This window comes from Scophthalmus maximus, chromosome 9 (genome assembly GCF_022379125.1).
Source record: "Scophthalmus maximus strain ysfricsl-2021 chromosome 9, ASM2237912v1, whole genome shotgun sequence".
Classification (NCBI taxonomy): Eukaryota; Metazoa; Chordata; class Actinopteri; order Pleuronectiformes; family Scophthalmidae; genus Scophthalmus; species Scophthalmus maximus.
The window spans coordinates 21087501-21302500 of NC_061523.1; the positions used below are offsets into that span (position 1 = coordinate 21087501).

A 215000-nucleotide genomic window follows, 5' to 3' on the forward strand; every position below is an offset into this window, starting at 1 on the left:
AATTTAATTGATCCAGCAAAATACCATTTTCAGTATATGCAATATGAAATATCCTCCCCGACTCATTAACACGGCCCCAAGTGTTCATGCGAGGCTTTCGGAGGGCACTATTTTTTTTTTTATGGTGATACATGCACGATTACCAATTCACCTTTTGTTCCCCTGATGGAATGAAAAGAGAAGCCGGAGGCCAACAGATCTGTCAGCGCCGCAACCTCTGTCGGGCATTTGGAATTCTCAAATCGCGCACACAGTTCTCCCGTCCCTCATTCGTTTCTCTGGCATTCTCGCTCCACAATCTCACATATGAGAGAAGCCACTGGATGAGGCAAAGCTATTACCGTCCCACCGAGTAAAGGATTCACTTTTTCCTCTTTATGCGAGCGGAGTGCATTGTGAGGGAATTGCGCCGCTCAGATTCACCATAACCGACAACAGGATCATTTCAGGTGTTTCCTCACAAAGGGAAATCATGCCTGAAAATCGGCTGCATTATTAAATTATCATTTTTTCCGAGGCACGCTTCTAAGTGGCGAGCACAGAATAGAGAAGTGTCTACAAGAGTGTGCGATGACCTTCCCTTTTCATCCCCCGAAGTGTCTCGCGCAGGCGAGGCAATTTTTTCGCTGTGTTTACCGTGCATGAGTAATCAGGCATTTCTCTCGGGACGGCTCGACGTGGGACTCGGCGTCTGTCTGCGTGAGTGGCACGTCCCGGGAAACGCTGAACGGACAAAGAGGATTACCAGCGTGTCTTGTTTTTATTTTTCTTCTGTCTTTTTGAGGAGGAAAACATTTATTATGCCCCCCCCCCCCCCCCTCTGTTTTCCACCAACACTGAAATTTAACAGTAGGCTCTTGCTGAAATCATTGTGTGGCACGTCTCATTTCAGAAATTACTAATTGTCCAGTCGCTATGAACGCTTCACCTTTGGGAGCAATTGCACGGCTTAGCAACCCTCACTAGGCAGAGCGAGTCTGTCGAGATTTGCATATCTCCTCTCACTATAATACTCAGTTTAAATGGCTTTACATTGCAACGCGGTTCAATTCATTATACATCATTTTCATTCCTTAAAGGGCCAGTTCAGTGATTGTGAAGTGGGGTTGTATGAGTTACTTATGCATAGTTCATATCTTTCCATATGGAGATGGTGATCAGCGATGTCCTTTAATGGAGTCTGGAGGAGAAGTGGAAGCAGCGAAAGTCTGAGTCCCACTGTTGCCGAGGGGACCGACGCATAAAGTGTCTTCTTAAACACATTTTTAAATGCTTACCTGAAAAAAATATATCCCTTCAATTGTACGCTAGAGGACGTCTTTTTTTTAACTGCGTCAGTTTTCCGGCAGACAGCCGTTTGAGTTTGCACTTCTTTTTTCAGGCGTGCCTCGGCCAGGTATCACTGCGCCAACTCGCCGCGGTAGCTTTGAGCCGAAACAGCTGATTTGCAGAGTGATATTGCACCGGCGCGAGTTGGCTTACTATGCATAAGTAACTCGTAAAACCCCCAATTATGAATCACCGGACTGTCCCTTTAAGGGGCAATTTGAGGCTTTTTACACATATAAATGATCAAATATGAACATGTTAGAAAGTTTGGATATTGAGGGACACCAGCCTGTAGTCGGCCAACAATGATCTCGACTGCATATTTTTATAAAAAAATACAAATTTTAAAAATGACGATAATTCTCCTATCAGTCAGCTTGAAATATTAAAAAACTCCAGAGATGGCAGTTTTCACCAGCCGCCAGGAATGAAAAGCCCACTTTTATCTAACTCTGTCTGAAATCAAGGGCCCAAATTGTTTGAGAGATTCTTGAGGATTACCGTTACCGCCGAGGGCCTACGTGCTGGGCATGAGCGAAAAGCCCAAACCATTAAATATGATTTCAAACACCAAATAAAACCAATAAAACCTTTACAGCACTGAAAAGACATGACAGAGACTTAGGTCTCATACAATCGTCTGAATTAATGACGTTTAAAAAAATATATATTTTGGTAAATTGTTGCTTAATGCACTTATTATTAACACATATTTGAAACTGCAGAGCCAGAACATAATACAGAGTCTAATTCTACCTTTGGATTTAGTTTTACGTTGCTGTGAACACCCACATCGACACTGTCGCAAACCACTGCGTCTGATGTGAGTGATTCATTTTCTTCCTCTTCTCGTCTCTTTGCGCGGAAGAGGAAATGTTTGGGCCCAGCAATGATGCCTTCATGTCGCATGTACCCATTGAGTAGATTAATTCCAAAACGCTCACGGCTAAACAATTTGTTCCAGCGTACAGCGAACTGTGATTTTTGCCATGTTGCGGTCATGGGTGGCTGAATATTCGATTAGGTTCAGCTTAATTGTCCCTGTGCCGAGTAACAATGAAACGCAGTTAGCATCAAATCAGTTGTATTATTTACTGATGAATGCAGATATGAGTACAATATATTAAATATGTTGCACATGCAGGTGTGTTTGTATAAAAGTTGTATGTACAGTATAGAAAATTAATAAATTGTCCTTTTCGGAATCATTATGCGCTGTCATTTTTACTTTTAGGATGTTTCTATTCAAGCAAGATGTTTCAAGGAAGCGGAGCTTGCGATATAATTTTTCAAGTTTATTATTTAAGTTTAATTTGGAAAGATCTCTTTGTATCACCTCATTACTGCATGTCTGTGCTCTACAGTGACCAACGAAGGCTTCTGGTGCCAAAGTGGAAAAGTGATGTGTGACTGTCGACTCTTTTTATTATCTCTCTCTGAGGAGGACATGTGGACATATGGACGGAAAACGGATGGGCGGAGTGCGGAGTGCGATTAGGTTTTCCTTTTTTGCATAGTGTTTAACTGTGTAATGGGGGTTTTTGCTTGCTTTTTCCTGCCTCGCTCCCATTCTCTCTGTAAATGTGATAATTAAATGCAATTCTGCGGCTGAAAAAAAAATGCAAATGAGCAAATGAGGGATAAAAAACGGAGCAACAAGTCCCGGTAGTTCCCCGCGGACATGCCGGGCCAGGACGCCATTCCGAGGGAACAAGCGAAACAGGCCTCGTTGTGATAGCGGGAGAGAATGGCATTTCATTTTTATTCTTTTTTCCTTCTGCTGTCTGCTCAGTTGTTTGCCGAAAACATAATGGGCGACTCCCGTTTGTTTTGAACACAGCAGGACTTTGACATCCCCGACGATTGATGGGAACCAAATTGAGCCATGACAGACCGGAGTCTCACTTCACATGCGTTTCTGTGATTCTGTGCCGTTTTGCATATTCTCCTCTTCAAACGCTTCCCAGCGTCCGCAGCCGAGAGGCTTTTTTTGTTTTTTACCAGATCCATTTTCCAGCGGAGCACTTAACATGCTGGGCACGGTGCCGTAGGTTAGTGCCACACCGAATGATTTTCTCATATTTCCGTACGAGTTAAGGTCAAACTAATACAGTGAAGAAACGCAGACACGACAATGTGATCACAAGTGATGACAGTCCAACGCAGTCCGTCACAGTAAATGGCTCCCCTGCGGATTGTACGGCCGCAGAAATTCATTTGGACAGCGCAGCATGCGCAATACAAGAGGCGGCCGAGTTTGACAGATGACGCTCATCAACCAAACGTGTCAGTAAAAAAGAACCAAAGCAAATAAAATAGGACATAGCCGCCCGATCTGGCTCATGGAAGCGCTGCCTGTGTGGTTTCGTTGTCTTAAAAACTCTGGGACGCTGCGCAGAGTTGGATTTGCATTTTCCATTTTTCTCCTTCCTCGTGTAATTGCTATCTGTACGTTTTATATTAAGGATGAACTGAAACCCTGCACGGTGGCGTAGTGGTTAGCACCTTCGCCTCACAGCGAGACGGTTCTGGGTTCGAGTCCCGGTTCAAACCAACCAGGGCCTCTCTGTGTGGAGTTTGCATGTTCTCCCCGTGTGTGCGTGGGTTCTCTCCGGGTTCTCCGGTTTCCTCCCACAGTCCAGAGACATGCAGAATGGGGTCAGGTTCATTGGAGACTCTGAATTGACCGTAGGTGTGAATGTGAGAGTGAGTGGTTGTCCGTCTCTGTATGTGGCCCTGCGATAGGCTGGCGACCTGTCCAGGGTGAACCCCGCCTCTCGCCCAATGTCAGCTAACCCCCTGAATACAAAACAATAAACCCACTCTGTTCCTTCCATCCAATGCACATACACAAAAAACACCCACATCTGCCACCTGAAAAACACTCTCTGTTTTGCATACATTTCCTTACATTTGATCCATGAAACTATATCCACACTGCGGTACATCTGTTTACCATTTCAGACTTTTTGGAGTTAAGTCTCCCGATAGAAGTCCGCCGCCGGCAGAACGGAGGACTTTCGCAATGATAAATGAGGCGCACGCAGTCGTCCGAGAGGCAACGCTGTGTTCCACGTGTACTCCCGGGGAAAAACTCAAATCCCCGGCGGGGGGGGGGAGCACGGTGGGTCGCAGGCTGTTGCGAGTATTGGCTGCCTCCTGTGTTATTTTGGGAAAAATAAGCTCCCTTGCTCCATTGCATTTGAATTGCCTCCATCTCACCTGCGCATGGCGTTCTCCTGGAGGGAATTACTGTTTCTATGACTGCCATATGTGGTATATAACTATATATATATATACCCCTAGTCATAACAAAAACAAATTTATATTGAGCACCATATAACGTCGTCTCCCCCTATTCTCTGTCCAACGTAAGAACTATTACTTTGGTCGGTGGGTGGGTGTTACGAGAAAGAAGATTAAAACCTTGTTAGAGTGTCAAACAGCCGAGAGGCATCTGACAGTTTTGCGGCTGCAAATGTAAATCAAACGTCCCCGCGGGTCTGAATGCCAAACACACTCAATTTAACCACTTTATCGCACAATAGGTTGTGGCTGGGTTCCCGCTGCCGGTGCCAGTGCGATCGCTTTCTACCTCAGCAGAAAAACAAATAGCGGCGGCGGCGGCGTGTCAACCGCGATGCACAACATTTCAGGCATTTCTACCTGCGTGATACCTGGAGTGTTGGGCTGAACCCTATTACTTATTAATCACCGCAATTCCCGAATAGCTTTGATTCACCTCGGTGGCAGAGGTGAAAAGGAGCTTTCCCTTTCTCAAACGAAAGGCATATTTCTATTTCGAAACTTTCCAAAGTGCTTCTTCTGTGTTCACCCGTTTACTTGATGAATTCCGGTTGTAGTCTATTCCACCACACAAATACTATTAGTGCAACATAAGAGCTGTGTATGAAAAGGAAATAGAAAATACTTCTCTTTATCATCAATTTCCTTCCTGTCCTTCCACATTGCCATTTTTCTTGATAAGTGAAAATTAAACTTCTTTTATTTATTTTTTACATTGTAAAGACTTCCCGGCCTCCCATCGTTGAGAAGAGGCTTTTATATTAGAATTGAAATGGCGAATTTGTCCAATAATAAGTGTCGCAACCCATTTCATAACCTTGTAGTTACCGATATATTGAAATGAAGTACAATTGTGCCGCTTGCCCAAGTGCGAAAAAAAAGCTCTACATTGATTCTTTTAGCATTATTTCAAAAGATTTTGTTTCATGTTTTTGCCTTAGTTGGGTCTGAAAAACATTTGAGAGCAAGGGGAATGGCATGTTGTGTATCCAGCCCAGCGAACTGGTCCCCTCTTTCTTCCACCTACGACAAATTCTGACGGACACAGTATCCTGATGAGCGACAAAACCAAATGTCATTTCAGTCCAGTACAATTTGGTGATAATATTGCTGTGTGATAAACCCTACAAAGGCTCGCATCTGCTCTTATACAGTAAGTCAAGATGTTTGGGTTTTTTTATTTAATAGGCCTTGTAACGGCATTCAAAAGACCTGGTGGATTTACATCTCATTTGTATTTCGGCCGGGAGACACAACAGGCCGAGTCTGAGGGGCCAGAGTTTATTCCAAGCATCACAGCGCAAAAACCCAGTGACGTCTATGACTGATAAGCGGGTTACACAGTCATCGAGGTAAACTCTTTACTGTTAACTAACTAAAGGGCGAGGACACACTACAAGTGACGGGCTTATGATGAACCGGGACCCGGTCTGTTCCAGTCCTTGGTCAACTGGTGTTGACCGTTGGCGGAGGAGAGCATGCAGCGTGTCTTCAAATTCAAAAGCTTCATTTTACAGAGTTCCTTTGTTGGGCTAAGCGGTTGACGTGGCTCATGCCTCTCCATCCAGCATCTCGCCCAACCTCTATCCTCTTCTTATTAATGAAGACAATGTCCCAGCATACACACAGTGAAGGTTGCTAGGTGCCGTCCATGTTTGTTTCGATGCCCTAACACATGACGGTACGCGCTCTCACGTGGTTTGCAGTAAGTCGCCACAACTCGAGACCTTAAAGACTCGAACATGAAACTAACAGCCGCGTAAATACTCGGTGTCAAACACTGAAATATCGCAAGTTGCCGGAAACAATCTGTATATTGTTTGTTCCAGTCATTTTATTTTTTAGGTATAACTCACTTCATAGTTTTTTTAATTGAGTACTTAATCCACTTATTTTTCCCCCACAGCTTTAAGGCCACCACAGGGTCGTGATTGGCGGATGGATTTTGCTCAGTTGTCATGTTGGCGATTTAGTAATCATCATGTGATTTGGACTTTTGACTCACTTTGACCGGTTTTGCTCTGGTGTTCACTGCCATCTGATGTCATCCGTCTTCAGGTTTTCCCATCAGAGAACTCGAGGCCATCAACAGTTTTAATTTGAACGGAAAATGATTGGGCTATTTAGTTCAAATATTTGTAATCTGTTGTCAGCTGTTGCCTAGCAACAGGAACCGTTGCCTATAGTGCCGAGCACGAGACGCCAGGCAGGCTGGTGGGAGGACGCAACGAGGGAAGGAGTTCGTTTTTTGTTGTTGTTGTTGTGGTGGTTTTAAAGGTAACAAACTGAAGACTGGAGGCTTTCTGAGCAGCGGGATAATTGCCTTCGCAGAGAGATGAGAAAATAACCGAGCTACAAACTCAGGTCCAGGTCAGACAGGGCTGTGAACTGCTGTCAACTTCACAGGCAATCAGCTGGATTAATAAACCACTGCCAGCGTCCACTCGTGTACTTTACATAAGGGGCACATGGAATATTTCCTTGATGTTTCTCGTTAAGTTGTTTGCAGCGAAGCCGTTCTCAGCCGGGCCGATTTGGTGGCGGTTTTTGAGCTTCATCATCAGATTGGAGGTTGCCCAAATTGTGTGTTTTCCAATTTCCATCTCTTTCTGAGCACTTTCTGGATCCCTCATCCATGTTGCCTCTGAGGTTAAGGTCCAGAGTTCATCCTTCACGTTGAAAGCAGGCACACGGCAGAATAACACGCTCACATCAAGGTCTGTGCAGCATTTGCTCTTGAACTTTTAAACCAGTCACATTATTCTTTGTAAGTGTTTTTTTTTAATGTTTTTTTTCATTTGCTTTTGTGAAGATTGAGAATTGACAAATGAACAAAAAGGGCCACACACACAAAAAAAAATAAAAAAAAATCTGAGCATCTTCAATTGCTTTGGGAATTGGTGAAACTTCTGATGGGATTGGAAGCTCCAGAGCAGTATATAAAAAATGCACCTTGTTGTGATAAAAGGCTTTTCTATTTCCGTTCCCAAGGTCAAGAACGCACCATTGTCATAATTACAGTTTATTTACAATACACACAAACAGAATCTTCCATAACTCTGCCTTACATTGTGCGACATAGGGACTGTATAGGCTAACAACAGGACAGTGCGCCGGTGTTCTTTGAGAGATATCAAAGCTCAGGCCTTCAGAGATTCTTTTTTCCAAAGGCAGATGGTGACGGAAAAATTCCCCCCCCCCCCCCCCCCCCCCCCAACGTGCTTTTTTGTCTCCTCAGTAACTCTGCAAAGCTGAGAAGTGAAGAAAATGACGAGGATCTCTGGGCAAAGCAGAAGCCTCCTCTTCTTTTGCAAACTGAATTGATCCAAACTCAATCCAAAGGATTAGAGGCTTCTGGCACGGTGTCATCCTGATATGGTTTCTATATGAAGGAAGGGCAAATCAACACTGTGGTTTGCTGAATGTGTTTTTTTTATATCTAAACATTGAGCTGGGAGCGATCAGTGGAAATGATTGATGATTTTAGAAGTGTCAAAAGGGCAGGGGTAATCCAGTTATAAGCAGGTGACAAGCATTAATAGGCTAGCAGCGTAGGAAGTGTGTGTGTGTGTGTGTGTGTGTGTCGTCGGGTGACAAAATGGATTCAACTCCCAGAGGGCAGACCGAGGAACAGCGTGTACGTACGAGTGCATGACACCAAATTATGACATGTTGTTCTCGTCGCTGCTTGATAATGTCACGCTACAGCGTTTTAATATTGATGCCACGTCCATAATCTGGATCGCTTTCTCAGCAGCTGCCGCTCTAGACTGTGAACGGCGGCCTGTCGGGAGGGGCAGCGGTTGCCTCCGGGGCTACAGGTCAGATCGCACAACAGCACTGACGGTCGAAGGTGTCATGTGTTATTTAGTTGTTTGCGATTTTCAAAGACGCTGCATACTCACCCCCGTCATGCATGAGGCTTTTTGCGGGTATGAGGTGTGGGTGCCTTAAACCAGGTAGGTAGGATCTCCAGAGAAGGGCCCCCGTTGTGGTCCTACGAAATGACGGCGCTAAAGCTCAGCGATGAATTGACGGTCGAATTCTGACGTTCGCATGCCGACGTACCCACGGTGGCGGATATTCAACAGGTAGAATCGTTCGCACTGCCCCGCTCAGTATGGCATGTTAGCATGCTGACGTATTCAGCATCACACGCAAGAGTTGAGACGGTGCGAGCAAACGCAAGCTGCGCCGCAGCGTCCGACGATCCCACGGAGGGTCTCGTTTGACAGCCCTGTCGAGACACTTGACACGGTGTTGCAGTGTTGACACCACGCGGGGAAAATGAACTGAAGGGTAAAAAACACTCTCTGACGGTCTAACCACTGATGGATGGACCTGTTCACAGCTCACTGTTTCTCAGACTCGGGTATTACCCGCAGTGTTCTAGCGAGTAACTGTGAGGTGTTTGGGCTATGGGTTGTGTTGTCTGTGTTGATAGTGTCTGTGAGACAGGCATGTGCCCGGCTCTGTTTCCCTGCTCTCTGACCTTTTTCCCCTCTTTTTTTCTTTGCGTCTGTGGAGCAGCAAATTCACTCGCGAACAGATGACCCCCAGTGCAAGGCCCGTGGGAGGGCCCATGCGAAGATCATTGCAAAGGCTTGTGGTTGACCCATAAGCAGGATCCAGTACGACAATTTACTTTCTGACTTGGATCTAACGAACCATTTTATACCCTACATACAAATGTGTTGGCGAAGGCCGAAGAGCTACGTACGCTCGCAAATAAAACTTTAGCAAGGTAAAGCTTTAAGCAGCGTTCGCACATTCACCTCTCTGGATTTGAAAGAAAACTGCTCTACTGCCCTTATAACGCTGTTTTATTTCATTATTATCTCTCCTGGTTTGCTTTAAAGTAAAAGGGGGAATATAACCGTCACAGTCTACTTTGGAATTACTGACCTGGCCTTTGGTGCTCTATAACCATTGTCTTTGTCTGAACACATGCACAGAAAAAAAAACTAGTTTCTAGTGTTTGTAATTGGTGAGACAGAGACAAATGAAGGGGGTGAAACAAAGCAAGAGAAGTCGTGAGAGCAGTAATGTCGCGGCCTGTCCTGCTCTTTGTGTTACCTGTACTGTGTTTTAAAGGCAGCCACATTCAAGATATAGTTATTGTCATTTACATAATTTTCATTTTCTGTCGTTAGATGTGGGAAATAGAGTGAAATATGATTACGGCTTCAAAAATAGGCCGCTGTGTTTACCAGCCCTCATTACCAACGTGGTGTACCACAGATACGATCACGACATCGTTTGACAAAATGAACAAAAATTGCGGGTTAATGGCAGCAGCTGTGTCGCGAGATTGACTGTATTGACATTTTAAATACAGTGAGTGATGGCTGAGATAGTCGGAGGAACCAAGGGGTTGTATTGTTATGCACGGCCACAGAGCATCCTGAAGGAGCTGCAGACGTGTATTCAGTGCGCTGGAAGACGCCAGCAAAGTCTGAAATACAACATATTAGAAAAGTGTAGCGGAAAAGCTTTCACTGGACACTGAAACCGCAACAGAGCTGCAAGTGAGCCGGTGTTCGGCCAGACACTGTGTCCATCAGGGGTTTACGCTGTTTGAATTCATTCAAACTTTTTGAAAAAAGTGACTGCCCTAATCCAAAGTCTTGGATAGCTCAAAGTGTTAACCGTTTCGTGGCGCCAAAAGAAAAGTTGAGGTACTAACAACGTCATTAAATTTCATAATTTGGCATCATTGTATATATGTACTAAAGGTAATGTATATTACCTAACTAACTAACTAACAAATTAACTCTTTGTCAGACTTAAATAAAGTTGTTCTCTGTTGAGTGAACTGATTTGCTAACATGGTTTCATTCCCACGCCATCGTGCTATCATGGTAATGCGACATTCAATCTTCCAGTTTCATATTGGAAGCACACTGTATTTACTCTTGGGGCTTTTGATACTGTTGAAAGTTTTATGAGAGAAAATGAATTAGAAATGAATCCTACCTGCCTCAACAGGTTAGACTAAGCTTCACACATTATCCCAACATGTCAGGATATTTCTTAGACCCCTTTCCATTGACAACATGAAAGGCGGGCGTTGGGATGTGGTTATGGTGCGTATGTTCTGGGACTGCATTCAGGAAAATCTAAATCCTACTGACCACTGCAGTGTGACTAGGTAAGTTACACACAGAAGGACTTTCCCTCTAATAAGAGAATTACAATTTGGTTAGAACAATATTACTAAAGATGTTTAAAAGAAAACTCACAAACTAAATCAACCTTTAGTTATCAGTATGTTTTCTAATCTGGGGCACTCTTGAGGGACTCGTAAGGTTCAGAGGCGGGAATATCTGGACATTTAGTCCTTGTTTGTCAATCTCCAAATCATTTCCCATTGTGAAACCAATAAAATAATGTCATCATACCCTCAATGCATTTTCATGACATTGTAAAATGACTTTTATTTGTGTCCCATTAACTGAATTCTACGATCACAGTCCCAATAAACACCCATTACAGTCCCATCACAATGCTAATGTTAACCTGCCTACATACGGGCAACATTTCATATGCTAACATTATAATGTGTTCAAAGCTAATGTGTTGTCATTGCTACCTGTATTTACACCCAATAAGTAAGTAAGATCATCCATATGGGTTAGGGTATGTTGTGGTGGGAATTCCTTGTTACACCTAAAAGAACTTCTTCAAATCACTTGAAGGCATAGTGTACTGAGAACAGGACACTTCCCCTCAGTGATAAATAAAGTTTTTTTTGATTCTGATCATTAACCATTGCTATTTAGTGAAATTATACTGCAAGTACGCCAACATACCAACCCAACAGCAAGTCAAAGCTTTATCTGTAAAAAGACTTTTGCCTCCTTTCTCATAAGCATTCTTTAAGTGGAAATGTATTTACAGTGCTGACTTTGATGATCAAAACATGTTCTATAATTTACACAACACAGGAGTGCCTTATGAGAAAATATGCATCCTTCATTATATTACAGAAAAAAAATAACCCTTCTCTGCTGTAGCTCAGCTTTTGCCCAGTAACAGTGATATATGCCTCTTGGTTTCCTGCCCAGTATTAAAAGTTGTTTACATCCAATCATGCGATTTCATAATTAAGCCCTCACTGTTTTTGATCCTGCTGAGGCGCTCGACTCTGTTGAAGATCCTTTGGTTTCATAAGGAATTATGTATGAGGGTTGACCTCATACAAAAATACAATGGCCCAGAAAGCATTCAGATGCCTTCACTTTTATAAAACTTTGTGTTTTTATATTTCATTTAAAATGAAGAATGTGCAATCAATCTATACTCAGTAATTTGCAATGACAAAGTTTAAAATCCCTCAATTACAATTCAGTACATTGTAGATCCTCTCAAGCTCCTTCAGATAGGATGGGGGACATCTGTGAACTGCCATCTGCAGGTCTCTCCACAGAGGTTTAATGGGGTTTGTAGCTTACAGTTGTGATTCCTATGTTCGCAAGAAGAGTCCATATTTTCAGAATCAGAATTTACTTTATTGTCATTGTATGTACATGCAACGAAATGCTTCCTGAAAGTTCTGAGTTCACACGTTGTGATGTGTCTGCTTAAGTTTTCAGAAATGGCCATTTGGGTAATTGCTGTGCTGAAAGGTGAAAACCTGGCCCAGCGTCAGGTCACATCCGTCTGTGGAGCTGGTTTTCCTCATGAACCTCTGTGTATTTGTCCAATGCATTTGTCTTTTCCTCAATACTGACCAGTCTACCTGTCCCTGCTGCTAAAGAAGCACACCCATAGCACGATGCTGCCACCATAGGGATGTTATTAGCCTGGTGTTCGCCAGACATAGTGTTTAGGGTTCAATCTTTTGGTCTCGTCAGACCTGTATGTTTGCCTCATGCTCTCAGACTCTCCTAAATGGCATCTGGCAAACTCCAAGCAAGCTGCCATATGCCTTTAACTCAAAGTGGATTCCATCTAAGGCCTGATTGATGGAGTGCTGCTGAGAGAGTGGGCACTGGTGGACCAAACTTCTTCTTTTTTTCAGAATAAATGCCACCACTGTTTCAAATGGTTTAAAACCCTTGTCCTGATCTATAGCTCTACTGCTTTTAGGCTTAATGGCTTGGTTTTTTGTCCTGATACAGCATGAATTGTTGGACCCTTAAGTACAAAGGTATATGTGCCCTCCTAAACCATGTCTTATCAATTCAGTTTGCTACAAGGGGACTCAAATCAAGTTGTAGACACATATCAAGAACGATTAGAGCAAAATTGATACGCCTGACCATAGTTTGGAGTGGTAATGGGTCTGGATGCCTTTACAACAGAGATATTGGTTTTTTAACTGTAAATATTTTTTTCTCCCATTGCCATGTCATTGCTTTTGATTGCAGACACAACAATTGTACTTATTTCATTTTAAATTCTCAAATTGTGCAAATCTTGAAAGTGATTACTCTTCGATTCCACATTTTTCAATATTATTTTTAAGGCATTTTTGCTTTGCTTTCGAACCCATGCCTTTGAGCTCCTCTCGTTTTTTCTCATCCTTTGTTCTGACTGAGATTACCTCATATCTGCTGAGTGTAGACAATTACCACATTCAAACCTTATAAGGCTGAAAATATTTTCATGTCAACGGCACAACACAATTATATTGAGTGAAACAAAGCTGCAAAACGTGCATAAACATGATTATAAGCTATAGAACATGCCTGTCACTCCTGTTTAACCTCAGAACATGCTAAAAAAAAAATAGCAGCTTACTTAGTGATGCTGCTATATAACATTGACTCTCTCTATCAGCTTATATGCTTACGGCTGTGAAGGAATTGGAAAAATAATATAAGAGAACGAATCCTTAACTGTATATTTCACCACTTTGTGTTTAATAACATTTAACACAGCCAGAGTTGGAGGTACAACCCCAAATAAATTCAGCAAGTGCCCTCATTCAGTTTTGCAGTCTCATTCCTCAGTCGAGCGCTTCACATATTGGAGTCCCTCTCGAAAATTCAAAACCACAGGGTTGCGTCTTCTGTGCTCTCAGACTTCCTCTCCTAACAGCTGGCTCTTTGGCTAAGAGTCGCCAAGCTGGAGAGAGCCGTGTGATGTTTCCTCCTGGCAGTGACAGAACTGCTCTCTAGACCGGTTCCCCGCCGACGCAGGATGCATCTCACTGTGTCTGGCAGCCCAGGAGACGGCCATCACATCTGGCCGTCCTCTCAACAGCGAGAAGTAAATTCTCCTAATGACGACTGGCTGGCCGGTGGCCCAATCCCGCCAGGGCCAGTGGGTAAAACTGGCCTCCTGCTCTAGTGGAGGGAGAAATCTAAAGACGGGGGAACATCCTGATTTGTGAAACGGTGAAGATATTTAAGAGGGTTTTTTTTTTTAAAGAGTGGAGAAGGTTCAAAATGGAGCATGCTGCTCCACGTCTCAATGCATCGTCTTACATTTCACTCTGCTGGCTAATCGTCTCCAAGGTCACAGTGTGGTCTGAAAGCTGCTGTGTACAGACGGACAGTTGATGGATGATAAATGTCCATATTGGACTCCAGTATTGATTCAGTCCACATATAGATATGTGCTGTTTTAATGTTTTCTGATTGACATTTGTAATAATTCAAATAACTACAAAGATATATGTTTACATAATTATGATGATTTGAAAAATGTCGCATTGCAGTTCATTCAATATATTTGCTCTTTATTTCCCATAAAGCCTTGACCACTGCAGGATCGGGTGAGCTGAGTGTCACACGTGTGTAGTAAGAGCACTACACCAATGGTATAGAAGTATTTCCGATGGCATGTAATACTGCTAAATTTTCCAAAAGTGTTTGTAAGTATTATAAAGATTTGAAAGAGTTTTGAATAATTTTACTCATATGTACAAACCAAGTTACCAGTGATGACTGTCCAAGCTGGGTTGCCCTCTTTGAAGAAAAGCACTCTGGACGGAAACCAACACAGAACGTTGTGGATAAATAATTATATTTCGAGAACTAGCCACACATTTTTTAAGACAAAGACAGAACCACATTGATGTTCACTAGCTGCCGAGCACTTTCAATGTGCTGCAGAGGTTGCTTAGAGAAATGTTAAAGTCGTTTCATGCCTTCTTATAGGATCAGCAGCAGCCTGTCCTGTTCAAAGGCTCATTGTTCAAAGGGTCCGGACCGATGTTAGGCAGTGGAAAATTATAGTTTTGTGGATGTACAGTGCTGTATAGCGACAGGAAGTCATGGTGGAGACTGAGTGGCTCATTATGTCATATTTGAGCAACTTTGCTCAAATATTCAAGTACTGTACTTATATTTCAGCTGAAATCAACCAAATAACATCTTGATCGACTGACTCTTCAAGCAAAGAACTGGTAGGTTGGAGGAGGGAGGGAAAGGAATCTGCACGTTATCTCTGTATTGAAGAAATTGTCAATAGTAGTGCACTCTACCTAGTTGCCTTATTAGCCTAAATGGATTATAGATAAAGGTAATTGCAACTTTTGAAATCATTATAGGACCAAACATTTTGAAAAAATTCTAAATCAGATATGTTCACTCTCAAAGCCTTAAAGCCCCAGTGTGTAATTTTTGTGGCGGCATCTAGTGGTAAAGTGGCAAACCGCAGCCAACTGAGCTCCCGACAGGGGACACTCTATGGTGGCGCACCGCTGATTCCATTTCCGGTTTCCGTCAGCGTCCGAAAATTCAACGCAAATGCGACTTATTCTTGAGCGTTTTGTGCAACAACCGTTCTCAACACGACGTAGCAAACATGGAGACTCACACGGAGGTCGGGTCCAACTCATGTTACTATATTTAACTCATTCAAAGTTGACGAAAAAAAACATCGGTTCTTCGTTGCAGGTGATTATACATATATGAACACTTAGTAGTGGAATGTATATTCAATTTCTGTGAATAAGTTCTTCTAAATATTACACACTGTAGCTCTAAGCGTTAAATACAAAGTTTCATGATAGGCCACGCTGATGGTTGTTGAGCTGCTTGAGGTTTACGCTCGACTTTTTGGTCGCCTGCTTTCACGAAAAGCCGCCACGTTGATGACTGCTTTGACATGCCGTCAGACGTAGCATTCGAGTGAAAATGGTTTCCACTGGTCTGTTGCTCCAGCTGCCATTGATAATGGATTCATCCTGGGAGACTATACATATGTGGTGCTTTTCCCTTGATTCCTTTAACACCGGCAATTGTCTGATCAATGGGTATTTGGTCGGACAGGAGCAGACGGACCAACCAATCGTCTAGTTGAACCAGAGACTAGGGCTCTACTATTTGTACATTATCTAAGTTTGACACTGACCTGTACCTACTGTTTACCTCAGGACATTTCATTCTTGAACTTGAAAAGAGCTGTTTAAAGAAGAATCTTTAAACTCAGTGCAGCAACAAACAATTGATTTTTTTAAGCAATTAATCTAACATTTATTTCTTTGATTAATCAATGTTTCATTTGTCCGAATACAATCTGTAAGAATTTTCCAGAGCCCAAATTAATGATGCCTTCAAAGTCAGTCCATTGAAAAAAACAAAACCCTTCTGAATGTTCAGCCTCAGTGGAATAATAGCATGTTTATGGGATAAAGAGAGGCTGAATCTGCTGATGCCTCCTCATAAACAAAAGTAAGAACAGACTGTATATTTTTTCAATAAATCGGACCTTTGGGTTTATAGAAGAACAGGACACATATAACGTGTCAGCTGTGAATAGTGACTAGGGTTTTACAGGTTGTCGTTTTTTTATATGGTTGAAAAAGCCTTAAAGGCCGCCATCCCTAAAGTACAGCACCACACAGATCAACTCGGTTATATTCAACATCCAGGGAAAAACAGAAGTACCAGGAAAGGTGTGAAAACTGCAGAGGAGGACCCACAGGCTTATCTCGAGCCTTGTTTTTCCTTCTCTGGTCGACCTTGAGGAGCGATCCCCCTGCTGCCTCTTCCCGCAGCACGCTGAACAGTAACAGGACAGACAAGGTCCACGTTAAGCGCAGGTGGTGGCTCCTGTCATGGTCAACCTGGGCGCTATCAGGACGGGATCAGTGGGCTGTGTCTGGATGACAAGGCTCCGCACTGCGTCCCCGTCACCGCTGAGCATCCACAGGCGTCCTTCGGCCCCGGTGTCATGACAGCCATCTCGGCATGACAACGGGACAGCTGAAGGGGACGAGGCATCTGCTGTCGGTGCAATATACCGCATCCCGGGCGGCTGCCGTCACCATATGTCCAAAGATTTGAAATATGAAAACTTTAACTCAGTGGGGTTTCAAAAGTCTGAGGCGGCTTTTCAACTCCAGTGGCTTCCATCCAGTATATATATATATATATATATATATATATATATATCTCCAGATTTTAGCCGTAAAGATTTAGCAAGTTACATTTAATAATAGTAATAAAAAATCCTTAATTTGAAAAGACTGGCTTCCAGATCCCTGAGCTCCCCGAAAGACTAAATACAGGCTTAATGAGCAAAAATCTGTTGAAGGACGCTGAAACTGAGCGGTCCAGGGAGGTACTTGGACAACACACAGAGAGAGTATCGTCCACCATCCACCAGACGTATAGCAGCCAGCACCACTAGTGGCCTCGATCAGTCCTCAGGTGTAGGGGGGCTGTGCTGCTGGCAGGCGCTGGCAACATTAACAAGGAGGCAGCGGGCATGATTACGGTGCTCGCCTTTATGAACGGAGTAATAGAGAGACGCAGAGTGTGGCGTCAAATTCTCCCGACGGAGGGGAGCGTGCGGTGGGGGAGGAGTCCGAGGCCTTCCCATGGGACCGCCAGGAGATAGAGTACTGACAATAGATAATTAAGGAACTGCCAGCATCTCTTTTCTCTTCACATGGGCCATTGTATTAAAGGAAATTTTTGGTAAGGAAGAATATTAATACAAACTGCCAGACTGACTCGGAGAGGAATATAAATTGGCAGTGGTGGCGGGGGGGGTATTAGGGAACGTTTAAAAATGGGCAGCACACGTTTGCTCTGGAGCTTCGGCTCTGTGGGTCTCTGCTGAATTACTGTAGGCATGTCATTGGCAACAAAGGTGCATTCAAAGACCTGCTTGTTCACACATTAACACTGCCGTATAACGATGTGCTGCAGTTCACTCTGTGCCCATCGTTGACCTTTAATCACCCATATTATACAGGCAATTATAGGAATATTTAGTAGATTTTTGTTTAAACATATCTAACAGTTCCTTGTTTACCATTACTCCTTCCATTTCTGAGTTTCTCACTAACTCTGTTTAGCTTAAAGTGATTGAAAAACTCTTGTGTGACCACAGTTCTATAGCATTTATGCACTCGTATACATGTAAAAAAGCTATAATTTTTTAATAACCTGTTAAAACACGATCGTGTGACTTTTAGTTAATGGTCCTCGTACTTATCTGTTCTCTCGCTGGGAATGTTACCTTTGGATAAATAGAAACATGTGGAATATAGTTTTAATGTGGTGGAGTCTGCCTGGACACAAATGATCCAAATGTTAAAATTGTTATTAAGTTATGATTTTGATAAAAAAAAGAAAACAATGTGACAGATAAGTCGATTTTAAATATATTCATCATTCCCAAAATTCACTCCCAATATAATTATATGGAAGGTGTATCTTTAACAGTATTAAACATTTTTCATGTATATATAAATATAGCCCAGAAAATCTTTGAATTATTTGCCAAAAAAATTACATTTCATAGGTTACTTCAACCCACACTGACCTGCTGGCCATGGTAAGCCGTCTTTTCTTTTCCTTTCTTTGCTGGAAAAATTAATATATGCCCAGAGGGGCAACAGAAGCTTGACCTTGTTCTTGTTAAATGATTGACAAGAAGCTGTTTTGGTTTGTAAAGGATAGCTGTTGATGTGGGATTGTCTGGGTACCAGTGGATACAAAAAAAAGGTTGTTTTAATGAGGGAAGAAGAGGCGACATCATGGTTTAGTTTTTATTGTTGGATAAAATGACAAGCGTGTTTTTCTCTATATAAATAACAATCACATGAGTGAACATACAAGACATGGCTATATGGAGGTGAAGACAGTGTTGGTGATCACAATGTGCTTGGGTACAGGATGTCGACAATGACAGCGGTGTGTTTTCATTTCTTAAAAAGGAGTTTGCTTGATCATCGGCTCGGGAAAAAACAAACACAACCTGCGCCGATTTGTACATTCATGGGAAACTAATGGACTCACAGTCAGCTGCTATGTACAGAACGTAGAGAGAAAGGTCAGAGGTCGTGGTCATCATCATCAGCAGTACAGTCGAGTGTAGAGTTTGGGGAAAACAGCGTGACGGGGAGGGGGAAAAAAAGCTTAAATTAAAGTAAAACTAAAACATATATATGAGTAAGATCTAACAGGAAAGACAGAAAGACTTCATTTCATCTGTACACATCAAAAGTCCATACTAAATTTGAGATATACAGTTGCCCGTTGTGATTCACAGAGTCAGAGAGTGCTAGGGTGAAAATGCATAGAAATGTGTCCAGCTATAGGAATCGGTTTCTTTGTCTTTGCCAGCTATGAATCTACTGCAGGAGGATTCAGAGCGAGTTGTTACTCGTAATCAAAGCTTATCCTCAAAGACCCTTCTACACACACACACAACTACCCCACTCCCCAGTGTGCTAGCTCATCATTACTTCATATTAAAACATCCACTTGAAACACGCCGTTCGAACAGAGCAGACAATGCATGTTCTCCACACGTCTTTCTATTAAACTCTACTACGCTTTTTTTTTTTTGTTTGATCCAGGGATTTTTAAGTTATGATTGGATTTTCTTCACACACGCAAGTGCTCTATTGACTCATTGCTAGGGATTTTGACACACTAACTCACAATGTGTGCATTGTGCATAAAGCTGGTACAATTCGACATCGCCACTGACTTACATTTTTCGGCTTTGGACTAAAAAAGGAAAAAATACGATTTCATTCAGAACCTTCCGAAGCCGGTTATGAGATCGGATCAAAGGTTACAGAGCGCACAAACATAATGAACCACTCAGTCTCTGTATCCACTTCAAACGGGATGGGATCACAGCAAGGGCTCATTTTAATTAGACCGAGTCGGCTGCGTTGGACGGACGGAAAGACCAGATTTGTGAGTAACGACGCTCACCACAAATGGATGGGGTCACGGGAAGAGGTGTACTTTGCAGTCATACTGGGAATAATTACACTAATTCCTCTGATGGAGGGCAATTTTCCTTGAAGGCACAGGAAAAAGTTGGGGATGGGCAAACTTAAATTACAAGAGTTCATCTGGACATATACAGTATATATATCTATTTCTGCCAATTCACTTAGATATTAGTTTTTTGTTCAGAGATTATCTACAGCATTCCCACACACTGAAAACAACTGACTGAATAGTAATGCAAGGTTTACGGATCCATACCAATTTTCCTGAAAATATTTTTTTTACCAGCAAGCAACTTTATGTTGACTTAAAGACAAACCACCCAGTGGAAAACAATGATTTCAACTTGGCTTTAAGACAATATCAATCAATTACTCCCTTGTAGTTGTATTTGGATGAAGGTTCTCCATCCAATGGATTTACAAATGGTCAATTTGGTTTCTGAAACTGTGGTTTTTCACCATTGTACTCCCACAAAATTAAAGAATCTGCAACAGAATTCAGTGCAACAGTAACTTTGACAAAACCAAAGCTCCTCGGCTCTTGATGTTACCAACCTAAGACTCGCCAACCCATACCACCACGTTGCCTTTGAGGACATCCGTGATCTCACAATTGAGCTTGTTGAGCCGTCCGTCCAGGATGAAGAGGGACTCCCTTGACGGGGTCATGAGGTACTGACCGAACAGTCCGCTGCCTGCCATTACCCTGTTCCTGCCGCTCCACGGCCATTCAAAGGACTTTGTGGCCTCCTTCAAGCTCTTGATCATCTTGACTTTGCCAGTGCTCAGTTCCACAAACAAAGCGTCCGTCTGGCGGCCAGAGCTCCCGAACACGTTGTACTGGTGGACCTCCGTAAAGGAGCGCTGGAAGGCCAGATCGGACAGGTGAAGGTTCGTGTGGATGTCGAACGGTTCCTGGATCTCTCCCCGATCCGAGATGGTCTGGATCCTCATCAAGCCATCGCCGTCATCGACGGTGACCAGGTAATGACCGTCTGGAGACATGTAAGGGGTGCCGGTGACGTCGCGGTTTTGTCCAATTGCACTATCCGTCACACTGTCCAAGATGAGTTGGGGCTGTGTAGCACCGGTGGAGTCAGGTCGGCAGTTGACAAAGTAGTAGCCGCCAAGATGGGTGTAGGCCACAGACTTGGGGATGCAGTTATACTCCCACAAACTGATGTTTTTCACATAGGACGTTGTCTCCAGGTCAATCTTGTGGAGGACAGGCTCATTTCGATGAACGATGAGGCCAAATCTGCAGTGAGTTCAAAGAGAAAAACAAAGATTCAATCGATAACATTCTGTCGTCTTGTAAACTCCAAATTATGACATATTTTTAGCCACGTTAGAAGCATAACTGTAGGGATGATGAGGTCACTCGGTCAGTCAACCACTGCGTTTGATGATAGTCCATCCGATGAAAAGTTCTTGGTCTACAGTCTGTCTTGATGATTAAAATAATATGGAATACTAAGTAAAACTTAATAATAAATGTTTTTTTATTTAACTAATTTATTTATGTATTGTGTCTGGAAATCAAATGTTCTTTTTCAAGGAGCAAGTGGTTTTAATTTTAAAATGCAGAAGTATTTTCCACATTTGAAGATGACATTAACCTGAAATAACAGATGCAAACTGATTCACACGTTATGATTATGGAAATATTTTTGGGCCATAATTTAAAAGAAATGTTCAGGAGAAAAAAAAAGTAAATGTCGCTGAGGCGTCCATTTAACCACTTTAAAGGGCAAATAATGGTCCCTGTCTGTCTTTGTGTTGGCAGTCGAGCACCATCTATACTTTTCCCTCCAATATGATGATATCATTTTTTTAACGGGGGCATGGATCAGTGAGAACGCTACCTCATTACAAAACTCCAAAAGAATCTCTTAATGGCACATTACATTTTAACAGCCAAACAGGGAACGAGGAATAGGCACGGAGCCGACAGGCCTCAATTAAACGTGAACACCAGCTGATCGATGCTGTTCATCATCTTTTATGCGAAGTGAACAGCGAGCCGTCTGTACCTGCGAACAGAAAAATGGCTGTTTGAAAGCAACAGAGCACACTTTCATCCCCGTGGAGGGAATCATCGATCCAGAGATCACTCCGTCCGGCGGGTCCAGACACGAGGCTGCAGTGAGTCATAAGAGATGAGATCTGAACATTTTCTTTTTCTTCCAACAAGCAGGCCGGCATGGTGTCATGGATAATTTGAGGGCACGAATCAGAACACAACACTGAACCATTTTGACCATTGTTGTAACGCTGGCAGACACTGTACTGAACCAGATCTGAGTCCTTTTCAAATGAAAATTCGTTTCAGATTTGTTGTCCTTTGATTTGTAGCAGCTGTTGGCTTGACAAATTGTCGGCATGTGAATAACCGGTCGGCTGTCTTGCAGCTTGAGTAGTTCTGCAGGGTTTAGCTGACATTGGGCGAGAGGCGGGGTTCACCCTGGACAGGTCGCCAGCCTATCGCAGGGCCACATACAGAGACGGACGACCACTCACTCTCACATTCACACCTACGGTCAATTTAGAGTCTCCAATGAACCTGACCCCATTCTGCATGTCTCTGGACTGTGGGAGGAAGCCGGAGAACCCGGAGAGAACCCACGCACACACGTGGGAGAACATGCAAACTCCACACAGAGAGGCCCTGGTTGGCTTGAACCGGGACTCGAACCCAGAACCTTCTTTCTGTTTGGCATAAGTGCTAACCACTACGCCACCGTGCAGCCGAATGGGCGTCCGTTTTTAATGTAAATTCAAAAGAATCCTCTCTGACCTGAAAAATAAACCCAACCCACATTGTCATTCCTGTGGGAGACAGAGCTGATGATTTGCAGTTACCTCCCTCGCCGTGTGTCAGCCACTGGCGCAATGGCTTTGCTATGGATTGTATTCAACATTGCGGCTGTTGTGACAAATCAATGAGTCGGGCACATATGCTGGGATATTTATCCGCGGCGCGCTCGGAAGCTAAAGGTCATCGGGGCATTCATCCTGCATTGAAAATATTGTTTTCACCAATGGTGAGATCCGTTGTTTTTGTTTTTTTTAAGCACCTTTGATAAATGAATAATCAGACATTGTTTGGCCTTGCTCTAATGTGAGCGCAGCTGGGCGGCTTCACTGGCAGACCCAGTTTGCTCTCAGCCAAACTGACAGCTGCTGCTTGTTGTCGGTACCATTGATTAATGCATTAAAGATTCTCTTTGGTTCCGCACAATGGGGCTGTGTTCAAACTTTCATTTTCATTTCATCATCTCATCTCCATGTCGGCCTTTTTATTTTTTTTGTTCTTCCCGTTCGGGGAAAAAAACGACTGGGTCTGAACACTTAACCCCAAAGTAATGTTTGCTCTGCAGTTTAGCTTAAAGATCCCGAGGCCAGAACTCATGAGGAAATAACAGGACAATGGAATGCGGCACAGTGGAATATATCTATAACACAGCAATTCTTGTTCAGCCATCCTCCAGCGCAAGTACATCGAATCAACATCTCGCTCGGCTTGTTTTGCCAAGAGGCAGTCTGTGCAATGATTAGAAAAATTTGTGAAAAATAGGTGCGGGCAGCCGGAGCTGCGGGGTTCTGTAGTTGCGGGTGGAAATGACAAATAACAGCTTCTATTTTATTTTATTTTTATTTTTTTTTGCTGACGCGCAGAGTCGCCTGACTGTAAGTCGATGGGTTTAATGAATGACAGCCCCCGGAAGTTCCTGCCTGCTTCATAGTTACTGCTGAGGGAATCCCCAGTCATTGAACAATCCCCCGGAAGTCGCTGAATATATGTCGGCCGTTCACCCACTGCTATTGTTGCAGAGTCGACCGATGGATGCTTGCACTCCTGCCAGCAGACAAAAGAGCTGCGTGCCTTAAAAAACAAAAAGGGAAGTAGTTAATTCCGGCTCCCCTAATATCTGCAATAAAAACAGCTGTCCAAATGAAAAGTCTTGAAGGGGCTTTTAGTGTAATTCAGCCGTGCAAGGATATATTCTGGCAAACGTCGCCGCCGCCGCCATTGCAATATTGAATCACGGCTTCGTAACTGAAGAACGCGAAGATCCCGTTAAGCTGCTTGCAACTGCTTTCAGCTGAATGTACGGATTCAAACCAAGAATCACGTCTAACGTCGTTTGAATAAATTACAGTCTCACAAATGTAAAATTCAAACGAGTCAACTCGGAACGTGGAACATGCGACGTCGGCTTATTATGACTATTTTCTTGACATTCGATATTCTGAAATGTTAGAAAATCCTTCAGCGATGATCTCAAATGAGTTCAAAAGTCAAACATTTGATAGTTCCAGCTCTTCAAAAGTGTGAGTTTGTTGTCTTTGTCTTAACATTACATTAACTGAATATTTTTATTTTTTTTCCCCCTTTTTATTTTATTCTAAATACAACAATTTCCAGGTGTGGATATGGAAGAATTGCAATTATTTTCAATGACTAAATAATCCCTTTTATTAATACTAGAAATCACTAACCGTGTACTGCGATGAAGGGTTTTTCTACGCTGCCCCGTCCTGATACTAGTTTTTCGAAATCTTAACGGTCGTGTAGTTGAACATCGAGAGCACCCACCATCATACCATCATCTCACCACGTGTAGCCAGTGAAATGCGTGATTATCTGATGATATTTAGGCATGAAAAAAAAACAAAAACATTCATAATAGGAGGGGACCTGGCTGTAGCCTTAACAATCACTAAGTGTATCTCCAGAAACACCAAGAACTGATGAGTAGGTAACTGGTAAAGACGGGTCTCGGTGGATCTAATTACAGCTGCGGCAGCAAACACCACCACCAAATCTTTCTATAGTAACTTATTGGCAGTGTTGTTGAAATCGTTCTATAGTAACTTATTGGCAGTGTTGTTGAAATCTTTCTATAGTAACTTATTGGCAGTGTTGTTGAAATCGTTCTATAGTAACTTATTGGCAGTGTTGTTGAAATCTTTCTATAATAACTTATTGGCAGTCTTTCTATGGTGCTCATTGTTAATCATGTAAAGTGCTCCGCCCTCCTGCCAGAAACTAAACCTTTGGTAATTATAAAATGATCAGTTGCTGTCAACTGGCTTTGTGGATTTTTGGACTCAGACACGTAAACTTTTAACTCAATGCAGCTCATGCTAGAAAGGGTTTGATTTCTATAACTATTGCAGGCGAGTGGCCGTGAAAGTCGTCCGCAGCACAGATGACCACCGGGGACTTTCTCCCAAAGGCTCCGTCAGCAGACAAGTGCACACTTGCTCTCACACACGAGTGCCCATCCACTTCATTATTGCACCATTGAGCCTTGGAGAAAACGGAAGCAAAAAGTGGCCCAAATGCCAATGGGATGAATCAAGATTTTGCGAAAAAGAAAAGGACAAATTGCATCGGACCTCGGATCGGGCGGGACGCACCTGACGTGGTTGGCGATGAGGCTGGAGGCGGGGATGAAGAAGTCATCCACCCTGTCGAAGCGCCTGCCGACCGGCTGCGTGTGGACGGTGTGGTGGGAGACTCTTCCGGCGGCCTGGTTGATCACCTGGTTGAACAGCGAGAGAGGAGCCGGTGGCCCGGGGGGTTTGACATTGAACAATCATTCAGTCGCTCGTGGCTCGCAACACAGAAGGCGCTGATTCTCGCACCGTCAAACATATTTCCATTTGCCATTGTGGCGAAGTTTTAATTCCATAAAAACCTCGAGTAAATCACAATCTGCCATGTTTGTATTTGCCTGTTTGCACAGACTTATGGGTAAAAACTGCAGAAAAATCCTCTTGTTGCCGAGGCGCTGGATCTCCTTGGCGGGTGGGCGATGTGTGCGCTGCTGTCATCGGTTGTCTTAATAATACTTGTGCGTGCACAAGGAAGCGTGCAGGCATGTGTTTTGTGTGTAGGCAGCGTTTTCTTTTTTTTCTTCTTCTCCCCCCTTCGATTACGCCACAATGCACAAAGCAAATTGCTACAGAACAAAACCTTCTGCTTTGCGAATGTCTGCGTAGGCGACGACGAGAAGGATTCTCAAAGAAAAACCCGCCGAAGACTTGAAGAGAATCAGGCTAAATGTCAGAGGAGAGGAACGATGCCGTGGAAAAGATAAATGAGGGGGGGGACAAATCGTTACATACTGTAGTTGTTGATCATGTTTGTGTCATGGAGATATGCGGTGTAATCTGTATTTCTATACATTCTGTGTGTGTATGAATTCTGATCATTGTCCTACAGTGTGAATGAACCAGGTGACCAGAGTTACACCAATATATCTGCTGATATTGGCTTGTTGCAGATTCTGTCGGTTTGTATGAGCTATACATTGTAAAGTTACGTGCAGCAAGGTTTATCGAAGCGTACGACTCATTTCATTCTTGATTTCGAATTTCCAAAAGACCAACGTGTCCCTTCAAATGTCTTGTTGTGTCTCACCACTGCTCAAAACTCATTGAATGACATAAGAGAAGGCAGTCACGAATTTGAAGCCGGAACTTCAGGATGTCTGGCTTTTTTGGTTGAAAAAAATATGGATTTAACGATTTGATGGCTGCAGATTAGTTAATGCAGAATTTTTGGGCATATTTTTTTGCTTCATGTTGTGTATTCAAGTGATTCAAGTAACTACTAGACAATCATTTTAATGAAATTGCATTGTGGTAAGTAAAAAACATCGTTGTCAATAATACTTCCAAGCATGCCCATGAGGGCATAACCTGGGCACAAGTGAATTGAAGGGATCTATACCCATTCTTTCATTATATAAATTGCTATTCCTCTTTTGGCATTGGCCTCAATAAACATAACGATGTGACCATCCTGGAATAAAAGCTGAAAGTCGGTAATCGTTTCCCTCCGCCGTTTTTATTTCAATTACTCCGGACTCCGGAGCCAAAAAACAATTGGTAACGTGTCACTGTCCAAACACCTATACACAGTGAAGCGTGAGTGACTATTAATTACCCTCATCAGGCGAGACAAACAAATCAACAACTGAAAAATCCCGGAGAGGCTGCGGTGATTAATGTCACTTGTACCGCGTCGTCTATTGGAAAAGGGGCAGAAACACTTCGGATTGTAATTCACCTCTGATAAGTTGCCGGGCGCCGCTAGGACGGCGATAATAAGGTTATTTATTAATGTACAGTACGTGTTCTGCTAATGGAGAAAAGTTCTCCTACGACCTACTGTTGCGACCGAATGCAGCGGACTTCGCTCTAGCCACTGTCAGTCAGTAGAATAAAGGTTGAGTCAGTGTGAACATACAGTGCATGATCAGTGTGGTTGTTATCACCTCGCCTGTGTTCACAAAACTAAGACACTCTTTATGCTCTGTGGTCGATATTCAGAGTCTGTACGAAAACGTGTTCACACTTGGTATTTTATTATAATCGGCACCAGGCGAATCATGGGACTTTGGTCTGTATAAACAGCAATGTGATCTAGAGTCGAAGCTGTCAATCAATGAATCTGTCACTATTTTGATAATCAATTCGTCACCGGCTTCTTTAAATGTGACTCTGCTTTTTTTCGTCTGTTCCATATGAATAAACTGAATTTCTTTTGGGTGATCTGGACTGTCGGTTGAACAAAAACAGTCCCTTTAGGCTCTTCAGCCATTTCCCCCAGTTTTCCGACCAATAGAAATCCATAATTTGACTGGACATTAACAGGTTTACAAGTTCATGTGCAAACACACACACGAGCGGTGCCTCTTTACTTAAAGGACGATGCCAACTGTCCCTTGAATGTGTCGCGTCTCCGTGCGTGCCCGACGCACCCTCTGCCTTTCTACCGACCGAGCAGGGCGAAAGAATCTGTGCGGAGGAACAGTAATGTACTAATACAGCGCAAACGTGCAGGCAACTCTCGGATTTACCTGCAGTGTGGGGAAGTTCTTCTCCACGTCTCCCCAGCTGAGCAGCCACACCTGGTCGTGAGATTTGTCGTAGTGGAGCTTCACGGGATAGGGATCGGTGCTGACCGTCTGGAATGGAGGACAAGCACGCACGCACACGCACGCGCACGCACACACACACACACACACACACACACATATATACACATATATATACAGACACACACACACCCACATATACACATATATACACACACACCCCCACATATACACACACTCACACACACACACACACACACACACACACACACACACACACACACACACACACACACACACACACACACACACACACACACACATATACACACACACTCACACACACACACACACACACACACACACACACACACATATTCACACACACACACACACACACACACACACACACACACACGCACACACACACACACACACACACACACACGAATCAAACTGAGCCTTTAACGACAGCCAGGGCTGCGGAATAACAGTTTAAGAGGAATCTAGAATTTGCGTTCCAAGAGATCCCTCTTCAACGTGCAGCGGTAATGCTTTGTAAAAAAAAAGAAAAAAACAGTTCTTTCTTCCAGCGCACTAATGCATCAGGGTTTGACAGGAGCAAGTCTCCCTCCAACAGGGTTAGGGGTTTATCATTTTTCTTTTTTTAATGTACGAGACGTCTTTTGCGGCGCCGAGCTGCATTTCAAATCGAGCGGTGACAGACACAATCGCTTCTACCGCAGCGGAGTAATTGCTCTCAGTCCTTTACCCGTTCCCCTTCCGTACGCGCGGCGGCAATATTCCGAGGGGAAGACCGGAAAGACGAGGCGCCTGTGACAGAGAAGTGCTGCGTCTCGCTCATCTCGTCCACCCGAGTGCAGGCGGACGGCCGCCTCTGAGGGAACAGGGAGACGATGTCGTCGCCTGCACGGAGAAAGCAATCACCCCGCGTTCGAGGAAATTATTCCAACCTTGTATTCCCGCAGTTCCCTTGGACTGCAGCTTACCTTCTAGAGTGTTTGTTTCGCTAGTGAGCCGTGATGGTGTTGTGTACCTGTAGGCAAAGTACATATCGTTCCATTGAGAGGGTGCACGGCTCCTCGGAGGGTTCTTGGAAAAAAAAAAAAAAGGATTCCGTTGAATCCCAACTAATCTCTGAGCATGAAGTCATCGGAGAGAACAGGTGTTCACGTTGTTCATCTTTTCTCTATCAACTTTTTTCTTTTTTCTTTTTTTGTTTTCCTGGCTGAGGAAGATTATGAAGATCCTCATCCAATATGCTCTCTCGATCTGTCGGAGACGAAGCGCCGGTAAAATATTACAGCGACCTCAAGCCTTCGCCGGCGCGCCCTTTTGCACGCAATCTGCTCATGAGAAGACGAAGAAGAAGAAAAGTCCCTCACCCAACATGTGACTGGTGCGAAGTTTCAAAAATGAATTTGCCAAATTAATATTGTTCTACGCGCGTCAATCACGTTAATATTTCGATGAGAAACGTGTACCAGGGGGGAGGAAAAACAACGGAACGGGCCTGGTGCCATTTGAGCCGAGAGGACGGGTTCAGGTGGTTAATTATCAACCGCTAATATAATGCGATGAAGCTAAAACCTCCAGGCGACTGAATAATGAGCTCGTGACAGTCTCTGGGACAACAACCTTCTCACCGGCGGGTCCCCGAGTGGCTCGTGAGCTGTAAACAACCAACAAACATCTGCAGGGATCTGAGCCAATCAACCGGACTATCCCCCCCCCCAATAAAAAAACAAAACAACCCACTGACACTCATGATTTAACCCAATGTGCTGAACGGAATTGTGCCATTTCCCGAGCCCGTACAATACATGAGCGCTGGGAGATGGCAGGGGATTTCGAGGGGGAAGGAAAACCGCAGGGGGCTGCCGTGTAACAATGTCTACGCGAGGTTGCCGGGGGTTACGGTATCCATGTGAAGGCGGCCCTCGGGGCCACTCGCTCACCACATCCGCGGAGAGGTTAAGTGTATTTCCTGCGGAAGTTTTGCGGCGCGCATGAAAACGGGTCGGGTCGGGCCGGGTCGGGAGGTAAGCCGTTGAAGTAGAGGTGAGGGAGCTGGTGTCAGAGCGGACAAAAGTGGCACCGGAGATCGGCGACGCTCTCCGACCACACGTGTGCCGACCTGGTCAACGTCCACCACCTGCCAACGAGACGAGCAGCAGCAGCAGCAGCAGATGACGTGACATATGTCGATCAAGTGTGTCCGACACGCGGAGCAACAGGTGGACGCCTCGGTTTTCACAAGGTGCCTGCAGCAAACACTGTGTTCCGGCAGTGTCCATCGGAGTCAGTTAGTCTTCTCCTGGAGCCGAGTCGACGCACGCATAGAGCTTCAGGCAGACGACGGCATCAGTCGCAGCTGATACATTTTACGTGGTTGAATAAAACAGTCAGCGCAGCTAAAAAAAAAAACAACAACTGTATTTTTCTACTGTACTGTAAACTGATAAAACACAGCGAGTGAAGATTAACGTGGCGCCGGAGCTCCGCCGATGCCGAACGAGAACCGGATCCGACACGGAACACGGACGAATCCCCATTTGTCACGGCCTTCTCGTTGTTTTCGGGAACGTGCCCCTCGAGAGCCGAGGCCACATCCGAAAACTTTGAAGGATGCTTCCATCACTTTGCACTTCACTCACTGTACTCTTTGTGTTTTAAGAGATTGACCGATTTCGGACGCCGGAGTAAGTTCTGAGCGACAGCCTCGTAGTTCCTCCAAGTCAGGCCCTCGATGACGATTGTCTGACAAAGACCATCCAAAGTCTGAAGACTACCAGTATCTGTTGACTTCACGCAACACGCAACATTGCCCGCGAGTTGCCAAGCAACCGAGCGATTCAAAAAAGCACCTCCTTGGTAACCGTTGCTATTTTTCACATACAAAAAATCTCTCGACCCCACGCGGACCACCCGTCTTCGAAGCGTTGGCTTTTTTTTCCCGGTTTTGTCCTTTAACTTCCGCTTATCACAGTGCAGATCGTCGCCCACGCTGCCGACACAAGAGTGCCGGTCGGAGTCGACCCGCTGTCAGGCGAGTCGTGAGTTATGCAGCCACCCGTCAACTCTTTGCAGCTCACCCCGGGTCGGTACACATGCACAACCAGCGCACTCACCCTCGTGTATTGGTGTGCTTCTAAATTATTACTCAAGTAGAATATTTAAACAGCGGTATAAAATATGAATCCCGGACATATCTCAAGCGAAAGAAGCACAGAGAAAGTTTCACATGCAGCTCGGCTGAATGCGTCGAACTAACCGTTTCCGCTCAAAGGCCAATGTATTGTATCAAACTGAGTCCTGAGGCAAAGGGAACAACACACAAAAAAAACACCCACATGGAGAAACGCCTTACTGACTGTTCTTGTGAAATATGTTGCCCTCATATCATTCTCGGTTTTCTTGGTTAAACACAGATGGAATAAGTCATAGAGGAGGGAAGGAAGCCCTTTTAACCTCGAGGTTTGTTTGGACAGATGGAGGCAGATTTTTTACTGATAGTCTGAAAGAACATTCACTTTTACAAAATCACAAACAGAAACGACTATTCAGTGTTGGGGGGTTTTTTTTTGCATACCCTGTGTAAAGTTGTCAACTTCTCTCACTTGCACCATCTCTCACATATTGTTGTGGTCGTTGCCCGGCGAAAATGCACACGAACCCGGTTTTCCGATTGAGCCAGAGAATTACCTGGACAGCCTTCTGAGACTGGATGTCCACTATCAGCACTCGATTCAAGGTTGGCTGCGTCACATAAATGAACTTGTCCTTGACGTTGACCGCTGATGACCACACACACCTCTGGACCGCCTCGCCCGGTGAGGCGGGGCACACCTCCTCCTGAGGAAAACAAAGCAAAAGCACGCACACACACGCACGCACGCACGCACGCGCACACACACACACACACACACACACACTTGTCAATTAATTGTTTATCGCAATCGCGAGGAAATTCGGCCCATTAAAAAACAATTATCTCCGTCCAGTCATTACTCTGCGTTGTTTACCGCTCGCAAAAGTCTTATCACCGATGCTGATGTGAGTCATGTTATCCTGGCAACTCGAATAGATGAGCTTTGCGAGGTCCTGCAAACAAAAAAATCTCCGTAAATCGCTCCCACATTCGTCCACACCCCAAGCCACGGAACAAAGCCTGCAGACGATCTGCGGATGTTCAGCTTCCAGTCTTGGCACCGCTCCCCCCCCCCCCCCCCCCCCCCCCCCCCCCCCCCTCCGGCCAATGGGGGACTCAACCAGCCGTGTGTCCCTGGAGTTCTCCTCCCTTTTTGGGCCCCTTCCCGGGCCCCTCGGAGCCTATCTGTGCCCGGCCGTCTGTTCCGGACTCTGTGGGATGATTTAGGGAGAGCTGCTGGCCGGCAAGGATGAATGAAGGGCTCCGGCATGGTGGGATGAACCCTCTCCCATACTGTATTTACAACCGCTGAGGCAGTCTGTGACAGGTGCCTTCCCACAGGCCAACGTCTCTTAGTCGGAAGGACATTAGGTTATGTATGAACTTCAGTGAACTATGTAAAGGATTGAGGAGGAGGGGGGGGCTGCAGGAAGACTGACAGAATTTATATCTACCGCAGTCCCCCACTCATCCTGCCCCCTTTTATGTCCTCTCTAGAGACTGGTTCAAATAGTTAATATGGGTATTTAAAAAACAAAACAATGACAGTGCTTCGGAGTATCTGGCTTCATGGCGAGTTTTTCATTGGTTGTATGTGCAGGCGTCTTTCGGTTGTCCAGATGTTTCACCGCCTGTCGGCGTTTTTTGATCCAAAACAGGTTAGCGACGTCGGTTTCAAGAGGCCAGAAATCCCTGCACTTGAAGGGATCATCACATCGGCATTGAACGATGTGAATCGCCCCGCAGACACACACACACACACACACACACACACACACTGTGGTCATTTTGTGTTACATGGCGGCAAAATCGCACTCGTCGCACCTTCTGAGAGACATCTGATGCCCAGCTGAGGGTGTGAATGGACGCGGCTGTAATGCCCCTTGTGTTGCATATGTCTGTGTGTCTGTGTGTGTGTGTGTGTGTGTGTGTGTGTGTGTGTGTGTGTGTGTGTGTGTGTGTGTGTGTGTGTGTGTGTGTGTGTGTGTGTGTGTGTGTGTGTGTGTGTGTGTGTGTGTGTGTGTGTGTGTGTGTGTGTGTGTGTGGGCGTGGGTGTGTGTTGCAGAGCATGTATGAAATTTAAAGAGTAACAGAGAAATACGAGCGTTCTGATATTTCCCCCAGTTTAGCCACTGGATGATTTGTAGTGTTAATATATTTGTGACACAACATCAGGCATCTGCAAGGGGGGGGTTGACTGCAGAAAACAGTATGGCAGCGACATCCGAAGTGTCAAAAAAAGAGAAAAAATGTAAAGCAAAGTAACGGCACACAACACTTGTGTTCCCTCGAGGAGTTTCTCCGAGGTCTCAATCCAAACGGCTGTGAACTCACCACATTGATGCAGTTGAGAATATTTCGACGCTGGTCTCGGATGGCGGGAAAAAAGTCCTTTGTGTCAAAGCCTGTTTTCCTTCCTCGGCTATTTTTCCTGACGTTGTGAGGTCCCTGTGTATAGCATGAGGCCGTGCGTCTGGACACGGGTTCACGCTGATCTTTAAAGATTAGTTCTCTGATGAGGTAGACAAGATATCTGTGCCTCATGGTCAGTAAGTCTCTCTTGGTGGGACGGAGGTGATTGAGATATACAGTATAACGCAAGACTTGGCTACGTGAGGAATTCAATATCTAAAGTGCGTCATGGAGGTTTTCGTGGTGTCTGATAGACAGATCGACGCCTGTACTTTCGTGTGGTCCAACAGTATCCGCTTGCCATAGGAGCATCCAAAAGTAGCATTTTTTCCAATGCACCAACTTGTTGAGAGAAACCAGGTCCCCGGGGATGAATCAAGAGCTTCCTGTGATCGAGAGCAAAGTGCAAAATGAATGAGGGAGCGCGATGAGCGCATGCTTATGACCCTTTGGGGACGCGACAGGATTTTTGAGATTCTCCTGTGCTGCACAGGGACGTATAATAAAAAAAGCGCTTCCTGAATTGACTTGACTACAATTGGCCATCGGAGTGTTTTTTCCCTGATAACCGCGTGTATCACCGTAAAACGCTCTGATCCGGTAGTTACGGGATAATGGATCGACCGCGCCGACAGAAAAACTGGCCGCGTCACGCCGGGAGGGGCCTTCGCCTTCTTCGCACGGCAATCCCCCCCAAAGACGGGCGCGGGGAGCCGGCAACGCGGCACCGGCTGGTGATTGATATCCTGATACAGACGCACACCTCTCGCGAGGCGAGGCGAGGCGAGGCGAGGCGCGCCCCGGCCGATTTGTGCCGCACTCATGGCGCTGCATTATGCATAACAGCCGTCCAAAGTGTCAATGTCTGTGTGTGCGTGTTCACTGGCGTCATTCATATGCAGAACATATGTGACTATGCACCAATGTTTTCTCTAATAAACAATGGGGACGAAAAACCGAACAATGCTGCGCGCAGTGTGTGAAAGGCGTCGGCTCGCAGTGTCTCACCAGCCGACTCTCCTCGGCTCCTTTGAGCATTTTAGCTCCTTTTCGGCTCGTTTGTCTTTGTCCGACAACTTCCGTTTTTTCCGCGGCACAAAAGCCCAGATCTGCCTACCGTTCAGCAGCAGACGAACAAAGACGGCAACAGAATGGAGCCGTCGGCGGCCGAGGAGCCGGGTGTCTACCGCTAGGTGTTTGCAGATCAATCATTCGATCCATTTAAAAAACAGTTCTCAACAGCGCGATCACTTCATTTTTTTTGTTTATATCTTATACTGCACAACGGCCACAATGCACGTCATTGTACATAGCATTTGTGTTAGATTCTTTTTTTCTTATTCTGATTTTTCATTTCCCCCCGGTTGCTACACTTCGTTTCAAATTTAGAATTTTCCCTGCGGGGATCATCGAAGGTAGATCTTGTCTTATTTTAATGTGGGTTTACAAGTTACCTTTTGATGTAACTAGGAAGGAAAAGAAACAATTATTAAAACTTAAAAATCGCCAAATGTGAAGAGAGCTGGTTCTCATTCTTGTTTTTGTTTTTTTAGTATCAGCACTATATTTCCTTTTCTGGACCCGTCGCTGACAGGATGAGACAATGGAATCACTCGCGCTAAGAATGTGCTCCAGCACGTACAGTATAAATCTGAGCAGGAGTCACTTTTGTCCTCGCAATTTTCACCGCGGCAAATGTCCTCTGAGGCTTCACTTGCTCGGCTGCATCTGGAAGGAAAAGAGTCTCGGCTAATGCGCAGCGTAAACAGCATTGACCGCCCGCGATCGATTTCTGGAGGTGTCACCAGGTCGGTCAACAGGCCAGCGGACAATGAATCACATCATCAGTCATGCACGGGGCCCCCTAAGCCATTCGAATAGAAGAAGGAAAAAAACAGAAGGGACGACCCATGACACTCGGCCAGCAGCGGTTCACTGTGAAACAGCTACATCGGGAGTGTTTCAGTGTGCCTCACTTGGTGGTGGGGGGCTGTGGAGGGTTCACCGAGCGCTCCCCATGACGTTCTGTTTTATTACGCTATCTGTTTTTCTGGCAACATGTTTCTAATGTAGTAAAGCGGAATCTTTTATAGGGGAGCGTTCAACAGTGTAATGAATCCGCCGACAGGCGTAAATCATCACAGGGGTTTTTCATTTGGGGGGGGGGGGTGGGACTCTCATCTAATCTCATTTCTTTCAGCTGTGGCTGAAAAAAACAGCGTTGTTGCAAAAGTGTCCACAAAAATGCTGCAAATTAGCTGAAAGTGTGGTGATAATGACCCGTGGTTTTGTCACATCGCACGACAGCTCTCATGACACATTCACCCGGCAGGGTGAGAAAAACAAGATGCAAAATCAAAAGCCCCAAAACAATAACAGAGCTGGGAAAATTCTGACGCCTGCGCCACAAAAAAAAAACAACGCAGCGGCAGCTTCTGAAAAGCATCGCGACTTTGTAATGACGGAAACAATCTGAGTGCCTTTGTCAGGTTAAATGTTACAGTTTGGCTCATTAGGACACGATTCCACAAGTTCTTTTAATTTGCTGCTTTGCTGAATCTGAGCCTGGGACTGCAACGGCTTCCTTTTGCATAACAATTGGGTATTAAAATAAACCATAACCTCAGTAATTCGACAATAATTAAGTCTGGTGACCAAATCCTCAAAACGAAAGTGCCTGTTGAAATTCCCAGGAGACTAGTGTTTTTTTTTTCTTTTGTGTGATGAGTGTAAGGTTTAGAAATTAAGATAATACATATGTTTGTGTTAATTCATTCAAAATGAGTTCACAATGTTCACAGTTGTTATTTACCTTTATCACGTTGTCTTATTCACATGAGCTTCTTAAAGTGGATCAAATCTGCCTCTGTACCTTCATGCACACGTCAACCTCAGTCTAAGGCCTTCTGGCTTCTGATTGCCTCGTTCGGACACGTGCTCAGGTGTAAGCAGGAAGAAGGTTGTTGTTGTTGTTGTGGGACCGCTGAGGGGGGGGGGGGGGGGGGGGGCAGTGAGGAAACGGCCCGATGAAGATACCCGTCTCCATAGGGTGATCCGACTGCCACGCATCCAGCCCTCACGTCACATGAGCGACACTGACGGAAAGGGAGCGTTCAAATTCAAATGTACAGTGTGTACGGGCGGGGGAGAGAGATCCTCGACACCTGCAGCTACACACATTCAGCTCGGTGGTGCGTAGTAAATGACGATACGCGACGACAGTGAAAAGCCCGAATTCTCCCCCGCGCAGATGCCAGGGGAGTTTCCTTTCCCCGAGCACTCACCTGCAGAGCCAGCAGCTTCTCGCTGGGCTTGATGTGCCGCTGTATCTCGCACGCCACCGGCTGGATGACTTTTATGCCGTCTTCGTAGAACACATAGAACATGTTGCCAATGCCGAGACCTGCAGAGGGAGTCAAAGAAGGCTTCGGTTACACGCCTGCAAATAGCTCGTGCGTCGGCACGGCGGCGAATGTCTGCGACGGAAATAAAGCCGGCGACGCCGCCATTCTGCTTGCGGAGCGTCGAATCGCTTAATCCCTCTCATCACAGTTCGCCAACCGCCATTACAAAAAAAATTCAATTAACCCAGTTTAATGAATGCGACGGTGGAGCGTACCTTCGTCTCGCCACAGGATGTTCGCCACTGTGAGGAAGGGGGGGGGGGAGAGAAGGGGAAGAGAAAAGCAGAGGGAGGAATAAGAAATGCAAGAATCAATAGTGTCCCCTATATTAAATCGGAAGACATCAGATCATCGCCCATCGGCATGGGTTTTTTTACGGATAAGCCGCCTTAGACACACTCGAGTGGTCGGCAAGGTTTCGTGCTCAGATGGATGTCATAAGTCTTGAGGAGGGATTAGCGGGTTGGCGAAAAAAAAAAAGGACTAACAGTTTTGGCTCCTTGAACGGGTCATTTCTCGTTAAGAGGCGACCGATGACGTGAGATGTGGAGCGAAGGCCACAAAAACACCACGAGCGCTGTGACGGGCCACGTTTGTCTTTGGGCTGGGGGAGGAGGCCCGGGGGGGAACCCGGAGAGAACCGGCGCACACACGGGGAGAACATGCAAACTCCACACAGAAAGGCCCCGGGTTGGTTTAGAACGGGGGACTCGAACCCACAACCTTCTTGCTGTGAGGCGACATCTCGCCGACCACCACACCACCGTGCAGCCCCCTTTTGTGAGTTTTTAATGTTGCTAAATGTCTATGAATATGCCGTGGACACATTTTTATCAAATTTAATATCCGATTAAAAGCTTTTTTATGTCTACATTGTTTTGCGATCGCAAATATCTGTAAATACCACAGCAAATACAACTACTCCATTTAGAATTATCCTCCACGCGGCCTTTTCAACTGTGACCTTTCTCTCCCATTGTTCATCCGTGGCCCGGTCTTCCCCTCTGCTTCCAGCCCGTCTTCCATTTTACCCGGCGTCTTCCGTCTGCGAACCAATCTCCAGCCCAATTCACATCCGATTCTAATCTCACCTCTAATGCAGCGCTCATTCCCGCGGCCTCTTGTTCGGGTGGACAGATGCGGAGGGAGAGGGAGGGAGGGAGGGAGGGAGGGAGGGAGAGGGAATGAAAAGACAAAGCCAATCCAGACACCACTGTGCAGTTAGTCAGCCTTAATCTCTCAAAAAGTGCTTCGTCATGTGTTTCCCTCGTGCACTCTCGCATACCTTTCAGCTCATTAAAAGTCACACAAAAGGAGCAGGGATCTTGAGATAGAGGGACGGGGACGGGGGGGGGGGGATGAAAGGCGAGGACAAAGCGAAAAAGGAAAAAACAATACAATTTATTTGAGACGTGCCAAAAAAAAGAAGAAAAAAAAAGCGGAACATGGAGAAAATGGAAAAGAGGAGTCGAGATGAGATCTTGCGCGGCCCGGGTCTTTTCCAATAGCCCGCAGTATTGATGCTATTCATCACTTGGCAGAAGGGCCGCGGCTGCTCTGCGCGCACAAGGGGCCCATACATCAACGTCATCATCCATACAACAAAACGAGCCGGTTGCCACTGCAGGCGGCGAGTTCACTCTCTCTCTCTCTCTGGCCGCAATAGCCGTGTTTTCCACTGGGCCTTCGGGGAAAACGGCGCGTGCGCCATCGGCCCCCGGACTCCGCAGTTCCTACCCGTCAGCAAGGCCGGCGAATGACATAACAGAGGGGTTGGACTGATTGGGTCGGAGCAGATTCAAATGCAGAATGTAGCGCGGGGGCCCGGCTGCCTTTCTCTTCGCGGACAGAAGCTGCCCCGGAGAGGTTTCTTGGAAATATTGACCCCCGCAGTGTGTTGAAGTTACGCCTCAATTATAGGCGAGGGCGCCCAAACGCTTTATCACTGACAAAACTGCAAGTGTCGAAAAATGGGGCCGAGTGGCCGCTCTCACTGCTGCCGCCAGTTATGAGGAGGCAGAACAGAATGACTAATGAAATGTGGGGGGGGGGGGGGAATCTCTCCTCCTTCCTCATCTGCATTGACACAAAACAAAGATCCTTTCTCTGCAGTGATTGAAAACATGCAGGGGAAAGGTCCAGCGCAAATCCATTGCTCTCTCGCTGTGCCAGTAGGAGTTTACGTGCAGGCCTGGATCAAGACGCCTCTGGTCCCTCGCCGCCTCGGCTCTTCACTGGAGCCCGCAGGCCTCAAGATCAGCGGAAATGTGTCTTCATCAGTTGCACCTTTAACAGTTACCCTAAATGATTCTCTTCTCTCTCTCTCAAAAGGTCTCTTTTCAATTCATGTTCTCTTCAAGTATCAGTATCATATTTGCCGCACGAGTGATTGTTGAGTGTGCTAAGTATTGAATTTGTTCATAATAAGAACAAAAATAGGGCATATTGTCTTATATCCCTTAAGGAAGGAAAGGAATAAAAACTGTTTGTTTTTTTAACCATTACAAGCTAAGCAGACCTTAACCTTTCATAATTTTTCTTGACCGATTAGAAAAATGGAAAAATGACATTCAAAAGTGTCAACGCGTGTCCTCCCCACTCTCCTGTCACTACTTCTGTGTCAATAAAGCAATTGAAATGCATCACAGGTCATTTTAAACACTGACATGGTCCGTGTTTAATTCAAACCTTCCTTTTCTTCAGCAAACAAGATGTGAGATTTTAATTTTCTATTGACTTCGGGGGGGGAAATGTTTTCCTTCAAATATTTGAGGACTAATTGTCGATTGGAGGCTAACTCCGACAGGAAGTCCCGGACAATACGGTTCACAGTCAGAGAGTGACGGGGCTGCCTGCGCTGCATTTAGAGTCTAAGCACCGTATCGTGTCTTTAGGAGGGAGAGTATTCAAAAGACTTAATCCTTGAAGGAAAAAAAAAAATCCCTGACAGTTCCGAAAAAGTTCACGTTTTGAAACATCAAAGCTTGAGAAGTGAAACGCAGTTTTTGTTCGTGCCTGTCACATGGAGACAAATATCTATCCGTACATTGAATGTGTGCGGGTAAAGAACATTTGTAACCTGTCTAATGCTTTGTGAAGTCCCCTAATCTGTGTGACCTTTTAGACGGTTCACGTTAGTTGGTTTAATCAACCGTAAAATAAATAATTCACAGAACCGCGGTTTAAAAGGCATTTAAACTGTCCACACTGGATTTACAGTCATCATTTCACGAGACCTCCGGCGTGAAGCGGGAGTCGGCGGGCGCGCAGGCGGACGCGCCGCCGCGCTGCTGACAGCGCGTCCAACACTGTGCGCAGGCCCGCTGTGATGGGAGCTACCCCGCCGATGGAGACACGGATGCTATTTCGCCACGAGCTGGTCTCCGTTGGGGGGGATGTGGAGCAGACCAGTATGGTCAGCGGGCTCGGGAATAAAAGAGCTTTGTGGAGACTTTGGTGGGAAGTAGTTGTTTCTCATCGGCGTGGGGCCGAGGCCCCCGGGAAGATTACAGGGCCTCGGCCCCACCAATCACTTCACCCGCAACGATTTTCGCTGATTAGATCCCAGCCTCTTGCCCCCCCCCCCCCCCCCCCCCCCCCAAATCTGTGTAATCAACCGGTGGCGCGTTTGATTGGAACAAAAGCTTCGGGAACATCTCGCCAAAGTGGTGGAGAAACAATGGGACAGAATGTGGAATAAGGGCAGTAATAAAGGAGCACGTGTGTGAAATAGAAACAATAAAAGGTTGATTAAAGGGGATTGATGAGGATGAAGCTGTTTGGTGTTAAGGGATGCTCATCAGCAACGGCGATCTTACAATAATATTTGCCAAATTTGGGGACTTCCACGCCGCAAAAATATATTTCGCCGTAACAGGTGTCGTACGTGGACGAGACGTCGGAAATCTCTCAGATTAGTTTTGGTACGTTGACACAGAATAGTCAGGTCTACAATGAAGGGGGCAACTTCCAAGCGTGTCGAAACGAATGCACCGCGCACGGACTGGGAACGGGTGAACTAATGTGTCACGGGTGTGGGATGGTCAAGCCTCACCCACCGAGCACGACTGAGCGGAGGTGACCGTTCGGCGGTGCGACCGTGCAAACTCGCTCCTCTGCCCACTGAAGTTTTTTCCGAGACGCCGCGTTCCCGCCGAGGTGATGCGAAGGTCGCTTGCGGGGGAATCCTGACGAGCGGAGGAGAGCACGGAGGGGGGGAGGAATGTGAAGAGCTGAGTCGAACATGACACAGGAATGGGCGCAGATGTCATAAGAGGGAGTACGGCGCTCACACTTGCTGCACATTATTATTTGACTTGCAAGTTAGGCAGACTGAGAGGGCTCAGTGTTTTCTACGGGGGCTTTGCAGAGGATAGAGGCCCGTGCCGTCACTTTGGAAAAAAAGGAGAACAAAGTATTTACTGGAGATAAAATGTGCGCGACAGTGGCTGAATATTTCATCCGCAAGGATTCATTTGTTGTCTGGCGGCGCCTTTGGAACCAAATTTGCAAAACGAGCTCTTGCTTGAGCTCGCCTCCCCCCAGAGGTCTTTTGTTTTTTGGTCTCTCAGTCTTTGAGTCATCTCTTTTAGAGAGCAACGTCCCCGTAAACAATGCACCTACATGGTGGTGACGTAGCCACTAATAAACAGTAGTGACGCCTTCTAGGGTTCAGGGGTAAACGTCACAGCACAGTGAAAACAAACCCAAACACTAAATATGCTAATTAGCTCTGTAAGGAGAAGCGGATGAAAATGGAAATGGCTTCACAGTGAAATCCTGTACAAAACAATAAAGAAAAGGTACGAATGGAAAACTTTTTTTCCCCTGAACTCGCCGACTCAACGGACAATGATTTCTTCCTCCTTCGACACTGCAGCTCCGCAGTTCAGTGGAATAAATCCGTAATTAAAGGGCACCCCCGGTTCCAGAGGGCAAAATGATGCAGCAGCTCGAGGCGCTACACGTCCACTAGGGGGCGGTTGAACTGAAATCAACCGCCCCCTAGTGGACACGATGCATCGCGATGCATCGCGATGCGGACGTGGACGATGCTGCATCGACGCAGCATGATCGATTATAGACTACGTCCGTTACTTGTTGATTTTCCAACCGCTGCTGGACAATAAAGTTTTTGAGTTTAAAAGGAACTTCCTGGTAGTAGTAACGCACTCCTGTACTGTATCATTCATACGCAATAACAACAGGGAGACCGTCGTATGAACCAGCGTGATCAAAGACGGGACAACAACTTTATTTATCACCGTCAAACACAGTACAGCGGATAAATACATCCGCTCTGCCCTTCACAATAAAAGCCCAACTTAAAATCACCCTCAGTATTTTGCTGAGGCAACTCGCCCGATTCCTAATAAGAAATGTAATTTCTATAAGTAAATGAAGTAGCTGACACTACGCTGCTGTTCGCTACAAGTGTCCATTTTTTACAGCAGTTAAATTAATAAAATAAAAAAAGCAGTTCAGCTATATCTGACTGCTTTTGATTCGTTGATGAAAAACGTAGCCACGATTTGCAGTAATATTGAAAATGGAGGAGGCATGAGATCCCGATGCATCGTGATATCGAATCGAATCGTTGACAGGATCGTCGCGATCGCATCGCATCATGAGACCAGTGAAGAAAGTCGGAGAGACCCGAGCTACAAACGCTCGTTTTTCCGAAGCCTCGCGGATCATATGACATCTGCGGGGGGGGGGACTGTCAGAGACGGGTGGCGCCCTGCCTGCCGGTGACAGACTGTTAAAGAGATCAATATTTGAGAGTAAAGCAATTGGCCCTTTTCCGTGTTTGGCGCCTTGCGAGAAAGAAAAAAGGTTTTCCGACCTTCGAGGCTCCGCTGCGGCGAATTCACCCGAAGGAGCTCATTTGTGCCGCGCTCATCACGTCGTGTTATTTGATTCTTTATTTTCCCCTCCTGTTCATTTCTCGCTTCAGTCCCATTCAGTCCTTTTGACAACCGGGCTCAGTTGGTGATTCAGCTCTCTCGCCGCTCTTATCCGAGCACTTTGAATGAGCGGCCCGAGGCCGTTCATAAATACCATTTCTCATGGAATGAGATAATTCCTTTTTTTCCCTCACAGAGTCACTTTTCCAATACATTCTCATGCGCGACCACGAGGTGTCATTCGAATCGGTCCGGCTCAGATCAATGGCGCTAGATCGAGGGGCAGTATTGGGGCTTATCACTGACAGCATCCTTTACTCCCTTTACCAACGGACTGACCTTTCCTTGACCCTGAAGACCCTTGGGTCAGCATCTGTGAATGTCCGGCAAAGCAAGAAGAACTCCTGACTCCGCCTGACTACGGGCGAGAACAAAATCTTCCTTCAGGTCTTGATGACACGCTTCCTTTTCCTGCGACGCCCGCCGCGAGTGACGCTTCAAGCGCCGATCGGTCAATTCATCTTGAGAGAGAACTGCGCGTGTTGACAAAACAGTCTCTCCCCACGAGGTCCGTTCAGCAGCTGCTCCGGAGGAAGCCTGTCGCGTCACACAGTCACCCTCAGCAGATGGAATCGGCCAAGTTGTCGCCGAGACCTCTGATCCGAGCTATCCGAGAAGATGAGACTGCAAGTTCCTCGTTGACCTGGGAAATTGGAACGTCTCACGTTGGGCAGTTGTTATTTCACAGGGATCATGTGGGGATTGGGCCTTTTTTTTTTACGAAGGCGAACTCCGTGAATGACTTCTTTCGGTTTAAATCTGGTATACGGTGGGATCTTGGTCGCTTGCATGGCGCCTCTCCCCGCGAACCAGGATGTCAAACCAGACGCCTCGCTGTGGGTCTGGAATGAGCGAGCCGACGACTTCAGAGAGCCTCTCCGGGCCTTATGGAGCCAATCTCCAGTCGTACTCTCGGCCTGCGATTGCGAGCGAGGACTCTGGCGCGATGGTGACTTGTGTGACGGGAGTGGGCCAACACAGACGTGCCAACCGCGTGAGCTTCTCGATTCAATCATGTGCAGTGCTGCGTGGTTACAGCTCGCGCTTAGAGAGATGAGAACTGGCACACATGCAAGGACACACGTGGCTTTTACATGCGACTTCAGTAGCTACAGCTCCGTGCACAATGTGCACAAGTCAACACAAACAGCAGTCGACAAATTTGCGGCTGCTGATTATATCATTTGCCTATTTTGCTTAAACTAAGGAACTAAAAAGACTTTTTTTTTTTTCACCAACGCTGCACCCACCCACCCACCCACCCACCGTGTGACCTAACGCAGTTTGACAGTTCCAGCGGGGAGAGGGAGTTCACACGGGCCGCCGCGCTGCAGTCGACGCCCGGTGAAGAGCTCTCGGATGAAAGGTACTGGCAGGTCTAATGCACGAGTAAGAGCTGGCTCAGTGTTCACGAAGATGAGTGGCCGGGGTCAGCGAGGGGCCAGCGCTCACTGAGACCCGGAGAGACGGGAGGCAGTGAAACAAGAAAGGATCGTCGGGAGGCGAGAAGCAGAGGTTGACACCGATGCGGTTTGAAGTGAAGCCGGCCGGGTGCCTCGCTGTTGCCTGTTCCCGTCAGAGAACGGGCGGTGTTAGTCATTTGCGATGTGATTTCGAGTGCGCTGGCGTCATTTGGCAACTGCTTCCCCGCAGAGTGTTTCGGCGTTAATGCAGGTAACCGCCGCATATGACGGGTTAAATGCAGGTGACCTCCGCTTCATCATAAGTACATGCCTTTTTCAAGGAGAGTAGTTAATGGCAGCCAAATAATAGAGATGTGGCAGGAAATGAGCCGACTGATGGGGGGGGGGGATGGGAATAGCGAGATTCTGCAGACCTGGATGAAAATGTCTGCGCTTTAATAAATAAATAAAATACTTTAAAGCATAAATGAAAAATTAGACAAGGCTGCGTTATCCGACTGCATTAGACAGTACTGTTGGCACAGATGCAGAGATAAATTATTGGGCGACCTGGATAAGAATGGGCCGTCCTCAGTCTTCCGACAGTTCGGTCAGGTTGCTTTGACCGAGAGTCGGGAACAAGAGAGATGAACAATTCCATCCCACCTGATAACTATTGCTTTTTCTCTTTAACATGGAAACCAACAGACTGGACTTGTACTGTAATATTTTCCCCTCTTGTTGTCTTTCTGTGTCGTTGTTCCTGCGGCCGGACATCTGTTGTGTACAGCACGTTGTTCCGTCGGTCTGTTGTATGTGAAGTTGGATGCGGGTGATTATAAATTCTGGTGATTATATAAGTTCTCCACCTTTCAATTTGTGAAATACATTTCCGGCCACTAACGGATATGCGGATGTTTTTACCAGGCACAATTCACATGTCTGAAAAATTACATTCGGAGGAAAGTATGCAGGGATTAATATCCGCGTGATATTCGCAGCACGTCCGAATGTTTTGCATGAGGGCGCCGACCGAGCGCGCTGGCGCCTCAACTCGAGCACGAGAGCGCGGCGAGCATGAAAACCCTGCAGACGGGAGCAGTGATGTTAGAGCAAGAACACTCCCAACAACTTCCACTGAAGGAAAAGCCTGACGTGCCCTCTTAATATTCTCATCAAGATCATCTGTTTGGCGGAATATCAAAATGCAAATGCGCCGGCGTTTTGTTTTCCTGTTATTAATACATTTATGTGATAGCAGCTGCTTGCGAAAACATATTAATATCCACCACAAACCGGTGGGGGGGGAAATAACCTGCAAGGTTAACAGCTGCGGTGGCCGCCAACAGCTTGCTTTGTTAAGGCCGGCACGCACGCGAGGAAGCTCCGGCTCCCGGTCGTTCCCTTCTGCCCTTAAACGCTGGACGGATTGACAACAGCTGGCAGCTTTCCTGGAAAATATCACCCAGCTGCCCCCTTATTGGAGCGCCCAATAAGAATGTCCGTCCAATCAAATGCCAAGACAATGCAAATAACAAGAGAGAGGGTCAAACCTCCGACCCGCCGCCTTCTCAGGAACTGAATGAGTTTTGTGTTTTTGTTTGTTTGTTTCCCCTTCGCACACAGGACAAGGCCAGATTTTTTAAAGTTGATACGTTTTCTCCTTTATGTTCCGATGTAAATGATCAGTTCTTCTACACTTGGAGCCGATGCCGATATTAGGGAGTGAAATATTTCCGATACCACTATATCAGCTGATTATATATGTATATATGTATATGATATGTATGTATGTGTGTATATATATATATATGTATATACACACACACACACACACATATATATATACGTGTATATTTATATATATATATATATATATATATATATATATATATATATATATATAAATATATCCCTTGAAACATGATATTTTGCAGTTTAACCGCAAACTTGATTGTTAGTAACTAGAAATAAAAAGAAACACAAATACAATTTATACATATATGAATAATTTTTAAATAAAATATAAAAATAAATGCATAGTTAAGTCCGTGAAAAAAAGTGTTTTTATATGGGGACAAAGGGAAACATAAACGCAAGATTCTGATATGTCTGTGAAAGGCTCATGTTGTATCAGTCGCACTCTAGTTCATATATCTAAAGGTCGTTTGGTCAAATATTTCGCTCACAATCATTGATAAATAAGTTTATGTCCATTTCACACCTTCAACATGATAAAACATTTTAAAATCTGACATTTACGAGACTTCCAATGGACAAAATCAATTTTTCTTTGTGTCACACACACACACACACAACACACAGTGTAAGATAAGAAGTACTTTGTTCTTGGCCTGTGCGTTAAAAGCCCTTCAGACTACTGTGGTATTTCAAAAAATAGATTTGGCTCGACATTTTGTGACTATTAAACTAATTACACTTGTGAAGCGGAACAATTCCACCGTCCTCTTTCTCTCATCCCGGTATATTACTCGTCACTGGTATATTAAGAAGACGGAAGGAGTGTTCCGACTCTGCCGACCTGCGTCCTTCTAGCTGAGGAAGTTCATCATTTGGGTTTTTTTGCTAACTGGTAATCCTGATATGCCGAAGATTTGACAATAATATAGAGGGTAGACAAAGTAAAACTGCGACCGTGTGTAGCCCAGCTGCAGAGCTGAACCATTTTGGATGCGGTGCCAATCAGCAACTTTGTTCAGCCATAAAAAAAGAGCTTCGGTATGTGAGCTTGAGGCGAGTAGCAGATCTCCAAAGAGACTAAATCGTCCGTGATCAAACCTGCAGGTGCATAAAGAAATAAATAAAGGAATGTACTTAATATGTCAAAGGAAACAATGTGGAAAAGTCATGGCAACCTTGACTCCGTGACAAAAAAGCAGCGCTGACAAAAAAAAAAGAAGCAAAACAGGAACAGCTGCTGTTACGGGCCGACGCCAGCAGGAATACGACGGGTATCATGAAGCGCAGGGTTTTTCAACCATGTGCGGAGCCATTTTTTTGTTGCAGTCTTTGCAACAACAAAGAAATCGCGTTCTTCGCGACTCATTTCTGCATAATTCCGTCTTCCCCACGGGTAACGCTTGGAGTCCCACTGTTCAGCATTCATAAGCAGTGTATAAACATTTACCCGAACGATTTATAACACAGCGTGTCGAGTGTGGATTAATGTGGGATATTTTTTCAGGGATTATAACAATTACTACTGTGCTTGGCTATACTGTTAGGAGCTCCAGTTGTCTGCTTACAACCTCTCATATACCCTTTTATTATGTGTATACACTGTCTATAATGCCACTACACTATTTGCCCAACACTTATGTCACCCTGTGACATATGACTTTCAATTTCCTCTCTGTTATATTGAGATTATACTTGTGATACTGATGTCCGGACATATTCCTGAACTTTTCTGGAGCGGCTGGGCTGTAAAACGTAAATGTTTGCAAATGTCTCTCCGAAAAAGTTTTTGTCCGGAAAAAATGGGTCATGACATTTTCTGGAGTTCATGTCGGAAAACAGCTACAGTATATATATATATATATATATATATATATATATATAAAGTAATAGACTTTCACTATTACTAACTAATAAGTTAATTAAGTTGATCGCCAGGAAACTTTTCCACAAGTCTGTAATGATCATTTAGAAACTCAAGATGTCCTCGAGGTCGTTCATCAAGCAAAATCCAGTTTCTGCGGTCTGATCATTTGCTGCCTGTTCATGAAATCTTTGGCTCCTGGACTTTTGGTTGGAGACAACATATTGGAACATTGTGTTTTGAAATAGGTTTTTTTTGGGGGGGGGGACTTCGTGACGCAATTCCAAAAAAAAGGAGGTACCATGCAAAACTCAACATCATAACAGAAATGTACAATTCCTGTCAAAGAATATGAAAATATAAAAGCTAATATTCTCACAGTAAGACTGCGGCGGGTCAAGGACGCAGTCTTTATGACATTCAGTATGAACTGAAGTCAGTTTCTTCTCTCTTTTGCCCTCTTCTGTAATGTTGCCGTGCGTCCATGTCCGGCTCCCTTGCTGATTTCCTTTGAACTCCTCTCCTGTGGGGTTTGCTGCCCCCCCCCCCCCCCCAAAAAAAGGTCTCGGCAAAACATATGACTCCTCGCGCCGTTTTCGCGCCCTCGGCGGAGCATCAACAAGCTTCAAAGCCCACAAGTGGCGCCTGACCTCGCCGAGCGCCGTCCCTCTAACGCAGGTCAGGCCGTGCGGATGGAAGTGTTGCACCGCGGGGGGCCGCGACATCTGAAAAAAGCGCGGGGTCCGGTGAGAGCTACGCGTGAGATGCGTGTGACTCGCGTGCAGACTCGCTGTTCGGGATCCCCAATTACCAGGCCAGGGAAAGTGCAACGCGCCAGCAGACCGCTCCGGAAACCCCAGAGACAGATTTCTGGCATTTCTGGACAAAAAGGTCAAAGCTAATTAGCGCGTGAGATCCTTTTTTTTTTAAAGGGGAAGTAACGGGCAGGAGATTGTTTTTCCTGGGAAAAAAAAATTTGAATAAGAAGGGTACGCACGCGAGTCACAACCCCTGGTGCCGCAAACATCACTGATGAGGCGGTTGTGCTCAACTGCTAATCAACTGGCGCATGGTTTTAATAATCAATAAATGTTGGTCATTTGTTGAGCATTGCATAAAAGGAGATGCGCATTTTCACGGATTTATGTGATTCATCACCGTAAATCTTTGGGGTTTGGACTGTGAACAAGGCAAAACAAGTCATTTTGAATGGTTTCTTTTGTCTGATTAACATGCCCAAATATTCAATAAAATAAACAATTTGCAATGATTCAAAGAGCAAAGAAGAGAGCGCTTGGATCCCCCCGTACGAGCGGCAAGAGAGAGTGAATATTAGTTTTGCCCTTCATTCATCACCAAAAAAATGGCTGATGATTGAAGATAAAATCAATCCTTTCAGCAGTGATTAAAACCATTTCTCAGCTGCAGCCCTGGTATCGCAGCACGGAGAAGAAGGAATCAGGGAGAAAATGACTCCGGAGTGGACAGGGCCGCTGTTCCCGCTTCCGGACCACTGGCAGTAGAATCGCCACTGCTTCCCCTCGCAGAGGCTCCATCGTCGCGTCGCGGGTCACGAACCGCTGAGAGGCTCGCGCGCGGATGAATTATTAAGAAAAGCCATTTTGCATATACGTACAAGTTTTGCGCGCCGAGTCCTCCACAAAGAGCGAAGAGATGTCCTCGTCCACGCCCGCCTCGTTCTTGGCGATGCAGGTGTAGGCGCCGGTGTCCTCGAAGTGGACGTTGCTGATGTGCACCTCGCTTCCATTAGCTGTCGGGGGGGGGGGGGCAAAAAACGCAGGAGACACAAGACATGTTCACTTTCCCAGAGCGAGACCAGAGGGCGACTTCATGCTGCTCTGTACACGTGAGGGAAAGAGGTCTGTTTCGAGGGAGAATTCATGTGCCGATCTGACCCCTGAGTGCATTGGTATCAACATCACAGCAACCATCCACCGCGTCTCTCCGGGAACTCAAGCGGCCGACCGGCGTCAGGCCGAGCGCCTCTCGCCGCTCGCACATCCGTCGGAGGGGAGTCGGCGTGAAACAGAAAAAATACATGCGCTGAGGTCCACGTTCACTATCAGTGGACTGTGTCCGACGCTTCATCTCCGCGTAGATTTTAAGTAGAGTGGCCCAGCCCTATTGTTTTTTTTTTAATACGTACAATTAAATTTTTACAAACAGTTTTAGTGAGAATACACAATAATCACGGTTGTATAGTAGCGGTGATAGTGACATTTATGTCAGCGGTAGTAGCAGCGATCGCAAAAGCAATTGTAGCGGTAAAGAAAAAGAAAAAAAAATGTAGTAAAATGATAATGGAAGCAATAGCGGAGGCAATAAAAATATACAAGTGTACACGCGGTGAGCGGTAAGCCCCCTCGACTCCCGTACCTTGCAGGGTGAGCTGCTTGGACAGTTTGGTCGCGATGTCCATGCCGTTCTTCAGCCAGGCCAGCTGCGGGCGGGGAAGACCCTCGGCGTGGCAGCGCAGGCTGGCAGTGACGCCCGGCTCCCGCGCTTGGCTCTCCGGGTAAACCCGGATGACGGGAGGAACTGGGGGGGGGGGGGTGAAGAGGGGGGAGAAGAAGAGGAAGATGGGTGAGTCTGAGAAAATGAATAGAATGAGCTCGCACAACCGTACACGCCCGTTGATTACATCAGCGGAGAGACGCAACCTAATTGAATGAGAAGTTTTTCTTGAAAAAAAGATGCCAAGTCCTGAACTCGTGGCGTCGCACCACTCTCTATCAGTGGGAATCGAGTGTATCTTCAGCATTTGCCGAATACCTTTGGATAAGGTTAACATGCTCCAACAAACGAGATAGATAAATACGGGAGGGAACCTCCGGTAGAATTGTTATCGATTTCGCCCGGTGGCCATTGATTTCACGTAACCATTTTGTCAGGGGAGGAGATGAGAGGACAGAAGCAGACAAAACTAAATGTGTGAAGAGGAAGAGGAAAAAGCGCGAAGACTAAATGTCACAAAAAAACCCAGAACAACTGTTACACATTTTGGCACATCACTGTGCCGCTCTCACTTCTTTACCCTACAGCAAAAACAAACAAACCGGGAGGGGGGGGGGGGGGGGGGGGGGGGGGGGGGGGGGGAGACCCCTCTCCTACTGTACTTCCAAGAACCGTGAATCAACATGAATCAATAAAGCACACAAATGCATTAATAATATGCATTTATGCATTGGCAGAAAAAAATATGCCACAAGTTTTGCTGGGGGTGGGGGGGGGCAACTTATTAGAGTCTTGCTCCAGAAAACATTGGGAAAAATATCAAAAGACTGAATTTGAATAATCCTTTAAAAGGAAAAAGCCTTCTCTCTCTCTCTCTCTCTCTCTCGCTCTCTCTCTCTCTCTCTCGCTCTCTCTCTCTCTCTCTCTCTCTCTCTCGTAGTGACTGAAACTTGGATAGTGACAAAGCACTGTAAAACATATGGCAGCGTGATTCATTCCACAACAGCCCGTCACATATATACGCATGACCACCTGGCAGTGCTCTAAATAGGGACGTCGAATCTCTCCATCGTGCCATCTCGAATCGGGGGGCCCACGGAGGAAGCACCTCAGAGAGGTGAGCGCGAGGACGGAAGGCGAGAGGCCCCCTATTGGCAGAGGCGGAGGAGGCAGACGCGCGGTAGGGACCATTTCCCGGCGGGGGCCAACCGGGGGGGTTTCAGAAGAAAGTCTCTGCTCAGCCAGGTGAGCGAAAGGGACCGGAGATGGCCGCACGCCTACAGCTGGTAGCCGCGCCGCTGCCGGGCGCGTTGGCGCGCACGTCACGGCCGACTGCCAACGCGCCGACCGCAGCGGGGGCCACCGAGGGCCCTCGTGGCCCCCCGGGTTACTCTGCCAATCGCGGCCACGCAGACACTCCGGTGTCGCCGGCGGCCCTCAGCAGTAACAAGGCCGACTGAACACGGGCACACGGAGACACTTCATTTGTACGATCTTTTCACTGACGACTATTACTCACGCTTAATTTCCTGTCACATGCCCACGGAGGCAGACAAAAGCTCGGGCCCCATTTCATTGTGTGTGTGTGTGTGTGTGTGTGTGTGTGTGTGTGTGTGTGTTTGTGTGTGTGTGGCTCATCATCTTATAATAGATTTATTGTCCTTTCTTTTATTTGCTTCCGTAACCACTATACTAAATCACTGTGTAAATAAAGATCACTTGAACCCTCAGCTGCATCTGTAAATCGATCCTTGATATGATGTCATTAGATGTGTTCTAATACGTTCTACTCTTGTGGTTATGATTGGGGTTTTTTTTGGCATATCCTGTTTCAGAAATCTCTAACTAGGATATTAAGTGTAAAATGTTCTGGCTCTGAGAAATCTATCCAGGTATAATGCGACATAAAGAAAAACATTGTATTTAGTCGGTGAAACTAAAGTATAACTATGATCTACATATTAAGAATGGAGGATACTGGTATGAGAGAATTAGAGCTGAATCTATTGGTCAATAAATTGATTAGCTGATCAACAGAAGGTTTACCAAATGTTAAAGACATGTTTTGATGAATTAAAATGTAATTCATTTTTTGGGGGCAAAAATGAGTTTTGCGTGTCTATTTATATTTGCTGCCTTTCTTTAACTTACATGACAGTTAGGTGAATAAGTTTGGGTTTTGGATCGGCTGCTTTTTGAAAAAAAACTATATGAATAATTCACCTCTGACCTCAGAAGGAAATAATATGCAGATTATTCAATAGTGAAAACACGTAGTTGCATACTAAGAATTACTTTCATTGTTGCTTCTGGTCTCCGTTGCTGAGGATTTAATGAAGAAGCTGAACGTGGTCGGTAAAGAAATTACATATTTTCCAGATGTGAAACAGAAGCGAAAGTCAGAAGCGAAACCGCGCGCATGCAGATAATGAGATATTTGGAGGATGTGCGTGAAACATGTGCACAAGAGCGGGAGCTGAGCATCCAGGTTTTTATTCATGTTCAATTCAAACGTCACATGATCCAAGACCCCAACCGTGACACTGGAGTGACGGTAAACACGCTGAATATGATTATGAAATCAGAAGAAAAAAAAAAAATCGACTTTGTCTTCTCTCTGGCACTGAGTGGCAGGATGTGTGTGTGTGTGTGTGTGTGTGTGTCTGTGTATGTCGTCATGGCAAAACATGGGATGTACTAGTTTCTTTTTCCTCTTTCCTCCTGGCATGAAATCACCACAGCCTATTAATCAACAGCCGTAATAGTGCGAGCGTGGATCGACCAGGTTCCCCCGAGCGCCTCATTAATAAAAACCTCTCAGGCAATCTCACAAAGTTACATCAATTAGTGTGTTGTAATTAAAACTTGGGACGTATCCACGAGCCTTTTTTTTTTTTTTTAATTCAAAAAAAATAAAATAAAAGATGTAAGTGTAACTACCACAGCGGTCAGTAAGAGTGAGGGAAGGACACTTCGACGACACTCGTAACGCAGTACACACTCAGCAGCAAGCGCTATTTTTTGCACGGATTCGCTGAATATTTATCCTGCTCTTCGTTTTCTACCATAAATGTGTAGCATTGGGATGAGATCTGGTAACTCGGGAGGTTCCGTGAACGTCCCCGCCGTGTTCGTGGAACCGGTTGGAGTCACCTTACGCTTTGTGCCATTATCAAGCGAGACGCCATCAGGAGACGATGTCAATTATGGCCATTGAGAGATGCGCAGGTTGCGGCCCGCTTGGGAGAAAAAATGATCAGGGTCAACCTGCTGCTTGTCAGAGGGTAAAATCTGAACGGGAAATGCGTGTGTACTGGTTTAGTTTTGTGTGATTGATGACAACTTTCAGGTACTGGAGATCAGGACGAACACAGTATATAGAAATATCTTCTGATGCCATTGAGACGGATAGAAAATGGACCGCATTACACGGAGCTCAAGCCCCATCTCATCTCGTACACCCCTTTCCTTGGGGGCAAATTGCCTTTCGTGATCGGAGAAGATGGAACCGGTCGTCACTCTGCCTACCGTCCAATCGCGGCCCGCGTTGCGCCGCGGCGGCAGCGCGACAGGTTACAGTGGAAAGGTGTAGGTGCACCGCGTGGAGGTGTACTTACGCGGTAAGTATAAGTGCAGGTCTAATCACGACTGAAAAGAATGGGTATTTAGGGGTCGGCTCGGGCAGAGCAGGAGTCGGGGCCGCTCGGCCGGTTCCGTGGACATAATTGAGTTCACATCTGCGACGTGAGGGGGCTCGGTTCCTGCCGCAACGTCACTATCCAAGGCCTCGTTTTCCCCTCAAAACTAGGTTCTTTGCAGGTATTCCCCAAGTTCAGCATGACATGGCTTCATATACCGACTCTGGCGGGGGAAAATACAGCGGCCTCAGAGTGTATGAAAGATTTTATTTGCTGTAAAAATTGTTAAATTCACACGGAGCGCATCACCTCTCACCTCATTCCTGAGCCTTCAAAAGCTGTTTAAAATGCTGTGACGCCACAGTTACTGTATAGAGTCGCATGACAAATCTTTTTTTTTTCCACTGGCAGGTATCCACCGTGAATATTTAGTTTCATTCCCAGAAATAAAAGAAAAGACTGCCGTGTCAGTTACAGGCCACTGCTGTTACTTTTTCCAACAATTTCCATCCACTGCCCACAGAGCTCAATAAAGACAAAGGTCTTTGCCGGGCTGCTGCACACATCTATTAATGCTTTTGCAGCTCTAGTACTTGTCACTGATAGACAGTCATAGAGTGGGAAAAAATGGAAAAGAATTAAATGTAGAAAACGGTGGAATTAAATAAACTGTAGGATGAAATAAAACGGTCAAAGAAGACTCTCTGGGGGGGAAAGTACAAAAAAACCCCACACAAGCCAAATGGGCTTTTTTAGTCTGTCGACCACTTCAGGTGCTTTATGTCTGATCCACAAATTCACACAGACGTGAACACACTGTGAACACATCCGGATGGATTCGTGTCTTCACCCCAGAGTACAAGACTGTCGTTAAAAATCATTTCAATAAGAGAGGGATTATCGATATGATCGTTTTCTTGGACACGTCCGATCTACACCGAGGCGATGACGTGCCGCAACTGTGGCCAAGATAGATTTCCCCGAGGCACAATAAAAGTACAACGCGGCGACGCATCCTCGCCACGGGTTAAGCGAGAAGCGCCCACATCAGGACGCCCACAAAGACAATGCAATGGAGGCAGTGAACAAATGAATTCTATTAGAAAAAGTCCTCCCGACTGTTTAAAACCCCCTTTTATTCATGAAGTCAATGTGAAGGGATTTTCCAAACGCTGCGTCCATCTTTAAAGGGACGAGAAGTTTTGAAAGGATCCCGTACTTTGCTTGAAGATATCAGTGAATGTTTTGTGTTCTTTTACACTAAATCGGCATTTTTCACCAGGTCCCCAAAGATCTTATTAGCTACAGGGAATCCTCGAAACTCTATATCTGCTTTTTTGGTGCGGTTGTGCATAACTCGCGGGAACCATTACCACCTCCTTTGCTCGGACAGTCGGCGGAAAAAAGAAAAACAAATCAAAGGAGAGAGCCGGTCGGCGGGATTTTTCCGCTCAACACTCGATCCGGGCGAGATGCGAAAGAAGTCTGATGTGTTTCTGAGAGTGTCAGGAGAGCCACTGCCAGGAGAATGTGACGCAGCGGGGACGACGGCTCCATCATAAAGCTCCCCAGCCACCCGTCAATCACCCAGCGAGGCTCCGGTCGGCCATGGCGCCCGAGAAGATGAGCAGGCGTTCACACATACACACACACACACACACACACACACTAACACACACACACACACACACACACACACACACGGCAGGAGACGACTTTGCCGTCACACCACTGGGAGATTTCCAACTAAGCCCTGGCAGACTCGTTGAAACTCTTCAATCAAATTGAACTTGTGGTTGTTGCTGAAGAAAAAAAAAACCCAAAAGAAGCCGCGGCAGTCGCGACCACTGGATTGTGGTTGACGGCTTCCGCCCTCCCGGTTGTGATCACACTCTCGAGCGGGTGCCATGCCTCCCGCGGCGCCGCGGCACGAGATGCAGCCCGGACGAGAGTTTTGTCCGAGAGCACAGAAAAACCAATGCATTGCAATGTCCATCACGGAGCTGGCGCAAGGGAACTTTTCAAGGGGTGAAATGGAAAATAAAAAGAAAAGTGCAAACACTGGACCGGCTGGGGGCTGTTCTGAAACGGATCTGGGACAGAAATCAAGGGGCGTTATGGGTCTGCGTGGGGAATGCTGCCGTGTCCTGTTTGTATGCCCTCTCTTTTCCACCTCGAAAGAAGTCTCATTTTGCACAGCTTGGGCTCCTGCTCATGTGTTTCTTTGATTTATTATTGCCTCCGCCAAGGAGGTTATGTTTTCACCCCTGTCCGCTTGTTTGTTTGCTTTGCTGGCTGGTTCGTCAGCCGGATTGCTGAGCGTATTTCCAAGGAACTCAGCGGACGGGTGGGACATGGACCAAGAAGGAGCCCATTAAATTCTGGGTCGGATCCAGGACATTTTTTTTCACCCTTCTTCCAAACGTGGCGGCTTCCTGACGTTTTCGCCACCTTCCGTGGGAATAATTCAGGGATCTTGATGAAAGAAAAAACAATGTGACATATTTAGGTGGACTGATATCTATGAGTGTGTGCTATAATATGTGCTACACAGAGCGAAGAAAATATGAAATCCTTTTTTTTTGTGACTTGGGTTGGGTTAATTGAGGTCTTGAGGTATTTGTATAAGGAACATTTCAATATCTAAGTCTAACTGTCTGTGCAAAACAAACTCATATAAAACAAAAACTGATATAAGCTTTAAGAACAGCTGGAATCTAACTTCCAAGTAGTAAGCAGATGTGACCACAGCTCAGATTATGACTGAAAATCTCTGAACACCAACAATAGATTTCAGATTTAAATTGTTCCGTCCCATGTATTATCCACTTATGGCTTGACATGTTTAGTATGACCCGTCAATGCCTAAAAGAAAATACATTTTCCTCGTTGTTACCCGAGCTCCTCTGACAAAACCGTGACCTCCCCTGGTGGCCAAGTCCCCGAGACCCCAACCAGACACTCCACGTCCGCCCCCTGTGTCTGCACTGCTTCACGTCGCTTGGATACAGCAACGCTCCACAAATTGCAGTCCTGTGTGGGCAACCCTCTCTGTCTCTCTCCCGGGAAAACTGCCACACAGCAGCATTCTGCAAGGGACTTGTCAGAATCCAAACGGACACCGAGCGACTCTGGGGAAAAGAGACAGTCCGAACCCTGATCAAGGATTCTGGTTCCAGAACATCAACACGAGCCCAACTATATCTACTTGGTATTTCTACCACATCTATTTGCTCTGGCCCCTTCCTGCTGGATATATGACATTCCAGGTCCCAAGGGGCCAGTTTCACATTCTGGGATCAGCACATAAAGAACTCCTCTTCTTTCCCTGCCATCCACAGCTAACCTTGCAGGGGATGGGCCTAAATGGTGGCGTGTCGTGCATTACTTCCCAGCACTGCCCCATGGGTAAACGCTTGGCCACCAATTGTACCAGTACTATTTGAGTCACTCTTAGTGTGGATCTGCTCACCTGGAAGACCAGGAGCTGTTAACCCCAACAAGATGGCAGCCATGAACATATATACAAGAATGAGTTCGAAAGTAGTTATTCAGTTAATGTTTGTGATATTTTATTTACTGTATGAGTAATATATCACTCATAAATTAAACCATCTAAAGTGCTACCAGGAACAAGTAAACCAAACATTAGGGCCCATATTGTATTCCTCATCAGCACTACTTACATTCAAATTAATTCGATTTTCAAAATGAATGTAGATTTCCGTCGTCCACCTACCCAACGCTGTGTGAATGTGTGTGAATTGGTGAATGTGACTTGTGCTGTAAAGCGCTTTGAGTGGTCAATAACACCAGAAAAACGCTACAGAAATAAAGTCAATTTTCCATGTATTTTCCCAGCTACAGAACTGGTCGGTGTATTCGACGAGTCAACCAAGACTTTCATTAATTTGCCTCAAACAATGATTTGTTTTCTGCTAAAGTGGCCGGGAGAGTGGACAAACCTCAGCTGCAGTACAAATTAGATGCAACGTTATTGATTCCAGGGTGGGTAGAGATGGTTCAATGCAAAATGAAAGAAGGGGCCATAGATAAAAATAAAAAAGCACAGACACAAACAAATAACCCCAGAATACCGTAAAAGCATCTTCAAGATAATAGTCTCAACTGTATTGTCTTCACAAAGTTGTGGCAAAGGATGAATATTGACAAAAGAACATGGACAATACACAAAATGCATGTGTAAAATCCATCAAGGCCACACACTGCATATGAAGTCCCTTACAGTACAGAAACCCCTCAGCTCTCTGCTGGCTTCACAGGGAAATCAAAAGTTCCTCTAAAACCATATCCAGTCTAAATTCCCTCGGCTCTTCTGAATAAAACCCTAAACAATACGTATCAGGGATCTCTGGTGGCTGCAGAGTGACGGACAGCGCACTGAATCCAGTTTTCTCAGAGTTCCCCCGCCCTTTCAACCGTTTTCTTAATTGAGTTTAAGAAAAAACTCTCTTGAGTCATTGCAGGTAGACAGCGCGTCCTAGGCGGCTGAGTACGTGAAATTCATAGTCTGCAGTAAAAAGGTCATCTGGAAGTTTCCGGTATCAATTACGACCAAAAGTCACCGGTCTCACGGGAGTCAGTCTGTATCCATTAAAACACAATACTCGGTATAATAAGACCCGCATATGATTACAATTAACCTCAGAGTAATCTTTTAGACGAATGATAATGAACCAACTGTCTGTCAACTGTAATGAAGATGTTGGGCATTCTGCGTCGACACATCGTGGCTTTTTTTAATATTCAGTTCATTAGAGACCGAGTGGGAGGAGGTCGTCTTATTCACACAAGCTCGACCACTTCACCCTTGCCCTCCCTCTCCATAGTGTCGCAGGATTCACCTGGTTGGTTCGCCACGAAGCCTGAAAGATGTTCCAAACCAATTAACAGGAAGAGGAACACTCGCATGTACGATAGCACCAAAGCAGACTGTTGTGTGTCCTGAAACTGTGATTGGTTGATGTCATAATGCCAATGAAACATCAAGCACCAGGCCCGCCCACTCTCAAACGTTAAAGCAACGTTTACATCCAGTCAAATGAATGTTTAATATTATCAGCACCAAAATAGGATCTTAAGAGGTAAGCGTTATATTTTATATATATAAAAATTTAATTAATAAATTTAATATTGCTGCAGTTTCAAGTCCTGTAGGGTACAACTAACCCTACAGGACAAGTAACTTGCACAAAAACAAAACTGTTTGTTGGTTGACTTTGAAATTCATAATCAAAGTTGACGAAACGTAAGCTATGACCTGACCTTCAAACAGAAGAGCACAGCAAATCAGAACCCGAGGTAAAAGGGAAAGCAAAGCAGCTGGAACACCATGGCAATGATGGAGTGCAACCAAAATGCTTTGGATTATAACTTTAAGGAATGATGTAAAACATTAAAGGCTACTTTAAAGTAGTAACAAGAGACCTTGCGAGCCTTACAAAAGTCAGTAAATATTCACAACAGCAAAGTTATCCGTCTTTTTAAGTTGACGAAATCTCCCATGAGCGACAGTCGCAGGCGGATTCCAAAATACAACAATAGTAAAAAATAAAAAAAGATTTTAAGTTCTTAAGAGAGGAAAGAGACTTGTAGTTGATGGTTTGGCAGCCACCACTGGGACCGGTACGATACAGCAGATAAGAGTTGAGGGTAAAATTATTTAAAATAACAAATACCTGTTAGTGTGTGCCTCTTACCGTTGACTTGAAGGGTATGGGTCTGAAAGAGTTTCTCATAGCCGTCGGCGTGACAGGTGTAGTTGCCCATGTGGGTTGTTGTCACCTTGGTGATGTACAATGAGCCATCATCCCCAAAGTCCTACCAGACATAGACAGGGGGGGAAAAAAAAGAGTTGTGATGAGTTCGAGAAAAGTAGCTTTTTTAACTTGAGAGCAGCAGTGACGTTTCTTTTCGGGATGGGAATGGACCGTTTCAGTGGGAGTGCAACAAGCCCGTAGTGTGTGCAGATGGGAAGATAAACACGTTTCATGGCATTCGAAATGAAAAAGTACAACAACAATCCAAAAAAAAAGGCACATTGTGAAGCAACGTCCAAGTGAAAAGCTGAAGCCATTCAGAAAACAACTGAGGAACATAAGAGTCAGTAAGTGGAACATGGAATTCATCCATTCGGAGGAAAGTGATCTGATGGGAAGGGAGGCTGATAATTGATCGGTGTACAGATGACGCCTGCTCATTCAATGGCCATTGTCGCCGAAAATAGCGACGCGTGGGTTGATTTACATGCGGGGCAAACAAAAGATACACAAACCATGTTACACACAGCGTCTCATGTGACCCATTTAGAATAACAAAAACACTAAACTGTAATTGAAAAGTGTGAACGAGTGTAACGCCAACTGGAACACGATTAATGCAAGCCGGGATTATTATTTTTTATGAAGCCAGCTAAAAAATGTAAAGCAAATTAAATGAATAAATATTAAAAGAAATTTTCTTTAAAATTGTGCCGGACAGGAAAAGAGAGCAACGGAATCTAAATTATTCAAGCTGTGGCAGACAAAGGAGCCCCCAAAAGCTAATGAGCCCGCTGACGGCGCGCCGCTGTGATGAATCCCATCTGGCAGGGAGCAAATGTCTGGCACCTTGTTAAGACCATGTTGCGATGAAAAGATATCCTGACAAGACATTGTAATAAGGTTTTGAATTACAAAGTCTTCAAGCAGGCTAATATTCTACTCTCAGAAAGTGAATAAAGTAGGGGGGGGGGTGTCGACTAGTTAAAATGAAAGTCGACTTATTAGGTTCTTTATTATTTTTCTTTGTCCCTTTTCTTTTAACATAGAGATTAATATGATGACGTCAGGAGGCTTTTATTTAATTTAAGACCCTGTCAGGGTCTTTGATGGCTGCAGTATTGAATCAGAGCGCGCATGTACCTTCTGATATATAGGTTTTAGAGAGACTGTACCATGTAGCACTGGTCGTGATGGGTACATTCATAACAGCGTAGATCTTCCAGAATCGGGCAACAGATTTGGTTTAATTTTGAAAGTACTTACACCATGTACTGTATCTTTTGGTTTCCCGCCTTCGAAAATCCCATCACCGCGTGTCGTACCCGAGTCTCATTTCCACTTGTGTGTGTTTAATCTCTCGCTGTGTCTCGCTGATTCACCCACTTCCGTACTTACGCTTGCTTTATTTCAAAGTGTGTTCACACTGACAAATATGGCAACGCACAGGGCACCGTAAGTGCCCAGATGGTGCACTTACAACTGTCAAACTGCTACTGGGTGTAAAAACAATGTGCACCTCTGTCTCCCTCAACGGCCGCCATCTTGGCTCTGTAGCAGAAGGGGAGAGACCACCGAGAATTCTATTTGACACACAGCATCTGTGTTGCCTTCTCTCTCTGGGGCCCGGTTCCAATGTCCACCCTCAAGTACTCAGACTTTGAGGACGTTCCCGTCCCACAAGTTATAGGCTGCCCTCTCCCGTAAGTCGGCATCTGTGCAGACTTTGCAGAAGGGAACTGCCCACAGTTCGTAGCGCTGACAAACCGAACGGCAGCGCAACGATCGGTAACAATAACGTGGACGTCGCAAGAAAAGTTTTAAACACATGAAATCAGAGGAAAACGAGAATATGCCATCACATAACAAATTTATTCATCGGCCATTTCTTTTTAAGTGTTTGCATAACGACGTTGTCGTAAAGGTTAATTATATAAAAATTAGACCCCTTGAACATGCGCCAAGTGCCTTGGCCCGTGGCGAAAGTAAACGGCGTGAAAAATGAAAAAAAGTCCCAAACTTGCCAAACGAAGGCCACGTGGGTTGGCATCGTCGCGGCAACGTAATGTGGCTCAACGTGCTGTCTGTCACATTCCGGTTTATGCCATTTGGAGCCCACTCAGTCACTTACCAGCTGATGTCAGTTACTGTAATAGTGAGATGGTTCAGCGCTTGAGGCCTAAAGGGGGGGGTTGATTTTCAGTCTGGGTCAGTTAGTCTGTGTGGGTTTCGTCTCTGTTTCCCATCGTGTCGCCATATTATACTGTTTTAAATTCACAATTGTTTAGCAAAATTTACTCGGACACATTTTTGAAGCCCTTGTTTTTGCAGCATAAATCTATTGTGAAATAAAGGCAAGTGTACGTGTGAGAAATGCACACGGTCACTTGAAGGTAACTCATGAATACGCCGCATAGAATCAAAACAGAGGGAAACCACGTCGGAAAGGAAATGATCTCTGTAATTCAATTTTGTGTCAATGCGAGGCGAGAAAAACACGAGTCTATACCAATGTGCCGACGACAGTGATTCCAGCACATTAACTAAACCAGGCGATCGTGTCGCCGACGTTTAGTTACTGCTTGGAAACAAAAGAGCTTTGCAAGGTTCACCACTCGCTGACGCACGGCGGCGTTTCAGAAACATGCTCGACGCGCTCCGGCGCTCGTTTAGAGTTTTGTTCCTCGGTGCCCCCCCGACTACCTCGATGAAGGCCAAGTGCAGAGAGACGTGTTCAGTCCTGATTGCTGCCACGCATTAAACCCCCCCCCCAAAAAACAACAACAACAACATTCACGTATACACGTCAGTGGAGTGAACTTTCCCCTCTCGGGAATGTCCGTGACTCTTGCCCCCCCCCCGCTCATAGTTTCTTACAACTGCACACAAAAGCATTCTTATAGAAAAAGACTCTGTCTGCCAGTCCCTCTTACAAAAGGGAGTTCGCAATAAGAGAAAAATGTACCTTCTCATTTTAATGGCGCCTAACATTTGGATCACATCTTTGCTGGCTGTTTATACCTCGGCATTCAGCATCCCCCCCCCCCCCCCTTTAAAGCCGACAAACAAGCCGGGAGAGCCGTCCGTCCGTGTTTACAGGCATGCGGCGTGTTCATCAGTTCGCCCCTGATGTGTCCCCCGATCTAGCCCGGGAGCCCGGGAGCCGGCGCCGCGGCCGAGTGAAGCATCAGAGCCTCGCGATGTGAAGGGGGAAATCGATGGCGCGTTTTGGCCCCGTGGGCCGAGAGCACATTGTGTCACCTCCTTAAATGAAAAATGAATTGGTGGGAGAGACGGAACTCAGAGGGGTGGAACGGGCCGCGGCGGAGGCTGTCGACACGATTCCTCCGCCGCGGCTCGGCTATCGGCGGCCCCCCCCCGGCCCCCCGCGGACAGAGCGAACCTGGCCGAGGCCGCTCCGATAGCGGGGAGACAAGGGCGGGTAGAGGTGGATTTAGAAATAGGCCACGGCCCTCAAGAAACTATAATTAATAAAGCCGTCAGTGGCAGGTCACCCCTGAGAGGACACAGGAGTGCCACCTCATCGGGGAGCTAACCTCCAGGAGTGACGGGGCATTTTGGAAAAAACGCCTTTGGAGAAGTTTTCAGGAAACGTGAGAGGAGCACGACACGTCGAGGGAACGTACCCTCCAGTGTGTGCAAAAGGCCAATGAAACATATTTGAAAGAGCCGCAAATAAGCAGAGGTTTCACATTGAAAGGGCCAGTTCACCCATTTTCCAGAAAACAAGTAAACAAAAACGGTCCTGTTCACCTCAAGCGGCGCGCAACCATGCAGATTCCTCCTTCGTTCCACGTGCCTATGTTTTGAAATTTTGCCCTCCCAAAGACAATGGAGGGGAAAGGAAGTGAATTCGTGATTCCGTCAGCAGACGCCGTGTCCACAGACCGGACGGTCCAGCATTTTGCGGAGAGAAAGGTTGTTCTTTATGTTTTTCGACGCTGTGAAACATCTTCCAAAATTCCAATCACTGCGCGTTTTTTTGTTGTTGTCTTGAGGTATATAGGTGGAACGTCTGAGAGATGGATATCTGGGGCCACCACCACTTGTTTTCGTAATGTTCACTCAAAAGTTGTGAAAAGAAGATTCCAAAAGTGTGTTCTCGCACTCAAGTTTCAACAATCATCGCCGAAGATTCTATAAAATCAGTTGTGTGCTTTGTGCGAAGTTTATATTTTCACAAAAATGTTCGAACTTTTAGCCGCCTGAGAACCTCTCGGCATGAAAACGATGGCGTTGCTGGAGAATCCTTTTTCTACATCCTGTCATCTGCATTTTTTCCGAGTTTGTGGTTTTGGGCATCGGGCACTTTGGCTTCGTGGGCTTTTTGTGAACGGGATGGGGGGAGAAAAGAAAAATGAATTCATGTCAGTTTGTGGAGACGGTTAAAAAGCATTAACACCCTACCTGAGATGGGATCTGTTGGGGGGGTAAAGAACAGATGTCAAACACTTAGAGGTTTAGATCAATCACACAACATGGAGGCATTAGAAACAACATTGTTAAACAGGACAGTATAAAAAACACTGTGGGTGTTATGGTCATAAATCAAAACCACAAGATGTACTTTACTGATCCCAAACTGGGGCATTCCGGATATGTTGAGATAGAGAAGTATTCACCAATGCTGCTTTTTCAAGCCAACATGCTGAAGTTTCACATGAGTTTTCTTTCTTTTTAACAATGGCCGAACAGTAAAAAAAGAAAAGAAAAGGATCTTGATTACATTACGTCGGTCTCCAGGAAACCGTGAAGGGCATTTTTTCACCACTTTCTGATGATAATTAGGAAGATAATAAGCAAATTACTTGATAATTAAATCCATTATTAGTCGCAGCCCTATTATAGACTTAAGCAGAGTATGAACCAGAGTGTCGGTCTGATCCTGGAGAATATAGGAGTGGTGAAGACGAGTACAGTAGTGTGTTTCCAGGCTCCGTGAGTCCGTGATTAATTCAGCAGTAACACTGATCTTGACAGATACAATAAAACTGGCCACTGTGATTCGGTTAGATTCACGCGTTACTCGCCATGTAACGCTGCGCAGCTTGATTTGTTCAACCTCCCCTGAAACGGCACAGCGAGAATCCAAATAGCATCGGATGATGTGGTTCAAACTGATCAAAGCTGAATGTAGAAATTATTAATAATCACGCAGCATATGTTGTGCACGTGTGTGCACACGTGGCGCATCTCCTCTACGCAGCGAAAAAGAGAACTATGGGAGATGAAAACACCTTTTCCAATGGACTCAGATCAGACTGTGCCGCTTCCTGCATTGTGTCTATTCCTTTTGAAGCAACAGACTTCAAAACTGATTTTTTCTATTTTTAGCAATTACATGTTGTTTTGAAGATTAAATTCAAAGCCTCTGGTGCCAAGTCAGATATATTTTATAGTGACCTTGCACGTTCACTCTATGATACGACTCTACCAAGCTGATGCTGAACTCTTTGTACAATAATGCACCATAATGCACTTTCACATTGTTGGATTTGCAAACTTTTTGAGTATTACAAAATATGAAAAGCAGTTTTTCGTCTTCCAAACTAATCAGCAACACGCACACACACACACACACACACACACACACACACACACACACACACACACACACAGACAGACAGACAGACAGACAGACAGACAGACAGACAGACAGACAGACAGACAGACAGACAGACAGACAGACAGACAGACAGACAGACAGACAGACACACACACACACACACACACACACACACACACACACACACACACACACACGTACTTGACTGCGACTTTTTGCTTGGGCCACTCGGGGAGGATTGAAATACTGACAGCCTTGGATGATGACGATGATGCAATTGCCAGCAACTGTCAACTTCATGGAATTACAGTAAGCTGCTTTGTCAAAATTTAGAGAGGCTCCATTGAACTCCGGGATGCAAGGCAAACCACTGGGATCAATGCGCAATTCCCCGAGTCGGAATGTTTTGACGAAAGAAAAAAAATTCTAAAATAACCACGTTCTAAATTGGGAAGGCCTTGCGAGATTGGACGGCATAAACCGCCCATGTGCACTCAAAGGAATATGGCTCTAATTAAGGCGGGCAATGGATGCTCGCAAATATTAACAGGCAGCAATTATAAAAGAAATCGTCTGCGAGGCAAATGAGAACGGGGCCTGTGGACGCCATGTGCAGGCGAAATTCATTCCCCTCCCTGGAAGGAACAGCAGTGATTGACTGTAAGGCTCCGAGCCAAACATGAATCTGGATTAAGCCGGCGTTGGGTGTGCCGCTCGGGTTCCCGCGGGAAGTTTCTTTTTTTGGGTGATGTGTGATTTTTTTGTTGGCAATCCCAACAATCTCATGCAACATTTAGAAAAAAAACATGTGACATAAAAAATCCTGCTGGTACCAAAGTGGTTCGGGGATAATTAGAATACTAACACTTATTTGCTCCCCCCCCCCCCCCCCCCCCCCCCCCCCCGTTCAATCTGAGATGTGTACGTCAAAGTTTGAGAGTTCTGTGGAGTGAAACGTAAGTGGGATACTTTCGCCGGGAGTGTGACGGTTTGACGAAAGGCCGAGGTTTGATTGATCACCAAGGCGGGGAAAAATAGAAAAGACGGCATGGTCCTGAAGTAAAAACAGGAAAGGTGAAACAGATAAGATAAAGCTCTAACGCAAAGGATAAAAGGTCATTTCGAGTCCTCTGTCTTTGTGATGCCGCTGTCCCAGCTATTGATCAACTTCAGACGACGGCTGTTGTTGTTTTTTTAATACAATCGGCATACTGAACAGCTTTTGGCAGCAGAAGCGTTCAACCCTTCGCCGACATTTCAATTGAAAAATACAACTGTGTAAGATCTGATATTGGTCACGGGGTGGGGGGGGGGGGGGGGGGGGGGGGGGGGGGGGGGGGGGGGGGGGGGGGGGGGGGGGGGGGGCGGGGGAGACAGACCCCATGTGGTTGGGAGGACACGGAACTCAGCTATGTGCCTTCAGGCGATATAAGGAGATGAAACAAGAAACAAGCTCTCCTGAATCTCCCCCCCCCCCCCACAAAAAGAGGAAAGAAGCAAAGAGGTTCTTAGAAATAAAGAAATATATGAATGATGAATCAAAGCTTGTGTTGACCCTACTGCACCTCACGTTGCTGTTGTTGTTTTTCTCGTCCTGTTAATCTTGCAAAAGATGTTCCGTGGGTTTTTTTTTTCAGGATTTAATCTAACTTGACGTTTCTTTTTTTGGTTACACCCAGCGCTTGTCATACTACATTATAGAAAAAGGACTAAAAAAACAGGCAAAGAATGGGGGGAACAAAAAGCTGTTACTCTCATGGCATGAGAGTCGCTTCATAGTTCGGAGCTGCTTTCTTTTTTTTTTCTTTTTCTAATGGGAATCACACATCACCAACAGCCAGAACCGGAGCGCCAGTTTAGAGCCGCGGGGTTGATGGTGCCAAGGATGACTGGCGACAGCTGGGCACCTCTTACTCATTTGAAGGGTCATCAACATTTAATGTTGCATTAGCGGCTTCGCTGGGTCTCCCTTTATCTACTGCGACAGTGTTGACTTAATTATGCACGGCAGTATCACACTGATCTTGGCCGGGCCCTGACACCGAGAAGAGGGAGAGAGAGGATGAGGACGAGGGCGGAGGAGGTCTGGCTCCTTTTTTTTTCTTTCTTCTCTGTACCTCGCCGCATAAGTATCCCTGCTCCCTTTTTTGATGTGGATGAAAGTGACACACACGCGGGGCTGTCGGGAGCCGCGCACGTAGATTAACACACACACACACACACACACACACACACACACACACACACGCACACACACACACACACACACACACACACACACACACACAGTCACACACGCACACACACACACATTCTTTGTGAATCGTAAAAGTAGGTCCTCTCTCTAGGGCTCAACCCCTTGGGTACCCCCAGCCCCCCCCCCCCCCCCCCCCCCCCCCCCCACCCCCCTTCCTCTTTTTTGTCTGAAATCCCCGTCCCTCCCAGCAGAACTCCAAACACAGACACCAAGAATACTAACTGACATCCTGGATTACTGTCAGAGCCTACGATACGCATAAAGCCAGCCACCGGCCAATCAAATCAAATGTGCTGGCAAACGGAGCCCACTCACTGCCAAATGAAATATACCTGAGACATGATCAGAAAAAACTACAGCATGACACTATCGGAGATTTACAGCCACAAGGGTGGTGATTGTGCTTTACGACGTGGAAATTCAGTAATTGGACCTGTTCTCCGCCGCATTCAACTATAAATCTCGCTATTAACACATCTTTCGGCGTATTTATCCATGTACAAAACGTGTCACCGTATATTTGTATCCACATACGTCTCCCCTCTACAGCAACGAGAACCGATGACAGGCCGTTCTTACATTGATGTCCTCCAGGTTCAGGGGGTTCAGGTACTGATCGTTTCGCTTCCAGAGAATGGGAGGCCTCCGTTCCCCCGCGATGGCACAGGTCAACACGGCGCTCTGGCCGACCGTCGCCGTGGCGACGCTCACTCTCTGGTCGTCCGGAAGGCTGAGCAGGTAGACGTCTGTGGACGAGAAGGAGAAGAGCAAATGCTTGAAAGACGAGACCGAACTTTGATTCAACGGAGGCGAAAGTGGCCTCAGCTCCACCTCTTGGTAAAACTTGACGGGCTTCTCTGTCAGGTAACGGCTCACGATTCAGAGAGCCTCACCCACCGAGGGGATACTTCACGATTGAAAAATGTTATGTCTCGCTCACATCTCTCTCTCTCAATGATGCCCGAGAACAAGAGCACAAAATACAAGAGCGTCTCAATTAGCCGCCGTTGTGCCGGCGAGGCGTTTTTAGACGTTGGTTTAGTTAAAGATGCACTGAGGCGGCACGATTATTGCAATCCCCAAAGTAACGGGCTGGAATTAAGTTTAATGTTCTGTAAATACTTTGCATAATTTATGTGATGACACTATAATGGAGAGTTCCGCTTTTTTTTTTTTCTTTCTTTGCTTTTCTTTCTTTCCCGTCGGTCTCCCAGAGGATCCGCTTACTTTTGGGGTTTCTTTTGTTTTAGCCAACGGAACAAAACGGACACTTTTGGGAGGCGCCGGCGCTGCTTGGTCTGCCGAACGCCGAAAAGCTCATCTCAAAGTGCACCGCTTCGTAACAAGGAGCTGGAATATTTTTTAACACGCTCCCCCGTTCCGAGGGGTTCAGAACGAGCCTGGCTCTCCGGCGCTGCTGTAAAAAGCCCAGGAGTGCATCCTCTCTGATGAAAGCAACATGAGAAACAGAAGTCGGAAAAACAACCTGCGCTGCCAGGAAAGGTTCCCCATGGAAACACAGCCCGAGACCTCCATCACACCCGGCGCTTTTTGCTTTGCTTCGGTATTCCTGCAATACCTGAAAATGTCAGGCGTGTGATGGTGAGCGGCTGCACGCTGGCGTAGTGGTCAGCACTTTGGCCTCACAGCAAGAAGGTTCTGGGGTCGAGTCCCGGTTCAAACCAACCGGGGCCTTTCTGTGTGGAGTTCGCATGTTCTCCCCGTCTGTGCGTGGGTTCTCTCCGGGTTCTCTGGCTTCCTCCCACAGTCCAGAGACATGCAGAATGGGGTCTAACTTGACCGTAGGTGTGAATGTGGCCCCGCCTCTCGCCCAACGTAAGCTGGGATTGGCTCCGGCCCCTCTCTTAAATGGATAAAGCGGTAGACGATGGATGGATGGTGAGGTGTAGTTATGATCGCTACACTCATCGACTAATTTTGAGAGCAAATATTGCCATAAAGGGAAGCCAGGGCTGGTGTGACGGGAGGTCAGCGCGGCCACGGTTGGTTAACGTCCATTGTGCGTCCGAGTATTTTGACGCAACATTGTGCGCCCGTGCGCTCTCCTGTGTGCAGGCATTATGTAACGCGGAGCCGTGAGGGAAGCGCTTTTTTAATCTTTCTCCGGGGGTAATGAGCAGCGGTGCAAAAGGAAACAGAGACTCAATTTGTTCTGCTCCTAAGGGCATGAAATACAAAAGTTAACGAGAGGCCAGGTCCAGCAGAGAGTGTTCACTCGCCACAGCCGCCGGAGAACGGGGGACGAGAGCACCTTCAATTGCAGCACGACTTTGCTTGCTCCGCTTTACGGTTCCGGGGGCCAATCGGACTGGAGCCGTGAGACAACTCATACTCCTCTTTTCAGTGGGAAGCTCCGAGTTAAGACTTTCCAATCTCCCCTTCGGCCCGGCGAGACCCGTGCTTAAACCCGGCCAAATCACTGCCAGGATTACATCAAAATTAGAGGATTAACAGCCATTTCTTAACAAGTGCAGGAGAACTCTAGGAGTCTAGATGCTTATACTGTAAGCAAAGAGTTGATCCAACTCTGGTAATCTGTGAGAATGTAGCTTGTGCCGTGTTTTTTTTCACATTCCCTACTTTTCCCATCGTCTTCCATTAATAGAAGCTTTACTGTAAAATGTTCAATTTGCTCCTCCAGCAGGAAGCGATGACGTTAGGGTCGAAGATCTACGTTAAAATCCCTTTTACCATCACCGCAAAAAAGAACGTTTGGGGTGGATTCATTTGTAAACCATATATTAAGATAAGATATTTCTATCTTGGAGTATAATCGTATTATAGTGAAACAAGCTGCTCACAGTTTTCTGGACAAAATAACAGAAACATCTCCGTGTAACGTCATTCAACACAACACCACTCGCGTTGACCTCAATAGACTGTAAATTATATAGACTGTATTATATAGACTGTATTTATAAAGCTCCCGCAGAGTTGAGGCAACCGTTCGGTGACAGAGTTGACAAAGATTGAACATCATCGGCTCCATAAACTCCAGGTTTTTGTTGGCGGGCTGTTGCATCAGATTGTATCATAAATCACAGGTGTTTCCTGACGCAATGTCCACTGCCATGCATGTTGCAACACAATGTACTGTTCATGTGTGTGATCTTTAAACCATTCATTTTTATTATAATTACAGTCAAAGCACTTTTAAAGGGACAATCCTGAAATAAATATTTCATCACTTTACTATGTAACGTGTCTTGGGATAATGTACGTTGTGATTTGGTGAGTAAAGGAAATTCAGATATATGTTTTTAGGCCTATTGCACATTTTTTAAAAATAGCTGCTGATAACATGTGAAACAACGGAACTATGTAGTCATGAGTTGTAGATTGAAGAACCCGTTTTCAGGGTAGGAGTCACGGTGCGACGAACCCAGAACAAGCCCATTGCTCATTTCCACGGACACGAGGAGCTGTTTGAGCACAGTGAAGACACAGTGAGCGGCGGGGGCGAGACGAGAGACGTCGCGAGCACACACAATAAAAAGAATGACGGCGAGGTGAAACGAAAACTGCCCGAGAGCGGGAACGTTTTTTGCACAAGAGCTCATTAAAAGTGTTCGTTCGAGGCTGCGGTGGAGAAACTTCTGTCCAAAGTTCAACGGAATGTTGGGGGGGGGGGGGGGGGGGAGTTCTCCCGACAACAACACGGTTGATTCAGGGCTCTCAGACACAACACGTCGCCCCCTCAGAGCACCAACCCCATCAAACATTAAATTCTGGTGGACGTTTCCGGGCAGGTTGGAACAAATTGACAACTTTCGGAGCGAAAGCTCAAACTGTCCTTTGCGGGGCGAGTTGTCGGACCCTTCACAGAATCAGCTGTTTGCCTGGCATAGCCTGACGGGGACGGGGCCCGCTGGGACGGCAAATGTCTGCACACAACACACGTGGTTCATCGCAGCTCGCGGCGTTTCCCCAGTTATCGCCTGGACTGTGGCGGAGGCCCACCGCGGCCTCTGGCGTCTGTGGTGGCAGAACGCGTGCGTCCCCGAGCGCGAGCGCCGTGAACAATGTCTTGGTGGTGCTCAACGTAATCATGCCGACGCCGATGTGTCCCTGCCGTGAGCAGTGTCTCGTGGAAGCTGTCGGATGAAAGCACATGGATGACCAATGTCACGTTGAAGATATCTAGTGCGACGGCGCAGACGTGCACGTGTGTGGACAAGTCAAACGTGTGTCATCATCGCACCACGCGGCCTGTTTCGTAGATGGTGGGTACAAAAGAACTGTGCACCCGTATGCACTTCGAATCGCCTCGGTTTTCCGCTATGAACCACAATCGCGAAATGAACGTCTCCCGCTGAAACTGCTCCTCGGCTCCTCGGACTTGTCTTTCTGGAAAACCTCCTGCAGTGCTCTTTGCCCCACTGTCTTCATTTCTTTCCCCCGCTCCCTCTCTGCGCTTCGGTCTCTCAGTCTCTCGCAAACACATCGAACACCCGTCCGTCAGTCGGACCGGCCATCGGAACCCCCCCCGCCGCATGGGTGGACCGTCATGAAATTTTTAACCGTCGTCGCGGGCGGCCGGACCCTCACACTCGGAGTTTCAGCTGTGGAGCAAGAAAAGACACTGCACTCTCCGCGTGTACATGAGATGACGTACGACGGCGGATAGTTGGTTTATCAAATGATTGTAAAAGAATAAAGAACCAGAACCAACACAGTCAACTAAATGAAAAACTCCATCCGTCATGCCTCCTCCTCCTCCTCCTCCTCCTCCTCCTCCCCAGACACTAATAACACTATAACCAGCAGATCAACACACCATGCAGCCACTTGGTGCTCTCCGCCCCGTCGAGGCGGGGGGGGGAGGGGGGGGGTGGTGGGCGGACACGCTGACAAAAATCTCCTCCCTAACCATTCAATTACAGCCTCCCTTTATATCCTAATGCTTTTGGAATACGCTGCGAGCAACAAACTCGATTTGCCCGCTGATCCCTGGGGGGGATGTGTGAAGTCATAAAGGAGAAGTCGAAGAAGAAAGTGGGCGACAGGCGGCCCGGGCGGCGGACGGAGGAAGGAAGAAGGAAGTGATGGCTGGAATCCGACCGGAATGAGAAAACTCCTCGGGGAGACGGGAGTCTGGGCATCTGGAGCCGACTCAAAACACCTTTGAGCCCGGCGCCTCCTCTGCGAGGGATTTATCAGAGGAGGAGGAAGTGGCCTTGCCACCTCTCCTCGGTCTGATTTGAGGGGGGGGGGGGGGGAGGTACTCTGCCTCCCGGGAAGGATCAACCTTCACCGCCCAACCTGTAATTAGTGATTAACGGCGAAGTCCGGACTTTTGATTCACTCTGCTCCGCTCCCGGGATGGGACGTCGGCCGGTGACACGGCGAGAGGTAAATCACCTATTGCAGCGGAGGCAACAAGCTTGTCAGGGACAATGGCGCGGGGCCTGCAGGACGGAGCGAGGGGGGGGGGGGGGGCATGAAGACAAATGGCGCCGAGGTTGCTCAGCCAACCCGCTTACTCCATCCTCCAACATGCTCCGTCGCTCTATTTCTCAAAACACATGCTCACTTGCTCTGTCTCTCTTCACCAGCTCTTTCATTCCTCTAACCCCCCCCCAACCCCCCCACTCCCTCTCAGTGAAGTTCAGTAACACTAGGCCTCAATGGTTGTATAGCCCCCAATTGCTTTGGCTTTGACATTTTGAAGCGGAGATAAAAGTGCTCTCCCCGATGCAGAGTATTCATAGCCTACACACAAAAAGACGCAGGGGGGGGGAAACATCCCCCCAAAACGGCACGCGCATCCGTGTCAACCCTCTGATCTCGGTCGACTTGATCCGTGCGAACTCTCTCCCGAGCAAAGACGAGTGGCGCCTCCCGTTTTTCATACCGCAAATGAGTGACTCGGCGGACTTAGACGTCTGACGGAGACGGGAAGTCGTTTGAGCTGTGAAGCTCATATACTTTGCTTTTAATGTTGAACTCGTGCCACGAGACACGCGCACACACACACGCACACACACACACACACACACTCTGGCGTCGTCACGACACGCCCGCGACCCTCGTGAGTGTTGCATTCACGTCGGGAATCGACGGTAATAATTAACTTTGTATAAAGTCGCTATTTAGCAACAAACTCAAAAAGTGCTTTAAATCAAAACAAGTATCCGCATTAATTCCGTTTCATCTCTGCTGTTATCTTTTAATTTGTCAGCGTCTGCGAGTTTGATCTTTTTTCGCAAACCTCTCGTCGGGCCATTTGGGTTTTGCAAATTAAACCGGCACTTTTTTCCTTGCGCGCTCCGTTTTATTGCTGGTGAGAAATAAACAAACTGAAAAAAACTAGGCACGGAAAAAAACAAGACAGAAGAAACGTTGGGAGGCCTTTAATTAAGATCCTCTGAGCCTCTTTGAAAGTAATAACTTCAGTCAATATTGTCTGAGACAGTCACACTCCAAATCTGCCCCGATAATTCATCAATGCAAACACATTTGTGTTTGTTTATGCGGAAAACTCCGGAGCTCGACTTTATAGGGTCAAAGAATTTTGAAACTTGGGCAGCTTTTCCGCTTAAATGGTTATCAATAAAATATCATTTTTGTAATGCTCTGAACGGTCCAAGAATAAATGCTCCAGGCTCAGCGGCAGTGACCAATCGTAGATGATACCCAGTCTCCTCTTTGCATTGAGTGAAACACAAGAAATAATGGTATTTTTGCAGCATTATTGCGATCACAAGCAGAAAATGCTTGTATTAAGCCGCACGGGATAATTATTACCTGCTTCTTGTCTCCTCCCACAAACACTAGATCACTAAACTATTAACATGCGGCCTGAGCAAGTGCACCGTCGTCGGCCGATAAGCCTCAAGACTGTTTCCACAGCAGCTGTTGGGCGAGATCCTGAGGGACGGACGGCATCAGTATGCAACAGAAAAACTAAGAGGAGCTCTAATTGGACTCATTTTATCACAGCCACCTTCTGGAAAACAAACTGATGAAAAATTCCACTTACAGCAATGAGTCAATCACAGAGCACTTGAGCTAAAGCATTTGTTTCATTGGAGGGGTTCAGTGTCGAGCGAAGCCTTCCCTTTTCGGCGGTACATTGGTTTACTATATGTCGCGTGTCTGTGTAGAGAGGCCATGTATTTGTCACCTGCGTCAATCGACCCTCACCCGTTTAAAAAATGCAGAAGGCCTGCGCGTTCCACCGGGTTCCCACCTGCGACCGCCTGGCGGCGCACTCGAGACGCCGCGCGACAAACGAGCGGGCGCATGACTAAACGCCTTCGGCTGGCTGACGGGTGACGTTAAATGTAAAGGAGGATGAACCGCAGCGATCTGCTTACACCGAACCGCTAAACCACCCCGGCAGCCAGAAAAGCACATTGAACCCCTTCTCAGTAAGAGGAGAGAAGGGCTCACCCCTACTTGGAATTTAAACCAGTTCTGAAGCACTTCCCCTCCACGAATCACAAAAAATACTGCGACCTCTGACTGTCCTCAGAACCAGCAGCACCGTCCACATCCACCCCCCTGCTTCATATGGCCACAGGGAAAACATGGGTCCTTCAGTGATCATTATCAATATAAGGTGAGTTAAATACACATTATATGAAACGCAGAAGAATTCGTGTGATCTGAACAGCTCCCTTTGGATTCAAATAAATGAATAATAATAAATGAATTAATGAATTAAACAATTGGTATGTCTGCATGGTGACGCACTGGGGGGGCGGATGTGGACTGTCGGAAAGGCTCCTGGTGGGGACGGTCTTTTATTCAGTGCTATCATTCTGTCACGACATTTCCAATATTTGGAAGTTATATTTTTTAATCAAGCTGTTTGAGATGTCACTCTTACAAAAGTCCAGCGGGTAGGATTTATGGGCCGCCAGTGGTGAAATTGCCTTTTATGCCGGTCACTTTGCGCTCACGAATTTGACGTGAAATATATTCGAATGCCATACGCTGTCGTGTCGAAAATACTTACCCACACTCCTCTTTTTTTAATAAAGAAAACTTCAACATAACACTGCTGGCTTACGTTACGGTTAGCTCGAGCTGCTAGTGAGCGCCCTCTCTTGGATCAAGGGCAAACTACTTCAGATGGTCTGATGTGTTTCTAAACACAATGGTTCCCAGTCTGTAGTGATTATACACTAATGGAAACATACTTGTGAATACACCGATATTAAACCACAACAATGACAAACTTACTATGTTGGTTATTGCGTCTTGTCAGTGACGAAGACCTGAACAAATTCTACATAATGCTACATGTCTAGTTTGCTTGATGTCGTTTGTTCTTATTGGAGCATCTGGTGTCTTCTGCTAAAACGTGCCCTAGAGTGACAGTGACAGTATCATCCATCATTTAATTCTCATCTGTGCTGCAAAATTATGAACGGATTCTGTGCATACAACAAAATTGAGGAGCTTATAGGTGAACATGGTAATGAATGGTAATGGAATTTTCTTTCTACACAAAACCAAGCAGCCTTTTTTTTTTGGGGGGGAGTAAATATATAACTGTTTAACATATACAGTGCCTTCACTTTGTCACCAAATTCAATGGGAAAGTACAATCTTCGCTTGAGAATCGCTGAGAAAATTGGCCCGTCTACTTCACTTGAGGATCACTTAGAATTAAAAAAAAAAAAAAAGAAGAAAGAAAGAAAAGTAATTCAACTTATTTTAAATCTCTCTAATACATTCTGGAGATAGAAAAGTCACATACTGGAGAATGGGCCATGCATTATGAAACCATTTGAGCACCACTCGTGGCAGCCCGTGAATGGAATCCTCAGCAGGGGTTACGACAAGTAAAAGCCTGAGTGTCCATTAATTGTCCCCGTGCCACGGCTGCCGACCAACGGCAAAACTTGCCTTAATGGAGGGAGCCTCTCCGGTTGTTTGTTTGGAGGTCTAATTATAGTCCTCACAGAAGTGGGGAGTGCGAGTGAACTAATTTCCAAGCTAGGCAAATGTAGGAAACACACAATTAATTGCAATATTAAAGTCTCGCATTTACACAAAAGGAAATGAGAAGGAAATAACATAAAGTGAAACAAAAAAAAATGTAAAAAAAAAAAAAGAAGAAGAAAAAGAAAGAAATGCTAATGGGACATCACAAGGATACACCCACAACTGATACGCACCCCTAAGGCGAACTTAATCAAACTAGAATAATCCCCTTCGCAGTTGTTATGCCTCCGCTAACCGGTCAAAGTTGCAGTAAACAATGGTGAGACGATGTCGCCTCGCGTTTGTGATATTGAATGATGGTGCTGAAGTAACGTTGACCATTGATCAGCACTTCAGACTTCCATATAGGTCATTTAAGTCCCAGCCTAAATAGCCCTGTGACGGGCCCAAGGCCCTGGTCCGAATGCCCCCACTTCCTGTGACCTCATTTAATTTTGGCAAAACCTCACAACGTTGTTGCGAATCTGTGCCGGCCACGTCGAAATTTTACAACACGGCAGATCGCATCGCATTACTGGGCCATCTTAGTTTTCCCGCCAGTCCCCTCGGGAGTCTAACGGGCACTTCATGGCTTTTAGCCTCAGCAGAAATCAGAGAGCTGTATCTCCTGTGTGTTCCGTCAGCGAGGTGTCAGGGTCCAGATCGATATCTCGGCACCAAAGAACAACAAGCAGGGGCGAGATACATCCCCCATAGTGCGGCAGGAAATAGCAGGGCTACTCTACTTGAGAGAAAAGTACAATTAAAGAAGTCAATACTTCGAACCGGCTGAATAAATAATGTGAACTGAATAAATAAATTCTTACAGCGGAGACCATCTACCACTGGAGACCATCTACCACGAGGGTAACTACTGCACGCGTAACGGTGACATACATGACGTAGGACTAACTTCTGTCACTGCTGTTGCCAGGGACGTCTAAAAGGTAGCCCTAATAGTGAACGAGCCTTTTCTGCATTTATTTAACAGGCGAGATTCAGTGCGATGCCTGATGTGTATGGACCTTGACGTAGGTTTTGTTTTTGGGGGTGTGAGGCTTAATGCCAACAAACAAGCCCGAGGGAGCGTTCAGACAGAGGATTCTTTCCGAGCAGTAGCACATTCATTTTCATCGAGGTCTTCGAGGCGGCACGTCTGAGCGCTTAGAGAATGCATTTAGCGGGTGTACCTCAACTAATAACATTTAAACTGTGCGGTGCACGGGCAAAGCCCCCAGAGAGATTGCGCCTGCAACTTAAAAGGGGGCTTAAACAGAACACTGGCACAAGTGGGCAGTCACAGTCTGCATCACATGTAGCAGCTTTAAAAAAAAAAATGCAACCCGAACCTGGCTAATGTTAATCTTCCAAATAGACCACGTGCATTGCTTACATATGACAGCGGGAATCAAACATCAGGTGTACTGTGTTCCAGAGTCCCTTTTTCATACTCAGGTTGAGATATTACTTGGGGCAAACTGCGAGTTTGACCTTTTCCCCTTGGTTTATTTGGCAGCGATCACAGATGTTGACTGCTCTGCTGCAGACGACAGACCTCCCCCTCTTAGCACTGACTGCTCGAAAGTGGATTTGGCTATTTTCGCTGTGGCAGTGTGCAGCCCTGCGGGCACTGACAAAAGTATTGGACGCTGCATCAATGCAGAATTGTTTCAGATTTCGACACATAGAGGCAAAAACATATGCAGCACAGACTATTTGTCCAAATGCGTTAACCGTAGCTCTGCTGCACTGGCTGACTGGGGCATTGTTCATAGTTTACTACATTACAAATGATTTATTAAGATTTCTTTGACGAATACTTGAGTGAACTATATTCAAGGTCGCTGCTGCTGCGCCTTTTTAAGCTGTAATTCTGTTGGTTCTCTCGAACACCTTTTTTCCATCTCGCCTGTTTTTTGTCTTGGCCGTTCATACAGTCGATCGCTGATGTGTCTGCCAGTCAACGGCCCGATGTATTGTGACACTCCAACCAAAATTTGATGACACTTTATCGCACGGTGATAGATGACGGCTTATCTGTTTACCCACGATGCACTGGGCCATCATTCAACAAATTATTCAACGACGACAAGGGGCTGACTATCAGTAGCGTGGCAGACATCATTCATATCTGCGACATCATCTAATTAAAAGACATCGCTTCTGCCAGGCAGTTTCCTCACCGCGAGTCACAGCAAATTGATTCACAGCCCCCTTTTTAGTTCCTTCCAAAGAAAGTAATGAATAATGCAGTGACATTAAATGTCTTATCTTTTTTCGAACTGATAAACACAGTTGCCGCACTTTGAATATTGCACACCGGGTGTGCAAAGTGTCCTTATTGTCGGAGTAGTCGCACAGGTGCCCGTTTCGCGGGGAGTCAAACGGCATTTACTGCTGTTCGTTTCCCGAATTCTGGACAACCTGCATCAACAGATTTTACTTTATGGAGGCGCTCGGTTTACGACGGCGCTTCAAGTATTTCCATAGATTTTTTAAACAGCTGCCACTCATAGATCATGTCAGCTATGAGCTTGTCACTGCATTTTTGGGGCTATAAGACCAGGGGTGTAGCACCAAATTCATGGCCCTATACATAAGCAGTGTCTGTGGGGCCCCCCGCAGCTATGATGCTGATTACTTTATGGTACATTGAAAAAAGTAAGCAAGCTAACTCCTACTGTATTCAGGTAGTAACAGTTAGCCAGCTAGCTAGCAATAGCAGCTGCCTCGATCTCAGCTAGGCAGCTCCTAGCTGTCCTAGTAGGAGTTTGCTAATAGCTAGCTCACCTTTCTTTTGAAAGAAATTTATAGACAGTTGTTTTCCCTTGGTATGTTTTCTCTTCTGGGACCCAGACTTTACTTTCTTGAGGGAAGACATCTCGAAGTCACTGGACAGTAGATTAGCTTCAACAGATTCTCATGCATGAGTCGTGATGGGGGACCAAACCGTTTTGAACCTTTTGTAAGAAGTGAGAGGGCCCTCGGAGAACCTCCACTATATTTTGAAATACATCAGTTCAGTCTCTCAATGCCTATTTTTTTTAAAATGTTATGACACTAATTACTTAGAAAACACTCAGACAGTAGTGCAAACCAGTCCACTTAGTTGAAAAGAAAAGAATAAGAAAAGTTGCAATGAGTGACATGCTATATGGTTGCTTCATACCCATACGCAGAGGAACGGCAACGGTAATGCAGTAGATTGGTGATGCACAGTTAATCCGACTGATTACCGTTTTTAAGTTGATTTAATAACATCATAAAACACAGTGCACATCCAATTGCCCTTTATTTCCCAATGTAAATCTTATAGTAGATGTGAGCGGACTGTAGGAGTCATGGCAAGGTACATAAAGCAGGACTGTGATATGGTGGTTGATTTTTTCACGTGGTGTTTTAAAATTAGGGATCTCCGCAGGTCCAGTCAGACCTGGTCAAATTTTCAACTCAGTCTCATTAGGTTGGGTTTAATTTTACTGCCACCAGCCTCAGGTCTGTTTGTCAATATGTCCAATACCATAGTGGACGTGATTGGACCCCGAGCGTACACAGTAGCAGCGCTGATTACGTGGCGTTCGACGATTACCGCAGGTGAAGAGGGAAACCTGAGGAATGAACTTGGCAGCTACCTGGAGCTTTGTTCTTAAGAGGGAAATGAATCCATACTTACCTGAGGAAAATCCATAGCCCGCAGGATTATTGATATCAAATGTTTTTTTCAGGGGGAGGTATTTCACTCTGAATCGGTTAGAACATTGTGTTTTGTCTATCGCTCAGTTTACAGCTAAATCATGTTTTACTGTTTGTGCAGGAGGTGGACACTACTATGACTGTACTTACTTACTGTAATTAACTTAATCGTATTTCTGTTCTTTCTTTTCCACCACGACTGCTTGTTAATTGATCGAGTCACACGATAGATCATCACCATCATGGGCTCTGGTCTGGATGCTCTCGGTCCCTTCGGTCCCACAGTCTCCTGATTGAAAATTAATATTTATGTCTACTGGGTTAAGGTGGGTTTCTGCTCAGGTACAAGGTCTCTAGATTAAATTCCACGGTCATCTATCTTGCTGAGCTAGACGCTGAATAGATAGATAGGTAGATAGATGAGTACTTTATTCATCCCAAGCTGGGAAATTCTGGTGTAGCAGCAGCACGTTTCACACAGCACACACTAAAAAATATATACAATATTTACACAATACATTAAAAATATACGAATTGCCCCAAAAAAATAAATATATATATATATAAATTAAGTTCACAGAATTTACATGAAGTACTGACAGTGGAACAAGGTCTATCTGTCAGCCAGAGGTGAGGTGTTATAGAGTTCTATGGCTTGTGGCAGGAATGATTTCCTGTAACGGTCCTTGTGACAGCGAAGCTGAATCAGCCTATTGGAGAAGGAGCTCCGCTCTCTGTCCAGTGTGAGGTGGAGAGGATGGTCCGGGTTATCCATGATGGATAACGGTTTGTTCATAGTCCTCCTCTCCACCGCAGCTTCAAACGCGTCCACCTTGCAGCCTATTACGGAGCCAGCTTTCTTGATCAGTTTGTTCAACCTGTTTGTGTCGCTGGCTCCGAGGCTGCTCCCCCAGCAGACCACAGTGAAGAACAGTACATAATGTGTAACAACTGTTAAACTGTATCCCCTGACAGTCGACATGTAAGTCGGCAGCTCAATGCAGACTTCATACATTTTCTAATGAGTCTTAACCATCTGGTAAAAATCTTTCTTTGGACCACACCGCCAATGAACATGTGTATTTAAAAAAAGGCTCTCCGAGATTTTAATGCACGTGCTCCTTTTCACCATGATGGTGTCAACTCCCTCGGTCCGTGTAGCTCTACTTTACATCCGGTGAATTGTAATGTTCAGTACAGGCGGTACTCTTTAGAGAAGGAAGAATTTTTTGACCTTGTTATCTGCCTCTTTTCTCAGCTGCCTCACGGGGCCTGTCTCTAAAGCACCAATGTATTTAGCGCGATAGGTTCATCGTGAATAAAAATGAAGAAGATAAGCGCTGAGAGCTACAATGACCTCCGCGTATGTTTAAAAATAACTATCATCATCTAAATTCAGTGTTAGGTGAACGGATGTGAAATGACTTCAAGTGCTCCAGTACAGTGCATGAAAGACTTGTGTCAAGCAGAGTTGTTGACAAGGACACAAAAAAACGACTTGAGGATTAAGAAGCACTTCATTTTTTAAGTACTTCACCTGACAATTCCCCATCAAGAGCTTTAATGAATTGGCTTATGCGGCAATGCATTTTACATAATAACATGATTTTGATGAAAAAAAACAAAACATTCAGTGACACGTAAGGACACAGAATGGAAAAGAAGCGGTAAAAAGTGAAGAATGAAAATAGGTTGAAAAGGAATTCAGCCACAGAAGGAGAGATTTACTGGCATAAAATATTCCATTTCTTTGCGAGCGGTTAAGCAGGAGGATCTGAAAAACTGAAGAGGAGATGGCTGGGAGTTAACTCGACTCTTCAAGGAGACGCCGCGCTCTCCTTGAGACGCCGGAGCGGCGGAGGTCCCTCTCTCTCCATGACTCGCCGGGAGGCGTTTCGCTCCCACACACTCACGTGATGTGACGTGGAGACAAGCGAGACCAGATGAGACTTTTTCACTTAGCCACTTCCCGGGACTTTTTGTGGGGGGTTGTTTTTTCCTCCCCCTCCTAAACTGTTGTCTGTCCTCGGAAAAATAAAAGAAGCTTTGAATACAAAGAGCTGAAGAGATGGAACGCTGATTATGAATTCTCTCCCAATGCTAAATGTGTCCTGCCAGCCAAATGTCAGAGGATATTCTGTCAGAGGCTATTGAGCCGACTGAGAATGTCAGACAGCGGAGAACCATGAAAGAGATCATGAGGAGGAGACAAGGGTGGGGGGGGACTGATGCACATTTGTTGGCGTGTCTCAGATATGGCAGAGCACCTGTCATCATTATGTTTCATAATAAGAAAGGGGGAGGGAATGAGCAGGGAGGCAGTAGTCGTACTGATTCATTGGGTTTTTGTGACCTGCTTCCTTTCCGCACCAGCTCCAGCTTTAAATCCTTCATCCATCTTTCCCGGCGGAACACACATCTGAAGACCGACAATGCAGTTGGCAACAATGTGGAGTTCAAAGTGAGTAAACCTTTGGCAAGGTATCAACCGCTTCACCAAGTTTATCACCGTCGTAACTTTGAAACATGGCCCGCGCTTCCAAGGAGATGCGACGGACAGACAGTTCAGATGTTAAGAACGAAGTTGGTCGCACCCCGGATTTACAAAAAGAAAAAACAATCAAAATTTAATTAGACAGCCTTCATACATTTTGAGACGAGATGTAAGGTTCTGAATTAACGTATGAATAAGTGATGTGTCCATTAGAAGAGTTCGCCGTTGTTTCCATGGTTTCAAGTTTCCTTTTCTGTTGCGGGCTGATCGTGATCGTTACAGTACAGTGCAAGTGAATCATGACTAATTGGTGAAAGATGATGCAGACACCTTTGTCTTGATGACTCGATATTAACTTCAAGACATGATAGTAAAAAACGCTCGAGGAGAAAAGAAGTATTGACTGAGACACGATGGGGGAGAGAAATGAGGCTGTTTCCCATTAGATTGTTTTTGTTTTTGTCAGATGACGTAAATGGAAAATGTGGGCAGGAAAATATATCATGTAACCTTCTCAAGGGCAGCATTAAGTGTTTTTGCAAAAACAAAATCGTCGTACTCACCGAAGGCTGTGTAGAACTCGTCTTTGGTCAGGTGCTCGTCGTCGTTGACGTCGTTGTACTTCAGCAGGTCAAACAGTGTGCACTCGGAAACGTCCTTGGACAGACCCTCCTGCTTGATGACCTTCGACGGGAACACAATGGTGTTTGGTCAGAGTTGTCGGACAGTATGGTTGAGTTTTTGAACATCCTGCTGACAGCATATTTCAATTGTTTCGTTGACCAAAATATCCAATATTGCAGGAAAACATCTTATAGTAACAAATACAGGATCAATTAAGCGAGTCATAAGATCTCGGACTGGTTTAAGAAATTCAATGTTTAGTGTCTTTTGTTTGTTCACATGTAACCAACGCCATCATGATCTTCTCCAAACTTGAACTAAAGGCTTTGTTGCCTAAACTTAAAGACTCTATAACACATCTGGAAAAAAGATTGATTCAATATAGAAACATATTATATGACGTATAATTGCATTCTCCATATTTAGATGATTTGTTTGCATATCTGGTTGCTATATTGGTCAACCATTATCTGCAGCTTAATTGCATCTGTGACAGGGGTCTTGATATTGTGGTTTTGAGATTGTTTTTGTAAACATTATATACAATATGGTTAATGTCAAAGTAGCCTGATATAATTTCTTTTGTGGTGATTTTTAAAAAATAAACAAAACTTATGACATTGGCCAATTGTTATGGCATCCAAGGATTATAGGAACCAATCATCCAGTATCAAATTAAGTGCGTGTAAGTTAAAAAAATTTAAATATCTGTCCCAGATATACTCTCATGTTTTACAGTGTATTGAACCCTGAGGGAAACTGCTTTTTCCAAACATTCACGTTCGTTTGAGAGAATGAAAGAACAGAAGAGTACAATCATTTCCTCTGAACTGGAGCTCCTCCAACACTGTGCGGGTTTAATCCTCGTCCAGTCATCGCCGCGCTTAAGCATGATCCCGTTCAACGCCCTCTGCCTGGCACCTGGCAGTGAAACATCCATCATTCTGGATCAGCTGTCAAAAACGCTGATCGCAGGGGACGGCTTTACACAGCGCACCTCGTCCATCACACCAAAGCACTTCCCTTCCCAAAAATTTTGGAGTCACCTGCGACGGCACATCTTTAGTCAGTCCCGTAAAACACTGCGAGAGACAGAAGAGCTGCAGGTCTCTTTCATATCTCATCATTTGATCCCTTTTTTTGTTGTTGATCCGTGTAAGTAGCTGAGCTTGCAGACGTAAATATGAATAAAACAAAGTACAATGCAGATTCCACAGCAAAAAACTAAACAAAAAAAAAAGGCATTGAAACTTGAAAAATGCTCTCGACCCTCTGGTCCTTTGGGTTTGACCTTGCTGTTGAGAGTCACAGGCTTTGTTGCTTTAACAGCTGAAGGGTCGACTGTGGTGCAGAAGCTCCCGCGGAGAGAGCTTTCACACTGTCCCTCGGGATTTCACAAGATTTACACAAAGTACACTTTTTTTCTTTTGTCCGTCCACACGCCGCATGTATGAACAGAGGTCACCTGTTCTCAAACTTATTTTCATCACTTTTAAACTGAACCTTTGTCAAGTTTTGTCTGGGACCGCATAACAGACAGAGTCGTATGTGAGGGGACAAAAAGAAGTATTTTCTAAAGCTACAACCATGAATGCTACATCTCAAAATGTACCTTTCTCTAGTTCCAAGGATATTTGAAAATAAGTTTGAAAGTTTGAAAATCGGACAAAGATTGGACATTTTCCACAGAAGTTTTGGCTTGGAACAGAAAAAAAATCTGTATCTGTACCCTCTTTATTATCGATACATTTTAGTACATGGCAGCTAAAGAAGAGATCTGTGCCCCTGATAACATCTCTACCAATTTTTAATAACATTTTTTGTCAATGGTCTGACTTTAAGCATTCTCTCTGAAGTAAAATGATAAATATGAGCAATGCAGACAGGTGAAAAAAAGAAACAAAGTTCTGATTTGCCATTTCAAAAGGGCCCCCCAAGACTAAAAGGTCAGTGACAACTGCTCCCGTCGCGTGCTCACTCTAGCAAGTCAAGTATGAGCCACGATGAGGGATTTTTCATCCTAGAATTCCAAATGAGATCAGAGAACGCTCCAATTATAAAGGGCGCTTTGGGGCACGAGCGTCGCCGCCATTGGTTTTTGTACTTTCATCCTGCTGATAAGAGTGCGATTTGCTTGTGCAGTGCACTTTTGAAAGCTTGGTCACACCAATTTTATTTTGGGGGGGGTGCACAGATCTGTTGTCTTCTTCCACTTTCATCTTTTGTCAATAAGACAAAAAGAAAAATTATACCTGAAGCAAATGAAGCTTGAAAAACATTCAGGTCGTCCAATGGAATCTAAGTGGAACCGATACTTAAAGGTCACTTCTTTGGAGAATAAAATGAGATTGTATTTTCTGAGGTATTTAATACTGGGTTAGGGAATCTATTGGCAGAAATGGAATATATATATGTATATGATAAAGTCACCTACGACTAAGAATCGTTTACTTTTCATTACATTGGGACTCTTCCGTGGAGCCGACAATGTTGCACCACCATGTTCCAAGAGCAGCAAAGAGCAGATAAACCAAACACTTCATGTTTCCTGAAGGTCACAAGGTTTTCCGACATGCAATTGAACCAACTTTCCCCAAATGTGTCAAGGATATAAAAGGGGAGTGGGACTAAACGCAGCCCCTCGAGGCAAAACTCGCTGAAAAGAGTTTCTCCATCTCGGACGTTAATTATTGCCGACTTGCCGAAGGGAAAACGTGGAGTGGTGCCGCTTTGGGCCTAGAATAGAATAAACGCAACGACCAAGACGTCTGAAAAATCTGTCCGGAGTAATATCCAATAGGTTGACGGGGGGCATATTCAAATTCGCACTCAATATTATTCCACGAAACACAGCGCAACACGGTGTGTTGACAATGCATTTCACTCGCTAAGCGTCACTTTTTTTTAACGCTGACGCGCTGCAACGCAAAAACATGTAAATAATATGTAAATAATATGAAAATATGCCCCCCCCCCAAAAAATCACAATTTTTCTGAGGCACTGCATAGAAAGATTTATTCATATTAATCTAATGAGACCACCTCCGTTGGGGTGTAAAGTGTACTCACAACACTAACCAAGGTGCCCCCCCTGCACGGACAGCGTATCCTATCGAATCAGCAGGAAACTGACCTCGGAACAGCAAACTGGCATCGCGCTTCTGGAAAAAACGCTGCAGGTTGCTTACACTTTCAATAATTCAGATGCTCTTTTATATTAAATCGGTCCTCAGGTATCCGAAGGCTTTGTTGTTATGCACAGACTATCTTCCTTCCTCGTGGCAGCCGCAAAAAAGAAGAAGCTCTTTCTACCAACCGTCCCCAACCGAGGCTGCAGCCTCCCATGAGCACGCGACTCCTTCAACCCCACACGTTGCTTTTCAAAGGATTCACCTGGAGCCACGCACAGCGGCGACCAGAGGGAAGGGTACGGCAAGGAAAATGGACGCAATTATGGCAGTCATCAAAGCGGCCAAGCACCCGAGAGCACGGGGCGTTTTGCTCATTTGTCTCCTTTGGAGTTTTTCTTTTAAGCAACATAAGTGGTGGTGAAACGTCTCATTCGGTTCCACCTCCTTACCTGGGAGAGCTCGCCGGAATCGATCCGGCCGCTGTTATCCGCATCGAAGCGCTTGAACATCATGTCGACCAGTTGCCGCCTGGCGGCCATGTTGTCCTTGTGGGCGCCGTGCACGCGGGCCCCCGTGTACCGCTTGTCATGCAGATCCAGGGTCTTGGTTTTCAGCCGACGGTAGTCGCTCAGTCTGCAGTTATCATCTGGAGGGGGGATAAGAAAAGGCAAAGATGAAGAATGAATCATCGCTCCTTTAGGAGCTGCAAGGAAAATGTGCTTTTGCTTTGTTTGGATGAAAGAAAATATAATTTGAATGTTGAGAGGAGGTCTAGAATAGATATTTCTTAAATACATAAATGATTCCCAGGTGCGGAGAACCGGACCAAAATCTCGGCCAATTAGCACCTGCGAAAAAAATAGAATCCCTCTGAAGACTCATATTAATTCACAATAAGCCGCCGTTTTCTATTCCGCGAAAAAAACAAACAAATCGGAGCCCGGCCCGTGATTGTCTGCATCACAATAACAGGACTCGACAATAATAACAGGATTACTGTTCCCCAAGCGGCGCGCAAACAGTGACAGTCGTGCGGCTTTTTCCCGCCGCCTCCAACCAAGACGGCAGCAGTCCCGTCGGAATGAAACCACAAAGAAGCCAACGAACTAATTCATCACACAGGTGTCAAGCGCTAACCCTGACAGCAATGGAAAGCGGGACGGTGTTGTCTTTACAATCCGCCATCAAAGGCCCCCGGATCAAAGAAGCCAACTCCATGAAAGATCCGGCGGGGGGGGGGGGAGAGAGTCGAGGCAGAGAGAAAATAATGACTAGAAACTGCAGGTTGACACGCGTCACATCGAATCCTCATCCTGAGATCTGGAAGTGTTCTTTCGTCGCTCCAACAACAGTCGTATTAGCTGATGCCATGCGGCCCAGCCAAAAACTTTGTTGTGCACAGAGGCGCTTTCTGAATCCCCCGGGGGAAGGAAGGTGACATCTCCGCTACGCGCCGTACAGCGTGATCGCCTAACTTGGGCGGGGGGGGGCGGGGGTAGCTGCTGCGAGGAGACGAATGAACTTTGTTGGGGATGAGAATGATTGCGTGAGCGCGGTAATGAGACCTGCTCTTAGTAGGAGCTGCGTGGCGCCCGGCTGAGAGTCGATGAGCGACCCCACAGAAAACCATGTCATTACCAGAACCGTTGCATCTCACTTTTCTTTCTCTTGCAAGTTTCTCCACAGCTCTTCCTTTCGGCGAAACCACTCGGGCAATCAGCGGGCGTTTAAATGAGATGCTCGGCGCGATCCCGACCCCCTCACCCACGATTTGGGTATAAGAGTCGTGGAGAAGTTCTGCTAACACTCTGCCGTGGCAAATCAATGGGCTCCCTCCGAAGTCATTTTTCATTTCCATCTCATTCTGCGAGGCCTCGTCAAGTCGCAAGGAGTGGAAACTTTATTCCCGGCATTGAAATGTGCGGAATTGTTTTAAACGGTAAAGAACACACGAGGCATTTGAGGAACTATTTATATTCCGATCTAGTCATTTTGGCCAATGTTTCCCCGATACCGATATGGAATTTCGGCCCGGGACATCCCTTATTGCTACTATGACTTAATTTTTCAATTCCAAGACAACATGGCTGAGTTGAAACAGTCCAGTTCCGCTCCTTAGAAATCTGTCGCATGTTACACTCCCATGCATTTAGTCACGATAGGATCTACGGACATCCTAACCCTGACCCCTGACCCATGATTTGGGTACAAGAGTCGTGAAGAAGTTCTCCTAACACTCTGCCGTGGCTCCCTCCGAAATCAGGTTAATTTCCATTTGAATTCTCCGAGGCCTCGTAAAGCAGCAAGGAGAAGAAACTTTATTCCCGGCATTGAAATGTGCAGAATAGTTTTAAACGGTATGAATACGCAAGGCACTTGAGGAACCACTTATATTCGGAGGGATTTCGTGTTTTTTCAGATACAGATAAAGAATTAGTGTAGAGAGATGAAGGGATGTTTTCCTGTCTGGCACCGTCCCAGAATGCCTTTCAGCGAGGCATATGCTGCGTTTTTAAAAGCTCTCCGTCGTTTCCAGCTTGTGATAACGTCACCCCGCAATAGAACATCACCTCTCGCTGTGCTTTGTTTTTCTATTAGCAACTTGCAAGACGGAATAATTGAGAGCTTGCATCGCCGGGTGGAGAGAATCTCACACGAGCAAGGGAGCCTGGAACAACGCTTTCAGTTGGTTTTGTGCAGCTACACCTGTCAGCGAGAGACGAACTGACTTGCTGACAGATGTTGGAGGTGCACGCTCGGTCTGAAGCCTCCTGCGGCCAGCAGCGTGTGAACGACAACCGCTAAGCCTTATTCCACCAGCCACTGCACACAACAAACCAACCGACGGATCTTCCGAATTACACTTTTTTTCCCCTTCAAGTGAGAGTGGCTTGTGAATTCTCGGGATTGCAACCGGCATGTTTAATTATTTGCCGGCTGAGCGGCATCCAGTGTTCGGGCTGTTTTGACGAGCGTCAGTGCCAGAGAAGCTGCCATGGTCACAAATGGCAGAATGAATAAAAGATAAATGGCTGCTGGCATGCCTCGGGGGATATGAAGGTCACTGACGTCAAAGGAACATGCTCTGCCACATGCATGCACACCGACACGCACACACAGACACACACACACACACACACACGCGCAGACACATTTGTGCACAAACTTACAAAGAGTCTCCACACCCCCTAACTAGTATCCAAACAGCACATGTCTGCACAGGACGGCGTCAGCATCAATTAGACAATTGCTACTTTAATTAAATTCAATTTCTCAATTTCAAATACGACATGCCTGAGTCAAAACAGTCCAGTTCAGCTCCTCAGAAATCTGTTGCATGTTCAAGTATTCCAGAAATCCTTATTGCAGGTACCTCAGCCGTCCAAACTGGTTTCAATCAGAGACTGTTATTTACTCTACAGAACTTGTTGGTTATATAACTCAGCTGGCAAAAACAAATTAAGTGCTCTCATCCGCTATGCTTGATAAATATCTATAACTGCACAAACCATCATCTGCACACATCAGCCCAAATTTGAACTTCATGTCAGGAGAATGTCCTGGGAAAACGCCCTCCACACAGCTCATCTCAGAATGACTAGACTATAATGGAAATACAGAACGATTATGAAAATGGACATAATGACGGCGGCTCTCGCCCTCGTTAATGTCCGCCGTCCCAATTTCCACATTGCTCGCAAAAGTCGGCTGCGAGACCTCGTGAACCCAGACATTGGCACTTTAGCTGACAGCACCGTCGGGCAGGAGAGAAGCCCCATTCAATACTGACCTTCAATTACCATTAACGACCAGTATCAGCACTTGCGTACAATCCTGAATCTTTCACATCAGGTCCTCACAAAGATCATGCTAGCTGCTTGTAGACACCCTTCTCAAAGTTTTACGAGCAGTATGCGCGCAGTTATGAGAGTTTACTGTGGATCAATGCATACCTGGGCTAGAATAATGTGTAATTGGGCACATGCCATAATTCATATGGGATTTATTATGTTTTTATTCTTGATTAAGGTGTACTTCCAAATCCATGTTAAACGTGTCTTAGTAAAAAAAACAAAAAAACAAGCGTGGATACAAGTGTAGTTATCTAAGTACAAGAAGTACTGTAGTGCATTTTTAATACATCGAACACATCCAATGCTTGTATTGTGTCTTGTTTCAAATGAAAGCTGCTTTTTTTTCTTCCAAGTCGACTTCCACGTCAGAACGCCTTAATGCATCGTGGGGATTTTGCACAGTTGGCAGAAAAGTGCACGCGGTTTTTCTCCAAGAGTTGGGGGGACTTTACTGTAGATGCAAGAGTCCTCCTGTTCATTTTACCGCGCATCCAATCCGACGGACACTCTGACCTTCATACAAGCTGCTCCAAATAAAGCCGGAGACTTTTTCTTATCTGAAGGCAGTTGCAACCTCGAGCCAAATGACTAAAGATGAATGTTATGTTTGACTGTGTTTTGCCCCCCACCCACGGTATGAAAGAGGAGTTTCCATCCAACCGTGGACAGTCAGTCTCCATCTTGTGCTCTGACTCACTACATCTTTATTACCACATTTGCCAAGCATACCTAATCTTCCTTTCCCCCCCCTGGTGTAATCTGAATTTTTATCTCCAGTCTGCACATTAATAACACTGATACTAATGACAACGCAGTCCTTGTCTACAGCGTCCAATTACAAGCTGAGTAAACACCGTTCAAGGAGAGAGCTGACAGAGTTGGTAATAGAACCATCAACTGGAAGACTCCCACTAGATCGCTTTAGTAAAATGATCGCCCCCACCAAAAACATTATTCGTGGTTGAAACATGACATTTTCCGGAGCCAAAAGGTTCAGTAACAAGCGGCGGATAGAAACCAAATTGGTTGGAGTGAACGTTTTTTTTTCTTCTTCCCGTTCACTCGCAGGAGCTTTTACACTCAATATGTCATCATCATCATCACTTTACGACTATTTTGTGAGATTTTATTAAAAGAAAAAAAGAAAAGAAAAGTATCTTCTCACAGCGGCTGTAAATCTGTCGACGGGGCTTTTAGTCAAAATGCGATGGTATCTTCACGGCGGTGTTAAATTTGTTTTAATCACTGCTCGGTAGTGGAACGCGGAGGACACAGACCCCGCGCGGCCTTGCCTCACTGTTCGCTGTGGGACTGCTCCGCGGCCACGACACTGGTTCGTCTCCGATCACAAAGGCTTAAAGCGGCTCGCCCCGTCACTTTTGAATCAGTGCTGCACTTCAGCCTGGTAGAATCCGGCTTTTCTCAGCCTGTCGTGGTGAAAATAAACGGCGGGAGCATATTGAAGGAGCTGTTAAAAGGCTCTCGATGAAAGAAAAATCCCTCTTCTGATAAAGAAATGTCTTTTAAATAGCGTGTTGACGGCGTCGGTCGGTGTGGAGCGGTGAGCTCCACCAGACCTCCAGAGCTCTGCATTGGTCACGGAGAGCAGATACCCCACCCGCATCTGCGGGATCGGGTTGCATTGTGGGTAATATGAGTGCTAGGGATTTGACAAGCAAAACAAGAAAGTGCGTGGGACAAAAAAAATATCATATATCAATATATCATCTCCCAGCTCATTTTGAAAAACGTTCTACCATGAGCGCTCTGATGTACTGACATACCACCGGTGCGAGTGAAGCTGTAACGATATGGTATTTTCCTTGACGTTTAAAAAATTCACTCTGTCCAAAAGGTGTGATGTTTCTGTACATCACAATGGACGGGTGGGAGGAGACGTACGAACCGGCAGCACTGTAATTGGTTTCTGGTAGAAGCAGTGATTGACTCAACTGCTCGTGAGTTTGCATCAATAAACGTGTTTACACCTGCAACATAACTGCTCACATTTCGATCACTTCATGTGACCTGTTGTGCAAGGTCTATTTTTCTTTAGGGCAGAAAAAAACCTACTCTATATAGACATCTGCTGAAATGCTATTCGATTTTTTTTGGTTTTTTTTATTTCCCTTCACAAGGTTAGTGTAGACAAAGCTGTTGGTGAGGTCTGAGATTAGATTGTGCTCCTGGCGTCAAGTCACCCGGCTGGTTTATTCAAGGTTCTGTCACCGGGGCGGGAAACTGAATACTGACGAAGGAATCTGCGGCAACTGTTAAATGATGTTGATGTAAATGAAGGGAAACGCAATTTCACCAAACTCAAACCTGCGGAGAAAATAAATGTTTAATGCGATGAGGGCGAGAGCGTCTGTACAGCTGTCTGTACTGATCTATACAGTCATTTAGTCCCCCCCCCCCCTTCAGTTAATTAAAGCCCTGCAGCCATGATCATAGAGCCAGAGAGATGGACATCACACTGAAGTACAACTGGAAGAGCCAGGGTTCTTTTGCAGCGGACACAGACCGAACATATTCTTTTTGAGAATAATTGTAGTGTGAAGAAGGAGCCACTACTGTCCATCGGAAAAGTTGTCATATTCAAAAGAGCCACGGTGCTTTTCCTCAGTTCAAGTTCCCGATGGCAAACACTGCCGAACAGTCAATGAATCACCCCAGCAGTGCAGCATTCTCCGTGAACGGCATGATGTGGCTGACGTTGGTGCAAGTCGCAGGCAGCAATGTAGTCACCAAGTCCCTACCTGCTGAAATATAGACCATAGGAATTCAACTCTTGCCCTTATTCATCACCAATATTCGCATCGAGGTGTATAGAATTGTGCGTGCGTGTGCATTTGCTACTTGTTTGACATAGACGGCGGCATGCATAAAGTTTATGTAATGTCCCCGTCATAATACGAAAGAGCAAAGTTGAAAAACGTTATTTTACAAAATGAAAGTTAAATACGTAAATGTGAATGTGATTTGAGGCGGGATGGACTCGTGGAGAGGAATCATCTGCGAATGTGAAAAAATGTGCGGTGTGTGTTTCATGAGCTGGGTCTTCATATTCATCACATCCGTGTGCACTGCAGCTTCTTTCTTTCTTTTCTTTTTTCTCCAAAAGCCTCAGAGCAAAACTCTGCAAGGAGAAGCGGAACATAGTGACGCTCCCCTGGGTACGATAGCACCCATCCGCGGGGACAACGCCGGGACACTCTGCGATGGTGACGAGCAGGCCGGATGAAGTGTGGCGGCTAACAGCGATGTTTGTGTTTGTTGTTATGCCGGGCTTCTTTTTCAGAAGCTGATGTGAGATTCAGCATCTCAAGAGAACGAATTTGAACAGCGCAGTTATTACTCCGGCACTGCAGGAGAAAACGACCTTGTACCGTGAATCTCCGGCCGCTGATGGTGCCAATCGACACGGGAAGAAAAAAAAATTCCTGCATAAAACTATCACTTTAAATCCAGCCGGCACTTCAGATCAAAAGCTAATCCAAAAAATGCCCGTCAACATGCACAACCCATGCTCATGTTTTTCCACTGTCCAGAGCTGAAAACACACAATTCACCACGTTTCTGGAATACATAGAAGAAGAACAAAAGGCAAGCAATCTCCACCCTGTCCGCAGGTCACTGAGGCCAAAACAGTGAGTGAACCGGCGGCCAAACCCCCGCCTCCTCCACCTGCCCCTTTAAAAGCACCACTGTTTTATTTATACAAAGGGGGGGAAAAGTGGCTCAAGTGAAATAGCTGGACTCCGCTCCGCCGAAAATATCCCATCTTCCGCCGTCATCCCCCCCCCCCCGTCCGAGCGTGCCCCCCGCCACCTCTTCCAGCTTTTTTTCCATCTCCGTCTCCAGGTGAGTGGGTACCGGCGGCGGCTCACGATACATCGAGACAGCTCAGCGTGACAACTGGGTTACCCAAATCAGGGGTCACTGATTGCAATCGCAAAGAGCAACTGGAGGTGCCACTGCCGCGGCGCCTGACTGAATCTGAAATGTATACGTGGGCAGTAGGGCTGCGGACTCCACACACACACACACACACACACACACACACACACACACACACACACACACACACACACACACACACACACACACACACACACACACACACATTGATGATACAAATGCAAAGAACCTCACAGGAGAACCCTAGGCCGAGAAAGCACCCCTGCTAATGTTCCGGAGTGGGGAAGGAAGCAAGATCTGTGCATCTATATGAAACTAGATGGTGTATATTGGTTAATTTGTTCTTGACGACAGTCTCCAGAGCGGCTTTCAGACACTGGACGTCTGATGTCCGCACATTCTCCCGGAATTTTCCAGGGGCCGTGCGTGAAAAAGCAAATGTCCCGAACAATCCTGCGCCGCCTGGGTAGAGCATGCAGGGGGCAGGACACACTCTCACATGACACGGGTGCGCCTGGACATCTTACGGAACTTTTCCTGCCAGCCCCCTCATAAAGATAATAATAATCCATCCATCGTCTACCACTTTAGGGTCGCGGGGGGCAATCCCAGCTGGTATTGGGCGGGAGGCGGGGTACACCCTGGGCCGTCGCCAGCCTATCGCAGGGCCATAATAATAATAATAATAATAATAATAAATTTCATTTATGGACCATTTTTCATTGCTAAAAGCAAAAGTGCTAAAAGAGTGATCTCTGTAAACAATCACAGCGAGTGAGTGGGCGTGTTGGAACAGCAACAATCCTGCTTCCTGCATGCTCTACCCAGACGACACAGGATGCTACGGAAATGCTCCTGTAAGTGCGAACCCGCCCGGTTGCCTTCGTGACACGTGACCGGCAATACTCCAGACCAAATTTCCGGGACATTTTCCGCGGCACGGGACAGAAAACTGCTTTTCTGACGACGGTTTCTTTGGGAACTACATGATAACTTTCTGGGCGCGAGCAAAGCGCCCAGGACAGATTTCCCTCCCTTCATTCAGTTCCTGTCACCAGCGTTCCCTCCCCAGATGCAGGTGTAATTCTCCGCCTCCCATCTTTCGTCGGGCCTTCTGCTCCTTCTCGCGTCTTAATCCTTGATGTATTATCTCTCCCTCGCCCCTCCTCTCTCTCTCCCTCTCTCTCTCTTTGAAGGGGATCATTATCAACTGCAAGACTTTTCTCGAACCTCACCCCAATCGACAGAAGCCAACCCACCCACCTTTCTCTAACGGAAGCCTCCAGGGGTCCTCAGGAGCCTTCAAATGTCCTTGTTAAAGAATCTCCTCCCTGCCATCTGCTACTACACACAACGGCAGCATGAAACCGGACGACACCCTCTTCACTGGGCTTTTGTGCCGCGTCTGTCAGATGCTGGGCATGATGGATTCGCGGTGTGCTCCGCTGCCTCCAGATCACTTTCAATGACAGCGAACGGGGAACACATGACTCATCCCGTCTCACGCGCCGAATTTTACGGCATGACATTGCAATATTGTAAAGCTGGAGCTCAACAATAAATTATGTCCATGCACGCATAAGTGAGCGAGGCTGTAGATGGGAAAACAGTTCAAAAGTTGTTCAGGGCTTTACGTATTCGTAAGCCCCGCTGTCCTTTTGTTTTAGGAAATTCTTGGGAGAATACACAGACTGGATTATTACCTGCAGATTGGTTTCAATTCATTTTCCACCAGCTTCCACGCCACCGCACGCACGCAAAGAGAGAGTTGTAAAAGTCATCCAGAGAAAGTAAGACAAGGAGGAGGCGATGGCAATACGAGGGAGGACTTGTTCAACTCTCAAATATGATCCCAGAGGAGCTGCTCGCAGAGCGCCCACTCCCTCAGTCTTGTTGACGACATGATAGAGGACGGTGACCCAGGGGATGAGCACACCCACACCAAGGCACCAAATCAACACGCGCCCGCAGGTCTATATTTGGCCTACGGCAAACAGACCGGGGAGCTCTGTTTATTCGCCGTCGGGCCATACTTTATGTTGACAGACTGGGGCTTTTACAGCAAACAGGGGAACATCTCCGAGATGAGGAGTCGGGGCGTATGTGACGTCACCGGTCGTGTGGCGAATCTCGTCGATTTTTAGTCCCGGGCGACTTGGCGACAGTTTTACCATCCACCGCTTGCGGTGCACCAATACTCCAGGTCACACAATTCTGGGGGCAATTAAACAAACCATTGTCACCGAAATAACAAATTCCCGGCAAATGATTGGCCTTTTCTTCACTCAGCGAGCGACCGTTTTGTCTGATTTTAATGCCACGCGCGGCAACGAGCCGGCGCACAGAAGGGCACAGTGAAAGGTCGCTGACCTCGCCGAGAAGTTGGAGGTGTGCAGCCCGTCGCCTGCAGCTCTTCATCCAACGGTTCACTGTGGCTGCTCCGTTCCTTTAGGCCATCACTCACTGCAACAACCTCAAACCCGCTGCCGCCGTCGCCGTCAAAAAAAACAACCCCTTTTGAATACGGCCATTGTTTTGGGGACGCAATTTTGATAAGAAGGGTCAGAGCTAAGCTCACGGACGGACACGTGGCATTTCCCGTGTCTCCTTCAGGATGAATATTTAACTTGTGTTTTTCGCCAGCGCTCATAATGGGAAGCTGCAGCAGGGGGGTTGGTTCCACGTGTTCCGTTTCTATGAGCAGCAAATGTGTCTGGAAATTGAAAGTTCTTCAGCTAACCCTGCGGTTTGAGGAGGGCGCTTTCAAAAAGATGTCTGAATGGGTTAAATGACAATCGTTGAGATTGCAACTTTAAAGGTTTAATAATGTCAGACTCAAGCCCGGTGGACATAGCGAGAGAAATTAGAGGATAAATTCTGGTCTAGTCAGAATATTCTATCTATTTTATTATATCATTATTAGCCAATGTGCCTGGTTTAAATTCAGAACGGCTCAGAGTTCAGCTAGGTTGGCGACGCAGCCTGAGTCGGGGGATGTGAACTGCTGAGATAAGCCACCCTGACTTTACATGATGCTTCTCTTATCTCTTTCTTCTGTGCCGTTTCTTTGTATTTCCATGGGAGAGAAAAAAAAAAGAATAAACTGGCTACCTACAATTGATGTCCTCATTCTTAGTTCCTAATGGTTACTGGATTTCAATTACCAATGTGCAACAGTTCACCCACGCACCGTTTTTTGGATAAGTGAGCTCGGGTTGATTCCAGAAACTCACGGTCCATGGCTACTCTGTAAACTCCCCCAGCCAACGAGGACCAAGTATGTGAAATGCAAGCTCCGGAGCAAAATGAGTAAGTGGACCCTGAGTTGAGACGGGTTTATCCACTGCTGTTTCAAAAGTCAGGGATGAAGCATCAAGCTCGAGTCACTCAAAAATGATGGAAAGATTGAACGGCTACAGTTCCGTGACAGCTGAGCAAATTTCATCTGCAGATAATGAGCCCAGAATATAACACAGTTTATAATCTAATCAGAATGACAAGAATGTCTCTGCTAACCTGCCATGGGGTGCTCGCAGGTCGGTCTGCTGACTGTTAGAACCTAACGACGTTTGCACGTTACCCAGTGCAACTTCAAAATGGTTTGCTTCTTTCCCTCGGCATTGTCAGTGCACAGGAATTTGTCGTTTGGGTTTGAAGAGCATGTCAGCCGCTGGGAAATGTTCATGTAGCAATGGATAAACATCTGTGTTGTGGTCCAAAGAGGTGCACGCCATCTATCCAGCTCCATGTAATGGTAATGCATACAAACACACACACACACACACGCCATCCCCTGGTCTGATATGAGGGAGACTCATTCTGATTATCACAATGCCTCCCCGAGTCCTGATTTTATTCCCACAGTGGGGGTCACCATTAGGTTAAAAGATTCTATTATCATCGATCTAGCCGCTGGCCGCATAGCTGGAGACCATAAAGAGACGGAATCCTGTAGGTCTGCTGCCTTAGATATGGCATATTTTACAGCCCTCGTTGATTGGTTCATAAAGCATTCAGGTCTCGCAAACCAGCATGGAAACGAGGCTGTTTTGTCTCAACCTCCACAGGCCACTATGTCGGCAAACCACACATATTTTGATTTTCATGACCCCTCCATATGCTGCCTGGTAACATTCCAGTGCCAGTGAAATCCAGCCAAATACCAAGCGGCATTTCATTTCCTAATCCATTCCATTAGTGTGCCCATGAAGCTTAAAAAGAATTGAGGCTAATTTGGGCATCTTCAACCCCTGCAGCCTGGAAAGATCTATCATTTCAGGTTCAAGATATACATTTTCATTAATCTTGCACGTTTCAATTCTCCGCTGAGGTGCACCGTGATCACCTTGACCATCGCGGAGGGCGGACAAGCAGGCCCAGGTCAGCTGAGGTTGCCGAGCTCTTTCTTCCGACTCCGGGAACGTGCATTTTTCTTAGCTGATGTTTTTGTCAGGAACGCGGAATGTTTTCTGATGTATGGTGTAATCTGCCATATTGGCAGCCAGCTCAGTCATTTCTGCTTTTGACAAGACTCTCATTCAAACTGATAGAGCCATGTGGGGGGAAAGAAGGTTCCCCCACACTAAATTCAAAGCGGGGCCTTGATGTGCACTGGACTATATGTAGTAAACATTTAACTGAATTGACATTCACGTTAGAGACAGAAACCTAATCAAGCCATCCAGAAGAATTCAGAGATTTTAAAAGTCCTAATATTAATATTTTCGGTTTAAAATCATAAACCTTAGCTACCACCAAAATATGGCCTAATTCAGGTCATGTTATTCTTTTTTTTTCTTAATGAATGTGTTCTGGAGATTAATTCATTGCTAATTAAATTTGAAAGACCTGGCAGACACTCGAACAACAGTTCCTGAGATTAACTCCACTCATGGTCCACTTCTTCCGGAGCCTTCGACCATTTGAACATCATGCCCGATAACATAAGGTTTTGAGCTAGCAAATTTTCATAATGTCAATGTGAAAGGTGTCACTCGTAGGGACGAAAGCCTGGGAGATTCATCATCTGAATCTGAAGATACTATTTATATTCATATATTTTTAACAAGTTGGCTGAGACCAAACACCAAACTAAGAGCAGATTGAATATTGGGACTCATATTTGACAGATGGTCAGAGATGAAACTTCAAAGTCATGATAAAGTTGCTCCATAACTGCTGAAAGCATAAATGAGCAAAAGTTTCAAATTTGAATTTCAAAAATGGTTTCTATAACTTGTTTCTGCGCCCCCGGTGGCCAAAACATGGAACCGTTACTGCAGGTTCAAACATCAACAGTTCGAAGACCATGCGCTGCAGTCAAAAGCTCCTGAAAAAAAGTTCCATGACAATTTAGAAACCCAAGGGACGAACAAAAGTCTGTAGAACCGGACAAACGAGAGGATCTTGAGCTGAGACGGCTCCGCCAACTGCCGCTCTGTCGGCCGCTGTTTTCCAAGGTCAGAGATTCCCGGACACCTTGAGGACGTGCGGCATGCGGATGGTGCAGGAAATCTCTAGACTGGAAATCAAGATCCAGGTCAGAGAATGTATTCACCAGCTTCAATTCAGCTAACTGTTAATCATCTCATACGTACTCAACTAATAATAAATACAATACAATATCACATCTACAAATGCTTAATGTGCACACTAATTATTTGGAGGGGATTTTTTTTCCCTCTGGTCAAATAGAATGACCTTCAACTCTTCTTAACCAAAGATGTTTTTGGTTTCTTTCTCTATATTTTTGCCTTGTCTTGCTCAGCAGAGATGCAGGGTTCTCTTTGTTACACCGTGCACATCCTTAAAATCCAACACGTTTGTCACGTCACAGGGTCGGATGGGCTGTGTGCTATACATAGAACGAAGTCAACGCTTTGATATTATAAAAAAAATCCGCCTACAACGCCGCAACCCAGTCAACCCCCCCCACCCCCCACCCCCACCCCCACCCTCCTCTTCTCTCCGTCTCTCTATATCTGCGATTTGCTCACAAACGCACACAGCTCCGAGCGATGTTGGCAAAGATTGCTCACTTTTATGTCACCAAATTGTTCAAAAAGGTTCGATGTCCAGGAAGGAGAAGGTGGGTGGAAGAACAAAGGATAGAGGGAAAGAGAGAGAGAGGGAGGGAGGGAGGGAGGGAGGGAGGGAGGGGGCAGAGAGCAACAAAATGAAAACTTTTCAGAATAAAAGCTTGCGCGGCAAAAGAGCTTTTTAACCAATTCCTTTAATGGAAAGCCCCCGTGCCTGAAATGGTTTTGGAGCCCGTTCACTCAGTGTAAACACGCTCGCGACAGAACACGATTGGCCAATTCATCAGAACTCTGAAGCGTTTTTGAAAAAGGGATTATATTAATTTACACACTTACGGCAAACTTTAAGGGGACAGATCCGTCAGCTTAACGCGTTTTCAATTCATAGCCCTTAATGTATACACCTTGGAACTGTGCAATCGTGACACAGCACATTTCAGAAGACACAAAAAAAAACCCACATTTATCTAACTAAACTAAAATTCATATTTTTTTTTTCTACTTGAGGAAAAATCGTTTTGTTTCAACTCGGGTATGTAGCTACTCTCCTTTTTCCCGCCGACTCCCGCTGTGAACATCAGTTAAACTTATTCTGCACCGTCAGCACTGCGGGGGGGGGGGGGGGGGGGGGGGGGGGGGGGGCGGGGGGAACATCAAGCGTGTGTAAATTGGCTAATTTGTCATCTGATTGTTTGAGGATCCATGGCCCAGTCCTGTACGCGATGCCTTTGATGGAATAATTGGTTTTTTAGGTACATAATGAACATGCAAATGATTACTGGATGCTTCGAAGCGGAGCTATAAATAAACAGCCATCGACCGCAGACGCCGGTTCTCTTAGATTGAGGTGGAAAAAAACCTCAAATCAGATTGCACTGAACAGAAAACCATAATGATGAAAAAATAAATACAATTATATCAAATAGCATACATCGGTTTCGCTGTGTCTGCAAGTGTAAGGTGCAGGAGCACTGTATGATAACAATTTGCAGTATATGTCTTTTTTTTCCTCTGGCAGCGCAATGTGCTGAAGGTTAGGGGAAAAAAAAATTCAAATTCAAACATTTCTTTTCAAAAGGAGCATGTTCATGTTTCAGTATCAAAGCCGAGCGCGTTGTCCTTCAAATCAACACAGAGGAGTTCATGTACTATTTATGGTTTTCCTTGTGATTATCTTTGAACACATCTCAGGGAGTAAATAAACCAAACAGCTATTCACTGTGGCTGGACAGTTTTTACATTCTCTCTCCAATAATTAAAAAGGAAAAGGAAAGAAACGAGAGTCGTCTCCACCCACACCGTGTTTGTCTCCTGTCTCGCATGCTCGATTGCTTGTCAATATCTATGTTAGTGTTGAATCCATAACTCTACCTGACACAGACATCCCTCTTTCATCTGGACCTTTTAGTCTTTGAACTGGTTCATGTGTGGAGCTGTTGAGGGACTTTCCTTTGCACCCAATGTGTCAAATATTGCGGTAAAAGAAAAGAGAATGAATTGTATTTTTTGTCAAGTTGTTTTTTTTCCCCTTTCATTTGCACCTAGAGGGAGATGCAGTCGTTTCCCTGCGTCAGTTCCTCTGAGACGTGTTCACAATTAGGGCCTATGAATGAACTAAATTCTCAAACTATCTGGCCAAGCACAGCAGCGCATGTATTTTTGTCCGATTCCGTAAAAAAGCAGCCGGCGCTAATTGTGCTTATAAAGAGTGCAAATCCAGCCTCTGGAGTCTAGACCGTGTTGCTGAGGAACACATTCAAATAATATTTAAAAAAGGAGGTGGGAGGCACACCATCCTTAAATGTGCATAGAATAAATCACGCGTCTTTGTGGGAACATCCCCGAGGGGTTCCTTTCGTCGCCAAGACCAATAAAGCGCCCTAACGTGTACTTATTTATAGATACACGCGGAGAGATCGGGGGCACCGGGGCAAATTTTTATTCAAAACTGTGGGATAATTTGGGTGAAACCGCGTGCATTAATCCGCAATAAACCTTCGTCATGATATTAGCCAATATATTTTGCTGTAACTGTTGTGAATGCAAAGCAGGAAATTAAAAGAACAAATAATGCTGCAATGCCTGACGACATGAAGTCGTTACCAGAATGCACACTAAACAAATTAAATGTAGGGACTCACTGAATAAAAACACGAACCACACGGTTTCCAAATAACTGCTTAATATCCAATATTGTTGATGTAGTTAAAGAAAGACGCTCATAAGCTTGGTGTGATTTTTTTTATCAGGCTGGTTGTTGATTTAAGTCCGATATTTCGGTCAAACGGAAATTAATATCAAGCCTCAAAGTGACGGTAGTTGCGTTTCCTGCTGTGCAGAAACTTTGAACCCGTCATCAAATCAAGACTCCTGTGGAAATTCTCAAAAAAAAGAAAATCTGTCCAGGAATGTCATAAAGGTTTGTAGTTTTGCGAGGTCACAGTGTCCTTGACCTTTGACCTTCATTCATCCATCGGTCCAAGTGGAGATTTGTGCCACACTCAATGAAATTCCTGACATATCAGCCTCAAGAGAACAGGAGTCCCGGGGAAACGCTTTGTCCCAAATTTGGAGAAAACCCCTTAAAGCGTGGATGAAATAATCACGTTCACGAAACGTGAAAACATAAAATAGATATATGAAAACTGGATACTGGACAGCTTTTAATCCAGATCATTGCTTCCAAATCACAAGCAAAAAAATCCTTTCGTCAAAGTGACAACACAAGCGCTTCAAATGCTCAACACAACCAAATATGGAAATCGTGCCGCAAGTGTTGTCATCCAGTTTGCAGTGCATTTATCTTTCTGGTCAATTAAGAAGACCGACTGGTTGTGAAGCCCGACACTGGATCCGATTTAAGTATTGGATGACGTCACCGATATCTAGTTTCTTACACATCGCTTCACGACAGTGTGTATTTCTCACGTAATGAAATGGCCACGATGAAAGTATAACAAAAAAAAAATCAATTTTGTAAATGTGCGGACTTCTTGAGACGCTCGTAACCTTTCACGAGGAGGCTGATGTTAATTTATGATCTGTTCTTATGTCTTTCTGGGACCATACTTGGCCGAGATCTCTTTAGAAAACATCCAACGGATGTGATCAGGTTTCCAGCTTACCCCGAACATACACTCACCGGCCACTTTGTTAGGTACACCTGTTCAATTGCTTCTTAACACAAATAGCTAATCAGCCAATCACATGGCGGCAATTCAATGCATTTAGGCACGTAGAGGTGGTCGAGACAACTTGCTGAAGTTCAAACCGAGCATCAGAACGGGGAAGAAAGGGGATTCAAGTGACTTTGAACGTGGTATGGTTGTTGGTGCCAGACGGGCTGGTCTGCGTATATCAGAAACTGTTGATCTACTGGGATTTTCACGCACAACCATCTCTAGGGTTGACAGAGAATGGTCCGAAAAAGAGCAAATATCCAGTGCGCGGCAGTTGTGTGGACGACGATGCCTCGTCGAAAGTACACCACGAAGAATCGTGGCAGTTCTGAAGGCATAAGGGGGTCCACCTTTTTACTAGCAGGGTGTACCTAATAAAGTGGCCGGTGAGTGTATATCGAATGTCCGCTGACGGGGGTCGTGTTCAAACCCGGGTCTCTCCGCGTGCCCGGCGAAAGTGACCGCTAAACCACTGGCGACTTCAAGATGCCTTTGGGGAAACATGGCTTTTCGACACAGAGAAGGTTAACGGCTCCGGTCGCCATAATGTATATAGCTTGCAACAAATCCAAATTTATGAGGGGAGCTGCCGCGCGAACCCATGACCAGCGACTCGCCGGCTACTTCAGGTGGCTGGACGGGGGGGGTGTTTTCTGTGTTTTGTCACTTTGACAGGAGTCAGGGCTGTGAACACACAGAGTGAACCGGCAGCCCTTTAAAATTAGACCAGTGTAGCCGCTCATCCTTGTCAAACAGCGCGAGGGACGGCAGCTGCAGGCCATGTCCTTCAGTAAATATTAACTGTCCTCGCCATCTGCGGCGACTCTTTTCCGCATCCTCCACCCCCATCATCGCTTGTGCAGCTCGGCCCCCCCCCCGAGATTGAAAAGTTTCCCGGAATTCATCGACGGCACAAGCGAAGACGGACGCATTCCGTTCGCGACGGGTCATCGCTGGCGTCTCGCACGAGGCGAATGTTCTGCGTCGCCAAATGAGATCACAGATTGACGTGGAATTTCACCCTCATCTTATTATCAGTTTCTGCCCCTGATTTCATCTGTGTTAATACCGGTCGTGACCTGTCCCTCTCCAAAGCACCTTCTCTACCACTTCTCTAGAGCTACTCCGTGCGAGCCGAGGCACACAGACCGATGAGACCACCCCCCCCCCCCCCCCCCCCCCCGTACCATATCGGTTTTCAACGAATGTGCCGGTGCCAGCCGCCACGGCCATGTCATCCGTCTGCCCCGTTTTTCCCTCGGCATCGGCCGTCATTCCGCTATAATAAGGTAAAGGGTGCCACGCCTTCAGTGGTAGGACCGCATCATTAGCAGATGCCCGCGTCGGACAAATAAAGGCGGGGAGAAGAAGAAAGAAGAAGAAGAATAAAACATCAATGATAAAAAGCCGACAAAATCTTTGTATCTCTGTTCTTGCTATCCTAAGAATTCCAATGAGGGAGTTTTTTTAAATGCCAAATTGTCCACCACAAAAGGAATAGGCCCCGCTCAACGGACCCTTCTCACTGTCTTTTTACTATGGCAAAGGGACGTCACTTGTGACACAGTGTCATTTAATTGCATTCTTTCGAGTGTCGCGCCGCATGAACCGGCCCCTTGCACGTCTCCATCCTCCGCGTTTCGAACGTCAATTATCTTACTGGCCATTGAAAACGGCACAATGATGCCTGGGCACTTTCAAGGGCTGACGGCGCGTTGCTCTGTTGGCCTCTTTGTCTTTCAGGCAATGCTTCCTTTGCCCTCTCGTTGTCTGTTTCTCGAGCCGTGATAAGACCGTTGTCACACATATCCATTCCCAGAGCGACAAACACCCGCCAGAGTTTGATGCCGCGTAAGCTCGGTGGGGTTGGGGTTTTTTTTTTTTGCACAGCTTCCGTAGTGCTTCTTTGTGTTCTTGATCCGGGATCAACTGATGAGATGAGATACGCAGCTGATGAGCACATAATCTGGGTAGATTGAACGGGAACATTCATCTTCTTTGCCCTTAGGGACGTTTAACCGGTTGCCACAGCCTTGAGGGTCTCAATCTAAAATTATTATTATGCATTATGTAATTATGTGATTATTATGTCAGGAAAAGAAGAAAAATATGTATTTTGTATACAACCTGTAACTCACCGTCTTTTTCTCCCTACATAAGTCAGCTGCCAAGTTTAATTTTTCTGTGAATTGGTCTCTGTGAATCTCATGTCAGAGCGAAACCGTCCGACCGCGCAGATCGTGACATGAACCAACTGGAACTTCAGAGTCGAGCCGCTCGGACATCCTCGCAAACATAATGATCCGCCATAATGAGGAGCTTGTTCCTTCGGCACTGCCGTCGATTTGACAACGCCCGCAGGTCTAGTACGGAGGCGGCGGCGTTAATGGAGGCACAGAGTCATTAAAAGACGGCGAGAAGCCCTTCACTGTAAACGTCGCTAAGGTACCAACGTCTCCGGAGGCTGGAAGCCGCGACGCCTCATGATCATGTGTTTTTTTTCTCCCCTGCCGGAGCCCGGGGGAGAGTTGTCCACGTAGGAGTTTGCTCTACCGAGATGCCGGGGAAGCAGCCAACAACAAAAGCGCCGTGGTTCAACGAGCCTCACTTCTGTGGACACGAGCTAATTACAGCTGTGCGGCATCTGTGCAGGGTTTGGTGCGAAAATACAAAAAATGTATTCTGTACAGTGGCGGAGCGGCCGAGAACTAATCAGAAGAAAAAAACAAACCCTTTTTAACCCGTGAAAAGTAAGGATGAGAATTTTAGGAGAGCGACAGACCCACACGCGCTCATCGCATCTACGCTGTATCTTTAAGAAAAAACTGAGATCACAGTTGCATACACGGTTTTGACCAATAACTGATCCCTAAATATGAAATCAATTTTCATTATCTACATTATCTTATGTGAACAACATGGTCACTGGAAAGGTTACTGGGATGACACAGTTGGCATTTTGTAGGATACCAACACATTCTGTTGTGCATGGTCAGGGAGAAAGAAAAATCTGCATTGTTTGATCAGATAGAGGTTGTGATTGATAACTGAATTTCAGATAAAACACTGGAAAAGAGGCAATGCACAATGCTGATGGGGATCTCATTATGGATGATAGAATAAAGAAATCAAAAATAAATCTGAACAGCTAGTCTCATAGTCTATGATTCAATGTAGTCCTTGATGGAGCTTTGTGCAAATTTATATTAAATACTTGTCACATAAATGCCTGCTTCGTAACCCAAACGACCCTCTCCTGATTACAGAAACACTGAATAAATTACACCCTGAGATTTCTCCGCTTTCACATTCGTCAAATAAATATGCAGAGAAGGGCTGGTGGCCAACTCGATGGCTAATACATCTCAACCACGGATGCAGGTTTTCATGGGAGATGTCAGGGACGTGTCACCATCAATTGTCAAACTGTATTGCTTTTTGCCTCTCAATTATTATGCAAAATCAGAAATGATCTCTCCCACATTAATAACGGTCTACTTACTCTTTATTTCTGTCCATCAGTTCGTATCGATGCCCCTGCCACTCCCTATACCCCTCACATCCCGAATGTTATCTGTCCACAAGCTCCACGTCTGTCTGTAATGCATATTTCAACTGATTTATTGTTATAGCGATTAATATAGCAAATACTGAAAAGGTGTTTTCTCTTTAAAAAAGATGGTGTAAGAGCAAGTGTATGTCATGTTTCAAGTTTGTGGGTCAACGCGGTTTGGATCTGAAACAATTTTGTCCATTTATTGATTAGTTACTCATCAGAAAATATCCGTTTGAATTAATTAATTAATCACTTACATTGTTATTTTCAAGCAAAAATGACTAGTGCTATCCTCTCACATGACGGTTTATTATTTTCCAATTCACAGTTTTTTTCTAATATCCATTGGACCGATTTCTCGATAGGAAAAATGCGCGGATCGTCTCATCATAAATCAGCAGAACAACAGATGATAAAACTAATCGCCCGTTGCAGCCCTACGGGGAACCGCCGAGCAACACGCGCCTCACGTGGCTCACGGGGACTCGAGCAGCAGGTGCAGGTGAGATCATTAGTACAGTACAGGTCATCAAGCAGCTGCAATTACACTGTAAGTTCAAAAATTGCAACGCTGGGCTCCGCCATATCAGTCATTAATCATATTTTGGCAGCATCCCATTCCTGATTGAAAGTTTTAGTGTAATTAAGAAAGTGGCCGGACTCCTCCTCATGCGTATTCGACTTTAAACTAACGCAATGTTGAAAGCGCCGACGGGTGACGTGGATAACATGTGATTATCTCGGCGCAACGGCACCTGTCAGGGGCTGGGATATATATCAGGCGGCTCTTGAAATAAATGTGTCGGGAGTAAGAAAAATGCTCAAGCGTAAAGGATCTGAGTAGGCCTGTCACGATAATTACATCATCGACCTACCGTCCGATACGTGAACATGAAATCAATAATTTGTCTTGACCTCAACAACAGCCATTGTGTCTCCATGCGTGTTGGTCGGCATGAGGGCGAACGCCAACAACAGTCCAGCAGGGTCTCGCTGCGTCTGTCCTCCCATCTGTTCTCGTCGTATGATTAATAAATCACTGGCTTTGGTCTTTAAAATGTCAGAAGATATGAATTTCTTAGTGTTTTTCTTTAAAACGCCGGCTAACATTTAACTCTCAGCCGCACCACAAGTCTTTCCAGGACCTGCACACGCAACGACCAAGCTCACATCAAGTCAGTATCAGAAAAAAAGAAAAAAAAAGGTCTCTAAGAGGACGGTAATATCGTTCATCGCAATCATTTCGCGGACAATACATCGTGCAACAAATAGTCGTTATTGTGACGGGCCTGGATCTGAGGGACTCTGTCAAGGGCCAAATTATAATGGCTTCCTGGCTAAGTATTATTTTTACTTTTCCTTATAAGCGCAAACTATTTTTTTGAAATCTGACTACATGAAGTATGATGTAATCGAACAACACCAGCTCATCTCAGCACTCAAACGATGACCATGCACAACTTTTGATCCTCCATCCTCTCCAGCAGCGTGACGCCACGTGCAAATCAAATGATGCAGTGCAACCGTACAGTGAGTAGTAAATAAAACATTCAGAAGCTCGTGCAGGCACGGGAGTTTTGCCGAAAAAAATGTCTGGAGGTATTTGTCGGACGTGCGATCTCCAAGATAGCTGGACATGCTGCATGCACTGAAAAACCGCTCGCTCGCTGCGTTGCCACCTTGGCCCCGATCGTCTCCGCTCGCGGCTCCTTGTCCGCCGCAGACAATTGCTCGCCTCCATGCACACATTGCCCTCTGCAGATTGGACAGGCTCTTTGTGCGCCACTTAATTTTCAATCAGATCCGATTCCTGGCTAAGTTGGCATGCAGTGTAAAAGGGGGAAAATGGGGGTCACATGCTTTCTCCAGCCCGCTAATGAGAAGCTTCAGTCAACACATGGCACGTCACTTTTTATCTCGTCTGCCGTAGCAGATGAGAGGCGCAGGAGAGGTCTGGCTGACAAGTGCTGTCCATTTTCCCCTACGCAGGCCCATCCAGCTGGGACCACAACCAACAGTGACTCAACTTCTGTGCATATGGATGTCAGTTCCAAAGCAGCCGCTTTAAGTATGTAAGCTTCCCCGGGGGACTAATTGTCTGTCTATCAAATGAATATGAAGCGGAATCTTCGTGATCCTGAGATGCATTTAGACTTGTCTGCAGATTGGCATTGGGCCTCATTAAGACGTCATTATGACCCGTGACTACAGTGGATAATTGTACAATCTTAAGACTAAACCAATGGCATTGCCCTCCACTTTTAAAATAGCATGCTAAATGGATATTCTGAATTCTAAATGACCAGCATTACCGTTAAGTGGCTAAGATAACTCGACGTATACACTGAAGATTTCCGATCTTCTGACCACAAGACTCTAAAGTCCGATGACCTGCCCACGAATTATTAAACCTATGTTTAAACCGATTGTATGACCAGCAAGTGTCAGTGGCTGATAATAACATTTAGTGACTGCATATCTAACAAAAAAATGAATAAATATGAGAAAATTTGTGGCAGTTGAGCAGAATGACAGTGGAGCTGGCATGCCTTCCATCTGGCACCGGCAGTTCGTCGACGGCCGTCGGCTTTGAATTTCACACTGGATGGTTATAATGTGGATGGGAGACCTTATGCTGCCGCAACGATAAACTTTCAATGGAGTATTGATGGACACAACTGGGTGAATAACTCAATCCTAAAAAAACACAAAGAGAAGTTAAGATTTTGAACTGACGATGAGGTTAGGTTGGGAGATCTTTAAAGTTTTTGGAATTCACCCTAAGGTAGAACATCGGGTGTAATTTATCCAATAGTCGTTGGAAAAAACTAAAATGTCGACCTGACGGTGGCGCCAGGGGACAGGTCGGCGAGAGTAGGCTTCATCCTCTAGGGACTATGAACGTCTACAAATGTTCATGGTTATGCTTGTAAAAATAGATATTTGAGTCAGGTCCCCAGGAGGTGGACTGATGGACTGTGAGACATTGTTATCCCTAGAAACAGCTGACACAAAAAAAAAAGTAGTCGCTTTTAAAGTAATCACTTGCATTCTACCACATTTAATTAAAGTCTGATCCCTCTACCTAGCAACAGTCGGATAGACGAATGGGACCAAAAAAAACATGCTCTCTTCGGTGGAGGTAACAAACACTTAGCTGCGGGAAATCCATTATTATGCCGCGATAACGAGTATATATCTCCATATTGCTTGGTAAATTGAACCCATTACCTGGAGGACAAATAATCAAGTGACACATTAAACATGCCACTGAGGCCACATTCCATTTTACCCACTAATAACCTCTGGATCATAATGACATCTGGATTTGGTCGCAAGCTCTATTACATTTGCTCAATTATCCGTTTCCTCTGATTGCCACGGTTCCTTTTGTGGTCGCGACGAAGAACTGAAATTCTCTGCAGCCGTTTTTAAAAAATATTTCATTTCAGGCGAGCCCTCTGTTTTTCCCCGTGTAAAGCTTTTGGACGACAATTTTCGCAATTCAGGGTTTTATGCTGAACTACTTCAAGGTGCAGAAAAACAATTCCTGCTGGCGGAGATTGCTAATGACTGCCACAGGTTCCCGTGCCCTCTTCCCGGAGCTTTCATCCAATGTGAAATTGATTACACATCAGTCAGGCTGAAAAGGAGGAACGTCTGGACTGAAGCGAGGGACGAGACGAGATGGCGGGGGGGGGGGAGAAAAAGAGAGAGGGCTTGTGTTTTGTTTTATTCCTTCTTTTGGCTCCCGTTGATCTGATATTGATTGCCTTGACATTGGTCAAATACCCCACTCTGCATTGCGGATAGATGCTGACAGGGTGTGGAGGGGCTAGTCCTGACAGGACGGGCCACATGAGAGAGGCCGATTAGGATCGTCACCCATCGGGGATGTATCATTGATTCGAAGGCCTTTTTTTCTTCCCGTGATTGGGATTGAACAGATGCTTCGATTGCTTACATTGGCTTACCGTCACCGTCTATGCCAGGCAAATGCGGTGGCCGTTTAGAAGACGGCGTCGCACGCCGGCTCCAGTGCAGTGGGGGGAATTGTTGTGCGTTGCCTTGTGCAGCTTTTTTCGCCTCCCCTGTAGTTTCCACGTTCACCTGCAATTTGAACATTTCAGCAGTGGAAGGGAGAACACACGCCCGGTGAGGTGGACGAGCGGTTTCTTTTCTTTCTTTTTGGGGTTTTGGCCTCACAAATCCGAGGACGCGAGGAGGACCACGCAGAGTTTTCACGCGCAGCAGTACAAAGATTCAAAGCCGGTCCCCGTCCGCGGTGAAGTTAAGTCAACAAGGGAGCAGAGGAAACCCCGTCGAATCAACGCAGAGAGTCGGTCAGTTGCTCATGGATATTGTGAATAATATGCCGTCTGTTTTCCCCCCCCTCCCCGCCCTTCACCGGAGTGGATGAGTGTCAGGAGCTCTTACTTCACCGATATGTACCATTCCCGAAACGGAGAGCAGCCTTGTTTCCAGGGACTAAGAATAATTGGCGTGTTTATACAATCAATGGTAGAGAGCAGTCAACCTCCTCTGGGGAAATACGAACACTTGAGCACCACCACCTGCTCCCGCCTCTAGAACCGAGCTGTGCATTTTACAATGGGGCCATGTGACTGGTTCGAAGACTGCGTTCTTTGCTTTCTATGCTGCGTTCACTGTGCAGTGTAATATTGTATTGCATTATCAACCTTTCACTTCATTGAATGTAGCATGTTCTGTGCAGTCTTTTGTGTTCGCTAAATTATGTCTGCGCTGTTCCGTTACAATGAAATGTGATTTCATGTCATCTGACGTACGATATGTGCTTGTATTTCTAACGTGAAGTATTAAGATGCGCGGTAAAAACATGCATTTGCTTGAGAATTGTTTTGCCGAGCACATTGAAGAAACCTTCCAATGCGTTCTTTTCATGTTCCACATGTTTATTAGAAAATACGAGGGGACTTATCCTAATCATAGTGAGTTATTATCCAAAGAGGCTGGAGGTGTAGACTAGCTTCGCCAATATTTGGCTAGTGGTAACTTCCCACCCGGCTCAAGTCTCTTGCTAAAAGATGAAGATGAAAGTTGTTCCTCTTCTACACTATAATAGCCTTCTTCAAATCAATTTCCATTGTTTTACTCCTTAAGGTCATTAGCAATCCGAGTGTTGCACACGTGTCGAGCACAACTACACACAATTACATGAACCGCATACTTGCGAAGGGCTCAGCGCACGACATACAGTGTCCGTTGCTCCACAAAAACATCGCATGACACAATATTGCTTACCCTTGTAGAAGCACTCCTCGCTGTGCACGATGGTAATCCTGCGTCCCCTGTGACAGGAGGCCCGGTGGAGCTCGCAGTGGTTGGGGTACAGCGTCCCGTCCGAGCCGCACACGGGTTTGTAGTGCGGTTTACAGTGATCCAAGCACTTGCACTCCCCCTGGCCAATCTCCCGGTCGACGACGCAGTGGCGCCCCAGGCCACAGTACTTGTGTTCACACGGACCGGGGAAGCCATTGTGTCCCATGAAACCTGCAGCAACAAAAGAGAAAGACACTTTTATGTTTCGTGTGTGTGGTGAGACACCAACCGGTGATTTATGTGCGTATCTGCCAAAAGAGATTGGAAGCCTGAGTTTCAGCGCTTATTAGAGAACAGGTCTCATTCAGGCTGTTTCAGCCCCCCCCCCCCTCCCCTGTTTCAGTCCCCTCCCCCTCCCCTGTTTCAGTCCCCTCCCCCTCCCCTGTTAGATGGCGTTTTTTCGCAAACCAACAAAGTGTCTGTCAAGTCTGAAATTATGCAACTGAAGTTCTCCACAAAGAATCCGCCCAGGCAGGGCCTTTTTTCTTTTTAAGCAAAATATCACCAGAGATGCAACGTCAAGACAAACATCTCCCGTCTTTTCACTTGATACTTGCCGAGGCGAGACTGCAAAGATGTCGAATGACTTCAACTAGCGAAGAGCAACATGTCTTGTTGTGAAATGTGGACGTCAGAAAACGACCTCGGCGTCGTTGGGATCTCATGTGAACGAACTGAATTAACGCTCAACGCCGTGGCTGGCGACAGGGGGAGGGAGCAGAGCACCTTTGGGTGTTCACAGTATCCGACACTCTAACAATGACACGAGGTCAAATGCCGTTGAGTACTCATTTGATCCGAAGGGGCCGAGGAGCCGAGCGCATGAAATGAACAGAAAAAAAGCAAATTGAAATGCAGGAAGAAAGCGTCCTTGAGTGAGACATTCATTTGAGACTGGCTTGAGGATCGCAGACCCTGAACTCTGACATCGGTGTGGAGGAGGAGGCACGAGAAGGAGAATTTCCCAATGGGGATTTAGGGGAGATGCAGGGGGGAAAAAGAGCAGATCACAGAGTCAAACATTGCAAGCTTGTAGTTTTTTTTTTTGTTGTTTTCAGCAGCTGGTGAGGAATAGCGTGTCGTACAGTAAATAGTATTGGAAATGGAATAAAAGTTAATAAAAACATAAAACTGGGATAAACTGCTGGACCGCGATGTCGACTTTATTACAAAAGATTTTATGAGGACGAGAGTTTTCCCTTTTAGATATTATTATTATGTGTGAATATTCCCGGGGTGAGGATACTGTCTTTTTAACCATGTACAGTATGAACTCCGCCGCAGATCAATGTGCACAGGAACCCGTGAACTGCATCAAATATATTGGCTTTCTAATGGCTGCTTTCTCACCCTCGCATTGCCCTTTAACAGAAAACTCCTGAGGCAAGAAAAGAAGAAATATCATCAAGTCTCTGGAAGTTGCATAGTTACATGCATAAAGTTATGAGCATGAGGGAGGCTTGCAATGACTACGCGGAAAATGATTATGGGTTCGTCCACCGCTTATTTGTGAAGAGGTCATTGTAGTGGGAACTGTATCCTTCAGAAAACTGCCCATTTAATGAGTGAATGAAAACTTATTTCCCAGCATTTATTCATTTTTTTTAAATGTTTGGCGTTGACTGGCAGAGGGATTTAATGACTCCAGTGAAAGCTAAAATGCTCAAACTCGTCCTGACACACACAACGCCGAACACTTCGCCACGGCGTTGATGAACGCTCTTGACACAATAGACCCTGCAGCACGGCACCCGACGTCTCACAAATCCCTTTTTAATGAACACAAAATAAATCAATTAAACACGCCACGAGCATATGTTTTATCGCTATGAAACGATCAGGGAAGGGGAGACGAGCCTAGATAGAGACGAGGGTTTAATGTGTCGTTGTAGGGTTAACTGCAATCCAGTACACCGGTAAAGATGTGTCCCATTACTAGTTGTGTTTCAATTTTCTGCTGAAAAAAAATTATCTTTCGAGTTAATGTGTTGTTCACATAGAATAACGACCTGCACAGGGGACTCTACACTGTGCCTTGACAATTTCATGAATGGATAGTCGCCTGGAATCGTTTCCACCCACTTGACGCTTTCGACATTTTGCCAACCGTCGATGAAATGCGTGAGCAGTCGCATGGTCACGTGTCAGCTGTGTCATTGTCAGTGACGCGACGAGAGCTGCGACACACAAAACTATCACACGGATTGACCCCGTCGGAGACTAAATTAATTAAGGTTGTGTAATGAATACAGTTGGATACATAGCCGTTACTTCATTTGGTGTTCTTGTTGGTAATGCATATATAATAAGATAAAAGAATAAAAGCAGCATCAAAATACTGATTTGCATGCCGATTACCATGGCGATGATTTAAGCTTCGGGGCATTTGGATCGGCCTTACAGTTTCCACGTTTTTAATTATGGAGAGAATGTGAGTTTTTACTAATACACTGAAAAATATCAAGTGTACGCTGCCCTGACCAGCGCCAACTGGCATACAGACAATTTGTGCTTGTGTTATGTGTCGAATGCAAAAGCAATTATTTGTCGTGTGTAATTGTCATTTAATCCTTTTGACAACTTGTCAGTGAATTATTGTAACAATCCTTCCTGGCTTCCATCAGTTTCTTCGGCTAATACGAGGAAGCAAAGCCATCCCTGTTGTTTTCCTGTCAATGGCGTCAGTCATTTTCAATTGTCTGCCCCTCTGGTATCCACTGCTAAAGGGTACCTTCTTTTCCTCCAGTTCCCCGTGAGCCGCTAGTCTTTTTAATGTTTGTATGACACGTTGTAGGAGTCAGCACTGACAGGTCAGAAACAAGACGAGACAACGACGGCCTGTATCGTATCGCCCGCCGCCGAAGATGCGTTGATAACGTGCAACGCAGCATTAGATCGACCAAGACATGCGAATATCACCAAGCGCTCATCGTCCCCGCTGAACCCGACCGACACCGTCAGTCGGCACCGCCGAGGCCATGGCGACCTCGTGGCTGGGATTGCCCTGGAGCGATGGACTCGGAACCCATGAGGGAACGGGGTCCGTCAATCTCTTTCGACCCGGTTGGTGCGGCACATGCCAACTTGCCAAAAACTGCTGCTCCTCCCTCGTCATCCCGTCTACCCTGGAGCACTATCAAACCCTTTACGCGCACTATTACGTTCGCACAGAGAGACACGATCCTAAGTACGGGTGTCGATTACGGGGGGAAAAAAAAGGTGGTGAAAAACACGGAACAAGATTGACGGCGTTACTACAGACGTGGGAAAACGTAACAGGCCTTTACGGCCACTGGCTTCTCCACTCGTATCGCAACCGTCCAAGGAGTGAGGAATGGGAGTCTGCAAAACAGGATGGCGATGGATAGGAAGCTCGCCCGTCAGGGAGGAGTCTGCCACATTATCGGAAGGGAGTGTTGCGCCTTCATCCTGGCAGACGCTGCAGATAACATGACTCATGTCGTCTCCGACCCGAGTTGACCTGCCGCACGAACTGAGAACCCGAGGACACTGAAACTCAGGAGGGATGGCGCCTGTGGACTTGGCCGACAGCGGGGGCGGCGGGAAGGCGACCACGGTGAAATTGTTGATTTGACTTATTAACACGTCATGTGCCATGGCGACGGTCACATCTCTGATCAGATCCTCGGTAAGCTGAATAGAAACGACAACTCGCCCGATGAATGGTCTCCACCATTCCATAATGAAGTATATTATTTTTTCTTTAAGATGAACCTGAGTTTTGAATTACTCATTTATTATGTTGCTATCATTACTATTTCAATCCCAGTGATATTTCTTTTAATACTATCACTATTACTATTCCTGCATATGTCAACCTTTTAATTCCTCTCCCCTTTTCTCAATTAAGCTAAAGAATTCAGTTTTTTTGGTGGGCAAAAAATCACATTTCTAAGCTCCATGTAATATTTATTTCAATCTTACCACTAATTGTGGCCATCAAATGGTCTTTCAGCTCACATCCCATGCCTTTCACTACGGTGCGCTCTGACCCACTGTTCCTTTTCATCTTTGTGTGACACGCCAGCGTTTCACTCGATGTCCAAGGACAGGTCGGAGCAAAACAAGACGTCCTGCGTTACTTCGCCCGCCACCGAAGAAACCGCTTCTGCGCTTCAAGTGTTGATGATGTGCGACCCGGTGTGAGATAATGTGCGACACGTCCAGCAAGTATAGACGACTGATGGTCCTTTCTCACTTTGCTCATTACGCGTCGCAATGTTCTTTGCCCTTTATTCAACAGAAATATCCGTTACACAACTCAAAGCACTGGGTTACAGCTGGGGGAGGAAATACTCATTGACTTGATCAAAACTAATTGATCAAGTCAATTTCTGGCATTAGGCATCAGACAGAATGTGAAGCTGAGTTTCTGGTGTCCCAATACGTCTTCTTTCCACATCCAGCCACCCGCACCAAACTCGCCCTTCACTGCCAGTGTCATAATATTTATAAAGGGAACAACATGTTGCCAGTTCGGTTTCCTCCAAAGCACATTAGCCGATGCAAATTACTCGCGCATGATCATAATTGGTACTAGAGTGTCCAACTGAAATGCAAATGTCATGAAAAACGGAGAAGCATACAGACCAGCATCCGCAAACTTTACCCTCACACTTTGCACACGCTGTTTCACAACTGACCGATAAACATTGACTGGAGAGCGGCGCCTCGTGGCATTAATTACAATCTATGATGCATTTGGCTTCGAGCGCCGCGGCCTCCTGATACATAAACTCACTCGAAAAAAGGCAGAGACGAACAGCCACTGTGCGGAGCCTAAGCAGATGGTTACAGCAATGCAGTCGAGCGAGGGAATTGCGTCCGAGTTAAGATACGTTACACGTTGAGGAGCTGTTATCTGAAAGAAATTCCAAAAGAATAAACACCTGTGACTTTAGCAGAGTTTGTCTGTGCGGAGCTTCGTGCAATCACACTATCACCTAAACGCCACACGAGAACAGGGTTTTGTTTTGTTTGTTGTATTTAAAAGATCCTGATTTTCCAAACCGAGGATCATTAGATCCTTCAGTTTCACATTCGACAGCTACGTGGCTTTCGATTAAATGGGTCCGCGGATATCTGACGCCCGGGCTCAGCGGTCGGACGTCAGCGTAAACAAGCCGACTTAAAGCGGTAAGCCTTGTTCACATCCGTAACATCTCCCCCCCGCACGCAGGCCCCGCATTACCCCCTCGCCGTCAAAGAGGATTTGGACGAGATACAAGTGTGTACACTGTGACCTGATTGGAGCCAGTCAATTTGCTAGTTTATTAATTCCCCGCGGTTCCCCCGGCATAATGATTATTCAGTGCATTTGTGTCGCGCGGCCGGCCGGCCAGCCAGCCATCCTCTGCCACCAGCGGGGTCAGCGAAGGGCGCAGTCGTTTGCGATCAGCATGCACGTCCGACCGTCTGGTCATCAGCCGACACGAGGGGGACAAATGAGGGGTCGTGCACGGCCTTTCATTCACGGATGACCCGTTACTTTTTCCAGAGCGTGGAGACAAATGCGCCACGCTTTGTGTTCGGCGAGAACCCGGCGGGGTTGTTACGCGAGTTTAGGACTGTAACTGTGCACATTCGACAGAAAACAATGACAGTACGGTGCGTTAAGATACAATGTGGCGTTAGCGTTCGTCCCATTTCCCTTCACTTGGCCATTCCCCCTACGTTCCTCCACTCCACCTGAAGTCAGCATCTGACCACCCTACGTTTGAAGGGTGCTGTTTGATGGGATTTGAAAGGGTTGATAATCCGCAGCAACACGTGGAACAAAAATAGGACAAAGCCAACCCACAGTATTTCAGTAATTTTCAACGACATTAATTATGGAAGACCAAAGACTACCAATAAATGTCACCGGTTTTCTATTTCAATCCTAAAACCAGACAAATTCAAATTAAACCCCAAATAGCAGAGGCCCAGATTTCGAGATTTTACAGTGATGTATTAAATGTTATGTTAAAAAAAAAGTTCCAAAAGGGACATTCCAAGAACTCTATTCACTAGCTGTCTGTCACTTGACGACGATGACGTAGACAACAGCCAATCACCTTGATTTTTTTTGTGTTAACAATAATCATCAGGCCCTATTATAGGTACTTGCCGTCATAATATAACTGTCATGAAACCCAAAATAACAAAAGGCACCACTTTGCTACTTGATTGACATATTTGTGAGGTTTCATGATAGATTTTCCGAAATTTTTTCCAGTTCTTCTCTGGGTGATGAATAGGCTTATGACTAAAAAAAAAATTGGAAGATATGAATACTTGCACTATAACTGCAAATTCCTAATTCAACATTTACATTGCTACAGCACATTCTCAAATACTAAAAAATATGCCCAAATCTTTTATGACTTTTGATCAAGTTCTGTCATAGTCAGTATTATAAAAAATCTGCAAAAACTTCCAGTAGATGCATAAAAAAATTCTGGGTAGAACATTGACATGTAATCTGAGCATGTAGGCAACACCAAGGTCCAGACACATGTAACTCCAGTGTGCATCATTCAAAGGGCATCATCATTCAGCGCATGCATAATGAGGTGAACAGTGCGCGTGTGTGTGTGTGTGTGTGTGTGTGTGTGAAGGGATAACTGATGCGCACGGACAAGGCCGACACAATCAGATTGTCATCAAAGCCTCGATATCGCGGCAAAAGACAATCTGAATTCTCACATCCACTTAAGCAATATGCCCCAATGTTTTGAAGGGATGTTTACTCTCCTTTTGGCAACGAGTTACACTCCATTTACCCCTTTCCCTGGCGCCCCCCCTCACTTCCTCAACTGAAAGCGTTTCGTCTGGTGCCCGTCTGATGTTTTCCATTACGGCGGCTCGGCGTCCCGGGGGAGCGAGCGGAGTGCGGTAAACAACAGTCAGAGGCTCCGAGCGCACTCGGTGCACGGAGTTAAGCTGGCCCACAAGGCCCGCGGATCGCGGCGCGAGGGGACGCAAATCGGAATAGACAAAACGCTAAAACAATATTAAAACATATATATGAATATAAACACATTCGGTCAATTTAGAGTCTCCTATGAACCTAACCCCATTCTGCATGTCTCTGGACTGTGGGAGAAAACCGGAGAGAATCCGGAGAGAACCCACGCATACGCGGGGAGAACATGCAAACTCCACACAGAAAGGACCTGGTTGGTTTGAACCGGGACTCGAACCCAGGACCTTCTTGCTGCGAGCAAAAAGTGCTAACCGCTACGCCACCGTGCAGCCCAACTCTCTCTCCGGGAATCGCCGAACTTAATTGTGACCGTTAGGAGTCTCCTGGCAACAGCGAGCCCCTGAGGACAATCAGTTTATTGACAGTGAATTATTAGTGACATATTTATCGGAAAAATAATAATATTTAATGGCCCAAAACAGCAGTTCATTCTCAGCCAACTTGAGTTGTGGGATTGAACTGCGATTTGCGAGATTTTCACAATTTCCGGGTGCAAGTCAAACATATTTTCTGAACAACATACTATTCAGTTTCAGACTTACCATGTTTTACTGTGAGTGGCTTCTCTCGAGGGGTCAACTCGAAAATCTGCAAATGAACAAAAAAAAAACCATACAGCTCCCGCGTCTAATGGGAAGTTTTCTCAGTGTAAGATTATTCCACGTACACGGGCGTCAACCGGCCTTATCATTTCTGCACACTCAGCTGTCGATTTCACAACGCTGCCGTGTTCTGAAATCCGGAGATATACACGCAGCGGCGTAGTATTCTCGGCGAGGGGCCTCGATTGGTTTTGGGGAGAAATAAAAATGTTTTTTTCTGGTGAATATATGTTTCGGCAGGGGAAGCCACCAGCAACATTGTTATCATCCACTTCACGCATGTCAAAAACCTTATTTTCTGTCTGCCGGCGGCGCGCAGACGCGCCTCCCTCACCTGCAGCCGAAACGCACTCGCTCTCCTTCCCCCCCGTCATGTGCTAATTACAGCGCTGTGACAACACTTTTACTCCTGGTGGCATAAACAAGTCGTGAACATTTTATGAGGAGCTATTTGAGGCGTAAGAGCTTTTTTTTTTTTTTTTCCAACCCCCACTACGTTTTAAAACATTGATGTCTTCGCTTCCACCTCGATGGGTCCGTCCCGTACTCCTTCCTCGGAGACGCAGAGCACGAGACGAAGGGCTTCCATCCTTTTTTTTTTTCAAAGAAATTGTGATTTCATATTTCTTTAGTCAAATATACCTCACCGTGTGATGAAGCTAGACATACGAGATGATGTTATTATCCAGTCCAGACATGCAGTAGTATAAAACTAGCTGTCTTTTTGCTTAATGTAGACTAGATTTTTTTTTATTTGCCATTTTCATTTTGCACAATGAGTTCAATCTGGTCTAATTCTACGTGAACAGAGGACCAAGTCTTTGGGTAAGGTTTACTCCCGTTAACGAAAGACGAGCTATGCAACCCGCTGCTCTTTAACCTCGCCGGCGTCTCTGCTTTCCACCTAGAAAAAGAAATGCATCCCTAATGGAGAACGGACAAATCCAGACATTTAACTCCCGTATTTGAGGGGACCGAACTGGGAAACGCACACGACATCGTCACATCGGGTCGGGACTAATGTGCCTTCGATTGTTGCATACGTTGGAACGGTGTTAAATAAAAAAAAATACAGCAAGGGGCGAAATGTGTTACAATTTTCAAACACAACAGGGGCATTTTGGGGCGCAGGTATAGGAGGAATATAATGTGCAATGGGGGGGGGGTTGTTTACTACCGAGCACTCGTCTTGCAGCTCTCTGCAAACACAACTGACAGCCCATGAATAGACCGCGCCGGCTGTTTGTGAAGTCTAACAGAGCACCCGAATCAAGTCACGGCCAATTTATTCATAATATGCCGTCTGACACGTTCATCACCAACCACTCTGCGGGGCACAAAAGACATACTGTAAATACAAATTAAACCGTGTGAATGGGCCGCACATGGGATATTCTCCAGCGTGTCAGTGGTCCAACCACGGACGACCATGGTTTGACGATAAATGGCAATGAGTCATATAGAATTATTTTTCTTTGAGGTAATATCAGGAGGCTTCATGTTTTCATGCCAACGCTCACAGTCACTTGCATTTCAGGCCACAGCATTTGATGAATGGAAAATTCGACCGAGAGACAATTAACCTGGAACTACTTTGATGATTAAACAATCATTTGTAAATGCCAAATATTTCCTGGCTACAGACTCTGATATGTGACGGTTTGATGCATCTCTTTTTTGGACACAATAAACTGAATGTTTTTGGGATCAGCAATGAATTGGTCGAACAAAAGGACCCAAGTAAAGGGATGACATCATGTTTCACAATGTGTTGACGCGTCATGGACAACGTGATCAATCTATCGTCCAAAAAAAGGTATTGATTGATCAAGAGTGAAGACTAATGCCAGCGTTATAGATGACCTGAGCTGATTGGTATTATTTTCCACTGGTAACTTACAACCCATATGTTCTCCATCAGAACCATCAACTGAATCGCAAAATGGCAATTTCAGAAGCTGCAATCTCCCGGTACGAACCAGCGATCTCCAGTGTTTGGAGCAGATGGTGTCAGATGCATTTTATCAACATTTCTCATCCTGTGCGGCTCAGCCCTGTTTAAAAAAGTTGTATCAACAGGTTGTGAACATTATTAGGCTGCCACTCGTGTGTTTTAAGTTGACAAAATGGGATTTCAGATTGCTAATTCAATCTTTGAGTGTTTTTTCATGAATTCATTTACTTAGAAAAGCTGTGAGGGAATGAAAGGATCTGCATGTGAAAAGCTGATTCAATACGGGATTCAGATTTCGAAAAAATGCACTATGACTTTAACCCTGGCACCAGTCATGTGGCCTTTTGTCCAAAATGATTGAAGAGTTGTTGATTTTATTACAAACTCAATCTTCCATACCCCATCCCTATTGTACATTAGTAAATAAATTATAATTTCCATTGGTGACTGATTGACACTGTACCTCAGCTTTTAAGGGCATTTGAATGTTTGTAACATCCTTCAATGAGGGGCCATACTAAATTGCTGAAGACAAATTTGAACCTGCTTTTGTCCTTTTTATGTCCTCGATTATTGTTGTGATTTTAACTGTTACTTGTGATTTTATCCTTTGCTCTGTAACACAATGTGCAGCCCGAGGTTGCCCACCCCTCGCTCTGGGAGACACCATGTGGCTGGGACATCCGTTAATGGAATAAAATCCACGGAGCATATCCATCACTCTAATGTGCACCTGCTTTCTATTGAGTTAGTATTCATGTTATTCTCTCCTTTTAGGTTTTGCAATACAGCGCGGTGAAGACGGCGAGCTCAACACTCACACGTGCCTCGGCAGATGCTACAATATTTATACCTGTTCGAGTTTCTTTCCTTTACAATGCATTCATAGAGGTTAGATGCTTTACTATGCGAGGTAGGTGCTGTTAAATGCGTCAATGTAAAATGCTTAAATCATTTTTCGAAAGGAGGGAGACAGAAATGGATCCAATTTCAGCAAAAGCACACCGACAGAAATGTGTTACTTCCACCCTCTTACGGCGCGAGTGTGCGCCGGTCTCTGGCTGAGTGCGTGTGCTGCGGAGTGGATACGAGAGCACCTGGCAGCCACTTGGCAACTTTCCGTCCCATTTCATTCCCCCTCGCCTAATGGCTGAACGTGGGCCCGGCTCCTCTCTCGCTCGGTCCACATCAGGATGCCGCACTGAGAGCGTTTCCACCAACAATCCCATTTATCAGAGACTGCTGACTAATTGCAAGCAGCCAACGCTACTCCCATTCCTACTTCACATTACAGCGAGTCGCCCGGCTGGTGGGCATACGGCAGAATATCGAGCGGTTTGGGGAGTTTTGGGGTTTGCTGTCTGTGGTGTTGTAGTGGTTTTGTCCGCACGTCACTGGAGGAGCGTTCAACAAAAAGCGCATGGGTGTGTAATCTTTTGAAGAACTTATTCACAGAAATTGAATATATTGTCCATAACTATGTGTTCATATATGTACAATCACCCGCAAACAAAGAACCGATGTTTTTTCGTCAACTTTGAATGAGTTAAATGTAGTTACACGTGGTGGACCCGACCTCCGTGTGAGTCGCCATGTTTGCTACGTCGTGTTGAATATATGAAAATTACCAAAAAAATTACCCACTGGGGCTTTAAGGTAATAATTGAAGCCACAGTGTGTAATTTTTGTACTTTTCTGGCAGGATTTGATGGAAAAGTTGCAACACAAAAGTTGCAAACCGCAACCAACTGAGCACCCGACAGGGGACACTTTATGGTGGCGCACTGCTAATTCCATTTCCGCTAATTCCAATCCAATGCGACGTATTCTGGACCGTTTTGTGCAACGACCGTATTCAACAGGACGTAGCAAACATGGCGACTCACACGGAGGTCGGGGGCCACCACATGTATCTATATTTAACTCAATGAAAGAAAAAAACATTGGTTCTTTGCTGTAGGTGATTATACATATATGAACACATAGTTATGGACAATATATTCAATTTCGGTGAATAAGTTCTTCTAAGTTTTTCCCTCCGTAGCTTTAAGTTTAGGATCATCTCCATCGTAGTGCTGAGGCTTACGAGAGATCGGGCCTTCAGTTCACGGCTGATATCAGGGATGGATATGAGCCAGTTTAAGACGAGAAACTGTGGTCCGGACATTTTTCCTGAGTTTGTCATTCGCAATATGAAGAACGCATCAGGAGATTGTCCGAGTGAGACGCGTTCACAACAGAAATTCAATCTCAGGAACGTTGAGGTGCGGGGCGCTGCCCTGGGTAGAGCGCCCACTCTGGCTCACATTATCCGGGAAAAGGTGGCCGGCACGAAATGTTGCGGAAAATGTCCGGACTTCAGTGCGCGCCTGAGAGCAGCCACTGGTGATGGGGAAAGTGTGGCTTCAAGGTTTTACCTTGAGGTACAACCTGGTGAGGAGGAAGGCTGCAGGCTTGCAGCCAGAGAAGGATTTCATTTATTCAGTGAATAAACAGACACTTGCGTGCTGGAGTGGCTGAACTAATCTGGAACACACTGCAAATGTAATTGCAAAGCATTTAGAGCTCCCGTCCAAGTTCAAGCTCACTGTGTGCGATTTGGGTTTTAGTTTTTTTTTTCGTTCAACAAATTCCATACAAACACTTCTCGTGATGGGAAAAGTACAGAGAAATACGAGGGCAAAGATTTGATTATGTTCTGGTCATGAAGGGTTTTCTGAACACCCGGTTGTTGTACTTTCTCTGGTCAGGACACGATTTGACCACAGAAGGACAGAAAAAAACCTCATTTATGGCTTTCCAATTTGAATATATGATGTTGTGCTTCTTCTTTTTTTGTTACTGTCAAAGAAATATTAATGGAATATAAGATCAGTTCATGTCAATTCAGCTTTTTTTTTTGTAACAGCAGGAAGTTGTGGATTATGTAGTAGTAGATATCGTATCTGCAATGACGCCCATATGGTGGCCCCCCCCCCCCTCTGCCCTGTAGGTTGAAAAGCTGGGCGTGGGATCAAGGGCTTTGTTAAATAGCCTTCTGAGGGGTTACGCCGTTTAAACTCAATGGGGGCCGTTTTTTTTTCAAAGGGGGCAAAAGAAAAAGAAAAATATAATGCCACAAAATAGGACACGACTGCGGAGTGCGCACGTCAAACGCGTCGAAAGATCAAGCACACGTTGCTCCTGTCTGACGGAAAAAACAGTCGAGCGTTTCTTTTTTTTTTAAGCCACGATGAAACAGACAAAAGACCATCTGAGACTTCAGCCGGCGCAGGAACTCTCTCTCTCTCTCTCTCTCTCGTTCCCCTAAATGCCGTGATAAGCTGAGCCACCCGCCGAGAGCAAGGCGGAACGAGACAACCAGAGAGTAACGTCAGTCAAACTGACTTTTACATCTCTCTGCATACAAACACTGATGCTCACAGTCCAACAAGAGCTTTGAAAGACAAATCCAGGAGCGGAGTGCGTCGCAGACACCGACGCGCGCGTTGTCTTCATTCACAGCGTCTGGTCGTGCGTGCGAAATTCACCCGTAATGCGGCATTAGGCGGAACAAGCTCCTGTCGCCGCTGTGAGGCGATTAGTGTCAAGATCCTGTGAAAAGCTCGATAAGGACTCGGGAGAGATCGTTCAGAATTTGACTCTTGTATTTCGTCTTTACGGAATAGATTTTTTTTTAAAATCGCTCTATGCCAACGGGCCGACTGGCTTTTCTCGCGCACTTCTTTCGGCGTTTGTGCACTGAAGTGCTCCTGCCGTTCAGATAACAGGTACATTAAAGTTAATCTGGAACCGTCCTCCAAGATAATGTTCCTTCCCACGATTACTGCGTTGACCTTCGGATGGAGGAGGGGGGGGGGGGGGGGGGGGGGAACAAAGCAGTGCCACTGCCAAAGCTTTCGTCATTAGCCACTGTAAGTGCCGCGGGGTTCACGCACATCACTGGGAAGATTATTGACGGATCTCCATGCGATTTGTCTCACTCCATTTAATACTTCATATACAGGATATGGTTTGCCAAAAAAAAGAAAAAAATATATATGGGTATCAACATCCCTGGGAGTCATTCATACGCTGAAGATGAGTTCTGATGGTAATACTGTTGATCTTGCTAAGTGTGCAGCGCGTTATGCTTCCTTTGGCAGTGCTGATGGTCGCCATGACACCCATCAAAATCTTTCCCTGCCCTTGTGTGTGTGTGTGTGTGTTATTATTTTCAAATATGCAGTTTAACGTTCTTTGCGAGTTCATTAAGCAATTCAAAGACCTGGAAATGAATTGCATGCCATAACCGTAGAACGCTGTAATGCCTCATAAAGGTTATTCTTACGGGCCGAGGACAGTCAGTAAATGTTTATGGGCGTGATTAATTCCCCCCCTCAGCGACAAATTGAACCTTTTGTGCAATCAGTAATAGTAAAACTCTTGTCAAACGAAAAAAAATGTAACAAATGATGTTGAAAGTAACCAGAGGGTTCTTTTTTTTGTTGTTGTTTTCCCCTGGAGGGTAACGGGGGAATTTTTTCTACATCAGAGCTGATTAACAGCGGCGAGAAAACTCATTTGGTTTTCAAAGGAATCCGATGTTTGAGAGTTCACAAAAATCTGTCATCCATTAATTTGCACTGCAGCGATTCAAAACTGCTCAAGTAGATGCACTCCTCTGTTGATGGAAATGCTTGGTTTTTCTCTTAAACTTTCAAACCAGAGCGCCAAAGCTGTCAGGCAGCTAACTTGCCGCTTAAAAACGCGTATCCAGGGGGGAGAGCAGCGGCGCCATCCCATTTAATCTGCATTTAAAGACGCACTATTTGAACAATCATTTTCGGCGCGTTAGAAGTCTGCGCGCAGGCAGGAAGCAATTTTGGCAAATGGAATTATGGCTCACGTGACGCAGCGTCCTGCTGGTCCGCGTTGCAGCCGTCTCATTAAGAGCCTGACTCGCTGCCGGGACGCAGGTCAAAGTAGGTAATGAGCAGGTAGAGAGGGAAAAAAACGACTGCGGTGTATCGCAACATTCAAAAATCCAGCTATTTTGGGACACACACACACACACACACACACACACACACACACACACACACACACACACACACACACACACACACACACACACACACACACACACACACACACACACACACACACACACACACGTCTTTGCAAATTTTCCCTTATGAATGCACAAGTTAAGTTAATTCTAATATATCATACAATTTGGACAGTTGATCCGGTAAATTGGTAAATTTTGAAAACTATAAGATGCAGCAGTAAGGCAAAACAACATCAAATGTGATATGTTAATCTTTTACACGTGTGTGTGTGTGTGTGTGTGTGTGTGTGTGTGTTTGACGCTGACATCAGGTCATATTGCTCTGAGAGGATTTGGAGACCAGGAAAAGAAAAAGGAAGAAACAGATACGGGCGGCAAAGTTAGACAAGAGAAGACGGATCCTTAGTGCAAAAGCGGTGTAATTTACTTGAGAGTGCAGTGTGACCATGAAAAGGTTGCGCTGGCGTTCCCCCTCGAGGAGGTGAAGAGTTGCACCATAAAGTATTTAGGGCAGACACAACTGTCCTCTTATGGCTTAGTGGGTCAAGGAGTATAAGTGGCCTGTAAAGCTGGCCAGAAAGTCCTGTGGGAATTCAAAATGAAAATCCTATAGGCCCCTATTTTCTTTAACTCGGCCAGTCATCCAAGCCTGTCAGTGATGCTCATGAGCAGATGGTGCGGCGCATGTCCCACGGCCCGTGTTTAAAAATGACTTCCGAAAAGCACTGCGCACGAGCCACAGTGACGTGACGAAGACTGACCACGGTGCGAGCGCTCGCGAATTAAACCGTGGCCAAACTGGGAAAGGCGAGATGGAACAACGGGGAGTCTTCTTCCAGCGATCCCGGCTGGGCTCCTCTGTACAGCTGTGACGAGTTATTAAAAGGGTAACCCGAGCCCAGGGGGGCTGTGTGTTATTTTAGAATTAATATACAATTTAGAGCTCGGTGTTTGCTGCCTCTGAATTATTCAAATGTGCTGCTGCTGCTGCTGCTGCTGCTGCGTTCTTGCGTCTGGTAGGCAGCTCCAATGCATACAAATTAATATATTATGTCAGCGTACGAAAGAATGGGAGACGACATAGATCGGGGGGGGGGGGAATGTAAACACTGGTGCCAGGGCGACAAAACAAGATATTTGTTCTTTTGCAAAAGTTCAACGTGGAAGGCCCCAAACTAAATGGAAATAGTCGGGGCTGCTCGTTATTCAACGATACCGATTTTGTCCTTTGTCTTTGGGGAAAATATTTCTTAAGTGGCCGTATTATGGAAAAAGTCTGCACATCATCCAGCCGCTCAACAAACCGACTCATATTAATATTTTTCCTCCCATCTATGGCAACTTTGAATTCAAAAATGCTGGCTTTTTATCGAAATTAAATGAAGTATGGGTCACGTAGCCTTATTTGTGTACTTAGAATATTAACCGAGCATAAAATATAGATTTTTCAGTCGCTACCTTCACCATGCACTTCATTTAGGAACACCACGGATGGATACTCGTGCTGGGTGAGGCTTCCCCTTTAGTGTCGATATAGTTTGAATTCTCCGTTGCATGGATTCCACAAGGTGTGATGATGGGAACGTCATCATTTTTTGCCATCTGCTTCTGAATCTTCTCTTCTACCACATTTGAAAGACGTTCTAGCCGATTCCGATCTGGTGAATGGTTAAGGCCAACGAAGTCACTGTCATGTTGACGAAACCAGTCTCGGGGCGGCTGTGCTTCGTGGTTAGACAGTGGCAACCTGTGGCACATAAAGTGACGCGCGTTGTCAGAAACAATTCCACAAGACAGACGGTGGCCATTCAAACCAAGACTGATTGGCTTTAATGGGCCAAGAAAACATTCCACACACCATTACCGCCCCCCAACACCAGCCTGAACTGTTGACACGAGGCAGGTTGGGTCCGTGCGTTCGTGCCACCGACGCCAACTCCTGACACTCCGGACCATCTGCGGGCCTCAGCAGAAATCCACACTCAGTCAGACCAGGATGCTTTTCCAGAGTTCCACCATCCAGAGCCGTGTGCCGACTGTAGCCTCAGATTCTGTTCTGTTGTAGCCCACCTGCCTCGTGTCGGACGTGTTGTACCTTCTGAGATACTTTTCATGCCCGCCACCGGGTGTAAAGAGTGGTTACCCGAGTTACGGTAGCCTTTACGTCAGCTCCAACCAGTACGGCCCTGCCTCTCTGACCTCTCTCTCTATCAACAAGCTGTTTCTGAAAGCAGCCTGTCTTTTTACCAAAAATCAGGCCTTAAATCGTCGCATTGGCCAAAGAGTTCTGTATAAAGTGCACGATTAATGCGTGTGTTACGCAAGTTAAAATAAAGTGCATGTGTCGATGACAGTCGGACAGCCCTAATCACATGGGCAAAAGCAACAAACAGAGAAGAATGCGTCTCTCGTCGACTCCCTCCGAATACAATAAGGCAATAACCTCTAACTGTCGAATATGATGAATATTAGTCAGCTGAGACTAAATGAGTGATGTTGACGGTGCAAAGTCTGACGCATGGGATCAACTTCCAACTCTTTTACATTCAGAACCAGCACAACAAGAGTTGCAACCAAGCAACTTTATCTTGGCAACAGAGCATTTAAGGGAATTTAGTGAATTTAGTTTCATTCAAGATTCATGTGGTCAGTGTTTCCCCTTGGTTAACTGGGGAACATTTTGGGGGGGTCAGGGTTAGGTTTCACGAATCACGTGAAGTTTCATCCACAATCTTTTGGATCGGCGCCTCCCCCATCCCAATTGGTAGGGGGAACACTGTATGACCGTAGAGTTGTTTTCATTTCTAAATCACGTGAACGATGCATCTATCAAAGCTGCGGTCGGAAAACAATAACGCAGCAGCAGCGGTGACGGAGCATCTGGTGTCACATTCGTGCGGCCGTGTCCGCCGCACTGTCGTTAGCATGCGATGTAAAAGTGCCATGGGCCACCCGGCTACAGTAACGTGAACACAAAACAGGATGTTCACTAAAACTCCTGATAGACCGCCTTGGCACCGTCGACTGGACAGGTGTGACCCGACAGACCTGATCAACGCCTCTCCAAAAGGAGATCATGTAGAGCGACGCCGGATAAATCGAACGTGTCGGCCTTCAGCACACCTGTAAGGATTCATTTAAAATCATTTAGACTTTGAGCTTTAAACTGGTACTGGTCTCATAATGTTAAATTGTTACACATACTGTACTGTAACCATTTTGTAATTTTAGATATTGTTTGCAGTTTTGCCTTAGAATGTATTGAATATATTGTTCAATGGCAGAAATCCACGTTTTCTTTTTGGCATAACATGGGTTCGCAACAACCCAATCGTCTCTGGACTGTGCACCATACGAGCAAAAGTCATCCTTCATTACGCCACTCACACTTTTTTTTCCCACATGTAATGAGGATCGTAAGATTGCTCCATCGGATATTTCATATGGCTAAATCGGTCTGTATATTCCGGTAAAATTGCATTTTCCCCCCCCCGGCAGCCGAAGGTCTTTCGCAGCAGCCGGCTGCATAACAAGCTCGGTCCGCGCGGCCCGCGCTCGTTCTGGGACTCCAATTACAGAGCGTCCTGGAGAACACGTCTGGCATTTGTCTGTCTTTGTCGGTTCCGCGCTGACATTCAGTTTGTAGGCCGCCGCAGTATTTTTTTTGTTTGGTTTTCTCATCCAAACTAAATGCAGCAATACAATATCCATCCGTCCATCCAACCATTTTCGAAAATTCCTCATCTGGCTCAGGGGCAACGGCACACATTGGGCGAAGACGGGTCGCCCCGTCTATCACGAGGTGAGGAATATAAGAGTCTCAGACCACTGAGCGGTGAGGGGGGGGGGGGCATGACAACAGACGATCACCTGGTTTAGATATTGAGGCAGCAAAGTATGTTTAAAACATCATGAAAAAGACCGGCGGTCTTCCCTTAAGGTGATGGACATGCTTGGAGGCACGGAGCTTTAGCAAATGTATCCTGCCGGAGTTTTTAAAAACACAAACCGAATCCCCCGGCAGGATTTCTTTCGGCGACTTTTTCTGGGGTGAATAAATGAATCGCTGCTCCGTCCAGCTGCTCCGGAGCCGCCTCTCGTTTCAGCTCGCTGGATGTCCGTTTCAAAGCGTGGCTCGTGACGTGGCGCTCATAAAAAATTGGAGTTTTAATGCCAAATTGACCTCAGTTGTGTGACAATGCGAAGCCTCCTTTTGTGCGGGGCGACGCTTGAATTATTTATGACTTTTCCCTCCGCAGTTCGCTCGCCTGCTCGTTACCCGGCGCTGTAAATGAGTTTGCTGAAAACTGGCCAAAGTGAGATCTCCCCTCTCAGCTTACAGAACGCGGCGCATTAAAGTGAATCACGGCCGACAGCTGGGGCCGCCCTTTATGGTAATGCACCCTCCACAATTACTGCTTCGACCTTCCCGCGGCGAAGAAAAATGGGTAGACGTCCATTTAGCGGGCCCCTTTTCAAACACTTAGTGGCAGACGTGTTGGGCAGCGGGGCCACCTTTTGCCTGACATTGACTCTGGTTTAGAGGAGACAGAGAAGGTATTAGAAAGGTGACGGGTTGACGGATGAGATGCATCCGTCAAACAGCAAAAAGAGGGGCCGCGGTGCATGGACGCATCCACGCCACCCCGTGCACCACACCACACAAAAATGTCAACTTGTTCCCAACATGAGGAGCGGCGGTATTTCTTTGCTGTGCATATGTGGGATGTGTCACTTCATACATTTTGTCCCGCCCAAAAGAGTTGATGATTTCATAATTGATATGACAAATGGACATTGAGTATGCCTATTAGTTGTGGCTGTAGTTTGCCCCTTTAATCCACAACCAGCGTCGTGGATTAAGGTGCAAACTTATCAATTATGAAATCATCAACTCTTTTGGGCGGGACAAAATGTATGAAGTGACACATCCCACATATGCACAGCAAAGAAATACCGCCGCTCCTCATGTTGGGAACAAGTTGACATTTTTTTAAAGAACTCGAGTGAATGGAAACATTAACTGTAGACGTATATTAAAGTTTAAGTGATGCTCCGTTTTTGCTTCTGAGTTGGGTTTCCTTTGCTTACTGCTTCTCTAATGTGGATATTTGCCGGCTCTGTTACTCTTCTGTGACGGCAAAGTGAACGTCTTTAAGGTTTTAGACAAAGGTAAGACTTATTTTTTGTTTTTCCAACTTGACGAATTGAGACCATAGCTGACAAATTGAAATTTAATTATCAGTAAATTCACCCTCACAATACCGGCACTTTATTCTAACGAGCTGATGTCGGTTTTATTTTGGCGGAGTAATTCACAGTCAGTCTGAGGGCGTCTTCATCTTCTGGGCTTCAAAAATGAAACGACAGTCACTCAGAGGGACAGCCATCAATCATAGATACCTCCTGTCACCGACTCCTCTAGTACAACTCTTTCACTATGACGGAGTTGTTTCAAGCCACTACGGTTCACTGCCCATGCTGAAGTTGGGTATGGCCACTTTAAACACAAATGCAACACTTGGCCGAAGCATAGAGGACACTCCGACCACACAACAGCTACGCTTTTCCAACGTCCGTCAAAGCTTTGGTCACGACCCGGGCGTGCTACGATCCATCGCGTCACTCTGCCGCCATGACACACTGTTTATCTCCACGAACAATGCTCGCAACAAATCCGAGAGGGGATCCGCCGCAGCAGACGTTCTCCCCGGACAAGCGCCGGTCCGCTGACTGTGTTCAACTTGGGATCATCCGGTGAGATGTCCTTGTTAAACCGCACACACTGACTGAAAGGGAAAAGAGGAGAAGAGCGCCGCGCCCTAAATGGGGTCCTAAAGCAGAGCGTTTCTTCAGAGGCATTTCTCCGTGTCGGGGCGCTTTCTGGTGCTTTTTCCATTTAAAAGTAAACTACTTCAATCTTTTTACGCGACGGGCAGTCCGATATATATATTCCCCCTCCGCAGACGCGCTCAAAGTCCCGCTGTGGCCTCCATCACATAACAGCCCCGAGTCCAACCTGCGTGATGCCCGACGCTTGGCTGTACATCGCATGTCGAGGAGGAAGGAGGGAGAGAGAGAGAGAGAGAGAAGGAAACTCACCCTTTATCTTCAAGCTCTCCGGGATCCCATCCTGCTGGAACAAAAACACACGGGGGGGGGGGGGGGGGAGACCACAATTATAATAAACCACAAGATGACATCATCAACAACATGACAGAGAGCTGCTGAAAGTGAAATAAGCGGTGCGTGTACAGTAGTACAGTAGTGTTCGACAGGCCGCTTAATACGTCACACGTCATATATGACATGGAGGGTCCGAGGTTCTCATAATAATCGCAGAGAACTCGTCCCGAGGCGATGAATCCATCAACTTTTAGCGTTGTGTAGTAGCGTTATCTCCTCCTCCCCCTTTTATTGCCAAGATTAAGCCAAAATATATCTGAACTGTATTTGACGTGAGTTAGTTGCTCAAATAAAATAAAAAATTGATAGCGCGGAGACGTATGACGAGCAAATAACCGTAACCACTTGAGTAGTGGCGCCATGAAAGTCATTTAGAGGCCGTTGCACAGCGTTACACACCTAAACCAAGCATTAGAGCGTCCGGCACTGCATTGTTTGAGGGCTGCAATTTAGGATTATCGTTCAATCGGTCATTTATTTTCCCCCCGATTAATCGATTCGTCGTTTGGTCCATCAAATGGTGAAAAATGTTTGTTCTGCTTCGCAAACTCCACGACGATGTTTTGATTTGTCCACAAACCAAATATACTTGCACTTGTGGGTAATAACCTAATGGTTAAATGCACTTGTTGTAAGTCGCTTTGGACAAAAGCGTGTGCTAAATGAATGTAATGTAATGATCAGTAATCAATTACTAAAATAATCACCAACTACTTTGATAATCGATTAATCGGTTGAAGTAGTTTTTATGAAAAAAATAATAATTCTCTGATTTCAGCTCCTTAAATGTGAATATTTTCTGGTTTCTTTGCTCATCTATGACAGTGAACTAAATGTCTTTGGTGTGTGGACGAAACAAAACATCCTCTTGGGGTTTTGGGAAACACGATTGACATTTTTCATCATTTTATGACATTTTATGGACCAAACAACTAATCCATTAATCAAGAAAAATAATCGACGGATTGAGCGATAATGAAAATAATCGTTAGTTGCTGGCCTAGCTATTACGAACAGATATAATAAAAACGCTCTGGAAGACATGAGCAGATTCTATACATGTTCTAAACATGACAGAAGCCGAACTTCTACAGCGAGCAATAAGAAGCTGGTGAGTCGTCACTTCTATAAATCCCTCACACCGGGTAAATGTTAACATAATTAGCCCCAACTAGAGGCTAAAGATTTGTCCCCCTAATTGAATTCACAGAGATACAATACGTGCACGTGAGCAGGGGGCCATCCGAGAGAGAGAAGGCAGGGCGTTGGGGGAAAACATTACAAAATCTGAGCGTGAAATGAGGAAATAATGCCCCTTGAAAATGAGAAGAATGACAAAAGGCCGCACTCTCGAATAGAGATAGGGAAAGAAAAACGCCAGGGGATCACCGGAGGGAGGTCAGCTCCGTCTGTGGAGACGTGTCAGCCCCCGACCCGAGTGACCCGAGGGATCGAAGCAACATTTTGGCCAGAAAGGCCCTGCAGCTGTCGCCATGGCGACAAATAAAGGAAAAAATGATCCCGTGAAACAACGAAGGTACTAAAATAAGGCTCAATTAAACACCGGGATCCGGTGGGAGTCGGGAGATGGCGCGGCATCACCCCGTATATATATTTTACAAACACCTTGGTTGACCTGCGAAATCCCCGGCGGAAAAACCACCTGTGGCTCTGTGACATTATTCACATGGCCGCCGACGCCTCGGAAAAAAAGGGATGGTGACATTTAGAACTGCACTACAGGTAGGGGGAGATATCAAATGGGGGGGGGGGGCTATTTGCATATGGCAGACAGTGTTCACACTTCATTTGTTCGAAGAGAGTGATTTCCCCCAGGCAGGTCCCCCCCCCCACTCTGGGGACAGTGGAGCACCCAGCTGTACAACCCGTGGTTCATCTGCCCCTTGTCAGCGCTAGTTGGCTGACTGCCCACATCTCTCTCTCTCTCTCTCTCTCTCTCTCTCTCTGTCTATTTCTTTCTTTCTTTCTCAGCGGCTTTATCTCTCAACTCCACCAGCACCACCCCCCCCATCCTCCTCCTCCTCCTCCTCCTCCTCCTCCTCCTCCTCCTCCTCCTCCTCCTCTCATGTACACCTTCAGATTTCGCAGCCCACACCGCATCCTCAGCTTCTGAGCACACTTCAGCTTGTAGCATAGAACCTTCTGTTCACCATGCAAAGAGAGAGGGCATACTCTTTTTTCACTACACGACACATTTTCCACAAATGAAAACAGCATTATATTCATTTTTGGGCGTCGGATACATCTTCCTGCAGGGCGAAAAAAGTTGCATCACCTTGCACATTTCAAGTTAACCTTACCTGAAGCGCCATATTGGCACAAGCAGAGACTTTTTTTTTTTTTTTTTTTCACACTAGGTGACTCATGGCATGAATGTTTGTCTAGCCTGACTCCCGAATTCCCCTAAATTTTTGAAGATTTCTTACAGGGATGGGGCGATACCACTTTTTTCATGTCCAATACCGATCCTGCAACCTCAAGTATCTGCCGAAGCCGATCCGATACAAATCTGATACAATCTTTCCCCCACTTGTGAAATAAAATATTAATAATGCAATGTTCAGGATGCACTTTGCTTAACCAAGCCATCTGAAACCTCATACTCTGTAAGACAAATATATAAAAAATAATCAACTCCCCTAAAGGAAGACATACGTAGCCAGCAACATGACTGAATTATGGAATACTGCCGTTTTATTTCTCACAGAACTTTTGGCAGAATGTTTTATGGTCAGCAACTATTTGAACTGTAACCTGTTAATTAAATAATACGAAATTAACATAAAAATATGATGCCGATTGTCATTTTACGGCTTAGTTGATATGTAAATAGGCATTTATTGGGTATGTTTACTGTAATGTATCTTTGGATTTTACTTCCTATTTATTTCGATATCCGATCCAGTCATTTTGGCCAATATTGCCCCGATACCCATATAGAATATCGGATCGGGACGTCCCTAACTTCTTACGTCTGTCGGCTGTATATTGTGCATTGCAGTGAGTACTTAAAATAAAAAAATCAGGTTGGCACCAGAATCTGCATTGACATCTTGTTGTGGCAGCAGATCGGCTCCATACAGCGACGGCTCCCTCAGCCCCCCTGGACACTTTACAGCAGCTGGTTACCTCGGCCGCAGGGTGGCTGCCATTTGAAAGTATACAGCTCATCAAGATGAGTGACAAGGGTTGGGGCTAAAGCTGACCATCTGAGGAGGAGGAGGGGGACGAGGGGGGTGGAGATAATACCCACAGTAGCCTTGTTTAGGCCAAACGCCCCCTAATGCAGCTTTGAGAGCAGCTCCGGTACACAACGCCGTTTTCTTGTGTATTCCGTCATTTGTTCTTGTTATTTCTGCCGTCCCCGTTCTCTCTTTATCTCAATCTCATTTGTGCACCCATCCTCACCCCCCCGGTTTATCCCCCGTTAATCTAGATTTGCCATGTGGCCAAGCCAGCGCTGGATGGATTGGGGCTTTGCACACAGACGTCCTTGCCTCCATTTTGTTTGGTCGTGTCATAACAGCTTGATGTCAGAGCGACAAATTCGCAGAAATTGCTTTTGTCCCTTGTGCGGAGCGAGCACGGCGAGTTCTGACGGACGGGATCCACGTCCTATACCCCCCCCCCCCCCCCCCCCCCCCCCCGGTGTGATGGATTTCACAGCTGAAATAATACCAATACCATGGGAATTATGGGCTAGAGCACGTGAGCAGCTGTTTATGGCCCAGTGCCTCCTGGTGATTGAAGTCTTTGTGAGGGAAGCTCATAAAGGTCGTATTCTGTCCCGTTACCCTTGTCAAACACGTTCCTTCAACGCACGGGGGGGGGGGGGGGGGGGGGAGGCGTCGCGCTTCGACACAGTCGCTGGTGCATCGCAGCATGAAGCAAAGCACATGTACAGATGAGGAAATGAATGCAATTATGTTGTTTATGAGGGTTTTTTTGTGCCAACTTTGCCTTTATTTAGCTAGACACTGTAAAGGAGAGACGGGTAATGGAGAGAGAGAGAACGAGAGACGCACAGTAATTGACGTCAGACTGGCGACATCCTTTTTAAAACTCTTTTTATGAATGTTTATGAATGTTATAAATATTACACAAGTTGCATTTTACTTTTGAGTGCAACTTTATTTACACCAAAACATTAGTTCAGGGCTGCAACTAACAATAATTTTTTATGATAGATTAATCTGTTGAATATTTTCCTCTATTAATCGATTAGTTGGTGATGGTGGAAAATGACGATCGTGTTTTCCAAACCCCCGAGATGATGTTTTGTTTTGTCCACACACCAAGGATATTTAGTTCACTGTCACAGAGGAGCAAAGAAACCAGAAAAGATTCACATTTAAGAAGCTGAAATCAGGGAATCTTGACATATATTTCATAAAAACTACTTGAACCGATTCATCGATTGTCAAAACAGTTGGCGATAAATTAAGTAGTCGACCACTAATCGATTAAGTGTTGCAGCTCTGCATTAGTGGTCAACTGTCTTTTAAAACTATTGCTTTTCTACAATGTCAAATTTCATATTTTTAACAGCCGTACTTTAACGCTGCTCACTCAACTGTATTGACAAGTGGACGACCCAATCCTCTCTGCAATGTGGCTCCAACGGTGCAGAGAAGTCCTCTAACCAACAAAAAGGGGCCAATGACATATTTTAGGGAAAGAGCTCGCAATGTGGCCATTTTTTCACCAAAGGGGCTGTAAATTTCCACGGGCTGGCTTGACAGGCGGATGGATGAGCGGAGTTTACCTCTGTCCTCTCTCGCAAGACGAATTGTAATGGTATGCAGATGCTGTAATGACATTCCTCCGCGATGTGATCGCGGCGCCTGGCACATTCATTCCGTTGGAACCGGAAACAAGGCGCATACATCACTTTTGTAGCCTCTCGTCAAATCCGCGCTACATGCGGACGTACATTACTTTAATTATTAAAGTCACACCGGTTCCAAAACCAGGGCAATAAATAAACTAGTGCGTCGGTTCAACACTGTTTCATACAAAAGAGGGCGAACCAGGGCGACCAAGGATTGTGTTTTTAGGGGCCAAAAGATTAAACCCGGTCCAATGAAAGTTATAGTGTTGAAACCTTATTACCATTTTCATATGGTAGTTTTCCATATGATATATAGACAGATCATGAGCGGAATACGCCGTTAAATGCCACGGCAGAGTATTTCCACCTTGGAATGCAGGGGACCCGATGACAGGGCCGGAGTGTCATAAAGGTTTATAAGTGACTCCTGTAACGACCTGGCACCATCAGGCAGGTCAGTCTGAACCTCGGGCATGCAGCGACACCGGCTCTCGTGCCTGCAGTTGTACGCACTACACCATTTTTAGCCTTATTTTCGGAACTGGACAACAAAAGCCCCAGATCAGGGCTCGGCGAGTTGCCCAGTGGCGCCACTGGTGCGATTCGAGAGACGCGTCGCTGACAACTACGGCCAATCACGTGGCATGCGGTGGGTTCACGTGTCTTGAAAACGACGCAGTCGGCAGCGACAAAAGAAATGTCGTGTCCCGTTTTTTATGAGCTAAGCAAGGACCAAGTGATAAGGTTATACAGCAGTGATCTTGAACAATGTCCTTTAAGACTGAAATCCAACACCGTCCAATCAGAGGCAGGACATTGGATTATTATCTCTCTTCCCCTTTGGTGTAAAGCATCCCGGCCAGGAAGAAGTGCAATCTCTGCAGTTTAAACAGATCATATTATAGGATTTTTGGGGGGAATTGAAGTTTAAATCTCTTTACTTCCTTGACACACAAAGAAAGAAAGTGGAACTCTTGCACGGTTGATATCTTGCCGTCCTTGTGTTTGGAGAGCGACTCCCCGAACAAACGGTTCAAAAGGTCAGAATGTGTCCGGCCGTCGTCTCGATTCGACGACTTCGCACCGCTCGCAGCTTCTCGCAAAAACAAAACTCCGACAGCATAATGACTTTCCCGCCATCTGCTCCCGCTGTGTCCCCCTCTCTCCGGCTCCATATCATATATTTTTTCTAGACCACCGTCGCGGCGTTTCATTCCCTGCGTGCATGACGAGACCGACGCAGTGAGAGGGTACGGCAGTCGGCCTCGGAGGGAAACCGCGGCTTCTTTGCCTTCACTGCTACTTTCTTCTTCGTGGGTTGGCTGAAGAGGAGGTGCGCGTACGAGTGAACAGACGTGCAAACGGGGCGCATGGGAGACATGTAATGAAGGGCCACACTCCGACTAATGCCCCTCGACAAAAGACTTTGCTTCGCTCGAGTCCCCGTCTGCCAAGACAGTCACTGTATTCCCCAGTCTGGCCCTGGTGGATCCAACTCTGTTACTCCGCAGCCAAATCAGAGACACCAAAAGACAAGAGTACGCTACTTGTTCTATGAGATGCAGTGAGGGAGATGTACAACGGAACCGGCAAGGGTCTATCGACGAGAATTCGGGGTACGTTCAGATGAAAACGCCACGTCACCGTCCTCGTTTCATTCACAGGCCCGTTCTCGTCTTTGCTCAGCTGTGCCTCGCCAATAATCTGATGTTGTCTTTGAAAAGACGGTCCCCTGGCACGGGGGGGGGGGGGGGGGATAATGACTCATCAAGGGTTTTTCAGCAGGCAGAAAAACAACAACCACAGGAGAGTCATCCGTGGCGGGGAAGAAAGTGCCACTGTTATTAGTTTTGTACTTGGCAAAAAAGCGCATAGTTCCTCCTGTTATGGACAGCGAGTGACAGAGGAATGCGATCAATACCTTGTGTCGGAATCTCACGACTGGTCGATAGGGCGGCGCTCCAAAGCCGTCCTTGTCGGGCCTCCCGTCGGCGCCGGGCGCAGCGAGCCCCAACAGGAAAATTGCCGCCGACCACCATCTGGCCGTCGTCATTGGTCTTTTCCTATGCAAAAAAAGCCAAACGAGAATGGTGAGTGCTCTGCTCCGACACTCCCGAAGGTTCAATTCGCTGTTGGCCGAGACAATGCATCACGTCCGGCGTAATTAGTGTGGACAATGGGAACCGCCGACTGTCACGGGTCTTGAACAAGAGCCATCAATACGACGCCCCGCGCTCGGCGAGATTGGAATCTCCTTTTGAATCAATTAAAGGGGGGGGGGGGGGTAAAAAAAGACGGGAGAAAATCAAAATAAACCAAAACAAAAGAGGCAATATATTAAAGGCAATTAGGCCGAGTGTCGGAGTCAGGCAACTGAGATGTAGAACAGAGATTACATCTTGAAAACAGTTTCCTCACACGCTCGCGGAGATGCGGCGCTTGCTTAAAGGGTTGTGGGAATAAAATTCCCTTTGCACCTCCAACACAACTGCATTTTCAATTATTCATTAGGTCGCGTGGGAAAACGATTTTGACCTTTGCGTGACGTGAATTAAACAAAATAAAAACATGTTGGGGGGTTGGGTGGGGGGTTCATGCCCTGTGACAATGTTTGCCCCCAAATCTGTGATGTGCAAGAAAAGCAAGAAGCAGGAGATACACAGAGGAGACATTACGTGTTAGCCTGTGGTCTCACATTGCACACACACACACACACACGTACACACACACGTACACACACACGTACACACACACACACGTACACGTACACACACACACACACACACACACACACACACACACAGAACTTCCCTTTTCGTCAGAGAGCCGCTTCATGAATACATTGGACTCAACTTGATTTTGTTGAATTTTTTTTTTTTTTTTTTTTGCCGCTACAGGCGAACGCTCTGAGCCGCACTTCCACCCCGAGCGCCATCTCGGGCCACCGGTGCCGTCTCATCATCCTCCGGCGGGAGGGAGATGACTGACAGCGGGACGGCGACCCCGCTTCCCTTGCTCTTTCCGGAGTGACACCGAGTCAGACAACGGCGGCACCGCTGGGGCAGCTCCGCGGGCCCGCTTGCTGTTCGCCGGGGGTCAGGAGGTCGCGCCCGGACCACATTGGAAACTTTATCTCCTCGACTTCATGGGCTATAAAGAACTTTAAAGCTCCGTATGTGATTCATCCCGATGGCGGTTCATCTTTTAGTTCAAACTAATAACGGCTGGGGATCGTATATATTTGTCCGCCAGACTTTTTGTTCAACCTTTAGAGACGTTGTCGGTTAAAAGCAAAGGTTTTGTTTTTTTTTAATCAAATCTTATCAACCTTGGCAGCTTCCCATCTCCTACACAAAATACACCCAACGCCGCCAAGCACCACACCATACTGTTGAAAAGTTAAAGTCCAATTTCCATAAATGACACAAACAAAACGGCTAATTAGAGCGGGAAATTCAAAGGACACATCTACAAAGGAACTAAGGCACAAGTCGCACGCGACACATTACCATAATGTTGCGTTTAAGGAACAAAGCCTTTAGCCCTTTGCCGTAGCGACGTCTCTCACTTCTGTCCCTGAAAGTGTTTTAAGTAAGATGTTCCATAATCCGGTGGGCAGTGCGCTATTTGTTCCGTCGTGGGAGTCTGGAAATTCAAAAAGATCTCCGTACCTGGCCAAGTTATTCTTTACAACGCTGGCACCAGTGAGCCCTGCAGACAACATCGCGGCCATTTTGTGCCGGCAGACGATGAAACTGACTCACTCAGTCACTCTGAAATATGATCATATGTATTCTCCGTGTATTTCTAAACTCTCTTCGGTTGCAGGTGTATGAATGAAACCCCCCCCCCCCGCCCGCCTGCAGTCGCTGCCGCTCCACTTCTCTGCTAACACACGCGGTGGATCACCGCATCTGCCGGCACAATCAATCAACTTCTTCTGCGGGGACTTCCCGGTGTTAAATGGATTATTAATGGACTCAACTTTTTTTTCTTGCAGGACGCAGTTTGACTTTTGTCACGCGGCACGGTGTTTTTTTCGCGGATGCTGAACTCGTTTTCAATGAGTCGCGGCCGCGTCAACTCCTCGGCTCCACTCCTGCTGAAGACTGGATTTTAAATGATGCTGTTGTGCGTTTTTTTTTTTATTCTTTTTTTAAAAGAGACTTTTTCCCCAAATAAAAACCGTTGTGGAGTGAACAATGCACATTGCAATTGGTTCTCGTTCAAACCGGAGTACGTTTTCAGAGCGATTGAGGCTGTTTGAGTTAATTGTGCCGTCAGTCGGTCGGGTTCCTTTTCATCATGTGCGCCATTGCTGTTTAATGGAGCTTTGGCACAATGACAAACTACAGAAAGCAAAAGAGATGGAAGCAAAACTGAAGGCACCAGTTAAAAAAATAAAGAACAAAGGAAAATTCCATTATTAATAGAACAATCAACAGCAAACACTTTGTGCTGCAGCTGCTGCTGAACTGCACGCTGAGATGTCTCTAATATTTTGTGCAGCCCATACATAAATATATATCAATGACTGTAGCTAAACACAATACGATTCATCAGACGCACAAACTTACAACTTCCATAATGACGTCTCTTAAAACCAACTCTTTCAACCATGTGTGTTATTTGAGCAGCACAATTATCGGATCAACAGAAAACCATTTTGATTTAAAATCCATTTTAAATTTGAGACATTTTTTTTTTTTAGGTCTTGGACCTTTGGTTAGAAGAAACAAGACATTTGATGACAGACTCCGGGAGTCTGCAATAGTAATTTTCACTCTCCCTCGTCTGACATTTTATAGCGCAGAAGATTTATTGATTCATTGGAACTCAGAAATGTGACTCAGGAGAGCGCATACCTCCGCCAAGGCCGAACAAGTGTCTGGTTCTTATAATAGACGTTAACAAAAAAGAAAAAGATGTGGTCTGATAACATTACACATTATATTACCGTTATTAACGTAGTATATTAACGTAATCCACCACACTCACATTTGGCCATCTGTGACCCCGATATTTATTGTAAATTTATTGTAAATAGTGTGAATTATATTAAATTTTATCTTATTTTCTTCTATATTCTTTTTCTAATTCTGTGTATATATGTTGACTGCTACATGCACCTTAATAACACATTCTGATAGCTTAAATGATGTGTTTGTCCTAAAACATAGTCCAAAACAGTGGAAATACAAGATCTGTAAATTATTACTTCATAAGAAAGTTGACAAGAATGTTGAAGAAAGTGAAAAAGAATGCTCAGATCCTTCCCTCACGCAAGTTTTGGTAGTTTTTTGTGGTAATCCTGCAAACAAACAGTCACGGGGGGGGGGGGGGGGACATGACCTTTTTTGCGTAGGTAATTACTCGTTAGACTATTTGATAATGAAAGTAATCGATAGCTGCAGTCCTAAAAATATAAAAAAAAAAACTTAAACGGAACATTTGGATGTATTGCCGGGCTCTTGTGTTAGACTGAACTTGTTGTACATGTAGGTCATTAACTGGCGTTTAAGGGCAAGACACCGGTTAAGGTTTCTCAACATAGATTTGTTATGATGATAACTTAATGTGTGCCGGCCTTAAATTTACTGACATCACCTCCCGCCCCGAGCGAATATATTTGTACGAACAAGTCCGTGCGCGTGAATCACAGTAAATACACCGAGACTTGGGTCTTATTTATTTTGCCCTGACAGCACGGGAGACAAACGCGGTCGCGAAGTACGGAGAGAGAGCGAGAGAGAGAGAGTCCAGAAGTTTTCCTCAGACCCCCTCCTCCCCCGGGGAGAGCCATCATAACTCCAGCTGGCGGCTTTAAGTCCCCCGGAGCACGTCTAAGCTTTGGCATTGACTTTCAAATGAAGACTCCCTATTTCCCACTATGTACACAATGCATCATGTTTTGACAAGCTCATAGCCGCCGCCGCCATCCTCCCTCCCTCCCTCCCTCCCTCCCTCCTCCACCCGTCTCGTTCTGCAGATTTTTGCCATTCAGTGCACGGGGTGAGAACAACAACAACAACAACAACAACAACTTCAACAACTCCGATACCCATACAATACAGCACACGTTAAAGATACTATGCACATGCACCACACTGGGCGTTAGATGGGTTTGAATTAATGCACACATTGTAATTCACTGTCAGCTGCCATGCGTGTTTGGTGAGTCATAACTCTGCAAAACAGGAAATACATAATTAAATCGCGCCGTTCATTTTTCCTGATATTGTGCAGGACTTTCCACCACAGAAAAAAAAAAAAGGGCTCTGGGAATATTATTCCTCTCCCACATGAATATTGCACCGTAAGTCGGCCGTGAGACTATATAATTCAGACTCATGGCTGATAACTCTTCAATTTTACAGCTTTCTAATTACGGTCAGCTCCGTCTCAAATATAATTAAACAAACTCTCGAGAAATGAGGAAATTCGGAGCGCGGCCGACGGTTCCGCTGGGAACTTCTGAGCGGAGGGGTTTTTGCGTTAGATTTACTCCCTGTCCGTCATTTTGATGGACAGGTGCTGTGGGGAAAAAAATTCCATTGTAATCTATTCGTACCCGTCGTTTGAAATTTTAAATTTTTTAATCATAATGAGACATATCCCATTTAATTGCAATTAATTGTTCAAAATCAGTTAACGTGCAGCTACAGCTTTTGCATTTTTTAAGGGCATGGAGAGAAAAAACCCCACTATGCCGTCACTTTTCATGTCAACACAACAAGAAGCAGATGATCATTTATTTTTATTGTTGTCCCGCAATGACAACGGAGGCCACTGTGCCTGAACTGGCAAATATGGAGGATGTTACAACATCAGACGGTTAAACTGAAAGAGGGTAATTCAATTAGAATTCAATTGACCCGCTGCAGGCCTGAACTCAACCCTTCCTCCTGGTCCACACCGAAAGTCCAACTGGACGCAAACTGAGCCTGATCAAAACACATAAAGATTAAAAAAAAAAAGGGGACTGTCCGCAGCGATCCCTCGGTCGGAGGCAACCACGGCGATCCTGCAAGCACTCGTGCACGCCGGGAGGAAACCCCCACGGCGCGCGCTCCTCCTGCAGCCCCGTGCAGTGTGTCGGTGTGTGGCCACTGACGCCGTCGCCGCGTGGCCCAACAGATCGACCTCGGCGTTCTAATCCGGCTGACCTTGGCATGTAGAAGAAAAAAAAAATATGAGCCGACGGTAGAAAAACCCTTTGGTTGGTGCGACCCCCCTGCTGCTGAATGTCTTCCGGTAGTGGGTGTACACAGTATGGGCGACCGCAGAGTTTCAACAATCACAACGTTGACATTTTTGACCTCGTGTGAAGAGGCTCCGGACTCTCCAGCACTTTGCTCAAGGATCTGTTTTTTGCGCGGCTAGCCTCGACACATTTTCCCCCAAGAGTCTCTGCTTGTTTCCGAATGAACTGAAAGAAAGAAAACTGTAGGGGCGTGCGGAAAATATCCCTTACATGAGTAAATGTCAGGAGAGGAAGTTCCAGTCTCCGAACTGGCAAAGATCATCTCATTCTTCACTTGACGACGTCTAAACAGACTAAAGGAATGGGAACAGAAACCAGGTGTTAAACGGGCCCCGGGGCTCAATTATGAAGACGTTAGTGTTAATAGGCTCAAATGTTGTGCTCTCATTTTAGGACTGGGAGACAAGTTAAAAGAACTGTCTCTCGTAGCTGTTGTGTGAGGGAGGGCTCTTTCTCTCTCACACTCACGCACACACACACACACACACACACACACACGCACGCACGCACGCACGCACGCACGCACGCACGCACTCACTCTCACATTCACACCTACGGTCAATTTAGAGTCTCCAATGAACCTGACCCCATTCTGCATGTCTCTGGACTGTGGGAGGAAGCCGGAGAATATTTATGTATAGAATATATTTTTATCTGTATCTCACTGCAGTGTAAAGCCGACAACGTGCACGGTGGCAGTGTTCTACACCTCTCAGCTCTCGACTTCCCAATGAGTTGTTCAGCTGGAAACACTTACAGCACTGTGGCTGCACAGTGCAGCTCCCGAGCGCGAGCGGGGTAAACATCTATGAAGGAGAGAACAGGGGGGAAAAACATGCATGCTCAGTCAACCGACTGTTGCCCGACAGCCACTGAGAACACTCTCTGTGTGAGGCTCAGGACGTCTTCAAGGTCACCTGTTCTTCCAAGCATGACACGTGATCATTCTGACCTTTGACCTTTTAGACCTACGTACTCTGGGAGCTTTTCATTCACCAGCTTTAAAAAAAAAACGGCTAATACTCTTTCTTTTCTTCTTCTCTGTCTCTCGTCACATCTTCCGGGCGATAGGTACTGGGTTTATGAAATACACAAGGTCACGCTCCTGCCACATTAGATGATCTTATTTTTGGCTATTTTGCATACGCAAAATGAACTGATGACGGATAAAACGCAGAGAATAGCAGGGACGGCAATAGGGATTTAATTTTTTTCCAAAAGGGAGAAGAAGAAAAAACCTGCTTCTCAATTTTCTATATGCCAATATTATTTTTTTCAATGCCAACCTTTGCGTGGAAATGACATTTGAAGCTTCACATCATTATTCTCCTACGGCAGCTACTTTTTCCGTACTTTGGCGGGTATGCCCTATTTTTATTATGAGTGTAAAAGTGTGAGTTTCTTTTTTTTCCGTCTGTTCGCTGCGATTTTGCCTACTTCGCTGAGCTTGCGTGAGGGTTTTTCTTGCAGTCATTGAGCTTCAAAGTCAGCCAGTCGCGGAGATTTACATCAGGCAGCAGCGCGGCACGTAATCACCGCGCAACTGAGCCGCTTACCAAAGCTCCGGTGTCTTACTCAACGGTTCTACTGTAGTGACTGATGGAAGAGGGGGTTTTGTTAACTCGGCAGGATCACTGTGTCACGGTGTCGGTTTCACACGGGTCACCAGTTTATATATTGCATTTGATTTATATTTTCTATTTTAAAACATTCGCCCAAAATGAATAGGCCTACCTCATTCTCTTTCATTCTAAAAACTATAGTTTAGTAAGTGCGTGGATTTATATCATACTTGTGTTAATTACCACTAATACGACATGACCTGGTTAAGCAGAAGGAAATTTGATTTAAAAAAAAAATATATATATATAAATTTAGATTCTACATATTTTTTATACAGGCCAATTTTTGTATATAATGATTTACTGGGAGTTTAAGGGATTCATTTTTTTTTTTTTTACTAAAATCACAATCCAAACAATTTTATAGGCTTGACAGGGTTGAAAACTGTTTACATTTAAAATAAAGACTTTCTTTAAATATAAGTTAGTTAAGTCTTACCACCAAAAAAAAGGCAAACGCAATCAAAAGCAATCAATAACATAAGTCAAAGTATTACTTTGCTGGTGAAAAGTTTGTTTTTAATACATTTTGTGTTAAGCTTGAATGGAATCCGATGCGTTTCTTATTAAAAGTTATAAATATTCAGTGTGAAACGTAAGACTGAAGATACACGACTATAATCCTCCACTGTTGTTCTCTTCTGTCGTCAAATTCAAAACGGAGGCTTGCGTGTTTACTGCAGTGGACTCACCCAACGACGTCAACACTGACCCAGGGCTGCTGCTGGTGCGAGGCCTCCAGACAGCAGGGAACTGCCTGCAGACCGACAACTACTTTTCCTGCACAAAACAGGTCAGTGGCGTGTTTATTTATTACACAATGCACTGGTATGGACTTTATTAGCCTTTCTCGTGTTACGTTGAGAAAGTAACAGGTTTTGGTCGGGTGAGGGATTTGCTTTGATTCACCTGTGCACAGTAATGGAGTCTGCTCACATGTGGATAATATGCTAACAAAATGGCCGCCGGCCCATCGATATGTTTGGTTGTGTACACGTTTAAGTTTGTTTTCAATGAAAATGTACTTGAGTAAATCTATTTAGTTATTAAGGTAAATTCCTTATTGTAAAACTGTGTATAAATATGATTATATTTTTGTATTGTTGAGTGGCCTGAGGTGTTGTTCTGTTGTTATATAAGTGCTTTATCTGCCGAAATTCTGTGAAGCAGGTTTGTTTTATTTTGGGTGAATGCTGCCGGCGCCTGTGTGTTCAGGCCGGCAGACAACAATGACTCGTGTTGAGTCACAAAACACATTTGATATGTTTTATGTTCAACTTTGTAGAATCATATCTTGTTAGATGTGTCAGGATATGTATATGTGAATATTCATTTATACTGAGAGCTGTATTAAGAGGTCAGTGTGGACAAGTGTTAAGACACATGAAGTACAGTGTATTTTGGGGGGGGGGGGGTTATGAATTCTGTTTAATTAAGACAGAGAGCAGCCTTCGGACCGAACGCAACTGACGTCATTGTGTCTTTTTTCCTGCATAAAAACAGGTCAAAGGCCTCTAACCCTACTTGTGCATGCATATTGTCGCGTCCCCGGGAATTCTAAAGATGGCAATCGATTTAACACCTCATGTAGATTCTGTGATTTTACACTCTCAAAGGATTTAACTTCAATCGGGTTACAGTCGTGGTTCGTTGTCGTCGCAGACTCAGGTGAACATCAAACGACAATGACCTATCGAAACTAAGAATACATAATGCGATCTGTTGTCAACCATAGCTGCCAAGACGGCGCAGACTTTCAGCAGCTCAGTGCCGCCCCCTCTGACCAAAACGTATATGTTTACTGATGTGGGCTCGAAGGCTGACATGTTTATGGGTAACTCCATCATATAGTGCAGATTGCGTAAAAGGTGTAGGCATGGAATTTTAATTAAATTGATTAAAGCATAAAATTAATTTCATACAAAGTGCAGTGAGAAAAAAAAGCCTAAATCAAATCAACATTTGTTGTGACCATCACCAGTTCCTCTGGATTGACTGTATTTTTTGTTTTTTTTTAAGGTACCTGGCAGGTAGGTTGTTCCAAGCATCTTGAAGAAACCTGCCACAGTTCCGTCTGTCTGTCTTTGTGTTTCTATGACGTGTCGGTGTTTTGTGTCGCGTCACGTATGAATCTGTGGTGTTGAGATGCTTGTCCTTCGTGTTGCTCTATGACTCCGAATGAAAACCAGAAGAAGTTTGCGACAAGAAAACCTCTTAAAGGCCTAAAAGTATATATACTTAAAATATAATGGGAGCATACCACACAAGCAGCTGCCGAATAAGTAGTCTGTTAGAAATCTGGTGGGAAGCATCGAATGAAATAATAAATCAATAGACATGATGGTGCGATTTTCAGCCCAAAGTCATAAGCTGAACTCGACAGATGTACAGTACACGGCGCCGTGTGTCTGTATTGACAAATAGACATTCATCTTTATCCAACCCCAACTTAGCTGGAGATAACCAACCAACACACCACACCTTGTTAACATTCTGCAGAGTGTTCATCATTCAGTATATTCAGTTCATGCAATAGTCTCAGATTTTCTTTCAGATGTTTCCTTTTCTCAGTTTTTTTTCCCCGTCTACAGTCGTGCACCAGGCTGGTGCCTCCGGGTGAAAAAGCTGCCTGGAAAGTAGGAAGTTGTTTCTTGTTTTGCACACAAGAAGTTATTCAGATGGCGACATGTATTCCTTATTGTTGATTTTAGCGGTCAGCAGGTAAGGGGCTCCGCTCTCTTAGGCCGACACATCCCCGACCCCGCTGTGGGCAGAGCACTTCCGGCGCGCTCAGCCGTATTTTTTCTACGCACGGATCAATTTGGCTCGGAGTGCTCCGGTTTGTCTCCGACATATCTTTGGAGAAAAACCACTGGAGCATCCGCTGCGTGTGTTTGCGGCCCGAGCGTCCCCGCTGCCGCACGTCTCGCTTGGCATGGAGTTATCATGGCACTTCTCATACTCCCCCCGGCAGCACTGTGCGCTGATAAAGGACTCCTTCAAGTTCAAAGCACGTCCAAAACCACAGGCGACACACTCTCGCGCCGGAGGGTAGTCGATTCCGTTTTGGTCCTTGTTCTTTTCTTTTTAAACGCTAAAAAATGCCGCGCAATTCTCCCAGATGGAGCAGGTCCGCCTTACAACAGTGGAACAAGGGGACGACTTTGAACGTCACACATGCTCAAATGAGTATCTCGTACGGAAAGACTTTTCATGTTATGTCCCCCCATCGTTCTTTACATCCCGCGACTGCTTGGTTACTGTTTTAGTGCATAAAGGAAACATCGGCTGCCTCTGGAGTCCACACATTTATGACGTGCAGAGAAATGAAACGCTCCAGGTTTGAAAAGGACATGCTGAGAATGTTTTGCATAGGGTGGGGAGAGAGAGAGGGGGGAGGGGGAAAAAGCAATTGACTACGGTTCTTCTGCCGCTTCTGGAGGAGCGGAAAAAAGCTCCAGCAACTCAAACGGACCGTACTATATTTCTTTCTGCAAGACTTGCAGTCAAGAGAGTCAGTTCATAAATGGCAAAGTGGGTTCATCAAAAGGGGCAGCGCTCGCCTCGAGGTTAGAGGAGTCGGCCGGCGAATGCAAGGTTGTTGCGAAATGGGGTGTTGGAAGGGGCAGCAACCCCTCCGACCCCCGCACTCACACCCCCTTCAGAATACACTGGCTGAGACTCCCCCACAGGCGAAGCGCTCCACCACCACATCGGGTGGCAAACTAAAAAGTGGTCGACAGCGTCGGCAATGAAAGAAACCAATGAACGGATATTTGACCGCCATGAAATAGGGAGAAAGTGGAGATTTGTACTTGAATAATAACATTTCTTTCTATTTCACATATCCCCCATGTCCAAACACAGGCCTCATAATGTTGTGCTATAAACCGAGCAGGTACGATATATAGGCTCCAAACCACCAATTAAAATTGAACTGTATATCGGGCGCAAAGCTTTTTACAGCATCTACTTATGTATTCACCTCTTAAGAATGGAGGCATAAAACATGTCCATTCTCACCCGCGGCAGGGATGCCAGAAACTCTTTGATTCCCTTCCAGACTGTGCAAATCAAAGCTGTTGATTACAACACGGTAAGATAACAGGCCCCGCGCTGGTTTATCCCATTATTGGTGCAATTTAAGATAAATGCGAGATTGTACATTTCCAGAACAACTGCCAGACTGTTGTAGGGTGTTTCCCAAAGAACAGTACGAATCACACATCAAAACCTTAAAGCTACAGTGTGTAAAATTAAGAAGAACTTATTCTCAGAAATTGAATATATTGTCCACAACTGTGTGTTCACCTACTGTATGTATAATCGCCTGCAACAAAGAACCGATGTTTTTTCGAGTGAAATGTAGTTACGTGAGGTGGACCCGACCGCCGCGTGAGTCGCCATGTTTGTTACGTCGCGTGGAACGCGGTTGCACAACGGAATACGTCGCTTTCGCGTTGAATTTTAAGCGCTGCCAGAAACCGGATTTGGAAACAGCGGTGCGCCACCATAAAGTGTCCCCTGTCGGGCGCTCATTTGTTTGCGGTTTGCAACTTTACCAACAGATGCCGCCAGAAAAGTGCAAAAATGCACACACGGTAGCTTTACCGTCCAGTCATTTTCTTTCATTTCATGCACAGGATTCGGTCTGCGGGGTTACCGACATTGTAAAGATGGCACGATCATTTCCAATATTCATAGTCAGTTTGTACTATTTGATTATGCTACAAGACAGACGAGCACATGTTTTAAATGAGCATTTAGCTTATAATCATTCATTCATGTCATTGACATTATAACTACTAAAATATTGATATTTTTCAGGAAAAAAATATTTTCTCTACTTTGGCAGATGTGGAGTTGTGCTCCGTTGTTATGGAGATGACGATGTTGACTGATGCCGCTTTGGTTTCCTCCACAGCAGTTTTAGGACTTCTCCTCTGGACTGACTGAGACGTGGGATTTTGTTTTGTGGTGGGGTTGTTTTTTATGGTGCCATGGATGAAGAATGGATACGGATCCAAAAATGTCGACATTGAGTTAGAACTGTTTTGCCCCAAAACAATTTCCAAGGTCAATGATGAACTCTGATGCAAAAACAATAGATCTGACTAAAGGTCACCTTTTGCAGTGAGATATTGCTTTGCTTCTTTCTACTTTCTGCGTTTTGGATTTTACAACGGGGTTTTACTGCGGGGCAGTAAAGCATAAATACAACCGCTGTCATCGCTGTTGTTTTTTGTTGGCAACAACACGGCAGCAACATAATCACCGTTGTAGAATTTTAATACCGCACCGCCGGCGATCGCCTGTCTTAAATTATCCGGCCAGCACTGTTGCGTCCCTTTCCTCTCCTGACGTTCTGTTGGCGAGGCTTGTATTTTCATCTGTTCATACATTGTGACTGTCGCTGTGTGTGATATCTGTCCGGTCCTTCTGTTTGTTCCAATCTGTTGTAGCAGCTGGAAAGATAAAAAAACACATCAATCCCCGTGTGCCAAACAAAACACACACTCGCAGCATAAAAAAAAACTAAAAAAAAATATAAACCAGGTGATTAGAACCTTAAATGTGAAATCTGTCATAATTGGGAAATTTGAGTCACCTTTTCCTGCCATCCGTCGGGGATAAAGGGTTTTTATTTTACTTTTCCAGCAACCTTGTGTCAAGGTTATGAAAAGTTATAAATTGGAAATCTAAACAATAAAGACTGCAGCATGGGTTCATCAGGACCAAATTAGATGTGCAGAATTAGAAATTGAATTTTAACTCACAGCTGAACAAATGCTGTATTGGGACAGAAACTTTTGACAAAAAACGGAATCAGAACTTTTTCAGATTTATTCATTTCACATTCTGGCATGACCCACCTGATCGGTGCTCTTTTTATCGCAGCAGATTGCGGCGACATGAACAGTCTTGTTGTGTACCCCCCCCCCCCACACACACACACACCCCCCACAGCCAATCAGGTGGCTTTGAAGCCCGACAAAAACCGTTATTGTGTAATCACCAGCCATTCATCTGAAATGACACGGTGCCAGATGTTTTGTTGTGAGGATGTACAGCGTCTCCTCGCCACAAGAGCTCTTCCCCTGCAGCAGCCCAGCTGTGCAGGCAGCCGCATCTGCCGGTGCCGACGCCGCCCGCCGCAGCGTGGACTCCGCTTTGTGTGCAGCCTCTAGTTTTGCCTGCGATCTCCATATTACGGAGATGCAATTCCATAGAACATATGTGGCTCGTGTAGCTACACAAGACCAGCTCACGTGTGGCCTTAGGTTCATGCTGCAGCCTCTGTTAATTAGAAGCTATATCTGACAGACTGAGGCTTGGGAAGTGGAACGTGCCGCACGGGTCAGTCTCACCTGAGGAGTTACAACGGGGCTCTTTCGATTTGCTTTTGCGTTTATCTTCGGAAACAGAGAGATGGTTGCCTCCGCGACAGGATGAGAGAAAAACCGCGGACTCTGTCCCTCGGTATACTTGTATCACTATGTGATTTGACTTCTCCCTTTCGCTCCTGTCATCATTCCCACAGCAGCCTAACAAGTCTCCCTTTGTAATAATAGTCCACCATTCCCATGGATGAAAGGCCGACAGAAAATGCAACACTTCATTAACTGTATCCTGGTTCGTGCTATTCACGGCAAGATAATGGGCGATGGTGGTTATGGTGGGAAAAAAGGGCTTTGTTTTTTCATTTCTCTAGGAATTTATTTCTGTCTCCTCATCTCAGGAGAAAAATTCTCAGAAAGGGTGGATTTCATTGTGTTGAGCCAAATCTGAACAGGCCTCAGAACCTGGCACGTCCTTAATCATCTCTCGGATATTCTGGACCACGTCCAAATAAGAGCCACTCGAGCTGCCCTAATGTTCTTTCATAATCACCGTGATATATTAAATATGACAAGTTATGCTAATGGTCCAATTCATTAAGCTAATTAATGCACTGATTTTTGTATATAGTCCTACGGCAATGCAATTGTCTCTTCATTTAACATGTTAATATCAAGTCATTGCATTGCAAAGAAGTAATTTTGAAGAACGTCACATTTTCTTCATTTAGATGCTAATGTGTGCATCAAGGTGCTCCTGTACAAGGTGGAATGATCCAATCATCTCCAGTTTGAGTATGTAAATATAACAGACTGTCACTGGCATGATCATGTATCACGGGCGTGGCCAAATTTCCTCCAACCAAGATTTACTTGTAAAGTTTGCTAGTCTGCCAGACTAGATCTTACAATCCAAAGCCTTGACTGGAACTGAGCAAGGGACATCCTCTTCTCTAGACTCTGGGTCTGAACAGAAAAACACAAAGTTATCAAATGATCATTAAAGAAGTCCTAGAAAGACCCACTTTGTTTGGCGCAATGCAACGAGGCCACTAGCGCAGCCTGCCACGGCTGGAGCACCGCTGGTTGTGATGGAGATCGTCGTAAAGATGTTCAAATGTCCTTTCAATGGCAAACTGTCGGGAAGTTGGTCTCTGTGGCACATCGACCACATGAGTTTGCTCATTTAACCGAGGAGATTCATTAACTAGGGCTTGATGTTACGATCCCAGAAGTCAGCACTTCACTTACCAGAGTGTCGTATTCCGGTATAATTGCACGTCCTTAATGGAAGTCATTACATTCGTTTTATTCGTAAAGTCCACAGAGGAGTGTGACTTCTTTAAAAATGTGCCCATGATAGATTTTTCCGGTGTTTAGCGAGGACTTGACTAACGTGATGGGATGCTGTTGTTGTTGTAGGATTACCCTTGGTACTGGGCCGGGTAATAAGTGATCTTTCACCGCCCAGTGCCCCTCTTCCCTTCCCTCAAGGTCAAAGTTCAGTTGTGGAAGACAAAGATTGTCATGTTTGTGTTTTATCAATTTAGTTGTTCTATTGTCGATCAGCGATAGCTTTCAGCATCTCCAGTTTGACAATGAACGCAATACCTAGCAACAGCCGGCCGGTAGCTTGGAGGCTAATGAAGCCACGCAATGCCTAGCGACAACTGGCCTGTATCTTACCCAGAATGCACAGGAAAACACTGATACACATTTTTATTTTCTAACTCTATACGCTTCTAATTCAGACCACTGTCTGAAATCAATTGTCTTGTTTCGGGAAAACCTTTTTTCTTTTACAAAATAAGCCTTTTGCATGTGGGGAATACTCTTGCATTAATTTTTACACACTGTCCAAACTAGGAAGCAGGGCCTAGAACAAATAGCTGGTAGTTAAATGACCTATTCAGACACATTAACATCACATCATTTGGTTCTTTGTTAGATATTGTTTTGGTTTTTCTAATCACTACTTTTACTTTAATCTCTCGACAGCAAGTTGCAGCATGTATCATGTATCCAAGAGTTTGATGCCATTGGACGTCCTGGTGTTTTAAAAGGAATTCCAAAAATATAACTTTTAAAAATGTTGTGTGTCTGTGAAGTAAATATCTGTACCCACTGTTTAGGTGCACTTAACCTCCCACCGCTCCAGTGGGGCTGTTCAGTGGCTCAACGATAAAAACTGCTTGTTCAAGGCAGCTGTCAGGTGTGACTCTGCGTTATGAAGCATGACATTGCTTTCATGCCCAGTGAACCATGCCTGCATGAGTGAAAAACCTTTTTTACATTTACTACTGAGATCTCACATCAGAGACTTTGATGGACAGTCTGTCAAACTGCCTTTTTTGTTTGCTGCAATTCCCTTTAATTTTTCAGATCAAACTGTGACTCAGCCACCGGCATGGTTACGCTCCCTTGGACTTGGTCTGGTTCCAACTGGCAATTGAACAAATCATTCAGAATTAACATGGACAGCGGAAATATAATGAAGAAAACTTAATGCACGTTAAGGTTAAGAGGGGTTGTTTCCAAGGTCAACAATCATCTCTGTGACGTCAACCTTCGCGTGAACACGGGGGACAAGCCTTCAAGGCAATGCAGAATTCCAATGACGCATGGTTAACGCAATTCATTTTTCGAAGCTCATGCAACGTGATCCAAATCTCAGGAAGAGCAACCAGACAGAGACATGAGATTGCAAACTCCAAACAAATCTCTACAACTTTGTTTTGGTTTGCTGGTGGGAAGCCAGTGAGGGATCATCTCCTTCCATCCCTTCCTTATTGAATACTGGCGCGCACACAAAATAAATAAAGAAATATAAAAACCATCAGAGAAACTTGTCACATCTTCTAAAAAATAAAAAAAAACCAACCTATATCAATCATATTTCAGTCCCTGTGATTACAAGCCCTCCGAGTTGCACTTGCTGACTCAATAATTAGTGCGGGCTCCTTGGGGATTTGCGAACCTTCACTTTCGCTGGACTTCAAAGAACCCCCCCCCCCCCCCCCCCCCCCCCCCTTCTCCAAACCCTTTAGGACACACCACCGCCGCCCCGATATCCCGGACTCATTAGAGAGGATGCACCGCGGCAAATGCCAAGCGGATAACGGCAGTGCACCAGATAACGGATAAAGGAGTGCGATAGGCCCTCGTGTACATTTGTCGGCTGCGTGTCCCGATGACATGATTCATTATCGCCCCCCCCCCCGTCCCGTCCCGTCCCGTCCTCTCGATGAGGCGGTCATCTGTGTCATTCAGATATATCTCTTTGAATGCAGAAAATCTTTGAAACTCATGGCTTGTGTTCTTCTTTAGACTGTGGGTGTAAGCGTGCCCACAGGTAACACTCTTGCTTCCCCTCCGCCTCCGGCATGTTGCCCTTCTCCAAATCCCCCTCGGCTACGGGGAACAACATTAACAACCTGCGAGCAATTGACCTGCACACCGCAAGTGTACATTTTTACACAACGGCTGGGATCAACCCAGTCGTCATCTGTCGTTTACTGTTTTCGTGGCATTTTCTTCGTGGGGGAATTCTACCGACGGCGATCGTCTCCGCCATTTTCCAGCGGGCACTGTCGCCGCATTCGCGGGAGACAATTACCAATTCTTTTCCCTTACTGTAGGACGGTAATGTGTGCGGCCGGACCATTCCTCCAGCGCTGACACGGGCACTGCGGAGATGGGTTCTGGCAATTCAAGACTGTGTGTCTTCCCACCACATCCCCGGTGCAACCCAGTTCAATTTGTACCACTGAAAGGGAAATGTCACAAATACGCGTATATATATCATTGTGCCTGCTGTGCAGGTGTGTGTGATTAGATAACGCCCCTCCCAGACACCTGTAATTAAGTTGTGATATACTCACATTTCACGGGGTTGGAATATTTAGTGAATGTTGGAATATGTGAGCCAGCGAGCGCGGAAACATTGGATGAGGCAAAAAAAAAAAAAAAGAATTAAAAAAGAAGCAATTTTTTTCTGCAACTGCAAAAGCCGAGAGCTAAATCACCTCCAAAGTTAATCTGCTATAAATCCTGGCAGGCAGGCCAAATCCAGGCAGTGGCACTTTTCTGAAATCAAGAGCGTTTTTGTCCTCAAGCCGCGTCCCCCGCGACTGCCGGTCGCCGTTTGTGTTGTTTTTCTTCGAAAATGTTCCGAGGGCGCGGGAAAAGTTGCGCTCCCCAGGGCGAGAAGGTCCCTGCCGCTCTCGCCGTGGCTGCAGCTGGTCGGCTTAGCTCAGCACCAACAACGGGGAAGTCGAAAGGATATCTACCTGGCCGCAACGAAGCCGCATCGAACTGAGGTCAACCTTGCCCGCTCCGGTGTCATATTTACCGTACCAAGTTTAGCCCCTCGGCGGGAAGGTGGGTCGGCGTTTTGAGCCTAAACGTCCTTGAGCGTGTCCACTCATAGAGACTGAAACTTGAATGCCTTGAAAACTTGATCTCCTGAAGACCGTTGTATATGATTGAAAGCCGAAGCTGAAAATTCACACATGGAATAAACCTTTTAAACTGGTCAGTGAAAGGTTTCTTTCTACCAAGGATTTTATATATTTTTATACATATATATATATATATATATATGTATGTACATTTATTTATTAAAGATGAACGCTAATAAATGTAACTTGCCCCAATCTTTCAGGGAAACTAAATGTCATGTGTCTTTGATCCACCCAGGCAGCCACGTACCAAACGGCGGACAGCACACTGTGACCGGGGCCGCGCCTGCCAGCTTGAGCTATACTGCTAAAATTTGAACTAATTCATCCTCAGAGAACCTGCGTGCATTATTCATCGCCGCGCCGCAATAACCACCCAGCGAGCGAACTAAGTGATTCCAATGCATCCCTTGTCGTGCACAGGGATTTCCGTCTGACTTGGCACGGCATGTGAGAATGACGACGCGGCCTACTGTGTACCCTCAGCTCCGATTGCACCCTCCGATTATTCCGAAAGCCGCTGTGATCAAGAACGGAGAGTCTTCGCCGCTCAGCGGAGGATCGGGGACTTTGTGCGGCGCCCATAAGGTCTGCGTGGCAAGGGTTGGACGGCGGCGGCTACACGGTCCGCGTTGCAGTCGTTTTTACGATCGCGGGAGTCTCTACGTGCGAGGCGCTGGCGGGCGAAGACCTTGACTCCTCCTTTTTATGGACGTTTAATTTATTGGCCAGTCGAAATGTCGCGGAGCACCGGCTGTCGCTGCAACTCTGCAGGACGCAAAAGGCCGGCAGAGGCGCACGTGGCCGGCGATTAACTGCCTAGTCAGACTGATCCGATCGACCTGCACCGTGCCCTCCGAACCACTCCGTCACACTTGGCCACAGAGGCGAGGCCGGCGGCGAGCTGCGCAGCCGCCGCGCCATCGAAATGCAAGGCATGGCCGGACCACCGCGGCGCGCTCGCCATCCCCAAGTGTCATTCGTTTCCAGCAGACGGCAAACAGCAGCCTTATTATCTCAGAGACAGACCGCTGCGTCCGCTATCTCGCCTTGGCCAGCGCCGCAAACACCCCGAATCCCCACTCGGACATGTTTTGACAATGCCTCAAAGCCACGTGTGCCATCAGTGTGCCTGCAGCACACTGACAGGATTAGCGCAGAGACTTAGAGCCTGTTGACCCTCGCCCGCAGGGTTTTTTCCCCAACCTCCATTATGGTCTGACCATCTGCCAAAGAGCACCCGGGGGGGGGGGGGGGGGGGGGGGGGGGGGGGGGAGAAAGAGAGCGGTCGCAACATTTCACCCGGTCCCAGCTTTTTCCAAAAGCAGCCACCAAAAAAAGCGACCGACCGTTCTGGCGTAGCTACTCTCCGAAAAGGGGTTACGGCGATAACAATTTCACAATCCACTCGGAGCTCAGTCGAGACGCCGCAGGGGACGAGGTCATGCTGCAGAACTCTAGAGCCGTTTGAAAAAGTCCGGAGTCACAGCCTCATGCCGCTGCCCTAGATTGATCCATGAAGCGACGGAGGGAAAACAGAAATACATGATCCAGCAGAAAACGTTACCAGTTTGTCTCCGCTGCGCACAGAGTAGACATTCTCACACATCATTACAGACAGTTAAGCGCGTTCTAATAGCCTAAAGCGCATTATAACATGCGATGAGCGCGCTTTCAAGCAACTGCTGAAGTGGCGCAAGAAACCGAAAAAGGCGACATGCACAACGGAGGGAAACGGCATCAAACAAAGCCCCCTCTGTTTGCCAGGAGACATATATATATATATATATATATATGGGTCTCCTGCACATGGCGGAGGCAAAGCATATCTCAAGGTGTGTGGGTCTGCCGCACAACGAAAGATGCCGCGCGCTGAAGAGGGGGAACCAACAAAGACAGACGCAGGTGGGAGCTGGCAGCGGTTGAGGCTGAGCCCCGAGTGCGAAGAGGGGAGATGGAAAAAGGGGGAAAGCAATGGGAGAAGCGTCATTGTGGCGGATCGTCGATGAAACGGGGACACCTCAGCATTGGGGTGTGTCAGACAATCTACGCTGAAGACGCGCAGGGCCGAGACTCGGACTGGAGTCACGAGTGTGGAATATGAGTCAAAGTGGCCATCCGACTCCCGGAGTCGCTGCTTCATTAAACGGAGAGGATGGCGCGGAGAAGAACGCCACAGGAGCAGTTGCGGATGGGCTCGTTAAAAAGTGCCTTTCCGGGGCGACTCCCAGGCGCAAACATATGCGCGGTAACTGTGAATGTAAAATAAACAACAACATTAAAAAAACAAAACAGGCATCGCTTGGAAAGAGCCCGGGCGCCCGACGAATCCTCTCCGGGAAAAAAAACTCAAAACAGGAAGGTTCTTTTAAAAAAAAAAAAAAGAAGAAAAAAAACGAAAGAAATGTGATATTTTGGGAATTAAGGACCCAAGTTTTCACACTTTCAAAAAAAAAAAAAAGAGTGTGACAACTCGTGTGCTGTGCAAAGTCCAATTTTTCTCGGCGAACAGCAGCTGGGTGCAGCGATGTGTCGCCAGGTCGCCAGGTCATTCTTCCATTTCTCTTTTGTCTTGGGGCAAATGAGCAACAACCATAAGTGAGGGCAGAGGGTGCGACTGCCAGTGGATGTCCGACCCTCACTGACTGACTGTCTGACTGACTGAGCGACCGACTGACATCTTGTGGTTGTGGATTATTAAAATGAGGCCCTGCACAAACAGTCCACCCCCTCTTTGCTGAGGCTATTCCTCCACCCCTGGGCAAAACATGTTAACCATGTTTTCGTCCTCCAGTCCAGTTTAGCACCAGTATGCTATGCTATGCTAAGCTAAGCGCCACCCGGCTCTTGGTCCCCACTTAAGGCATCAGTTTTTTTTCTTTCTAACCCCTAAAAACAAAAAGACGATGTTGTTGAACTATAATATACAAATGTAGTTAGTTAGAAAAAAATTCTGGACAAGCTACAGACCTGGCTGTTGGCAAAACCTTCTCTTGTTAAAATTGTTAACAATATATTTATATTTTTTTCACTGGAGTAGAGGCAGAGCTTTTCCGAGAATAAAAGATTTTTGCGAATTTTTTTCTTTTCGCGCCTTTCTTCACGGACGAATCTCGATTTTTTTTTCTTTTTCGTAGCTGCGCCGAACCAAGCGGGTGACGGGTAAAGATTGTCCGCCCCGGGACGGGGGAAGGCCCTGATAGGGGCTAATTTGCGACCGGCTGCCGTCAGCGGGCGCCCACACCTTCACACACACACACACACACGGAGAGAGAGCTTTCCCTCTCGAATCTGAAACGCTTTGATCAGTTTCCTGCCAATTTTTTTTCTCTCTCTCTTTCTTTCCCTTCTCACTACTGAGAAAGTAAAGTTGACTCAAAAGCCCTTTCGCCTCCCCGTGGCGCTCGCAGGAAGCCGCTGTAATGAAAAGAAGAGCGGAGCAGCTCCATCACTGGCGCTCCACCTGCTCCAGCCGCTGCCACCGTCTCCTACCTGTTGTTAAATGGCGTAATTGGAACGGAGGAAGGTAAAGACTTTTCTTTTCCTCTATTTTCCTTCTTCCAATTGTCGGCGCGGTGGAGGTTTTTTCTTCTCCTCCTCCTTCCTGTGAGGGCATTCTGAGCGGATCTACGTTGAGGAGCATCCGCATCGGTTCAGAGCAGAAAACCCACAGAGTCGTCCTGAAAATGAGCTTTGTCTTCTCTCTCTCTCTCCCTCCCTCCGCAGCCGGCCGCGCTATCCACAAAGACTACAGCACGTTCCCCACGTATACCCTCTGTGCACCATAAATATCAATATATGTACTTGTGTTTGGTCGCTGGTTCGTGTTTTTCGGCGTGGAGTCAATTAGTGGGAGCTTTGTCTTGGACAATGGCAGATCCATCTCATTCATCCGAATCCTTTTCCCCTTGAAAACAGATTCTATCTGGCGGGGGTTCAAAGAGCTTTTTCGCAGATAGAGTGGGTGCATTGTGGGGGGGGGGGGGGGGGGGGGGGATAAAGAAGAGGGAGTTTGGATGGCACAAAGTCCCACGGATGGCGGAGCGTTCAAACTGCACCGTGGCACCATTCACCGCCTTCGCCGCGCGAATTTCAACAACTGTGGTCGCTAGCATGCGTTGTTCGGTCTAGAAAGCGTAACGCGGGCGAGGACCCAGGAGTTGACATGCGCTGCTATATTCTTTTATTTAAGCTTTGTCTTCTCGACCCTGTGAAATGATAGAATTGCCACCAGACAGTGCTCGTCTTGCGGTCAGCGATGGGGGATGTTACCAGATCGCTTAGTTCAACGTCGACGCTGTTCGGGAATACGGTTACAAGTGAAAGCTGCCTTGACAGTAAGCAAAGCCACAGTGATTATTATGCACGCGATCGACTAAAAGTGAAACTATTACACTATTTTACAATTAAAATCATTGATGTGTATGTTGGTGGCAAGGTGGAGGCAAGTGAGTTTTGGGTTAAAGTTAAATCTGACAATTCACCACATTTTGATGAATACAATCACATGCTGTGTATGTAAGATATTACAGTACACTGTGTTTCAGTCCCTAGTGGCTTAAGTTGCCAAACTGTGACCAAATGAAATATGCAAGTACAAAGTACATGAACAGTGCATTCCTCACAATGCAGATCATATGATGTATATTAGAAAAATGAAGAATTGTATCCTATCATATCGTTACAGTAAATGTATCAACTGACTATTGTTGTTGCACTCATTGCCCTGCATCGATCCTGTTCCAATGGGGCTGACAGGAAAAGGCTGCCCCCCCCCCCAACGACAACAACAAGATCCATCAGGCTGCACATCGGAGTCCTATCAATAGCACAACTTAATCTGCGTTAACGTTCTGGCTTTCACTCCATCTGCTGCACTGCCGTGGCGATTCAAAACAAGGGAGGGGGGGCGGGGGGGGGGGGGGGCACCAGAACAGGACCCCTAATTTCACTCGCACACCATCACTCAACACGGTTCATGTCCACATCCCCGGCGCAAGAGCCTGCAACGCGCGCGCCACAGTGCCAAAGGAGTCCGTGCGCAAAGCTGCCGAGGATGAAAAACAAAAGTATAATCCCTCTGCTGCTAACGGTGTCACCCGGGGATTAGTGTGCCAAGGGGAGGGGAGAGAGAAAAAATAACGCACTAAGTACTGCGAGGATGAATTAAAAAAAAACAAAAAAACAAGCTCCTGGCGACGCAGCGTGTCTCCAATAGGTTTTGGAAGAAAAGAAAAAAAACAACAAATTGACAATGTCACAATGGGGATGAATAACAGCAACTATATAATCTCAACTTCACTGATGTCCCGATAATGTCGGGTGATTCCCCCCCCAGTCAAGGAGACTTGACCTGATGGATTATCAGAGAAAAAGGAGTTTGTGGCGCCTCGACGACCATGAGGGTTAAGATCGGGTGATTGACAGCGAGTCGAGGAGGAGGAGGAGGGGATGGAGCTCTGGTCGGATGGGGTTTAACAATTAGTTCACAGAAAAAAAATCACATGGGAATAAAAGAATATATATATATATATACATAAATATATAATTATTTTTTTTACCTGTGTGTCCAGACGTAAACCATCCAGGAGAATAATCCAAGCGAGATTAGCGATGGGACGGTGAGGATGCAACACTTCTCCACAAACTATTATATATGTGATAATCTCGAGCTCCGGTCCAAATCCACGGCTGAAATCTCCGACGTGTGTGTGTGTGTGTGTGTAGAGAGAGAGAGAGAGAGAGAGAAGAGAGAGCGATGTCCTCCGGAGAAGTTTGCACCTACGAGCAGCCAAAGGGGAGGTTGTTAATCCTTTTCCCAAAATATCATCAAGCGCCGACGCAGGAGACGCAGGGAGAATGTGCAGTTCAGCACCACGGCGCAGTGGACAGCTCCGACGGCGCAGCGATCTCACCTCGGCCGCTCTCGGGTCTCGTGTGCGCCACCGAGGCAGGAGCCACAAGCCCCAACCCTCTCACCTACTGGCTCCGTCCCGACCGGATTTACATACAATCACGCGGGGAGGGAGGAGAGGGGAGAGGGAGGGAGAGAGGGAGAGGAGAGAGGGAGGGAGAGGAGAGGGAGGGGAGAGGGAGGGAGGAGAGAGGAGAGAGGAGAGAGGGAGGGAGATGAGAGGGAGAGGAGAGGGAGGGAGGAGAGAGGAGAGAGGAGAGGAGAGACGAGAGAGGAGAGGGAGGGAGGAGAGAGGGAGAGGGAGGGAGAGGGAGAGGGAGAGGAGAGAGGAGAGAGAGGAGAGGGAGGGAGGAGAGAAAGGGAGGAGAGAGGAGGGAGAGGAGAGAGAGGAGAGGGAGGGAGGAGAGAGGAGAGAGGAGAGAGGAGGGAGAGGAGGGAGAGGAGAGAGGAGAGGGAGGGAGGAGAGAGGAGAGAGAGGAGGGAGAGGAGAGAGAGGGAGGAGAGAGAGGGAGGAGAGGAGAGAGGGAGGGAGAGGGGAGAGGAGAGAGGGAGGAGAGAGGAGAGAGGAGAGGGAGGGAGGAGAGAGGAGAGGGAGGGAGAGGAGAGAGGGGAGAGAGGGAGAGGGAGAGGGAGGGAGAGGGGAGAGGAGAGAGGGAGAGGAGAGGGAGGAGAGAGAGGGAGGAGAGAGGAGAGAGGAGAGAGGGAGAGGAGAGGGAGGGAGAGGGAGGGAGAGGGAGAGAGGAGAGAGGAGAGAGGAGAGAGGAGAGAGGAGAGAGGAGAGGGAGGGAGAGGGAGAGAGGAGAGAGGAGAGAGGAGAGAGGAGAGAGGAGAGAGGAGAGAGGAGAGAGGAGAGAGGAGAGGATAGAGAGGAGAGGATAGAGGGGAGAGGGGATGAACCAATCACGACTGTCCCGTAGTAGGCAGTATAAGCAACCGACAGAAGAAAAAAATGTATCCAAGACAGACGGAATGTGGAGCTGTGTTGTCCCTCCCTGCCAAAACAAAACCTCTGTTTCTATGTGGCTGCCCCACTTACACATGCTGTGAGTGTATATACTGTACACACACACACACACACACACACACACACACAAACACACACACATAAATACTGTTTTTGGGGAGTGAATAAAAAAGCAGGGGTATCCACCGACTCATCCGGGCCTGTGGTGCCCCTGTGTGACCTCCAGGTGATCATCATCATCATCATCATCAATCAATCAATCAATCAATCAATCAATAATATGTTCACAATACAATCTTATTTATTTGTTTGTTTGTTTTCCTTCCTCATTTTACAGACCTAAATAGTTTATGCCATATGGTCATTCTCTATTAGTCAGTGGTGGGATGTACATCCAGGCTGCTTGGGTACACATGTCACTGTATTTGTATACTGTATTTCCGCTTCATGTTACTTTTTGCCCTCACTTTGCTACATGTCAGACTGCAGTACATTAATCTGACGGCTACAGGAAGTGGTTACAGATTCATGCAAACATATATTGTTTATGGTCGCTTTATAAAAAATGATATATCGTTAGAAATTAAGCCAGAAAAACTGTATATCAAATGTTCAAAATCAGCTCAGTGCCATTTAGGCATAATGTTAAAATGCTGCCTACTAGAAATCCATTTATAACATTGATGATAATAGAGATTAATATGGTTTATATTTTATGGTTGTTGTAGTTGTTTGTGTTCATTGTGTCACACACATGCCAATATCCAAACAGACTCATTAAATATAAACAAAAAATACAATCAACAGGGACAGCAAATACTAAAATACATCAAAAATGAAAAGTATTGATGATAAAAAAATGTGATTTTCATTGTTATATTTGATTACTATCATGTTTTAATGTCATTGCTGGTCAAGGAGGAGCTGATTTTACTCTTAATGCATGTTACATTCCATCAGATGATGTAATATCACTACAACAATAATTTGTACAGTGACAGTATAGGTGTCAATAAAAGTGCCGTTAAAGTTAATCAAACATTGCATCTGTAAAATATAGCAAAGCGAAGCTGTCACATAAATGCACCGGAGGGAAAGGTAAAGGATATTTCTCTGAAATGTAGTGGAACAAAACTTGTAAAGTACTACAATGGCTCTCAGTTGATCGCCAAGGCCAAACAGTCCTGCGAGCTGTCCAGAGCTCTAATAAAAGGAAAATGAAGTCGTCTCAATCTGCACCAAATCGTACAAATTCTTATATCTGACCAACATAACTTTATTTTGCTTTGTACATCAAAATCCACGCATTATTTCCTGAGGAATTGATAACAATGTAGATAGATCTCTCAATGTTAATAAATGTGATACCAAAAATACCTGGATGCAACTCTTCAATCAAATCGGCACCAAAATGAAGTGTGTTCTCCCCTGGCCCATGCCCCATGCAGTACTTTTTGTGTAATCCCACCAACAAATAAACAAACAGTACCTCCTTGGCGTAACTAACAAATATCGAAATAATTATACTTAAAGCCCCTGTGTATTTTTTGTACTTTTTCTGGCGGGATCTGGTGGTAAAGTTGCAAACCACAACCAGCTGAGCGCCCAACGGGGGACACTTTATGGTGGCGCACCGCTCATTCGTATTCTGGACTGTTTCTGTGCAACAACCGTGTTCAACGCGACGTAGCAAACATGGCGACGCACACGGAGGCTGGGTCCACCTCATGTAACTATGTTTCACTAATTCAAAGTTGACGTGAAAAAAACATTGTTTCTTTGTTGCAGGCGATTATACATACATGAACGGAACACAATTCTGTGAATAAGTTCTTCTAGATATCACACACTGTAGCGTCAAGTGTTGTATTTGAGAAACTGTACTGTACATAGTTCCATTGCACCTCTGTCTGAAGTTCCACTGCCGTCGTGAACATTTGTTTTTGTTTTTTTTAAAAAGAGCATCATTTCTTACGTGACATCACAGCTCTGAAAAACTGAACCACAAAAACAGGGTAACTTCTTAAAACAAACATCCGACCAGAAGAAGTCCGCAGGGGCAAGTGACATCTCACTGAAATAAAATCGTACCTTTACTTCATGATGTATCGAAGCAATAGAACATTATTTCAAAGCCTTTTTCCTCCACGGGGACATAATTAAACCCAAATGTTTCTACAGCTACTGACAAGTGTGTTCGAACCTGCCGTGATCGCACACACACACACACACACACACACACACACACACACACACACACACACAGAGGTCTATGACTTTGACTCAGTCCTCTGCAGACATGGAGAACCTCCACACAACTGTCATCAGTTTGATGAGGCCTGTTTTCCGAGGCGTGAAATGTGCGTGCTACATTTCACAGGGCAACAAAAGCGGGGTTTGTCCTATGTGTGCACAACACGCGGTTAATTATGCATTTTCACCATCACGTGTTTATGTATTTATTTCTGTTAGGGCCTTTTTTTTCGGGGGCCTCTTTTCTTTTCATTTCAACTTCCCTTTCTTCACTTGCACTTCAAGACATCAGACGCTTGGATTACATACTGTACTCGCAGCTCCTAGTGTTTAATAATTCCGTTAAGAGTCTATGACACTATTTATACTTATCTGTAGTTCTGTCCTTTTGTAAAATGCACAAGACTCTTCTTACTGCACGGTAGCTCAATCTGCAAGACGTGGAATGTGCAATACTTTTTTTTGCGAAATGGCACTTTTTGTTTGCTGTGAATTTGTTTGTCCTGTCTCGCAGACTGGGGTGTGACACAGCAGTGATTTCAACATTTGCCTGTTGTTCTGTCTGTTTTAAACATCTGGCGTGTGCTCGGTCTTTCCTCACGCAAAGTCGTCTACCGGTGCATGTTCGCGTAAGAGCGTAAGCAGCAGCACCAGCAGCAGAAGCAGAGGAGGAGGAGGAGGAACGGTGCAGCTCGCAAGCATTAGTCACCGTCACTCAACAAACAATGGCCACCAGCAGAAACCTTGGCTGTGTTTCAACCCCCCCCCCCCGCAGTTCAGTTCAGAGTACAGACAGTATACTGTGCTGCCCAGGTAACAAGACGTTTTCGAGTTGTCCCCAAAAATCCCAGAAAAAAAGTAAAGAAACTAATAATCGCTCTTCTCCGCCCGCTGCCTGGAATCACAACACCTTCACCACACTCTGACTCGAGGAGCAGAGATGGAAGGATGAAGCTGAATGTGTGATTTTTGTACTTTTCTGCCGGCATCTGGTGGTTAAGTTGCAAACTGCAACACACTGAGCACCCGACGGGGGACACTTTATGGTGGCACACCGCTTAATTCCATTACCGGTTTTCCGGCAGCGCTGGAAAATTCGACGCGAATGCGACGTATTCTGGAAGCGTTTTGTGCAACGACCGTGTTCAACAGGACGTAGCAAACATGGCGACTCACGCGTAGGTCGGGTCCACCTCACGTAACGTTATTTAACTCATTCACAGTTGACGAACAGCATTGTGATTATACATATATGAGCACATAGTTATGGACTATGTATTTAATTTCTGTGAATTAGTTCTTCTAAATATTACACACTGTAGCTTTAAGTATTTGTACTGTACTTAGTTCCATTGCAGCTCTGTCTGAATTTCCGCTGCCGTCGTGAAACCACCTGAACATTTGTCTTTTTTTTTTTCAAGTATGTTAATCGGACCCTGAAGTTAAGTCGCTTTTTAAATATTTTTTTTTTATAAGCTGCGTAGGTCATGGACTCATCGGTACCAGCGCTCAACATCAGTGTTTAGTGGAGCAATGACCCGAGTGCTATAGCGACTCTGCTGTACTGAAGAACGGTTTGTACCGTGTACTTGTTGGGTCCCCAACTCCTTCTGACAGCAGACTTGAATGCTTTTAAAATCAATCCTAACATGAGGCAAGAACATCGTCTTGTGACTTGAAAAAGGCTCACAATAGCTGCGCGTCTGCGTGGGTTTTCTTGCCGGTTCCCCGGCTTCCTCCCACAGTCCAAAGACATGCAGCTTAGGTTCATTGAAGACTCTAAATTGCCTTTAGGCGTGAGGTTGTTTGTTGTTTTTTTTAAATGTATGTCGCTATGCTTGTTTGTCTCTATACGTCAACCGTGTAACCCCTCCTCTCGCCTCATGTGACCCTCAAAGGATAAGCGATGTAGGTCACGGGCTGAATAGATGGAATCTCTGAGGACAGGGAAAGGCACGGTTAAAGTTAGGCGACTAAACTGTGGGTTACGGCATCGCTGATAATGAACACCAGACATAAATCATCAGACTTCAGCTGTCCAAAATTCAGGGGCTGCCGCCGGAAAACACACGTACATCAGCGTTTCTCTCCATGAAACGGAGCGGACGACGTTTCGCTTCGAAAAACTGCGACAGCCTCTCCGTTTATTGTCTCACCTTCCCAAACTCACCCTTCTTTTAGATTCCCTTCATCCACTCCCCGCGTACTCCACCGGGTGCTCATCCATTCATCCCCCCCCTCTTCACTCCTCTCAAACCCTCAGTTCTCCCGGTTCAATCATGTGCACACCTCTCACATCTCTGCCCTTTTGAGCTTCCATCTGCCCCCATCTGAGGTCGGGGGAAAGATTGTGGTGTCGGCGACTATTGTGAAGGAGCACGGCATGCAAAAGCACAAATAACCTCCTCGCTAAGAATTTTTGGGTCCACTTTCACAGCGTCGCGGCGTCACAGCCCTCCCACCTGCCCTCGCTCGGGGGATTAAGGACAGCAACATTTGCCACAAGAGGTCATTTGACAGTAAAAGTGTTTCAGAGTATTTAAATGTGTGATTTATGCTGTTGTTCTGGGGCGAGGACTGTCTCCTAACACGAGGCTTTAGCCGGTACAAATGTGCTTCCTCCCGGCCTCCTATTTATCACGCCCCAAACCAGCCCCCACCTGATGAGCGTCTTTCCCTGCATTCGTCCCACTTCCTGTAGCCGAGCAGAAAAAAATGCAAAATGAATCTCAGTGCTGCCCACATTATTGCACAGACAAGTAGTCTCCGACACACACACACACACACACACACACACACACACACACAGAGCAGAGAGACCAGGATAGTGAAGAGATATTCAACGTGAAAACTGGGACTGTGGAGATTGATGCCGTAGTTAAACATCTGACGCGTTCTCATGTACGTCCTGAAAAGGAGTCATGAGCCCCGTCGGCCGCCACGTCGCCGCAATCCAACGTGGTGCGCGTGCTGACGCTCTCGCTCAGCGCCTGGGTGCCGAACGTGTCGCTGCTCCTGACAAAAACGAAGCAACAGCGTGATTCATTAAAGGCAAAATAAGAGCGAGCGCTTCCCTTGACATTCTCCCCGTGAACCCAGAGATTGTGTTACCACATCTGTGCGTATAAACAACCCCCCCCCACCCCCCTCCCCCGTGTGTGTGTGTGTACAGTACATGTCACATGGGTGCCGCACAGACGGCGCTTTAATTCATCATGTGCACAATTAAAACCCGGCACGTTAAATGAGGAAGGGGAGGACGGAATTGTCTCCGTGGGTGACACACAGCATGTCGTCGTGATTTTGTTTGTGTGTTCGTTTGCATGTCTCCCTGTGTGGGTGTGTGATGTGTGTGCCTCAGTTTAAAAGACAATGTATCCACACGGTAGAAAGTACAGGTGTGCATGAGAGTACTGGCTATTTACATGCATCTGTGTGTGTGTATGTGTGTGCATTTTAAAGAGAATGGCAGTGGCAATAATGTGTGTGCGTGTGTGTGTGTGTGTGTGTGTGTGTGGTGGAGACCGTAATAGATTGTGACATGGTGTATGGGGAGCGTCAGCGGGCCCGCGCTCACACAGACGTGATATGTGACCAGTCTCACATCCCATTATCCGGCAAACTGCGCGGGTGTCGTGCACGGCCGCTCCAGATTGCAATGTCAACTCGTGTGCGGGCTGCATCCACTGCGACGACTGCTGCATTAGGACCGAGCATATGGCTCCCACTCCCCGCTCGGCGGCCCCTCGGCTGGCAAGAGAGCGACTTTAGTTTGGATCCATCTTCCACCCGGGGCGGAGGCTCTTCATTTGACCCCTGCGAATGGGGGGGTCAAATGGGGGGGGGGGGGGGGCAGTCTATTGTTACAAACTGATTGTAATTTGAAAAAAGAAAGGCAGTGATTTAGTAGGATAGGGAGACTGGGATTCAGCTGGGCTGGGACGATTTATCAATTAACAGATTGGTTCACATCATTTTGATAATCAGTGTTGATTAGTTGAATATTAAAGATTCATTTTCAGGTTTCAGCTTCACAAATGTGCAGACTTGCCACCTCAGTGGCACAGTAGCAACAAATAGAACTCTAATGGGGAAGGAAAAACAAACACCTAACAGAACTTTTATCACAAAACAATTCCTGGCTCAATTAAGCACGCGTAAAAACGCGCGCAATCCTGGAATGCTTTGTGGAGCGGAGGATGTAAAATCCACTGTTTACCTTTCCATCGTTAAAGTAGAGAATTAACTCTAATCACTTTGCACAGTTATACATTCCTGCCTCATTGTGTTATGAACCATTGTATTATAATTGGCATCTGATAAGCCTTCGAACTCATCAGTGTATTTAATTCAAATCCATTCCGTTTGTATAGCGCCAATTGATAACATACATTACCTCAAGGCTCTTGACATTGTTCAGATCTTACAATATTACAGATAAACCCAACAGTGAATTTTATCAAACAAGACTTATTTAGTCATGTTAATTAAACTTTTTTGTTATTGATACTGTACCTTCCAACATGCCTACATAAGCACGGCCCTTTAGTTTTTTCAAACCACATCTATACCCACAATACAACTTATTAATTCACAATAATTATTGAGGTATTTTCTGATGATTTTTTTTAACTGGCAGATGAAATGCCTGTATAAATAAAATGGACAAATATCCCCTTGTCATTATAAAAATGTTTTTCTAGTATTACTATTATTATTTTCATTATAAAAACCAGGGCTGAAATACAACAGTAACACAACTGTACCATGGTCCCTCTTTCTCTTCTCTCCCCCTTCTTTCCACCCACCTCTTCCCAACTTCTCTCCCCCCACCCCAAATGGTCAACACAGATATACCCGCTGCCCACACAGAGTCCAGTGCCGAGATATAATATACAGTATGTTGTGATCTGGCACTGTACAAATAAACACGGTTACTATTAAATCTGGAGTGAGTCAGTCTCAATAAAAGACTGTGTCTTGGTGTTATTTTTGTACGATATAATTAAAGTCCCTTTCCACTCAAAAAAAGGGTTTCTGTCCTTTAAAATGTCTGACACAAAATGTCTGTCCTGTAAAATGTCTGACATTGACTTTAGGGACTTCACTATAAAGGTGTTTTCACATTCCCCTCCTATAGGACGAGATTTCTGTGCCACCTCTCTATAATTTGAAAATCAAAACGAATCCTGGGCAAAGCTAGATTTGGTACATCACAAATACAGAAAACCAATCCCTGTTGAATATGCAAATGTTAGGCAAAAAACCCCTGAAACTTCGGGTGCACGCAGAGGCAGCGCATCAACGAGAGGACGACAGTTGTGTCAGCAGTTAGCGCTAGCAGTTAGCAGTCCACGAGAGGACGGCAGGTGCGGTAGCAGACAGTTAGCGTTAGCATTAGCGGTTAGCATTAACATTTAGCATTAACATTTAGCATTAACATTTAGCATTAACATTTAGCGTTAACATTAGCAGTTAGCATCCACGAGAGGACGGCAGGTGCGTCAGCAGACAGTTAGCGTTAGCATTAGCAGTTAGCATCCACGAGAGGACGGCAGGTGTGTAAGCAGACAGTTAGCGTCAGCAGTTCGTGAAAGTTTTATGGCTGAAACTCGCCGGTGTTTTGCCGCTAGCCGTCTTGTTGCGCACATTCTTCCAGCGGTCAACCTAGCGCGAGCAGCTGTGGTTGGCGGGACCTGTGATATTTGCATATCATGAATATTCATAGTCTCAGAAATCCTCAATTGCAGAGAGAGTGGATGGTTTCCAGCCCCATTTCAGAGAGGTTTTTTAAAAACTTTTTGGGGGCGTAAAAAATGTAAAACAAAATATTAGGCATAGAAGATTATTTCTATATACTTTAAAAAGTGACTGGAGGGGTTCTTTAAACTTGAAAAAATAATACCAGCATGTATGTAACAACCTCAGTTACCTCAGTGGTGAGTGCTCGGCAGGTTCTCTAAATATACATCCAGCTCTCTGTTCTGATGCGTTCCGCTGCCCCTGCATGCTTTCAGCGGGGCCCCGCTCACAACTGCTCCGCTGCAGTCATTTATGCACAGAGTGATACTTTGAAAATGAGTGGAAAGTCTTTGCTGAGTCACTCCTAATGGAATACTCTGCTGGTGCATTCATAATGCATCAGTCACGGCACTTTGAAAGCCAAAAGCTTTTGTCTCGGGCTGGATGTCGGGAGTCCAAACATGGCTCTGATATCAGCCATCCAAGTGTATAGGACACGCCACCACTCCGCTTCCCGGCCACTCGCACTTTTATTTGGGGCCAGTTGTTTGTTACGGCGAAAGTTATCGCATCCTGTCAAGGGCATCAGTCGTCAGTTCACAGGAAAACGGAAACTGCAGCTGAGCAGATTGAAAAGGGAATATTTAGAGTAGTAGTAGAAAGAAAAACTCTTTAAAGGCTAAGAAGAACTTTTCACTCTGCTTTTTAATCAAGATGATCATTTCTTTGCATATTTGATGACATTGGACATCCTTACGATGGCACAAAAAGAGAGAAAAACAGATTTGAAAGTGGTTCTTGAACACCAGCACCTCCTGCCGCAGCCAAAACATTCTCCCCAAAGGATCCAGACCAAAAAGTGGATCACCACTGATCAAAACCTTTTGTAGATAATACAACCAAGTGTTGTAGCCTTTTCAAGTGTTTCTCAGCTAAGCATTGTTTCCCGAAGGACGTGGAATGAAATCCGACGCTGTGGGGGCGGGGGGAAACCAACACATAAAACACATGAAACACTTCTTTGACCAAAAGAGACACGGTCCAGATTCAAAGCGGGCCGAGGAATGAGATCACTGGCACGAAAAAAACACGCAAAAGTTTTGTCTGCAGTATTTCAGAACAGTTTTTTAATTTTTCAAAAATGAAATCCAAATGTCGACTGACATTTGGATTTCATACGTATATGTTTGTGTCACTTGAACGTCTGGCATGATCATACGTGACTCGTGAGCGGAGCATTGATTGTATATCAGGAGCATAATGCCATAAAATCCACTAGTAAATCCAAACAACCCCAGAAAGAAGTTACAGTAGTGTGCTATAGCATCACGCCAATTGACAGCAAAGCGTAAATGCAGCGAGTCTCTAAAAGCAACGCATATAGCTGAAAATTTGATAATAAATATGGGCTAAGAAAAAAGTGGATGCAAAACTGCCTGGTGACAGCCGGAACAGATTGTTTGTCAAGACGCAGCGATGACAGTGATTGAGGACGGGGAAACAAAGCAAGCTGTAAAAATCGAATGAAGTAAACAGAACATTTATTTCACGCTGAGGCTGTATTTCAACAAAGACTTTTAATGTTTTTAAGGCAAATCATATCAAACAGAAAAGTCTTCTACGAGCATAATTCATGTTTTTTTTTAAATCCTACAACCAAGCACTAAGATGTAATCAGTTTGATTTGATCAAAGTACCTCAAAAATATACTTAAGCACAGTACTTGAGTAAATGCAAGTAACAGACGACGAGGCGTTCGTGAAGCGAAGGAGCAGATTTGAATCGCTGCCAAGCTCTGAAAGGAAAGTAAAGAGATGAAACATGGCCTTTGAGAAGTTCTTCTGAGCCGCGTACATCCGCAAGACGCTCTGCACAAAGATGAACCAGCGAGACGGAAATCTTTCAGTACATATTGAAAGACGTGGTAATATGGATGTTAAATTTTTTTTTTAAAAAGTGATTAAATTGCCTTCACGGCCGCACTTGTATTGAATTGCAACAGGAGTCACACTCCCGCAGTACAAGGCCACGTCATCGTATTGTGTTGGGTAGAAAAAGGTGGGAACCTACACACAAATATATAAAGACATACTTCCAAACTATCTCCATCTGTTGCCAGATCTCTCGGGTCATATTTAAGACTCTCTCTCTCGGACTCTTTTCAAAATGTGAGCTTCTGTAATTCATTCAAACATGTCATCATGTTCGAACATCAGAATATTCCCAAGGCCTGATTTTCATCTCACAGCGGCGCACAGTGTGTGTGGACGTGCTCCGTGGCTAATGAACAATCCAATCACGCCGCTACACTTACATCTATGATTTATATGCATGCCTGCGTTCTGCCCATATTGTGATCAGATCTCATTATGCAAAACAAGCAATACATGGCAGTTCTTGCTCTTATGCAGCCTGGATATACCTTTTGGTTCATACCTCGGGGGGTGGTGTCGGGGGGGTTGTGGTCATCTTTCGCTGCAAATTAATCTGCGGTAAGAAGCAACACAAAATGACAGCCTAATTCTGTGCCACAGTAGAAAAACTAGAGGCCATGTTGATGATGCTTATGGCAAAATCATGAGAAAGCAAAGAGTTTAGGGACAGGGGCTCTGGGACCACTGGTGGATTTCCAAGAGATCTACTAACAATACATCAGCAAGGAAGTGAAGACAAGAGAAAACCAGATTATATATAACGGCTAAATATTCAAACTGTTGTGACATACTGTACACAGTATAATCTTCATTTGTAGATCTTTTCATCTCCTTTTATATTGTATGTTGTGGATTTTATTTACTTTTATTATTTGTTTTTTTTTTTAACTGTAAAACACAATACCTATAGCACATATATGGTACAATACCTAATATAGAATAAAGAGTTTTTAACTTTCTACGATTTTTCCATGTACAATATACAAAATATTATTCAATTTACAAAACATCCGATCTAATTTCACAATGACATGTCCAAAATGAAAAGAGTATATCTCTGCAACAACAAGGTCTATCTGAATAATCTTGGTATCTATATAAAGGTGGAACTTGTGAGAATTCGACAGAGATGAATAATAGATGTTATTGGGTCAGAGTAAATGAAGATGGAACACAACATTGATGAAAGATCTCATGTCCGAATTAATTTTTTTTTTTTAATTCAGAGTGAATATCTCCTATGTAATAATGCAGATGAAGCCCATTCCTCTTGAAATCCATAGAACAACATCTGAACATTATCTGTGCCAAATTCCATGCTGATAAAGTGAATCAGGGCAAAGTTACAGGCTTTTAAGTAGGGACATGGTCAGGCGGACTCTGTTCCATGTGAGGTTTCTTACTGCAAAACTCTGTAAGTGTGTATTACATCTAATAGATCTGTTTTAATGAAGACGGGTGAGCATCTGTCTCTCCATAGACGATCTTTGTAGCGCAACGTAATGCCGTCAGACCTTCGAAGAGACTGTCAGCAGCGCATTGGTCAAGCCAGGTGATTGACACGTCTATAGAACCGTCAGAGCCAGTAGAATTGACGGACAGCATCAAAATCCTGCCCAAGGATTCGCTATCTGCGAGGGGGCGGGGCGAACCCACTGTGATGCCTTATTTCCACAGATGCCATTTGACACGCGACTTCCGCGTGTGTAGTCGAAGTAGGACGGACCAGGCGGATTAACATCTTGAAATGACGAGCGATCTTTGTGCTAAGTCAACGGAATTGGATTTATGGATCAAAACACAACTTTTTCCTGCAGATACTTCGACGGTAAGACATCATTTACGTATTGTCGCTGTGCTGATCCGAACGTCGGTCAGCGGCTGGTGGGCTGAATGTTTGTCCGAGAGTTATAGAGGAAGGAGAGCGTTGGAATCTGCAGAGGCTGGGTAGTTAGCATTATATGTAGCTTGTGTTGTTAGCATGTTGGTAGCAGCAGCTATCAAGTCTGACATCTGTGATATATGATCATGTGAAGTTGTCTTCGTGTTTAGCATGTAGCACCTGTGATTCCAAATATAATGCAATATGTTTTTTTTGCTCTTCTTCAGGCTGCTTATTCGATGACAGTTGGTCGGAGAGCTTTCAATCGATATGTTGCTAGTGTTGTCAGTCACGTGGACATATCGCTCATGTGCACTTTCCGTGTTTATGCGATATGCTGATCTAGTTGCCTGTTGTTTTCATTGTGTTTCATACAAGTGTAAATGGCTGATATCGAGGTGTAGCCGAGTTTCTGACCGTCCTGTGAATATTGCTTCATGTCGAGCAAAAATGATGAGTGATTTGGTCCAATCGTGTCAGAAGCAAGGCCCGATGAGGTTCCTATGGAGCAGGTCAAGAAGAGCTGTGCCAAGTCTTCACTACTGAATTAATCAAATGAAGAAATAAGAGAAAACAGTTAAAAATGTTAAGATTCACATTCAAAAAGAACTGACGAGCAACTCCTCCACTACAAAAGAAAAGTCTGTCAGTGATGCATCCACGTCTACACTTGCACGCCAACAGACAACAATTTCATTTTAACGTTCTTAAAAAATTGTTCCAAAACAATCTTTTTCGCTCTCTTACCGCCCGGCCGGGTCACCTTCACCAAGAGAAGTGATGATGATTCAACGACGATCAGGCTGAAGAGAAGCCCGGTGAAGCCAGAACAACATGAATTGATGCGTTCTCCTGCGGAAGTGTGACAGGAGAAAGAAAACTCGCCCGGGTTCCTCACAGGTGACATTTTCAGTTTGTGCAAAGACAGTAGCCTCCTCCACTGTAATTAACAGACAGAAATGTTCTTTTTTTTAAAAGTGCCGAGTGATGGGAACTCACACGCCAAACGGACTCTTGTTTGGCGTGTGCAGGTTTATTTGGAGATGCGGTTCCGGCTGAGTTTCAGCTACGAGCGAAAAGCTTGATATTGATGCTGTAATTTCCGATCCTCAGTTTATTTGAGAATCTTCAATGAGAGCGTCTTTAAGCAGGACGTTGTCACCGATCTCTCTCCACAAATAAGGACGCCACTCATCTGTTTCATCATCACAGCAACAACGCTGTTAATCAATTTTCAGCTGTCACTTATGTTATTGCTCCCCTCCGCTATTTTTGTTTTGAATGACAGATTGTGATCGTAATCTGAGCTCACCCAGTTTTGACTTTTAAAAAAAGATATATTTTTCAACAGTTCATAACTGAAATAATCAGCAGTGCAATAGCAGTTAGATTGAATCGATTTAAACGGAAGTTCACTGATGAACCTATGGAGTTGTCCTTTAAGGAACCAGATGGCTACTGTATTAATGAGATCAATAAAATATTATTACTTCTGCTGGAGTAACATTGGTGAAGAACAAGTTCAAGAGTGCTGCCCAAACATCTTCCAAACAGATAACCTCTGACTCTTCTAAGTAACTCACATCATTCATAACCTTCATACAGAGCAACTACTGTACACATCCAACAGAAAGTGTAGCATTAGGTAATATCACGTTCAACATTACCCTCCTTTTAGCTCTGTCTTTGGTCTCCACCAACTAGAAAAATCAAAATCTCTAGAAGGTAAATGTCCACTGGGAGTGCACTGTGGGTTTATCACGGGTTTTATTTGCTGCCTCCGCTGCCAACGACAAATGCCTCACGTAGCACAAATTTTGTCATTGTCCTTTTACGGAATGTATACATTTGCTTGCCTTTACCCTACATTTACGTAGATAGAGAGTTCATTGTCATTGTAAAAAAAAAAATACTGCGAAATTCAGGTGCACTCAAGTACTGGGCTGATGGCGGCATTAGTCTATGAACAAGTGGCCCAAAATGATATGTGGTAATGTTTAATGATAATGTCATTATAGTGCATATGGATGTGATTGGATGGGATCTCAAAATACCAACTTGTTTGATTGTTTTTCTCCATTATTTAACCTGTATTGTTGTTGACTTTCATTTTTTTGGTAGCCTTCATTGATCTGCACCGCAAATGTGCTGCACGTACTCCGCTGCCGGTGAAAAATAAGACAACTCGAAGACCTTCACTGCTCAATCCCCCATACAACCAACATTTCTTCGCCCCTTTTCCGACAAACAAACAACTGAACTGAAACAATTTTTTCTTTCTTTCAACCGTGGCCTCGGTGGTTCCTCGTGTCCTTCCTATTCCATCCCCCCAACCTTTGCAAAGCACTTCTTCTAACTCAAGTCACGAATGTTTCCCTTAACCGTACCAAATCGTTTAAACCTCAACACACACCTTAACCCCAGCGCCGTCACATCATAGTTCAGATTCATATTTCAGGTACTGGAAGGCACGGACAAACAATGTCGTCTGTCTGACAACAACAGAGTTCCGGCTTCTGTGGGGCATGCCTGAGTCGGAGCTGATATCTGGTGATATTTGGCTCAAAATGTCAAACCTCAGTCAAAATCTGTGGGTGTTGTCTCTTATCCGTCTCTGGCTCTGAACACAACATCAAAAATACATATAGCATCTTGTTTTATCAGTCAGAAAACCTTCTGCTTGATAAAATGTAACACCACTGTTTATTATCTCGGTGCAGTTTGTGTCTCCTTCAGCATTGTCAGAATTGTTGTGTCCCAAGAAGCCATTTAATGCATTCCCAACAAGGGTTTAATGAAAAGGCTGCACACAGAAATGCCATACTTTCTTTCTCTGGAATGATTCATGACTCAACTTTCCCTCAAAGAAACTTTACTTTTCTTCGTCACAATTTTTTCAAATTCACGTGTCCCCTAAATAAATAAACATTTACGAGTGTTTTTTTTTTTTTTTTTTAATCACCAAAATCATTGCCGATTAAATAAGCCTCGTCAAACGAGACACAGTGTCGTAAATGAAGAAACAGATGCTGGGAGTCTGTCGATGAAAGCTGGTTCCCACCCCCCCCCCCCCCCCCCCCCCCCCCCTTGCCACGCTTGTAAAGTCGCCTCTGTTTCACTTTGTAAAACAAGTTAATCAGAAAAGTTAGGTGAGCCGAATAACAGACAGCCATGGCATTGGTTCTGTTAATCATAACTACAAGGCGTAGACGAGAGGGAGTCGCTGACGCCACTTTCGCAAAAGACTCCAGCTCCCAGACGCTTTCCATCTTTTAGATCAAAGTCCGCAGCACAGATGGATCCATTCTGCTCTTCCTTCCTTCCTTCCTTCCTCCCTCCCAAACCCCGGTTGCCATTGTTTCTTCACACACCCATGAAAGTAAGACTTCAATAAGCACCTGCACAGACGTCGGTGATTCCCTGGGATTTTACCTCCAATCTCTCTCTAATCACAGCTTCACCCTCCCGTGAAACCTCTCTTCCAGCTCTCCCTCCCACCCGCCACTGCAAGCATCCCACTATCACTGTATTGCTTCTCCGCGCCGATCTTAAGTCTTACTGGAGGCAAACTGTCCTTTTTATCCTACATCAGCCGCAGACGTCTCTTCCTCTGTCTTCCAGCAGATTACCCCTCTTCCCCCCCCCCCGTCTCTCGCCTTCCAGTAAACTTCTGACACCGATATCATTTCATAATCCACTTTTAGGGGCGAGCCGCTGTGAGATCTGAGACATTACAGCCCCCCAGCTTCCATATCTAATCCCCGCTGTGTAGATCACCTGTCCCGCAATACATAGGGTTTTGTTTTCGGAGCTCACACTTTGTACTGCGGGCCACCGGGACGTACGATTGCACAGGGTGCCCTGCGTTTGATTGGGTTTTTTATTATTTTCCACCCCCGTTAGCCCTATCTGCACTCTTGCTATTCCGCATTATATCTGTGTAATCTCTTTATTTGCATTTACATTATTTGCTCTTAAAATAAAAAAAGGCATAGTAAAATACGTGTTCATTACCATCTGATCACTGCACCATGCTGAAGCCAAAGGGCTTGGAGAGAGGTTCATTTTTTTTCTCAAAGGCTCATGGGGACATCTAGTGTCGACTGCAGGAAAAAAAAAATAGAGAGTGTTTTTATTATTTTCCTTGCAGGACGATGCTTTTCATCCCCAGCTAATATGGAAGCAATAAATCCTCTCGCAAAAGAAACAGGACACCGATTTTTCAAGGAGGAAAGTTTTGACTTTGCACATATAATTCATCTGGAGGAAAGAGATTACTCTGTGCACAGTGATAAGTCGTGGCGTGCATTGCCACTGCATATTGAAACAAGAAGATACTGAGGTGTGGTTGGAGATGAATGAGGAGCGAAACGGAATTCATTTTTATTCCCCGCTGTTCCTTACATCATGCTTTGCAAACCGTTTTAAAAAAGAGGTCATGTTCAAGATAAAGAACGTCGTAAATAAGAGGTTAAAAATGATGCTATAAAAATCTGATAAAAAAGAATAATTCTCGTGCTCTCCTTAATGTGTATTACAAACTATTAATCTCTGCAGTCAGTTTTGCCTCTCTATCTGTTTTGTGTCTTTTTGTAGTTGATTTGGGGATTTAGATAGTGTGCAGACTTTTACTTCCCTTTGTTGACATTGTGTCTCTTTCGTGTCTGGTTTTGTCTCTTCATGGTTTCCCGTCTTTTTGTGGCCATTTTGTGGTTGCTGTCAAAGAAGGACTTGCTCCCGGGGTCATAGCTCAATGTGCAGGTCCATTTGCTCACCCGCCCATGTATCAAGCTATGTTGTCTGTCTCCTTCCTCCATACACTTTCCCCCCTGCTTCCCCTTCTTGTGATTAGCTGCCATTAAGAAACCACTCCAAGTCGCTCGGCTATCGGACACATTTACAAGTCGTGAAACAGTGCAAAAAACAAATTTGCACCCGACCGACACCCTCCGAGCGGTCCCTTTGGATGGAGGGTGCCACAGTGAAACTGAGAATTCGAAATGGCAACAGAGTGCTGCTTGAGACAGCTTGGGGATGAATGGAGAAGCTGTCGAGGATTTACTTCTGGGAAAGGTCCGTGAAAGAGCGAATAATAAAGAGAGACTCTGGGGAGGGCACGCAACTCTGTCAGAACTGAGGAAAAACAGTCGGAACAATTTGGTATTCTCGGCGTGAGAAGGGGCGGTTTCCAGGGGGCTTCCTGGATGAATGAGCCCAACAAATGCAAATACTTTCTGACTGCTTTACAACGAAGACAAATCTTTCAAAAGTTGAAAATGAAATTACTTGAGCAAGGTTAATATGTAAAAGCCTGTCTTTGGAAACTGTTTAAAAGCCTGAGCTTCTTTGAGGTTTTTTATTTAGAGTTTGAGGTCGACATTTGGTCTAATCTGCCTGATGCGAAGAGTAATTACCGGACTTATCTATCGGGAGGATCACACATGTTGTTGTGGGATCACATGACGGTCACCTAAAACCACAATTCTCTGACAGCAACCCACAGTTTGACAATGTGAGAGAACGTTCAGACACATCAAACCGTTTGCCTTTTTCAACTTTAAATATATTGACATGTCAGTTATGTATGCATGTTGTTCCAAACTTAAAAAGACATTAGTAACTGTTTCCCTAGTTGCAAGGATGTCTACGTCAAAACTGTCAAAAGTTTTTTCTTAAGACGTCTAGATCACACAACTGTCGTCCCAACAGCATATCTATGACCTTGTTCAATACGAAGCTTAGACCTGCTTCACACTGACAAGTATAGCCCTTTAAATGATGAACCAATTTTTTTTTTTCATTGATTCCTGGATATGTGGGAGCTATAGGCAGCAATACCAAAAGCTGTTGTAGTTCGAGACATCACGCCCAACATCTAAAGTCATACGCTTTCAAGGAGGATAAACGCAGGTGGGAGAGGCACTTACCCGCTGTCACATTTCCAAGGCGAGATAAAGCCAAAAGCCAAGGAACCGTAGCTTGAATCTCATATATATCTTCTCCTCAATAACTGAAAAGTGTATATGATGTAGGATCCAGTCTCACTCAGACATATTGGTACTGGGGGGAAAAAAATCCTACATCTGAACCCTGAAAGAGGCCTCTGAAAATGGATATGTGAGCTACCTTCCAATGTCGCACAATATGATTCACATTTCAAAGCAAAAAACTGTTTAGTCTTCAAGTAGTTTTTTTTGCAGTGACATTGCTAGTCTGCTTCCCTGATGACTACAATCTTTGTTTAATACTTCCCTGATAGTGGTACCTCATCAGAATAAAAATGTTTTTTTCAAACCCCAATCGACAGAGAATTCAGCCGACAAGACTCTTGAAGGACTATGTTGGGAATTACAAATAATTGCTTTCATTCAAAAGTTAGATGAGAAGAACATTGATCATATAAATCATAGTTTTGTGTTTTAAATAAAGAATAAAATTCAATACAATGGGTAGAGGCAGAGGTACATTAATGGTAGAGCAGGGGGACAGTTAGCTTAGCTTAGCATAGAGGCTGCAAGCAGAGGGGAAACGGCTGGCGTCGCTCTGACTGAAATTCAAAGTTACATCCACCGCGACCTCTAGATCTCACTGAACGCCTTGTATCTTGTTTGCTGCAATCATTTCTTGGCAAGCAACACGCCGGCATATTGACTTCCTGCAGTCTTTTTGTCACGGTGAGTTTGCCAGGTTCGGCCGCAACGTAGCCCAACTGTGCAGAGACCTGCCACTGAAATGTGTGCTCGCTCACTGTGACGGCTACAGGCAGAGAAGAGGCACAGACATCCTGTCGGCTCACTCCAAGTCAAAGTGAATGAGTATATAATTCCCAAAATGTCAAATGATTCAAAGTCATATCATGTGCATACCTTTTTAAAACACGATTATTGTGTCTTTTGAAGCATGTGGAAGAACCTGCAGTAGCCTTTTGAGCTCATTCTGAGGTACAGTAAAGAAAACACACCAATTCTTAGTGTAGGTTGATTTGATACAAATTAAAACATCATTATGAATTTTATTTGCCATTTACCCCCAAATAGATCGCCACCATGGGGTAGGCGGATTTACAAAAGAGTGGCCTAGCTGTATTTTTTTATTTTCAAGTTCCTGGTCCGGCAATGAATGCAAGAAAACTTTCAATCATCAGCTGGCGTCTCCGGTCGAACCATCACTTCCCCTGCCACAACTTCTGCAACAACCGCCGCTGCTGCCGCTGCTGCTGCTGCTGCGGTCATTACTGTGTCCACACCACTCCGAGAGTTGCCGGGCGGCTGACAGATACTCCGCCTGGCACCGATTGCCGCGGTGTGTACTTCTAATTTTGTCGACTGTCAGGAAAACCCGCAGGATGTCTCTTCCAGGTCCGAACCACCCAGCGGGACATAATTATTGTGTGTTCCTTGGTACGTCACCCAGCTCTTGAGGAGAAGCGAGGTCGGTGCGCCTCACTGACTCCCATCACCCAAATGGCTCCTCCTCGACTCACACTCTAAAGGGAATGTGTGTGTTTGTGTGTGTTTCAGACCTTGTCTGCAGGAGATAGGGGTGACAGGCAAGAAGGGATGGCATAATACTTTTGTTTACAACACTGGAAAAAGTGTGTATTTGTCTCTCACACTCTCTTTCGGTGTGTGTGTGTGTGTGTGTGTGTGTGTGTGTGTGTGTGTGTGTGTGTGTGTGTGTGTGTGTGTGTGTGTGTGTGTGTGTGTGTGTGTGTGTGTGTGTGTGTGTGTGTGTGTGTGTGTGTGTGTGTGTGTGTGTGTGTGTGTGTGTGTGTGTGTGTGTGTGTGAACCTAGACAAACCAGCCATTTATTCCCTGTAGCAGAAATGCGTGTCATATCCAGGTGAGTGTGACAGACCGGGGGGCGTCACTACAGTGACGGGGAGCCAAGGCCAGCCTGCTTGTATTATTCATGAGAGCCGGGAATGTCTAGTTGTCACGCGGCTTTGCCACAGCACAGACAGCACAGCAGCAAAATAATGGGACGCTGCGGCTCATTGCTGTGTCATCACCATCATAGTCTTAGAGCAGCATCTAGTACTCACTGTATGGAAAATAAATTTGCTGGGAGACGAGTACAACCGTACATTTTTAAGGTATTTCCTTTGTTTTAGGGTCAAACTTTCCCCCCTTTTTTGAAATTTAAAAAAGAATCAGTGTCCCTGCTCAGCACTTTATTATTTCTCTTTTGATTCAAACACATCTTGAATCTGTGGCTACGTGGATTTTCTAACAAATTACAGTGTAATTATGATGTATCAGTCACGCGTCAAAAAAAAGGCTACTGGCACTTAAATGTACGTACAGCAGAAGTAAACCAGACTGAGGGGAGCAAGGAAATAAATTAATTATACTTTTTAGTATAAATTATACCTGTATGGTGTGTATTTTAGTAAGTACAGGGTACATACTGGGGTGTTATGGATGTGATTCTCCAGTTGAACCCAATTACGGTAATGGAATACGTTTGTTCAGGTAGGTGACTCATCTTCTATTTTTAACGAGGCGCTTTGTTGTGAGTAAAGATTAAGTAGATGGCATGCATGTCTTTTACTCTGGTTTTGCTGATTCAGATAAAATGTATGTTTTTATATTCTGTGCATGATTTTTATTTCTTTTGCTCGTGCTTCCTTTTATTAACTTTAATATCCCTCATTTTATGTGTTTGTTATTTCTTGTGTTATGAGTCTTTGCGCTACATGTTTTAAATATCACAAGTCAGTGTAATATAAGCATTTCCTGAGTGACATGAATATTTTTTGCTCTGTGTGCTTATAAATGATGACTGAACTTTGTAATTTCAATTTTATACTTTAACTTTTTTTTCGGGATGACTTTGTAACATCCGTCCAGGGACTACAGATGACAAATAGCCTCTCGGCTCACGCTGGCACATTCCCTGTACGATAAATCAACAAAATGTGGGCTGTCATATAACGTGTTGACTGTTCTCAATTGTCTGCTTTTTAATTAAACAGTAGAAGCAACGTTTGTTGACTCTCAGGCTTGTTTTTCGGGAACTGTGTCCCGTGGGCAAAACAACCTTTTACTCTAAGATGTCGCAAAATTACACACAACCATGGGCTCTTTTATATTATTATAAAACCATGTATTGTTAGTTAGTGAAATTGTTTTGAAATGATTGCTCATTCTTTAAGTTGTATTGTTTGGCAATTTGAGCATTTCTGGGGCATATGAGGTATGTCATATTTTAGATTTCGTTTCTTCCTGTTAAAGCGTTCATCGGTGTAGATGGGTTTTTTTCTTTCTAAATAAGTTTGGGCTGAACCTTGTGACACGTTGATGACATTACTGGTTGTAGGTGGCCACCAGGTGGTGAATGTATATTCATTTGATATATATATATAAAGAGATGTAAGGGATTGTTGTGGTATAATCTGAAGAAGATCAAGGGTGGGGGTCAAAATGTCAGGGATACAATAAATATATTGATGAAAAGCTGCGGAGGGGCAATTCATTCCCTGCATGTGCTGTATAAACCCCAATCAGACAATGCTAACTTTTTTATATTGCAATAACTCAGTTTCATAATCTATAACATAAGATGATAATCTATTGATGGTTTCTCTAATGTTATTGGTTGCAAAGTCAATGCACGGTGACATCATTTTCAGACTTCATAGTGATGTATGCCGACCGTTTGACTACAAATTATTTTTTCTCACCATATAAGTGTCTGTAGTCGTATGGGATGCAGACATACATTGAAAAAAAATGAATTTTTGAACTCCGCACGACGTCATGTTCAGACTTCACCGTGACTTTTTTATGAGGTCACTTATCGTATGATATCATATTATGGGGAATATTTCCTGATCAAGCTAGAGATTGTCTCTTTAGCCCAACAACATGAGGGGATATCTTGAAAAAACACAGAGCTGTTTATCAGACCACATTTGTTGACCATGGCCTTTTGCCCCCTAACCCTTCACCGACCAACTCCCAAGTAACGCGCACACGGAGGCAAAAACAATATCCTGTGGCAAATACCAGATGATGCGATTGAGTGTTTTCTGTCATGGTCTTGTTTCTGGTGTCTCTCCGTGATACAACCTCGTGATAATGGGGCATTTGCGGCCCCTTGCAATCATTTTGTTGTTTCCGACGGTCTTTGAAAGCGGCATTAGTTCCGCCGCCAACTTGTTGCGCAACCGGAGAAACGCCTCCTCCTCCTCCTCCTCCGGCCGGTGTACTTATGTGAAGCTCAGCCCCCTCGCTCGCTCGCTCACTCACTCAGCTCCACGGACATGGCTTCGAACCGGGTGATCGTGTACGGCGGACGAGGCGCCCTGGGCTCCAAGTGTGTCCAACATTTCAAATCCCGAGGATGGGTGAGTGCTAGCTAACCCCGCTGCGGAGGCTAACGCCGCGGTGCTAAGCTAAAGGATAAGCTAACTCTTGTTTCTCTCGCTCTGTGTGTGTGTGTGTGTGTGTGTGTGTGTGTGTGTGTGTGTGTTTTTGTTTTGTTTTGTGTGTGTGTGTGTGTGTGTGTGTGTGTGTGTGTGTGTGTGTGTGTGTGTGTGTGTGTGTGTGTGTGTGTGTGTGTGTGTGTGTGTGTAACAGTGGGTCGCCTGCATCGACATGGCTGCGAACGAGGAGGCGAATGAAAACGTGATAGTGAAGATGAGCGAGTGTTTCACCGAGCAGGCAGGACAGGTGAGACACACACACACACACACACACACACACACACACACACACACACACCTGTAATATCACTGTACGCTGGACCATCGATGTCCAACTCAGGAGCCAACAGGCTAAAGAGCAGCAGGAACTCAAGTGTAACTTCTGAGAGTGGATACCGTCAAATACACATATCTGGCATTGATTCATTCATTCAAGTGTGTTTCATTTATTTAATTTTCTGCGCGGTTCAGTGTTGCTTTGCTGGAAAACTTGTATTGGCTAATGCGTCGCATTGGAAACAGAAGCTGGGGGGTCGCTTGCGCACATGAAGCAGCAACTAATGTTTATTATCCCATATCGATTATTAGATTGGTATATGCCGCGTAGAACTAAGCCCGGATGAATGTTGAACTATTATTATGAACTATTGTTATGTATTACATTCATTTTAGGACAGAGGGGACCAAAATCCTGCCATTTGAAAATCTGGAACCTGAGAATTATATATATTTTTTTCAATCGACTAATCGATTTTAGCAACTTATTATTTCTAGATCAATGACTGCATGAATGTAATTATTTTTCCTCCTTTATTTTCTGAACATGGCCGGTTTGTTTGGAGTCGTCTAACGTCACAGTGGTAGATTTGGCAGATGACAATTCTATTTATTTATGTCAATAAATTCATGTTTTAATCCCTTCCTTGTGACCTTACTGGTTTGGCTGCTTTTTTTGGGGTGAAGTTGTCATATGTTACACTCTTTAGTGACAGTGACTAGTTGATATTTGAGGTTTCAAAATAAAAGAAAACACACTTGTTTCCCCCAAGTGAAGCTTTAAAAAAAATAATAAGACTAAATCACACAAAGACATTTGTAGATGCTTAAATCCTTTTATCGGTTGACCTTATTGCATTAAAGATTTCCAGCTGCTGTGTCAGTCAGCTGACATTTTATTACCACGCCCTGAGGCTTCTTGAAAAGATGTTGGCAGTCATCTCTCTCTTTTTTGTGCAGGTGACGGCAGACGTGGCCACGTTGCTAGGGGAACAGAAAGTGGATGCCATCTTGTGTGTGGCCGGAGGATGGGCCGGAGGGAAGTGTAGTTCCAAAGGTCAGAGTTCAACAGAGTTTTTTTTTTTTTGCTGTGACATTAATAATCAGCCGCTTATTCCCCCCCGCAGCAATTCATGCTTGATTTTGCAGACAAGCTCCGTTAAATTGCATTTATGTAATTTGACAAGTGTGACGAAATAATCTAATTTTAACAAGACCACTTAGCAACTTTTTCTTTTTATTATTTAATGAATTATGTCTTACATCAATTACAACAGTTAAACACAACAGGGCAGTTCAAATGTATCATTTACCAACACATCTTAAGTTAACATATTACAAAACTGAAGTGTTAAAATTAAAATAGTTTGTGCCAGACAAGCAGTGGAGGCTCCAGGAAATTTCTGTCTTTTTGCCAAGACATAGTTGGCTTCAAGTTCCTTATGTTAAATGGCAGTCTGTGCTTTTTTAGAATAAAATATAGCATTTTAATTTGTGAGGCTCTACAGGTGCTGGTAGGGGATTTTGTAACTGCTGGACAGATATAGGCTAGCAGTTTCCCTTGGTTTACAGTCTTTGTGCTAAGCTACCTAGCTATCAAGCCACCCCAGATTTAAAAATGAGGCCTTCCTTTTGTAATTTTTTTTCCATGTCTTCCTCAGATTTGTACAAAAACTCAGATCTAATGTGGAAGCAGAGTGTGTGGACCTCCACCATCTCCAGCCACCTCGCCGCCCTGCACCTAAAAGCGGGCGGACTGTTGACTTTGGCCGGAGCTAAAGCCGCTCTCTCAGGCACTGGAGGTAAGGCGCACGCACACACACACACACACACACACACACACACACACACACACACACACACACACACACACACACACACACACACACACACACACACACACACACACACACACACACACACACACACACACACACACTCGTGTTGTTTACCATTCCAATCACGATGACCTGGTTTGGCCTTTTGTGTCATGTCGGAGGTTTCAGGCAGACTTTGAATTTGTGGAGACTACATTGTGCCATACGTCTTTGTTGTTCAACCTGCCAATTCAAATAATGCAGGTAATGAAAGTCGGTGCAGGACACAAGCTGATCAGAGGCACGGGTGAGCTCACACAGATGAAAATAGTGAAGGGTGTCGATAAAATGGATCCCAGAAACAAAACAAGCACACAAAAACAGACTACCTAATGAGATCATGGGCAGCTGTGGGACTCTGTGGTTAGAGACCCTGTTTCATAAACCAAAAAAATCCATAATTTAATTCTCAAAATGGCCTGTTTGTCCATCAGCAGACATGTTGCTCTGTGTCCCTGAGCAGCTGTCTCGAGTCTGAGCTGCTCAATCTCTCGGGTTAAAATGTAACTGACCACAAAAGGCAAAAACAAAAAAGAGATTCCAAATGTATAAATGTGACAGTAAAGTCAGTAAAGCAACTGATTCATTAAAAAAATTATGTATTAGCACTAACTTATAACAGATTTCTATAAAATATATTACAGTAACTTATATCACATACTAAATTAGGTTGTTTCTTTGAAAAATATTATTGCAATATTGAAATGTTCTAATTTTGGTTTGTGACAGTGTAAATGTTGCCTTTATTGAATCAATAAATGTTGATCATTTAAGCACAGTAAGCAGTATAACATGTTTTCTATAATAAGGACACAGCTTCTCACTGAGTCATCATGTGTGCAGGTGGATTTTATTTGATATTTGACCTTGTTACCATTGTGGTCAAACAATCGATTGACAGAACATCAATCAGCACAAATTTGGACGATGATGATTATATTAAACATTATCTGTCAGTATCAATTCATGAGACATAAGAACACGTGACCTTCTTCGGCGACCGGCACTTTTCAATATGCTCTGAAACATTATTCACCCAAATGAGGAATCAATAGTTGTAATAAGTAATTGCTATAGTTGCAGCTTTTTTATTATCATGTCACCAGCCCAACTTGTCAGCTTCTGTGACAGCGACAGAGGCTTTGGCGCGATGCCATGTCCTAACCCCCCTCGCTTGTACATAAGCCAACTTTGTGATGGGCTGAGTTCCAACTCTAAATCAACTCAAACCACTGGCTCAGCAGTCGGCACAGAGTCCCACAAGCTCATTGGTTACGGACTTAGCAAGCGAATGACTCAGCAGAACTGTGACTGCACACACATTGTGCAAATGGACAGTGTCTGCGTCTGTGTGTTAACTCCAATGAAACAGACTGAAGAACCTTTATATCTATTGTCTTTCCATGGCATGCTGCGGGAGCAACTTCTGTAGGATTTACATTTTAAACACGAAAGAATTTCTTTTGCTTTTTTTTTTTTAGCAAATAACTTTCCTCCCTGTGGTTTAATCAAATAAAGCACAAATGTGGACAAATTCATATCATGTGTGCAGTGGGAACAGACAACAGGCCAGGACACCTGATTGCATTGATTTTGAAGGTTGAAGGGTAAAGTCTATGAATGAAATCCTTGTTAAATGTTGGAGGTATTATGAGCAGATTTGTTGGACAATCACAATATGTGGAGATGTTCTTCAACCTGCATGTCCAGAAGGTGAAAATGGTAGATTGACCAGATCTGTTTCAAAAACGTGTGACTGGTCCTGAGTTGTTTTCTGGTTTGATGGTGTCCAGCATAAGAAAAAACTTGAAAAGCTACAGCCTCAAGAAAGGGTTTTCAAACCATGTGAATGAGTTTATAATAATCCTGACCTCAGAGTCAAGGGTTAAACCTCTAAAAAGAGCAAATGGAGACGACCTGTCTGTGCCTCATCATGTGACACGTGGTGTTTTTTTTTTTTTCTTCTTCTCCATAATCTGTGATTATCCTCCAAGTTTGCAACTTGTTGCTGATAAAATTCCTTACAGAGGCACATGTATTAACTCCGTAGAAGTCAGCAGTGAAACCCATCTAGTAAAAGAAGCAATAAAGAAACACATGAATTGCCAATGTGGGACTGAAAGATTGTCATTTCCTCTGATCTACGGTTTAACCAAATGATGAAGCTGACGTTAGATAGCGAATATAAGATTGTGTAGAGAAAAGAAGATGAGGTGAACACACCTGTAATTGTTGAATATGACTAACACTGAAAATTAAATGTACATTTCTTTGTTAAATAACGTTGTATATGTTTGCAAAGGGATTATCAGGTTATGTCTACCTCCTGGCACCTAAAACAGTTATTTGTGAAAGTCGGGGACTTCCTTTGCGGAGTTTCCTTTGATTGGACGATGCTGCAGATGATTCCCTAGCAACTGATTTACCAGCTCTTTTTTTTGATACAACCTGATGACAAGAAGTTACTAAGAACTTTGGGAGTATTTGACACACCGTACCCTGAACTCGTACTGTTTTTTCTATGGTCACGGCTTTGCTCTTGGAGGAAAAACAAAATCTTGAGAGATAAGTCATGTCACACCCCTCGTTCCCATTGGCCAGTCCCATGTAAGCCCATCACAAGACTGGTTTTAGGGGTGGTGGTGGTGAACAGATGCCTTGCATTCCTTTGCAGGCCCCTTTTGAAGATATTGGGGAGGAAAGGAACAAATGTTTCCAGATGCTGAAGCTACGAAACAATTCCTCCCAAGTTATTAAACGCTGGGCTAATGTACAAATTCATTGTGGGGGAAAAAACCCCAGCCTTGCTTCACTAAAGAGAACAGGCCGTTAGGACATCTTTCTGTATGTAGTCATGACTAGGGCTGCAACTAACTATTATTTTCATTATCGATTAATCTGTTGATTATTATCATGATTAATCGATTAGTCGTTTGGTCCAAAAAATTCTGGAATCAGAGAATTTTGCCCTTTTTTTTCTTTCATTAAAACTACTTTTACGATTATTCGATCTATTTTATTTATTTAATACCACAGTGTGAAGACTTGGACGTTGCTACTACAGTATGCCAGTGTTTAAATCCTAAAAGCGTTCCTCCCGTGGAGTCTGTCACGTCCGTCCACTTGACCTCTCTTCTAAATCCACTCCTGTGCACAGTGTGTGGCGCATTTAAAGTCTCGTCCTCTACCTTTTCTAAAGAAGAAATGTTCTGTCTGTAATCCTCAGGCATGGTGGGCTATGGCATGGCCAAGGCGGCCGTACACCAGCTGTGTCAGAGTCTCGCAGCAGAAAACAGTGGGATGCCGTCAGGGGCCGCCGCCGTGGCCATTCTACCGTAAGTACCGCAGCGAGATGCCGTGTACACACTCAGTGGCGATGACGAAGGACAGTTTAGTGGCACCATGGTGTGTGGTGGCAGATGGGTCATAAGTAGGTGCTTAAAAGAAATGATGAGCCCCCCCCCCCAAATAATCTATATTTTGACAAATTCAAACCTCTTGTAAGCTTAAAAGTGGCTCTGTAAGCAGTTACACTGGATTCCATTGGCAACTAAAGGTCACAGAAAAAAATATCAAACATCCAAGGAAGCATCTAAATCTTGCTTTCAGCGTAATTCATCTGTTTTCTGTTGTTATCTGCCTGCGAGTGTTTGAAACTCATAAGATTAAGGCACTCTGTTTTTTTTTTTTTAAAGGTCAAAAGTGCTACTAAGAATTCCTTACAAGAAAATACATACTTTGATGTAAATCAATTGATTATGCTGTTGGTAACTTTATCTACTCCACCCGCCAAAGCATTATAAATTGCTTTATGAAAATCTATTTTGTACAACAGTGGCAGTCATTTGTAAATGATCGCGACAACCAAAGGCCATGCAAAGAAACCTTATTATATAGTTCTTTGCTACAGCAGATAAAAAAAATAAGAATTAACTATTTGGTCCTTTTTAAAATCTGAAACTAAAATCTAAAAAAAACTTGTAACTTAAAAAAAGTAGGCACAACATTTAAAGGATTACTCCAACAATTTTTTTTGGACTTCCATGCTGCTGGAGGAATCACAAAAGGCTGATTATTGGAAAAAAAAAAAGTAATCATAATCAAAGAAGAAGATATAACATTAACAGTAAATCACATGATTCAAATTTAAAGCATCTTTCATTAGAGCTTCACTTCTTTCAAACCCCACACCTCTAAAATTCAAGGCTATAAATGACTTTTTAAAAAGCCAGAATTCTGACAGGTGTTTAATTTTGAGATAGTTCGTCTCAGTCGGTAAAGTGTGTCGCTAAAAGTTTTTGACGACTGAGCGGAGAAGATGCAGTCGATGATATTATTTGTGCAGTCTTCGTATGGAATAATTCTATAATGTGTTATTGTTCATAAAGGGCTTTAGATGATCAGCGATTCTGAAAAATTGGTGATATGCATGGCAGAATAACATTCTGATAATTATAGCCGGCTGGATCGCTGCTTGTTTGATATAATGCCTTATTCTCTTGCACTGAACTTAACAGATCTAGTTATAGAACCTCATTCGAACAATAGGACAAATAAACTCACTTATTGTGTACAGGATTGTCTCCTTGGTTAAAGCCATGTTTTATTCTCTAGGTTGAAATAAGTGGCGCACGTTTACTGTAACACAGAAATATTACACACTGCAGCTTTAAATACACCGACAATGCACGCTGCAGCTGGAGACGAAGGCCATTGTGCGTGTATAAGCGGTGCCACACGCTCCTTTTGTGATGTTCAATGCATACTTTAAGTGCGAGGTGAAGATAAGCTGCGGGAATAAAAAAAAAAAGATGGATAAGGCCGCCAGTTTTCACCCAGTATATCTCTGCTTTTGCACATGAGATCCGTTTCAGACTGTAGGCTTTTCATCACTGCCTCGTCTCTTCGCCTGCTGAATTTAAAAGCCGGTGTTTTTTGCACCGTCATCGTGAGGCGCCAGAAATGGATTTTTCAGGAGGTGTTTCTCGCTCCCGCTCTCTCTTTGGTCGCATTTTTTCCCCAGCGCAAATGAGGCGGAGCCTGCCGCCCCCCGTGACACATGCTGTCACATGTGTTCAGCATTAGCCCCATGACTTGCATTTCTTGTTTGCAGCCTCCATCCCCCTCAACCCCCTTGAGCTGCTGTGCAGTCGTATTCCAACACTGCATAAGTAGAATGGTGTGTTCCTTCAAAAAAGCCTCATGATAATTTGGAACAGTGCCGCACGAGAAACGTTGATTTTAAAGGATATTATCATATCGGGATTTTATGACTTCAATATATTTTTTTTTTTACTTCTTTAAGAGGGTCATTGTATGCGTTTATATTTAGGCAAAGTCTGATGATAGAGGTTCCTTTGTGCAGTCACTGGATTATTCTGATATGGGGAAAAATAAATGAGAAAAAACAATAGATTTACAGATTCATGAACGTTTATGCATTTAAAAAAAGTCACACTAAAGCTAAACATGTGTTTGTGTGTTCAGAATTGATTGAGTTACATGACTCTTAGGAGGACGGTGTTTCGACCCACATTGCCTCTGTCTAGCACTGAGTGCATTTATTGCTTCTGCCATTGCTCCGGCTGCTGATCCCATTGATAAGAGGCTAAATCAGTGTCCCAACAACAACAACAACGACGTCTGTTCCCTTTACGTGCTATTTGAAGTCATGAATATGGTAACACGATAACAAAACGGCAACGTGATGCAAATGATTTAATCTTCTACCCACGTGCACACGAGCCCCGTGCACGGTGCTGTTGTATGTGTGGATGTGCTGCTGTCTCTGTCCTGATCTGCTCCATCTCTGCCTCCCAGCCTCTCTGCTTCACACTCGCCTCATCTGGCTTAATTTGGCAGGGTTACCTTGGATACGCCGATGAACAGGAAGTTCATGCCTGACGCAGACTTCGGTTCCTGGACGCCGCTGGAGTTCATTGCAGAGTGAGTGCAAAAGCAAATAATTTTATTCCTTTCTCATTTCTTGGCTATATTGTAGTTAGCCTTGTGGGGATTTATAAAAAAAAATATATGTTTTTCATCACTATAGCAATAAAAAAAATCTACTTATCTCTATCAAATATGGTTCACATTTTTATGTTTTACCTCCTGAAGTTTTGATTTTATAAAGCTGTGTTCAGAGCTTAATTCACCACTTTGACACCAGAAGACCTTAGCGCTGATTTAAAAAAAAAAAAGCACAGGTGCTGGTCAGGTGGTGACCGTTTCCTCATATTCCACATGAAACGTATTCATGCGTCTGATTTACATTGCGGCCAGTTACAGCTGCTGTGAGCTGACTGAGAAACAGGATGTCTCTCGATTGTTCAGGGTTTGTATTAAAAGCTATTTCTAATTCTGAGCGACTGACATCGAAAACTTCACATTTAACTTTTTCGATGCCTTTAAGTCCCAGAAACATTCTCAGCTCACAAACTACATCCTCAAGTTCCTGATAATCCATGACACAAAATTAAGTCATGTGACAACAAGAAATTGAGCGCAGAATACAAAGTTTTGTTGGATTTTAAACTTTATTTCGTAGATTGTCTGTCACAATTTGCACAATGGGTGTGAAATATTGATATTGATTATTTCCTTTTTAATTAAAAGTATAAAACGTAACTGCTCAGACATTTCAGGAGGAAAAACAAGTCGTCCTGTGAGGTTCAAGTCGCTGCTTCCTGATGTTTGCTCACATGAATGTCAATTTATTTATACATTAGCAAGAGAGTAGAAATCAAGTGATGCAACAGGATGGATTGATCCACAATAAAACCACCACCACACACACACAAAACATCTAGTCTGGATTAAACTACTTGTTTCAATTATGAATTAAGACTTTTTATTTCACTCATGCCTGCTGCTTCTTGCTAACCGTGTGCGCTTTTGAGAGTAACACAACTTGTCTGAGCACTTGCTGGGTCTATTCAGACAGAGGTTTGTCTTTATTTCCTCAGTGTTTACACCCGGTGTATACCAGGGGAGATTAGATGGGATTTCATCCAGTTTGATAATCCCCTGAGGAGTCAGATGAGCATGTGAGGACTAAAAATAGAAACAGTCTAGTACAGGGATATAAAGGGAGGTGGAAGTCATTTCTTTTTCTTTTGTCCATTTTCTTGTCCTCTACTTACTTTTTTTTATTTATGTTTTTTACCCCTAAATGGAAAAAACATTCATTCATAACTCCTGTACACTGTTGGTGATCTTATTTCTTGTCCACGTTATAATTATTTTGGAAAACATAAAGATCCATCCAAAAAAGATAAAGCTACCCTCTGTCCACTAAAATGTTGAATCACATTTTCTCCCCTTCTGTCATATTTTGATGAAGGAAATACATTTTAGAGTACCTCCTTAGTTTCGTTCCATAGTGAACTGTTAGTTGCTTCATGTCCCCCCCATTTCACACTTCTTCCCATCATCTTATATATATATATATATACTGTCCAATGTATGTAATGAAAACGGGATACGAGGGGTATTGTAAAGAGCAGCACAGATGCTTGTAGAACCCAAAGGAAAGAAATCTCTTTAACTGATCCCATTTCTTTATTTTTCCTGCAGAACGTTTTTCAACTGGGCCACCGGGGTGAACCGGCCGGCGTCGGGAAGCCTGATGCAGCTGCTGACCTCCGGAGGCGAAACTCAGGCTGTGGCCGCTCAGTAGAGGACAGAGCGAGCTGTGGTGAGGGAGATAGAGATAAAGATGGATGGAGGCAGAGAGAGGGAGAGATGAGGAGATGGGAGACTGGAGGAGGAGGAGGAGGAGGAGGAGACGCATATGGGGAACAAGAGGTAGAGAGATAGGAGTGATGAAGAGGGCCGGTGGTGAAGAAGAGAGATGGTGACAGAGGGGAGCTAAATAAAATGGGGGGGAGGAGACGGCCAGATGGGGTTCGGTCTGGAGTGGAGTGGAGTGGAGAGGAGGGAGCAGGAGCAGGGAGGGACTGTCTTTGGAAATGCAGCCACACAGCGCCATCTAGCTGTGGGTCACTTAAAGTGGGTCCACTGTAGCAGCCAACCAGGCTGCAATAATGGTAATAGACCATTGGCTTCATTCAAAATATTTAGAATAATTTAGAAATCAGTGAAGTGAAATTGTACCAAATGAGAAGTGTACAAGAGTCCTTGTATCGGGCTTGTGTGGAAGCGGCCACCAATTGAAATGCATATGCCATTTTAATTCTATGTCATAACAGTGTTTTTACTATATATTGAAGAAAATGAAGGATCTGGGAATCATTTTTTAGATTTATTTCACCTTCCGTCTCGTTCATAAGGACACCTGTCCCTCTGAAATGAACCCTCCCCCGTGTCCGTCCTGTGGGACGTACAGATCTGTAGACTAGACACCGTTTAGAGTCCTTGACGGTTCCCCGCCACTGAGGAGCCACGGAGTCGAAGAAAGCCGCTGTCTTTCCCTCAGACGTACAATAAGTGGAGTGGCCTTATTCTATGTTTGTACCCGTCAAGTCAAAGTGTCCTTGGTGTGGAAACCGTGCGCTATTCCTTTGGCTTTTTTTCTAAGTCGTGTATTGTGACTGTGTCAAAATTCACAATAAAACGAGTCAAAAAGATCGATTTGAGGTTTAAAGGTCATTCTCAATGTTGGAAACAGCCGTTTACAAAACTCTCGTTGTCTCGCTGAAAAGTCATTTCGTAGCTGCTCCAGAGCTCTTGATCATACAGTGTAACACGCTGACTGTTACTTCTTATTAACTATAAAGTTTACTGCCATTTTATCAGAGTCTGAGTTCCAGATCTTTGTGGGGAATTTAATGTATGCACATTAAGTTCCCCACAAAAATGACCCCAACAATGGAACAAAACTGGTAAAAAAGGGCATTACTTTATACTACCTACACTACAGTAACTTGTTACATTCAATCACGTAGTGAATATGAATCTTATGACACTACAAAAGTCAGTAAGAAGTGACTTAGTGGTCTTTGAATTGTCAATGTTAACATTTTTATTTTCCTCTTACAGTCTTGAGGGTTTTTTCGTCCGTGTTGGCTTTAAGAGTGGAGGTCAGAGTTCAGTCTGGATCTTGGAAAGAGCAGTTGACGAATCGGTCTCTTTAGAATCTGTTCATGCTCATGTAAAAAGCAGCAAAAAGTGGCCAAAAATAAGTATGTACTAATTTATCTGGCATTTTTTGGAATTGCAAAGACACTAATCAAATGAGTTATATATAGAAGACCAAAGAAGAAGAAAAGACCAAAACCACCCAAGTGTTAGTCTCTCTCCGTATTTTCTGCCTTCTCTACGAGCTGCCTGTGGCCCCCGTTGGTCACGTTTGTACTGAAGACATTTACCTTTTATGAAAAGGGTTTCACAAGTTTATGCTTTTCTTAAAAGAACAAAACAAAAAAACCAAGGCTTGGATCTTGCACCTCTTACACACATTTATTCACATTCATTGTTTGCATTTTGCTTTAATGGAATTGCTGAATATCACCAAACAAAGGGGCCCCGGTATATTAACAACCACTAGATGGTGCCCTTTAATAAGAGCCCCCGCTCCGCTGCACTGCACCTCCTGTGTTTTAAAGTGGCAGTGGCTTTAATCAAACGGGAGGTGACACATCGGGGAGACGAATACCCACCGCCACACGCGCACTCTATAAAAACAACTTCACAGAAGTCGCCCCTTAGTATTCACGCTCCCACACGGAAGAACTGATTGCTGAGCCATCTCACCTTGGAAAATGCAAATCTCCACGGCGGGCCGACATCTGGGAAGACATCAATTTGAAAAAAAGTTGGATTATGACAAATAGATTAGTTTACAGGTGCGTTTTCTTCTCTCGCACAGCATGTTGTTGTTCTGCCATCGACCCATATATATCCACCGTCATCGGCGTGGACCAGAATGCACATAAATAGTCTTGCGGGGCAGCTGCTGGGGCCTTCGCCTTAAACTCACACTATTTCTCCCCGGCTGGCCACAGTTCCAGGGGACTGTACGGCTGTTGACAAGCACACGGCAATAAATCACCATGCTGAGGATTAATAGGAAAGAGCAAAGCGCCCCGGCTCACTGTAGCTGATATGTATTTATTCTAGGCGGCATAGCAATTCATCTCACTGTGTGTGTGTGTGTGTGTGTGTGTGTGTGTGTGTGTGTGTGTGTGTGTGTGTGTGTGTGTGTGTGTGTGTGTGTGTGTGTGTGTGTGTGTGTGTGTGTGTGTGTGTGTGTGTGTGTGTGTGTGTGTGTGTGTGTGTGTGTGTGTGTGTGTGTGTGTGTGTGTGTGTGTGTGGCCTGAGGCGAATTCAACATGTCTATGCATACATTACCTCCCATGATGCCACCACTATGGAGTGATTGCCCGTGGGGATGGAGTCAATGTTTATCACAGAAAGCGTTTCAGCTGATCAAAGATTACCGCTGAGACAGAGCGCGTTGTTCCTGTTTCCGCTGGGGCAGATAAGTTGTCACCCGAGCGCCACAGACGCTATTGTTTTTCTGCAGCGTAAACCTTACGAGAAAGCAAATCATTTCGCGTGTCACGGGTGCAGCGGGGGGGAGGGGGAGGGCGAGGGGGATTGCTAAAGCGGTGCGCTCCTCACATCTCATCTGGCGGATTTGGAGCCACGCGTGTTTTAAACATGGGGACAACTGATGTGATTTAAAATATCTGATGTCTCTTTCACTTGGTGGTAAACGGCAAGCGGAGTTAAATCAGGTCAACGGGACCCCAGGCAGTTGGCAACATGGATAAAGCCTTGATATGTTAAAATGATACATATGATACGACAAGATAAATATAGGCTGAAAAAAGAATGCTACCATGATGATCACATATATTTTGGTTTAGTTTTTGGTTTCGTCTTAATCCACCTGATGACCTTTGTTGCATATTGCTCTCCATCTCTGTTCCCCCCTCATTCCCCGTCAACTCTTGAATTAAATCCCAAGAATACTTTAAACAAGCCTTTCAAAGAAGAAAAAAATATTGAAAAAACGTATAAGTAAAAGTAAGTAATGCTCAATGATTCCATGTCTTTCCACCAATGGTGCACACACACACACACACACACACACACGCACACGCACACACACACACACTGTACTTTTCTTCCCAGGACACTAACGGGAAACTTGCCTGAATATAATTAGTGGAGCAACTTTATGTCATAGTTTGCAGATTTAGTTAATCTCATGCTAAAGTTGATCTGTCACTCCTATATTATATACATATTACATTAAGGCCATAAGCTATAAAGTTTTAATTGTTTTTTCCTTTTGCTTCTTTTGCCCTCCGGGCTGTTTTCAACATAACAATAAATTAAGTTATGAGTAATTAAATGAGAAAAAAGGTGCATTTGTTTGCTCATCAAACACATACTTTACTTATGTATTTCAATACATTCAAGATATCTTGGTTCTAATTAATCATTTGTACCTGTTCACAGGAGGTCAACTGAGCTCTTGCACATATTTGCATATCAGTTGTAATGAGTTGAGCGACTCCCCCGTTAGTGCTTGTTCTGATATTTACTTTCGGATTATGTTTGTACTGTAAAATATGTCGTACTGAGACCAATTGGCTCCTGCTCAGCCCTTATTGTCTCTAATCCTGTCACAGGTATGTCTCTAATGATTGAATTCCGCTCTTCAACCTATAATTATTTTACGTATGTTAAGGACAGAGCAGTTAACCTAGAGTCGTACACGAAGACCTGGGGTTAGTTATAGCATTAGCAGTGACAGTTAGCATATTTTACGACACAAGGAATTACACATGAATCCAAGTTTGTCAACACACACACACACAAAAAAGACGTTTCCCTCCAGATTTATTAAAAGTGCAGTAAAAAAAAAAAAAAAAAGTGTTGCGACCGGCTCCCGAGGTGTCTGCAAAATCAAAACATAAATCTTGTAGGTTACTGCCTGCTATATGCATGCAGGCGGCCAGCATGGCCCACCGTGGCATTGTCTCCTGTACTTGTACATCATCGTCGTCATCATAACACGAGTTTTTGTGTCTGTAAACCACCAAGTTCAGTTTAACACTTATGCTAATTTGAGGTCAAACCATGACTGTATTGCAAATCCTCCTCTCCCTTAAGCATCCTCCATCTGTCTCTTACCCAATATATGACATCTAAATTCAATAAAAGCAGCTTCGGAATTAATATCTCACTATGTAATTTACACCGATCAGGCCACAACATGAAAAAAAAGTTTTTTTGTGTTGTGGCCTGATCGGTTGTATGCTGATTCAGTGTAATTGCTGATGGTATTTTTTTTTCAGCTCAGAGACAGTTTTTATGATTTTTTTTCCCCCACATGCTGCGTTTAAAATAAACAAACAAAAAAACGTTTAATAGATTACGCTGCACGCGGAGAACCTGTGATAGCATTAGCTTTATTGACAGCGGATTGAGGCTTTCAAGCATCGGCTGTCTCGGTGATTCATTGTGTGAAGCGGCGAGAAGAGCGGGCGTCCAGTCCTGCTTAGATGAAACCCCCTGGAGGTGAATTTCCTGATTAAAGCCCCCCCCCCCCCCACTCCCCACCTCTCCATTCAAATCCTCGTGTGTGTGCAAGTGCATGTGGTTTCACTTTTGTGTAGTGTTGCCCGTGTGAATTATTGTGGTTTCATGTGCAGTTTGGGTTCACGGTAGTGTGAGTGCATGTGGTGTGGTTGCATACTTGCTTGTGTGCAGTGTACGTGCATTTATTTCTGCTTTTTTTCTGCTTTTATGAAGCCATAGTAATCCATATTCTGAGAAAAAACAATCATAGGATGCTCATTTCTCTTTGGCCTTTTCTTGATCTTACAGTTTTATATGCTGTGATTTCTATAATTTGTATTAATAACTTCTTCTCTTCTTTTTTCCCCACTTTCTTTTGTCCCCTCTGTTAATCATCTTGTACTTACAGCTCTAATAAGTGCTGGATAAATCAAGTGCGGATTGTTTTTACTTGTGGGGCCTATACATTTGTTCGTATTGTGCACATGGATCCTCCTTTGCTTGTATCTTGTGTGCAAAATGTATTTGTGTGACTAGCATGTGAATATGGACCCTGCGTACGTGCATCTGTGTATACGTAGTGTGTGTGTACGCATCAGTTTTATGAATGTGTATCTCTTGTGTGTTTGTGTGTTGCGCAGAGGTTATGTCTGAGATGGCGGGGCGCCATGTGGAAGCCATTGAGACCTGGAGCGGCAGTGAACATGGAAGGTGAGGCACAGATGGTAGTGGTTATCCCCTGGCTGCTCTGGGTAACCTGACCTGCAGGGGAGGACCCCTCTGCCTCCCAAGGACCAGACGCCACATGTGTTGCGTGAGAGTAAGTCACCCAAAACTCAGGAACCGCCTCTCGGCTTCCTGACTGCCTGTTCTCATAGCCGGGGCCTGTTTTTTTAAGCGAGGATCTAAAACAACAAACTGGGGGGGGGGGGGGAAACCGGGATCAGACAGCAGAGCAGTTCAGGGACAGGACCATGAGGTCCTGTGAAGATGTTGTTAAGAGTCTGATTCACGAGTTGATCCTGAACAAAGTTTGTCTGCATTCGCACCTCACACCGTGGTCAGAATAAAAAAATGTCCTCGTCATGTATTCTCCCTACAGACATGTTTACCCTTTACATTAGGTAGTCGAGTGCAGTGGTGGGTTTTTAATTTTTAGAGTACAGTACTTCTCATTTTAATGCTTCTCCATACGTAAATAGTTTACTCCGCTACATGTTTTTGTACAAAACCATATTGTCATCTTTGAAAATATACTTCCTTGCTTCGGATTAAACTACGCAATTGCACATATAGTTTTTAAAATTGGTTTCATATAGACCAAACCTTAATAAAGCAATAATTACTGTTACATCATTTTGCTGACAATACTTCTGTATATGATTTTTTACAAAGAATCGGATTAGTTTATAAGATATGGCACGTGTAACAGAGTAAACTACCCAACAGCATTAGCTCCAGCGACATGCTGCCTCCGCATGTACTAACAATAGTAACAGTAATCTAATAATAAATCACTTTTGTTTGTCTGCATAACAACTTACTTTTGATGATACATTTATTTATGTATTTGCACATATGACCTGCAGATATAATAATAACCGGATACTGTAGCTACACAAAGATATTCACATGTACTCTACAGACAAATTTACAGTATAACTAAGGGAAGGAGGTTGAATACTAACCTGAAACCTCTCTCAAAAACAAGATGTACAGAATTGAAATAAATAAAATTAAAGAGGGATGTGAAGACAATAATAATACCAAAAGTATTTTACATACATTTTAATAGTAAAACATGAATTGAGTCTGATTTATTTTACTTTTAAAGGATCATTTTTACACCGTTGCATTGATTGCTTTATTTTCATCTCCCTCAAGAGATGTTTTGAGACTTTATGTCTTTGTGCACGTTTATCCTTGTAATAATAATATTGTTTTCCCATCAAAACACCCAATTATCTTGTAAATGCTAAATTGCCCCTTAAATCACATTAACCCCTTATTAAAAAACCAAACTAAGACAAAAATTCTCCTTTTGCAAATAACTGCTGGACACAAAATGTACTTTTCTGAGAAGTCCAAAATCCACTGGAGTGGAAAACACATTTCACTTGTTTAAGTTGCATAGTGCCCCCTAATTGGCTCCAAAGTATAGTCTTGATGTCACAAAATCAGGCTCATATTGGAATATGGGCTATTGTCAAACTCTGCATATACACTCATTCTGCAGAGTGAAAGTAATCACACGACGTAGCGAGCGAAACACAGCAGACCTGAGAGCGTTGCTATTATATGTTAGAATGCAATGAGAATTAGAATTCAACAGAAGATTTGTGTGTCCATTAATATACTGCATTTGGCCTTTTTAATCAGCAGTCTCTCTCTTTTTAATGCATAAAGAAATTTTGAACCACCCAGAGTATTAAAACATTCATAACCAGCTGCATTGCACATAATGAAGACTAATGCTCCTTGTTCTGCTAAAATCAGTGTTTTGAGTCGTTGCCAGCTCGGCCTCTAGATGGCACTAAGTCACAAGTGTGAACCTTGGGAGAGACGAGGCCGCATAATTAAAATTTGAGTGATAAGTTTTTGATTTAATTAAATGCCCCTCAAGCGAATAACTCACAGCGCAGGGTCGACGTGGATAGAGAATTTAATTTTTTTTTAAGCGGGCAACGTCGGGTCCAGTGTCTCGTAAGATCAAGGCAGCACGAGATGGTACTCAACATCTGCTCAGCGAGAGGTGAGCCACTGCTCGGAAAAATCCATGTCAATGAATAAATGATGGGCTGATGAAGACCTGCTCCAGATATTCTTTCAATGCACACAGTGATGGAGTCTCAGGAATTACTCATCACAAACGGGAGAAACTGCGAGAAATAGGCAAAATGCATAAAGAGAGGGGGCCTGACAAATGTTGTCGCTGAACAAAAAAACAGAATGTAATCACAAACACAAAACACACACACACACACACACACACACACACACACACACACACACACACACACACACACACACAGGCAGAGGCTTCAATGTCTCTGTGGTGTTTTGATTTGTGATTACACTGAAGTTGTGTTGGAACGCGTTTCCCGGGGCCTGTCAGGGACGTCGCATTGACAGTAACGACAGGCTGACAAGCAATGGCTCGCTCTGCACAAAGTTTCTGTCAAACCTCGACTTTATGCCGTGCGCTGTAGTTTCTCTCCCTGAGCACGTACAGTATGCCGCGTGAGTCAGATTTCATATATGATTTGCTGTGCATTCAGGGGACATGGCGCGGCGCAGACTGGTTGTGGGCGCGCTGGCAGTTTTGTGGACGCGTCAAGAGGAATCACAAGAAGCAAAAAAATCCCCTGCTCTCCAAAGACTGGAAATATCAAATGTGCGTGACACAAGCACATATGGGCTAACTTTTAGTCACTGTCATGTAGTGGCAGTTGTATCCCTGCTGCTGCTGGGGTTTTTTTTTTTTTCTTTCTTCATTTGTTCTACGCATCTTCATGCTGTTGCAGTTGCAACACTTTCAACTTGAAAAAATAAATATCACACCCCTCACGTGGGGCCGAGCTGCCGTGCCCGACTCCGGCCACTGGGGACGTTTGGGCTTCAGCGTCTCGCTCTCTGACAAGTAGACACGAGTCGCTCGCACTTAAACCACCAACCCTGCGATTACAGACCGACCCTCTGTACCTTGCGATCCACAGCTGCTCTGAAATATATAAAATCAAATGGTGTTTTTTTTTGTTGTTGTTGTTTTATCTCAGTGTAACTCTTCGTTTCTACCTTGAACCAATCGATTAACCATTCACAGGGCTGACTAAAACATTTTTGGTTAATCTCTGTTTTATGTACTTTCAGCGTTTTTTCGAATGCTTTTAATGATGATGATCTCTTAATGGAGGTTTTTTTTTTGTGCTGTTGCTCTTGTTCGAGTGCCTCTTCATAGACGCCCATAATGTAAATTCGGTACAATGTTACGGCCTCCAGCCAAACACGACTAAGTGATCACAACCAGAGAGTTAAAAGGTATGAAGGGCAGACTGCCATTAAAGGTAATAGCCTCGTTACTAGGCTGGGAGCTGGGGTGGGGTGGGGAGGGAGGGATGGAGGGATGGAGGGCCGGCATCACACGTGACCCACCTCATCGCATCTGTCACTTCTGGGACCAGACATATCTCACAGGTTTTTTGTTCCCCGTTTTTTTTTTCTCTCTCTATCCAATTACAAAGCAGGTTGAGCATTTGTTTCCCAATTAGGGACCAGCCCCGGTCTGCGGCGACTGGGGGGAAATCGTTAGAAGAAGGGAAAAAGGTGTAGCTAGAGCAGGTGATCTCTAGCATCTGATAATGTAATGTTTAATGAAGTCCTCCATGTACGTTGAACAAGGGAACAACCTTTTGATGTCTGCAGAATCTCCCCCGAGATGCCCCCCCCCCCCATCCCCCCGCCCCCACAACCACCTTCCGCATTACACACAAACCCACACTCCCTTTCTGTTTTTTTCCTTATCTTTCGAGATATTTTGGCTCTCAGCATGTTCTCTGACTCATGTTCGGTGGTCAAGAAATACACATACGTCAACTGGAAAATAAACAATTATGCATCGCCCCCGCAATATGCTAGATTATGTGTATATTTGATATGATGGTACGACAAGTAAATCTGCATTCATCAGGTGCATATTCACAAACTGTTTTAGGTATAGGTAGATAGATGGGTGGATAGATGGATAAATGGATAGATTGATCTGCTGCTATTCCCGCCACTACTCAATAATGATAGTCATAAAGAGTACTTTAATTTGAGGGTATTTAAACTTATATGTTACTTTACAATTCTACTCCATTACAAGTACGTCTTTCTGACAACTATGTACTTTAAGATTTTACAGAGGAAATAAATGATTATGTTATATAATATGGTGCCTCAGCTACTTTTCTCCATTAAGCAGCTTATACCTGTGTAAAAATTTGAATGTAGGATTTTTTCTAGTGATTGACTAATTTTTTGACAAAGTGTTATGACCACACTTACAGTAACCAATGCAAATGTTTCCCCCAGTGATCATTGCTTTGGTAATTTGGGGTGGTAAGACATCTAGATTTCTGAGAAAAAAAATTCTAAAGGCATTCAGATCACAAATTATGTGAGTAATATTGATAAAAATGATTTCAAACAGGTTTTAACTACATATTGAAATAGGTTATACTATGGCACCTACATCAGCATTTCCACCAAACTTAGTTCAAGGTCAAATTTTGGATTTTTGAAGTCACAACAAAATACCTACTATTATCATTATCATTTACATCCATATAGTCACAACATATATATTTAGAGAAGTAGTTCTAAAATATTCAATGAAGTTTCTCAAGTTTCATGTTAACTACTATTCTAGAAGCAGCATGCTAATACTCCAATACTTCTACTTCTACTACATGCTATATTTTCACAAATACTGTTAGTTTGGATCGTAGAGTTTGTAGTAATATTGTAGTATATTTAGTATATTATTACGAGAGTTATTTCCCTGTCAGCTTTAACATCCAAGAGCCAGTCTGTCAAAGTAGATGTGGGTGGATACTGCAGCCAGTCAAATCCAGGTCAGCAGTGGTGGGGGGTGGGAGTGTGTTTGTCTGTGTGTGTGTGTGTGTGTGTGTGTGTGTGTGTGTGTGTGTGTGTGTGTGTGTGTGTGTGTGTGTGTGTGTGTGTGTGTGTGTGTGTGTGTGTGTGTGTGTGTGTGTGTGTGTGTGTGTGTGTGTGTGTGTGTGTGGGGGGGGGGGGGGGGGGGGGGGGTATTGGTCGTGGGGGTTACTATACGCTGGGCAAACGATGTGACTGAATTGACAGTTTCCATACAAGCAACAGGATCTGACCAAGATAAGCCTCTTGGGAGTCGTGCGGTCCTCTCTCTCAGTGGATTATGCTCACACACACACACACACACACACACACACACGCACACACACACACACACACACACCTCAGCAGTCTGTCTGTACACACATCTGTCCATATGTCAGTCTCTCTGTCTGCGATTCTGTCTCTGTTTTCCCTTGCTGACTTCTCTGGTCGGCGCCTCATGCAGACAAACGGGTCCAAAAAAAATCCTACTTTGGGGATTTTCTGGTTCTTTCAGGTCTTTGTGGAGACTGAGTGCCCCCCCCCCCCCCCCCACACACACACACACCCTCCTACACATCTGTTTCTCATTCACATCCTGGGTCTAAGTTCAGTTTAAGACGGGGGGACGGGAGGGGGTGTTCAGCATCTCAAGTCCTTCACATGTAGTTTTTCTTTTTTCCCACAAATAATTAAAGAGTTTGCTTCCAAAATGTGAGATCCAGCATTTTTAGAAACAGAGGTGCTGCTTACTCTAAGGAAATGATTAAAACACAGTAAAGATGAGTGCGACTTTTAACAGGTGACAGCTGTATGATATTTCTTGACTAACTAATTGCACATTATTCGTTACAGTCTGGAATTTGGAGAATTTTCAAGAAATTATCAAATATATATCCATTAATCCAAGGTGGCTCCACTTGTTTCACTATTTTTTTTGTGTCAAAATCGGGGATATCTAAAATTCTGTTCCTCTCTTTCTGCTATCTGACCCATCTGATTAACGTTAATCAGTGATGTATGACCTGACACTGATGCAAGCCTCTAAATGCCATTAACGATCAATTATTACTATTGTTATTATTATGAGAGCTTATTCTGAACATCTTGCGAGAGTTGCGCATTTAGTAACCCCCAGAAACGGGCGAGGTACTTAATTCTTGCGGGTTCAGGTTGAGCTGACATGGCGGTCGCTGTTGGCCACACCACATGGTTTTTACTGCCTTTGTTGCAATGAGGACCACCAAGTCAGGTTCAGGTTGGTCTGGGGGGGGGGGAGTAAAAACGGCAGCAAGTCTCCACATATTGAGCATAGTACACGCGCTACATGTTGTACATTAGTCATCTTAAACTGTGGATTAACAATTCCACATACTGTTTGAATACCGTGAATCTGAATGTCCGGTTATAGATGTTGTTGCAATGGTTTGAGAATCTCAACTGTAGTTTACTCATAACTCGCGCTGAAGATAGACAGATGTTTCAGATTGCACTAAAATGATAATCAGTGAAAAACTTAAGAGAGGTATTTCAACAAAAATATCTGGAACTGTTACAGATAGTGAAAGGAAACGGTTCAGAATGGATTCAGAGACGGGTCTGCCTCGAATTAGGATTTTAAAAAAGAAATACCTAGCATGAGTGCTCAGACTAGCCCGTCTTTTGACACTTTGAAAGTATATATTTTTGTAAATATATTTTCATTCTTAGGTAAAGGTAAAGTAACTTTCTGAATCAGCAGGGAACTGTAGACTTTACCTTAAGTTGCCCAAACAGGAGTAATTGAAACATTTGCTGGTGGCTGTTTTCAGTTGTGCATTGATACATGTTTGGTGCGCTAAATCAACAGTGTAAGACTTGCGGTTGGGTACACCAGGACAAGTCCAGGGATCAGTAGGCAGGTGGTTTCGTCAGAAAAGCTCACAGCCAGTCCCTCTCCGTGTGCCTGTCATTCGGGGTGCACGCGAGAGCGTGCTGCATGTTTGATTTAAGACTGGGCTCAACGGCAACGGAGTTTCAACCCATACCGACTTTGACCGAGCCAGGTTTTTGATTGTGATAAGTAAAATGAATACATCCATCTATGAAGTGACATCGATAGTGGTCAGCAATGTACAGAATCAATATCTTCATGATATCTCTGACATTATTGTCTTAAGTAGGCTTTGAAAAGGTATTTGAACGCTGCTAATTATCCCGTAGCATGTATTGCGTTGCAGTGCGGAGGCTCATGAACACGCTTGTTGTGTTTTATTTAATTTTTTTTTTTTTTTTTACAAATACCTTTGCTTAAAAAAACATTACACAATGCATTCCTTATTCAAAACAAAGGCGGAGACTACATGATATAATACAATAAAAACCTCTAATCTTGATCAAATATATTAAGAAGACAAAATGAATTTGACCTTCATTTCTGTTTATATTCTACTTAGACAAAGAGAACCAGTAATGGTGGATTTGTAACATAAAAAAATAATAATATCAAAGCCATCAACCACCATTGAGGCGATGAAATGTCATAGGTGGAAATAAAATAAGGCAGAACAATAACTTTCAAGACATTACACCTCAGACTGTGAGGTGTATTTTTAGTCACAGTTGCGGTAAATACATGTAAACAATACAGTTGTTACGGAGTCTGTGGCCTATTTGACCGCACAAAGGCATTTTGTGTCTCTTATTTTCCTAAATGAGGGATTTCTTTGAATCGCCGCTTTAGATGAGCGCTCGTCCTTCATTATTCATGTTAATTTATGCGACAGTATACCCAACTAATACAATTTTGGAATATATAAGTGTGTCTTGGTCCACAGTAATGAGATATGCCAATAATAATATGTAAATTTGGTGAATTATTGAATAGGCATGACTGAGGATTTCTTATTAGTTTGCATGTTCATCTAAAAAGAAATTCCATCAATTTTTCAGAGTGCTTCTCGTTGCCCCGGCCAATAAGTAAATCTAATCAAACATTGAAATCAATAATTCAGGTGTTTATGTGCTGTTGTGTGCATGTGTGTAGTACAGTAGATTTAGTTTTGTCTGGTCTTCATTTACAAGATATCGTCCCCCAAAACTTTGTGTGGGTGGAAGCCTGACTTGGCACCGATTGCACTGTAATAAACTCGTGAATGATCCGAAATCAATACAGTTTATCAACCACTCGCTGGCGATTATTGCTAAGTGCTTATTTTAATTACTCTGCCCCCATCATTAGCTGTTGTAAAAATACTGCAGTACACTAAGAGCAGCTGTAAATGTACACCGGTGAATGTATGTGATATATATATATATATATATAGTATTTCAGCAGCCTGTGGTGATCTTGTTTTCAAAAGAAAAAAAAAATTGTGCCAAATATGTTTTTTTTTTTTCTTCTTCTCCCTCCTCTTCTTCTCCATTCCCCTGCCTCATTTGCAATGATTATGTTATCAGGGCAGCCAGGCAAAAGGGTGGAGCAACCATAATTTCAGCGCGGGATTAGGCAGAAATAACGAGGTCACCAAGTTACAGTTGCCATGGCAACGACACATCCAAGAACACAGGATGCCATTGCTTAAAAAAAAAAAAAAAATATATATATATATAGAGAGAGAGAGAGAGAGAGAGAGAGAGAGAGAAGAAACAGGGCCCAGGATTTTTCCTCTCTCTCTCTGTGTCTATATCTCTGTGCCTCTTTTTTTCATACCCCTCCTTTTCTCTCTCTCTCTCTCTCTCTCTCTCTCTCTCCCCCCCCCCCCCCCCCCCCCCCCCCCCCCCCCCCCCGTCCTCTCCTTCTCCCCTTCTCCGTTTTTTTTTTCTCCTTTTTTTTTTTCTTCTAGGCAGCGAGGAGCAGAGGGGAGCAGTTCACTTTCACTCCCCTCTGTTTTTGCGCAGCCTTTTGTTTCTGAACATATTTAGAATAATAAATTCACTGTTGAGTACATTTGCATCTTTCTTGTATTCATATTTGAGGGAGGGGGTGGTGGAGGGGGGCTGTTTCCTATCATTTCAAAGTGGCTGTACCTGCTCTATGAAGCTCATTAGAAAGCAACCCTCCTCCCTCTCCTCACCCCTTTCACCCAAACCTCCCACAGTCTTTAAAAGAAAAAAATCTTCCTCCAAGTTCTCCCACATATTATTTGCCTGATTTTTGTTAAGGGGAAAACTATGTGAAGTCAGCGAACTCAGGACATTTTGAGCAATAAGAAAGAATGGTTCCTTTTTCTTGTCTTTTTCTTTTGTTTTTTTTGAGGGGAAACAATTGATCCAATGCCCTGGTCTGAGCATTGATTTGGATTGAAGTTGCCAGAAGCTTTTGGGCTTCTGTTCAAACAGATATCTATTCCCGTGTTACACCTGGTTGCTGGTAAGACCAGAGCCCCAGCATGCCCAGCTCAACACTACGCAAAAGTCCAATAATAATCAGGCCTGGAGACAGCATCCAGTCCAGCGCTGTAATTTTCAAGCACTATTGATCATCTTTGGGATGATGCCGATTACACAAAGCCTAAAAGAACCCCCCAAAAAACACGAGGGATTCATTTAGCAGTGAACCATAACGTGTGTGTGTCCAGTTTAACAGTCTGAATGATAACGACAGTGAAGCTCAGCTACAGTTTTAACAAACGCTGATAAAACTCAACCTGCTCAGGAATAACCTACAGTTTTTTTTCTCCATTCTACACATCATATAACTCATATGGAACTGGATTCACCATATTATATAAAATTACTATAAATACTTCATATACTGTACTTTACATGTGTGCACACAATGGTGTACGATCATGTAGTGATAGAACAATGTGAAAATACTAAGTTACAAGTACAAATAAAGGTACATAAGTACAATAAAAGTGCAAAAGTATTGCACAGAAATGTTTTAAAACCTCAATTTTTAAAATATGATTTGGCTTGTAAGCAGCATTATATGGGTGGACTAATATTTTACAAGCTGGTTATACTTTGTACGAAGTGAAAAGAAGTAAAAGTACAATATTCCCCTCTCAAATATACTGGAGGTCGTGTTACAAAGTAATAAGTCAGAATAGATAATACAGTACTTCAGTGAATGTAATTAGTTTCACTCTACCAATGTACAAACGGCATCTTTAACATGTAGATTATATGACGTATATTCAAAGTAGTGACATTTCATATTTTCTGATTTTGTTCTGTGATATGCTATAAAATATAACATAAGGGCAAATCATTGAAGTCCCCCTATTTATCATATACAGTATAAACACTTTACAAATATTGTATAATTAATTAACGATTATACTCTTTTTGATATATTTCATTATTCCCCAGCCTCCACTTACATGTTTACCACGACATACAGTTGTTAACAAACACATTAAATACACTTAGATGTGGTGACTACATTATAATGTGTTAATAACATGTATTAAATGTGTTACATATGGCTAATAAATGCGAAATATGGAGACCTAAACAGTTATTAGCATCTGTGTTCGTGGCATTATTCATACATTGCACATACTGAATCGATACACACCAGCCTGTGGCCAATTGATCTGAATCTGAAGCATTAACTTTTGGTAGTTTGGCAACCTGTACTCCAGTGGCACTCCTACGGAAGATGCACCCGTGAAACACACCGAAAAAGAACTCTATGAGTGAACGTCCAGATGCTCAAAACATGTAATGAGAAAAAACTATAAATATTTCTCCTCAAATCACCAAGAAATAACCTTGAGCAACTAGGAGGAATCGGCCCTGAGCTGCTGTGTGTGTGTTGTGTTATGAAGGTGCGGGTCGGGCGGCAGGTCACCACAGCCGCTCTCCGCCTTCAAACACGGATCCAGTCGGCCTCTTAAAAACACTTTACCTATTCAGCGCTAAAACTAAAACTACACCATAGCCCACCCCATCCCATCTCCCCTCTCTCGCTCTCATCCTCCCTCTCTCTCTTTTTTTTTTTTTACTCTCCAGCAGTTTAAAATTGATCTTTGAGACTAAATAGAGCGGCTTTAACTACACGCGTGGATTTAATTTAAATTAGGGCCGTCGCGGCGAAATGTTCTGTTTTCTACGAAGAGCAGAGGAACACTCATTGTGTTTGGTATCTGGAATATTCTCTCTCTGCCTCACATCAGGTACCAAAGCATAGAGAAGATGGTCTGCGTGTGTGTGTGTGTGTGTGTGTGTGTGTGTGTGTGTGTGTGTGTGTGTGTGTGTGTGTGTGTTTTGTATGTGTGCTTTGAATCCATGTGCGTGTGTCCATGAGCAAGTGTGTGTGCGTGTTTTATGTATGTGTATTTGTGTGTGTGTCCATGAGCAAGCGTGTGTGTGTGTGTGTTTTATGTATGTGTGTGTGTGTGTGTGTGTGTGTGTGTGTGTGTTCGTGTGCGAGTGTTCGTGTGCGTGTGTTTGTGTGTGTCTTCATGAGCAAGCATCTGTGTGTGTGTGTGTGTGTGTGTGTGTGTGTGTGTGTGTTTGCAGGCGCATGTGTGCGAGGCTGCTGCCATGCCTACGAGATGGGGGATGGTAGCAGCACAGCCAGCTATTTTTCTTTCTTTCTTTCTCCTCCCGAACATCAAGTTTGGTCTCCCATCGGCTGCGTCCTCCACAGCAATGGTTGGCTGCTGGTTAAAGATTTTGGTGAAGACGTGTATCCACAAAGAAAGATATTGGTTATTGATTAATTCGGTCAGGTGCGGATGTTTATTGGTCCATAAAAAATATAATCCATGGTGATTAAAACAAAATATCGTCATTAAAGGTGCACTGTGTACTGAGCGAAGATGTTACTGAAGGCAATTTGCTCGACACGGATGTTTATTAACTAACTCGTACATATTTGAATGTTAGCTGACTAAGATATGAATGGTGCAGGTGTTTGCAGGTTGTAATTAATAAATGGCGTTGATTTGAATTGAATTGCTTTCTTTAAAAAAACAACAGATTGCAGATTGGGGCCTTTACTGGCTGAGTAAAACATTGGAAATGAAGCAGCCCTGATGGAAGATAGACTCTGAGTCGTCTGTCCGCCTCCTCCACATTGTTAACTCTTGTCATCCTTCTCTCTGTACCTGCGCGGTCTTCGTCTGTTGGAGTAAGTGCTGCACAGTAAATATCTCAAACAACCCGATTTGTAAGATTAAGGCGAAAAACATGAAAAATGCAACGCTCACATTCATACGCCCCGTTTTTTTTTAAGGTTTGATTCTGTTCAAACTGCTGAGCGCACGGTGAGTTAGACAGACGCCAGATGGTGATTGGTTTTGATGGCAGAATGGATTTTGGACAACTGAACGTTATTTTTGATGCCAAAAAAGTGAAGTCAAAACTTTCTGGATTCTGACTGGAGATGTGCTGAAATGAACACATGAAAAGAATCACAACTTTTTTTTATTAGGGGCTGGCATTGATTGATTCAGCCGGGGAAGCTGTCAACGCTATTTTGATGCCAATAAGGGCAAACAATGACTCAGATCTCATCCGCCGCTCACAATGTCGAAATAGATGCGCGAAAAGCAGCAACATTGTCGGCGTGACACTCGTTCCTCTGCCAGTATTTCTATAGTTGAATCCTCATCAGAGGTAATTTAGATCCTTCGGAGAGTTTTGGAGGCGTCTCCAAGCCATAGCCACTTCACGGGGGCGCAATCAACGCTCGGGATCATTGACATTGAACAATAAAACAAAGGAATTTGCCCTGGGAGTTGTGGCACCTATTAGGAGCGCAACAACAGTTTTTTTCGTCTGAGAAAAAGTTTTGCACCGGAGTTGTTGCGAGGCTAATGAGCCCGGCCGGGTGCAGCCCAACGGAAGCTGAATACCTATCAGTGACTATTTGTCACATTGTGGTGCGGAACCCGCAAACACTGTGTGTGTGTCTTGAACGCAGCCAACCCGCCACAGTGACGGGCCGTTTGTGTTCATTCTGCCGCGCGTTCTAATCACTATATCCTAATAAAGATCCCCCCGAATTGCTCACCAACGCCTGCATTTTGGGTAATTAGGATACTGCTCATTGGCAGCCATTGGGGCTAACCTCTGCGTGACCTCTCTCTGTCTGCGGAATGTTGGCCGGCGTTTCATGCCAGCGTCTCGCTCACCAGCCGCTGGCCCGCCGCCGCCGCCGCCGCCGTCGCCGCACCAGCGGCTGCAGG

The 215000-nt window shown here is 44.9% G+C and overlaps 2 protein-coding genes across 6 annotated transcripts in view; one reads left to right on the forward strand and one right to left on the reverse strand.

Moving 5' to 3' along the window:
- Positions 1 to 18578: 18578 nt before the first annotated feature.
- fstl5 (follistatin-like 5) lies at positions 18579 to 163510 on the reverse strand. 4 transcript variants are annotated; one of them, XM_035650292.2, is made up of 18 exons: positions 163390 to 163510; positions 163036 to 163255; positions 139712 to 139853; positions 132855 to 132888; positions 112078 to 112326; positions 86696 to 86892; positions 83055 to 83175; positions 67926 to 68092; positions 63931 to 63942; positions 59443 to 59563; positions 50007 to 50168; positions 49246 to 49380; positions 36894 to 36920; positions 36559 to 36677; positions 31417 to 31566; positions 27673 to 27780; positions 25223 to 25347; positions 18579 to 21053 (listed from the first exon to the last, which is right to left on the reverse strand). In XM_035650292.2, the coding sequence occupies exons 2-18, from the start codon at positions 163056 to 163058 to the stop codon at positions 20351 to 20353; spliced, it is 2595 nt and encodes an 864-aa protein (XP_035506185.2). In that variant the 5' UTR covers positions 163059 to 163255; positions 163390 to 163510; the 3' UTR covers positions 18579 to 20350. The 4 variants fall into 4 exon arrangements, with proteins under 4 accessions (XP_035506185.2, XP_035506184.2, XP_035506183.2 ...); XM_035650291.2 differs by having other exon boundaries at positions 163036 to 163468; XM_035650290.2 differs by lacking the exons at positions 63931 to 63942; positions 163036 to 163255; positions 163390 to 163510 and adding an exon at positions 141119 to 141205 and having other exon boundaries at positions 132855 to 132885.
- A 22812-nt stretch (positions 163511 to 186322) lies between these two features.
- qdpra (quinoid dihydropteridine reductase a) overlaps positions 186323 to 215000 on the forward strand; it is a 59781-nt gene continuing 31103 nt past the window's right edge. Inside the window, exons 1-8 of one of the 2 annotated variants that reach the window (XR_004795957.2) lie at positions 186323 to 186514; positions 186747 to 186839; positions 187829 to 187925; positions 188530 to 188670; positions 191972 to 192080; positions 194608 to 194691; positions 196321 to 196441; positions 201882 to 201951. Coding sequence is in view for 1 of the 2 variants with exons in the window: in XM_035649657.2 (XP_035505550.1) it covers positions 186431 to 186514; positions 186747 to 186839; positions 187829 to 187925; positions 188530 to 188670; positions 191972 to 192080; positions 194608 to 194691; positions 196321 to 196423 (711 nt within the window). In the remaining variant the exon portion in view is untranslated. Of the gene's footprint in view, positions 186515 to 186746; positions 186840 to 187828; positions 187926 to 188529; positions 188671 to 191971; positions 192081 to 194607; positions 194692 to 196320; positions 197334 to 201881; positions 201952 to 215000 lie in introns of those variants that run through there. The other variant, XM_035649657.2, reaches the window with a different exon arrangement.

Excerpts from the sequence above, each read along its gene's own strand:
- fstl5 (XM_035650289.2), bottom strand. The coding sequence starts at position 141,177 with ATGGTGTGGTGCTTGGCGGCGTTGGGTGTATTTTGTGTAGGAGATGGG. Across the intron at positions 68,093-83,054 it reads CGAGTTCTACACAGCCTTCG|ACGTCTACCTGCTCAGCCTT; the intron begins GTGAGTACGACG and ends TCTCGTCCACAG. Across the intron at positions 49,381-50,006 it reads CAAGCAGCTCACCCTGCAAG|CTAATGGAAGCGAGGTGCAC; the intron begins GTACGGGAGTCG and ends CCCCCCCGACAG.